Below are 225198 nucleotides of genomic sequence, written 5' to 3'. Positions count from 1 at the left end.
CTGCATTCACAATAGACTCTGTCTGAAGGGCCAGGCCCCATTTTTATTTCAGATGAGCGTGACCCATCGCAGCTTTTGTCTGAGCCATTAATGAGGTACCTGAGAAAAACGAGAGGTCTTGATGAGTTTGTACTGTTTTGATGTTAATACTATAACTCGAGTTCAACAGCACAGGAATATTCACAGCACATTTACACACAGACAAACCCACGCACATACACGCTCGCACGCACGCAGGCACGCACACACACGCACACACACGCATATGCACGCACGCACGCACGCACGCACGCACGCACGCACGCACGCACACACACGTACACACGCGCGCACGCACACACTGATCTTTGATGACTGTGGAAATAAAGTCACTGACTTAAATACACTCACCAGCCACTTTATTAGGCACACCTGTTTAACTGCTCGTTAACGCAAATATCTAATCAGCCAATCACATGGCAGCAACTCAATGCATTTAGGCATGTAGGCATTGTCAAGATGATCTGCTGAAGTTAAAACCAAGCATCAGAATGGGGAAGAAAGGTGATTTAAGTGACTCTGAACGTGGCATGGTTATTGGTGCCAGACGGGCTGCTTTGAGGATTTCAGAAACTGCTTATCTACTGGGATTTTCACGCACAACCATCTCTAGGGTTTACAGAGAATGGTCCGAAAAAGAGAAAATATCCAATGAGCAGTTCTCTGGGCGAAAATGCCTTGTTGATGGTAGATGTCAGAGGAGAATGTCCAGACTGGTTCGAGTTGATAGAAAGGCAACAGTAACTCAAATAACCACTCGTTACAACCGAGGTAGTCACAAGAGCATCTCTGAATGCACAACATGTCGAATATTGAAGCAGATGGGCTATAGCAGCAGAAGACCAACCCGGTACTAGCAAGGCGTACCTAATAAAGTGGCCAATAAGTGTATGTTTTATCATTGGCTGTGACGTGTGGTAATGAAGTATATTAGAAAAAACGCTGTACTATGCTGTATGATTAAATCATCAAGGTTTCAGGTCAGCTACAAGGACATACAGTTCCTCCATTCTCCCTCCTCTTATGGAGCAGGTAGGTTTTCTTTTACTGTCACCTACTGGTCTCTAAACGCAAGTGCAACAGTGAAACACTTAATTCTATTAGAACTAGCAAGGATATGGCAGTTAATCACCATATCTAAGCAATGGCCATGTTTTGTAAAGCACTAAAAGATACATTTTTAAAAATCACAAGCTTTTTGTAATTTAATTTGCGGGAAATGCAGAGGAAATAAAGGGGTAAAGACACCATTTTATCTTTATTAAAGAAAGATTCTGCTGGAGGACAGAGGGCTTGTGGTGACGATATGGAGCTGTCAGTTAAAGTGATCATTCGCAATGCTGTCCCTTACAAGCTTGCTGTCTGTGTGATCTAGAATGTGGTGGATGGGATCATCATCCCCTTTTTCAAGTGATGGTGTGGGTCCTCTCCTTCCCCTCATAGTTGCCATATTGTGTGGCACAGCACATGCCGCAATTAGGTCACATGCCCACGGAGCCACCAGGCCTTGAGGTTCCTGACTGTCGTCTCCACCCTGGTTAATGCCCTGCTATGGGCCCAACTGAAGTGGGCTTGCGGTCCAGCTTCAGGGGCAGGGTAGGGCATCGTCAGAAAGGGCAGGCAGGGGTAGCCTCTGTACCCAAGATGGAGGCCATCAAACTGTCCTTTTTCATCACTAGTGCATAAATCATAGGTTACATAATGGAAAATATTCAATTAAGTTACATAACTAAAAAAATAGGATGTTAAAAAATCTATGACTCTAAAAGGCAGAGTACCCGGTTCATATCTGTGAAACAAGGTGGACTCCCAGAAAATCCTCAAGTTGTGGACAGACCCTGCCCATTTGGCTTCCACATTAGTTACAGGGTGGTTGGCCTTACTAATTATCTCGATAAAGTAAAGAGCAGTAGAGTAATGTGTTGCATGATAAACTGAAATGAAGGATAGATGAATGAAGGATAGAAATGTTGGTTAATAACATCTGTAGCACTGTATAAATCCATCAAGGCATTTAATAACCTAAACGTGTTTTTAAAATTTGTTGGGAACCATCACAAACTGCAAAACATTCGTGTTCACCCATAATTTTGTGAATACTACTGTTTACTGTAGATATGAAAATATACATTTATGGTCCAAAAACTTTAGTGACTATAGGAACTGACACAGACCTTTTCTGATCCCTGTATTTGAAATATTTAAGGAATTTATGTAAGACTAAAACAAGACATAAGTCCAACTATTATAAAAACTATCTTCCTCAAGATATTTATGTAACCCTCAACAGTTTTGGAATATAATTAACTGTATTCTGAATAAATCCAACAAAAGTTATGTTACTCATCAATATTCATTATCATTATTTGTGTTAATGATAAAGTTGTTTGTGATTTCTCTCGCTTTTTTTCTTTTTTTTTTTTTACAAAGTTTTTAATCAACATTTTGCTTCTGTCTGGAGTTCCTATTTCTCAGAATTTAAAAACATTTCTAATTCTTACATTACATTACATTGCAATACAGGCATTTAGCAGACAGTCTTATCCAGAGCGACCTACAAAACGTTTTACATACCATTAACATTGCACCCATTTATACAGCTGGATTTATGCTGAAGCAATGCAGGGTAAGTACCTGGCTCAAGGGTACAACGGCAGTGTCCTACCTCATTTATACCCCATGTTGATTTCAAGAATAAAATACATTGTTATATAAAATACTATTCTGTCCTATACTGTTAATATTTTCTCTCCTTGGGTGAGAAAATGACTTGTTTCACAGTAAATATTGGCTATATTAGATTGCAGGTATTATATATCAGAACACATCTTCCTGTAAATGTAGTTCAATCCTAGCAGTTTTATCTTGAGATGTCCTTATCAAACTCATCATTGTTTCATGTATGAGACACTTCCCTGGTCACCACTGAGTTCTAGAAGACATGATCACTGGCTGCAATTTACTTTTAAATGTATTTATTTTAATCATCCTTCGTATTTAAAACAATATCTGATTCCATTTAGAGCAGCAGGCACACTTAGACATTTTCAGCATCTTTTCTTCTTTGTACCCAGAACCTTAAAGATAATTGGGCAGCGTCCCTTTCATTTTAAAGCTCAATATGGCTGAAACACTTTTAGATCTCTTAGATCCATCACTTCTTTCGTCTCTTTAAGACCTTGTTTCTTTTTCCTCTCAAAACAACTTGTTCAGGTATTTAATTGTATCTGAAGTCAGTAATTTATCGGATTCTTATGTCTGGATATCATAAATAGGGGCCCAAACAACGAAGCTGTGAAACCCCATTGTTTTTGTAAGAATTGTTTTCTTTCTTTTTTTTCTCCTCTTCCACCTCAAATAACCTGGAGTTACGTAAGCTGGAGTGCCCCAGAATCACTAAACTTGGCTTGTTTGGTTGAACTCTTGGATCCAATTTTGGCAAAAATAGGCAGTATGGGTGCAGGTTTTTGTTTTAGCCCAAAACAAAAACCTGGAGCCACACTGGCCCTTTTTCGGATAAGACTGGACACACCTGAGCTAGAGATCTCGTTCGGCTGCTAATTAGCAGAATCGAGTGTGCTAAATTAGGGTTGAAATGAAAACCTACCGGACGGCAGATTTTCAGGAACAGGGTTGGGCAGCCCTGATCTTATTAGTCAGGATTCCCTGCTGAAAAGCATGAAGAATGAAAGATTTCTAAACGAGTCCCGTCATAATTCCAAGGAAGCAATTCTGGATTTGAAAGACAGACAGGCACTGATAACATCGGCCACTACTGTACAGACTTAGCACTCATCAGGAAAATATCATGGTAGATTTCATGCATTTCACATAACATTTAAGAGGACCATTCCTCAGAATTCAAATGACTTTATATTTTATATATTTTTATATACTTTATGTTTCAATTATATTTTCTGTCTTTAGACATCAATAGAAAATAAAACGTATTCAAACTTAAAATACAATTAAAATGCATTCTCTAAACTATTAAAATACATACCGGGTGCTGAATCCCACAGTATATAAAGATAGAACAAAACCGACAGGACTCTCTTTAATACTTCTATAAACGTATTTCTTACATGGAGGTACAGTATAAACACAATAAGCACTGATGTTGCAGCGCAAGCCTGCTTCAGCATGTTAGATGCACAGTGCTTATTGTGCGTTATACATCTTTGTAATATATATGTTTATAGAAGTACTCTTGGGAGTGCTATCCATTTTGTTCTGTCACTGTCTGTTGGCATCACACTGTCGCACTCTGTAGTGGACACATCATCCTCATACTTTTAAAAAAAAATGCTTACAACAATTAATCACAATGACAGGAGATCTGATAGAAATCAAAACCTCGTTGCTCAAGTTGACTGAACTGTACTGAGACTTGAACATGGAATTACTTCTGACTTTAATGCAGTGAAAATCTCAGCCACACGCAATACCCACAGGAAAACTCCTACACACTTCTATTCCCAAGAAGTTAACAATGGATGAAGATAGTTCAGTCCTGAGACATCAAAACATGACTATAATAGCCTGCTGCAGCATGCGCACTTATCTTAGTATAACGTAAGCACAGATCACCTTTTCCCAGTATTGTTTATATTTCAGTTTTGAAATTATGCTATAGCCTGTAGAGGCAATCACCCTTGCACCAGGCCTCCAAGTTCACTGAGATGGCTTCCTTTTATCTGTAAACCAGACGAGCATGAATCAGCCGAGCAGTGAAATTCACTTCTGACTCACATACAAGCCACAAAGCCTTTCACTCGGTGACCACCTATATATATTTTTTTTCTTTTTAGAATGTACAGTTATTTTAAGCACAACACACCAGGAAAGGGGATATTGATTTTCAACACTTTTAAGGTAAGAATTTATTCACGTAAAAACAAAACAATACTCAATGCTGGCGAACACATTTTGAGAAACAATTTTAATTATTTTTTATACAAGATTTTTTTTAAATTAACTTGCTTGTTCCCATAAATATATAATTGTGTATTTTTTTAAAATTATTTGACCAGACTATTTTCTCAAGAACAGGTCTGTGAGGAGCACCATTGTTTTTAAAACATATGTATAATATCTTTAATTTATTATCAAAATTATTTTCAACATCACATGTGAGATGTTATTATTGCTAGGTGTCTGTCTTACAAAACTACAGAAATGAAAACTGAGGTTTATATTTTTCATTATATATATTTTATATAATATATTTTCATTTTTACCTTCCAGAAAAAAATTAATATGAGTTTTCTTTTGCTACTTCATTCCAAAATATTGTCACTTAGAAATAAATTCTACATAACAACATAACATTAAAAATCATTCAAATCCAAAATCAATGGACAACAGTGCAGCTTTTCCAATATACTTAGACAACATAAGTGTGTTTTGTTAAGAGTATTGAACCATTTCCGTGGTGGACATAAAGGAATCACTGAGAAAAATCAATTTTATTTTATTGTTTTTTTCTTCTTAGAATTTCATTTGCACAGTGTTAAATACAGCCTATTAATGGTCAATAAATTGTTCTAAGTCGTCACAGAATGTCAGAAGCTGTGGACAATTAAATTCAATCAACTTTTCTATCTGTTCTGTAATTTGTATCTCATAAAAAACACGTTTTCAACGTACAAAAATGCCAAGTTACTAAAAAGTATTGATATCAAAATGACGCCAAGTTACGATACTACAAACAATATAGGCTATCTTGCCTCACCGAAATGACATAAGATGTATCTCAAAGCAATGCTACCCAATATTTCCTCAGTTCTTTCAAGTCACTTGGCCCTGTGTATAAGCATGCACTACATGAACAGGCCAAATATATGTGTGGATGGCTCTCTCACAGTCAAGATTGATTGAATAGGTGTGTGTATGTCCAATTTGTATTGGTATGTAGGCCTATGTATTTCGCTGCCCAGGCTTTCTGTTGCGTGAATGATAGTATGTTTCTTGGTACAAGTGTGTTCATGAATGTGAATGTAAGATGCTGCCAGGGAAATGTCCCCATGCGGATAAAGAAGTTCTCTATGTATGTATGTACAATATGTGTTTTACATGCAGTATTTATTGTACGTAGCAAATATACAATAACTTGCACATGTACTCAAATTCAGTTCAGAAGCAAGTATAAACATGTTTTCTGGAGAAATGTGCTTCCTGCCGTTGCTCAGCAGCAGTTCTGTACATTAATTAATTTATACATTAATTTCAATGTACAATGTTCAATGTGTTCCATGAGGCAATTCGAAATATTTGTCTCTTTGATCTGACAGAAAGTTTGCATGACATTGTGAAATGGTAAGATTAGAAAACACAGGGCCAAGTGACTTGAAAGAACTGAGGAAATATTGGGTAGCATTGCTTTGAGATACATCTTATGTCATTTCGGTGAGGCAAGATAGCCTATATTGTTTGTAGTATCGTAACTTGGCGTCATTTTGATATCAATACTTTTTAGTAACTTGGCATTTTTGTACGTTGAAAACGTGTTTTTTATGAGATATCAGTTCTTTTTGCAAAGCGTTTTATTATGAGAGTGAGAAATGCGACCCTGCAAGAAACGGTTGTGGATTATGGCTATCGTTGTGTGAATCTGTACAGTCTGATGAGCGTGTACCGTTCAGCAGTTTCGGTTTGCTATGTAAAACAGTGGCTGTGAGAAAGGATGCAGTGGCATAAGCGTAAACGCATCATAAACGCAGATGGAATATGGTATGTACTCACGGATTTGACGTCCATCCAACGAGCCTTGACTGACGAAATAATCAACACGCCCGTAGAATTATAACTCCCTAGGTCGCAATTTGTGTAGCCTTCTGTCCTGCTCCGTTGTCTGTTATTTCGTGGAGATGCACTTTTAGTGTTTGTAAGGTTTATCCTTCTGTCCTGCTCCATTGTCTGTTATTTCGTGGAGATGCACTTTTAGTGTTTGTAAGGTTTATAAGGCATTTTGATAGGCTTATCTGCAGGTAGGAATCCTCTTCGCTGTTTTGCTAAACTAGAACCGGAAAACATGATAGTGGAGAATAGGAGCAGACGCATATGTCCCAGCAGGCTTTGCATATGAGAGAATAACAACAGTGTGAGAGAAATTAAAATGAAATTACGATATTCCGTAGTTGAAACAATATGTTTTTAGCAGAATGGGCATGTAGGTGAAGGTTGACATGATCACGGAGTATAGTGCGAAGTAAATGGAGTGACCATGAGCGAGCTTGTATTCCTTATCAAATGGTATATATAACAGTCGGTATTGAACATTGGCTGTTGAAGTGGAGAGTCAAATAACATTGCACACATTATTTACCTGTAATGTAATCTATTGCACGAATGTGTTTTTCTCATGTTCAGTGCTAGTAGTTATACTTATGAGTGAATCATGATTTTAAATGTAATGTTTTAATGCGGAGTTGCAGAACGTACATACGTAGTAATTGTGTGTAGCCTATGTGGCTAGATAGAGAACAGGGCGAGGTAACATGAATGTAGAAACGTGGCGTTTGCTGATATTAAGGTTTTGTACGGTAGCCAAGTGAAGAAATATAGTTAGTAGAAATGGCACAATGGTGAACCGGTGTAACTTTTAAATAAAAGGAATACATTTGCGTCATGAAATGCATATGGGTGGCCGTGAGTGAGTGAGGTTTACCAGTCTGTGACTTCGTTAGCTAATGCCATAGCTATGCAATGTGTGAAATATCATTAGCGAACCTGCCGGTAGTTTTAAAGAAGAACACAAGCCAGTAAGCACAGAAGAGCTTCCGTTGAATCCATATGGATTAGCAATATTGTAGCCGGTCAATAACTGAACGTACAGACGGTAAGTCATAATGCATATATCTTAGCAATATTGTAGCCGGTTAATAACTGAACGGTGAACGGCGGGTAGATATGGTGCAAAAGCAATAATTAAGAAGTAGTAGACAATTATTAGTGAGGGTCGAAGCAAGTTAAAGAAACGGGTTCCAAGCTGGGCTTGAACATACGACCCAGTGTTCCCAAGCCTGTAACCTTACCCACTAGGCCACAGACGGATTAGCTGTTCAACCTGCGGAGTTGCGGAATGTACATAAGTACTAATTGTTTGTAGCGTATGTGGGTAGATAGAGAACAGGGCGAGGTAACAGGAATGTAGAAACGTGGCGTTTGCTGATATTAAGGTTTTGTACGGTAGCCAAGTGAAGAAATATAGTTAGTAGAAATGGCACAGTGGTGAACTGGTGTAACTTTTAAATAAAAGGAATACATTTGCGTCATGAAATGCATATGAGTGGCCGTGAGTGAGTGAGGTTTACCAGTGTGTGACTTCGTTAGCTAATGCCATAGCTATGCAATGCGTGAAATATCATTAGCGAACCTGCCGGTGGTTTTAAAGAAAAGAACACAAGCCAGTAAGCACAGAAGAGCTTCCGTTGAATCCATATGGTTTAGCAATATTGTAGCCGGTCAATAACTGAACGTACAGACGGTAAGTCATAATGCATATATCTTAGCAATATTGTAGCCGGTTAATAACTGAACGGTCAACGGCGGGTAGAAATGGTGCAAAAGCAATAATTAAGAAGTAGTAGACAATTATTAGTGAGGATCGAAGCAGGTTAAAGAAACGTGTTTCAAGCTGGGCTTGAACATACGACCCAGTGTTCCCAAGCCTGTAACCTTACCCACTAGGCCACGGATGGATTAGCTGTTCAAATTGCGGAGTTGCAGAATGTACATAAGTAGTAATTGTTTGTAGCGTATGTGGCTAGATAGAGAACAGAGCGAGGTAACATGAATGTAGAAATAGAAACGTGGCGTTTGCTGATATGAAAGTTTTCTACGGTAGCCAGTGAAGAAATATAGTTAATAGAAATGGCACAGTGGTGAACTGGTGTAACTTTTTAATGAAAGGAATACATTTGCCGTGACTTCGTTAGCTAATGCCATAGCTATGCAATGCGTGAAATATCATTAGCAAACCTGCCGGTGGTTTTAAAGAACACAGGCCAGTAAGCACAGAAGAGCTCCCGTTGAATCCATGTGGCTTAGCAATATTGTAGCCGGTTAATAACTGAACGGTGAACGGCGGGTAAATATGGTGCAAGAGCAATAATTGATAAGTAGGCTAGTAGACAATTATTAGTGAGGGTTGAAGCAGGTTAAAGAAACGTGATCTAAGCTGGGCTTGAACCTACGACCCCATGTTCCCAAGACTGTAACCTTACCCACTAGGCCACAGGCGGACTAGCTGTTTGAACGGGAAATGTTTCAGAATAAAAATGTATGGGTATTTTGCGTGTGTATGAGCGTTTTTGATTGGGTCGTGTAGGGCAGATTTGGCTGGTGTTAGTGAAATGTCCAATGGGGAGACATGTTGTTAGTGGGATAGGCGGCAGGAAAAATAAGAATGAGAAGAAGAAGAAGAAGAAGAAGAAGAAGAAGAAGAAAGAGAAGAAGAAGAAGAAGAAGAAGGAGAAAACGCAAAATCCCCTTAGTTTGGGGCTTTATTGTGTGGACATGTGAAGTTGTTTATGAATTCTGTCTGTTGAAATGGGGTCAGAATGTACAGAATTTAATGTTTTTAAGGGCTGAGTGTCTGTGGCTGTTGTGGTTATTTCTGTGGGGAACCCTGAAAAGTGCCAAACTCTCGGTGCTGTATAGGTATGGGGGCATGCCCCCGCCAAGGCGTAACTTGGCGGGATGGCATACCTGCCATCCCAATTCCCAAATAAGTGTAGGAAGTTCCAACTGACACGGTCAAATGGTCTTTCTGCATCAAATGTAATAATTGCTGTAAGAATTGAGCTTGTAGGGGCTAAATGGAAGATGTTAAAAGTCTTCTTGTATCTGTTGTGTGACGACCTCACATTAAACCAGTGTGGTCGGAGCATATTAGGTTCGGAAGTATTTTTTAAATTCTAATCACAATTAGTAATGATTTTTATATCTGTATTTATCAGTGAGATTGGTCAAAATGACCACAGTGTCATGTCTTTTTTAGGAGTAACTGTAATTAATGCCGTATTCATGGTGTAAAGTATATTGTTAGTGCTATATATAAAGAACACCATTTTTGTTAATACTGGTGTTAGAATTACATTACATTACATTACATTACAGGCATTTGGCAGACGCTCTTATCCAGAGCGACGTACAACAAAGTGTATAACCATAACCAGGAACAAGTATGACGAAACCCCTAGAGAGAAGAATTGACCAGAAAGATGCATAATATTTGATGCTTTCCCAGAGGACATGGATAACATTGCTATTTTCAGTTTGTTATTGGTTAAAATGTTGTTTAAGTAATCCTAATTTCCAACTGATATAGAAAGGAGATGCAAATATCAAGAAAGTACTTAATGTTAGCGATTTCTGGATTTGTTTCTGGTGTAAAGAGTTTCATGCAAAAGATTTTGAAAACAGAATTAATCATTTCCTGCTCAGTCAATTTTGCCTTCTGTATCTTTAATTGAATGAATCATTGATTTTTCTTTATTTTGTTTTAGCATTTTCCCAAAAAGCCTACATGAATTGTCGCCAAATTCATAGTTATTTTGTTGTGTATGAATCATCATCAGCACTGCTGTTTCTGAGGAAGTATACTCACTGAGTTAAAATCAGGCTTGTAACAAAAGTAGTAGAAGTATCATTGGCTTACCTTGCTACAATTTGTTTTGCAGAGGTCTTTCCTTTGAAATTCAGCCTCTCATTCTCTCTCTTTCTTCTTTAGTTACAGAAATAAATCATTTTCCCCTTCAAAACCATTTTTGTTGTCATTCAGGGTGCAGTTGGTGTACAATCTGGTATGTTGTTAAGCTCAATGTTTTCTTTCAGTTCTTTCTTCAAAATATATGCACACAATTCTAAATCTGATAGTAAGGATATGTTGAATCTCTATATAGAGTGTTGTAATTATTTCATTGATAATGTAAAAGAGATCAGAGCATGTTCAGATATACGGTACAGTATATCTGAACATGCTCTGATCTCTTTTACATTATGCTATCAAGCCTGATTTTAGCTCAGTGAGTATACTTCCTCAGAAACAGCAGTGCTAATGATTCATACACAACAAAATAACTATGAATTTGGAGACAATTCATGTAGGCTTTTGGGGAAAATGCTAAAATTAAATAAAGAAAGATGTAGATTATGCTAAATTAAAAATGAAAAGTGAATTTCTGGATGAGATATTTTATTTCATTTTTTCATTTTTCATTTAGCATAATCTACATCAGTTAAGCAAGGTTCTCCAATGCATTTATAATATCTAAGAAAATCAACATCTCTCAGAAAGAGTGCAGATAAAATTCAATATATAGATGGAGAGAAAGGTAAATAAATTTAAAAATTTCCATGAATCTTACATAATAATCATTATAATTAGCAGTATTTATGCTTATATAATAGTGTTTGACCTGCATTGTCAGAGTTCCACCCTTTTCAGTTTTTCCTAAAAAATGTCTGTCTGGTTCCCTGTGTTTCTCAATCACTTTCTCACAAACCACATATTTAGGGTACCATCCCAAAAAATGGTGGAAATTCCAGAAAGAAAAAAAAAGAAAAAGAAACTGACCAAAAAAGTGACCAAATGAGGTGATAGACCCAAGAGCAGACAGTCAACCCACCTTTTGTATTTTTTCTAAATTCAGAGAGTGGTAAAAGCAGACTTAGTAACAGACAGAAGGGATCACAGCACAGAAAATGCCATGTAGAGGAATCAAACCTATACTCACTGTTTCTTTAGAAGGGCACAAAACCCTGTGGGAGTGCATTTGGCAACACAGCTGACTTTTATGTTATGACATTGAGATTAAAATCTGATGGAATTAGTACAGACCCTTGAGGAACATCTCAATTAATTTAAAAAACACATTATTTGCCCGAAACATTATGGAGCTCACTATATATAGTACTGTGCAATGGTCAGAGCCCACCCTGTAGTTTATTTACGTTCCATTTGTAAATAAAAAAATTAAAAAAACTGATGCAACTGAACTCCACTGTTTTAAATAGTTTTTTTGTTTGTTTGTTTTTTTAAGAAAATGTGCTTTTGCACATCCATTTAGCATATAGGCCTATGTATTTTTTCACTTTTCATTTTGCTATTGTTTTTTTTTATTCCAGCAGCTATAATGTGGCAGCGTGGCTGAGGGACGAAGTTGCAAGCCATGACATTATAATAACTTTGCTGCTTGTCCAGAGCAACTTACAAAAATTGAGAACATCAGTGTTCCTCTCAGGAATGCAGAAGTGCAATACGCCAGCATGCAGGAATAAAAGGCCCACTTATAATTAATAAATGTAAAGGTATCCCACCAATGTTACCAACAAACAATCAGAATTGTGAATAAAAGTAAACACTACTACGCAGCTAACTTACCTTTGCACTGTTCCAGTTCCTTCACTTGCAGTAAAGACTGCTTGGGCACCTGCATTTGCTACTATCGGTTGTGACTTCACAATGTCGCAATGTCACAATAAGATCACGCATCAGCAATGTTCGCTGCCCACACCTGTGCGTCTGCACTTACGTAAATTCCGGTTAAATGACTAAATGTAAATGCAAAGGAAATCGTACAGTGTGTGAGGATTCTACTGCGGAGGACTGCGGAGTGAAAAGACGCTATGGCTCTTAGCTTTGTGCCCTAGTGATACGAGTATGACAGACCCAGAAATCCAACACGGCTTTCCAAATTTGGTGAAAACAAAACAAAAAGGGGGAGACATAATTTACTCCAAACAGTGGTATAATTTCCAATTATTCCAACCCAGTCATTTAAAAAAAAATGATAAAAACAAAGATTAGAGTAGGTAGCCTAGCAATAAGTGATATATGTCATGTAGTGCAATTCAGTTTTCTTCCAGTCTCAGTTTCAATAGGCTAATCAGTGAAAGGACATACTTAGACATGATGAATAAATAAAATGTTGTATTTGATTGGAACAGCACCATGACTAAGGACTACCCAGTGAGTAATCTGTCTTGGCAACTTCTTCAGGGGTTTTCCTCCGTCCCCCCGGACCGTCGCCTCGCGCGATTCAGCAGAGCGAGTGCGCCGGTTGTAATGAAAGCCATATGCGCCCGAGTCTGGGTCTCGACTCTCTGCTGGCCGGCGGAAAAGCTCTGCGCTGCCCAGGCAGACTTTGCCCGATGACATCACCCGGCTGCTTGACTCAGCGAAAAAACGGCCGCTGCAGTTCAAGGCCAAGCACACTCACTCTGTCTCGGACCAGAGCTGGCTGCGGTAAAACCCCGTGCCTCAGCATAGACCCTGGAAGGAAACAGTCATGTCAGAAAATGCCTAGTTTTTTTCCAGCCCGTTTCTGCCTTGTTTGAACGTGTGCTTCAGATTACCGTCAAAAAGCTTCTCACTAAAGAAACAACGATCTGCTACAGCATGAATCAGAAGCTGACTTCGCTGGCTGCTCTTTCTCTGTCTCTGTCTCTGTCTCTTTATTCAGTTTCTTTTTTTGTGGGACCTATCATCCAAATTACAAGTTTGGGTTTGATTTTAAACACATTTAATTACCAGGTTAAAAGGACATAATGTCTCAGTACTGGCTGGATTTCCTGATTCCACTGAAATTAAAAAGAGCCCCAGGACCTGTAGATGCAAAAGAACTAATACCAAAATATATTCCACCATATTTCACCGTTGGTTTGACGTCCTTTTCAACACAAGCATTATTCTTCTGATGCCAAAGCCACCACTGGTGTTTGTGGCCAAAAGCTTTATTTTGGCCTTTTCTGTGTATAACACCCAATTCCAATCAAAGTGATGTCAAGGAATCCAAATGTATGTAATCGTAAACAGTCATTTAGTGACTAACAGATCACGTAGTTTTGATATAGCATACTAGCTTGCTGGGATTGCTAGCCTGGAAAAAGCATAGACCCCCCCATCCCCCCTCCCCGTGGGGATACACCGAAGTGTAGTTTGTTGTTTTCAGTAGACTATTAATTAACCAATTGATTTGTTCAACCCAGACTGGATCTTCGTACTATTGTTTAACTCAACATTAGCTTTAGGCAATGTGGTGACATGTGACATAGACTGATACAGCTGTTTGGATCAAACAGACATTCGACAGGAACCGGGGAATAATGTAGTCTTAGCCTTTAATTTATTTTTGATTACATTCTTATGTTTTTTGTGGCCTATCTATATCGGTGAAAATCTATCTCTTTGTATCATACAACATGTAATTGTATTGAATTGCCTTATTTTGAGTTAACTTTTAAAGCTATTAAGACTGTTAGGTGTACCCTGCACTGCGTTAGCTTCTACCCCAACCTTGGGGTTAAATGTACTTTCGGTTAGATTGCTAGTTATTGGTATGTCCCTGAAATTTCATTGTGGTGTGTAATCATAGCCAACAGATGATGGTTGTATTAAAAAATGATTCATCTATCTCTAGTAATATTTTCATAATTGAGGCAGAATTCCCCACTCTCCCCTATAGCTCATTATTTGTTATTTCATACAGCCTTCTTTGCTTATCTTTATCAAGGGTGTGAATAACTTTGAAGGGCCCTGTAGACAAATACACACACACACACACACACACACAAAACAAAAGAAAGTTGGGAGATTTCCCCACAATGCAAATGGAGAGCTTGACCATGGCAGTCTGCAATGTTAACCACTTCACACCAACAGTTTTTAGACCTGGTTTAACTATTTGAAGTTTGGGATGAGCTAGGTGGCCCATGCTGGGCCCATCAAAAAGTGAGTCACCCTCCAGCTCCAGCTTTCACTGACAAACTCAGGCCAAACTGAAATAATGTCCATGTGCAGAGCAGGAAGAAAAGCACTTTAACTCTTAATCAAATATGCGCATTCATAAGTACAGGCTCCAAAAATTGTGGAGTCAAAAGGTGTTCATCCCATTCAGAATGAAAAACAGATAAACAAACAGGCAAACAGAGAAACAAACAAGGTCCATTACAGAGCAGATCACGAAAACAGGATAAAAACAACAAATTAGCCCATTGCCTCACTAAAAGTTTTCAGACTATTGAACGAGGAGGAGGGGGCAAGGATGGGGAGGTAGAGCCATAGAGCTTTTGACCACCCCCCCCCCCCCCCCCCAGTGCATTTTTATCTAAATGGTTAAAGTTTAAATTTTAACAATTTTATTCAGAATGTTACTTTTTTTCAGATGCTGCAAACATCATCAACAAGTGAGGGGATCTCTGAAATGTCAAAAAAAAATACTGTAAGAAACCAGGAGGTAAAATATGTATTTATTCTGAAATAATCAGTGAAAATTAAAAGCATACTTAATTATATTTATACTCACATTCGAGCATGGAGACTGAAGGCCCCTCGGTATACTGGTATAAAGACCCCATAGTAAGTGTACATCATATCAGCCTCTGAAGTCAATTTAATAAAGGTGTTATTCACCAAAATACAGCTGTATGAATACATACATTATATTTAAGTGATTGACTGTTATGCTTTATGTGGTTCAGGTAAAGTGTCCTTTGCAACAGTCTTATTCCGCAGTTTGGGGAGGCTATGCAATCTACCTGAAAGCATACCCAGCACAGTGTGTATGTTAAAAGACCTAATGAAACTCTTAACAGTTTATGTAAGTCCAAGATGGATCTATTACAACGATGCCCTAAGGAACAAACATCGTTATTTAGCATCAATTTTTTGTTTTTGTTTTACGCACTCAATATCACAGACGAAACTCCCAGACTGTTTTTTTTTTTGTCTCTGTTAAAACCGGTGTGTCATTTTTGATTCACTTACTCATCTTTGGAACAAATGACAAAAAAACGTCTTTTGTGGATTTTCATCCCCTGAGTTGCTCCATGTGACAGAAGTCACCCCAAGCAATGCTGTCGGTGTCCAATTTGAGGAGCCCCTGACTCAGGCCTTTCGGGACTGGGGTTTAGACAGTTCCCCCGAGCCTCCTCTATGATTCACGCGTGCGAAGGCTCTGAAACCAGACGTCCGAGCGGAGATATTTATAACTCAGGGTCTCAAGCTGGGAGCGAGGGGGCGACACTCTTGTTTTTGCAAACCTCAGCCCGCTCGTCTGGGGGATTCTGGCATAACCTGCTTCCCGCCACAGAGCTCTGGACAGAGGCCATGTGCCTGATGGAGGGAAACGGCCACGGCCGCTAATTTTGGGGGGCTAATTAGTAAACTGGCGGGAATGTGAACCAGTGCGCGCTGTAGTCATCTGAGGGTTCCCTTTATTTTTCTGAAGCAGTAGCATTTGGAGTGAAATGGCCGCATTTAGTGGGTGGGCAACGTTAAAAAAAATAATAAAAACACAGTCGTTTTAGCAGTGATCTGAGCTTCTAAGCCTTGGCTTATTTTGACTGTTTTTCTCTCTACACTAGTCTAAAATGACAAATAATTGTGTGCATCAGAACAGAGTTTGACACTCTTATATTGTTACATTATTACACACCTAAATAGGTGATTACCATGTGGGGATGTAAGGGAAATGTATCACTTCAATTTAATAACAAGAGGTGATACAAAAACAAGAACTGTGATAATCTTCCAGCTACATGAGCTAGTATGGAAATGGGCTGTCTTTGAGATCTCAGTCATGGAGAGACACATATCTCCTGGGACCTGGCATATTCATCAACTCCCTCAAACCAAACCCAGTGACCAGTATCTGACTCAGATAATATGATTCAGGCCATCTGTGTGTGTGTGTGTGTGTGTGCGTGCGTGTATGTTTGTGTTTGCATGTGTACTGTATGTTTCTGCGTGACTATACAAATGTGTGTGTGTGTGTGTGTGTGTGTGTGTCCATGTGAAGAGATATCTGTTTGAGTGTGTGTATTGCATGTTTCTGGTGACTGTTTGAACATGTGTGTATGTTCGTGTGCATGCTAGCCAGTTGTCTTGGTCCTGTTTTCTATTTTTGCATTGCATTTTATTTTAATGACAAGTTTTTGCATAGTAAATTGTTCAATGTTAAATCAGCTATATTCAGCTCTGATCAAGAACATTAAATCTGTCTCAGACTCTGTAAAATAAAACTGAAACTGCATGTTAAAGCACATTATATGGTTGTTAACTATTAAATGAAAAAATGGAACACAGTGGAAGTGTATGGGGTATTATAATAATTTAACAATTATTACCATTTTTTGGATAAAGAACCATTTGTCTGCTTTCATTGACAAAATGAAATTCAACCAACTGTTGACATTTGGAATACGTAAATGGTTTATGCCAGTTTGATAACGTGTACATAAACGCCTACCTTAACTTACTATGTAAGGACTACCTCACAGTAGTATCACCAGCGAATGTTGACTTCTTGTGAATGGGATTTGTGCCCAGAACAAATCAGGATACTAAAAATTACAGGAAGTTCGATAATGTGAGGGTGTTGCCACTTGAAGGTTCTTGAGAAAGACACCGTCAAATCAGCTTCATGACCGAACCTGTGAACGCGCACTTTCTCTGGACACGCTACTCTCCAAAGGCACCACCCATGTGTGACGTTGCCGTGGGACCAAACCTTCAACTCCGCGAAAGCTGTAGGACCCACTCATACCGTTGAACACAGCTGAGTCATAGGAACATTTAAAGGTCGCCTTCCCGTATATATATTTCTAAGGAATTTCACAAGCAGTGCACAACAATTTTATCAAAATAATCAGTTTAAAGTTGGGAATTTACTTCGGGGGAAGTACCCAGAAAAACGATCAGTACATAAAAACCCGAAGGTATGCGCTGTCTTAAATGAAGCTGGAGGTTTTCGAGATGTCCGACAGGGAATCAACAGGTAAGACAGTTTACGTTTAAAAGTATAATGAGAAAATGCTGTAGCCGGGTAGTTTTATTCATTAAACGTTGCCTATTGTTTTTATATCCGCAAATAACTAGAAAAAGCTCGCTGAACACAGTAATGAATCAATTACTCTTAATTGCGTCTTAATTTTCTTGTGGGTAAACGCTTACCAAGTAACATGGGAAACGCAGCAACGCCTCTGGAAAATAATTTCAAAACTTTGTAGTTTTGAGTTGAGTCTTGTCGAACTTTTTCAAAAATGTTGAATTGGTTTAGGGAAAGGCGTTTCGGGGGTGTAAGTGAACACACTGCTAACGCATTACTGACGAATACACTGTAGGCTACATAAGCCAATACATGCCAGCGCCACACACATCAACCTTTTTTTTGTTCTTTTATTAAAACTTATTTTATTCAGATTAATTTATTTTACTACTAGTACTGTTACTGCGAATACGGCTACTGGTACTACCAATAATAGTGATAATATTTATAATAATAATAATAAAAATAATAATAATATTAGAAGGGGAATTTCTATTGATGGTTTTTATTTCATTGATACAGCACTACAAATTAATTTATGTCTTCAATGAATGAATCAACATCTGGCCTGGCAAAGCTGACATCATTAAATATCTGAAACTGTCTAAACTGTCTTCATACTTGGAGAAATTAAGGGTCAACTAATGTAGTGGGATACCTTCACTTTTTATTTTGTGTTTATTTTTTTTTAATGTTTGGTCATTATCTCCTTAAAAAGAAATACAATACTGTTTACTGTTTTAAAACCAAAGAAGAAGACAAAGAAATGGAAAGAACGGATTGTATTAACATTGGTTTTGTGAATTTTATGTATCTTTATCATTAATGAGGAGCAGTGGAAGAACATGAGGCCAAGGGAATGGTTGTCACCCAGTTGTATAACCCCTTGTCATGTTCCTCTGATGTCATTATCTTCTTCAAAGTTCTATTCTTCATTAAACGAAGAGCTATTTGTTAAACTATATGTGGAAGTATTTGTATCTAATGCTTGTTATTTTTAGGCCTAACATTTAGAATGATTGTGGGGTCGGGTCAGACCCTTGATAATATAGCCATATCTGGTTTGTCGCAATACATGTTGCTTGTGAAACAGAAAGTTAGGCACCATGGGTAGAAAACAGTATTTGGCTTGAATATGGCCTACGTAACACAGTAAATATATATCGTAATACCCAGAGGGCACTGAGCATTGCATGTAATGAACCTGTACTTTGCCCTCCCATAACAATAAAATATAAAACTGCCTTTGGAAAATGCTTAAAACAGTAGAATCAAAATGCAGATTTAAAAAAACTGCAAACTTTGTGTCAAAGTGCAAGGACAATATCCAAAAGGCTAAGATGCATGTTAATCCCAGCCCAATTCCATGAGTGTTAAAGTGTCTCTCTCTCATACACACACACGCATGCACGCAGACATAAAGTGTCTCTCACTCATACACACACACACACACACACACACGTGTACATGTGCATACACACACGCACGCAGACACTCACACACACACACACACACACACACACACACACACACACACAAAGGTTCCTGGAAGAAATGTTTAGTGCGCAAAAGGTGATTGGGGAAAGAATGTCGTAATTAATTATGCATTTTTATTTGTTTTGTTTCTTTTGAAATGCTCCGTTGAGAGGTTCCTGGCAGAGATGTGCAGTTCGCAGCCACAGTGCTGCTTGCTGCAGGAAGTGAAAGAGATTAAACTGTGAGAACTTGTCAGAAGGGGAGGGGAGGATCAGAGTAGGCCCCATAGTGCCACCTCTACGCATCCAAACGCAAAAAGCTTGTAATGGATGGAGGGCAAGCAAAGCTGAAAATGGAGAGGTGGGGTGTTCAGGAAGCCCAAAACTAAATGAAATGCCAGGAGAGAAATCTCACATGGATTTGCATTACTGATGTAAATGTCCTGGATCTAGGGGAGGGGGACTTTTGAAGCTCTTCTCATAACCAGTCCTTGTTGTTAACGTCCACAGCGATGCAAAGACAGCACAGTTCTGAGATAAATCTACACTTCCTGTGCTTCTATATTGTTTTCTTCTTCTTGAAGGCCTATCAGCTCTGTGCAGGGGATACTGAAGATCTGAAGTCATAAGAACAAAGTCACATGACGCAGAAGGGAGAGAGAGAGCGGCGAGGGATGCTGAGCCCGGGGAGAGAGAAGCTGGCAAGATGTTGGCATAGCTGTTGAGTTCTGGGTCCTGCTATGCTTTCATATTGCCAGCTTTTGCTTCCCTTTGCTGCAAGACACAAACTAACCGACCAAAAATTCATTTTATTAACCTTTATTTAACCAGGCTTGTCCCATTGAGATTACAATCTTTTTTTCCAAGAGACATGGCCAAGAAGGGCAGCAGTACATATATTTTAAGATACAACAATAAAACTTGCATGATGACAACAACAGCCATTCTTTATGAAATCAGTATTTGTTATACATGTTTTATGCAGCCTGCCATTTTAATCATTGTTATTTTAAGCATATATTATTGCCTTTTTATTTATGTGTTTGTTTGCATTTCTAATGTTTAGATTAGCAGATTTGTACGTATTATTTCTAGGCCTCTGTGTACAATTACACATTAAAATATTTGGTGTTAATTTAATTGAACAGTTGAACAATTGAACAATTGAAAAATTGAACAATTGAACAGCCGCTCAAACACAAGTGAGTTGAAGAGCGAGCCTGTTGCGTTAGCGCCGCCTACCCTCTCTGGCGGACCAACCATCGATGGGTGATGGAAAACGCGTCACTAACTGTGCGCCGCTTGTGATTTTTTCCCGGGAATGTCGCCACAGACACCCAGTTCTTTAATCATAAATAATAATAATAATAATAATATAAATTAATACAATAATAGGCTCAATCACCATTGTGTTACCTAATTCGGCGATAGATAGTGACTTAACAGACATTTATTTTAATGGAAATCTTTAATGGAAATTATTACTTTAATAGAAAAACAAAAATCTTGTCGGTCTTGTCATACAGGTAAAAACTGAAGTCCATAGTATCTTTCACTGTTTTAATCTGCTGCCGTGAACATCTAAATGGAAAACAGATGGCTATATCAAAAGTGTGAGAGTCTGTACAGGCGGGAATGGAATTGCACTCCACAGTCTGGTATTGAGATAAAGAAACAGGGCAAAGTTCTTTTATGTTAATCACCAGAACTAGCTTCTTCTTTTCTTTTTTTTTTTTTTTTTTTTTGCATTGCATTGCAAAATGTTTCTTTTCCCAACACAAATACAAGCAGAGGGAAGGTGTCGCCTTTGTCCACGTAAAACCATAATTTCACTTTTGCCTCCCATTATCGCGCTGTGTAAAATCTTATCCACTATAACTTATGTTTGCAGACATTCAGCTCAAAAATCACTGGGATTTTAATAAAATCTACTCCAACCCCCGTCACTACTTGTTGAAGTTTTCATTCATGTTATTTGCATAAACACTTATTTGAAAAAATGTGTTATTATTCAGTGGTACCATAGAAACAAGGTGCTTATGGGGAGCTGCTAGCTCATCCTAATAAGGAACTGTTTCAGTGTATAGATGGGCATCATGGTCTGATATTAGCTCTGAACCGTGCCGGTGCTGACTGTGGATGCTGCCCCTGCAGACTGTCATATAAGCATACAATATTTATATTTTATATTAAACACTGATTCCTTGCATTGTGTTGGTTTGACCATATTATATGCTGAACTTGTATACTACTATTCTGAGTCACCTGAAGTCCCATAGTATTGTTCATGCAGCAGGTTGAATTGAAATCAGATATAACATCTTCGTTACTCTGTGATGGCCAATATTCTGGGTTTCATTGCTACCGCCAACAGATGCTGGGCAATTAAATAGTGGAACGTTTGGTTCATGTTGCTCTGAAGATCGTCCTCTTTTGGGACACAGACAGGATAGTCCTGAATCTCTGCTTCACACTTGTAGTACAGGAACCAGGAGGTCTGTTAATTTATCTGTAAGTTTTTAACCATAAAAGGACCTATTACCTATTACTGAATCAACTACACTGATAAAGACATTGGGCCCCATTCACGAAACATGCGTACAATCATATTTGATTGTAAACTGTGTAAGAATGTTTCCACAAACATCATTTTTTTCTTATCTGTACTTGTTCATGGCTGTTTCCTTATGCTAATCACATTAACAGGATTGCACACTAAATTTACAAACAGTCAGCATTCATCATCGCATAAACCTGGGATATGCACAAGAACAAATGACTAATGAATCTCTTATTTGTTTTTCATAGGAACATTTTTAAGAACAAAAGTAAGAATAATTTAAGAAAAGTTTTGTGAATGAGGCCCATTGTGTAGCTAAGTTTTTTTTTTTCCCAATTTGGAGATGCAATTCTATCCACCAACATTAGGGGAAGCTGCACAGCACACATGTACCTCAGTCCACTTCAGAAAAAAAGACTAGACCGTTCTTATTGGTCCCCTTGGGACAAATATAGGGTGGTTCCGTCAAAGTATACCATGGCCTGGCTTAATCTTTATATGATGAATTAGTACAGTCTGCGAGGCACGAAAAAGGGCTAGTGGGCAGTGTCTATACCCCACACTGTGGATGACACAAAAAGGGGCAAAGTTTTTCATGAATATAAAAAGGGTTTCAGGCAGCACATTCTGGTACAGAAGCAGGGCCGGCCCGTGGCATAAACGCTCTATGCGGTTGTTTAGGGCCACAACCGCTAGGAGGGGCCACATGTTTTTTGCCAATGTTTATCTAAAGTAAATAACGTTATTTTCGTAATTACGTTATTCATCCCCTATCGTGGAACTAGCGGTATAAATTAAAAATGGAATGGCAACAGAACTTTTCATAACAATGTAATGTAAGAAGGATAACCAAGCGAATCCCCGCCCGCTCCACAGAACCCAACAGCACTCCCCCCCCCCTCTCCACCCAACCAAGCCCACAGATTTGTTTAGGGCCACAAAAATCCTAGGGCCGGCCCTGTACAGAAGATGCATTCTTTCACCCAGTCACAATTAAATTTGACAAACCACACATTTAAAATCAAAAATTCTTTATTTCAGATTGAGAAAAAATGAAAAAAAAAATGGTACAATTGATATTTTAAACTGCTTTGTTTTTTCTCTTTACATTACTCAGTCTTTGGGGTTTTCTGGTTGTACTTCATTTTCTTTAATTAAATTTCTGAAATTTTTAAATACATTACTAAATTTATTTAATTAAAAGGAAAGCTGACCAATTAAGTTCATTCAATGAATTGTGCTCAACTGTGCATGCATAATGTACAGTATGGTGGCCATTTTGTACTGGTAGAAGAAGACACAACACGTTGCTCTTGAGCTTGTGAAGCCCTGCAGACTTGGGTAAGAATATCTAAAGCCATACTACATCCTAAGTTAATGACCAAAGAAAATCCTTATTTCTATTCACACAAACATTAAAGTGTCAGAACTGTATAATTGTTTGCGAACAGCAATTTTTCTCGCAAACTGGTTGTTTGCTAAATAAATTTCATATAGTTTTTCTGTAGAATATTAGTGCAGTGTTGCAAAATGTGAATGGCAAATTTGCTAGTGCAAAACTTATTTTCCATTTTTTCCATTTGTTTGTTTTGTTTTTTATGAGGTGGAGTGTAAGTTAAACAAACATCTTGTGTTACAGTAACCTTAAAAAAGTAGAGTTGAGTTGAATTTGCTTAATAAATCTAGTCTTTGAATTTACTCAGTATAATAATGGACAGTGGTTGCAGGAATTATGATATGGTATTTGTAACAGGTAGAAATCAAAAATGTTTGACACTTCAGTAAATTATGTTGAACTAACTTATAGAAATGAATTACTTCAAAGAAATTAGATACTTAAAAACATACTTAATACACACTCATTAGTTACATAGTAGAGCATAATAGAAGTGAGTTACATTAGCAAAGAAAAGTTTAGTTCAGTTAACTAAGTTTAGCGTTGATGTCACAGGTTCTTAATCAGCTGAAGTCACATATGCTCATATGTGGTTGCACACAATATATGTAATATTGTGTGCAACCACTGTCCATAATTTTATTAAGTAAATCCAACAATTTATTTTTGAGGGTACATTGCAGCTAAAATAATGCATTTTTAAACAATGAAAACAAAAACAAGAAGAAGAACCACAACAGCAATAATAATAATAAATGTTTTTTTTCTCCTTACATAGACCTACAATTGGAAATCATGTGATTCCTCCTATTATTGCGAACAAAGCAGAGAAACAGGAAAGTAAGCTTACATTTCCAGTGAAACAAAAAATAATGTACTTTCCCATTTATATGTATTCCCGTTTTTTAAATTTAAATCAATCAGTCATTCACAGGGGGTTGCATGAAGTGTTCTGAATTACATAAGCTACATGCGTTAATTAAATGTGAAACTGATGTTGATTCTTTTCATCTGGAGTGCATATATATATATATATATATATATATATATATATATATATATATAATGTGTGTGTGTGTGTGTGTGTTGGACATTCTGGGGGGACCCTCAAATGAAGGTCCTGGACTGAAACATCAGTAGCAATGAAATTTGACATTTTGTAAGGGAGGATGTGTGGGAGCATTTCTTTATAATATTATTGCATTCCCTTTATAATACTAGAAACACAAGGAGTGCAAATCCTACTGTTCTATTATAATGTAAAAAAAAAAAATGAAATGCATAAGTCAAAATGTAACCATATCTTAAGAGCAAAAAATTAAATTCTACAGTACAGCTGTAAAAAAAACTACATACATGCTATACAGTTGTCGTCCTTCCCAGATTCTGTAAATGTTTATTATCATATTTAGACCTGAAATGAATAATTTCTCCGACAAAAACATTTTCAAAGGCCATTTTGAGCAGCGTATTGGGACGCCTTGGCGGGCGGCATGTATTATTTACTTGCATGAAAACAGTTATCTGTATCCCGTTTCTTTCCACTAGATGTCACAATCGTAACACATGATAAACCGAAACCTCTCGCTTTATAAAATATCATAGATTTGGTCGAAAATGTATTAATTTGAGAAATTAATATCGACAATAATACTACAGAGTGATATGAGTGACATATATACTATTACGTCAGAACTGTCAATATTCCATTTATTTTCCATTCGAATAGACCTTTCAACCTTAAATATTTTTCCATCTTAATATACCAAAATAAAGTCTAGCAAACATAGTACGTTTTTGTGCGTTTTCACACTGCAAAATAATCAAATGGTAAAACAGAGAAGCAGCTCAGCATTTTGCGTAACTTTACCTTACGTCGCCTGCGACGTGCCAGGTGAAAACAGGCCACTGAACATCACTAGGATGTTGCGTCCACTTCGTTCGGCTTCAAGTTAGAAAGATTTTGAAACCCATCTGACCGGTTTCCCCCTCTGACGTCATGGGGCTGCCGCAGAGATTCTGACTTCCTCAAATTTCAAAAAAAAAAAAAAAAAGAAAAAAAACTTCCTCAAATTTCAAAACTGCACTTTAAAGAGGGTGGCTTCCAATAGGGTTAACTACTGTTTATTCAGAATGAGGTAAGCGCTACCTGTACCTACCCTTCTGTTCATGTGAACGTGTCTTTATTGTTAGCGTGTGCAAACTTGGACACTTACCAAATAGGCTAGCTGCATTATTTCCGTGAGCTAAGTGAGGAATGCAAGCGGTGTCCTCATGGTCAGGTGGGGCGTGGAGATTCCCCTGTAGAGAGAGAAACGTGCAATTTAGTGACATGACGGTTTCAGTTCTGTTAACTTCTGTACCCATACTCATGCCTGTGTTAGCCTATTGGATTTGTGGTTGTGTTTGTACTGAACAGTAGCCTACTTGCAACAAGACCAGTGTGCTGTAGGATTCGTCTGTTGCTTAAAATGAGTTAGCAGCTCACTGGAATATGTCAAGACCTGCAGAGGAATTCAGGGAAAACACTTAACCAACTGGGGAAAACGTATAGTGTCGTCCAACGTTGTAAAGATTTCCACGGTCCGGTGGAACTTGGTAGCAAGCGTTAAAAATAATGTCTGTTAACTTCATAACAATAAAATAAGCGTGGGTTATATATTTTAATTGAACACTTAAGATAAAATAAACTGAGTCCTAAATGATTGGTACGATAAATTCCCATTATAAAAGTTAAATTTAAAAAATGCATTTAAAAATGCATATTTACCGTGGCATATTTACCGTTTATTATTATCATTATTATTATCATTATTATTATTATTATTATTATTATTATTATTATTATTATTATCACCAACATCAACCACAGTGTGCTAAAAACTGTTCTTGACTGAGATTTTTTTTATGCAGGTGCAGTATCCAACTTGCCTATCTTTTCCTGTATAACCTACTACAGTTCTGTGGGCACACTTGGATATTTGCAAACATGATGGCCCGGTTCCTTTCATTCGGGGAAGGTAAGACGACTCAGTTCTGTACGCCAGGATGTTGTTCTCATAAGAATCATAATACAGGCCACTAGACGCAGAACTCTTCTACGGAGTAACCCCCAGGCCTCAGTTTTAACTGGTGCTGATGCTCCTAGGTACATGACATCATAGTCCTGTTATAACAGCTGATGTAACTAGGGGTAGTGTGAACACCTAATTGTTTCATTATGAATGATGCGTTTGGGACGTGAACATCCTACCATATATGTACTTATTTTCATGTACATGTACTTTTCCTTCTTGAAGAGTGACACGACTGTAGTAGAAGTAACATATATTAGAAAGAACACATCAAAAAGTCTTTTCACAAAAAAAAATGATTTTCAATTAGAGAGAGCTGTCCAAAGGAGCACATTCCTGTGTGCCCTTATCGCAGAAAGTGGGAGTGGCAGAAAGTTCTGGATATTTGTGAGGTCTCAAAGGTTAAAACTGCTCCCTTCCCAGATGCCTTGGCGGACACCTTTTACTCGGTGGGCGTTGTGGTGAGCCTGTGCCAGCTAATGTCAGTACTAGAGCTGTTCCACATTGCGGATGAAATTGAGAAAGCAGAGCTCCTACCACGGTTTATACAAGTACGTGTCAGTGAATAACCACCCATATTATTATCATTATTACATCCCTTTGTTTTTATTACATTTAAAATTATATAATATTATAATAATTAAACATTAAGTTCTCACAAGGACAAGTTTTGTAAGAGAAACTTTTAGGAAATTAATTTTTATCTGTGAAGTTAACATTAATCCACTGGATTTTTCCACACTCCCTCATTTCATAAAGACTTTGAATTTTTTCCTTTTCTTTACAGGTAATGGAGAGGAATTTTGTTTTGTTTGTGGTGATCATTAGCCAAGAGGAAGTTCAAAGTAAATCTATAGTGTGCATACAGTTTTTCCTGTGGAACACTCTAGACCTTTTAAGGTAAGTTTAAGGTAATGCACTTTCACTGTAGTGGGGAAAAGACAGACATTTCACACTGAATGAACCCACCTCCAGGGAAACAAACCAAAGACCATTCCTGAGAATGATGGAGGTGTTCCCTTAAGCTTCCATAGCCCTGAGAAGGCATTAGATGATGGCATCCACAACAATATCTCTGCACGATTTATAGGATACGTTCTTAGCACTGAATGAAACTGATATGCACTCTGGTATTTGCACATCAAGTGTCTGCCTCCATTCATAGCCCGCAGAAATACCAGCATTTGCATAGATTTAACAGCTAAAAGCCATCAGACCTTTGTCAGTCATGTCTGAGTTAGAGCAGTTTATCATACTCTTCACAAAGTACGGACAGAACCCTTTTTACCTGGCAATTCAACACAAAAGAAATTCCAGACAAGAATTTAGACCCTTGACCTTGTATTAATACAACTCAAAATAACTGTAGCTGTTGGTCAGAATAATGGAATGCAGGTAATAGATTGGTAAAATTCTGTTAAAAAAAATCACAATCACGGACTTTATAAACATGCTGTGTACATGGTAGATATACAGCTAGCTATAGTGCTGAAGGGTTGCAGGTGAAGTGCCTTGCTCAAGGGTACAACAGCGCCTTACAAGGACAATGAACCTGCAACCCCTTGGTTGCAAAGTGCAAACCCTGTTCTCTAACCACTGCGCTGCATGGCTGTCCTTGTAAGCCCCTATGAAAAAAGTGCAAGCAAATACAAAAAAATAGACATATACACACACACACACACACACACACACACACACACACATGCGCACGCACGCCTTTAACTCTGTTCATGTGTGTCCGGTCTGTGCAGGTACCCTCATGGACTCCTGGCGCTCTTCAGCACCCCTTCCTTTAGCATGCTGTGGGTACGCCATACCCTGTGGATCCCGCTCTACCCCCTCTCTGTGATTGCAGAAGGTATGAAGCCTCACCCACAACTTATTGCATTGCAAGCTACTGCCAGTTACGTGTGATGGCTTAAATGGAGTTCTTCCAAATTTACTCTGCATCAGTTAAAGTACAACTCAGTCACAGCCAGTTATGCCTGGGCTTAGCTATAATAATAATAATAATAATAATAATAATAATAATAATAATAATAATAATAACAGCAGTTATTATTAGGGACCGAGAACCACGAGCAGGCTGCAGATCATTGAGTGCTATTTGTATCTTTCAGAGATTTCTGCAAAAAAAAATTTAGATTTTAAAATAACTAATTTTGGTCAAAAATGATCATGTGGACAAATGTCAAATCTATCTTTTCGTTTCTTGGAGAAAATAGAGGGGTCAATTTACAGTAACTACATGAAGCCCTAAGGAATCAAAAACAAACCATCATGACTTCAGTTACTGTATTCTGCCTTTGTTTCACACTGTGACTGAAATGAATGACCTAATATTTTTTATTTTTTTATTTTTTTTGTAAGCCACGCAAAGACAGAGCACAGTAGCTTCCAAATAAATGTGTAAATTTGTGTCCATATGCATGATTTGGACATGGTCAGCCATTTTTGTTAAATAAAAATTACAGTCCTCTGGCCATCTTTGGACATATCAGAATTTCCTTTGTAATTCAACACAGGGACATGCTGTAGATCACGCTTGCTGAATGTAGTGAGATTCAGACAAACATTGTAGGAGAAGCAAAACAAACAAAAACGTTTTGTGAAAAACGGTACATGACAGAAAATCCAACATGGTGGACTATATGGGTTCTATGAGCACATTCGTTCAGGATGAGGATGTACACATGTGGAGGAAATTTGGCGCTTGTAAGTGAAACGGGATGGCCGTGATAATCTTTCAATGGTGCAATGTTGTAGATGCTGCTGTAGTGCCACCTGGAGAGTCAGTCATGCGTAATGGCAGTCAGCCCGGACATGGCTGCCAAAGATTGTGAGCATGGGAATGGGGTGAAAATGTAGCAAAATGCAGACAAAAACTAAGAATAATAATAATCCTGGCAAAAACAACAGCAAAAATTATCATTATTATTATTATTATTATTATTACATATATACATATTCATTTTATATATTATATTAAATGCATAGGAATGAATGCATGTTGGCAGTTTTCACAAGGGACTGCAAAGAAACATTTACCAATCTATCGTAGCACCATACACTGTAACATAAAATACACAATTAAGTGCCACAAACAATAATCCAGTGTTATTGTAATGACCCCAACTGTGCGTGGAATGTTCCTTTGGGGAAAAAATGTACACTCCATGTGTAGAGAAACAAAAGAGATAAAATATATTCCAGATAACATTGTTCATTTCCTGTTATTTCCTGGCCAGGATTCCAGAACAGATCCTCAAAGGAGGAGCATTTTTAAAGCGCCAATAATAATACTGGGTGAAGCGTCAGTCAGCGTCTATCTGGCTCTCTGGCCTTTCCTTTCGCGTTATCACTGTGTCTCCACCCTGCTGTATCCATGGCAAACATGACTGTGCATGAGGTCCACAGAAAGCAGGGCCCCTGACTCTCCAAAGCCATTAAAGGTCCTATGGTCCCTACTGTAAAGAGTAAGAGGTTTCCATGGTTACCTTCCAAATTCCCCACCTGGTTCAGTCTGACCACCTGATCTTTCCTCCATTTTACTGATTCAGTGATGCCTATGGGTTTCAGCTGAGGTGTGGCAAGGGCAACGGCTCTGACACAAAATGGCTGCTGTGCATCACCCAGGTGGGTGCTAAACACTGGCGAGGGTTACACACAGAAGCCACACATCCTCCTATGAGAAGTAATTTCATAATTATCTCCATTGATTTCTCTGATTGCAAATTTTATTTCTCCAATCCATGTAGTTCTGTTAAGAAGGACTCGTCAATTGTTGCTGTGTGAGGATTTCCTAAATATAGGACGGAGTGTGGCACAGTGGGTAAGGAACTGGGCTTGTAACTGAAAGGTCGCGGGTTCGATTCCCGGGTAAGGACACTGCCGTTGTACCCTTGAGCAAGGTACTTAACCTGCATTGCTTCAGTATATATATCCAGCTGTATAAATGGATACAATGTAAAAAGTTGTGTAAGTCGCTCTGGATAAGAGCGTCTGCTAAATGCCTGTAATGTAATGTAATGTAATGTAATATGATAGATGTTTGTGTAATCCTGAAAACAGCCCCTCAGAGCCAAAGCCCCACCCTTTAAAGATGAAAATTTCAAAACAAAGAACATAAGATGTATACCAAATGACAGGAGGAGTACATGCAAACAGAAGAAAGGCCAACTTAAAAAGGTTTAAGTTCTGTTGTAGTTGGAATTTCCTGGCTTTGACCATTACCATACTCAGCACAATGACAGCCATGCAGTTAAAAAAAAAAAAAAAACCGAAAAGGAATGTATTATGCCTCCAGGTGATGTTGCTGCTTGCACGCTCAAACTGTGCGGTAGGTACAGGAACAATAAAAAAATTCTATCTTCACGAATGAAGTTCGTTGTGGAGCAAAAGCATGTCCACATGCGCATTCAAATCAAAATGTTCAGGGAAACCAAAGGCCACTTTTAATTACTTGCATTATTAAGAAGAAGAAGAAGAAGAAGAATGATGTGATAAAAAACAAAGAGACAGATAAACAATTAGCAGTTTCCTCTCTGTGTCCAAAGAAGACCCTGAATCTGGGTGTCTAATGGTGAACAGAGGGTAGAGCAGGACTGGGCCTCAGGAGTTTTCTGGTTAAGGACAGAAACCATGTCCCTCTTCGAACCTCTCCCTCACTACCCATCTTCTGCCGTGGTCTTCAGACTATACCTGGACTAACTGCCCCCACTCTGTGAATCGTTTCACTTAAAATCCCCTCTTTCATGGCACACGTTACATATACCCCCAGTCCAGCACTTTTTGTAATTTGTATTTTCGTCCTAATATTGTAGCTTGTTTCCCCCCCTAGTTTGACTTGGCATAAGTTAGGTCAGAATAATGTTCACTGTGAACTAAACTGTGTTTTTGGCTATAAATAGCTGTACGAAATGAGTACTGTACCTTATCGAACCTCTGTTTTGTAGTTGTTCCAATGACCCTGATATTCACTTTTGTATGTCGCTTGGGATAAAAGTGTCTGCTAAATAAGTGTAAAGTAATGTAATGTAAAGAAACCCGAGTAAAGGACTGCTTCCCGTCAAGAGGCACCGACTCAGGACTCTCCAGTTCCTTCAACTCTGTACCCTCACCCAGTAATGCCAGACCCTCCAGTGGAGAGTTCCTTCAACACTGTACCCTCACCCAATTATGCCAGACCCTCCAGTGGAGAGTTCCTTCAACACTGTACCCTCACCCAGTGATGCCAGACCCTCCAGTGGAGAGTTCCTTCAACTCTGTACCCTCACCCAGTAATACCAGACCCTCCAGTGGAGAGTACCTTCAACTCTGTACCCTCACCCAGTAATGCCAGACCCTCCAGTGGAGAGTACCTTCAACACTGTACCCTCACCCAGTAATACCAGACCCTCCAGTGAAGAGTACCTTCAACTCTGTACCCTCACCCAATAATGCCAGACCCTCCAGTGGAGAGTTCCTTCAACTCTGTACCCTCACCCAATAATGCCAGACCCTCCAGTGGAGAGTTTCTTCAACACTGTACCCTCACCCAATAATGCTAGACCCTCCAGTGGGGAGTTTCTTCAACGCTGCGTTTGCTGCCTGTGCCCCTGAACTTTGGAAGTCAAGAACTTTGGAAGACTGACTCGATGGTCACTTTCAAAAAACATCTTTAGACCCATTTTATTCCTGTGCTTGAACTCGTGTGTGAGTTAAGTTATATATGTGCTGTTATGTACATAATGCATGTAAATTTTGGCCTATTGTGAAGCACTTTGTAACCCTGATTTTGAAAGGTGCTTTATAAATATGTTACTTGCTGTACTCTCACGCAGTAATGCACTGGGCCCACATGCATTCCACAATAAAGCCCCTGGAATTCGGTTCTACATTAAGAAGAGGCGCTAATGAAAACAAGGGGAGAGAAGCGAGGCTTTCAGCCAGAACGACTCCTTAAGAACGCTGGGAGTGTTTTTATTCGTCCAGGGAACTGTCATCGACGGGATAGGGGAAGGCGCCGCGCGTTCCTAAAGACGGGGCGGTGTCAGTGAGGAGTGAAACACGGGTGTGAGACTATGCCGTGTCCGGCTGTGGCCACACTGTGCGCAACGGGCCCAAGCCACAGCTGACACGCAGGTGTAACCAAGACACGGCACACAAAGCTATTTGACCCGTTTTCGTTGGTGTTGGCAGTGCACGTCTGAGACTGAGCAAGAAGATGCTGCGGAGCAGTCAGTAGATTATTTTCCTTATATGATTATTCTCATTATTAATAAAATATTTATTCACTTGTATGCTTATCACGTGCTCTGACTTATGTTTGATTTACTTTCAAAAAGAATTTCACGAAGCAGAAAATCAATGGAAACTGTCATTTAAATGCAGATTTATGGCACCATTTTGGTCTTTGATGGGACTAAGTGTGCGAGAAGGCGCCCCTATTTCAGCAGGGAAAATACAGTCCCTCCTGCCTGAATTAAGCAGTTGCGTTTGCTCTCTCTTGGGTTGAAACAGGACTGACTGTGTACCAGGCCCTGCCCTACTTTGAGTCCCTGGAGACGTTTTCCTTCCCTTACATTCTGCTGGGCTACTTCCCTCTGCTCGCCATCGGTGAGGACCTTGCGCATCAGTGTGTGTGTGTGAGTGACTGAGTGTGATATGCTCACCATAGCCAGCCACAGTGCTGACTGTACTGTAGCTCTTCTGTATTCTCCTTCTCTTGTTTGTGTGTGTGTGTGTGTGTGAGAGAAAGAAATAGTGTGTGTGTGTGTGTGTGTGTGAGTGATATACTCACCATAGCCAGCCACAGCGGTGACTGTACTGTAGCTCCTCTGGATTCTCTTTCTCTTGTTTGTGTGTGTGTGTGTGTGTGTGTGCGTGTGAGAGAGAGAGAGAGAGAGAGAGAAAAAAAAAATGTGTGTGTGTGAGTGATATACTCACCATAGCCAGCCACAGCAGTGACTGTACTGTAGCTCCTCTGGATTCTCCTTATATTGTTTGTGTGCGTGTATGATGGAGAGAGAGCGAGAGAAAGATAGTGTATGTATTTGTATGTGTGGGAGAGCGAGGAGTATGTGTGTGTGTGTGTGTGTGTGAGGGAGAGACAGAGAGAGAAAGATAGAGTGTATGTGTGTGTGTATTTGTATGTGTGGGAGAGAGAGGAGTATGTCTGTGTGTTTGTGTGTGTGTCTTTGTCTATGAGGAGTAGCACATCGCTGCTGGCACTAATGGATTACTCCCCACCCCAGGTGCCTGTATCATTATTTGACAGCCCCAGCACTAATGGATTTATCCCTTTTCCAGGTGCCTGTTTCACTATGTGGCAGCTGCTGGGAGAGAGGAAACAACAGCTGGACATCTGGAATAAAAAAACCAAGAGGAAATAAAGAGACAGTCACACACATATGCACACACACGCATATGCGCGCATGCACACACACACACTGACATGCACACACACTCTTGGGTCCCACTCATCGTGAGACAGCATGTGGAGCAGCTTATCTGGAAGACACCAGAGGTTGAGTTTAAGGACTAGCCCTGTGCCAGTGTAATGTAAACAAATGCAATTCCTGCAGCAGCTTGAAGCGCACCACAACATGTGTGGGAATTCTTAGCTGGCTTCTTCTGAATGCTCCCTTTCGGGAACCCATGGTGGATTCACGCCTGTTTGGACGAGTCTAGCATGACAACAAAAAACATCCCAGTTTTTATGACTGGAAGAATCTACCTGCAGGTATGGCATCTCCTACAGATCAACAATAATGACATCACATGGGGGATGTCATGAGTGTAGGACGCAGAGGAGCCGGCAGTTACCCAGAGCCCCACCAGACACACCAGAAAACATGCATGCACACACGCTCACACACACACATGCACACACACACACACCAACCACTTGGGGAACAACATAACACACTGAACAGATACACCAGAGCCAAAGCCCGCGTTTGTGTATCGATCCATAATCTTTGGAAGCATGGAAATGGAAAAGAAAAGAGGAAAAAAAAAGAACAAAAGCAGGCAACGCCCGCAGAAATGAGGACCTTGAGCCCTGACCTATGACAGTGAACTCTGGACACAAAGGGACCTGGAAGGGTTGGATGTCCAGGCCTGAGTCTGGATACAAGTGTGCGGGTTGGCAGCAGATTTCCTGCTCACGCTCCATGGACCTCACAACGTAGCTGCGACATTACTGAAGCATTATTGGGACGTTGGGGCAATGTCATGGGAGCTTTGCGGCAATGCTACTGGGACGTTGTGACAGCTTTACTGGGATGTTATAATAAAGTTGCGGGAACATTGCTAGGTCTCGCATCAGCAGGATTGCTATAGTACACGTCATAAGACATGCTTTTACACCCCGTTCACACAGCGAGCAACTCGGTTGACCAGTTGCCAGAAGTCCATTCATTCTCTATGTAGTTGAGCAACGGCCAACTGGCTAACTAAGCTACGAAAGTTGCCCGAAAAATGTTGCCCACGGTTTTACTTTTTTTGTCGACAGTCAATCAGGCTTCCTATTTCTCAAACCAATGATACCATTTTGTGAATTATTGTTCCACCCGGCTTCACTCATCTAAAAACTTAAACGCAGCTAAAAACATAAAAGATAGCCAGCAGACTATATGGCAAATATGTGGCTTGTTCTACCAAAATCATTCACATTGACACCAAAACTTATTGAGTTTTATACACCACTAGAGAGCTGGCTATTTATAGCATTCTATATATGTCTCTCACTAGCTAGCCAGATAACATTAGGTATTGAGAGAGAGAGATCGCTAGCTATGTGCCTAACTAGTGAGAGAGATATATAGGGATCGCTACCAACATAGCTAGCTAGTGAGAGAGACAGAGATATAATATCCCTAGCTAGCAAGCGAGATAGCAGTAATAATAATTATCAGTCTCATGACAAAACTATACATATTATTTCTTCAAAAATATGTAGCTGCACCACTACAATGATACAACAGGAAGCTCTTGCTCCTCCTTCATCCAAGTATACTTGGGCAACCTGTCAACCGTGTTGCTTGCAGTGTGAACGTGGGGCTACACTTCCCTAACTGAGGTCTCTCCAACACAGCCAGGGTTAAGAGCAGGATTAAGGAGCACTGCAGCCTCCACACTACAGAAGAAGAAATATTTTTTTAAAAAGGCCTATTTGCTGCGCTCGTTTCTCACTGCGTGAGGCCCGTACAGAAACATTCCACAGGAAGAGGAAGTGGCTTTCCTTTTCAGCAGGATGCGGAGACGTGGGTGTGAGGACACCCACGTCTCAGTCTTTCTCTTTCATGAGGACATCCACACAGCCTCCTGTGCATGCACCTTTTGCAAAGCATCCTGGGATATACAACAGCTCGTATTGACTTTTTTTATTGTAGCATTACTGCTTCATTATTCTGTACCATACAGAACAATAAAATATTGTACTGTAAGTTTGCCGAGTAATAAATTATAAATATGTTCAAAATGCATACATCGATAAAACCCATTTCCTGGGGGCTCCAGGAAATGGGTTTAAGGGATAATTATGGGTTTTTGAACCTGTGTCTTATTTTCGTAGTATTTTTCATCATCCCTATCGATTCTAATATTATTTTACACACCTTCTGCACGCAAGCAATTTTAAATTAGCTCAAATAAATATGGGTGTCGACAGTGCTACCCACTGCACCACTGTGCCGCCCTATGAAGCTTCAGACATGGAGAGAAAAAAACATCCAAAAAACCTAAAAACTTGACAATGAAACAAGTGCGTAAAAAATACGAACAGAACCGATAGGAATTATGGAAAATACTAAGAAAATAAGACAAAAATAAATAATTCTTTATAGAGCTAGCTGGCAAAGTTATTTAGATGGTCTGGCTTTTGTCCAAACACCAAACTGAAAATACTTTCTACTTTTAAGTTAGTCTCCCTAACTCCTTAAATCCTGCTCAGTGAAACACCTCCCCAAAACCCCCAGACCTGAATATTTAATATATGCACAAAATATGAAAGTTCAAATGTGCCTCATTAGGTAACCTAATGATCTAATATTTCAGTGGGTGCAGGATCCTTAGTGTAATAAATGTACATTCCAACAGAAAAGACAGCACTCGCAGTCAGGTCTTTACATTTTTATTGGCATGGATGCGTTTCCTCTGTCAAGCCTTGGCGTGTGCCACGCTGCCAAAAATGTGTCCTTGCCAAGCTAACACTGCCATTTTCATAGATCTGTGCATAATAAACACTGATATGCTACTGGATGTCATCACCAGAGCAGGGACGGTGTTCTCTGAGTTTATTTTGAAAAAAGTGGACGTAAAGATGTCAGTTATCATTTTTGAGATGAAAGATATGCCTGTGGTCTCAGGGCTGGAGTTCAATTTGCCTTGGTAGCTCTTCCCTGATCACCCCTGCAGCTCTGGCCAATGAGCAATTCTGGTTCTCTGGATGCTCCAATGAGGCACTGCGGTGGAGGACGAGAAAGCAACAGGCTGCAGGCTTGTGCACCCAGGAACTGTAGGACAACTGAGCTGCAATTGGCTATGCACCGGAGAGGGGGGCGAAGGCCGGGGCTGGGGGGTCCTGATTCCTCTTCCTACCACCCATAGGCTCTGGTCCATACCACCTTCCTCTTGAATTCTGGAAAGTTCCTCAGGGATAAAAGGGCAGCTGTGGAGGGAGGGCAAAGATGGTGGAGGATACAAAATGGAACCATCAGTTTTTCAATTCAGCAGAGACTGGAGTTGGCAAACTGTAGTCAGACTGTAATCCATCTGGCTATGAAACCAGATAGTTGGCACTTTCGTCCCTGACACTTTTCCCCCAACTTCTCCCTTCTGGAGAACTGGAGGGGGATGTGGGGGTTAAAGATGGCAGCACAGTCCCACCACAGATTCTCTATAAACTCAACAAGATACTCAACTCTTGCATTCATTCCATTATCCTCTGCTTATCTACAGGAAGGTCCGGCACAGTTTCGGTTGCTGTATTACAGTACAAAAGATCTGCTGCCACAATGTTGCACCAGGCCACACCCCCTAGATGGATTTTGCTGATTAATTTAGCAGAATGTTACATAAAAACAAAATTCTTCAGCTTCAACAGGTAGGGGGACAGAAAGTTTAATGTGAAGAACACGGAACTGGAGCAGCAGTGTAGTATAATGGCTAAGGAGTTGATCTTGTAACCTAAAGGTCACAGGTAGGACACTACTGTTGTACCCTTGAGCAAGGTACTTAACCTGCATTGCTCCAGTATACAGTATATCCAGCTGTATAATTGGATACAATGCAAGTTGCTCTGGATAAGATCGTTTGCTAAATTCCTGTAATGTAATGTAAATGTACAGATATCTTGTGGGTCTATGGCTGTAGATCTACCATCCTGTAGGTTTTTTTTCCTGTAGAAATTAGCAGCTCAACGCGATCTCTAGCTGTTTAAAGATCTGTGCTTTGTCAGGGTTGGCGTGAAAACCTGCAGGGCGGTAGATCTCCAGGAACAGGGCAGGGCAGCCCTTGTCTATGAGACGTGGTCCCTTGACTTCCACTTAATGCGGGCATAGAAGGGCAGATTCAAAGAGCGGAGTTCACGTGCATACGTCAACCTGTGGGCTCACCTCTGGCAGCGATGATTGACTTTTCGGATAATCCCTCTCTGGGACCTTCTGCTATGCTGAAGAGCCAGTCTATAAACTGAGGTGGAAACACAAGTTTAGCTTCAATGTTTTTGGGGTTCATTGTGAAAGTCAGTTTGTAAATACAAACAGCACTAATGGTTTTAACAGCTCATTGGGTTGAATGGCTGCTTTAGGTTAACCTGCTAGCTAAGCTTGGGTCAACATATTACCACCGTCTGTCAACAAATAATCAAAATAGTGGAGGCAGAGAGTGGTTTTCCATGAAGCAGTTTCACACCACACAATGTGAGCAACCTGCATTAAGCAACCCATATTATTAAGGTAGAACTCATTTTACTGAAAAAGGGGCAACTTTATACACCAATTATTGTACTTCAATTAGCCAGTGAACTGCATAAACCCCAAGTAGATTAGACCACAGTAAAATATCACAAAAAGTTTTTTTTAGCTATCAGTCCTAAGCTTCTTACTACACTACTAAAATGTTAATAGCTAAAACGTTACATAAATGACTTCCAATATAATTTCTTAAATCCAGAAATGGATACAAGCCTCCAGGAACAGAGTTCTCCACCCTTATAGACTGTGGAAATCAGTCTGTCTGAGAAGGGGAACCTAAAACAAACCAGAAAGTGACCGAAACGTGCCTTCTGAGTCTGCCCTTTCCAGGGCTCTCTGGCCAATATAAGCTGGATGCTGCACGGCAGGCCCAGCAGGCACTGTGAGGCAGGGTTCTCATTGGCCGAGCGGCTGCCGTAGAGACCGTGGGACCAATCGGGTGACTCAGAATCCTGTTTCCCTGGAAACCATCGGGCCCTGACCCCTAGGAGCAGGGGCATGGAGTGGTCGGCCCAGGACAGCACGGCAGAGCTGAAGAGGCGGAGCAGGAAGTCTGTAGCCTGTGCAGAAAAGGAAAAGGAGACGTGGTCATTCCCAGCCCTCTCTGGCTCCAACCCTCAGTCCTTACCCTACACCAGGGCTGACAGACTCCAGTCCCGGAGGGCCACAACTTCTGCTGGTTTTCTTTGCGCTTGAGTGCTTAGTTTAAGCTACTAATCGAGTGAAAAGTCCACATACTTGTTTTTACAAGGTGTAAACTGGCTGCTGACAGAAAGTAAAACATAAAACTTGCAGACACTGTGGCCCTCCAGGACTGGAGTTAAACCTGCAGTCACTGTGGCCCTTCAGGACTGGAGTTAAACCAGCAGACACTGTGGCCCTCCAGGACTGGAGTTAACCCTGCAGAAACTGTGGCCCTTCAGGACTGGAGTTGAGGATCCCTGACTTAGGGGACTCCTGGAATAGCTTAGCCAGTAAATTCTCTCCTAACATAGGTTAGGGCCAATATTCCAGACTGTCACAAGTTCAGGCTCCCCAGGACTTGAGTTTAGGACCCATGACCTCTTTTTAAAGTCATTAACTGAGGAGGTGATCAGAGGATAAATGAGGGAATGTTAGTAGAGCAGGCTGGTGGGAAACTACATGCATTCCTCACGTCCGAGATAACTCACACCTGCAATAGCGGAAATAGTAAATGTCAACACATGTAAATGACAGACTGCCTCAGGGCCTGATGTAAGCCACTGTTGGCCTTGGGGATTGATTGCTCGTCACCATGTGGACTCTGCGACCTGACAGGTTTTATAATGTTCTCTGGGTATGATGACAGGAGCACACTGGCCAGTCAGGGCCTGCTACATTTGGCATTGCTGCATAAAGCACTCATTTGAAGGACACCCGACTAGTCTGGCGTTGTGTAACACGGTCAACAATCTCCTTCAAATTCAGCTCTGAGGCTCTGACGCTCTCAACAGAAAGTACAGCCAGTCCATTCAGTCACTGCTCCCCGATAGCCCATCGATCATCACGTAGTTCTTCATTAATGTTAATTCTGAAAATGAGCGCCCCGCTGTTGCGACTGTCACACGCAATGACACAAACAACAGCGGTGCAGGAAGTCACAGGCCTCACTGAAGGCAGAAGTTATTAAATGGTGTTATGCAATAAGCATTTTTGCAAGTTGGGAGACTGAGTTGAGCGATCTAAGATATGAAGCGGGTCTTGAATGACAGCATTTGAGCAGAGAAGGTTATTGATGTACACTGCCTGGCCAAAAAAAAAAAAGTCTCCCGCATTCCTCATGGCATTGTTTCGACAACCTTATGCAATGTCACAACATTTATTTCCCTCCAGAATTGCATTAATTTTTGGTCGAGATCTTGTATTGACGATGGGAGAGTCGAACCACTCCATAAAAAATCTTCTCCAGCACACCCCAAAGACTTTCAATGGGGTTAAGGTCAGGACGCTGTGGTGGTCAATTCATGCTCCCAGAATCACTCTTTCACAATTTGAGCCCGATGAATCTTGGCATTGTCGTCCTGGAATATGCCCGTGCTGTCAGGGAAGGAAAAATCCATTGTTGAGATAACCTGGTCATTCAGTACATTCAGGTACTCAGCTGACTTAATTTTATTGGCTCAGAAATTAATGAAATTAATGCAATTCTGGACGGAAATAAATGTTGTGATGTTGCATAAGGTTCTTGAAACAACGCCACGACGAATGCGCAATGTAATCAAAGCTAAAGGCGGTCCAACAAAATATTAGAGTGTGCGACATTTTTTTGGCCAAGCAGTGTATATCCCCTGTTGCAGTGGTCAGACAGACATTTTGCCCTGGTTCAGTTATGAGTTGGTGCTGCTTTAAAGAAAGCCATTCAATTCTGTAACCACCCCAGTAAAATGCCTATGGCTTCCTCACATGGAGTTTTTGAAAAAACTTTATTAGTCAGAGCTATGAGGCCTTTAATCTATATGCAGTGTAATACAGACAGTCGGCACAGGAGGTAAATATTTATTAATGAAGTTAAAGTGACACTTTAATGGAATCTATACTGTAAATAACAAGAGTTACACATCACAAAATGAGGCTAGCTAATAATAATTTGTGCTGGAAATGTCATAAGGGGGTGGGCACAAATTTGCATATGATTTGGGATCGCTTCTCTGCTATATCCATTCTGGTGTAACATTCTTGACGTCTTTGGGAAATGGCTTGGGTCCACACTGCCTCTACAACCACGGCTCTGCCTTCTCGGCGACAGAACAGAGGTACCCAATATAACAAATAGCAAGTTTACTCTGGTAAACGTTGCCATTATTACAGCTGCCAAGATGATAATACCTAACTGACAATGCCCTAAAAGCCCTGATTTGAGAGAGTGGATGGATGAAATTATCAAATCCGCATCATACCAAAATATGCTGGGAAGAAGTAATGGTAAGAGGAAAATTAAAAGGACATAAATTCAAATTTTTGGTGCCAGAAAATAACGATTGAAATACTGTAGACTGTATACTGACCCTGTACTTTCATGTCTTCCATTTCATTTTTCATTTCATTTTTGCTGTGACGTACCCGTTTTGTATTGTAAACAATAAAAAAAAAGAGTCACACATTAGCCCACATTAAAACAAACAAGACAGGCAGTGGACCAGCTTTTTGACAGACAAAAAGCATGTGCGTGAAAAAAACCCACTGATTTATCATCGTATTACTGCACAGAGAAAGTATGAAGATTTTGAACAGGGATGTAGCTCACTTTGAAACTTCACTCACAACAGTCAGAAAACATGAGATGCAGTGAAATAATGTAAAACCTACTTCAACAAACTTTCAGGCCAACACCTCCCCTCCTCCCCAACCCCCCCCCCCCCCCCCCAAAAAAAAAAAAACTACAGGAAAAAAAAAAGGTCAAAATATGAAAAAACAGAAGTGCAGTGATCCAGGGAATTCAGGCCAGTTCCTTTCTCATTTAGCTCAAAATAGTGGGATAAATAAGGAATCTGTTGGAATATTGCCCTGGAGAAGAGACACTGAACAGAAGACTGTAATCCTGCTGAACCCATCTTGAGAACTCAAGTTGGTCTTGCATACGCACGCACGCACATGCAAGCACAGACACAAACCAGGATACAGCACAAGATAATTACATTAAATCCACACTTAAAGGTTTGTACCCATGTTTAAGAGCTGGAAGCTCCACCCACTCTAAACTTAGCCAATCGCTTGGCAGAGAAAGAAGTGGTTTATAAGTGGTTCATAAGCAGCAGTTTTTACACAAGAAAGGAGAGATCAAGGGCAGAGTAAATCATTTGTTTCATCTGGCTCACTGTCAGTGTGCTAAATTACTGAGAAAGAGCAAACTACTCACCAGACACCCACGCAGATACTGGGGGGGGGGGGGGTAAAAGAATGTGCTGACACTGAGGCAATAGAATGTGTCTTTGTTCTCACATGTGTGCCAAAAACAAAAATGGAATTCTCTGGAACTACACCATGGAACTGCCAAGGTGTGTGAGAAGAGGCTGCAGTGTAGTATAACGGTTAGGGAACTGGGTTTGCAAATCAGAGGTTGCAGATTCAATTTCCAGGTAGAACACCGCGCTTGTGTCACTAACCAAGGTCCCAACCTCAACTGCTTCCGTAAAAAAAATCCAGCTCTATGGAAGGAAGTAAACAGAAAAGTAAGCTGCTCTGGGTAAGAGCGCAAACATAAATGCAATCGTGTTCGCCAGGAGTGGATGTCTAGTGTCCTTATCCTCAAATGCGTGAAATGAACGCACCTGTCAGGTGTCCTCGTTCACACAGGTATTAGGACATGAAATTAACACACCTGCTTGGTGTCCTTGTTCACACAGGCAGAGGTGTTACTAGGATGTCATCTTTGGGTGGGCATTTGGATTATTTGGGTGGGCAACAGCAAAAATGTTGCTTTTCCTAAATAGGGCATGTAAACAAGGGCGTAGTTTAATTTTGAGAAGGGGAGGAGGGGACGACGACAAAAGGAATACAATTACAGCATCCAATTTTTGTAGGGGGGGTCCGGGGCCATTACCCCGCGGAAAAGAAAAAAACAATTAAACCCTGTAACACTAGACAAATGTCTCATTTGGCACTGTCACGCCGATTTTGATCCAGGCTGCAAAAACGATGCAATGACATTCTAAAACAGCTGTTGTACCCGTTCTGACGTGCTTTAAGTTTTGTTGCGGCGTCCGTTGCTATGCCGACGCTGCCAGCCTTGCTGCATTCTGCGGCGATAAAGATACTAAGACAACTCGGCAAGTTCTCTGGTTTAACGGGTTATTTTCCAGCCTGAAACGGTGCGATTGTATTAGTAAACGGCTGCACGTGTCATCTAACTTGCGACTAGTTGGCTATCTCCCTGAATATGAATTAAATGTTTTTAACAGAAAATAACAATTATAAATGCAATTTTATCCACGGAAATGGCTATGTAAAAATGCTGGCTAGCTAGCTAGCTAATCACTAAACCAATGGCCACCGAGTGAGCTGGTAACTTAAAAGAAACACACAGCTTGCAAAACGTGCAAGCTCAACTGTGAAACTATACAAGACTACTAATATAACTTATAAGAACCAGAGAAAAGAATGAACAAGAATCAACAGTATTAACAGTTTTAATTGGATTTCTGAGAGCAGCTAGCTACAAACAGGTTTTGCAGTTCACTTAACCGTGTCTGTACCGCATATGTGAACTGTGAAGAAGTGTCGTGGTATGGCGATAATGTAAAGGAGCAGCACTGACTAAGCACACCCACACCTTCAAAGTGACCAATAGGAAAGCAGTGCATTTTTTGATGACTAATGACAAAATTAAACTATGAAAAAACTAAAAAAATAGCTATAATGGTGATTTTTTCATAGTTTTCATTGGATGGGCAGATGATTCCTCTGGGTGGGATAGGCTTATCTCTGGGTGGGCAACGCCCACCCCAGCCCACCCGTAGACACGCCCCTGCACACAGGTATTAGGATATGAAATTAACACACCTGTCTGGAGTCCTCGTTCACACAGGTAAGTATTAGGATGTGAAGTTAACACACCTGTCTGGAGTCCTCGTTCACACAGGTAAGTATTAGGATGTGAAGTTAACACACCTGTCTGGAGTCCTCATTCACACAGGTAAGTATTAGGATGTGAAATTAACACACCTGTCTGGAGCCCTCGTTCACACAGGTAAGTATTAGGATGTGACGTTAACGCACCTGTCTGGAGTCCTCGTTCACACAGGTAAGTATCAGGATGTGACGTTAACGCACCTGTCTGGAGTCCTCGTTCACACAGGTAAGTATTAGAATGTGAAGTTAACGCACCTGTCTGGAGTCCTCGTTCACACAGGTAAGTATTAGAATGTGAAGTTAACGCACCTGTCTGGAGTCCTCGTTCACACAGGTAAGTATTAGAATGTGAAGTTAACGCACCTGTCTGGAGTCCTCGTTCACACAGGTAAGTATTTAGGATGTGAAGTTAACGCACCTGTCTGGAGTCCTCGTTCACACAGGTAAGTATTAGGATGTGAAGTTAACGCACCTGTCTGGAGTCCTCGTTCACACAGGTAAGTATTAGGATGTGACGTTAACGCACCTGTCTGGTGTCCCCGCTCCCCACCGGAGTCGTCCCATAGGCCACATTCCTGATGTGACCCATTAATTCCAGCAGCCACTCCATCCTTTTCGTCACCCCTGAAACAAACAGCGCATCCTTAGCAGTTGCCCCGGTAACCAAGGGACCCAGGAAGGCCTACAGACAACTTAATGCACAAACGTCTCACACAAGCACTGTAAGACTTATCAATGAATATTTATTTAATACATTTCGTATTCAACGTATATTCAAAAATTCATTTTTACTGTGGGGGCGAAGGCCAAACATAAAAGGCCTACTTATCCTGAAAGCATTAATTATAAATCACCCACATACTAAGACTGGGGTCAATTTTGTTTGAAATTCAAGGAAATTAATTGAAATTCAATTCATGACCTGGTGAATGTAAAGTTTCCATTAACATTCCATGGGCAATTTTTTCAATTAATGAACTGCGTTGCAATTCACTTTCTCAATCGCCTGTATCAAAATGGAACTGAGAAATAGGTTGCCATGACGGCAGGCTTCGAGGCAGAGCGGTGGTTGAGCTGTGTGTGGCCATTGGTGCTACTGTCACAACCGCTGCATCAAAGACAACCACAACCTCCAGACTGCTGGTCGCAAATTAACAAGCACCCAAGTTAGAGAAGAGTAAGTTACAGTAGAGTCAGTGTATCTGTGGGGGGTGAGACGGCAGGGAAATTTTATATGAATTTAATTGAATCTATTGCAGAAAACTTCTAGCAGACCAGTTTGAATCGGGAGAGCTGGGGGGCCCCCGTGTTGGGGCCCCTGCATTGGGGCCCCTGTGTTGCGACCCCGCTCTCACCCGTGTTGGGGCTGGACGCCAGGCGGGACTGGTAGAAGCTCTGCAGGAGCAGCCAGCTGACCTCCTCCCTCCGCGCCCCCTTTAGTGCAGCAGCGATGACATCATTGAGGCCCAGGAGAGGTACCCTGCCCTGGGAGCTCAGGTACGCCAGGACAAAGCCCGTCTTCTCTATGTTAGCCTGCAGGGGGCGCCACACCACCACCACACATCCCACAATAAAGATCATCTGACAGTCTACTTGCTCTGGATCATTATAAATATTGTACGTTGTGTTAAATAATTATATTATATGTGTTCTGATTAGTCTTCCACAGACGGAATGCAATTTATGGATCTATGAATAACTGCACCGAGTAAAACCCAAAACAGCTCTTTTTACTTCAGTCCATGTTCCGGATTTGGGAGAGCTCCGGGTTTTACTCAGGGCAGGTATCCAGGTAACACAGTAATCTTGCCCTGTGATATAGGCCCCTGAAATCAGAATAAACAAACACATTTCCACTTGTGAATCAGAAGAGCTGCAAGACTGTCCTGCTTGTTCCTCAGAGTGAACCTCACCTTTGTTTCCCACTGCATGACATTAGCACCATTAAACACTACCTACGGTAACAGCATCATTACGCAGTTAGCTCCCAGTTAGCTCCTCCTTGTGCCACTTAAAGGGACAGACATCTGGGTAAACTCAACACTATTGCTGAACTATTATTTAAAAACTCCAGGAAGTGAACTATCCCTTTAATCACTCAAAATCATGCAATACACTTTCACACTACACTTTTATTACAAGGCTCCTTCAGACAAATACCTGTGTCCACAACTACTATACATGGTCGACTAGAATTATAGGGCAGACTCAATTCACTACTACAAAAAAACATTACTAAGTGCCCGGTTCAAAAAAATACAATCCAGAATAAAATACCAGCACTCTCGAATATACTTCTTACAGTTTCATTGGTTGAATGCAAAAACAGTTAGGATATTTTGGCTAAGCAGACTACAACAGCAACGACAAAGAAGGTTTATGAAAGCTCTTCAGCTGAAATGTCCATACAATATTTGCATGGTTAGCAATAAAAAAAAATACAAAAAGTAAAAAGCACATTCAACAGTGCTGGTAACATATTCTGCACTACTTTAAAAAGAGTGTTGACACATACTCTGTAGTTTTCTCCCCTCTTTTTCTTCTACTTTCACAACCGTCGCTTTACCTCAGTGACCCGAGCGATTCTGTCGATCTCCGTGTCGGTCATCTCCGACAGACACTTGGCGATTCCCACGTACAGGCCCAGCTCACTGTCCTGTGAAACGAATAAAGGAGAAAGATCGCTCACACTTCCTCAGTAACCCCCTGGGAGAACAGCAGCAACGGCATCGCAGATAAGCGGGCTGAAATGCAGATGGATGACCTGTATCCGGTCGGGTAGGAGGGCGAAGATCTTCTCGGTGGCGGAGCAGAGGACAGCCCAGCAGTTTTGGGAGGGGTTGGGGAGGGCCATGGCGCGGGACAGGCCCTCCAGGAGGGCGCGGCAGAGCGGGAGGCGCTGGGGGCCGCCGTCCTGGCCGAAGTGCCGGACCCCCAGGGTCCCCGCGCACACCTGGAGCTTGTCCTCCGCGACGTGCTGCATCCACAGGGGCAGGCAGCGGTACAGCTGGGCTCGGGTTCGAGGCTGCAGGGAACGCGAGCGCATCAGAAAAAAATCCTTCATTTCTGTTACTCTACGGCACCCCCTAGTGGTCACAACACTGCAGCTACCCCCACGTCCCCATGCCTTTATGTATTCCAAACATTTAGCACAAAGCAATGTGGAGGAAGCAGTTCAGACAGTTTCCAACATGGCGCTTTTGTAGGTACGTGATATGCATAATGCTACAGTGACTGCTGGTCCCAGACCGTATGGTAAGGTAGTGTGAGTATGGTGCCGTTGCTCTGGTTACTCACACTCAGGCTGTGGACCAGAGGAGGGCTCAGCCACATGCCCAGGAAGAGAGATGCACTCTGTGAGGTCTGCGACTGTGACATCACCAGCTCCATGCACTGGTGCTGGATCTCCTCACCTAAAGGCACGGAAAGCATGGACACACAAGCATGACACGGGTGTGTGAGAGAATGCGTGAGAGTGCGTGTGTGCATGTGCGTGCGTGCGTGCATGTGCGTGTGTGTGAATGTGTTTGTGCAGGTGTGTGTGTGTGTTTGTTTGTGCAGGTGTGTGTGTGTGTGTGTGTGTGTGTATGTGTGTTTGTTTGTGCAGGTATGTGTGCGCGTGTGCGTGTGCGTTAAACGCACAGCACTGCTCCAAACATTACCGAAGTTGAGTCTCATGAGAGGGGAGAGGAGGGTGCTCCAGTTGAGGGGGGGGTACTGGTAGTTCATGCCCACCGCTGCCAGGGGCTCCAGCGCCACTTTAACCAGCCTGGGGGGGGAGGACTCCGGACCCTTCCGCCCAGCCTCTGACAGGAAGTCTACTGCTGCTCTGAGCACACTCCTCTCCGACAGGTAGCCAAAGTCCACGGGAACTGAGAGGGAAACAGAACATGAGAGGGAGGGGGATACAGAGAGAGCGATAGAGAGAGAGAGGGGGATACAGGGAGAGGAAGGAAGAGAGAGAGAGAAAGAGAGGTGAGGGATACAGAGAGGAAGAGAGAGAGAGAGGTGGGTGATACAGAGAGAGAGAGAAAGAGAAAGAGAGAGGGGGAATACAGAGAGAGGGAGAGAGATATATTGAGAGAGAGAGAGAGAAAGAGAGAGAGGGGGGAATACAGAGAGAGGGAGAGAGATATATTGAGAGAAAGGGAGAGAGAGAGAGAGGATGAAGGGGAGAGAGAGCGTCCCTGACGCACCTGCAGTCCGGCTGTGACTGGAGGACAGGTGAGCCAGGTGCAGGTGTCCCAGGAGACAGGAGGCGTTGGTCTGCAGGCCGATCGCACCAGAGAACGTGATGATCTTCATCCGGAGGTAGAGGAGGAGAGAGAAAAGAGAGATGGAGAAACAATGAATGATTACGAATTTACCATTCAGCCTATCCCTGTATTCACCGGAAATTCAACAAACACTGGTATACCACCTGTGTTAATGTGAATCACTCCGGGTACTCCTCTGCGCTACGGATCTGCACTGTCAGTCACTCAAATTAATCACTTATTATAGCTCTGTACTCCAGGTAATCTCACCTGTGTTATAGTTTGTACTCCAGTTAATCTCACCAGTGCTATGGCTCTGTACTCCAGTTAATCTCACCTGTGTTATAGCTCTGTACTCCAGTTAATCTCACCTGTGTTATAGCTCTGTACTCCAGTTAATCTCACCTGTGTTATAGCTCTGTACTCCAGGCAATCTCACCTGTGTTATAGCTCTGTACTCCAGTTAATCTCACCTGTGTTATAGCTCTGTACTCCAGTTAATCTCACCTGTGTTATAGCTCTGTACTCCAGTTAATCTCACCTGTGTTATAGCTCTGTACTCCAGGTAATCTCACCTGTGTTATAGCTCTGTACTCCAGGTCATCTCACCTGTGTTATAGCTCTGTACTCCAGGTCATCTCACCTGTGTTATAGCTCTGTACTCCAGTTAATCTCACCTGTGTTATAGCTCTGTACTCCAGGTAATCTCACCTGTGTTATAGCTCTGTACTCCAGTTAATCTCACCTGTGTTATAGCTCTGTACTCCAGTTAATCTCACCTGTGTTATAGCTCTGTATTGCAGTTAATCTCACTTGTGTTATAGCTCTGTACTCCAGTTAATCTGACCTGTGTTATAGCTCTGTACTCCAGTTAATCTGACCTGTGTTATAGTTCTGTACTACAGTTAATCTCACCTGTGTTACAGCTCTGTACTCCAGTTAATCTCACCTGTGTTATAGCTCTGTACTCCAGTTAATCTCACCTGTGTTATAGCTCTGTACTCCAGGTAATCTCACCTGTGTTATAGTTCTGTACTACAGTTAATCTCACCTGTGTTATAGCTCTGTACTCCAGTTAATCTCACCTGTGTTATAGCTCTGTACTCCAGGTAATCTCACCTGTGTTATAGTTCTGTACTACAGTTAATCTCACCTGTGTTATAGCTCTGTACTCCAGTTAATCTGACCTGTGTTATAGCTCTGTACTCCAGGTAATCTCACCTGTGTTATAGCTCTGTACTCCAGTTAATCTCACATGTAGTATAGCTATTAATTCTACTGTAGTAAATTTAGCGTGTGTAAGGCTGTGGGAAAGCATTGAACACTTTAAAAACTTGTAATGCAGTAACACTGACAATGTAATTGTACCAATAAATTCATGGACCATTTATAATCGTTTTACAGGATTTTTTTTTTGCGCGACTTCTCCAATAGGTGGCTTAGGGGGCTTGAAAAGACGCTTTTCAATGCAGGAGAAACCCTGAAGGTAATTTCTGCTTTGTCGCCGTACCTGTACAACAGGGAACCTCACCTGTGTGACTGCTTTGATGACCTCGTTCAGCCGGCTCTGTCGCTGGGACGACTGCTCTGATTCACACTTGAGCTGCGGGAGAGAGAAGGCTATTGATGGGTGGGTGGGGTGCGCTGTCGGGTGAGTACGAGAGCTCACACACCGCGCAGCGCGTCACATCGCCCGTCCACCTGACTGCAGAAACGTGTGCTCTGATCACACAGTCAAACCCAGGGCTACACACCCTGGGACAAATCCTCTGAGAATACAAACAAGCCAAAACCACATTAGTGCAACTTACATTATAACAGCCACCATTTTATAACACCAGCAATCATAATCAATAACGTTAAGCTGTTCAGCACTTCTGTTGCAGGTGGGTAAAGCACTTTGCGGTGATTTTAATGCACCCAACATCATATTCACATTACCAAGCATTCTTCAGGCCTAACCCTTCGGCACAGTAGATTCACAGTGGCCAAACCACAGGGCAGGAAACGGATGCTAAAATAGCAGTTAGTCAGTGAGCCGTAATGCAACATTCAGGACACCTCACGAACCCAAAGACACTGGAGTTAAACCTGCAGACACTGCAGCCCTCCAGGACTGGAGTTAAACCTGCAGACACTGCGGCCCTGCAGGACTGGAGTTAAATCTGCAGACACTGCGGCCCTCCAGGACTGGAGTTAAACCTGCAGACACTGCAGCCCTCCAGGACTGGAGTTAAACCTGCAGGCACTGCAGCCCTCCAGGACTGGAGTTAAACACACTGCGGCCCTGCAGGACTGGAGTTACACCTGCAGACACTGCAGCCCTCCAGGACTGGAGTTAAACCTGCAGGCACTGGGGCCCTCCAGGACTGGAGTTAAACCTGCAGGCACTGCGGCCCTCCAGGACTGGAGTTAAATCTGCACACACTGCGGCCCTCCAGGACTGGAGTTACACCTGCAGACACTGCGCCCCTCCAGGACTGGAGTTAAACCTGCAGACACTGCAGCCCTCCAGGACTGGAGTTAAACCTGCAGACACTGCGGCCCTGCAGGACTGGAGTTAAACCTGCAGACACTGCGGCCCTCCAGGACTGGAGTTACACCTGTGTTATCCCCTAGATACAACAACAGCATTTCTGAATGTTTACTGTCGAAGTAATACCAGAAATGTAACTTCCCTCAAATTAATCAGCTTTGCTATGTAGTAACACCGTACAGTTTTTTCAAATCTGGCATAAAAGACATGCAACCAGTAAGACGGGGGTACAAGATCAAAGTCAATACATGGTTATTTTGAGAAGGCTTTGTGAAGCCAAAAATTAGCAGAGCGACCATTTTCCATCGCTCTCTGGTCTGGACTAGTCAGCTCTGTACTGGTTTTGCATTGGTCAGCCAGCTGATTGGTTCAAACAAGACAGCTCATTGTAGTTCTGACTGTCAAGTGGCACACGGAACTCTCCCACTCTCACATCACTAAAAGTCAGGCCCCCAGGTCAGTTGCAAATGGCTTAAATTTAATCAAACTGCACACCCTGGTGGCACTTACCCCTTACTACAGGAGCTCTAAATCACGATGCCTGTCTGTAGTGGGCTCCCTAGTGACGCAATGCAACAAAACTTCCCACGTTGACAAAATTCCCGAAATAACTCGGGAGTGCATCTGCTTGGGAAGCATGACAACCTAGAGTTTACAGTTTACAACTCATTTTAACACCACCATTTTGCAATCTTGTCATTTTTAAATATGTAATGTCCTGTGTGTTCTTGTGCTACTATGTGCACGCAAACTGCCCTGTCTGCCAGACAGCCTGTCTGCCAGACAGCCCAGGAACATGCCGATTTCACTTAGGTCTGTCTCCTGAATCAGTACAGTGAGTGAAATAAAGAGCGCTGCTCAGAGATCACTAGTGCAACTTACATTATAACAACCACCATTTTATAACACCAGCAATCATAATCAATAATGTTAAGCTGTTCAGCACTTCTATTGCAGGTGGTTAAAGCACTTTGCGGTGATTTTAATGCACCCAACATCATATTCACATTACCAAGCATTCTTCAGGCCTAACCCTTTGGCACAGTAGATACACAGTGGCCAAACCACAGGGCAGGAAACGGATGCTAAAATAGCAGTTAGTCAGTGAGCCGTAATGCAACATTCAGGACACCTCACGAACCCATTTTTAAATATGTAATGTCCTGTGTGTTCTTGTGCTACTATGTGCACGCAAACTGCCCTGTCTGCCAGACACCCTGTCTGCCAGACAGCCCAGGAACATGCCGATTTCACTTAGGTCTGTCTCCTGAATCAGTACAGTGAGTGAAATAAAGAGCGCTGCTCAGAGATCAGAGACAGGGGCGAAGCTAAGGGGGCGTAGCAGAGCTGGCCGCTCCCAGGGCGCCCGTGGATCTCCTCTGCCTCCGGTTCCACGGGGTCCTGCCCCATCCTGGAGGGGCCTGTCCCGGACACTCAGCCCCAGGATGGAATTAAAGGCAGGGGAGGGAGGACAGAAAGACAGAGCATCTCCCCGTCCTCCGTCTCCTGTTCTTCTCCACCCCTTTCCCTCCTCCTCCTCCTCCTCCTCCACCTCCTCCTCCCTGACACCACTGCCGTCTGGGCTGGCCGTTTCTATGGCGATGCTTCCTGGCTGCGATCCAAACTCAGAGGGATTTGCATTTAAATTGGAATGTTGGGTAGGGGGGTGTGTGTGTGTTGGGGTGTGGGGGTGGGGGGGGCAGACTAAGGACTGGCGCACGGCGACTCCAGCCTCCAGAGCGTGGCGGGGGCCGGTCGCCGATTGGTGCCGTTCGGCACAAAAGCCCCCCCCGGCGGTGCGGGGGCGTCGGCGGGGTCGCTACGTCCCTCCTCCCGTTGTCACGGCGCCCGCTTCGCGACTTAACGAGCGGCGCTGCGCGGCGCGTTCCAGACGGGCTGTGTCGGGGGTTCCAGTACCTCTGGCGGCAGGGAGGTTTCCGAATTTCACGCCCTGTTCTCAGTACGGAGCGTTTCCACGCTAAATCCAGGGAGATGCACCGCTGTGCTGGCATCTGGGACCAGGGCTCTTTCACAGACAAAAGGGCTTTCCCAGCAGCGGCATCTCCCTGGATCTGAACAGTGGCTCCAAACACACACTGACTGGGGATGCGTGCTTATCAAGGATTTGCTCACAGAAGCACTCTAATACTAGACTGATGATACGGACTATGGGGGCGACATAGCTCAGGAGGTAAGAGCGGTTGTCTGGCAGTCGGAGGGTTGCTGGTTCGAGCCCCACCCTGGGTGTGTCGAAGTGTCCTTGAGCAAGACACCTAACCCCTAAATGCTCTGGTTAATGAGAGGCATCAATTGTAAAGCGCTTTGGATAAAAGCGCTATATAAATGCAGTCCATTTATGATCCTCACCATATTGAATTGGGCAGGAATGGAATGGAATTAGGCAGAAGGCCTGGAGTATCTCACACCTGAGCTCTGGGGCAGTACCCCGTCCCAAACACGCTCTGAGCTCTGAGAGACCCAGCGCTCTGCCTCCCTGTGCATCTGCAGCGCAGGTGTGCGCAGATAGCACAGTGAGCGCAGCCGGGCCACCACGGTGCTGCTGAGCCGCTCCAGACCGAGGGGGTGTAAATCAGGGCCCCGCTCTGCAGGACGTCCCGCTCACCTGACGTCTTCTTTACAAACGTGCTGCCCACACCAGGGCCTGAACCAGCCTGCTGAGTATTAACACTGCAGCCTGCTGTTAGAGAGCACAGCCTGGGCGTACAATATTACTGCCTGAGCTCTGTTAGAGAGCACAGCCTGGGTGTACAATATTACTGCCTGAGTTCTGTTAGAGAGCACAGCCTGGGTGTACAATATTACTGCCTGAGTTCTGTTAGAGAGCACAGCCTGGGTGTACAATATTACTGCCTGAGTTCTGTTAGAGAGCACAGCCTGGGTGTATAATAATACTGCCGAAGCTCTGTTAGAGAGCACAGCCTGGGTGTACAATATCACTGCCTGAGCTCTGTTAGAGAGCACAGCCTGGGTGTATAATAATACTGCCGAAGCTCTGTTAGAGAGCACAGCCTGGGTGTACAATATTACTGTCTGAGCTCTGTTAGAGAGCACAGCCTGGGCATACAATATTACTGCCTGAGTTCTGTTAGAGAGCACAGCCTGGGTGTACAATATTACTGCCTGAGTTCTGTTAGAGAGCACAGCCTGGGTGTACAATATTACTGCCTGCCTACAGAAATGTGCATGCTCCTGTACACACATCTCTTATTATCATTATTATAATGAGCAAAGGTGCATAAACTGCTTTCCATACACACCAATAAAACACACGGCACATACCTGCCTCCACATACCAGCAAACACACACACAGTGTATACAGTCAACATATAAAGCACATACACACCCACACACAGTGCATTTAAACACCATATAAAGAACACACCGGCACATACGCGCACAAACACACACACACACACACGCACACACATACACACAAACACACACACACACTTTCTTCCACATTACATCTCTTCCACAATGGTCCTGGTCTCACAGGCTCTCTGTAATAAATGCTAGACTCCGCCCTTCCCTCATTCTGACAGGGCTCTCTGCATAATTTAAACCTTGAGCCCTATTACTAACTTCCTGTCTGCAGCGCGCGCCTTAAACGAAGGCCCTGTTTCCCGCCAATCAGCTGCGTCGGCCACGCTGATAAAAATGAGAGGGGCCGGACTCTTCCCAAACAAGATCACAACCAGGGGCCCTTGGGCGGGCCCTCAGGGGCCCCATGCTTCAAAACCAAGTACTCTGAAGTCCTGATAAATGACTGCTGCTCCGATATTGCAAGGCAACACATCCACAGCGCTTTCATAAATAACCCATCAGCCTGCCCTGAAAAACACTATAAAATGCACAAAACTTTAATTACATAAGAAATAGTTACCAATGTATGTGCTGCATATACAGGGTGAGCTCTGTACAACTCGAGAGGAATTTTCCTGAATTAAACCAAAAAAAAAAAAAAGTAAAAATTTGATTTTGAACTTTCAATCAAAATCAAGATCAATGGGAGAAACAAGACCAGGTAAAAACCTAGTATATGGCTGGACCGAACCGGCCGACCAATGGTGTAACTTCATTACTCACTCAGTCACTCAGTCACAGACATTCACGTTTATAGGGCTTGCCCCGCAGTTGCGGTCCAGCCAAAAAGCATAAGACAGAAATAAAAAAGATGGAAAAAAACCCTCATTTTAACATGGCAGTTATTGTGCACAGTTCTGTTGGCTTATGTAGAACGCAATCCCTTTAACACACAACATGAACATTAACACATATGTTTAAAATGGAAAATGTAAGGCTGTGGTCATTATATGATAATACTGTGACCTTTGACCTTGGAAAAGGAGGCGGGATCTTACCTGAATGAGGGAGCTCTCAGAACCAACCAGGGCCACCAGACCGTTAACTGCAGCCAGACGTTGCATGGTGGGAGCACCCTAAAACATCAAGACACACCCCACTTACAGCAACCCCAAAATCCCGGTGGGAACAATTCACACACCCTACCTCAAATCAGCGTCTATACAAACCTCCTTTGCAAACAACACACTGTTGTGCGTGTAGAGCCAGGTCAGCGTAAAGCGAAGACATGGCAGAGTCTGAGCAGACATTATGAAATACGGGAAGGGCAGCGGACGTTATGAAACATGGGAAGGGCAGTGGGCATTATGAAATACGGGAAGGGCAGCGGACATTATGAAATGCGGGAAGGGCAGCGGGCATTATGAAATACGGGAAGGGCAGAGGACATAATGAAACGTGGGAAGGGCAGTGGACATAATGAAACACGGGAAGGGCAGGGGGCATTATGAAACACGGGAAGGGCAGCGGGCATTATGAAATACGGGAAGGGCAGGGGGCATTATGAAACGCGGGAAGGGCAGCGGGCATTATGACATGCGGGAAGGGCAGCGGACATTATGACATGCGGGAAGGGCAGCGGACATTATGACATGCGGGAAGGGCAGCGGGCATTATGAAATGCGGGAAGCGCAGCGGACATTATGAAATGCGGGAAGGGCAGCGGACATTATGACATGCGGGAAGGGCAGGGGGCATTATGACATGCGGGAAGGGCAGCGGGCATAATGACATGCGGGAAGGGCAGCGGGCATTATGACATGCGGGAAGGGCGGGGGCATTATGACATGCGGGAAGGGCAGCGGGCATTATGACATGCGGGAAGGCCAGCGGGCATAATGACATGCGGGAAGGCCAGCGGGCATTATGACATGCGGGAAGGCCAGCGGGCATTATGACATGCGGGAAGGCCAGCGGGCATAATGACATGCGGGAAGGCCAGCGGGCATTATGACATGCGGGAAGGGCAGCGGGCATTATGAAATACGGGAAGGGCAGCGGGCATTATGACATGCGGGAAGGGAAGCGGACATAATGAAATGTGGGAAGGGCAGGGGGCATTATGACATGCGGGAAGGGCAGGGGGCATTATGACATGCGGGAAGGGCAGCGGACATTATGAAATACGGGAAGGGCAAGGGGCATTATGAAATACGGGAAGGGCAGGGGGCATTATGAAATGCGGGAAGGGCAGGGGGCATTATGACATGCGGGAAGGGCAGCGGGCACCTCGGTCAGCAGGATCTTGATCCAGGCCCCCAGGAGCCGGCCGCTGAAGTCCTCCGCTTTGCCGTGGCCGCAGACAGACAGGCCGTGGACTGCCAGCCCCAGGGCGAGCGCGAATCCCGGGGTCTGCGGGACGAGGAGGCAGCCAATCAGCACTGACTCGGTAAGGTCACCGGCCAATTAGATATTACCGAGTTACCAGTGACATGACCAACATGAAAAATTACAAAAACCTATAGCAACCTGATTATGAACACTGGGCCATAGATCAACAGCCAATCAGCAATTACGATCAACAACGTAACTAGGCTTTGTCACTTGATTGCCAGCAATGATGATCAAAATTAGACTGCCGTTTTTGGTCTAGGTCACGAGCCAATCACATTATGCAATCCCTTTCAGAGGCCTACTGCAATTGTAAGTGTTTATAAACTGCTAATGCCAACTGCTAATGAATAGACAGAAGGCTGCACACAACCAAAGGGCTAACGACAGACTTCTCACCACAGAGTTGTTGGTCTGAATCCCAGGTGGGTTAGACCCAATACCCTGGATGTACAGAGACTGAGGTGCGAGGGGACAAGGCAGTCAAATAAAACGTGAGCACGATTTTCTCTTTGAAGACGTGTGTACTTTAGAAGGGCGGTGTTTAAAAGCACGGGATTAGACTGAGAACCGGGTTATTACAGTAATCCCTTAGAGGGCAGAGACGTAAGTCAGGCTTATACCACGGTTTTTCTTCACTAAATGAGCAGGGGGAAAGGTGGGGATAACGGGGGGGGGGGGGGGCTCTTTAATATTCCTGCCACTGTAATAACATGTGAGGGGGGCCTGGTCCCAGCTGGCATATAACGGTCTTTCACCTACCTGCTACGCCCCAGGCACCTTGGGAGCGTCTGTTGCAAGTGAGCGAGCATTTTGCGAGCGTGCTGTAAGAACACTGTATGTGTGTTGCGAGAATACTCTGTTTCCAACACTGTGAGCGTGTTGTGAGAACATGATGAGAATGTTGCGAGAACATTGCAGGCATGTTGTGAGAACATGATGAGAATGTTGCGAGAACATTGCAGGCATGTTGGGAGAACATTATGAGGATGTTGTGAGGACACACTGGGTGTATTATGAGAACATTGTGAGCGTGTTGTGAGAGCACTGTGAGCGTGTTGTGAGAGCACTGTGAGCGTGTTGTGAGAACACGATGAGAGTATTATGAGAACGCTGTGATCCTGTTGTAAGGGCTCGAAGCTGGTTAAAGCCTTGCTCACCTGCTGGCTCTCCTCTGTCAGAGCTCGCAGAGCGTTCATGATCTCCTCAGCCCTGCTGCCATCGACGATGCCCGCACTGAAGGCCGACGTGCCAGAACAGGCTAGAGAGTACGCGAGGACCTGGAGACAGAGAGAGAGAGAGCAAGAGAGGACAGAGAGAGTGAGGGAGAGGAGAGAGAGAAAGAAGAGGGAGCGAGAGAGCAAGAAAGAGAGAGAGAATACTTTGTGTCATCATGCCAACGAAGCAAGTTGAAAACTGAAGCAAACTGAGAGCTGAAGGGATGGAGGAAGAGAAAGGGAAAATGCCAGTGGATGGAAGAGTGAGGGAGAAAGCGGGGAGGGAGCAGGAGGAAGGGAGAAAGCAGGGGGAGATTGAGAGAAAGAGAGAAAGACAGAGAGAGTAGCAGGTTTTGGGGTCACAGGGGTGTTTTCGGGGCTGACCTCCTGCAGCATACGGCCTTGCCCTGTGCTCTGCTCCAGTGCCCCCTGCAGCCGATCCACCGTCAGCGCCACGCGCTCCCGCCTCTCCACCTGCCCACTGTGACTCAGCAACGCCAGCACCACGCCCACTCCCAGAATGCACCCTGTGCTGCAGGAACAAAGTTGGGGGGGAGGGGGGGGGAGGAGGGGCATGACAGATACAGAAATACAAGAGGGGTTCATGGTATGGTGTGATAGGTGTTATGGTATCGAAGGTGTTAGGGTGGAACAGGTGACAGGGGTTACATATGAGTGGTGACCGGTGTTACAGTATGAGAGGTGACAGATGTTATGGTGTTAGGGAATGACAGGTGACAGATGTTACAGTATGACAGGTGTTATGGTGTGACCAGTGTTACAGTATGACAGGTGACAGATGTTATTGTGTGACAGATGTTACGGAATGACAGGTGTTACGTTATGACAGGTGTTATGGTGTGACAGGTGTTGCACTATGGGAAGCCGCAGGTGTAAAGGGGACTGACTTGTACTCCAGGTCGGTGTTGAAGCAGCAGGCCTCCAGGGCATCCAGCGCGCTCATTAACAACTCACTAATCTTCTGACCTGAGACATCACTGCAGAGACACACATACATTCTGCATCACAGACAAGCACTGCATCACAGACAGAGACAGACAACCACTGCATCACAGACAAGCACTGCATCACAGACAGACAGACAAGCACTGCATCACAGACAGAGACAGACAATCACTGCATCACAGACCGACAGACAATCACTGCATCAGGGACAGACAGACAGACAATCACTGCATCAGGGACAGACAGACACATATCACACTAGCAGTGCCATATATGTTTCCAAACAATAAATTATTCCACACAAAGGAAAACATTAAAATATTCCACATAAAGACTACAGATTCCAAACAACTCAGGTAAAGTGGGCACACTTCAACTACTAATCAAAGTTACAGTTAATGTACAAATGCATTTCTGCACAAAATGTACAATTGTTCTTAGTGAAAAACAGGTTAATAAAATAAAAGCACACAGACACAGACATAGCCTGCTGTAATGCTCCTGCTCTGAAGGTATTTGGGTGTACAGCTTGTTTAAAAGTGAGTATACCTGACGCGCTCCTCCAGCAGTGAAGACAGCAGCATCCCCAGGGCGAGGCCTGTGTGGAACTGCACAGCCTGGGACTCGTCTGCGGCGGCTCCCCCAGGCAGGGCTGCCTGCAGGGTGGACAGGGCCTCCGGGAGGCTGGCCTTGTGGGAGGTGGCAAGCAGAGGCGCCATGACGGACAGGGCCAGGGCCGCGCAGGAGCGGGCGATGGCGCTGGCCGTGTTCTCCCCGGAGTACGACCTCTGGAGGGCGGGGTTGGAGAGACCACAGGTAAAGCCCCGCCCACTTCACAAGTGCTCTGGAACATTTACTGTGTGTGTGTGTGTGTTAGTGTGAATGTGTTTGTGTGCGTGTGTGTATGTGTGCGTGAATATATGTTAGTGTGTATGTGTGTGCAGGTTTATATGTGTGTGTGTGTGCCCGCGCACTAGCTTGTGTTGAGGCACAGATCCCAGTGCAGAAGCGGACTCACATGCTGGAACCAGGGGAACACCTGCCCTTTGGGCCTGTAGCTGCTGCTAACCACACTCAACAGGGTGTCCATCACCATGGAGACCCAGTGTTGAGTGGGCAGGATCTCCGGTCCAACCTGCAACACACAAGCATGGCAAACTATCACTGATGCACAGGCACAATCAACCACACACATAATCAATCACACACATAACACTCAATCGCACATAACAATAAATCGCATAGATAGGAGGTGAGCCGCACATTTCCACAGCAAACCATGCAGAAATATATAAATAATCACACAAAACATACACAAATGAATTAATAGCCATAACAACAAATACAGACCAGAAAGCAGGAGCAAATATATTTTGAAGGTGTGAAGATGCTACTCAGCTACACAGTCAGGCAGGTATATGTACACTGTATTTACAACATTTATTTACCTTTAAGATCAGAGTCACTGTTACCATTTGTTTCCATTGTAGTATTTTTATGCTTTTTCCCAATTTCTCTCCCCAACTCTTCCAGCCACTATGGCCATCAACAAATAGTTTCATCAGATTTTTATACAAGTAAATATATCACACCTATCACTCACTTAATCTACATGTTTGCTCTCATTCAGCACTATGCCACAATTAACAGTAAACAGCCAATGTGAAATATTTGATGCTGAATGCACATTGTGTTAATTTCACATCCTCAAACGCACACGCACACACACATGCACGCACACATATGCTTTTCAATAATTAGTACACAAGTTCCCCCTGAGAGGAGTAAAGTTATTCTATTTTGTTCTATTAAATTATACAGTATCCTAATCCTTTCAATTCTAGGTCCTCAAAGACTCAGCAGAGGTCAGACACACATGCATTCATGCAGCAAAGCTGGAAGTGAGTAATTTTGTTAACTACGGCCAATCTTTGCCTTTGTTAGGACCACTGATGTCTGCCATTGTGTAATTTCTTCTATTTATTTTCGTGCTGCCCTATTGAACAGGTGTCCCTCGTAGTAGGGATTCTGCACTTCAATGGGATTCTCCATGTTAAATAAAAGTTTTTAAAAATATACATATATATGTCAAATAAATAATAGCGGTAACACACAAAAAATCACTGCTGCCTGAAAAACTTGATTCACTGCCTGAAAAATTTGACCTGCAGTGAGGCTCCTAGAAACAGTTTACTGACTTTTTTTCCCCACCAAAATACCATTACAGCAATTTAGTAGATAATGTTCATCCAGGGAGACTTATACAATGTTTGCCTTTTTTTTTTTTTTTTAAACAGTCTTCATTCATACAGACGGATATATACTGAAGCTCTTCAGGTGAAGACCTTGCTCAAGCGGACAACGGTAGTGTCCAACCTGAGAAACGAACCTGAAATCTTTCGGTTACAAGTTGAGTTCCCTACCCATTAAGCTTCACAGCCATCCAAGTCAAAGAAACAAAATGAAAAGAAAGGAAATGAAGGTTAAAGGAAATGAAATAAAGATAAAATAAATGAAATGAAGTAAAGGTTAATGAAATGAAATGAAGGTTAAATACATTAGATGCAATTTAAGTAAATTAAAATGGAATCCTGGTTAAACAAACAAGCACTTGGGACTCTCACCTCTGTGGATCCCTTCTCTTCAGCGGGAAGGCTGCTCTCGTACTTGGCCAGAACCGCAGCCAGTCCGCTCAGGGCCAGGATGGAGTTCCCCTGGACCACGGGACTGTCCCTGCGGCCACGCCCAGAGAGCGGGTCAGCTGTGAACCCCCACACCTGCACGCTCGCACACCCCCACACCCGCACTCCTGCGCATCTGCGCCCTCACACACCCACACCCCTGTACACCCGCACACCCGAATCCAGGGAGACTCTCCCTCACTGGTAAACCCATTTTAATCCATTCAGGTCTGACAAGTTTACAGTAAAATTTGGAAGAATTCTTGAACATACATTGGTCGCAAACAGACATACTGGAAAATGGATTTCTGGTGGGAGAACTACGGTATATTAGATGCAGGAATATTTATATTTGGTGGAAGTATTCACTGAATGACAGTTCTCTGAAATATTACATTTGTTGCATGGTATATATTACAGTTATACAACGCAATGTTGGAATGTTTGTAGAATTATGACACGACACAGACCAATCAGACAAGATGAGGTAAGGAGGCGGGGATAGTGAGAGAGGAGGCGGGAGCAGTAGATAAGGAGGCGGCATTAAAAGAAAGGGGTGTGGTCAGAGGACGAAGGGGTGGGGGTTGAAGAAAACGACAGACAAGGACAAAAAGCAGGCAGAGAAAAAGGAGAAGAGAGAGGGATGGAGGCAAGATGAGAAGGGGGAGTAGGAAGCAAAGGATAGAGGAGGAGAGGAAGGATGGAGATGAAGTTGAAGGAGAGTGAAAGGGTGAAGAGATGGGGGGGCGGGGTTTTGAGGAGGCGGGACTCACTTGGCGGCAGACTTGACGACGTCGGTCAGCATGTCCCGGGCCCTACACAGAGTGGGGGGGGGTGATTTAGTGCCCTGTAGTGTGAAACAGGGCTGTTTCATCTCCCCTACACTATGATTGATTAACAACCCCCCCCCCGCCCACCCCAAACCACCTGACGAGAAGGACACCCCAAGATACCCCGCCCCCCCCCCCCCCAGTGTCCCACTAAAGCAAAGCCTGCCCTGCATCTCCACAATCTACTATTTCACTATCAGGGGCTGGTTCAGAGGCATCATATGCTCAAAAGCTTAATAAGGGGGTGGGGGGGGGGGCATGGATAGGGGAGGGGCCCTGGGGATCCCACGTGGTGGGGTGGGGGTGGGTGGGGGCTCAACCTGCCAGGCCCAGGAGTGAAGGATGGAGGCCGCAAAGAGCGCAGATCTCTCCTCCCTCTCTCTCTCTCTCTCTCTCTGTTTCCGTCAATTTCTCCTTTGCGGTCTCACTCGGTTTCTCTCCGTCTCCCTCCGTTTCAGTCTCTCCTTCTCCTGCTCAGTTTGCAGCTCCCTGTACCTTATCCCTCTGTTTCTGTCTCCTTTCCCTCTCCTGCTCTCTGTCTCTGTTTCTATCTCTCCTCCTCCCTCTCTCTTCCTCTCTCTTTATCACTCCCCCTATGCCTGTCTCTCCAGTTTGTCCTGACTTGCACATTTACCCCAACAGGCGTTAAATTTACTTCAAAAAAATGTATTTTTTTAAAACGATTTCTGCGTTATATGGGCTTTTAAGGACAGAGCCAGAGTGGTGTTGGCTCTAAAAGCGCAGGTGCGTTCAGTCACACCTGATTATGAGAAACAGCAGGGCGGTACTTAGCGCTCAGCGGTGAACAGCGTTAAGGAGCTGCTTGGTGAAGCCGCCATCTCATGAAAGGTCAGCTGCGCCATTACTGCTTATTATTTTTTATAATGCCAGGGAGACTGGTCTTTGGGGAAAATTGGAGGAAGCATTTATTTCCCTTTGTTAGGTGAGAAGGTACTTTTAAAAGTGGAGGGAGGAGTTAATCAGTCTTAATGTTCAAAAATGGTTAAAATGCGCTCTTAGTGGGAATAATCATGAGCAGAAATGTTGGACAAAGCCAGAGTTTGTGTGAGTGTGAACTGTGCACTGTGTGTGTGTGGTATATCCTCACCATAGCCAGATGCAGTGCTGTGTGTGTGTGTAATATACTCACCACAGCCAGGCGCAGTACTGTGTGTGTGTGTGTGGTATAACCTCACCATAGCCAGATGCAGTGCTGTGCGTGTGTGTGTGTGTGTGTGTGTGTATGTGTCTGTGATACACTCACCACAGCCAGGCGCAGTACTGTGTGTGTGTGTGTGTGAGTGTGTGTGTGTGTCTGTGTGTGTGTGTGTCTGTGATACACTCACCACAGCCAGGCGCAGTACTGTGTGTGTGTGTGTGTGAGTGTGTGTGTGTGTCTGTGTCTGTGATACACTCACCACAGCCAGGCGCAGTACTGTGTGTGTGTGTGTGTGAGTGTGTGTGTGTGTCTGTGATACACTCACCACAGCCAGGCGCAGTACTGTGTGTGTGTGCGTGTGCGTGTGTGTGTCTGTGATACACTCACCACAGCCAGGCGCAGTACTGTGTGTGTGTGTGTGTGAGTGTGTGTGTGTGTCTGTGTGTGTGTGTGTCTGTGATACACTCACCACAGCCAGGCGCAGTACTGTGTGTGTGTGTGTGTGAGTGTGTGTGTGTGTCTGTGATACACTCACCACAGCCAGGCGCAGTACTGTGTGTGTGTGCGTGTGCGTGTGTGTGTCTGTGATACACTCACCACAGCCAGGCGCAGTACTGTCTGTACTGCAGCTCCTCTGGATCCTCCTTCCCTTGTTTCTGCACCATCTCCAGCTCCGCCCGTCGCCCCTGCCGACCAGCGGCACACGAAGAAGGGTCAGAGCCCCGGCCGCGCATCGCCTGACCTTCGACCCCTCGCACGCTCTTTCCCTCACAGAAGCCCGTCGGCTTCCCCGGGCCGGCGGCGGGGGAAACGGCGCACTCTGATTATCCAGGGATCAGTGATCCCCTTCTGAGGAAGTCCCGCTGGAGCTGCGGGGGGGGGGGGGGGTTTCCTAAGAAAACCTCCCGCGCGGGGAAGGTCTCGACCGCAGCTTTTTGGCCAGGACACAAAACAAACGGGAGCACGGCGTAAATTTAGCCACGCTGTCGCCGCAAACATCCCCCCCCCCCCCCCCCACCCCAACGCAATCCCGCCGCGCGATGGCACTTCGATCCCGTCGCTCGGCGATTTCCCGTCCTGTCGAAAGCTGGAATCGACCGACGCCCCCGACCGACATCGGACGCGCCCCAATATTGTTTCGCGCGATCCTGGTGACGAATCAAAACGAGGGTCGCGAAGCAAACAGGAAACAGGCGCGCCCACGCAGGTGCTGCAATTTAACATCCCGGCGTGCGGTTTCATCCAGAACAGCCCGCAGAGAATTCCCCAGAGAGGCACGCTGCGGTTGGCGTTTCCTGTACTTTGGCTGTCGCTTTTGGAACGGAGCCACCACAGCTACGCTTACTTAAGGCAAAACCCGCCTCGTTTTCGTGCCAGTCTCATTTGAACTCAGTAAATTCAGGGAATTGATTGGGGGGGAAGATCCCTAAGAGAACACACGTGGGGAATTTTTCCTGGGAATTCTCGGAACTGAGGGACTGACTCAGCGATGCAGGGCACTGTGGGGGGGGGGGGGGGTTTTGAGGCGGACGATGAAGACCCCGGGAAGCAGACGCGTCGCGACCCCGCCCGCTCACCTGCAGGACGGCGAAGTAGGCGCGGCTCATGAACCCCCGCCACGCCTGCGGCAAGAGGATAGAGCGATGCCATTCTGAGGGCTGGATGTTCACCTGGGGAGGGAGAGAGAGAGGGAGAGAGAGAGAGAGAGAGAGAGAGAGAGAGAGAGAGAGAGAGAGAGAGAGAGAGAGAGAGGAAGAGAGAGAGCGAGAGAGAGCGAGAGGGAGAGAGAGGGAGAGGGAGAGAGAGAGAGAGAGAGGAAGAGAGAGAGAGAGAGAGAGAGAGAGAGGGAGAGAGGGAGAGAGAGAGAGAGAGAGAGAGGGTGGAGAGAGGGATGAGAGAAAAGAGAGAGGAAGAAGGCAAGGGGGAGTGAGGGAGAGAGGAGGGAAGAGAGGAAAGGAAGGACGAGAGGGAGAGAGAGAGAGGGAGGAGTGTGGACGAGAGGACAGAGAGAGGGAGAAGACAAGGGAGAGAGAGGAGGAAAGAGAGAGGGAGAAAAGAGGGAGGTAGAGAACACAGAGCAAGAGAAACACGCAGAAAGAGGTTAGGAGAGATAGAAAGAAGGGGGAAGAGAGAAGGAGAGCGAGAAATGAGAGAAAAAGAGGGAAGGAGAGAGGAAAGAAAGAGGAGAGTAAAGGGGGGGAAGGAGGGAGAACAGGAGAATCATGTCAAGGTCCAATAACGTGACCGCTTATATTTATTGTATTTAAGCAGTTAGACGAACTGAGAACTCAATCCTCACTCAATTTGCAGCGTTTCATTTGGGAATGGAATGCACTGCCTATTCCAAGGTGTGTCCAGTCTTATCCGAAAAGGGCCGACGTGGGTGCAGGCTTCTGCCTTAGCCCAGCACGACCGCAACCCTGGCCTGTCCAATCGGACGGTCTCACCGGACGGTGCGCCCAGTGAAAGAGAGGCTGAGCTGACCATAACCGTATTTCCTCCGTTCGCGCCGTTCGTTTCCACAGCGACGCCTCGGGGGGGTTTTGCTGAAGGGCGACCTTCATCTGCTCAGATTAGTGCTGGGCAATAAATCAGGCTGAATGGCTATTAACAGCCACCAGGTGGCGATGCCCACCTCCCGGACCCAAAGCCAAGGACACTGCGGATCAAGGCTCCGGTGTTCGGCATTGAGCAGTGCCACACGTGAGGAGGGTGTCCTTGATTCCAGCTATCACTACCCACACCCCCCCGCCAACACACACACACACACACACACAACACACTACATGCCCAGACCTCCAGAGAAGCAGGGTCACGTGACATTAACCCAGGCGGCTGATTGGATGGCTCCTTGGGGCCCACAGCTGGCTGATGCACACAGACAAAGGCCTGGGCTTCTGGAACATTCCCAAACGCTGCTGGCTGTGGAGGACTGTGCCCGTTCCCTCCTGTCCTCACCGTATGTCCCGCGCAAAAAAACCCAGCAACCCGCCATCTCACCTCTCTCCGTCAACACAGCCGAAAAAAAAACCTAAAAATCCCACCGCCGTTTAGGAGAAATCAGCACCAGAACGCATACCACACTTATCATTCACTGTCTGCAAAATAATGTCCGTTGCACATATATAAAGCAAGATGTGGTAATATGGGAACAAAGTGTTACTGGCTTTGTAGGGTTCACTTCAAACTGGCACAGAACTCCATTTATTTTCCCCAATTGCTCAATGAAATGCGCTGCTACCTTGCCGTGGTGGGGAGGCTTGTGTGCCTCCGTGACTCTGAAGGCTATGCCGGAGGGGGTCATACCCCCAGCAGGTCCAACCAAGCCGGGAAGGTCTCAGGGTGGAGGCCAGATGAAAAACAGCACCCTGGCCCTCCAGGTTGGGGGTTGGGCGTGGGGCTAACAACTCCACCCCGTAAAACGCCATCTTGCTAAAGAAACTACGACAAATGCTACATCGGAAGCAGATAGTCGCAGCCTTATGTTCCACAGGGAACGAAGAGGATTAAGTAAGCCAATGAAATGACTTCATGGACCAGATAAAACTACAAACTGCCCTCATGCCTCTCTCTCTCTCTCTCCTTTCTCTGGAGTGCCTGTGACATGTCACTGTCAGGCAATGCATTGTGGGTACCTCAGGGGAAGCATTCGCAAGCATTTTGCTCCCACCCTGCAGGTCGAGCGTGCGAAGAACAAAAACAAATGAGGTTGATGTAATGCAAAAAAACACAACAGAACGATGTTGGAGGTAAATTTTGGAAAAGAACCGTAAATAATTATTTTCCCCAAAATCATGCATGGGGTGTAGCATTAGGTGTAGTGTGTAAATAAAATATTATTTACACAAACAGCGGGTAGAAGTCAGAGGAAATTAACCCAAAATTTCTCCATTAGTAACTGACCCCCTCCCAGTGTAGACCCTAGCTGGTGGAGAGTGGTGATTAGAGGGCAGGTTTTGGGGTACAGGTACCTCCTGTATCAGAGCTGGTAGCTGATTGGTCGGGGGTGTAGAGAGCAGGTTTTGGGGTACAGGTACCTCCTGTATCAGGGCTGGTAGCTGATTGGTCGGGGGTGTAGAGAGCAGGTTTTGGGGTACAGGTACCTCCTGTATCAGGGCTGGTTGCTGATTGGTCGAGGGTGTAGAGAGCAGGTTTTGGGGTACAGGTACCTCCTGTATCAGGGCTGGTAGCTGATTGGTCGGGGGTGTAGAGAGCAGGTTTTGGGGTACAGGTACCTCCTGTATCAGGGCTGGTAGCTGATCGGTAGGGGGTCGTAGAGGGCAGGTTTTGGGGTACAGTTACCTCGTGTATCAGGGCCGCTAGCATTTGTTGGTAGCTGCGTCCGCGGCTGACCAGGAAACGCGCGATGGGGTGCCCCTCTCTGTCCGTCTGGACAGGCAGGTCGTAACACAGCAACAAGCCGGCTGAAACGCACAGGACGCGTCCAGGGAGATCAGTCTTTTCCTCTCTCAAACACCCCCCACCACATTTCTCCCCCCCCCCTCCCTGGGAGCTTTGGACTCACCCGCCAGGCCAGGTTTGAGGCCAGGCTGTCTGTTCTTCTCGTAGGCCTTCAGCATGAACCCCGGGATGCCGGCCACCGTCTTGCCCTGGTCCGAGCGCAGGTTCCCCCCTCTGAGGGCGGAGTGGTACACCCCGCGGGGCATGTCCACCATCTCCTGCCTCACCAGCGACGTCAGGAACCCCTCCAAACCTGCGTAAGCCGGGGGGGGGGGGGGGGGGTTCCAGAGACCAGTCACACCCACTGCTTCGGTTATTCACCCCTACATAAGCAAACAAACTGGCTACCGTGACGACCGACACACGCCGCCTGATGCTAATGAAGCTAACCGCTCTGGAGAAATGTTGTAGTTACATTCAAAAGGGGGGACGGGGGTCACTGACAACCAGTGATGACCAACAAGGGCGGCAAATGAGGCTGCTAATAATGCTGTGGAGAGGCAACTCTGCACAAAGCACCGACTCCCCATGTTAAACCATTATTGACACTAAGCGAAGGGAAGCGGGTGGACTCTGAGACACATTAAAATACAGAGCTGAACTGTGCAGCCGGTCCCTGTGCAGATACAGCTGTGATCTGCATCTGCCAGTGAGTCACCCATTCTCAGGAAAGCAGGCTAGCACACGCAAGCACTCTTACACACACGCACACATACACACACACTCTTACACACATACACACACACACACTCTTACACACACGCACACATACACAAGCACTTACACACACACTCTTACACACACGCACACACACACTCTTACACACACACACACACACACGCACTCTTACACACACACTCTTACACACACGCACACATACACACACACTCTTACACACATGCACACACGCGCGCACTCTTACACACGCTCACACACACACACACACACACACATACACACGTGCAAACACAAACAGACAAACACAAGAACAGCAGCAGATGTCCACAAAATTGGGGTGCGACGGACGAGGTGTGGCAGGGGCAGCGATTTTGGGTGGGGGGGGTGGTGTGGATTTCGGTGGAAGATAGGGGTGAGCGGGCACTTTGTGCGGCATTACTACTGCACTGAAAAGCCTGGCTTGGGGCGGGGGGGTGGGGAGGATCGGTCACGGTTCACCCATGACACTCAAAGCCCCATCCACTACCCAAAGTGCCCGCTCACCCCAATCTTCTTAACATTCAGCCCACGGGACACGTCTGGGGCGAGTTCACTGCACTTACACCCGACCCAGAACACAGGCACTGAAACACAACCCCCAAAATCATCAACTGACCTGTCAACAAGAGTATTTGGAAAAACAGCTAATTACAATCTAAAAGCCTTTCAGATCTGAAAAAAGCGAGATGTGGGAAGCGGCAAATAAAATATGTAACCAATTACAGCACTGCAACAGTGGGGATCAATGGGGATCAATGTAGAACATTTCTGGAATTTTCTGCAGGGGATGTGGGGGGGTGGGGTTAGTCAGCAATGAAGGAGGGGGGGGGCATGGTAGGAGTAAAGTGGCTCGCAGATTGACAGCTTTATGGCCCTCGTAACTGTTCAGGATCACACAGAAAAGCCATTTTCTCTTTGGCAGAGGAGAAGAGATGCCCAGAGCTTGAAGGGACATAGATCTCTACCAAAAGGACTCTGAATGTCAGTTTCACTAACGTTTTTCCGCGTTTTTAGTAACATTATAGGCTACATTAAAACTACACAAAGGAAATATTTTGCCTTTCATTTTCCCTTCCAGAGCAGAGCCTGACCAATGAGAACGTTCAGGCAGAAGAGCATAGCAACTGTCTCCAAGCGTGGAGACTCTTTTTGATTTATGAACGTCAACTGCCCAGCAGTGTATGGTTTCAGCAGACAAAAAATCACGAAGCAGACACCTTTAAGATTGTCACGAGGGGCTCCCGAAAAACCACCCCGCCCCCCATCCCCAGGTTTCTGGGATGGCTTCGCTCATGAGTGACTGTCTGAAAGGACACATTTTGACCACACAGAAATATAACTGTATTCTGCAAGAGTTCGCAAATTACTAACACTCAACTGAAGAGTGAGCGTGTCAGTGTACGTGTGTGTGTGTGTGTGTGTGTGTGTGTGTGTGCACGTGTGTGCGTTTGAGATTGAGTAAGATTACCTACGATACAGAGATCTGAGGTAATGTACAATGAACCCTAACCAAACCTCATCTACCAAAATTACTACAGGAGACTACTGCCCTACCCCTCAATTTCCTTTGATTATCTATGTTTACTTCTGTTTTTGACACTTTTCTGATTTCAGCTAAGATTTAAGTTTTGACATTACCTTTCTTCCTTGAGAAAACATGACATGTCTCTGATTTAAATTCACCATATGATACGGTGTTAGATACTAAGTAGTCTGTAGGCAACCAGAGCACTAATTTAGTCAGGGAAATGGTGAGCATTGTTGGGCTGAATGGCCTGTTCTCGTCACTATGTTATGTTATGTACTGTGACCAAAATAAGGTAGGTGGCGATTTAGAAACACTCACATTTCTCTCAAATTCCACAGCCTCATACAAGGAATGCCTCAGCTCCACAAAACAATTAATACAGCGGAGTAAATCAGTGATAGACTTAAAACTACAGCTGTTCTGGATAAGTGCCTCGGCTACATAGCTGAACAAACACACACGAATGCAGTGATAAGTGGGAGGGGCTCTATGGCGGCGTGGTCGCTAAAGGCGGTGTTGTCGCTAACGGCTAACGGCTTGTGAAGACACACATGCCGGCAGTACCTGGCAGGACAGCAGAGGGCGTGAGGACCAGGAGCTTGATGTAGGAGGAGCCTGGAATGGACAGATCTTCCTCCTTCTCCGCTGGCTCTGTTGCCTGCTCCTCCTCTTCCTCGGGGGCTTTCGGCGGTGGCCGAGCCTGTTGCAGACGCAACACAGAAGCAGGGTTGGGAACCGTCGGAACCGGAACAGGAGGAACCGGTTCCAAAACTGCAAGAACCGAACGGGTGGAAAGATGTTCCCCTTATCGATTCCTCCTATGAATTTGGTGCCAATTTAGAATGACGTTAATGAAATAAGAAATCCTGACAGTGTTTGCGTCTGTTATGGGTACGTGTAAATGGGAAATGGACTGCATTTATATTGCGCTTTTATCCAAAGCGCTTTACAATTGATGCCTCTCATTCACACACCAACGGTGAAAGGCTACCAATCAGCTCGTTGGGAGCAATGAGGGGTTAGGTGTCTTGCTCAGGGACACTTTGACACGGGGTGGGGGACTGAACCGGCAACCCTCCGACTGCCAGACAACCGCTATTACCTCCTGAGCTATGTCGCCACGTGTAAGTTCGTGGTGACGTAGGCGACCTCGGCTCAGAGTCGAGGCAAGCAAACTGAAACGATCATAAATATGGCTACACTTCAATAAAGGCGGATGAGGACAACATGCCCACGGCTCGAAATTTCAAGCAATAATAACTGGTAAAGTTTGTAAAACGTCGAATATGATTAAACACCTGCTGATAGGTGGTGTTAATTTCAGGCAGTACACCATCTTTGATGCATTCAAAAAACAGGTTCAGAATCAGCAGCAATAAACAGAGCATGATGAAGGAACAGGGTCGTCCACTCAGGCAGTTTGTGAGGGAAAGGAAAGCCCAAACTTATGTTAGTAATACTGCTAGTTAAATAAAGGATGGATGGAGAGCTGTGAGCTGGCCAGACACCCACATGGCTTTCTAACATCAGCTTAATGTGAGTTAATGTTCTATACTAGCAAGGAGTTAATGTTCTGCCACTCCTAGGAAGATTCAGCACTGTTCCAAGAGTTCTCCATTTGGAGATAATGGCCGTCACTGGTTTGATGGAGTCTCAGACACGGCGTTGTACAAACTTATATGTTTCAACAACATTTTTTTTTACCATCGGGGTGTCAAACTGTATCCCAAGGGGGCCGTAGTGTCTGCGGGTCTTTGTGTTTTCCTTTCAATCAGCTGTCAATTAAGGCCCTGAGAACAAGATGTGTGGATTCCTTAGCCAATCAATGACTTAAATGAAACACTTGTGCCGAGAACAACCCCAAAAATCAGCAGACACTGCGGCCCTCCAGGACTGGAGTTTGACACCTCCGATCTAACTAGTCAGGATTCTGTGTGCTAAGGTTTCAGTGCCACATTGCTCTCCTGTAATTTGCATATCTTTGCATTGTGGACCATGATAGGTCCAACATATTTGTGATGTCACAAAATTTGCTCATACGTGCACGTTTCCAACACAGATTTCAAGGGAGTACGGAGAGGCTCTCCATCTACACTGGAAGAATGTGAGGCGCTCTGGCGACAGGTTGTGCCCAAAAATCAATATGTACAGTCAAAGTCATGCTTCTAAGAAGAGTTAGCCATGAAAAACACCCAAACCAGCTCTCAATATATACAATGACATTAACACAACCTGGCACACTTACAAGGAATCATAGGGTCCACTCAAAAGTGAGATCTCAAGGAGTTTCATCCTGTTCAATATTGTTTTAAATTTCAAATAACTTCTACTGCATTAATGCAAACTGCATGAACTGTGAATTTACATCACAGTACTAACACAACCTGCGTTAACTCACAATATACACAGCGATACTAACACAACCTGCGTTAACTTACAATATACACAGCTGTATTAACACAACCTGCATCAACTCACAGTTTACATGGCCGTACGAAAGCTATCGTGGCTGCGTATTAATGAACAGAAGCTGTATTAACGGCCATGCAAGCGATGCGTTAATGAGAGAAAAAACGATTTGCTCAGGACGATTAGCAGTGCTACGTTAGCCGTGTTAGCCGACCACAAGCCGCAGGATTCCTGCTGCCGTTCGTATGTACGCTGCGAGCTATCTGCCGCTATCTCCGCGCGCAGAATGAAGTGCCTCTTCGGCATTCCACCTTGTCTCACGGAAGAATCTATTCGGCAGCCTTTCCTCTCCGGTTACACTGAAGGCACAGAGCAATTTCAGCCTGACACGGCTCTCCATGGCACTCAGTGTCATTTCCAGACCGTCTCCAGCCTGCATGCGGAGCACACTTATCTCCTGTGTGTCGCCATGCTGACAGAGCCAGAACTAAATGCACCCTGGGGAATTAGGGAGAAGGAAAAAAAACACAAATGTGCGCACGCATGCACACACACACACACAAAACCAACACAAACACAAAACCAACACACATACAACACATACACACACGCACAGTCATACAGACACATACACACACAAACAAACACACATGCATGCACACACACACACGCACACGCACACACATACACTTATATATGCATGCATATGGATTTGAAACACAAATCCATCGCTGTGGCAAGCTAAACCACATGTTCTCCAGTGTGACCTCCTATTGTGTGTGAATGAGGCTGAAAGCCAGGCAGAGCATATGAAGGAGTCAAGCTGCGCTTTTAATTACAGGACGACGCCAGTCACTTTGTCTCCTGACGGGCCAAGGGGCTGCCACTCACATCCGGGACCAGGCGGCTAAGGGGCTGCTCTGGAACCTAATGCGCTAATTGACCTTCGTCACCACCCTCCTCAAGGACATTACTCACAATGCCCATAAACAAACCTCAAATCTGCCAATTGTAACTACAGCAACAAAGGAGAGTTTGGCAGGTAATGCATGCATCCACATCCTATACTTACGATTATTAAGCCCTGGTGGCCTTATAAATGGTGCCTGTGAATGGCCCCTAAGGGATCGTATCAAAATGCCGGCCCCACAAATGTAAAAATCAGGCTTAAAATGAGATTACAGTGCTGATGAGAATTAAAATCACCATCCGCAAACTGCTCTTTTACAAGTTCAGAAGGCCCGTTAAAATATTGACTGAAATATGAGTACATATTCAACCTGTTAACATTCATAGTGACTGAGAAAAAAATTTTTAATTAGCATTTTTTGTGACTATTTATTGTGATTAGGCAACGTTATTTAATGTGGACAGGTGGAAAGGTCATCTCTACATTTAATGGTGAATGACCCTTCAAAAGTAACCAGGAGTCAACACTGCTGCAGTTTTGTAGTCATGTAAGAGTGCAAAGGCATCGTTGCTGTGGCGTTGCGTATACGGTGTTACAGAGTAAAGGTAACGTTGCTGTGGCGTTGTAGTTATGTTGTGACAGCGTAAAAAGGGTACATTACTATGGCGTTGCATATGCGTTGTGAGAGAGTAATGGTGACGTTGCAGATGCGTTGTGAGAGCATTAAGGTGATGTTGTGCTGCTGCATAGGTTTTGCGAGCGTAAAAAGGAGCGCTGACCTGCTCTGGGAGGTGTAGGATGGTGTGGACAGACTCCGGGAACTCAGAAAGCGCCTTGAATCCACAGCGCGCCACTTCAGAGTCCTAAAAAACAAGAAGCTGAAAAATCACACCCACGAGAGCCCCAAAGCCCCCCCTAACGAGCGTGAAATCTACAGAGCAGTTTCATTTAGGGCTCAGCTAAAGTGTGCACCATGCAGCCATTTTCTCATTAACAATGTGAAGAATTAATAAGAGTGATCACGTGATCGTTAGCATTAGCATCACTCAGCAATGCCGAAATGGAAGGATGTAGAAAAACACTGACCTTACTGAGAGCGTAACTCCACAGAGTGCTGACGACCTGCTCTTTGAATTTCTGCGGAGAAAAAACCCAAACAACCATGATGCAATGTGTGAAAATAAATTTAAAAATACATAAATAAAATAAGAGGCATCCTGGGTCAGTGCTGTTCCCCACTTAAACAGGTAACTACACACCTGAGATGCAACAGAATCTGCTACCTACACTCCTTGTAAGAAATAGGTCTCCATAGTATTTTAGTTTCATGAGTCTGGCAGGCTTGGGTATACCAGCCAAATTCCCAATCCAGGCATGTAAACTCCCTGATTAGCTGGATAAATAAACCCTTCCCTCTGCCAGCCTCAGCCGAGGGTTCTGGCACAAAATGGCTGCCATGGCGATCACCATGGCGACGGCCAGACATTTGCGGTAGCTGAAGTGAAATGCAAAAAAGCAGCAATCCAATTAATTCAATAACTGGTGTTGATTTTATGGAATACCAATATTTTATACTTCATAAGTTGTCATAAATCTCCATTTATAACTCAAAATTGCCAATAAATAAATAAATAATTTAACAGAATAGTAATTAAAGCACGCACAGACTATGCAGAATCATAGTCTCAAAATCAACTATTTAATGTTGGTTACAAGTGTAAAAATGAGCAATAACCCCATCATAATGGAGTGCTAAGAGGCCTGAATGAGGTGAAAGGAACTATAGAAATGAGACCCAAATATCAACTGAAAACCTGATCATTTGCCAGAATGAGGGGGCAAAGGTCACTGGCCAGTCGCTGACCCATAACCAACCAGTTGTGACGATGACCTCATTAGCCACGACTTGGAAGTTCTAGTCTTGACCGTATTAAGGTCATTCTGACAGCCGCTCGTCCACTTGGAGCGTCTTGGATTTAGGATGATCTGCCAGTTGGATTAATTCAGAACGACCTTTAACCCCCCCCCCCCCCACCCTTTTTGGGGCAAATTATCCTCGTTTTGTCTCCAACCCGAAACCCATTTCTCTTGCTTCCAGAGAGAGCCATTCTGAGGCTTCTAAATCAATTTTTACTCTCTTAGTGACCCCCACCCACTCCGGATATTACCTCATACTCTTCAGTCTTCACCGTGAGCTGGGGCACCAGGGCCAGGAGCTCGCACACGGCAGCGATGACCAGGGGCCTGGAGTCACAGCTCAGCCTGGGGGAGAGAGCGCCCCAAGTGGAGCGGATGTCCACCACCTGTAACCAAGGAGAACGACCAATCAGAGGCTGCCACCCAAACAACCACCCATCCACCAGGAAGGAACACCTTCATGAAGACAATCCACCTCAACAAGCTCCTTAATGACCCCACCACATTAGGACGGATCATCTTAATCACAGTCCCCCTGGACAGAAACCATGACACCAAGTCTACCAGCCGCAAGAGCAAACGTTATTGGGCTGAATTCTGGAAGTTCCAATGGAACTACTGATAAGTGAGGGCAAACTAAAGAATATATAAACCCAAGAATTCAACGGAGGATCTACTGTGCCAAGCCAGGTCTTAACACCCTAAGAGTCTTTAACTCTCTTACATGACCCAGCAAGCTGTTTCACCAATTAGCAGCCCTCTGTCTAAAAAAAACACTAAACAAACTTCCTGATATTGGCTGAACTTATCTTAAACCAATCTCTCCCAAGAGCCTCTTGTTCTGTTGGCAGAATTCAATGTTCATTAATCTACTTCATTAATCCCTTAAAAAAATAAATAAAACCTCAATCAAATCCACCCTCAGCCTTTCTGGGCGGAGTATTAACGGATTACGTTTCTTACATTTTCCTTCGTAACCTTTAAAGTGTGATAGCAGAATCCAGAATCTAATGAGCTGGCCCTCCTTTGTACTTTGTCCAAGAGCGTCTAACCCCTTTCTAATTGCGTGCTTACCGCAACTGGAAACAGTGCTCTAAATGAGCTCAGGCAAAGGCTATTATATAACCCGCATTTTCCTTTCATTTGCACTCATTTGTACTCATTATCCTATTTATACTTCTGTTCTGTATATCACAGCATCTGTTCTTCCATGTTAGGGGTTGCCCTGACAGCGTGGAGTATTGAGATGGTGGACGGCTCCGGGATCTGCTGATGTTTCCTCAGGCCCAACTGAGCGAGATCCAGGAGGGATGGGGGGGTGGGGGGTGTTTTTGCGGGGTTGTTGGGGTCTCACCTCGGCCCGACACAGCTCCTGAAGACCCCGGAGAGCCAGGGCAGAGGGCGTGGCCTGATCCTGCTTGGTACACTGGGACAGAGTGTCTGTGATGGCCGCCAGCATGTCGGCTCCATGTTGGTACGGCCTGCGAGAGGAGAGGACCCTGAATGATGCTATCCACCCACCCACCCCCTGCACCTCACAACGATCTGGAACCGTGCTAAAACGGGCCCTATCTCAGTTCCTTAACTATTCCCAGAAATGGAGAAACACCATTTTCAGATAATCACACTAAGAAGCACGCAGTCAAGTAACAGCAGATAGACAATCAAGGACAGGTTTTGGGAAAGCTTGGCTAAATTCTAACAATTCCACTTTTGATTATTAAAACTTATATGGCCTCAAAAATGATGGAAAATAGCAGTGACAAAAGAAGTTTGATTGGAGGACTCTGATTGGAGGGCTCAGGCTGTCTGGGGAGGGCTCTGATAGGGTGACTCTGATTTGAGGGCTGTGACTGGCTAGAGGGCAGACCTCTCCTTGCAGATGTCCCAGATGCAGGCAGCTCGGGCCAGGATCTGCTCCCACTGTTCCTCCTTCCCCACCAGGGATCCCTTCTCAACCTGTGCCATCAGCTTCTGGAGCTCTGGGTACACGCGGTCCTGCAGAACATGGGCGGTCAAAATGCGGTCAAACACGGTCGAAACCTAGTCACTACTGCATTAAGCCCAATGTAACCGCCCTCTTAAACAGTCCTGATGAACATACAAGGTCCAAACGTGGTCAAACACACAGTCACTACAGTATTCAATCCAATGGGAATCATTTCACATATGGGCTTGTGAATGTACACAGTCAAATACGTGGTCACACCCTAAACACATGGACAAATGGATTGGTTACTATGACATTTAGCCAATGGGAGTCTGTTTGAATGGTCTTATTATGCTCAGTACAATATGCCATTATTTCATTATTAGTACTATTTCATAAATATTTAACAATTGCTATGATCACAGAATCATCAAGGATGTCCAGACAAGGTTCATCTGAGAGTCTATAATTTATGAAAAATGAAAATATAAATGAGGAACACATATTGCCAATGGCGCCTTACACAGCTTTGTGTGTGAGTGCGCGTGCGTGTGTGCTTGCTTGTATGCATGTGTGTGTGTGTGACGGGTCCTCTCTCAGCTCCTCAGACATTCATCATTTACTCTACCACACCAACATAAGACGGAGTTCTTCGCCACTCTATGGTGCGAGCCCGACCTTCGACACCAAGGCCAAAGCAAAGCCTTGAGCGGCCGCCATTTCAGCCAAATAACGATAAACGAAAGCGCTCTTCCCTTCTCTGAGCGCCAACGAGGATTAACCAAGCTCCAGCTGCACTGGTACCTCCCGTATATAGCCACTTTAGTGTTGCTTCTTCCACCTTGTTGAGTAACAGTAACTGCTCAAGATACATGCCCTTTATTAGTTATAGTGTATGTGTAGTTGTTACGATACGTTAAAAAAAACATGTTAATTCCATATTTAAACATAACCGACTATATTTTAAGAAGGGGTGCATCATAGAATGTTTTCAGCTCATAAAGTTCAGGATCCAACGTGCAAAAAAAAAAAAAAAACTGTAATTGTACAGAGAACGCTACGTTGATCTCCAGACAGGCCCACCTGTTTGACCCAGAGCGAGGACATGAGGCGAAGCCCCACGGCCCTCATTTTAGGACTGCTGCCCAACACCTGGAGCACCTGCAGGACCTGGGGAACACAGAACTGAGAGAGAAGAACAGCCTTACTGAGCGAAAGACACGCGCGCACACACACGCAGAAACACACACGCGTGTGCACGCGCGCACGCACACACACGCATACAGAGGTCACATTAACACAGGATACTTCAGGAGTTTTTTATGCAGGTAAGAAGAGCCAAACGCAGGAAAAAAATACGCACTGCATTCTATAAACGCAGATATTTATCTGACATTTGTGTCGTTTGTTGAATATTTGCACAGCTAATGGGAGCATTGCGCGATCCAAAGAGAAAGCGTTTAATTTAAATGAAGTCAATAATTAGATAATTACCTAAAATGCATTTCGAAAAAACCTACCTAGTCGGCCTGCCCACTTCCTCATAAGCTGGCTCAAAAATGATTTATGCCCATACCACTGTAGCTTGCACAACATGCAATAAATTAATACAAATCACATTTTCTATTATAAATGTGTTTTGAGCCTAAGCCTGTTAGTTTTGATCAAAACACCAAAAAATTATTTGTAGCTTATGTCATCTCGCTTCTGTCATGATGGCTATGAACGACAGATATGAATTGTGCTCTTATTGTGACTTGGCATATCGTGGCAAAAAGCTATTTTTATCATAACGCATAGTAATTAGTGTAAAATGCTGATTTTGAAATGCTCTGCGTTCCACAGACCCAGAGTTCCATGGGCTGCCGCAACCACTGATGCATACACACACAAACACATACACTCACGAACACACACACATGCACGCACAGCAAAAGATGAGAGTACAGTACGCTCCTTCAAACGGATTAACGACCACGTCCATTTTTCAACCCAGCTCTCTCGTTTCTGTATCAAACCCCTGAATTTGCCAGGAATAACATTTGCTGAAGAGCTACATAAAACTGTTAATATAATGTAATGTCAGTAATTATATTAGAATTTAAATTAGATGAGCGGAGGAATAACTATGCTTATATTTTGATATACTATATATGCGGTCTTTATTTTGAAAATATGGGGGAAATCCCTGTCACTTCCCCTATTAGTGGCTCTGAAAGGGCTGAGGCTTAATCTAATGCCTACTGGCACCAGTGTGAAAACCCATTCCACTTCAGCAGCAATCCACCCTCACTGTCCAGGAAACTTAGTTAAGCCCCATTAGAGAGAGGACAGAGGACAGAGAGGAGAGAGGGAGGGAGAGAGAGAAGGGAGAGGGAGGGGGAGAGAGAGAGAGAGAGAGAGAGAGCATGTCTGTGTTGCAGAAGGCGAGCAGATGGGTGGGTGGGGGGGACGAGCAGCACCTTGTGGGTTGCCAGGTTGGGCAGACTGTAGAGCAGAGCGTGGGACAGGTCTGGGTCAGCGATTCTCCCCAACTTAAACATCAGGACAGGAAGAAGAGCGGGAACCTGCCAGGGAGAGACAGGAAGTGGGCGGTGGTGAAGAACTGGGCGTCGCCCTGCTCATCATAGCCAGCCACCAGCCTCTGCTGTGCGGGAAACTCCCACCCCCCAACCCTCCCTTCCCAAAACAATTTATTTCTGTTTCATTTGATAGTAACAAAAACAAATGCACATTACACTCTAATAAGCTTACGCAGCTTACATTACTCACATACAGCTGGATATATACAGAAGCAATTCAGGTTAAAGGGGCAGTTCACCCAAAAATGTAAAGAATGTTTTCGCTTACCCACTATTCATCCAGATAGTTTCACTGAGATTTGATGAGTTTTCTAGATGCAGTTCACCATGATACGCCAAGTACACCAACTGTGTATATTCAAAATCTTGTGCAGGTGGACTAGTGTGACACTGAGCGGTGCTAATGTGGCTTCTGCAAAATGCAACCATTTGTTGTAGTTTCAATACAGCAACTTGTTAGCAACTTGCTTCATTAAAGCACATAACAGCTTTGAAGTTCACGGTTGAAATATTAACAGGTGAAATTTATGTTGTAGAACAAAGCATTCTGTGAACGTGACCAAAACTCAAGTTTCATACTTGATCACCTGCATGAGACTTCGCCTGGAAGTACGCAATTGGCAAACGTCCCGTAGAAGTAGTTCTCGATGAAACCATGCACAAATTTAAGCTCGTTGGCATTATAATTGGAAAGAGACAATTTTTGTAGAGTTTTTCTCATGTAAATTTTCAGCACATTGAGCTCCACAGAATTATGGGTCCATAGGGATCCGTTGTAACAAGGGGAGCGGCATCTAGAACACTTAAAATCTCAGCAACACAATCTGGATGGATAGACAGTACTCTGGGTGAACTGCCCCTTTAAGTACCTTGCTCAAGGGCACAACAGCACTGCATCACCCGAGAACAAACCTGCAACCTCAGAGCTACAAACCCAGCTCATTAAACCATTATATTCCACTGCTACCTTGCTCTGCCCAGCACATCCATACACTGACTGCATGAGTTTTTCTTTACTGCACAGTACTCCATATTTATGGGGGGAAAATGATGTTATAATTCAACCTAACGTTGGACGTTGGTCATATCGGTACGCCTATTCCTGCGGTTTAGTCCGGAGTGAAGGACATCGCAAGCGTATGTCTATCGGCCGACAGCGCACACGGGTCCGCAGCCCCGCCCCCAACATCCTCTCTCTCTGCAGTCCGCTGGCCCATCCACGCAAACGCTGCGGGGCGTCTGGCACAGACAGGTCCGACGGCCGGATGGCCCCAATTGGCCCTCCCGCTGCTGCCCTGAGCGACACTGCAGCCAATTGCACGTGACCCTGGGGGGAGGGGGGGGGTGTGGGGTCCCGGACCCAGACGGCCCTGGAGGGGTCACGGTTTATTTCCAGGTTACCGGGCAGGTCACTGCACCGGAGATCACTGCTATAGATGGGCTCACCACAGGGAAGGCGCTCTGAATACACCCACCCAACAAAGCAGCCACCACAGCCAGGGATGCAGACTGTTACGCCACAGACCTCACACTCCCAGGTTAGGGTTAGGGTTAGCATTATCCTGAACCCTAACCCTAAAGCTGCAGTGTCTGCTGTTTTTGTCAGCACTGTCAGCACTTAAGGACTTCATTTCAGGCACTGGTTGTCTAAAGGTTCCACACACTTTATGTTTCCAAGGCCTAAATGAGTTGCTGGTTGAAAGTAAACCACAAAAACCTGTAGGCACAATAGCACAAAGCGTGACCGCTTTCCTCTGGCAAACTACCATTCTGTAACAGATACCTGTATCATCTCCAGATGAACTCGGCCAATAGGGCGAGCCCACGCTCTAATGGCAGACATGGCGGCAGCAGTAAAAATCAGGCTAAGCGGTAATAGGGGGTTATGGGGAACCGCATCAGAGCACATAATCATACAGGTTGGCCAGATTACAGCCCAGGGTGTTAGGCTAGGCTACAACGATCCAAGCAAAGTGCACATTAACCGACAGGTGAACAGGCTGGTCAAAACTGCAACTACCCCGCCTGAAATTTCCCCTGGAACGTGTTAACCCCATGGCTGACAAACATGGTGCTCTTGGACAAATATAAAAAAAAATGTATTATTAAACCCAAGTGCCAAATTTTAATAGTGACTGGCCAAGAAACTTCCTGTCCGATGATGACCAGAATCGTGGAGACAGGAAACGGCCAAGCCCGAGAGCGGCAGACCCTCCAGCTCCAGGAAGCTGCAGGACCTCGCCGTTCGCCTCTCAGCTGAAGGAACCGAGCTCGTCCCGCTCGAGCGGTCTGTGAGCGCGAGGAACGCGCGCAGAACCGCCACGGCCGCCGAACAATACTTCCCGCAAACGCGGCCCGACCGGTCCGGCAAAAAAAACGGCAAGCCGCGCGGGGCCTCAACAAACCTCTCCGCCGCACGCCAGATTAACAAAATAATTACCTCACCCGGAGTGAATAGCATCATAAATATTTTATTACTTGTTTATTGATGCACATATTTACTGGTTTATTCCTTGACAGTAAAAAAAGCCATTACGCGCATGTGGCAGTGATAAACGGCTGGATGGGATACAGTCAGGGCTTTTTTCCCCACTGCCTGAAGATGGCACGTCACAATGGGTTTCCTGCTCCTGCACAGTGTTAGTCCGGTTTCTTTGTGCTGACACGGACTTTAAACACGCTTATGAGTTACCACAGCTCCGCTCATCAATCAGTGTCCATCTATAGGATAGGTTGTACACTTCATGTTCGCCCATTTCCTTTTTTCCCCCCCTATTTCAACTGTTTTATTTTTATTTACGAATACAATTTACAGAAATGAAGGGCTGAAGCTTCTAAGAGGGAAGGGTCCTAAGACAAAAACACAATGAAGCAGTGAGACGAAAGGAGAGAAAACGAGAAAAGAGAAAAATAGCAGTAAATAAATGTGTAAAAAATCCAGCAGATGGATACTGGCGATTGGGACAGTCTTAGACAAACATAAACAGACTAAACAAACAGATGTTCACTCATCTCCAATTTGCTCCATTTTTTTTTTTTTTGCGTTGGCTCTATTCCAATTCCAGCGAGTAATTTTGGAGAGGAAAGTTCACACTTGTTGCCGAAATCCCGCGTTTGAGCTGCGCAGCCGCGTGACACACAAGATCATCAAACAGAATAGGGGGGGGGGGGGGGGTGGCGGGTTTAGCGATGACCCCCCTGCCCCCCCCCCCCCCCCCGCCAGACCACAGGGCGCTCCGCTAGCTCAGACGAGCTCAGCGCGCTACGCACTGGAGGCCCGTGGAGAAGTCCATAAATTTAATGGGAGGAGCGGAGGAGCGGAGGGGCGGAGGAGCGGAGGAGCGGAGGAGCGGAGGAGCGGAGGAGCGGAGGGGCGGAGGGGCGGCTCGCACCGAGGGCCGCGCGGCCGGCGATAATGCCTCATTTGCATAACGCGCTTATCGCCGCCGCCGCTCCCCGCACCTTGCACGTTGCCTAGCAACCTTAACATCTGCATGGCTAATCGTCCATAGGAGAGAGAGAGGCGGTGGGAGGGAGGGATGGAGGGAGTGGGAGAAAGAGAGAGCGGGAGCCACTAGTCCTTCGCCATCACTCTCTTCCAAAAAAAAAACACTCCCCCCCCACCCCAAAATAAATAAATAGGTAGCTGTAGCTGTAACAATTCTACCGTGTCACCTATAAAGCGCAATTATCCCTTAAAAAACACACATACACAAAAAACAGAGAAAGCTTTTCACGTTTATTTCCACTGCTGAAATGCTAAAACTCCTCATTTTTTATTTTACCATTTTCACTCCCATCATATTGCCTTTCTGTTATTTCATCTACTAAAACATAGCACATACACACAGTGAAAGAAAGAGAGAAAGAGAGAGAGAGCTACAGGGTGAACAAGAAAGAAACAGGAGTGTGAGACAGACAAAAGACAGGAGAAAGAGAGAGTGATAGAGGAAGGGAGAGAGGGAGCGAATACGAGACAGTGGGAGGGAGCAAATGAGAGATTAAAGGAGAAGAGAACGCAAAAGAAAAATGGGGAGGGAGAGAGCGAGAGAGAAAGATAGAAAGGGACAGTAAAGGGGAGGGGGACAAAGGGAGGAGACAAAGTATGAGAGAGAGAGAGCAGTGAGGGAGGGAGTTAGAGAGAGGGGGAGTGATATATACATATACACACACACGCAGACACGCACTCGCAGAAAGAGAGCAAGAGAGGTTAAAAAATAAATAAATTTTAAGAAGAGGCCATAACCGAAATGAATGTGCTCGTAAAAAGCCCGGGCGATGGGCGTGCGGAAGGCAGGCGGCCATTCCTCTGCACCCGGAGACAACTTCATAAGCCCTGCTGATGGCCTCATCTCCTTTTTTATTTATGCTACAATAAAAATGAAAAAAAAAAAAAAAACACTACCCATAAAGCCTCCCGGCGCGTCCGGCTTCTCGGAAAGAACGCCCCCCTGCCTCGCGCCTGAGAAATTAGCGATCCCGGAATGCCCGAACGCGCGGACTTCCGACAAGCGCCGCTCCCGGATAAAAGCAGCTGAAATTCCGTAATTCTCTGAGCTTTGTTTCCCTGCCTCTCCGATCAGAGCGCAGATCCCCGCCCGGCACCCTGCTACCCAATCGTGGCCCTTGAGGGCTGAGAACGGCTGGCTTTCCACCCTCCCTTTACCTGGGAGTCAGGTGTGAAGATAGTCTGGCCAATCAGTAGTGCTGACTGTTCAGTTAACTACCTGGGAGAAAAGAAAACCAGGGCTGGATTTGGATTCAGGTGCCAGATTTTAGTATCCGTGCTCTTGTACCTGGTCTGCAAGACTGCCTCCAAGATTATTAATAAGCCCAGATCTGCACTTACAGGTGCTCTCATTAGCCTGCCGAATGCTCCTCTCATTTGCTCTTATTTTACCAGGTATGGTCAACTGAGAACCAACTCTCATTTGCGGCACGTATGACCTCACCCCTTCCGGGACCTCCCGCACTCCTCTCTCCATTGTAACCACAGGAAGTTCCCGTTTGTACCAAAGTATTGACCATGGTCAAGCGCCTTCGTTAATATTCACGAGAAGGCATCAAATTGGAACGTTTCCACTTTAATTGCAAGGAGACGGAAGTATCTTACAGGTCGGCACTAGCATCCCACTGGGGTGCTGGTCAATACCACACCTGGTTCAAAAATTGGCAGAAAATTCTTGTTTATCCTGAGTGACTTGTGCCCTCTCACATCTTAAGAAACAGGAGAAATATTGCCATACCTGACTAACAGCATTGCCAGACCTGACTAACAGCATTCACAGACCAACAAGGACATTTGCAACATCACTAAAGCACTAAAAGTCCACTGGCAGTTAACCTATGACAGGAAAACTCAAAAAACACTCTTGCAGATCCTTTAGAATTCTCAAGGATCATGTTAGGAATCCAAAACGCACAGTCATACGATCATACAACTATGTGCTCAAGGCGGGTGAAAATGGAACAGAATGGTTTCTTTTAAACTGGCAATGATCTGCAGAAATTCTATAGGTGGCAGAAGCAGGGGTTTTCAACCTTTACTGATCCAGGGACCCCCACCCAGGCTCAAAGGCATCCGGGGGACCACCATCATAACTTAAAAAGGGACACATTTATAAATAAAATTTTTAAAAATTAAAAAAATGGTTTTATATTTGAAAATATTTTCCCAAATATATTCACAGGTCCCCCATTGAAAACCCAGTGTTTAAGGGTTAAAGCAACTGAGACAAAGCATTTGACCCAGGTGTGCCTGTTACCCACAATGCCCTACCTGTGCAGGGTCTGCCTCGGCCAGCAGGGCGGTGGTGCTGAGGGCCAGCCTACAGACCTCTCCCTGGCCAGTGAGGATGAGGTGACCCAGGATGAGCGTCAGGTGATCTGGGACACGGTCGCTGAGGGGCAGGGCGGATTGAACAGAGATGAGCCAATCGCGGGCGGAGGCGGGGTCTCGGCTCACCCTCCGCAGGGTGTGGGTGGCCACCAGCAGTTCGCTGTACCAAGGGCTTAGGGGCAGGGCCAGCTGCACACCATCCTGGGGGGCGGGGCCAGAGAGGGGCAGAGACAGAGAGGGGAGGAGACAGAAAGGCAGGGACAAAAAAAAGCGGTGGGGACAGAGAGGGGCAGGGACGGAAAAGTGGTGGGGGCACAGAAGGGCAGGGCCCAAAAGGGCGGGGACATTGAGGGGCGGGGATACAGAGGGGCAGAGACAGAGAGGGGTGGGGACAGAGAAGGGCAGGGACAGAAAAGGGACACTTACATTGTTATTACATACTTATACTTATACATTTTCATATACATACTTTACATTCGATTCCATTTAAAAACTGTTGTATCACAAATAATCACATCAATAAAAAGCATCATGATCAACAGAACAGCTATTATTATTATTATTAGAAGCAGTAGAATTACATTATGATCTTGCTGTGGATTTTGCCTTGCCTGAGTACTACCCAGTTATACAGCTGGATATTTACTGTGGGTGGCAGTTTGGTATAATGGGTTAGGAACTGGTGTTATAAGCTGAAGGTCATATGTTCGACATTGCCGTTGTACCCTTGAGCAAGGTACCTAACCTGCATTGCTTCAGAATGCATTCAGCTGTATAAATGGATGAAATGTAAATCCCATGATGGCCGTCTGCTAAATGCCTGTAATGTAATGTTTACTGAGTCAAGTTATCTGGGTCAAATGCCATTCCTTATAATTTTATGCCTTTTCCTTCCTTAGTTTCATTTTGCATTAAAAGTTATGAGCAAGGGAATTAAATAAATGGATTTAACATTACCTCTGTTAAATACGATAGACACAGTCATGTGACATTCTCATGTGGCACACACACTAGTCAGATGGCATATGGCACACCATGCCCACGTGTACATCGTGCCAACCTCACTTAACCAGCGGTTCCAGGTTGGTTCTGGTACACACACGCTAACCTCACTGCACTCAAATTCGCTGCCTCAGTTTTTCAGGTAGCGAGTTCAGTTTCTAGAATACGACTCATAGACTCCCATTCATAAACAAACTGTGTGAACGTAACGAGATTAAGCGCTCGAACAAGACGCCACACCCGTACGTAGCTGCAGCGTTATACTAGGGTCCTGTGACATCATCGCGCGCCACCACGGTAACAGTCAGCGTGGCAGGGCGCGGCACGTCTCCGTACCTCGCGGGCGTCGCCCGCGGGTTGCTGCACCGCCTGCAGGAGAGACCGGGCCAGGTTCTGGTTCCGGGCCCGGGTCTGGGGGTCCGTTAGCGCTTCCATTAGCGCCGAGCGGGACAGCACCTGCAGCAGCGGCAGCACCAGGACAGGAGCCAGAGGCGGGGGGGATTCGGGAGAGACCACTTTGGCAGCTGGGAGGGGGGGGACAGGGTCAGGGAATGAGGAATATTCAGCTACCTCTTCCAAAAAAACAAACCACTTCTTTTTCATTCTAAAATCAGTGCCAGACAGATTCCACATGATATTTATGAACTGGAAAGAGTGATTGTACATAGGAGTAAATGGCATAGATGGCTGAAAAAAATGCAGATATTGCTACTTATGCTGCTACTGGTGGGAGGTGTGTGGACCCTGCAGTGATGCAGGCCAAGATACTGTCACACTTTCTGATGCACCTCAGTAAATATTAAACACATAAACATGCATAATGTTTCGCTTCCCAACGATGGAAGGGGCTTGCAGCCATATTTGGCCGCAGGACAAAAAGCCCTGGAGTAAATGAACAGAACACAACACCCACAGGGGAGGAGGCGGTCACGGCAGCCGTAACCAACCCTGCTCCTGGAGATCTACCGTCCTGCAGGTGTTCATTTCAACCCTAGTTTGGCACATCCGGCTCTACTAATTAGCAGCTCAATTAGATCTCCAGCTGTTGAATGAGGTGAGCTTTTTTAGGGTTGGAGTGAAAACCTACAGGAGGGTAGGTCTCCAGGGACAGGGCTTGTTACCACTGCTCTGTGGAGACCCAAGTGCCCCCAAGGCAGAACGAATGGGGCGTGGCAGTGGGCGTGGCCGTACCAAGGTCCAATAGCGCGGTCTGCTGGGATGCCGGGGCCTTCAGCAGAAGCAGGCTCACTCCCAAGAGCACTTGCTCTGACGGGAAGTCCTGCAGAGAGAAAAGGAACATGCGCACACGCACGCACGCACACACAGACATGCACATACACAAAGGGGTTAATGAGCAGGTCCATTCTTCACCAGTTTTCTTGTTTTCAAATCACTTACGCTTTCAGGACTAACACTCACTGAAAAGCTACATTAAACGGTGTTTACAAAATGTCCACTAATTAAATAATATTGCATCACGACAGGGCACAGAAGAGCTCCAAATCTCCTCATCAGGTTATAAAAGTGCTTTTCATTTCAATAAAAGCCAGCAGTTTACACCTCAACAACAAGGTGTCTGGATTCCTTAGCCAATCAGAGACTTAAATTCCCTCACAAAAATGGAACATACGGAAGTATACTTTACAAAACAGATTCCAAAAGAATATATACCAGAATCTTAAAGTGGCACTAATTTGCATTTTTGCCCACATCTTATGAACTTCAATAACATTTTGATCATATTTAAAATTCAATATATTGCAGTGCATTGCATTCCCAAAGGGTTAATGGCTTAAGCACTGAAGCACAGTGAAGGCCAGCGGACGCTGAGGTCCTCTGGGAGTGCAGTTAGAGATCCCTCTGGGAGTGCAGTTAGAGATCCCTCTGGGAGTGCAGTTAGAGATCCCTCTGGGAGTGCAGTTAGAGATCCCTCTGGGAGTGCAGTTAGAGATCCCTCTGGGAGTGCAGTTAGAGATCCCTCTGGGAGTGCAGTTTGAGATCCCTCTGGGAGTGCAGTTAGAGATCCCTCTGGGAGAGCAGTTAGAGATCCCTCTGGGAGTGCAGTTAGAGATCCCTCTGGGAGTGCAGTTAGAGATCCCTCTGGGAGTGCAGTTAGAGATCCCTCTGGGAGTGCAGTTTGAGATCCCTCTGGGAGTGCAGTTAGAGATCCCTCTGGGAGTGCAGTTAGAGATCCCTCTGGGAGTGCAGTTAGAGATCCCTCTGGGAGTGCAGTTAGAGATCCCTCTGGGAGTGCAGTTTGAGATCCCTCTGGGAGTGCAGTTAGAGATCCCTCTGGGAGTGCAGTTAGAGATCCCTCTGGGAGTGCAGTTAGAGATCCCTCTGGGAGTGCAGTTAGAGATCCCTCTGGGAGTGCAGTTAGAGATCCCTCTGGGAGTGCAGTTAGAGATCCCTCTGGGAGTGCAGTTAGAGATCCCTCTGGGAGTGCAGTTAGAGATCCCTCTGGGAGTGCAGTTAGAGATCCCTCTGGGAGTGCAGTTAGAGATCCCTCTGGGAGTGCAGTTAGAGATCCCTGCTCGGGAGGATGAGCGAATGTGAACTGACAGAGGCCACAGGGTCTGACAGGGCTCTCATAGAGCACAATAACACGCCACTCCCATGAGATCAAGCTCACACCATACAGGCATCAGGCACGCGCTGCGACTTTACACACCCGAGAAACCTGAGGAGAGAGCAGGTAACAGAGGACCTGAGGTCATGAGGGAAAACTGCACACAGACACGCAGACACACGCGCACACAGACACACAGACAGACACACATAGACACACGTGCACACAGACACACAGACAGACACACATAGACACACAGACAGACACACGCAGACACACGCGCACACAGACACAGACAGACACACATAGACACACGTGCACACAGACACACAGACAGACACACATAGACACACAGACACACATAGACACACGCACACACGTGCACACAGACACACACACACAGACGAACGCGCACACACACACAGACACACAGACACACAAACAGAGGCACGTGTGCATGCATGCCCAGACACACACAGACAGAGACACACACACACACACACACACACATCCTAGGACAGGGGTCTGCCGCTCTGGTCCTGGACAGCCACAGGGTCTGCTGGTTTTTATTGTCACTCAGCACTTTAATTAATCAATTGAAGCAGTTCATTACACAGCTCACAAAACCTGCTTCCTCGGGTGCGAAGTGGATGCTGATTTAAGGTTAAAAGGCAGCACTGTGAGCCCTGCGCTGTGACCTCAGTTCCGTTGGAACGACTGCATCTCATAACAGAGCCAATCATGTCCCATGTTCAGATGGACTGGGCTGCCCGTTTGTAGCTGAAACTGACGACTACAATCCGACTGGACTAGAATGAGAATAAATATTCTATTTCAGTTAAGTACAATTAAGGAAGGACTTCTCTTGAATTGAAAGGACACATGGCTTATACTGAGAATATGATTTTTTTTTTTTTTTGCACGTAAAAGGAGCATGATATTTGTCCTGAGAAAACACAGGAGACATTTGCGCACGCTTGGGTATGACGGGCAGCACAGGCGACGCCCTAATGTCAGCACGTCCCGTAACGGGCGGCTCAGAGCCAATCAAGCGAGGCCCAGCCTCGTAAGAGCATTTAGGAGAACGACACCTCCTGCCTCTCAAACTACGAGTAAAAAAAAAAAAAAACTTGTGTTCCGGCGGTCGGATGTGCAATCAAACTCCCCCCTCTTCCGTAAGGAACGAGGGGGTCAGTGTGTTACTCCGCCCGCCGTTTCGGGATTGGCCAGCAGGACCGACTGCGGCTGCACAGAGAGGCTGGTCTCCCGCCACTCTGGGGTTGCCGTGGCGACTCGCTCACCTGGGCGCAGGTGGGCAGGAGCTGCTGGAGGAGCCGGAGGAAGGGGGCGCACTCCCCGCAGATGCCCATGCTCAGGTGACCGGCACACAGCAGGTGGAGGCTCAGCTGCGCCCGCTCCGCCCCGTACCGCCCCCCGCCCGACAGGAGAGGGGGGCACAGCGCCCCCAAAAACTGCCCCAGCTCCAACACCGACGTCAGGCTGTCCACCTGCGGGGGCCGGGGGGGGCATTCAGCAAGAGGGTTTTACATGTGAAATACCGTGACATTGTGTGTGTGAGTGAGTGAGTGCATTTTTACATACGTGTGTGTGTGTGTGTGTGTAAGTGAGAGAGAGAGAGAGTGTGTGTGTGTGTGTGTGTGTGTGCGTACGTACGTGTGAGCGCATGTGCATACATGAGTGTGTGAGAGAGAGTAAAAGAGTGAGAGAGACAGGAAAGAACAGTGTGAGAGATGCAGAAAGACAGGAAGAAAGTGCAGTAAAGAGAATGGGAGACAGTCTGAAACAGCCAGAGAGAGAAGTGAGAGGCAGCAAATAAGGGAAACAAATCAGAGAGCAAGAGAGCAATTCCAACAGAGGAAGATGAGGTGAAACGGACAGTAAGAGAGACATAGAGAGATAGAGAGAGAGAAAGAAAAAAGGATGGTAAGGGAGAGAGATAGAGACAGAGAAAGAAAAATGAAGGGAGAGATGGAAAGATGGAGAGAGCAGCAAGGAGGGCGGACCTGCATGAGTGGGACCATTTCAAACAGGCAGAGCAGGAGCCTGTGGAACACCGGGGAGGGCGGGGCCCCGTCACCGACCCCGCCCCCAGCCCCGCCCCAGTCCCCGGGCGAGGCGGGCAGCAGTGCCCGGAGCAGGCCGTGCCGGAGGAAGGCGTGTTCGGGCAGGTGCTGGGGCTCGCAGTACAGGTAGCGAAGGAAGGGGGCCAGCATATCCAAAAAAACCGGCTCCTCTCTACACCAAAAAAAAAACAACAACAACAAAAAGAAGACTTGCGCGTTAGTGCTGCATTTCAGATACGTCATGTCCCCTTTTAAACATTTATGTTCTGCCAGGAGAGGAAGAGACAGGGGCCGCTGCTGTGAAGGGGGATAGCAGCCAGATTCGTCTTACAGGCGCATGCATATTTAATACGGCAATCGATAAATGTTGAGCTTTGGGAAAATAAGACGGCAGAAACACCGTGGTAAACACAATAAAATCTGCTAAGCTGCAAAGGCCGACAGCCGGCCTCTAACTCTCCTGGTGTATCGAGCAGAAGGAGGGGAGGAGCTCAGAGGTGCCAGGGTGGGCGTGGCCTCTGACAGTTCCCTGAAAAAATGGGGAGGGGCTCTTACTTATCCACTGCCTGTTTGATGATGTCATCAATCTCCCCCAGCAGAGCTGGCCAGCAGTCCGGACGGTTCTCCAGCACTGTGATGTACGGGTGAGGGGGGTTCCTGCAGAAAGAACACAGGCAGGCGCACACACGCACACACACACGCACACACACAGGCACACACACACACACACACACACACACATTCAGAACTAGGCACAACCAAACCTGAACACAAGTACAGATAACATAAGCAGCCTCGTTAAAGGATAGAAGTTTATGGAGGACACGTAGAGAACTTAAAACTGAACATACACCGTAGAGCATTCACGTTGCACAGTTTGCCAATTACGGCATCAAGCCGTGAACCTGAGAGGCTGCCGGTCGAAGGTGAAATTGATTAAGCTCTGAGCGGGGCCGGGTCCCTTCAACCAGCCCGAGGGCGACAGCCGGTCAGGCAGAACAGGTGCCCGCGGTGCGCACATCCAGCAGGTGTCAGGTGACTCGTCTGAGACTCGGGAGCGGGGTCGGCCCTCCGACGGTCCCCGAGGGGTCAGCGTCGCGTCTCTCCCAGAGTCAGACGGGCGGCTCACGTGCGACCTCGTCATTTCGGCAGAGGGACGACGCGCAGAGACACGCGACGTTAGCGAACGCAGTCCACTCCGCTCAGGGAAACCCGCGGAACTCCCGCGTTCCCAGCCCTGTCCTTGTCTATTGTGACACCGCCTTTGTTCTAGAACTCTGGAATCAACAAATTAAGGCGAGGTGGGGGGGGGGGGTTCCCCTCTACTATGATGTCATAGAGGCATCCTCCCCTTTCACCGTTCTGAAACTCCAGAGCAGAAGTGCCATCGGAATAAGGCCTGACGGTAACCTCTGACTGCACCCAGGTTCCCAGCCCCATGGGCAAACACAAAGTCAACTGTCGAACCCTTGCAAATGACCGCCGCCTGCCAGCCCCTGTAAGGGGACACCGTGTGAGAAAAAGTCCCGAGCCCCCTTCCCATAGGCCCCCTGCCCCCCTCCCCCCCGCCCCTCACCGCGCCGCTCCTGGCGACCTGGAGAGGCGTCTGCCCTGGCGCCAGCCGGCCTTGCCAGGCGAGGGAGACCTGGCCCGGTGCCCACATGGCCGACAGACACAGAGGCAGCGGCGTGCTCCTAATAAGCCTCCCCTTTATCCGAGTCTCAATCTCACACGTCTGCCCCTTACGTCACTTTATTAGTGCGCATCATTTCATTTACTTTACCGTCTTTGATTCCCCCCCCCCCCCCCACCCCCGACTGTATCTAGGCAGCAATCTCTGTCTCTCTCACGCACACACAATAAACGAGCCCCATTTTCTCTCACAATGTCTTTCTCTCTCTCCCCTTTATCCGGCACCCCACCCCCTGCACCATGTGAATGCCCCCTCATCCATCAGACCCCCTCAGCCTCTGAAAGGTCATTACCTGTCTCTCAGATCACAACAAAGCCTGGGGGAGGGGAAGGGGGGGGGGGGGGGCAGACAGACACTGACCTCTACCACAGCTCAACTACAAGTTCAGGAAGTGGACAGGCCCATCTCCGGTGGAGGGGGGGGGGGGGGGGTCTCAGTGTGCACAGACACACACACACACGTACACAACTCTCTGACTGTGTTCGCTTGACTTGTATTTTTCTTTCTTCACAAGAAAGTTTGGGGAGTTCAGTGACCAACAGAAAAGAAGTCGCCAAACTACGTCCATGAAGGAAAAAAAAAAAGTGTTGAGTGTGTACAGGCTACAGGCCTCTCTGAGATCAGCAACATGAAACATTTAAAAACCGTAATAACCCTGAATAACCGAAAGAATAACTGTCAGAGCGTGCTTTACGGGTCTGCTGCGTTGGGCGCTTATGATTTTCAGCTGGATCTTTAAAACCGGCGCCCTTTATGGTCAATGTTATAGCCCTTTCGCCGCGGACCCGCTTCTACTGTGGGACTGCGCCACCATTACCATCTCTCAGCGCGAACATGTTTATTACAGCAATGCCTCTCGCGGTGCCACCGTTTTAATTACGTTTGCGGTTTCCCTGCATCTGTACTGTTTTTCTTCCAAGTGCACACGCACTCTCTCTCCAGACGAGAGCGTCCGCTACATACAAAACGTAAATGCAACGATACCGAACCTTTTTAAATCAGGATTCGTAGAAAAAAAATAATACTTTTTTTCAATATTCCAGATGTGTAAATGGGAGCGAAAAAAGAAGAAAGAAAAAGGAAAAAAGCGAGTCAGGCTGAAAGGCACCCGAATCATAATGCACGTTACGTATTCATTCATATTTGATGAATGTCCCTGGCGTGACACCGGGCAGGTTTCACATTAATCAAATCAAAGTGAATGCGCGCTACCCTCAGAGCCCCAGTGGAGAGGACAGACACGGAATGGAGGACCTCATTCGAGCACCGCCAGTCAGAGGAACCCAACCGCATCCGCCTCCCCCTGATTTCAGACCCATCAGACCCCGCCCACCCCAATCCCCCCCCCAACGCCCCCCTCCAACCCCCCAAAAAAAATGCAGTGGCCCAAAGGTGACACGTGGCAACAGCAATAAGGTCACCCATTCTGTGGCACTACCGCATTGCCTTACTGATGGTACTGCTGACGGTTTCCACGGACAGAGCTGCTCTGGATAAGAGCGAAGTTCCAATGATGTAAAAATCAGTTTTCTCCTCTTCACCCACTTCAGACCCGTTCTCTCTGAAGTTCTGTCTTCGTTCCACTCATTCGGCTTCATTTCACAGATGAGTATACGCTTTATATCAGCACATTTGCTGAATGGATAAGGACTTGGGCGTTGAGCTGTTGAGCGTTTCGACATCGGAGTGGAGCCTGAGATCAGGGGCTGCTCGCGGTGCGGGCTGCTCGCGGTGAACAGCCGCTCGCGGTGAACAGCCGCTCGCGCGGGCCGCTAAAACGGCTAACCGCCGGAGAAGATCGCGCAGGGGCTGGCGGATGCCGCGGTAACGGGCGTTGCCGGGACACCCCGTCCGTTACGCCCAGGAACGGGCCCGCCCAGGCCTGGCGTCCACAGAGGCCCTGGCACCGACCGCACGCCGCACCCACCCCACCCTGCCCCGCACCCACCCCACCCTGCCGGCCCATTGCCCGTAACCGCGGGAGACGGGTCGTTGGTTTTTTTTAAAACGGTCTGCGTTGCGACCGTTTTAGGAGACTGCAGCAGAAGGGCGACGACACAGTCCTGGAGAGGGGGCGGGAGGGAGGGAGGGGTGAGAAATTAATACGTTTATGGCCCCCCGCCCACCGCCCACCCACCCCTTCTACCCCCGTGACAAGGACAGGTCTTGTCTCTAGCACTCTAGCAGCTGGGCGTGGCTCCGAACCTTATTCTCATTCTATTCTTATACTGGGCATACACCCCCACCCCCCTCCTTACAAAACGGTATCCAAGAGGCAAGTTCCACCCCAAATTGGCAAGACAAGGCTGGGGGGGGGGGGGGGGGGGGGGGGGGGGGGGGGGGGAGCCAATTTAACCTCTTGTTCACCTTCACCCCTGGGGGGGGGGGGGGGGGGGGGGGTCTCTAAACCTGAGGTCTGTCTGATTACATTCAAGCGCCCGGCTCCGGCCTCTTCTCAGCTCTGACAAACGCTCGCTTGTTTGTCCGGGCCGTCAGGGGAGCGATTAAGGTCCGAGGACGGCGGAAGGGAACAGGCCCTTCGCCCAAACACGCCCCCCCCCCCCCCCTGACCCCCCGATGCCCCAGCGCGTGCTGCAGTCATTCAGCGGGAAAGGGGGGGGGGGGCAGCTTCCAGTCACCCGGAATCAAGCCATCCCTCAAACGCATCCTCCCCTCGCCGCGAAATGAAATCAAAGCCAGGGTCTTTATCGCCCATCAGCGCTGACGGATATCTGAGAATTAGCCAAATAAGTCGTTTATCACCATTAACGAGACGGCCGGCCCGCCCCCTCCTCTCCCCTCTCCCCTCTCCCCTCCCCTCCCCTCTCGCCAGGCACAGGGGAGCAGTCGCGTGGAGGGGTCATTTCCAGAGGATAACTCACTTAGCCCCGCTCCTTCCCCCCTCCGGAGGGACCGTACGAAATGACCCGGAGCCTCAGAGCTGCACTGGAGCTGAACAACAGAGTCTGTGACAGACAGACACGAGGAACGGTTTAACACTAAACTGACTTACTACAGTTTGCCTTTACATTTGTGTGTGTGTGTGTGTGTGTGTGTGTGTGTGTGTGTGTGTATGTGTGTGTGTGTATGTATGTGTGTATGTGTGTGTGTGTGTGTGTGTGTGTGTGTGTGTGTGTGCTTGTTCCGTTCCTTTTAACAACCAAGGAATGATTGTTTTATTTAGCTTTTCTGTTTTTTGGATGAGTCCTCATATTTCCACCCCCCAAAGTACCAAAAGAAATGTAGACACACCACATATTGGGCTGTATTCTGAGCACTGACAAAATGTGTCTATAGTACTCACTTGAGTAAAGACAGGCAAAGTACTGGTGTGTATTCACCGGCTTCAGCAAGGGCAGGTAAATGACAGGTGTACAGCTGTGTTCTCACCTGACAGAATAAGGGCAAGTACTGTATAGGCCAGGTGTACAGCAGTCCACTCAGCTGATACAGCAAGAACAAGTAAAGGACAGGTGTACATGTGTGTACTCACCTGATGGAATAAGGACAGGTGTACAGGTGTGCACTGTGTGCAGGTGTGTACTGACCTGATAGAATAAGGGCAGGTGTACAGGTGTGTACTCACCTGATAGAATAAGGACAGGTAATGCCAGGTGTACAGGTGTGTACTCACCTGATAGAATATGGACAGGTAATGCCAGGTGTACAGGTGTGTACTGACCTGATAGAATATGGACAGGTAATGCCAGGTGTACAGGTGTGTACTCACCTGATAGAATAAGGACAGGTAATGCCAGGTGTACAGGTGTGTACTCACCTGATAGAATAAGGACAGGTAAAGGACAGGTGTACAGGTGTGTACTTACCTGACAGAATAAGAACAGGTGTACAGGGGTGTACTTACCTGACAGAATAAGAACAGGTGTACAGGTGTGTACTGACCTGACAGAATAAGAACAGGTGTACAGGTGTGTACTGACCTGATAGAGTAAGCACAGGTAATGCCAGGTGTACAGGTGTGTACTCACCTGATAGAATAAGGGCAGGTAAAGGCCAGGTGTACAGGTGTGTACTGTATACAGGTGTGTACTCACCTGATAGAATAAGGGCAGGTAAAGGACAGGTGTACAGGTGTGTACTGTATACAGGTGTGTACTCACCTGATAGAATAAGGACAGGTAACAGGTGTGTATTGTATACAGGTGTGTACTCACCTGATAGAATAAGGGCAGGTAAAGGCAGCCCCTCGGTCTCTCTGTTCTCGGCTGACCTGGATCATCAGCAGCTTCCCCATCACTTTAATCAGCCCCTGCACGTTCCTGCCAAAGAGACGCAGACCGCAGCATGAACTCACAGTGACATCACGCACACACGCGCAGGCACGGGATACGCAGACGCAGCTGAACACGCGGATGCTACGTTCAGTAAGGGGAAATCAGCAGAGGCCCCCGTGCTGCTGGGACAGCAGACTGATAAGGCAGGCGTGGAGAGCGTGGAGAGCAGCCTGCAGTACACAGACGTACACGCTCGCGCACGTACACACACACAAGCACGCACGTACACACACACGCACACACCAGCACATACCCGCACACACGCATGCACACACGCATGCACACACGCACAGTCAACCAGCCAGCGTCCGCTTCTCCGACTGTCTCCTGCGTTTCTGTCCGACCACCCCACCAAGGTACTATATAAGAACCAGAGACAGCTTCTGCTTAGCGCCCTCCACGGATTCCTATGAAAGCTGTTCATTGGTGCATGAAGACATTTCGCTGCCATGTTTGACTATGGGCTTTTGGCACTGGGCACCTAGGGATGGACGGAAATGAAAGAATCTTACATCTTCTGCGGGGCACAGAAAAAACCCTGGAGAGTAATTAGTTCGGTGTGAAGACATTTTATAGTTTTCATAGTTTTGAATGGACTTCAGTGGGCAAATTTCCTTTTTTTTTTTTTTTGCACCGGAGGCTTACTAAACTGCCTCTGGTAACCACAGGAGATAGCCAGCTTCAGGTGGAATGTCGATCACTGGACCCCTGGCCTGCCCCACACCTCAATCCCAACCTTCACGCTTCACGGATTCCTCGCAAATGCTACAGCCGTTCTGGAGGACTGAGGAGAGCATCTGCGGGTTTTTCGGTTTGACGAGAGCGGAAGGGGCCGCCGCAGCGTCGGAGGCCTCCCCGCGCTCTCGGAACAAACATTACAGACGGTGATTTAGAGCAGAGGGCTCCACCGTCGGCCATTTTGGCTGAAACGTCCGCACACGCTTTTTCAGATTTGTTTTATCGCTCACCTTTTTCCTCTCCTCTCCCCAGCCAAAACGCGGAAAGCACGCGCTCTCTCTCCCCGGTCCCGGCGTGATTTAAAAACGGCCCGCGCCGCGCTTTAGCCGCTAACGCTAACCTACGGGGAGGCCCGCGCCAACCCGCCGAAAAAAACACAGAATCGCCGCTTTCTTCCAGGTCGCCTCTGACTTCGGAGGCACCTGACCTTGAGCGCGCGGAGGAGCATTCGTTAGGGCGAGGGGCGCCGGATACGAAATTCATCGCCGCCGTCGGAAAGGCCGCGCGCCGAGCAGATGTTCCCAAATGCGCCTTCTCCGCTTTTTACGACCGCTCCGCTGTAAATCACCCAGTGAAATAGAGGCAGGTGTACCGAACTCACCCGCAAGTCACAAATGCCCCCCCCCCCTCCACCCAGCCCCCAAAATTAATGAAGTCGGCGCGTCTTGGTAATTAACCCGCGGCCCCCGGGGCCGCCGCTGGACTTTCCGCCTCCTGGAGGGCTGCGGTTGGGTGGAAATATGGAGCAGGTTATTGGGAAGGACATCGTGCCTCTGACAGGAAGCTGATAATGGGCTGGGTGACTTTCAGAGCCCTTTCCTGCTGGCACAACATTACATCAGCAGGAATCTATAGCTGGGAGTCAGCAGCACGTCCCCGCCCCCTTACTATAACCGACAGTCCCACAGTCCAATCAAAAAAAGAGAGAGCCACGGTTGCCGTGGTGACATCTGACAGTCCCATCCACCAATTTAAAAAAAAAGTGAGAACCATCGCCACCCTGGCGATACACATACATAGATATACAAATGTCAAAGTGGATTATTACTAGCTTATTATAAACTGCACACTTGAAACAAAGTAATCATAACTTTTTGGATAAAAGCCTAAATTTCAAAGCCTGCAAACGACATGCTTCGCCGTTGATCCTGTGGGTTTGCATCGCAGTTGCAATAAGGCCTAATCCCTTAGCTCCCAGTGTTCGGTTGGCAAATAGCCACTAATACAGTTTACACGTCTTTATTCATTTCTTGGTGAAAGCAGTACCTTTCAAGAAGAAATGCATTGTGCAAGTTTTTTCTTCTTTCAAGGTTGGTTGAACAAAAGGTTAGTTTGACTCTAAAAATAGCACAATCAGTTGAGCAGGTAGGGAAAGCTACAGCAGACATGTTACATACACAGTGAGACAGATTCAGGGAGGAAAACACACCTCACCAACAGATAAATAACAATCATAATCATAATACTGTACTTTTATTATTATTTAAGAGCCTTTCATAAAAGCTGATCAAACAACTTTCCAGATAAGAAAAATGTGGGTAAAGGTGGATAAAAGTGGGCTTACACTTTTGAAACAACCAAATTACTGCCCCAAACTGATTAATATTGAAATTTTTGTGTGCATGTAACCTTGGTGAATCAGGCAAAGGTGTGTCATCAATCAGGTAAAAGTGTGCTATCAGACAGATAAAGGTGTGTTAACTTATCAATCAGGTAAAGATGGGCTATCAGATAGGTAAAGGTGAGTCATCAATCAGGTAAAGATGGGCTATCAGACAGGTAAAGGTGTGTTATCAATCAGGTAAAGGTGTGCTATCAGTCAGGTAAAGGTGTGTTATCAATCAGGAAAAGGTGTGCTATCAGTCAGGTAAAGGTGTGTTATCAATCAGGTAAAGATGGGCTATCAGACAGGTAAAGGTGAGTCATCAATCAGGTAAAGATGGGCTATCAGACAGGTAAAGGTGTGTTATCAATCAGGTAAAGGTGTGCTATCAGTCAGATAAAGGTGTGTTATCAATCAGGTAAAGGTGTGCTATCAATCAGGTAAAGGTGTGCTATCAGTCAGGTAAAGATGGGCTATCAGTCAGGTAAAGGTGTGTTATCAATCAGGTAAAGGTGTGTTATCAATCAAGTACAGGCGGTTACTGCTTATTGTGAGACAGCGAGGTAACTTTGGAATAAGCTGCAATATTACAGGGATGTAAAGAGAGAGACACTAAATGCATAAATATGGGTGACTGGATAATGGGACCATACTGCTGGAGTAAAGGGTGTTTCTAGGGGAGGAGTAGACAGTGGCCATTGGAGTGAGGGGGGAGGGACAGTGGACGGAAACGCTCAGTACCTGGCTGAAGGTACGAGGTTGAGCACGCCGTTGATGGCGTAGTGCAGGTCGGCATGGCCCTGTTCCACCAGCAGCACCAGGGCGTCGCAGCAGGCCGACCTGACCAGAGCGCTGTCACTGCAACACTGCTCCCACAGGGCGTCCAGCGCCACGCTCTGAAACACACACACACACACACAACAGAGCTAGGGCTGGGTGTCGAGTACCAAATTGGGTACCAGATTCCCAAGAACCGTGAATTTTGTTAAGAAATGTGCATTTTGAATCCTGAAAATGTATTCTCTATGCCATTCGCGATGAGTGAAATGCAAAGAATTTTCATTGCCAGGAGCTGCTGCGCTTCCATCCATGTCGCTGGTTATGTAATACGTAGGCATCAACGCACCAGTAGTAGGGAAAACAATCCTTTGCGCTCTACGGTCTATGGTTGTGCTCCATATAGTTGGCAGTCAGTGGATTATCAAGATTAGAAAAATGCAGAAATGTTGTTGTACAGATACAAATAACAAAGCCAAGACCCCAATTTAATTGACTAATAATAATAATAATAATAATAACGAAGCGCAAAAGATTGTTTTCTCCAATCGTGAGCGTGGCCTTCATTGTGTGACACGTTACGCATTTTACTTTATAACAAAATGACAATTTACTTTTTATGGCAGCCCAAATCAGCTGAAAGTAAAGGTGGTTTTGCATACAACACATTTTGGTTTCTTTTTGTACTCAAACAATATGACAATAATCAAAACCAGAATTCAATAAGAACCAGATTTAACAGGCAGAATCGGAATGGTAGGGAGTATCGATTAAATCTAAATGATATCCAACCCTAACCAGAGCGTCACTAACACTGCTTCCATAGAGCATCCAGTGCCACACCCCAAGTTAGCTACACTAACTTCTTAGCTATACACACCTCATCTTAAATGATATATTTAGCACCCCCTTGCTGATCTTAAATCAGAGATAGGTAGCACCACCCACCTGATTGCAGGACTGAACAATCTTTTCACTCTGGCCTTTCTCCTTCAGCACACTGGTGACCAGGCTCCTCACCGCCTGTGGAAGCGAACAGAGTCTGCTGTCATTCCCACAGATCTCTAAAAGGCCTGCAGCAGCTACATGCACACGTATAGTAATGCCTTACTGTATACATACACACGCATGCTAATGTCATACTGTACATATACACACGCATGCTAATGCATTACTGTACATATACACACGCATGCTAATGTCATACTGTTTACATACACACGCTAATGCATTACTGTACATATACACACGCACGCTAATGTCATACTGTATACATACACACACATGCTAATGTCATACCGTACATATACACACACATGCTAATGCACTACTGTACATATACACACACACGCTAATGACTTACGGTACATATACACACACACGCTAATGCATTACTGCACATATACACACGCACGCTAATGCATTACTGCACATATACACACACACGCTAATGCATTACTGCACATATACACACGCACGCTAATGCATTACTGCACATATACACACGCACGCTAATGCATTACTGCACATATACACACGCACGCTAATGCATTACTGCACATATACACACGCACGCTAATGCATTACTGCACATATACACACGCACGCTAATGCATTACTGCACATATACACACGCACGCTAATGCATTACTGCACATATACACACGCACGCTAATGCATTACTGTCCATATACACACGAATGCTAATGTCACACTGTACATATACATGTGCACACTAATGTCATACTGTACGCACACTCGCACACGCACACACGCATGCACGCTCGCACGCACACACAAAATCACCTGCGCCTGAACCAGAGGGCTGGGGAATTCTAATCTTTTCTTCAGGCTGTCAGACATCTCCGCTGCTCAGGCAGGAGGTGGGCTGGGGAGGGGCGGAGAGGAGGGGAGGGAGGCGAGGAGAAATCAGAGACAGACGGATGAGCTCGCCGCGCGCGTCAGCCGACTCTTATTATCGTGATTCTGATGTCCCGTTGTACTCCGGCGTAATGAGGCCGCCGCCCGAGCAGCAGCAGCCCACCGCCATCCCGGAGACGCCGGGCGGGACGATTCCTAGCGCTCGTTTATGTGCCGAAAGATTTTCCCCTCTCCGCATCCCCTCGAAGAAATCGCAGTCATCTTCTTCTGGCTGCTTCCCACACACATTCCGTGAACGTTTCACAAACTGAGAGCGAGGTATGACATTTCAAGCGGAAAAAAATAATAAAAATACATTGTGTGGTATTGACTGCAACAATTACAAAAAAATAGTAAAAAATAGCGTCCGATACAGTAGGAGAGTATAACGAAAGCAGCGATATGCTGTAACAATGGAAATTCCACAATGTATTGAAATAAAATTCACTATATAAGAAAATTATGACAACTGATTAGTGCAATATAGCAAATGACATACACTTATATTGCTGTGAAATATATAGGCCTATATAGAACTGTGCAAGTCAGAGACCAACCTTTCGTTTATTTTAATTTCCAGTCAAATCAGCCATTCAGTGCAAATTATTTTTTCCCAGTGTCACACAATAATGCAGGAAACACTTATTTAACAGAAAATTACAGGAACGTCTCCACCACTACACATAGCCTAATATCAGATCGATCAGTATTTCTCCACTCTTACTTTTGCGCACTCAACTACCACAATAGGTCTTCCATCCTTTCAATCAACAAACAAGTTACAGCTCAGCCCTCCCAACAAAAGCTGTTCCCAAATGTGTCAATATGGTATGTAAGAACCATTTGCCTTCAAAAGTGACTACAAACAAACAAAAAACAACTACCCAAACACACCTTAACTGCCTTGCAGATTTCTTCGTCATGTAGGCTACATCTAAAATGGCTAAAGGAAATATTTCTGATGAGATTAAATACCAGATAAATCAACTGCATAAGGAAGGTTAGGGAAAGGGAAGTCAAAGGAAAATAAGAAATACAGAAGTTTCCTAAACTGGAGTCACAGAGACAATGGGGCTACCAATAACCATGGGAGTCCTATCCCTATCACAAAGACAGAACTTAAAGATTTTTGAGAGATAGGAAAAAAATCAAGCTCCACTCTTACTCCAGATCTGAAGAAATCCACAGACATTTCTTCAACTGTGAGAAGACAGCTCAATGCTATGGGTCTGAAACGATGTGTAGCTATCAAAAAGCTACTACTGAAAAAAGGAAATAAACAAAAGAGGAAAAAATTGCACTAGTTCACTGAAACTGAGATGCAGTAAGTAAGGTTTTAAGGACCGATGAGTCAAAATTAGAGATTTTCGCAAGTAAGGGAAGGCAGTATGTAGCCTACACCACCGAAGCAATGAAAGACTCACAGAACCATGTCTACAACCATCAGTCAAGCATGCTGGAGGACAATTGCAAGTTTGTGGTTGTAAATCAGCATTTGGAATCGGTACTTTGGTTTTGATTCAATGCATCGTGAATGTTGATAAATATAAACTGTTACGAGCTACAAATCTTCACCTGGCCAGCCACCTACCTGCCTAACTACAAGATAAAAGCTAGACCTATGATAAAAGCTAGACTCTATGGCTTAAGATTTGTTACCTAACCAAGTGTATGTTGTGTGGTATAAAGATGTGTGCATAACCAAAGCAAAAGAAACAAAAATGTGGCATATCTACCAAGGCAGCCCCCCCCCTTACTGGCTGAGAGGAAGATGTGCATGTACGGCTGTAACAGCACTGCCTCCAGACCTCTTGGCTGGCACAGGTATGCCCTTGTTTCTCCTTTCACTTTAGTGGAGAACGCACGTAGACCAATAAGCAAAACAAAAAAACAATCACAATGTTCGTAAGGGCGAGGCAGCACACCAATGGACAAGTGGGCTGGCAATGGAGTCCGGCCAGCCGCAGTCTGAAAAAAAACCCAACAATTTTCAAATGCGAGGGTAGCTACCTGTCCAAAACGCAGTCAGGCACGCAAAGCCATCCGTAGGTCTCTAATTCACAACACTTAGGCTATTCTTTCAGAATTGCACAGTCCATACGAATGACGACCATCGTTTCCTCAAACCCGTCCGTTCGGTTCTTCAAATTTTGCTGCCAAATTCGGTTGTCCCCACCCCTTCCTGTCAGATAGTCTATTAACTTTCTGGTGAAGGGAGGGACTGCCCTGCTGCGAGTTGTCAATAACGCAGTGTGGGCCAGATCAAAGAAACAAAACATAAACACAATGTGTGTGTTTGAAGTGAACAGGTGACCCGATCCCAACAAAACAAATCTCAACGCATCATGACATACTCTCTGGGCAACGTTTGACGGGGAGAAAATTCTACAGCAAAATAATGACTCCAAGCACACCGCTAAGAAGAGCAAACTGCTGGTCTTCTCAGAAAAATGGAAGGGCCATGCCAGAGTCCAGTCCTCAACATCACTGAATGCATTCAAGAGAAGTCAACTTCTAAGACTGAACTTTCGAGGTGTTCACAAGATGCATGAAAAAATATCCTCGTAGAATTCTTTGAAAAACTCAAGCCTTCCAAAAAGAATGTAAGCTGTAATAAAGGCAAAGGGTGGTCACACTAAGAACTTATACATATATAGGCTACATATATGTATATGTGTATGCAGCATTATTTTCAGACACTGAAAAATATATAACTTGCACTTAATGGCTGTTGTCACTGGAAAGTAAGTAAAAGAAAGGTTGGTTTCTGACTTTTGCACAGTACTGTATATAGCCTATAGTGAGCTCCAGAATGTTTGGGACAAAGACATTCGATCTTGATTTGGCTCTGTGCTCCATAATTCTTTATTTGCAATCAACCAATTCATATGAGGTTAAAGTGCAAATAATCCGCTTTAATTAAATGACATTTCTGTAAATTTGGTTTCACCATGTAGAAATAGGAGTACTTTTTATATAGTCCCACTATTTCATAATGTTTGGGACAAATGGCTTCATGTGTGATTGTGATTAGTCCAGTGTGTTCAATTGACCCATTATCACCAGTATAAGACAGCATTCAGTAACACGGCCATATGAGTATTATGGTTTGGGCATGTATGGCTGCCACGGAAACTGACTCACTTGTCTTCATTGATGACGCAACTGCTAGGAGCAGCAGAAAAATGAATTCTGAAGTCTACAGAAGCAGCTTATCTGCTCAAGCTGGATGGTGCTTCTTCCTACAGAAAGACAGTGATCCCAAACATACTGCTAAAGCAACAAAAGACTTTTTCAAAGCCAAAAATCATTCACTCGATCTGAATCCAATTTAACATGTGATTCATGTATTGAAGAGAAAACTCAAGACAACTAGCCCCCGAAACAAGCAGGAGCTGAAGATGGCTGCAGGCCTGTCAGAGCATTACCAGAGAAGATACCCAGCACATGGCGATGTAGGCTATATTCACAGACTTGAAGCAGTCATTATGTGCAAGAGATACGTGACAACGTACTAAGCATGACTACTTTCATTTACATAACATTAATATGTCCAAAACAAAAAAAGTGTATTAAAAATGTGCTTAAATTATAGCTAATAATCTGCACTTTAACCAAATTTTAAATTGTGAATTGTAGGAGTCATTTATAAAAAAGTATGTCTGTATCCCAAACATTTTGGAGCTCATATATACACTGTATAGTATGCCTTCCAAAAAGTCTATACATTCACAATATGTGTATCACAGATTCCATAAGGAATTATAGATTATAGAGAAAGCAAATACCAGTTGTTGAGCCATTTGGGGGTATCCAAAAAATGTCATAAACAGAAAGGCCTAACCCTTCTCAAAAGAGGTTGCAAGTATAGAACCGAATTCCAATATAATGTGCTTTTTTCGTCAAGTATTTAGTATTTTTTTCTTTCCTGCTTTCTTTGGAGGTGGGGGGTTTTAAATAAATGATGCATGGATGACAGACAGAAAGACTCAGCTATACATCCATAACCCTTTCAGGGACCTGACATGTCATAACTCTCTTCGCTCTTCAAACAGCTATGACCCAGTGGAACCACACATAGCCAAGTAGTGCACTATATCAGACAACTTATTCAGAAAAAACGACACTGTTTGAGCTTCAAAAGCAGAAGAGCAAGCTGTTCTCCCGTTCCTGGCCAATCAAATGCACGTCGCCGACGGCAACCACCATAGACAGAACAGAAGTAAAACCATGTCAGGCTTGCATTTCGGACTTATCTCCCCCTCACACACAGTGGGTTTGGTTCTGGGTGGTGGTGGTGGTGGTGGTGGTGGTGGGGGGGGGGGGGGTGGGGTTCATGTTGCTTATTGCTCAGAACTGTGACCACCCCTGACAGTCAAGTGCCAGCCCCAGTCCACAGTCCGTCTCATGGCTAATACATCAACACTGCAAACAAGTAGGCCTACCACTGCCTTGATTCCTTGACAGTATAAAACCAAAGTATTCAGGAATCACAGTAATGATTCTCCATGCGTCAAGCCAGTAAAAACCTCGTGTTGCGAAAAAAAACAGAAAATTCAAAAAGAGCAGAAAAAAACTACTACTCCCCCCCCCATTTATACACTTCATTAGTCACCAGGTTATGAGCCATCTACAGCATACAGAGCCGAGAGAGACCTTTCAATAAGTGTTAAAAAAGGAGGCATAAATGTATTGCTACATTACACAAAGCAATAGTCCAGATCCGTGTGTCAGACCTTATTCCTCTTTGCGGCTCTTCAAAGGAGTGTACACAACTCGTGACTCATAAGAGCAAAAGGCTAGGAGTCAGTTACACCACAGGAGCCTCAGTTACCTGTGCATGGCCAGGAGCCAGGAACATGACCGGCTCCAAATACCGTCACCTCTCCCTGACGCCACAGAGAATCCCACCCGGGGGGGGGGGGCGGGGGCGACTTCTCATCACAGGCCTGTTTGCTGCTAAAATACAAACCTTTGGGGGACCCATGACAGGGTGAAAGTTGAACCCCCCCCCCCCCCCCCCCCCCATTCCACATCCCACCAACCCCCCCCTCCCCTCCCCTCCCCCTCCCCCGCATTCCTAAATACTAAACAAGATATTTGAGTTAATGACCTTGGCAAACAATTTAGCATATATTACATCTGTTATTCAGGAGATGTCAATCCAACCCATTCTTTTATTTATTAAAAATGCTTCTCAGGTGTTCCATTCTGGAATGACAATGTGCATAAGACCAGGCCTGACAGCTGCCATGAGCCAGCTGCTGTCAGGGTAGATTAGCCTAATATGCTGGATCACTCTGAGCAGGCCTCATACACCGCCCCCCCCCCCCCTCACCCCTCCACCCCAACCCAAAAACCACCGCCCACACCCACCTGATAACAGACAAACCTGCACACTACTACAGCATACCAAACACAATGTTCCACTGCCGCTCAGCCTCAGACATACCAACCACTCTGCCCTGCACCTCAGTCAACCTGCCAGGCTGACAAACCAGCACCCCAAGTAGGTAAGAAAATGACATTACATTACATTTAAGGCAGATGCTTTTATCCAAAGCGACGTACAATAAGTGCATAAAATTTAATGTGCCTCAGTTATCTGTGTTTTTTCAGAACAAGTCAATAGCCAATGGGGCGGGGGGAGGGGGTCTGCAACTATTAGCCTCATTTATTTCGTTTACTGCTCACTAACAGTCTCAATCAGACCAAAAACAGAACTGCGCTTTCTTGTGTGTTTCTCTACAATGTGTACATAGTCCTGGACGTCTTCACCAAATTGAGTAACAACTATTTACAAAGTGTTTAAAAAACGTTAATGAAACAGAGTTGCCTTAGAGATCTTGATATCACATTAAAACAATGTTATTTTGAGACTAGCTGTGTGACAACAAAACAAGGATTCATTCAATGTGGACTGTAAATTCTACAGTACATCTGACCACTAAAAAAATGTTCCCCACCCAAGACACATAATATATGACCTAGTGATTTCCATAAATAGAAAAATGGCACAAGCATCTCTATGTGTTAAGTTTAAATGTAAGCTTCGAGCATGAAAACAAAGCGGACAAATGAAATTCCGGTGGATTCTAGAATGTAGTTTCAGGCAATGTAGCGACCTTTGTGCCGCCTGCTCTGCAGTGCGAATGCACACAATACAACATTGTTGCAATGATCATCTCTATGAAAATGTAGCTGTCACCCACTGCAGGCTAGCCAGCTAACAGCCTAGCAAACGAGTTAGGATAAATGTGTAATCTAAAATTAAATCTATTTTTTAAAATATGCAATATGTACGATAATACTAATAGCTAAAGTTAAATAGCTACATACAAAAATGTTCAACAGGAACATACATAATTTTAGCAAGCTAACTAGCTACCAAAGCATAGTCATGCAAAGGGAATTTTCCAGGGGTTCGCTAGACAACTAGCAACATGTTTTCGTTCAAGTACGAGCACCAACATACTTCGGAATTCGTGCAAGCTATAAGTTATTTCCAAGCTTCCTAAATAATTGTACGCTGCTGACGTTATAAGAGAATGTTTGCGAGCATCTCTTATTTGCGGCTACTTCTGAGTTAGCATTGCGTGTACTGCTGCTTACAGTGCTAGCAGACTAAAGTGCTCTGGAAATAACTTTCCGTATTGTCCCACAAATTCATGATTTTAACGCTAAGAAATGTTCGCAAATTTAATGTCGGGAACTAAGTTCAATAACGGAATGGCTATACTTACAAACTGTAGACGTTTCCTTCTTGAATCCCTTTCAAAGTAAAGCAACACATGGATGTACGGCAGAGCAATAGGGTCAAACGACCAAAATATGGATTTAAATAATCGCCCTTTTGCCTTCGCGCGAAAAACGCGAAGACACAGCATTGTATGTATCATAAATGAAAGCATTTTGCAACACTTGGTGAGTAATATGCACGCACATGTCCTATTGTGCCTTTCAAACATTATTTGTTCATATTTATCCCAAAGATTTTTCAAATTAAATAAACCTCACATACTTTTGACTCAGTTTATTCTGTTTAGTCATCTGCTTCAAAGAAAAGCCAGACTCTCAAACTCTCATATACATATTTTTTTTAAATAATCCTTTCCTCAAAAAACACTATCTTTTGAGTGCCATTCATGTGAGCAGTTCTTTGAAAAGTATGCATGCATCAACAGAACCTATATAAATAATATACAGACCACAGAAGTTTGATCTGATTGTTTTTGCAAAAAGTTAAATATTCTCAAATATTCTTAAGGTAGTATTCAAAACTTAAATGATACTGTCATAAATTGTTTTCTTTGATAATGAACTTTGTGGCAATTGCAGCCAACAAAGTACAGTATATGATGTGCAAGGTTCATGTATAGATCATAAATCGTAATCTCTGCGAGACAACTTGTATAAATAAAATCTAAATAAATATGAAATGTGGTTACATCCATTTTGTTTCAAGTTCAACACGAGCACTTTGAAGAGATGTGACACAAGCATTTAAGATGCTGCAAGCATGTGGCTGCTACATTGCAAGTAATGCTTCATACTAAAATACAGTGATGAATAACTATAAATCAAGGTGGTATCACACCAGCAATGAAAAGGATATGTACAGAATTTTAGTGCCAGGCCATACCCATTCTGAACATGTTCAGTTTGAGTTATATTTCTAAAAATGCATTACAGATAATTTAGTATTAAAGAAAATGAACATTTATTCAGGAACAAATATCTATATAAAAGATTTGATTTTTTAAAAAGTCAAATGCATTGTAATCGTTGGTAATCATGAGCGTATTCAATATTGGTGGCCCATTTTCTATGAGACTGTTGATTTAGTGTACCACCTGTTGGACATAACTAGAAGAACAGCTATTGTGCAAGGATAAATTAATGTCCTAAAAAGAGAATATTTAACTTTTTTTACTTCTGAGCTGCTCGACACTACTGTTACTGATACATGAGCAAAAAAACCTGTCTATTACATTCTGCACAATCAAATTAGACACTGAATTATTGTTACCTTTACCCCACGAGTTACAGTCCACATGCATTTGTTTTGACGGGTCAAAAAACATAGGTATTGGTGGGCTACATTTCTTCTCTTCCCTTGGAAGAAATGATACTAAGTAAGCCTACGCGAGAGCAAGGCTTACTTAGTATCATTCAAACGTATGAATAAAATAGTATTTTATTCATATGTTTGAACTTCATTTTGGAGTCAACAGACATAAAATACGACTGCAGAGCATGTTGCAAATTACCCAATTTTCTGCCCGAATATGGACTATTTTTTAAGGAATATGTCTTCAAAAATAAGCCACTCATATGTTTGAAATTGAGACCATTTGCGAATGCCCCAAAGCTCTGTCTTGGTGTCACATTCAAGGGATATTCAATAACAGGTCTTATAATATGTTTAAAATGTGTTGAAAATTCCCAATGAAATACAAATTCTGTATGTGAATTACCAGTTTGTATTCACTGTCTGTAGACAACTTGGAAAGTGACACTTTTGCATAAATTAGTAAACTGTAAATTAGTATTTTGTTTGGTCTGTTTATGCATTTTTTGCTTGCCAGAAAGTTATAACTTCTTGTAAGAAACTATTGACTGGCTTATTGTAGAAGCTGCAGTCTTTGCACGCTGTAATTATTCAATTAAAAAAATCCTAGAAAGCAACTTTCAATCTGTAGGCTACAGATCACAATTCCCAAATTTGTGCTCGCTTTTCAATCGCTTCGGTCCTCTGCAAGTTCACTTACGCCTGTAAGTTAGATGCTGCGTGACATTGGTTGTCTACACGTTTGCCCCGTTTCATTGGCTCGCGTTTTCTCCGCTTTGCCTGCGACTCTCTTGCCAGTGCACAAAAACCAGCGCATGCGTCTTTGCGTCGCTGCTCAGCCTTTGAAACTCGGGCTGAGTTCAATTAGGAGACCATGTCCGCCATCAACCCACTGCGCTCTTCTGTATTCTCGTTTAAACCAAATTCTCCATGAAATAGCAGTAACGCGTGGCCTCAAGAATGGCCAGTTCGGTGAGTATACCGTGGTCAATCCCGCTGTGTTTGGGTCTCATGAATGATATTGCTTTTTTGCATTAAGGAGGGGATAGCGCTCAGCCCGTCCGTGCTGCAGATTTCCAGACGTATTACCATACAAGTACAGTAGAACAAGTTGATCTGAGAGGCGCGTCTAGAATGCTGCATTTCTCATGCATTACAGAATGTCTGAAAAAAAGCAATCGTATGATGGATACGTTTAAGATAGAACATCATACCTCAATTTCCTCAGGGGTCGGCGCTTCGTAAAATGTAGCGCTTCAGCTAGGTTAGTGAAATGAACGATGAGAACCACACTGGTTGTGATTTACGCTGCTTTATTTCGGCTTGCTGCATCGGAAAACACAATGTTATAATATGTCAAAGTACGGCTGTAGTATTAGCTTGCATGCTGTAGGTTATACGATGATTTATGCATTCAACCATATGGCTGTCGGACTACATTTGTATGCATATGCATAGCTATATTCGTTGTGTTAATGTACTTGCAGTAAAGTTGGTTAATGCAAACCGTGGTTATTTTGAGTGGTAGCGTATTCTGTTATTTGGATGTTATAGGGTGCAGTTCAGGTGAAACTAGAGCTTGGTCACCGTGCCCAGGTCAGAAAGAAACCTACCGTGGAAGGTTTTACGCATGACTGGATGGTGTTCGTCAGAGGAGCCGAGCGCAGCAACATTCAGCACTTTGTGGAAAAAGTAGTTTTTCACCTGCACGAAAGCTTCCCAAGACCAAAAAGAGGTAAGGACAGCACCTCGTTCTGGTGTCGGCTTTGTTTATGTGATCACAAAGTGGTTGATTGTTATTATTTTGAATGTGTGAGTCTAGCGGTGCCAGGGAAATCAATGGTTTTTGTCCTCCAGAGGTGGCTCGTGATACTGATTAATGGTATCACGTATGCAGGTATGTAGCCGAATTGAATACACGTTGACGCAATTGGTCTTCGGGCAACTGCAATATAAATTAAATCAACCGGGGTTGCTCGTGTTTGGACAGCACCAACTTTGTCCGTTGAAAAAACTTTAGTTTAAAGATCCGTGGTCTTCGCAGAACTTGTGTTAAAGTTCATATGCGAGGCGCAATATATTACGATAAACTGTGGGATATGTGATTTCCACTGCACCGTGGTCTGTGAACAAGGTAATGCTTTTGAGCTTTAACCTAGCATGCTTTTTTCACCATTATTTTCATTGATTGTGTTTAGGCTACACGTTTTGTGTTTAGGCTACACAGTTTGGTGCACATTAATATGCATTCATTAAAATGAGTCAGAAATCAATAATGGCCATTAAAGACAATTCGTCACATTTTCCACCTCAGCTAAAACTACCCGAAGCGGTTCCTTTGCTTTTGAATAGTTTATCATACTCATGCAGTCAAGTGAATTTATTGCAACCAATAAGGCGAAGAGAACGGTTTACTTTATATTGCTAAATGCCACTGAGCTTATACATTTCGAGTGCATGAGTTTTGGACCATTTATCACTGAAAACGTACCGGTTTGCGGAATTAAAATGGTCAACTGAATTGTAGCCTGGGGCGTTTTCATTACATTGATGGCAGATTGCAGCGTTGTGTAAATATGCAATTACCGGGCAGCGAAAATCACTGAAATGCAAAAGTTCCCAAAGCATTAGGCTTACGCAAATTGTATCAATTTTATGAAAGCCACCTAACGCTTCATTAATATTGAAGACAACAAAGACCCTCGCAGTATCTCGGAGGTCCTGCAGCGACGTTCGCGTTTTCATGCCAGGCTACACGGCAATTTCGAAGCCTCTTTGCAAGAAAGAATGGTTCTGTGAACAGGGACTTGACTGAGATCGGGGTTTAGCGATATCAACCCTGCTCGTAAACGACTGTTGCCAGGTGTGGTATGACTGTTTAAATGCGAGTCTATCAGAACAAGTATTTCGGCTACGGACGGCGTATGTGGCTGCTGTGAATGCGATCCTTGTGGTAGAACAGGGTGCTGGTGATGGTGGAGTGGCGGGTGTGTGTGTGTGTGCGTGCTGAGAAGGGGGGTAAATTTACTGGGGGACTGGAAGGGATAAATTAAAATATTTGTTGGTTTGGGGGATTCCCCCCTCGTTACCAGTGGCGTATTTTCAGCTTTCCTTTACGTGACAAGTGCTGGGAAAGACGCCAGAGTCAGTGCTTTGGAGAGACCCTGTCATATTGTAATTACACGCGACTCGGATTGCAGAGGGAAACATTTTCCATTTATTGAGAACAGTTGTGAGATTATGCCGAGATTTGAGAGTAGTTGCTGTCATCTTTCTGTTGATTTACAAATCAAGTAGCCTATGCTTAATTTTAACGAATGCATTCAATTTTAATTTGTTTCGCTGCTTTAATCATTTATGTCATCTGATTATTTCCAATATGAGAATTTACGCGCGTGAATGTAGACTTGGGTATAGCTTCTAACGTTAAATAGGCAAAGGCGCATTAACTGATAGTATAATTATTTTAACAGCTATAATTTTGATTCTGATTCGTCGTCCTTACAAGTCGAACGAACGTCTGTGTATGTGAACTTGATATTAATTTGTCTAAAAACAGCGCTCAGATATGAGGCGCCATGTATCTTGGAGTATTGGAACCCTATTTATAACCTCTTGATTCTGTCAAGTGGTTGTCGTAGTCTGTACACTTGATTTTTGGCTCCAACAATAGGTTTTTACTGTGACTTATGTTCTCGCTGTGACTTATACAACAACTTGTGTTAAGACTGCTTGTTTCCCACATTTCACCCTCCCTAGTGTTAGTTCGGGTTTGCGCCGGGGGACCGTCATAACCGTGGGTTGGATGCTCCTCAGAGCGTTTGGTGCCGAGTATTTTGTTATTACGATACCTACCTTCAGTTTTGCACATGCTGCTTTTTGCGCTTAATGGAGTGTGCTGTCAGCATCTTTTGCCCTTTCTTTTTTTAAATCGATGCATCCATTCTGATCCTGTTTGAATCTTGAACATTAGGATGGCTTCATTTTGCTTCCATGGGTCTCTGAAAGCTATGATGTCTTAAAATTAGCCTTGTTGCATGCATAACTTTGAAAAGCATCATTTGAAAGGGGTGTTGAAGTGGCTTTTCTGCCCCTAAACAGAAAGTGCAGCAAACAGTAGTGAAGCATCGCTGTCCAATGAATTTGCTTATTAAGGAGTTCAGGCCTCATGGTCTGTTAAACAAACCACTCAACCCCCCCCCCCCCCCCCCCCAAACACACGCGCACACACAGGCACTTTGGTTTAATGGTCCTTTCTTTCACTTATTCGTGGTGTGGAGTAACTGATTAGAGAAATGTGATCATCCAATTGAATGTTTTCTTTTTTTTTTCTTCTTTTTTTTTCGGAAAGTGCAGTGCGAAGTCCCTAAAAATTATGGTGCTGACTGCGTGCATGCACATTACAATGATGTCGTCATGTCTGCGATTATTATCGACAATGCTGCATGCTAGATCTCAACAAAAACACATTTTCAAAGTACGAAAATGGCAAGTCAATCACACATACAAAGCACAAAGTATTGTTATTAAAATGAGGCCAAGTTACAACAAACAATATTGGCTTATTATCAATATTATCTTAACTCACACAAATTAAACAAGCTCCATTCCAAGTAATGCTACCCAATGTTTCCGGAATTATTTGATGTAACTTGGCTCTGTGTTCTTCCTCTTACCGTCTGAAGAGAATGTAGTCATTCAAATTTTGTGTCACATGAAAGTATCAAACACCAACATTAAAATAAATAAATACAGTGACTACACAATGTGTAAATGGTTGTATGTGTCTAGGTATGAATGTGTTTGTAAATGTGAATGTTATACGCTGCTGGAAACGTTTCCCCATGGGGATAATGAAGTATTCTATCTATTGATTTATCTATCTACCGTATCTATTTTACAATCGGTTCTTATTTTATGTTGTGAATTTACAATAACTTCTACATTTTGTGACATTAACTTGACGGCCGAGTATTAACATCTGGATAGGTTTTCTTGCACTGTTTAAAACATTCCTTTAAGTAATGTCTTCCATGCCACCATTTGTGTTATTTGACACTGATGTGAATGACCACATTCTCTTGAGGTTGGTAGATGTATAGACACAGAACCAAGTTACGTGGAATAATTTAGGAAACGTGACACGGTATTGCTTTTAAGTAGGTTTAATTTGTGTGAGCTGTGATAGCCAATATTTTTTGTTGCAACTTTGATCATTTTGATATCAATACTTTTAAAGGCATAGATTCTGCTAGTTTTAATTAATGGCGTATAGACAGTGCTTTGTATGTGTGAGTAACTTGGTATTTTTGTATGTTCAAAATGTGTTTTTGTTGAAATAATTTCTTTTTATACTGTGCTATAACTGATAATAATAATGCATATAAATGTATGAACCACAAGATAATTAAATCTAGAGAGACATGCATATTCATACATACAAATGCACAATACATTCTAGCTCAAAGGTACATAGGCATGGATGCAGTCATTTTTCTTGTACCATAAATTACTGATAATTGGAAGTGTTCATATTTTAAAATGGATTACAGTGTTTGTTTAATTGGTTTGTTGTATACATGATATACCTACTAATTGTTTGTATGTCGGTGGATGATCTATAGGCCTAGAGAACATTAATTAAAAAATGTTGTTTTTGCAACGTAGCTACAGTGGCCTAGTTTAAAAGTAGTTAACACTCGATATGCCTTAGTGGTCAATTTGACCATTATCTCTTAAGAAAATCGATAAATCTGCCACCATGAAATCCATATGCCCCCCATATGTCATGACTTTTCCTAAAATGAATATCAGTATTGCATACGGTAATTGTTATAAACACTTAAATTGCCATAAGCGGTTAATTTGACCATCATTTATTTTGCCTGTATGCTTGAACATTTTGATCGCCGCGTGTAACCTTGTTGCTGCACGCGTCGAATAGTGTCCAGCCGCAGGCCTGCAGAACAAGCCCCTGGCTGGGCGAGGCCTACAGTAGTAGTCCAAGGTTTTAGGGCCTGCCTTGTAGTCATGTACCTGTTTGAGTCATGAAAAGGTTTGGGTACCGAAACCCAATAGCACTATGGCACTGGTTCCCATATGACCAGTACTTACCAGACCGAATCGCAGAGCAGATTTCGGTGCTTCATTTCTGCACATCGTTTTGGTGCAGTCTTCGCTAATGTTTCGCTTGCTCTGCCATCTATGTCAGTGGCGGCGGGTACCTTTAGCAAACTAGCTAGCGTTAAACTTGGTCAAAATGCCGAAAGTGAAACTGTCCAAAATGTGGGAATGATACCCATCCCTAGTAATGAAACGATATATTATGTGGGGTTTGCATGTGAAATGACAGAGAATGCATTTCAGAAATGCTTAGATTATAGAGCTGTAAAAGCATTAGGTTTAATTTTTGGCAGTTATTGGTTAGCAATCAAGCTAGCTATAAAACTGTTTTATTGGCTGAAATGGCATCCCGTGCGTTTCCTTATATGCCCATTTTGCTTGTGTATCCAAGTATTCTGCAAATGACGACTTTGATCAGACTATGATCGGATACTATTATTGGCAGATGTAGCTATATGTCCACTGGGGATAATTATTGATTGTAAGACTGGAGAATTTATGATGTAATCGGCAGAAAAAAGGGGGAGGAGAAAATGCTAAATAATCCAAGTTTGGGGCTTTATCGTGTGGACATGTGATGTTGTATCTGAATTCTGCGTGTTCACATGAGGTCAGAAGGTACAGAAGTTAATGTTTTTAAGGGCTGAGAGTCTGTGGTTATGTTTGTTGGAAACCCAGAAAAGTGGCAAACTCTCGGTGCTGTATAGGCATGGGGCATGCCGCCCCACCAACTTAGAGGATGGCATAACTGCCATCCCAATAAAAGAATCGGAAAAACACCGTTCATTGTGATGCAGCAAGATTTTTGAAAATAGGGGTACTTTGAATAAAGGTTTGAACTGGGCTACTGGACTGAATTTAGCGAGGTGGGGAACAGTCCTGTTATGGAGCCTTTTCACTTTAGTTTGGTCATCTAGTGACAGAACACAGGTGAAATTTAGGCTATACTCTGTTGAAGCTCCTCAGTGAGTGAGAGTGATGGGTAACCATGTCTAGTGCTGGTGAATTGCAGTTCAAATCTTTTTCTTTTTTTTTGTTGTAACTGACAGTTATTAAACACGCTTTGGAAAGCTGAGCAGGATTCAGTAAGCCTAGCGGTGAATAAAGCACAGGTAAGCATTTTAGTTTAGACATGCATCTGAACTGCTGGCAGTCCCCCCTGAAATTTTGTTAAGAATTTGTTTGTCTGCTAAAAAATCTATATGATTTGAATGCTGTTGAGCAATGTTCAAAAATCGTTTTAGTGGTTCACATCATGGAGAAAATGTTTTGGTGGAGCTTGGGTACTGATTGTTAAATAATAATTTTTGCAATTGCTTTTAAAGGTTTTATTCTCAGATGTGAAGTCTGATCATATTATGTAGACCCTGATTTCCAGTAGCATAAGAAATACATGATGCTAGGTTGAGAACAGCTGACTGCCTGTGTCAAGTCTTGGACCGCTTGTGTTTTCCTCTGTGCAAAACGCGTGTCACTTCGAGACTGTACTGCACAGAACTGGACTGATTTCAAGCTTTGCACTGGATCTAAGTGTGTGTGTGTGTGTGCGCACTGGATCTAAGCGTGTGTGTCTGAGAGCTTGTGACACATGTCTGGCATGAATCTCCAGAGTATTTACTTTCCCAAAACATTAAAGCAGGATCCTAATAAATCAGGCTCAGAGCCTAATTTAGAAACCGCTTTGAAACCTGTCTTAAGGCCCTTCTGATGACAAGTGTAAGACGTTAAATGAACGCTTAATTATATTTTGTTTTTACTTTCCGTGATGAATGTGTGCCGGGCACGAAGAAGAGTGTCAGTGAAGCAGAGGGAGGATGATTAACCTGGAGCAAATCCGCCTGTCTGACAAGTTGAGATTCCTTCAAATCCCCCCAGAAGTGCAAGAACCTGCATTGTTTGTTTTTGTGCTTTGAGAAATTGTAGAGCTGTGAACATTTGTAGGGCTCTAGAGTCTTTTCAAGTGGCATTTGAGCAATGGACACAGAGAAATATCAGAAAATTTGGGATGATGTTTTAGCCCCCCCCCTCCCCAAAAGACTAGGGATTTCTGAGACGCGTGTTTCCGACTGTGAATTTCATGTCACACAAATATACTAAGTGGCATTTGCCTTTCTGTCGAGGCAATCGGAGTTGCGTGTTTTTCAATTGCCTTGGCAAATCACCGACAAGTTCAGCGCAGTTGTGGCGGAAGACGCCTTGTCAACAACACCCTTTCTGAGAAGAAACAACATGCGTTTCTGGAGAATGATAACTGTGAAGGTCAGGTTTGTTGTTTTTTCCTAATTTAAATGGTGTTCACACTCCCTTCGTTGGCATGGAGATTCAATGTGGAAACTCAGTAAGCCGTTTTAGTGTCATTTACCCTCCGGGCTGGCTCCCTCATTTGCATGGCTGAAATGGTCACTCTCACACTCAAGTAAAGAAGCAAAGGGCTGTTTTCTTTCGGGGGGGGGAGGGGGCGCGGTTGTTCAACTTTAACCCTGAATGGAAAAGCATACCCATTTTATTTTTTGCAAGAAACTGTCCAGGCGAACGGTCAAGGTTATTCTGTGTGTGTGTGTGTGTGTGTGTGTGTGTGTCCCGCTACCAACCGACTGGCTTTGATCAGAGTCGGGGGGGTGGGGGGGGTGGGGGGATGAAGGGCCTGAGGATGTGGGGTTGGGAGGGGAGAGGGAAACTGGGAGCCCTGACGTGCGCGTGTTTGACATTTTAATACCGCCAGTCTCGCCAGAGAGCGCCGTATCGGCACAGCTGCCCAGCAACCAGAACCCCCCCACCCCCACCCCCCCTCACTCCTAGAGCCCACCAGAGAGAGCGCACCATGGCATGAAGTCACTTCCTCCTGATTTTTGGGGGGGCCTCAATACTGTTTTAATATAGTCAATTTTGCAGCTGTTCTGGATTAAACTGGTGCCCTCTCCTGACTTGAAAGAAAAGGCTGTGACTTGTCTTACTTTGAAAATATGTCTGTGTAAATATTCACATCCCCCCCACCCCCGGTTTAAACTATATGCTTTAAGCACAACTTTCCAGTGAGGACAAAGCTGCTTTTTTAGGACGGTTACAATTTTTTGTAAACCCTCTGGGCATTAAAATGAGCAATATTAATCTCAAACTGTTTTGCCAATAAAGGAAGATTTTCTTAATTTACGTTTTCTTTAGATGCTTGTCCAGATTAGATTTTTACAATTTTGCTTTTCTATAGTCGTACATGCATTTAAATGAGATCGAAATGCTATCCATGTAAAGAAGGGAAAAAAATAATGTATAAAAAATGGTGAGGGTTGGAGGGAAACTATGATTGGCTGTCATGCTGTGCAACCATGGAAACCTGAAATTTAGAGCTGGAAATGTGGAGACCTGCGGGGTCCGTCTGAAGGCTAACGACGGGTGAATCGCTCGTTTTGGCTTCCTTCGCGTGGGCCTGATTGGGTGTGCTTGGGCCAAGTGTACGAATACTACAGCCAAACTGTCTTTAGTTCATCAGAGCAGTCTCCTGAAATTGAGCCACACCCACAGTGTGTGATTTTTTTTTTTTTTTTTTTCCCCTCCTCATGTTCTCCAAAAATGCGTCTGTCCTTTAACTGAAACGTACTGTTCAAAGGAGTCGCGGACATGTCACTGCTTGCGGGAAAGACTGCACGTTTTCTCCATTGTGTGCGTGCCCTGGTGTTCTTTGGGTTAGAGGTGTGTGTGAGTCTTGTCCCGTGGTCTTGGTATTTTTGGCTGTGTGGAATCGAGTGTTTGCTGCCAAAAGGGCTGGACCTTTACGACTGTAGGTCTACCATCAGTTTATAGACTTTCTGGACTAAACTGAGCATGCAGCCTACATCTGAATTCTACATATTTTTTAAAAAAATCAGTTGATGTGACGGTTTGACTCTTGAACATTAGGGTAGTTTCATTTAGCCTTTTTGTGTGTCTTTCCCATGGTGGTTTTAACCTTGTTATATTTTTTATGTTGTAATAAGTGTGCTGTTAATATTACATTACATTACATATATTTTAAAATGAGTTTCCATATTGGATACGTTTTGCATGTAGGTAATTTCTGTCAGGACAGGGATCTTTCACTTTTTCTGATGCAGAGACCCCATCCAGCATCAGTGGAATCCAGAGGTCCCCCATCACATTATTTAAAAAAAAATAGGTTTTATAATATTTTGCTGCGTCTATATATTACATATCAAGCCTGGCTAGGGACCCCGCACAATACCTTCAAGGACCCCCAGGGGTCTGCGGACCCCCTGTAGCAAAGCCAGGTATTGGGAGTGTGTAGTGGCCCTTTTGCGCAGTGCTCTGCGCATGGCTCTTATCTGCAGCAGGTTGCTATCGGTCACAGGGCTCCTCTGCCCTGGGGGCCCTGCTCTCGGTCTCGCGGCATCGCTGCCAACACGCGGCCGCCCGCGCCTGGTATCTGCGTAACCAGGGAAACGGGCGTCCGCAGCAGTGCGTTTATCTGCCGCGGCCTTGTGTCCCTGTCACTTTAAGCACCCTCTCCCATCAGCGAGGGGTCTGTGTGATCCGTTCGCTGTTGGCGTTGTGGTGTTCCCTACACAAGTCGATGAATGGGCAGGACATTTACTGGGTTTTTCCTGGATTGGAATGTCTTGGGCGGGCTGCTTAAGTGTGCGGCCCCCCCCCCCTCCACCCCCCACCCTGCCCCAAGCTGCCTGAGCCTCCTATACAAGTAATCATGCAAACAAAAAACAAACAAAAAAACCTGCAAAACGATGAGAAATGTTAGTGCATTTACTGGTCATGACTGATACTGCATTTCAAGTTTGTAGACCTAGTTCATTTGCTAAAGGCTAATCTTTGAGTGAATGTATACAAATAATCTACATACATCAATGTGATATTTGTGTAGATATTAAGTTAAACGGTTAATATGGTACCCTACGTTTTGAGTGACTAAAATGCATTTCAAGACAAATTGCAATTCTAGATAGCCTACCACTATTCCTGTAGAATCTTACAATGTGTTGATCCTTCAGTGTAGGCAATATTTCCCCCCCTAATTCTGGCACTTACAAAATGTAACCTGTCAATAAATATTTAAATTTTTTCGAATTTTTAAAATTTGCCATACATTTCATTTTTGTAAAAGCCTGCATCTCAATGCATTGTGGTGGCTTCTTTAAGATTTTACAGAACTGTACATTCTAAATGCATGTGTGTATATATGTATATGTATGTGTATAGATACGCGTGTGCGTGCATGCATGTGTACAAAGATACACTTTCCCCAAATTTGGGGATTTATCCCCCCAACATGGATAATATCCTTCCTTTTGAAACTTAGTTTTGCACAATTATACTGAGGAAAATGATGGACATAAAATGCTGTTACTACTGCTACTTAATAAAGAAAATAAATGGTTAGTGAATGTCATTATTGTTATTATTTGGGGCCAGTTTGGGCGAGATGCAGGTGAGGTGTAGGTAAGGCGCAGGTGAGGGGGGCGGAGCCCGGAGCAAAGCACCGTGGGAGACCCTCGCGCTGTTGCCGTGGTGAGTTTCCACCTCGAGCGCTCAGGGAGGCTTCTCCAGAGCGGGGCCTGGGGGACCCGGTCGCTCCACGTGTCAGAATGAATGATGCAATCTCCAATGAACTTACAGCATAGCTTTATGCGGTGGGGGGGGGTTCTGGTGTTTCCTTGACGATGGCTCCACATCATGGCATTATTTTCTCATCGGGCCATGTGCCAGTTTGTTTGGCTCTGAGGCCCAGGGCGTTTGTGTAATGCCGAGGGGTGCCGCCGTTTGGGTCCAGCGCGAACGCTTGGCGCGTCGCCGCGGGTGGCGCCCGGGTGTTAAATGCTGCTGGCAGCTGCTCGGTAATGGCTGTTTTTTAGGAGGTTTGCGCTGCAGTCGTGTGAACTGTACGAGGGTATAATTTTTCCCTCCCTCTTGCAGTTTACGGTGAAGGTGCTTAACCTTAAGGGTGTTTACAGCTGCGGAGATGAAGGGTTGGGGGGGGGGGGGGGGGGGTTGGCGGTTAGTGCTGGGGCATCAGTTCGACATGTAAAATGCATTATCATGGTTTCTCCCAGGTATTAATAGCGCGGCACCTCTGCTGAATTACCGAGCGCCTCTGAGAACATATAGAACAAAAATCAATGAAACCTCAGACTCCGATCTCTATGATCTTATGTTAAACCATTCAATAAAGGTCTGCTGTTTAACAAGACTGGCACGCTGTTTTCACCAGGTCGGGTGTAGGCTATAACATGTGTATACCACGGATTGCCATGGAAACTCTCCTGTCCCTGGGTGACTGAAACCCTCCCGTCTCTGTGCGACTGAAACCCTCCCGTCCCTGTGCGACTGAAACCATCCCATCTCTGGGTGACTGAAACCCCTCCCGTCTCTGTGCGACTGAAACCCTCCCGTCCCTGTGCGACTGAAACCATCCCATCTCTGGGTGACTGAAACCCCTCCCGTCCCTGGGTGACTGAAACCCCTCCCGTCTCTGGGTGACTGAAACCCCTCCCGTCTCTGGGTGACTGAAACCCCTCCCGTCTATGGGTGACTGAAACCCTCTCGTCTCCTGTTGACATTACAGCTAAGTGTCAATCACCTGAGGGGCTGCTTGCTACCGATGTCATGATTGCGTACTACAATAAAAAAATGTAAGTGGTAATTTCTTCTGCACTTAATGCACACACTGCAGAGTAATGGTGCTTTGCAGCATCTCTGCACTCCCCACCCCCCCTTATGGGCAGCTGTCACCTGTCTTTTCGTGAGTATGAAATATCACACGGATACTAAAGAAGAGATGCATTTGTCAATGCAGGACTCTCACTTCCTGGAGTGAGACTTTCCACATGTGTTTTTCTTGGGGGGGGGGGGGGGGGGAGGGGGGGTCTCTGGTCTACAGCTCTGAGCTGGATCAAAATGATTGGGGCTCTCTCCGTGGTGAAATGGCGGTGTTGTCCCTTCCCTTGGCGTGACTCGCGACTCCCTGCAAAGAGTGAGGTGTCCCGTTTCTCCCGTGACACACCAAACTTCCAGGGCTCTGTCAGGAAGCGCCAACTGTGCTACATCCAAAACAGTGTCCTCAAACCCATTTGCTGCTTCAGCTCTGCGTCCTCAGATTAACTGTCGTTCTTATTGTGTCTCTCTATACTGTAGGCTTTTGTATTTACAGCTTAAACTAATGAGGTTATGTATCCATGGCTAATCAGTCATGACCCAAATGACTTGGCACCAGCTCTTTGTTGCATTTTTGTATGCGCTAATGTAAGTCACTCTGGATTAAGAGCATCTATTGAATGCTTATATAATAATGTAATAATGGAGTGATTATACGTTGCCCATCGGTCTCTGCCCAGTTTCCACTGTGAAGAAGAAGCCCACGTGCGGCTGCTTCCTAACGGACAGCAACACAATACTCACGCGCTCCGAGCTCTCCTGCTGTCTAAGTGCTTGTGAACATCTGAAGCTGGATTTCATATGTGTACACACACACATACCTGAGAGATGTCTGTAAATACAGACCTGTGCAGTGAGGCCTGTGTTCTCCAACACTAACTGGGAGATTCTAGCAGCAAAGTAGAATCCGGACTGGTTTGTTGCTGTCCCTCTACATTACACTGACCTGGCCTGCAGTAATGATTTCACCGGTGAAGATACCGTAGGCCTTTTTCATGTTAAACCTGCACCTTGTTTTAAGACTGTCTTGTGGCCTTCGTCCGGAAGGCACATGAACGTCTGGCTGTTGATCCTTTGTTGAGGTGAGCTTGTGTGATTTCTGAGGCAGTGTGAGAAGTTAGGAGTCCAAACTTGAGAGCTACAGGTCCAAGGAATTAAACAAACAGACCTGGTAAAACAAAAGGCTGACAATGTTGCTGATTTAATTGAATATAATTTAAAAGCAGTGTTCACTTGAAAAACTGAGGCAAAAAGAAAGGTGTTTCAGTGAGAGAAAGATTTTTTTTTTCAGTAAAGCCAGTCGTAGGTCAGGCAGACTTGATAGCACATCCTTAAAGGGGGGGGGGGGGGGGGGAGGGATTGGGTGGAAACTGCAAGTTTGCATGGGGCAAATGGCTTGGGACGAAATGGTTGTTTTCTGTCCTGTTGTTTTTCTGTAAAATGGCTGGACCTGCACTGTCTCAAAGCGGCAATCTCTTCTTTATAGACCTGCGGTGTCGGGACAAAAGCCTTCCCTCTGAGCCTTGTGTTCCTCCCCAAACCGTAGCTCCCCCCGAATACTGTATGGCGAAGGAACACACTCAGCCACACACACCCCCACCTCTGGGCCCGGGCCAAAATCAAAGGGGCCAGCAGGAATTTGCCAGTAATTGTTTTACGACTTTGCCAGAAATCAGTATATAGGTGGCACACAAAGGCCTGGGCTGCAGGCTGCTGGTGTCTGCACGGAAGGAGAGAGGGAGGGAGGAGTGGGGGGGAAGAGGGGAGGAGGAGGAGGAGGAGAGAGGCAGAAAAACAGGAACTAGGCCATAAATGCTTATTCTCCTCCCCAATTTTTTTTTTTTTTTTTTTTTTGGTGAATGCAAGGAGCTTGTAGGAAGTGGTTTATTGAAGCATGGTTTAAATGGTCTTTCTGTTAGAAGGTCCCCCCCCCCAGTCCCCTGCCCCCGCCAAACGCTCATTTTCTCCGTGAGACGTCTCGGACGGCACCTCCGAAAAAAACGAACGGCGGAACATTTTCACCTGGCCCTTTTTTTTTGCAGAGGGGCTCACGATTTAGGTAATGAGCTGACGGCCAGGCTGCTGGCGTTCGTTTAATTGGAAAGGAAGCCCTCTGAATGCACCCCTGGTGTTGAGGGGATGTGGCGGAGGAAATCATGTTTTATTGTGTGAGGTTCTCGGTTTGCGATTATGCATAGCCTCCCCCTCCCCCCAACCCAAAAATAAAGAGCGATCTGAAAGAGGTAGAAGAGGCCGGTAGGACCAGATACCCGGTCTCCGTCCGACTGAAATTCTTTCCTTTAATATTTAATGCGGTGCTCTCTGGATATGGCATCAGGGTGGAACGCGGACGAAACTGCAGCCGGTGAGAGTGGTTTGCTTTGGGACTCGGTGGTGCCTGCCTGCACGTGCTGACAGCGAGCAAGGGCGAGAATTTAATGCACTTCAGAATTAATAAGCCTTTACAGTGCGCAGCCTACATATTTCCTGACCTTACGAGGAGCCACCGAAATTTTGTGCGCTTTTAAGTTTTCTCTGCGGTTGTTTAAAAGTAATAAAAATGTACCGCTCGGGTACTGCTCTAACCATTTTGGGGGAATTTTGAAGTGCTTTACAAAAATGGTTTTGATGCCTCCACTTCCTGGAAATTGAACAGGAATTGGACATGCGTGGTGGATTAGTGGCTGTCAATATATACTGTGCATCATTGTAATTTAGAGCTTTGTGGAGAAAATCCTTAAAAAGGTTCTCTCTTTCCTGGGATCAAGTGATTATTTCTACTTGTTACTTCATATTGATCATAATGGTTTAATGTAGATGCTTTTGAACTGGATATTATCTGAACTGTAGTTGTATGCTGGTATAGGTATTTATGCCAAAGTCAGGACTAGCTCAGGGTACATCCGTCTGTACCTCCATGGTGGTCTAGGGCAGTGTTAAAGGGATAATTTACTATTTGGGTTTTTAAGCATTGCATTGGGATTTTGTGTGTGTGCGTTTTTATTTTTATTTTTATTTGCCCAGACAGTTTGTGTGGTGATTGGTGAAGGATATTTGTATATATTTCTGATGCCCCTATACCAACCAGCAGGCCATCAGAAACTTGGCCTGTAGAAAACAAACACTGAAACCAAAATCTCAAAAAAAAAACCCCAGAAAGTGAACACTGTTTAGGATGGAGTCAAGATTATGTTTTTGTGATTATCACCTCCCCTGATATTGCTGTGGCAACTCTCATTTAAAGTGACTCTTAATTTCTACTGTTTCATGTTGTGGCTATTTCAACAGGCGTGATTATCTGACATTGATTTCATTTTAATCTGTTATGAAGCATAACCTTATATTTTTCACCCAATGTAGGCTATATGCAGCAAAAAATAAATAAACACATGGACACTGATCTTTTTCTATGTACCATGCAAGCCTGATCTATTTCAGATTCTCTGAACATGACCTGTGTGTGGATACACAGTTCAGATTTATGTGCATTAGAGTGCATTTTATATTACATGTCACTTTCCCTGTATTCCATTTTGTCTTGAGCAGAAGTGCTGTGCCTGAACACACAGGGCCACATACCAGAGAGCTGTGAGATTGAATTTGACATTCGGGTCAAAAATTGATTAGTTTGGGGAAAAGAAATCAGAATGGCGCCAGGTATGACCGTCATACCATGAGTGCCAAACTACAGTCCTGGGGGGTATTTCTCAAAGCAGGATTCTTGAGTTGGCTGGATTAATACAAACTGGAACCGCTCTTTAGTCCAGTCCATGTTCCTGATTTGGTAGGGTTCTGGGTTTTACTTGGTGCAATTATCCAGATAACTCAGTTGTCCTGTTCTGTGAAACAGGGCCCTGGAGGGCCACAGTGTCTGCAGCCAGTTAAGGTCTTGAGAACATGATGTGTGGACTGGAAATGAATCGTTCATGCTGAAGTGCGCCAAAAATCAGTGGACACTGGCTCTCCAGGACTGGAGTTTGACACCCCTGATCTAAAAGTAGCCTAAATGTAGACTACTCATGCATTTCGATCAGGTGTGTTCAGGTGGGTACTGGCAGCCTAGCATCCAAAGACCTGTAGTGTGTAATGATTGGTCTTCAGAATGCTAGCCTGTTGCGGGTGACAGAGATGAAGGGTGATTGGGTCAAGGTTGTTTAAGGAACAGCTGTGTTAATTATACTAATGCTCACCCTGTCATTTGATTGAACACTAAATGCTTAATTTGCCCTTGCGATTTTGAAGAGTTTGACATACAGGTAGACGGATACGTACGGGTATGAAATATGACCTCTTGATGCGCTGTGCAGATGTGCTTAAGTGAAATATATTGAGTTGCTATTAGTTTACTTGAATGAAAAAATGATATAAAATAAGTCTGCATCTTAGGAAAAAAATCTTTTTGACAGAACTTTGGTTCAAACTTTCTGTGGCGAATGTGTGGCCATATTAATTGCAGGATGCTGGGTGCTCTGGCAGGGCTAATTTGACCCCATTAAATCTTCAACAGATGGTCATAGCGGACCAAGATGTACACAGTAGGGTGAATAATTTCTCACGCGAACTGACATTTGTGGATTTTTTTTCTCAGCTTGAATGACTTCCCTGCATATGGATTTCATGTTCTTACCTTTAGAAAAACGGGAACAGTTTTGCGTGTGGAGTTTTTTTTTTTTCCATTGGACAAATTTTGGAAGCTTTTGGAGAGGCAAGAAAACCCTTAGGCATTTTGGCAACATGCCATGTGATGCTTTGATATAAAAAAGGAGTATTGCGTGTTCGCTGTTTGATGTAAAATGCTGACAAGTGCGCTTTGAACCGAGAAGGATTAAAGGTTGTAAATGTCTACTTGTGTAGACTGAGGCCCTTTGCTTAGATTGCCTTGCTTTAGCTCCCTGAAGGTCCTGGTCTACTGTGGCTCTGTAACCTAAGTACGGTCTATGGCTCAATATTTATCCATTTGGGTCAACTGAGTACTGATGCTGAGAGGGAAATGTTTTGGCAAAAGTGAAAGAATATGGACGTGTTTTTAACTGAAAGACTGACTCTGTACATTAGTGAGGAGCCAAAGCACATCATTTCAGCTGAATCTTCTCCGTGTCACTCCCTGTGATGTAGCAACAACCTGCATTTAAAAAATATGTATTATTATTTTTTTTTAAACCAGGGGCAGTTTTGAGCACCTCATTTCCTAAGATACCATTTCTTTTGACTTGCAAAGAGACTGCCTGCATTCCCTACAGGGTTTTGGGTGACCTTTGGCTTAATAAAAAAAAGAATTTTCCTTTTTTCCCCTCACCATTCTCAGTGGTTAGATGCGATTCAGTATATTTTTGTACATTGATTTTATCAAGTCACTTTGGCATTGTGAAGCCAGAAATGACACTTAAGTTAATTTTCAAATCTAAATTGCAATTCAGTTTTTTCCCCGGAAAACTGTAGATGTCAGAACGTTGATGGAGCAATGGCTTATTATTCAATATTATTCAATGTGGAATAATTAAATTCAAAGAAGCACTCGCATTACAACCACAACAATCAAACAAGCAAGTACAAAACATTCTAATGAGTACAGAGAATAAAATTGCTCTTTAAACCCCAATAATCATGCAAGCTGGCATTTGAGCCCTTTCTGAGCTAAAACAGGAAGCTGGCTAATTTGCCGTTTAAGGCTAAATCTCTCCTAATTCACATCAGGTGTACCAGAGCAGGCCAACGGTGGTGGTTTAAAGGGCCAGCTCACTTTCCAGGGGCAATACAAGAGTGGGGTTATGGCATCGTTTCAAAGCTATGAATGTAAAAGTCGGCTTTTATATTGTGCCGATACTTATTTCCTTCAGTTCATAAGCAGTGCAAGCTCTTCACTCCCAAGGGGCTGTGTAGTTTTGTTGATTTTGGAAGGTACGCCAGGTTACATGGCCGTATAAAAGTGGTTGAACTGAAAATGAGATTAAATGTGATTTTTTTTTAAAAATAACTGGGCAATATACACATGTAACCTCCAAACCACCACTGCTTTGGGTTACTGAATACTGAAAGTATCTAAAATACTATGTCTGGGTCAAGGGAAAATGTGCACTAAAACTGAAATATAAAAAATTATGAGATGGTCACCTCACCTCTTGTTGCTGTGGCAACTCATTTAAGGCAGTTGTTCCCATTCCCACACTTTCACATTCACATTTTGGCAGTTTGTAGATGGTCCTGATTATCAAACATGGATCATATTTGAGTCGGCGACCAAAACATTTTTGTTGATTGGTCCGGTTATTCATTTACCTTTCCCGTCACTTCAAGGGCATTTCCACGTGTGGCCTTTACCCTTTTCCAAGTACACTGTCCTCTTAATTGGGACAGTATGATTTTATAAAGAGTGTAGTGATGAAATTAATTGGCAGTGAGCTTCAGCGCCATGACATCCTAATTACTCCTCTTTCCTGCCCGTTGGCAGAGTAGATTACAGACTGGGAAGGGACGGGCGCGGAGAAGAGAAGGCTCTGCTCCACGTGTCCCAGACGGCAAAATAGCCCCGTTGATGAAAATGGCTTTGGTTCAATTTAGTTTGGCCTGCGGCGGGACGGTGATTAAACGTTCTAGCGGTACTGTAGCGCGCTCGTCAGCAAGTCTTACGAGACCGCCGTTATTCACCGTGACGCGCCGCGTCAGTCCGACATGCCGGCGGAGGCTCGATTTCGCCTCAAAAATCAGAGGAGCCCGTCCAAGCTGAAGTCGGAATAAAACCCGCAGATATCAAAAGCACAAGATGTAAAAAAGTAGTTTAAAATAGGCTTCCTTTAAGTTGCGGTTTGTGGGTAGACTGAGGTTTAATTTTCATTCACGTTCTCGGGCTGCTCTGTCAAGTCTTACTGTGACTGACAGGAAGTTAGAAGGGTGCTGTTCTTTTTCACACTTTAAGATTAGGGTAGCAGGTAACATTATCTTTGGTGATTGCTTGTTTTGGTACTTAGAAGTTAAAGGTTTGTGGTAAGTGCTTGGGAAGAAGTGCATGTATATTGAAACTTTGAGGCATTAGAGAAAAATGAAACCCCTCATCTGATTAGTAAAATGTTTTTAAGGAGCGAATTGACAAAATACACTTTACGACATGCGCGCGCACACACACACACACACACACACACAGGAAAAACCTCCCTAAACAGACACAGCGCAGGAAGTCTTTGGTAGAACCGACAGATGAAGTGAGTGTATAATACTTGACGGTCTGTAGAAGAGGCATAGGTTTCTTTTTTGTTTTAGTGGAAATGCACTGCTTGGACCGCCTTGTCTTACCAGCAGCTACTCTAACAATGAATTCATATGAAAATGTTGGGGGTGACATCTCCCTGTCTCCCCCCAAACTGACTTGTAAGATCTGCAGAGTAAAGCACCTAATGTAGCCGAGTATGCATCGATGAGTTTGAGATCCTTCTGATTTTCCACTAGCACACCCCAACCAAGCCCCACTGGAACTGACCCTGTTGTAACTTTTATTATAACGTGATCTTTTCTTTAATTGAATTCTACAATTTAAAAAAAAATTGAGCATCCTGTTTAAGAACTCAGGAATGTACTCTGGAACTGGGAGTTCGAGTTTACTGATTGGTTGTTGAGCTTGTAGTTGTTGCATAATGGTGATTGGCTAAGAACAGGGCTATGCAGTGTGCTGCTTTTGCATTTTTATTATGTTTGCTGAAGTGCAATGCAAAAGAAATCTTGTGCAGTAAAGAACAGCTTTAGTTATTTTCATGACAGTTTCAGTTTATTGTTTTTCACTTTAGCTAGAGAGCCAGTCTGATCTTGCCATGGTTTGCCCAGTGGGAGAGATGAATCACCTGATACAGCAAATATCATTCCATTTCATGGAGCCCAATCATAAAAAACAACCCCAGTCAAATAGTGTAGTAGGTAGCTTCCAACCGACTTTGGATGTTGTCGATGATTGAATGGGTACGCTTACTGAATATACAGTACAGTATGACATTGCATTTCCATACAGTCTAATGCCAGCATGAAAGTTTGCCTTGCCTCCATGAAAGAAAAGGGATAAGAAATTATATTGACCACTCTTTCCAGTGGTATGAGATTTTCTGTACAGGTGGATGAATACACTCAGATGTCAGCAGGGAAGAAAAGGCTGGAGTTTATTTGCATATGCTAAGCTAGCCGGCTAGCCTGTAAAATGGGTCCCAGTGTGTTTGTGCCACGTAGTCATTGTTAGTGACATGATTGATATCTGTGGTAACAGCTGGTAACCTACAGTACAGGCCCTGATCTATCTGCATGTGGCCTGTTCATTTTGAAAGAAATTTGTGCACTGTAACCTTGGTCACCCTTAGACTGCATGGGATGCATCGGCAGTGACTAGTGTAGGGCGTGCACAGCAAGGGCCGAACTCCTGCTCTTTGTCATTTGATTAGCTCAATCGTGTATTAATCTGACATTTGTATAAGCCACAGCTAAAGCTGGGGAATTCAGGTGTATCCAGAAGATTTCACTGTGTTCAAGTACAGGAGTAAACCTGCGTTGTTTATAGAGCTGTCAGAAAAATAAAACCAAGGTAATTTGTTGCAACAAAAAACCGACATGCAGGCCAGCCCTCCAGGACTGGAGCTGTGCTCCCTTGCTGTGGTGTAATGATGATAATGATGGTCTTATTGGATTGGAAACCTTAGTGCGTTCTTCGTTGCGCAATGGACAATTTGCTTGCGGTGTCGCATGCAATTTGACAGACTGGATTTACAAATTGCACACAGCTGAATACAGGTTATACATAAACGTCGGTTTAAATGAAAATACAAATTAAATGTCATACAAGCACAACGAGGGAACCCCCCCCCCCCCCCCCCTATTTTTGCATGTGTATACGTGCCTATATATGCACGCAGATTCTTCTCCGAACTGCCTGGGATCTGAGAGGGTGATTTTTTTTTGCTTGTAGTGAGCTACTCGATTGCTTGTGCTCCTTCTTCCAGATGCACTGCCGTTGTGATTGTGACTGCTGCTCACAGACGAATTTAATCAGCCCCGGGCTCCGGCCGCAGTCGAAGAGGGGGAAAAAAACGGAAACAATATATTTGGTTTATCCGTCCCCGCCGAAACGCAGACGGGGATAGCGCATTCATATTTATAACTTTCTGGATTGTAATTCATTTTTTCCACCCGCCGCGGAGCGGGAGGCTGGCTAAAAGCGAGTGAAAATGTATCTCGTTCGTTTAGTTTATCCTCGAAGATGCTAACAAACGCAGACCGTTGTGAAAGAAGCTTCGAAAAGGAAACCCCGGGAACTTTCGTGGGGTGCCTGGCATATGTGACTGGCAAGTGTTCTGTCGGCGTGACTTAAACTGAATGCATGAGCCGAATATTTAACGGTTTTTTTCCTCCCACAAGAGTTTGCTCATGCAGCCCAGTGCGCATTCGCAGTCATATAAAAACGGCTTGGCATTGCGCAAAGACAACAAGTCATAAGTAGGGAGTGGTAGTGCTGGTCCCAGTCTGATTTAGACCTGGGAAACAGTTGACTTGAAGAATTAACTGTTTTTTGTGGGGTTCATTTTTCTTATTTATTTTTTGCCAAGCAACTATTTGCAATGATGCACCTCTGCCTTTTATATTAAAACAAGTTTATTGGGCTTCAAATAAAGAGTTTGATGTACTGTTTCCTCTCAGTATAGTAAATTATGCATGCAGTTGTGTTTATATGTATTGATGTGTGATTATTAGGGGTCCAAGCAGCAAAGCAACTGGAAGCCTTTTGCCCCCACTCCCCACTTAGGTTATCAATATTACACCTTGTAGCCAGATGGTGGACCGTTAATGCAACCATTTACATTTTTGCCCATAACTGCTGAACTGTGTGGTCAAGAATCCATCTCTCTAACCCCCCCCCCCCCCCCCCCCCCCCCCCCCCCTCACCCATTCCTTGGCTCATGCCAAACAGAATGTATATTTGATTTCATTTGTGGCTGCCAAATATTTGCAAGCCTACTTTTGCAACCTGCTTTTGCAAAACTAGCCTGGGGCCGTTTAGCCTATCGTCACCAGATTACGCTAGAAAGAATCTCTGCTGTCTGAAAATCTGTAATAATCAACAAAACAAAACAATATGGAAATATGCAAAAGATGTACTCGTTTCCTTGCTTAAACATCCTTCATGAGCCTCCTAGCTCCTTGCTCCTGGCTTCTTCAAGGAGCATTTAACAGGTTAGAATGTCCTTAAAAATGGCGGACCTTGATTTATTTCCGGGTCAGTTGAGGTCAAGGAGACCTGGATGGATAAAATCAAGAAATCTGATCATTTTTGCCAGTAGGTGGTGCTGTAAGAGGAAAATAAATAATAATCCTCTACCTTCTCAATTGCTTGACCAATCAGGTTGAATCTTTGCCTTTTATGTCTTAGTGTCAGTGTGCCATTGGATGTACAGTGATAGTCATATCTGAAAAAAATGGCTGTCATCAGCCAATCAGTTGTCAGTGGGCATGTGAGAGGCTTAGATCAATGGCTGATCATTGTGAAACTTGTATGTCTGTTGACCTCTAAGCTAGGGAATACCATGTCAAATTTTTTGGACTGACACTGAAAATCCATCCAATTTGTGTCCTTACAGCTTGAAACTGCATAATTGCCACATGCTGTTTGGATCCTGTTAATAACCGCTTGTGGTTATATTTTGTGCTTGTTTTTATTCTGTTTTGAATTGTGCTTGGCAGTTCTGCCTCATGTTTTGCTTTGAGAGAGATTTGCTAATAAAACACATTTTCTCTGGAGGATTTGATTGTTTTACAGTCTTTTCTTGCCTTTGATTTCATTTTAGTTATTTGTTATTGAAAACTACCCACTTGAACTAACTGAATTTCTGAGTACCATGCCAATTGAAGGCCGTGGTCCATTGGGATTATGAATATATTTTGCATATATTTCCAGTTCTTTGGGTAGCTAATTATCATAATGGCAGTGTCATTTTAAATATCAAATATTTGATAGTTGGTGAAATTGGATTGTTTTTGTATTATTTATTTATTGTTAATTGGGGAAATATTTCTTGCAAAATCCCATATAACAGATTGTGTGTTGTCCGATATCTGCTGTCACTTTTTGTTTTTTGACGTTTCCACAATCACTTTGCTGTATATGATGATAAAGTAAGTCCTATAACTGGATTAGGCTCTTTTCTATTTGCTGTTAAATAGAGCACTTTTATTGGCTGTACTTTAATGGAGGCTGGAGGACTTGATTGGCACCTGAAGCCTTTGTTATAAAAACTATATCAGTTGTGAGAGAATGAATGCACCTTTCTCGAAATACAAGTTTTTAAATCATTTGAACCAGTCATGCCTGTTTTTTCAGGCAACTCAGGCAGCTCAGTTTAATTGATTGCGAAAGGAATCTGATCACTGTAATCAGTTAAATAAATGGCCAATCAGCATCATGGGCTTCCCTGGCGATAGCGGTTGGGAAATGCCATTGGATCATGAAGAGTTGAGATTGGGCCCTGAGGACCCCCCCCCCCCCCCCACCCCCACCAAAATTCCTGTAGATTCTAGGGAAAGCATGTTTATTTCAGAAGAGTGCTTTTTTCGCCCCACCTCACCCAGCACAAGATGGGAGGGCCCAAGTCTTGGTGAATGATTCAAACGCCCTGCGCTAAGGGATATCTGCTACACTGTGCCCAATAAAAGCCTCTGTTCTCCAGGGAAGAGCTGTGCGCTAGCCGGCCGCACTGCCGCTAGTCACGGAGGGAAAGCCTTCCTGTCTGGTCGTAAGATGGACCCTGGAGGGTTTGTGGTCCACTTTGATGCCTGGCTTGGCCCTGTGGTCTCGAGATGTTTTACGTTCGACTCTGAAATCCTCACTGCTTTTTGAAATGCCTAACCAGCCAGAGGAGCAAGGGGTATTTTTCTTTTCTTTTTCTGAGAAACTAATTGGGCTGGTGTACAGTTTCTCAATTTGAAAAAGAGAGAGGGGAAGGTCTCAAATTAGCAGGCAGATTTGAAAGACCACCGCTGGCCTTGTTGACTAATGGGCTGGCCTCTAAAAACGCCATTGGCCTACCATATGAAATATTAGAGTCGGGGAAATCGAGAGCTTTAAGCCTTTTTTTACAAGCCAAATAGCTTTTCTGAGGTGAGCTGGTAACATTGGCGTACAGGAAATTACATCACTGAGGCAGGAAGTGGAACTGGGCAAGATTGGCACCATTAATGTTCTTTTAATGAGGAACACAATGGAAAGTTACCCAGTAATTGATAGCCCTGTAATGCTGCCAGTTACGGGGATGTGAGTGTGGGGTTTCTAGGGTTTCCTCCAGTAGCTGCTGTTGAAAATGGAGTGGAGAACCCTCCCTGCTCCCCCTGCCATAAGTGCTTAATTACTGGAGAACCCACAAATGAAATGAGTGAGCTTTAAACAAAAAATGTGATTTGATTTCCCCAGTCCCGCCCAGCCCTGGGAGCTAAAACTAAGTGTGCCATTTCCTGTGAGATAAGAAGTACATTCATTTATTCCGTGTGTGTGTGTGTGTGCTTGTTTGTGTGTGTATGTGTGTGTGTTGCCATGTTGTGTATGCGCATGTGTGCTCAAGAGATACTCTTATGTCAATTCTGTGGTCAGAGGACCTTGTTTTTGAGGGAAAGAAACATGTAGCCTATCCTTTATTAACTGTTCTTTTCCCACAGGCTACACATTTGAATTCATCATACACTTGGTGGTTTTTTATTAAATTTCTTAATAAAGGCTTAGTGACATCTTTCAACCCCTTGTTTATAAGGTTCAGTACATTAAATGGGACTTCTGTATATTGGTTTATTGGGTGTGTGCTGAGCTGACATGGATTCCAGTATGTTTCCCAGTGTGTATTAGAGAATGTTAATTTGTTTGGTTTTACCCAATGGCAGTTTTTTCCCCCTAGTTGTACATAATGAAGGCTAGTCAAGAAAGATTCCTTTTTGGGAAAACTTCATTTATAGTAATCTTTTTTCTTTGAAAGCTCTTTTTAACATGATGCATGAAATGTGCTTTATGGTTTTATTCACTACCTAAGGGTACATTTTCGCTGATTGCTTCTGCTTCCTGTTGCACGGTGCCAATGTCGCAGTAATGTCTCTTGTTAATTCCTGTGATGCGGCTGGATCCGATGTTGTTGAGCTGAAAATGGACTGTAATGGATTGTCATGCGGAGTTGTGTGGGCTGGGGGGGGTCACTGGGTGATTTAGGATGTGGGTGGGGAAGTCCAGCGGTCGAGGTGAACGTTGCCCTTGTAATGCGCCTTTCAGAAGGAAAGCTTCAATCACAGGCCATAGAAAGACAGCATTGTCTCATGCAGTGAGTCATGATGTATGAGTCAATCAGCTTTGAGATCGGCGCGTTTCAACCCCAGTAAGATTTTGGGAGCCGGGAAGGTGCCCTTTAGGCATTTGAATACCACATGCTGGCATTTGTGCAGTTTAATGCCTTTTCTTTTTTTGCCCAGGCACGTGGATGAAAAATTGTGCCATTTCTCTTTTCATGGAGTAGTAGGTTAATCCTCCGCCCTGTCTGATCACACTAACTGTGTTGATGTAGAAAGGTCGTATTTCTGAAGAATGGTTGCCTACAAGAGCACATTTGTGCACACATGCCAACAGAGAGGCTGAGCAAGTGAGAGAGAGTTATTGACAGACAGAATGATAAACTGACAGATGGACAGATAGAAAAAGACTGACAGACTGAGTAAGAAATGCAGGGAGAAGGGGACTGTGAAGTCTAAGATCTAAGATGGCTCATAGTAGGGTTTTTACATTTGTATTTGCTGTGAAGATTTATAAATTCACTGGCTAAGAGACCCACGTATGACAGCTGGGTATTAGTATGCATGTCTAAAACCTACATTAAAATTTCTCTGAGCACCCAACACCCTGCTGCGTATTTGGTTACCAGATTATTAACCATTTAACTGTTAGCACTTGCGGTGTGCCATCCAGCCCATTCGATAGTATAAAGATTTTGAGACTAGTTTAAGTCTCAGTGCCTGTCTGAAGATTGTGTTCATCTTAGGTGTGTATAGGTGCAGCCATTTTGTGTGGAAGATACCCAATTGCATGGCTGTTGTGGTGGAAATTATGTATTTGAAATGCCTGTAAGGAAGGATAATCTGTGCCGCAAATTGCTTTGATACATTCCTTTTTACTGTATCTGCCAAACATTGTATTTCTTCCATCGTGATCACCTCATACAGTATTTGAAGGTTACCCTGTTCGTACTCAGGCTGCGTCTTTCATTGAATTTAAATATAACTTGACTTAATTGAACTGTTTTTGGTTAGGCAACTGTTTTTTGGCTGGACTGCAACAGCAGGGCCAGCCCTACAAATGCGAATGACTGAGTGATGAAGTTACACCATTGGTCGGCCGGATGAAGTGTGTTAGGTCCAGCCATATACTAGGTTTTAACCTGGTCTTGTTTTTTGTGTAACAGAGGCCAGTATTCAGGGCTAAAATTACTATGCATAGGTCCAAATTTCATTTTTAAATCCCAACTCATGTAACCGCACTGAGAGAATAGTTTTCATTAGAACAAAGACATTAGTGATTAAGTGGCATCCTCTCGAACTAGGCCTAAATTGCAGCAGGACCACACGTTTAGCTTTTCTCCCCTCTACAACCACTGCTCCTAATTGTCTGATTAACTGAATCATTTACTCAGTTTCACTTTTTTATTATTTTAAAAATAATAATATCCCAGCTGAATATTTTACTTGGGCTAGTCCAGACGTATTTCTCTGCTGTGATACGTACATGTCTAATTAGTCTTAGTAATGAGGTTTGGTTTGTCAGTCAGAATTCTTGTTTCTGGGGACTTTTGGTCCAATGGTCCAAACGGCTACAAGTAGGACGCCTTACAGGAGAGTCGTTGAGAGATTTGGAGAAAAGGGCGGTGGGTTTACAGTCAGGGCAAAGACCTGCTCCGTGATCGATGCAGAAAGAGCTGGAGGCGGGGGGAGGAGGCGTTGGAGGTAGAGGAAGAGAGAGCGTGGTTTTTAACAGCTTTTCCAGCTCGCTCTTGGTTGATCTCTCACAGGTTTCGACATCAACTGTCATGGAGCTCCCAGTTGCCCTTCTCTCACTGTAAGGAGCCCTCAGCCGCACCTAAAACTGGCTGGAGTAAAGTGCGTGCACACGCGTGTATACATACAAATATGTGCACACACTCACGCATACATCTACAGATATGCGCACAAACGTGCTCGTCTGCATGTATACAGTTACACGCACACAGACATACAAATATACACACACGCGCATACACATACAGATATTCTCACAACTGCTGCACCTACACGTACATGTGCCTACGCATGTGTGTATACACAGGTACACACACGCACACACACGTGGGCATCTCGATGGAGTACCCTCCTGTCAGCGGTTGCTGCTTAATATCAGGGAGAGAGAGTTATGGGGAGAGAGAGAGAGAGAGAATCAGAGCGCTGTAATGACGAACAGCACCTCTTCATTATGACCCTTTCGCTCTGCGCATCTTGTTGGTATTAAGTCCCAGGCTGCTTCAGAATGTCTGTATTAAGAGGAACCCCCCTCCCCCCCCCACCCCCACCCCCCTTCGCTTGGCATCCGGGGTTAATAAAAACCAAAGCCAGACCCTCGCTCTGACCTGTGATGCCACATTTTTTATTTTTTTTTGGGGCGGGGTGGGGTGGGGTGGGGGGTATAGACAAGGAGGGTTGAATGGGAAACATCCCCTGAACCGAGAGAGCTGGAGGCCCTCCATGCTTTTTTCTTTCCTCGGCGGTTTGAAAAACCACAGCTGCGGTGCGGAAGTCCAAAGGGTGGGGGCGTGGTGGAAGTGGGGTGTGGGGGTGGGGTTGGGGTTGGGGGGTTAATGCGCTGGGATCGGGGTGCAGCCGGCACGGGGGGGGGGGGGGGGTGCCTGGTGTGGTCTTACTCACAGCTGCTGGAGTCTACCCGGCCTGTTCCCCTGGGCCTCGTCTCACACCAGCGTGGGGTGCTTACCTGGGAGCGGTGTGCGGGTGGGGGGGGGGTGAGGTAAGGGGGCGGCCCCGCCAGAGTGGAGCCATGCTTCTGTCACCAGGGCTTTCCCGCGTCTCAGGTGCAGATTAACTTCCCTGTCTTTTTGGGATCCCGTATGTTGAGTGCAAAATGGGAATAGCGCACTATTCTGCCTCCCCGTCTTCCTCCTCTTCTTCCGCTCTCCCTCATTGTCTTCTTCCTGTTCCTGCTGTACCTCTGTGAGCCCCTTTCCTCCAGGCATAGAGGAGGAAACACATTCACAGCTCTCTCTCTCTCTCTCTCTCTCTGTCTCTCTCTCGCTCTCTCTCTCTCTCTCTCTCTCTCCCTTTGGTTGAGGTGTGTCTAATGTAAACTTCAATCCCCGTGGCGGGGTGACAAAGCAAACGGGCTGCGGCCTGCCAGCGGAACCTGAAGGGGACATGGGGGGACTCCTCACTCTCAGCGTGGCCTCAGGGTTTGTGTTGGATACAGTTCTGCTCTGCCCTGTAGGTCCAGTCCTGCAGGTGGGAGCTCAGAGTATGCTCGTGGATTGCCACGGTGACTGCAGGCTTTCAGTGCGTTTCAGCACTTTGGGCGCCTAATGTAAGTCAGGGATTCGCTAAAGAGACTAATACACCATCTGTCTGAGGGCTAACATGGCGGCAGATTGGAAGAAGCCCAATAACCCACAAGCACTGGAGCCCTCCAGGTCTGGAATTACACCTGCAATCACTGCGTCCCTCCAGGACTGGAGTTAAACCAGCAGATGCTGTGGCCCTCCAGGACTGGAGATCGGTGCCCCCGGTTATCTGTTTCTTGAACTGGCTGCATGAGAAATTTTGTGTGAATGAAATCCAGCCCATGTGTGTTCACACAGCGTTGGTAAGACGACAGCTGTCGGGGAAAGCGCCACTTCCTGTTTAATGCGCCATTGCGGTCCTTCTGAGGCTCCACCACGCAAGCTATCGTGCATGAGCTCTGGCACCAAACCGCAAACCTGCACACTTCCACACTTTCTAGAATCTGTGTACAGACCCACATCTCTGGTCTCATTTTTATGATTTAGGTCAGAACTGTGAGGTTACTTGTTCCAGTGTGTTGACTGATGATAACCATGTGCCACCCCCACCCTCACCCCCCCCCCCCCCCCCCACCTTTTCCCCTTAGGTGTGAGAGCCCCCCCCCCCCCCACACCTGACTGACTGTGTGAGGTATTCATTTTGTTCAAATATCTAATTCCATATAATACAATAATCAATTCCAGTTGTTCTTGAAAGTGAAAACGAAGAAGGCCATTATCTTTGTGATGATCTATTCTAAAAGAGGCTTAGAAATAACAGGCTGGTATAATCTAAATGAACCAACTGAAATTTAAGAGTGCAGGTGGTTCAAGAGACAACCAACCAATGGCATGCATGCATGCATCTGGGATTGTATCAGGAAGTGCTACACCTCCAGTTAGCACAGGTCTTTGTACCTTTTCAGCCGTCATCGATTTGAATAGATTTAGACCCACTTGGGTTTAAATCCTGGCCCATGAAATGGGCTCGGCGTTAAAATTGATCCGTCCTGCTGGTTTTTTTGTACAGGTAACGGCAGTTCAGGCTGTGTTTGAGTACTAGTCTATGAGCTGCAGATTTTTTGTAGTCACTCTTTTGGCTGGAAGGGTCGTTATTTATTTATACTGCTGAAAATGCTTTATTTCTTCCGCGGTCTGGAGCGTAGTCTGCGGCGGTCCGATCGCGCCGTACGGCTCAATAACTCGAGCGAAGAGGGGGAGGGTGATGCGGTGAGGAAGATGTATTGGGGGAGGGGGGAATTCTGTTTCTTTCCCCCCCTTTTGCTACCGGTTTGGAATGCCCAGTCACGCTCGCTCTGCGACGCTCAGCCGGACGTCCGTCGTTGATCCGGGAGAACACAGAGCAAGCCTGGCCTGTGATGTCGGCCGCCACCTCACACACCACAGTTCTCAAGTCAAGATTATGGTTAAACCCCCACCTTATTTCAGCTTGGCCTGATACCCGGCGTTGGGTGTCCCCGATACTGGCTTCAGGTAACCCCGATACTGGCATTAGGTAACCTTGATACAGTGGTCTCAGATCACGCCGATATCAGTCAAGGCATGGTTATGTGGCTTTGCTGGTGATAAGAGAAACTGGACAAAGGCCGTCTTTTTCAAGGGATTTGGAGGGATGGGGGGGGGTCTGTTATTTCCACAGAATTGGGAGAAGGGTGTTTACTAGCCTGTCAGGGCAGACACGGATAACGCAGTTAGTCTTTAACTAGAAATTGTAACTTGCTTGGAAGAACTTCTCTTTTGCTTTCTGTTATTTTTTCTGTTAAGGCGGTGTTGGAAAGTCCACAGCGCGCTGTTGCTTAAGAAAGCGCGTGTTTCGGCTATCTCCCCCAGACAGGATTTATTGTAGCCATGTACAGGACTACACCCATTTGGAACTATATTTACTGCGTTCCTCTGATCTAATACCTCCTGACAACCTGTGCCGCTTGTGTACACACACACACACACACACACACACACACACACACACACACACTTAGACTGGAGGCGGCAGCTTATCACTTTCGTATCTTGCTTCAGTTTTACAGTCCGGATGAAAGGGCCGGGGGGGCTTGGGTTTGAACCTCACCTCTTCAGACTGCTGCCCCCCTGTCTGATCCCCTATATGGAGCCTTTCTTTTTCCTCTTTCTTGCCTTTGATTTCCTTTTAGATAATGTTATAGGCATAGCTGTGTTTGAGGTTATCCTCTGTCTGATCCTACCTTCTCATCACAATACAATTTCTTAGTTTAATATTACGCTTATTAATTATAAATGGACCTCTGTTCTGCCTTGGTGATACTGCATTGTGTATTCCTGAGAGTGACCGTTCTCCACAACTGTTCTTGGCACTGGACAAGAGCATCTGGCAGAAGGTTGCCATGTAAAACCCGTCCACGAAGGAAGAGTCTTTCTCTGCTCTAATAAAAAGTAATGTGACTATGAGATTGTGCTATTGGGTGATATAAAGTACTTTTGCTGTAAACGGTTGTCTCGTAACCTTGCCTTTTTCAGCTACTCAAAGTTTGACTTTGATGTCCGAACCAGTGGGGTGAAATTGCATCAGTGTTTAAGTGCAGCGTGTCTCTGTGGGGAACAGGGCCTTCTGTGCAAGTGAACACGCGTGTTGTACGTCTGACTTGCTATCTCTGCCCACAAATGTCCCCAGCCCCAGCCCATCAGTTCAGCTCTGTGTGTGGGCCGGTGTGCTCCGCTGCCAATCGCTTTGAGTGGCAGACCGGGAGCCCTGAAGAAACCTAGGTCTCCTCCCACTTACTGTAGCTTGTGCTGTACTGGGTGGCTGTGAGGGTGAGAACATTAAGCCCCATGCAGGCTTACCATTTACCTGCAGTCTAGAGTTGGCGTGTCAATCCTCCAGTCCAGCAGGGTGGCAGTGTCTGGTTATCGGTGCATTTCAGCTGGTCTCCACACTTTGTTTCCAAGGCATTCTGGAAATGGGTTGCTGGTTGAATGCAAACCACAGAAACCTCCAGGCCCTCCTGCCCTCCAGGATTTGGGTTGACACCTCTGGTTTCAAGAGTGTCCAGAAATGCATCAGGTTTGGACTTGAGTGCACACTTAAGGGTCTCTGCCACATTGCCTGGCAAGTACTTGCATGCACTGAATACCCTGTATGAGTAGATGGTACTTCCTTATATCAATGCAGAATTTACCTGTTAATATACCGTGAATGTGGTGTGCTTGTATGCATGAAACTCATCTGAAAGGTTTGCATTCATACGTTTTAAAAAGTGTAAATTTGGGTTTATTTCTGAATGGGCCTGACCAACGTCAGGGTTAGCAGAGGCTTGTTTTTGCAAACAGAAAGAGCTACCACATTACAGTTATTCAGTTCTATGTTCAAGTTGCTAAAATGTCAGAGCGAGTGACTGCGTAAGCCTGTGAAAGAGGGTGGAAAGAGACAGATGCAGCCCAGCAGCGAGACGCTTTCTACCGTCTGGCGCTGACGTCGGGCTCCCTCTGCCTCATTACAGGCGAGTCTGGAGGAAAGGGCAAATGTATTGTGACTGGCATTGTTCTGTGATTGCCATCTCTGCTTGATCCAAAAAGGGAGGGAAAAAAAGAAGAAGAAGAAAAAAAGCGCGTGCTTTGAGCCTATTCGATAAAAGAAGGGCGGACAATTCCGTCTGCTCCTCTCCGCTGTAATCGCCAGCCAAGTTCCTGTTACAGGTCACCGACCGCGTTGTGCACCTTGCTAGCCCGGACTCCCTGATTCACGCTCGCCGCGACCTTTTCAACTTGGAGCTGAATGGCGAGACCCAGACCGGAGTCTGGCCTGAGCTTTTTTAAAAAAAAAACGCTCCGTCTGCCCGGCTTTGCGGGAAGGTCGCCGAAATAGTCAGGCCTGCCCCACGCAAACAGCATTAAAAATATTTTTGTAATTTTCGAAGGTTTATTGTATTCGTTTTTGTGACTGAAGTTGTCGTTTTGATGCGCTGTTCGGGTGTATAAGGTGCATTGCCATGTGTGGAACAGCGTAGGATAGGAGTCGGAGATTAAACAGTGATTTGAATTAAAAATATTTAAATGTTCTGTAGTTCACCAGGCTGCATATTCAAATGAAGAAACCCGTGTTTTGTCAGTCGTGACTGTAAAGGTGTGTGTTCTCTTTCCATCAGGCGAGAAAATAGAGATTTATTTTATGTTAGGGTTTTAGATCTCTTTCATGAGTGTAGATGAGAATGAACGTGTGAGATTTGCTTAGTTAATTAATGTGCAGGTGAAAGGTGATTCCGGTAACTGCTAATCACTGGGGTCATTTAAGAACTCCATTGCACTTTAAAAATAAAAGTAGCATATCTTGGTCAAATTTTTTTAAAGTAGCATATCTTGGTCAAATTCTCACATAAAACTGCTGTACAGTCCACTTTCTGGCCAATTTAATATCCCCGTGGTTTTGATGAGAGACTACCAAAAATGAAGAATACCCAAGACGAAAACCCAGAAATCCAGAGTCTGTCTGTGTGTGTTTCCTGAGATCTACCGCCATGCCCCCCACCCCCACCCCCCACCCTCCCCAGACGCGGGCCAGCGTAGTGTTTCTCCCCCACCCTCCCCCCCCCAGGCCGCTGGCAGCCTGTGTAAATATGCCTCAGTGAATGGAGCCCCTTTTAGCCGTGTGTAATTGAACCTGACCCAGCCGCGCCGTTAATCACGACCCACAATATTTGCACAGTATTATGGGTCTGGACGCACCATTACCCCCCGGGCGATGGAGCCGTCAGTCATTCTCACCAGGGGGGGGGGGCGGTGGGAGGAGGAGCCGAAAACCACGCCGCCTAACCGGATACGGGAGCCGGAGGGCTGTGGCTGTGACTCTCCTATTACCCAAGCTTCTGCGGGGGGCTGCAGCTCTCCTGACAGAAGAGAGACTGGTGGGTCTCCACCTTACCTGTAGCTGTACGTGTGCTCTCTAACACTGGTATGCACAGTCAGGTCCCCTCTCTAACACAGGTATGCACAGTCAGGTCCCCTCTCTAACACGGTTATGCACAGTCAGGTCCCCTCTCTAACACAGGTATGCACAGTCAGGTCCCCTCTCTAACACGGTTATGCTCAGTCAGGTCACCTCTCTAACACTGGTATGCACAGTCAGGTCCCCTCTCTAACACTGGTATGCACAGTCAGGTCCCCTCTCTAACACAGGTATGCACAGTCAGGTCCCCTCTCTAACACTGGTATGCACAGTCAGGTCCCCTCTCTAACACAGGTATGCACAGTCAGGTCCCCTCTCTAACACAGGTATGCACAGTCAGGTCCCCTCTCTAACACTGGTATGCACAGTCAGGTCCCCTCTCTAACACTCGTATGCACAGTCAGATCCCCTCTCTAACACTGGTATGCACAGTCAGGTCCCCTCTCTAACACTGGTATGCACAGTCAGGTCCCCTCTCTAACACGGTTATGCTCAGTCAGGTCCCCTCTCTAACACTGGTATGCACAGTCAGGTCCCCTCTCTAACACAGGTATGCACAGTCAGGTCCCCTCTCTAACACGGTTATGCACAGTCAGGTCCCCTCTCTAACACAGGTATGCACAGTCAGGTCCCCTCTCTAACACGGTTATGCACAGTCAGGTCCCCTCTCTAACACAGGTATGCACAGTCAGGTCCCCTCTCTAACACAGGTATGCACAGTCAGGTCCCCTCTCTAACACAGGTATGCACAGTCAGGTCCCCTCTCTAACACAGGTATGCACAGTCAGGTCCCCTCTCTAACACAGGTATGCACAGTCAGGTCCCCTCTCTCTAACACGGTTATGCACAGTCAGGTCCCCTCTCTAACACTGGTATGCACAGTCAGGTCCCCTCTCTAACACAGGTATGCGCAGTCAGGTCCCCTCTCTAACACAGGTATGCACAGTCAGGTCCCCTCTCTAACACAGGTATGCACAGTCAGGTCCCCTCTCTAACACTGGTATGCACAGTCAGGTCCCCTCTCTAACACTGGTATGCACAGTCAGGTCCCCTCTCTAACACTGGTATGCACAGTCAGGTCCCCTCTCTAACACAGGTATGCACAGTCAGGTCCCCTCTCTAACACAGGTATGCACAGTCAGGTCCCCTCTCTAACACTGGTATGCACAGTCAGGTCCCCTCTCTAACACTGGTATGCACAGTCAGGTCCCCTCTCTAACACAGGTATGCACAGTCAGGTCCCCTCTCTAACACTGGTATGCACAGTCAGGTCCCCTCTCTAACACAGGTATGCACAGTCAGGTCCCCTCTCTAACACTGGTATGCACAGTCAGGACCCCTCTCTAACACTGGTACGCACAACTCAGGTGCCCTCTCTAACACAGGTATACTGAACTCAGATGTTGTAACACAGGTATGCGCAACTCCAGTATTGAAACACGGGTACATCCAACTCAGGTGCTCTAACACACATACTGTTGCACGGTTATGCACAGCTTAGGTGCTCTAACACAGGTACGCACAGCTCAGGTGCCACAACACAGGTATGCTTAACTCAGGTGCTCTCTCTAACAGATGCACAGCTCCCGGCTCACTTGTGTGCTGGTTTTTGTTTTGTGTCAAATCAGTGAAAGGATTGTACTCCCTAAATAATTGAGAGCACAAGTTGGCACAAACTCAAAATAGGTCATTGTGCGACTCCGCTTTAACACGGTCAGAATTGTAGCGTGTGGAAGGTGTGATTTTAAGCATTTATTGTGCACAGTGTTTGAGAGAGAGAGATAGAGAGGGCCCGGCTTCAGAAACGCTGGGTACCGTAAAGATGATGTGCTGTGTTCTGTCCGTCTCTGCTCATGAGAAGCAGCGTGGGGCTTATTGATCTGTTTGCAGTCTGACAGCGTAGCTTCTGTCCTGCGCCGAATAGCCTGCCAGGGCACGTTATAAAGGCAGAAACTCTGGGGATTTTCAAGACCAGGCTTGATACAGTGTTGGATACTATCTAGTTTGTAGGTAATCAGGGCGCTAGGTACAATTTAGCCAGAAAAATGGCAAGTATTGTTGGGCTGACTGGCCTGTTCTCATCATTATCTTATGTGTTATGTTGTGTGCAGGCTAGGGGTAGAGGTAGATGCCACTATTTGTATCTGATTTCTTGGTTGAACAAATACATTTGTATTTGTATTCAGATTAAAACCGGAAGTGGGTGTGGTTAAAACCAGAAGGGTGTGGAGCTTAACCCAAAGCCTTATAAAATGGCAAAAATCCCTGATTTTCACTATTAGTATCACTGGCACCTTCTATTGTTGAGATGTTAATGTATTAAAGTCATGGTTTTACAATGACATCAATAATAATGCATTTTAACAACAGGTTGTTTGCTTTTCAAAGCTGTGTTTAACAAACAATGGACTACAGTGCCTTTGAAAAGTATTCAGACCCCATTCAGAGTATTTAAAAAAAAAAAAAAAAAAATTTGTAAAAATTTCTAAAAACCTGTCAGCTGTTATGCTCTTTACTCAAATTTGACTGCCTATATAATTGTTTTGTTGTATAGGCTATGAGAAAATGTATTGAAGCATATTACAGAAACACAGAGAATAAAATGCGCGTGACAAAACACAAAATTATAATGAAATGGAGGATAATTAAAGAAATAGCAATTAAAAAAAAAAAGTAATTTCTTCGGTCATAACGAATTCAGCACATTTCTCCCTCCCTTCTATTTGGAGTATGCTTTTACATAGTTCACCGTCGTTTTCTTCTTTTCAATTCCACAGACAACACGCAGCTTTGGTGGTTTGTTGGGTCCGCACGCACACAAATCGGTCTCCTAGTTGCCATGTAGCTGCTCTGTTCAGTTTATTCAAGTATTTAAGTCTCCGTTTCAGAGAACCTGAAAATATGTCGGTGTTATCCTTGTGGAGTTCTAAGCCTGTCACTTCTAGAACTTTAAAAAATTTTTTTAAATCCAGTTAGTTTACGCCCAAGTATTTAGGAAAGTCATGAAAGGAGGAGGATATAGCATTTACGGCGTTGGAGTACGGAATTAAAATTATGAAGTCCCCAAAGCATGATGGCGTCGCTCTGGACAATCTAGTGTTAAGAGAAACTCTCACTTGCTGACTCTCTGCAGGTGTGTCTGTCTAATTGAGAAACCTTGTGCTGACTTCTGAGTGAATCGCATCAAAGCGATAGGATAGATCCGTATCCGAATACTATTGGGCAAATTCGAGAGGAGAAAACATTTGGGCGGAGAACGCATTATTATACACTTTGTTGTGCGTCGCTCTGGATAAGAGCGTCTGCCAAATGCCTGTAATGTAATGTAATGTAGAGTGTTGCCAAACATGGCGTTTGTATTCGGCACCAACCCTAGTGCAGGCGCTGTTCATACGGCTGTGAATGCGAAAGGGTGTTTGTGGGGCTTTCATTCTTGTAGCCTGGGTTGCGTAAAAACCCTGTGACATCACGGCTTATTAAGCGAAGTAAAGACAGCTTGACGGGAGCTGAACTTTACCGCTGTGTTTCCCTGTTGGTGCCCAGTGTGTTTCAGTAAACAGGGGATGCTAAAGATAGGCACTGCTATGGTAATTGGTGCCATAGAATCTCCTGGGACCTGAAGACAAACAGGTGTATAGGCAGGAGGGAGGTGTGTTTGTGTGTGTGTTCATGCAGATGGGGGATATTTTTGCCTGTGTTATTTAAGTGTACATTCACTGTTTCCTCCCTCAACAAAATGGGAGTTAGAGAACCTAGCTCAAGCTGGAAACCAACATTTATGTTGATATATAGAGTTTGCATGCAAGTCATTACCTTGCTATACCAGTATAAGAATGAGAGAAGTGGTTCAACAGAAAATAACATTTTTTAAAATCAATCTATTTGCTCAGGTGAGCATCATTGAGATTTTAACTTTTTTTCTAGGAAGTAGTAGGGCATGCAAATGGTTCATACAAGAGAGCGAATGAAATTGCATGGTATAGCTGATGCATACATGAGAAGATTCAGAAACCAGCGTTCATCCCCAATGACAGTCTATCATAGTTAAACCATTGAAGGATACCGGCTTATGCGCTCTGAATCATTCCGACATATTTCATAGTTAATCTGGCCGAAGCACTCAACATGAATCAGCAGAGAAACGGCGCTATAAGTGACATTTAAAGGTAAACATGGCAGGTGCGATTAACCTTATCCATCTGTCATTGTAGGACATAGTCCCCTGTCATCCGGCGCGCCTATAAATAAACCTAATTCTAATGAGTAAGGAAGTTGCCTGGTGTTTTTGATGAGTCAGGTGGTCAACACGGCCAGCGAAATGGACACTGCAGGAGAATCGGTGCACAGGTCAGACTTGAAGTGATTTGCATTTAATTCGGGCTCTGTTATTAATCCCCGCTCGAGTCACCCTGTCAAAAAGCGTGACCCGTGCAGTCTGCTCGTCTGACTGCCAAACGCGGGAGGGAAAAGTCACAACGCGTGGGCTGAGGCCAGCTCTTTTAATAGCTCGATTGCGCTTTTAATTGCTATTTTTATGCATCTTTGAGATTTGTTCTTGTTGTAACTACACGCGCTGGGTCAGCGGCTGAACGCGGTAAAGCGCGTAGGAGATCGGGGAGTTAGCGTAATTAGCGTCTCTCACCTTTAACTGGCCTTGTTGGGCTTATGCGCCGTGTCTTTCCGTCGGTTTGTTCGGAAAACGAACGAGCTTCCGGCTAACGAGGTCCCAGGAGGCCGCTGGGACGCGTCTCCGCGCCGCTCATTAGCCGTCGAGACTTCGCGGGCAGACGGACTCTCGCTGCAGGTAGACCCCCCAAAGATCTGCCGAAGTTGAGCCCGGCACCTCTGGAGGAAAGTGGCTCTAGAATGTTCCCCGGGGTGTCCGTTTTCAGCCGCTGAGGTGCTTTTGTTTGGTACTCATTTCATTTTTCTGCCGCCCGGTCTCGCTCTTGCCAAAGTCGTTCTTGGTGCGTTGCCGGGGATTTAACCGCCACCATAGGGGGATTAGGCCTATATATATATATGCCATTCCATCAAACTTATCAGGGAACGTCCACCCCATCATGCAGTCCTGGAGGTGGATTGGTGGATATACTCCTCTTGTTTATTGTTTTTCGGATTTATTTTTTGTCTTGATTTGAGTAAATACTGTTTTTAATTTTAATTTTTTCACCTCTCTCCCATATCTTAAAAAAGATCTCAGCCAGAGGCAAATGACTTTAATATAATGAGCACACACAGTGAGACATTTTGCACCATTTGACCGCTGATAGCAGGTGATAATAAGCAGCAATCACTTCCCTGTTAAATATTTGGTTGTGATGGTGTACCTGTATGTTAATTTGTCTGCAGTGAACAGAGGTTTTGTTGGTTGAATTGTGAATCCCTGCTTTGTGTGTTCTTTTGTTTCAGTGTGCAAAGACCCACCATATAAAGTTGAAGAGTCGGGGTACGCTGGCTTTATCCTGCCCATTGAAGTTTACTTCAAAAACAAGGTAAATGTACTTTAATGCGCCGGCCTCTGGAACAACTCACCCGTTCAACCTGCGTCTTGGCTCATTGCACTTTGTATGCATTTATTCTGGGTTAAATGCTATCTCATACCTTAGCTACATTTATTGATGTAACGTCAAATCCATTTGCTACTAAAAGCAGTACAGCCTCACCCTCCCTTTTGTACTCCCAGCTGTGACACTTAACTTTATGTTGTAGGTTTATTTAATGCAGCAGGTCCCAACCCTATTCCTGGATATCTGCATTCCTGCAGGTTTTAACTCCAGCCCTAACAAAAAACACTTCATTCAACAGCTAGAGATCTCATAGTAGAATGAGGTGTGTCAAATTGGGCTTGAAATGAATTCCTAAAGGATGGTAGATCTCCAGGAACTGGCTTTTTTTACCACTGGTTGTAACTCTAATTTGGCATTCTCTTTAAGGTGTTCCTTTTTCATACGATCTTTTTAAGCCTTTCTGTAAAGCCTATCCTGGAAAATTGGAGTACCTGGGGGAGTCATGATTTGTGTAATGAAAAGCTTATTGTTATCGGTGAATAGACTGTGCCATAATTTGCTAATATGCTAATACAGTATGTTAAGTTAATGTGTGGCATGAATGAAGCATTTTGGGGGAGCCCAAAATGGGTATTTGAATTGCCAAATGTACTTGACTGTGCTTGCTGATGGATGTTGACTCAAGTCCCCTGTTTGATCCCTTTTTGAAAGCTTCATTAAGACAGGGCCGGGCGGGTGCCATGTAATAACAATTGAAGCCTGCGGTGTCTTTGTATTTTTAAGCATGAAAAATGGCCCTCATTTCTCATAGCAGTCAATGATAAAGAGGTGGTAATTAATTCCTTTTCATACTGTATTCTGTAGTGTGTGTGCGTGCGCGCGTACGTGTTCGTGTGTGTGCGTGTGCGTGTGTGTGTGTGTGCGTGTGTGCGTGCGTGCGCGCGTACGTGTTCGTGTGTGTGCGCGTGTGTGTGCGTGTGTGCGTGCGTGTGTGCGCGCGTGTGTGTGCGTGTGTGTGCGTGTGTGTGCGTGTGTGTGCGTGTGTGTGCGTGTGTGTGCGTGTGTGTGCGTGTGTGTGTGCGTGTGTGTGTGTGCGTGTGTGTGCGCGTGCGTGTGTGTGCGCGTGCGTGCGTGTGTGCGTGTGTGCGTGTGTGTGTGTGTGTTTGACGGCTTCCCCTGCATTCCCACCAGGAAGAACCTAAGAAAGTGCGCTTTGACTACGACCTGTTCCTGCACCTGGAAGGCCACCCGCCTGTCAATCACCTGCGCTGCGAGAAGCTGACCTTCAACAACCCCACCGACGAGTTCCGCAGGAAGCTGCTGAAGGCTGGGGGGGTACGCTGGAGGGGGGGTACGCTGGAGGTGGGGTTTGGGCACGGTCTGGGTGGGGCCAGAATGGGCGAAAGGGACTATCTACCTGATTTTAGCGACAGAAGACTTGGGTATGACAAAAACATGTGAGGTTCTCGTAAAATGCGCAAAGTGCACGACCCATGCAAAACACGTTGCACACATCGAGAGCCTGCGCACTCTGGTGGCTGATAGCAGGAGAGAATGTTCTGGAATATAGTGAAACGCCAGTGGCTACAGAGACTTTTAGGGAATGAAAGGGAACATTTACTGATTTAGTCGGGAAAAGACTCTGTTGAATGCATTTGCAGGGGCAGGCAGAGTTGCTGAGAGACACTGAATGGGCGGGGTCTAGTTAGGGAGGTGCGGGGAAGGGAGTGCAAGGATATTTGTTGGGACAGTGGAGTTATGGGGGTGGGGCAGTGGGGGTTGTGCCAGACAGCACCCCCCCCCCCCCCAGCCTCCTTTCAGTGCACAAAGAAAGTGAGGATGTTCTCCTCAGAAAGCACAGGTGAACAAACACTCATAACCCCCGCCCCCCAGACACCCAGCGTGGGTTTTATTCCCGCTAAACCTCTTTCATGCAACTGCAGTCACCAAACAGGCTTAATGGAATTACAGCTCCCAATAAGCAACTTTACCGCTTAAGGAGCTTTGGGACATTTACCACTAGACTGTCCTTGGACCAGTGACTGGGCCCTTTGCAGTTGTTTTAGTGCCGTCCTGTTTTGGTCTTTCCAAATGAACATACTTGCATTATGCTCTCTCCTGCATTATTCTGAATTGACTTAAGCCAACACGGGAGAAAAGAAGAACCAGTAAGAGTTGAAAGCACCTTTTGTGCCTTGTTTTTTTTTAGGAGTGATACCGAGCTTTTTGTATTTTATACACTTTTCTCAAATGCGTTTTTGATTCACCTGCCGTCTCAGCTCCGTTCCGCAATGGAAGTTCCCGTCATTGAATCACTGGCTTTTATTTGAACGAATAAGGAGAACCTTTAAACCTGAATATCACAAGTACAATGCATCGTCCTCTCATTATGTACAATAGCTGCGTTTGAGTTGCGATGGCTCAGTTCAGTGGCACACTACACTCTGTTCACTTTGGGGGTTGAGAGGTCTTCCCCTAATTAACTAACTGATGGTCTGGGTCAAATAAAGAATGATTTGTCTTAAAAAATCACTTTTGAAAAATATCTTCAAAGGAGTTCCTGCATCTTTAGCTGTGTGCGTGTGTGGCTGTGTGTGAGTGTGCTTTGCATCGGTGTGGCTGTGTGCGCTCATTTGTCTGTGTGTCTTTGTGTCACCCGTGCACATGCACTTATCCTAAATCGTTTCCTCATGTCTCCTCAACAGCAAAGAGATCCACATAAGAGAAGTACAGAAGACTCTAAAGTAAGAAATTAAACCTGCTCCTCCGATGTTTATTTCTGTTTGAAAGGAGAGTAATTCACTTGGGTCCTTCAAACATTGTTTATTTAGATTTTAAGGTAGATCTTTTTAAAGTCTGCTTTCTGTGTAGGATAATCCGAAATGTGGGAATTCGCGGGAAATCGTCAGGCAAACATTTGCTGAATGAAATGCATGTATTCTGAATAACGGTATACTAAAAAGCAAGTTGTATTGTTTTGTCCTTTTTCCGTTGGGACACTTGGCTCACATTTACAGATTTTGCAGCTGTACTGAATTATTTTTTTTAATAATAAAAAAGCTAAGAAATCACCTCGTTTGACACTTAGAGGATGTCAAAATATCCTACCCCCTCCTCTTTCTGCACATTAAGAAATCATCACTCTTCCAGGGGCACGTTTTCCCCTGTTCACTTTAAGAGAATTGCATGACTTTCCCAGTATTAAGTAGAGCCTCGGGTAGCTCTGATGCATCTTTTAAATTGCATCCAAATGTTGATCAGGAACATGCTGCCTCTGAGTCAGCTTCATTCCTACATCATCACTCAGTCAGCTTCATGTTTAAGCTGTAAAGATGCTGCAAGATGTAAAGATTTACATTCCATTGCCTACTTTATTCTTTTGTGGATTTTATTCTCTGCGACTCTGACTATTGGTTGGCTGTGGTTGTTTTGACATTACTGTAATTTTTTGCTTCACGTATTTGAGATTGCATATCCAGAGACAGGTACTGGAAGAGACATTTCCGTGAGCCTTTGTCTAAGCATTCTTGGCTGTATTTTCCCCAACACAAATGCTACAGTCAAATATCATTTTGAAATTTTCAATAAATAAAAAATAAAAAAAAAGAACTCTGTGCGAGGCGTAGCAGGTTGTGTGTGCGGGGGATGGATAATAAAAACATCACCCAAAGCACTCAGATTACAGAATTGGCTGAATGTGAGCAATTTTGAATTTGGATTAAATCTGGGGATTTCAACAGGTCGTACCTTAATCCATTAGTCCCGCTGCTGGTGTTGTGAAAACAAGAGATTACTGGCGGCCCTTCATTGTGGATCCCAAAAAAAAAAAAAAGAAAAAGCAAAGCATTGAAAGCTGGGTTGAAATTCCCTTTTAAATGGATTCCTAATGCCGCTCATATTCCACTGTTTATTTCTACTCTTTCAACGCAACTGCAGGGCACTTACCCAGCTTTGCATTTGAATTGGCTTACTGCAAATGGGTGAAAAAAACATTTGAGAATAATAAAACCTTATGTATGTTTTTCCCCTCCCCTGTTCTATCCCTTATTTATTTCCCAACAACTTTTAACATTCTGTTGTCGTTTACATACCCCGTGTAATGGTGGCTTAATGTATAACTACTCATTTGGCGCTGTATGTGTTAAATGTATTCCACAATCGAGTGCCCTGCGTAATACCTTTCCTGAAATACTTGGCACAGCAGGTATCTGCTGGTGTTCTGGTTCACCAGTCTTAAAGAGGGTGGTGTTGAAACATGCTGAGGGTGGGGGAGGGGTGGGTGTTTTTTTTTTTTTTGTTTTTTTTCCCCTCTCTGTCTCAAAGCTGACCCCGGCTCTTACCTGTTCTCCAGGTGATGGTAATGCAGGAGGGATCCACGTCCTTGTTCGGGCAGCATCTGAAGCTGCCCACCCTCCCCAGCAGCTCTCTGACGCTCACCTTCTCCGACGCCAAGAAGAGCAAGTCGTCCCTGGGGTCAAAGGTCGGTGGGGATTCCCAGGTACAGCCTTGGACGGAATTAACCCTTAAAGGCACCTGGTTTCAGAATAATCCTTAGTTCAAAGCGACACAGTAATCCCCCTCTGTATTTGACCGCTTCAGATGTTGAGGGTATTTTTTCAGAGCTTGATGTTCAACCCTTGTTTAACCCATTTTTTTTTTTTTTTTTGCTTTAAACTGCTTGGTGTGCAGATTTTCTCATTACGTTGTCAAGTTCAGATGCTTCTGTCTTGAAGTGGAGGGGGGGGTTATGTTATATAAATGATCTATAATACAATTTGTATACATTAAGTAAAATTGGAAAGGCTCCATGGTTGCTGCGTTACAAAGTCGGTTTTTATTTCTCTGACTTAAAAAGGACCCGGCTGTTTTATTATTCTTTGAGATTTGTTGTAGGGAAGTTTCTGACCTTTCCACCTGTTGAGCAGATGAAACTGCCCTCGATGGGTTTTGAAATGTGTTTATTGTAGTTGTCACGGAGTTGCGCATGTCTAAAATGGACGTGCTGCTGCCTTTGTTATTTTTAGTCTTAAGTGGTGCTGCGGTGCATGCTGGTCCCAAGACCGTCGGAGAGAGAGGCCGGGGTCACAAATGGCCCCGCTGCACATGGAAACGGTTTCGAATCCAAACAGGCGGTATTTGTGATGGATTACCGGCTGGGCAGAGGTCGGACAGACAAAGCGTTTCCCCGCTCGCAAAATCCATCATCATCTTCACGCGTGTAAAATTGCGATCAGCGCATTGTCTTATCTTTCTTTTTTTTCTGCCAAGTAATGGAGTTTCGGGGCATGTTTGAGTGTGGCTGGATTCTGCATGACAGATTGCTGGGGAAATTTTGTGTCTCTCTGGCTTTCCTGCTTCTCGTTGTGATTGTCGATCCTGTAAAACGAACCGTCAGAAAAATGTATTTTTTCTTAAAAATATGTATTTTTCTCCCCGGACCCTCCGTTTTTTACATTCATTTTTTAATATAAGTTTGATGCCCAATGTGTGGCTGAACATGTCCTGTTGCATTTGGAATGTAATTTAATGATTATGCGCAACACCCACAGACCTGAATGTCCCTGTTAGTTCTGTTCTTGTGACCCACTAATACCGACGCTTGGCCTGTCCACTGGTCAGGGGAAGTTTAGCGTAGCATGGTGGACTGTACCATGTAAGGGACATGGGGGGAGGGCCACTGATGAGGCGGGGGGGTTGAGGGGTGGGGGGAGAGAGACCCCCCCACCAGTCTCCCCCAAAAGAGTGATGGTCATTGCTCAGTTATCGTTACACATTTCTAAAATGTTAAAACACAAGGCACCACCTTTTTTGAACCAGGGATTATTTTTTGTTGTTCTTGATCCTGCATTTAAAGGAATGGGTACAAGGGCCACCTTTCTGAATTGTCCCATACATATGCATCTGAAGCAACACGGAGTTGACAGCTTTGTGGCCTGTCCAGGGCCTGCTAATTGCTGCACGTCTGTGTTGAGGCAGTCGCCACAGCTGGGACCCCCTGGCAGAAGTTGAACCGGCCTTTAGAAGCCTGATGTGGGGATGGACTGCTTAGCCAGCCCCGTTTTGTCCGTCTGAAAGAAGTGCCGGCTTTGTGTCGAAAGGTCCTGGGGTCAGTAGCACAAGACAAAACACAGGTCTCTCTCTCTCTCTCTCGCTCTCTCTCAGTCAGTAGTTTAAGCAGGTTGTAACTGGCCCCATGTCTAGACTGCTTAATGGCTTTACTGCATTGATGACATATTGGCAAGGGCAAGCAGCCATAATCCTGGGGTGTGCGGGGGGTGGAGGGACACAAACTACCCTGACGTTGAAGGTCAAAATGCCCTCGTCTGTCTGTGAATCCTGTAGGCGCTCGTCCACCAGTCGCGTGCGAGTCTACCCTCTTCTCCTCCTTTTCGCTTCTGTTTCCTCCTCTGTTACCTCTTTTCCGGATATTTCTGCGGCAGTGCTTCTTACCTCTGCCCTTAGAGAGTTGCAGGATTGGTTTGTTTTTCATCGCTTAATTGATCAATTTCATGCCTTGATTGCCTAGTAACCTTGCCTCACCTAGTTTCTTGGGTGTGAATTATATATATATTTTTTCCCCTGCTACCCTGCAGCTCTCCAAGCGTAAGCGGGAATACCGCTGTTACTCAGGGAAGGCATGTCTCCTCTGGGTCTTAAAGTGTTCTCATATTCACTCCCAGTCCAGGCTGTAGCAGGAGGACATGGGTTTTTTTTGGCTGGTTAAACCCGTGAGAGTGTCTGATATCTGCAAGCGCCCGGTCTGCCTGTGGATCCAGGACACTTGATCCCCAGCCTCCAGTGTGACCGACCAATTAGAAACCCCGCCCTCCTCCTTATGGTTCTTCAGGTGAAGTCCAGCAACCTCCTGTAAAGTCAGGGGCAGTCCCAGTGAGTCTATAGCTATGGGATGGTTTGCCATGGTTGAATCGTGGACTAGATTGTGCGCGGTACACAAGGAGAGTTGTGGTTTTTCCACTGAGCTGAGCTAAGGACTGACAGCAACCCCCCCTGAGCCCCACCAAGACCGACTGTACTCTCGCTGCTTCTCGAAGGGTGATGTCACCGTGTGTGGTTGGTGTTCGCTCACACAGTCCCCCCTCCCCCACGCCCCTGTCTCTGAACATTTGCTCCGGGTTTGTATTGGTGTACCATGGGGCTGGAATATAGCTGAGAGCCGATTGCCCTCAGGGTGGTAAACTTCTGAGGAGCCTTTCCAAATCAAAGGGCCTATAATCTCTATAATCTCTTAAACCTCAGTAACATAATCTTCAGTTGTGCTAGCCTCCAGTCACTGTGCCCTGGTAATCATGGCCATCTGTATAATGTGACACACAATTTTTTATTTACTGCTAAGCCAGAAGTGTTTTTTTTTTTTTGGTTTAACAGTTTTGCCCAGGAATACAGTTAAGTTCAGTGGTGTATGAATAAGCCATTTTTTTTTAGGTTTTTCTCGGTCTTATTAATGCACCTGAATCCCCTATTTACTTTCCTCGTCTCAGGTAAACTGTGACTCTGATAACATTCAGTGTAGAGCACACCTTAATGCCTGACTTTTAATCATGGACATGCCACACATTTAAGACAAAGGATGTGCTGATAATTTAAGCTTACCTTTATTAAATAAAGTCCCCTTTATTACCATCACGTTACACGGCTCAGGAAATGCTTGGTCTGAAAGGTGTCGGTGTTTGTGTTCTAACCGCTTGGTGATTTCTCTGCAGGATGGGTCGAGGAGCAGCAGCAGCTCTCTCAGCACCGCCAACGCCAACAGCGGCGGCGGTGGGGGCTCCTCCAAGCTTCACAAGCCGAAGGACCACAAAGACAGAACTGCAAAAGACTCGAAGGAGCATAAAAGTGCCTTTAAAGACAGTGCCCGAGACCCCGGCAAGCCTTCCAAAGATTCCTCCAAGAAACCCAAAGAGAACCAGCCGGCCCGGGACGAACGGTCCATCCCCAAGATGGGCTTCAAGGAACCCAAGGCCCTGTCCAAGGAACACAAGTCCGAGGGGCCCGTCAATCACGGGGCAGGGGCGGGACCTGGGGGGTCCAAAGCCCCCGGCAAGAGGCCGCCCGTTGGTGACGGCGAGGAGCACGTGACCAAAAAGAGGAAGAAGGGCTTTCCCGAGGCGCCCGCGAAACCCGCGTCCGGCCCCGCCTCCTCGCCACCTCATCACCACTCGGATAAAAAAACGACGCGGGACAGGCCGCCCATCCGGCCCGCGAAGCTGAAGGTGGACAGCGAGCCGGCGGCGGGCCGGAAGCCTCCCGCCCTCCCGCCGTTGCGTGACCTCGTCGTCGACTCCAACGACTCGGACGCGGAGGACAACATGTCCAACAAATCAGAGGTGTGTGCGACTGCCGGGGGGGGGGGGGGGGGGGTCGGGGGGGGAGGAATGAGCTTTTTTTATGGCTTTCTCTTTGTACACGTTGTAATGTCTGCTGTCATTTTTTAATTTGCTCTTGTAGTAGTAGTATAATTTTATAGTAGCTTAGTAGTAATATGGTTATAGCAATGTAATAAGTGTTGGTCTTTTTTGTTCATTAACTTATTGGTTCTTTGTGATGTTGCGTATGCACCCATTGGTCTGGTTTTATTAATCAGCTAAATACACTTATCGCTTGCATGAGTTCCTCTGGATGCAATTGTGTGCAGTGTGTAAAGTAATGTAATTAGCTGATGGTGCTAATTGTTGGTTGATCAGCTCCTGGTTATGAAAAAGCCTACTGTGGCTTCTGTGGTCTGCTGCATTGTTGTGTTCCTTATAGTGGCAATGGTGCCCTCCCCTTTGAGTCGCTCTGAATAAGCATGTCTGCCAAGAGCCGATAATGTGATGTAATGTGATCTAGCTGCCCGCTGGAGCGTTTGCCAACGTCCCGCTTTGTGTATTCGGTTCTAACGAGCGCTGGCATCCTCGCTATTCTGGAATTGTTTTCGAGTGCAAGTCCAGTGATCTGAGGCGTGTGGTTTGGGAAGGAACCTGCAATTCTCACGGCTCGATGAACCGCAGATTTTATCATTTACGTTCGTGAAAGGTTTGGATCGAATGACTGAAGGTGAAGGGAGAAATGGCGTTTAGCGGTTTTGGTACATCTGCCTCCCCCCCCCCCCCGCTGCCTGCGTTGGCCCACGCTGAGCCGTGCTTCGCTGGCGGCCGGCTGCCGCGTGCGGGTCGGGGGCGGGGTTTTGAGGCTTTTCCCTCCGCTCGGGGGAGCGTGGCCACAGGAAGAGCCGAGCGCCAGAGCGTTCCCAAACATCCCGTGCTTTCGGCGGTAGCTCGGGACGTCCCGGCGACGCCCGCCCCCGCACGCCGCCGCCGCCGCCGTCATCTCTCAGCGGGACGGGAGCGGCGCTGACTGGCTCTCGGCATGCTGGGAGCTCCACGCGTGACTGCAAGAGCGGCTCGGGGAGCTCGGCGAGCGACTGCCGCTGGGGCGCTGGGTAGCGTTCTGCACGCTGGGAGCTCCCCGCACGACTGCGCACGACAGCCCAGAGCTCACTGCGATCGCCACGGTTACTCGCTCTGTTTACAGACATGGCTTGTCCGTGCTCACTGTGCGCAAATGCGCCGTGTCTTTTCCCTTGAGTACACAACTCAGAAGTTATTTTTTACAAAAACTCTCAAATTATCTGTTGTTGTTGTTGTTGTAGTAGTAGTTGTACTACTTTTGTTTGAACCCAAGAATTGGGGAATTTGTTTATCACCAACTTCAGTTGAGTAACACAGCAAACAGGATGCATGAAGCTGATGAGTTGCCTTTAGCTGAAAGGACTGTTTGATTAGAAAAATCTAACATATGAGGAGTTTTCATATGTTGCTCATGAGTTTTAAACTTGCCACCTTGGGGAAATAAGCAAAAAAAACCCTCTTCGCTGAAAATTCACCTGGCACGTGCTCCTCAGTGTGTGATGTCGAAAGGGAGTGCCAGTTTGAAAAGTTTGAAAAGCGATTAAAAATAAGGAAACAGAAAATAGCGAATATCCCTCAAATGCCTTTGGGAACGTCTCCGGATGTTTCCTTTCCCCACTATTTTACAGTAAATTGGTGGTGTTTATGTGGTGTGCAGCATGTGAAATGATCCGTCTGTTTGTCTCTGCAATGCTTCATTTAAAATGGAGAAATACTGGTACTCTCTCCCCATGCCGGCTCTGTTGAAACCACTAAACCCTTATATGTGACGGAGGTGGGTGAAGAAATCCTGGGGTGTTCCTTTTAGAAGTTCCCGAGGGGGGGATGGCGGTTTGGCCAGGGTGTTTCTGCGTGAGAATGTATAAATGATACCCCTGCTGTCTTGAAAATGGTGTTGGAATCTAATGGAGGTCAGTCTAGTTGGGTAGTCTTTGCAGACTAACCTGCCGTTTGCTAACATCAGAATAGCATCATTGTGAACTAGGCCTTGTGCTGAGTGTACTCTAAGTGTTATTGCGTGCTTGAGTTTAGTGTTTCTACTGTGGAACTTTATGCTGTGCTTGCTAATATTATACCAACTTTATATGAACTATGTGAGCGTTTTTGGGGAAAAAATATTAACCAATTAAGTGACTTGCTGGAAAGACTATTGGAAAAACTTGATAATGTTTATTTACCTAATCTTTGTGTTGGGAAACGGATGTATGTTAGGGTTGTTTGTGCAAGTAGACATTATGCAGTAATGCATGACAGTAAACATTTGAAATCCCTTAAGTTTTACAGGAACTCAAAGCCAGAAGTACCGCAGGCACCCCTGGCTTTGAGTTCCTGTTATAACCGTGCAGTGTGGCTGTGTGCGACTCTAAGGCTCGATTTGATATGATCCAGAACCCGGGGAGAGTGGGTCTTACAACGCCAAAAATGGGCAGAGCAGCCAAACGAACCAACCATTGACCGTTAAAGAGTTTTAATAAAGTTCAGTGTTGCATGCTTGTGAAAATTTTTAATTTAAAAATGTACATTTTTTTTTTTGGTGGTGGGGGGGGGGGGGTAATGAAAGTGATTATTAAAGAACTCTTACTAGCTTGTGCACATGCTTGGACACAGACTTATGGGTAATCTCCAGTGGACTCTGGTGAGCACTGAAAATCCCACGGAGCTTTCTTCCCTGGGCTGGGCGGCCCTTCCTTAAGCAAACCGCACAGGCGTCCGCATAAGGGCCACTAGCCGGGGGCGGGGCCTTCTTGTTCCCCGTTTCCGCGACGGCGGAAGACCCCGCGCGAGCTCTGGGGCGCATGGCGGCCGTAAATAAGTGCGGGCGTGGATTTGGAAGCCCACCTCAGGGCTTCAGTTGCCAACCTCCTGTGCTGTCGCAGGGTTGCCAGGTCTCACAATTTCCCAGACAGAAAAAGAGGAGGGGGGGGGGAAAGAAAGAAAGGTGGTCGGGGGGGGGGGGGGGGGGGGAATGCACACAAAGAACGGAGGGTGTTTTATTAGTAGGAAAGCAAGCAGGCGAGGGCGATTTATAGCTTTATGGCTGAGAAAGAGAATGAGTCTGGAAGGGTAGGGAGGGTGGGGGGTTCGGGGGGTGGGGGAGGAACGCCATGAATAGCTGAGGATTTCCCTTTAATCTTGAGCCCCATAAAGAGAGGGGGGAGAGACGCACTTGCGTTTATGACAATGCGTTTAATTATCCTTTTTTTTTTTGTAAAATCCCTCCCCGCCGTAGCTGTCGCTGCTTGTTTTTCCCCAGTCCTGAGTATCGGTCGGTGCGGTGGAGTTGGGTGGGGGGGTGTTCCATCTTCTGGACCTGGTCCTGGCTTGGAGAATTGGCGGGTTGGCTTTATCCCCTAGTGTAAAGCTCTGCGTATATTTTGCAGGAGGTTCCTTGAAGCCTTTTGTGTGGCCGTAAGTGGCCATGCATATCTGTAGCTACCAGGGGTTCGGTTTTTCCTCTGCTGTGGTGTTTGACGCAGGATAGAGGACTTTGTGTCATAAGCACCTTGCTGCTTACAACAGGGGACTTTGGTGTTCATAAGCTCTTGGGTGCTTAAGGCAGGGGACTTGGGTGTGTCATACGCACTTTGGTGCTTACGGCAGGGTACCCCCACAGCCTCATGGTCTCATGTAAGGAAGAAGGCACTGCAGTTGGTTGTGTGCAGAACTGGTTTCAATAGGCTCCCCTTTGCCAGGGGTGGTGGTTTGCTGTATTTGTGTTGGAGACCTTTTGAGTCTGAGGGGCTGTTTTTTTTTTGGTGCGCTTCAAGACGTTCAAGTTCTGTTTCCTACTTGTGATTGAAAAAGGTGGCTGAAGAGAGAGAGAGTGGAGGGAGAGAGGAGAGGGAGAGGACAGGAGGGCGGGTGAGTAGCCAGCAGGTCCCTACTTAATGCTGGAGCTCATCACACCCTGCGGTCTTGGGGGGGGGGGGGGGGGGGGGGCGGGGGGCGTGCTCAGATCTGATAGGCTCTCTGATTTATCTCCGGTTTCGGCCCTGACACGCGCGCACTCCGCCCATAACTCTGCGCACGCGTCACGCGCTTATCTGGCTACACGCGCTGAGGTGTCATCCTGTCCTTTACAGATAAGGGCTGGGAGTCTTGGGCACTGCCGAGATTAGACCAATGCCTCGTATGCATGTGTCACAATGAACAGCCCTTCCGAATCAGGCTTTGTCCAGGGCAAGAAATATCCAGAAATGCCTCCAGTGATGCTCTGAATCCTTTTTAAACATTTAACTTTTTCTTTTTTTTGCCAGTTAGCAGATGCTCTTATACAGAAAGACAGAACACGGTTTACTTTCATTCAATTTTATACAGCCGTATATTTTTTTACTGAAGCAATTCCAGTTTAGTGCCTTGCTCAAGGTTACAATGGCTGTGCCCCACTCGGGGATTGGAGTCCGCAGCCTCTGGTTCCCTGACCGCTATATTGCGCCGCTGTTCACGGGGGGGGGGACCGGCCGGCGGCGTGCTCGTGGATGGTGTGCCCGAATGAGCCTTCCGGCGGCTGTTAGCGGTACCGAGCGCTGGCCCTGAAGCAGATGCGGCGCTGCGATTTACGCCTCTCTGAAGAGGGGCCGCGCCTTGGCGGTAAATCACCGGGAGGGGAGCGGAGGGTGGCGGCTGTCGGGGTTTCGCGCGTTCGTCAGCCCGCTGCTTTATCGCCGCTGGCGGGAAAAGGCTTGCGTTTCCGTGGAGGGTTTTCGCTACGGACCTGTGCTGCGAGGTGGACGATCCCACCTTTTTTCTCTTTCTGTGAAGCTGTATCGACACATTCTCGGTGGTTTTTTTTTTTTTTGCTCAGGCTCAGCTTATGGTGCTCCAAGTCTGAAGCTGAACCGCTGAAAAGATGGGGATCCTCCCTCCTCCCACATTATGGGGATGTACTTCGCTTATAAACCAGCGGTCGGTTGCTACTTCTGATAAATCACGATCTGGCGTAAAGCGAAGGCTCCAATTGGACTCGATGGAGCCGATCCGGGTTTGCCAGAAACTGATCTCGCGGTCTGTGGCTTCCCTTTTCCGGAGAGCGCGTCTGGGGTGGAGACAGGGAACAGATGGCTCTCCTCCTCGGGGCTCCTCCTCCTTTGCTGTGGGCTTTCGTTGCGACGCTGGACGTTAATTCAGCTGCTCCCGGCCCGCTGCAGCGCGCGCCTGATGTTTGCCGTCTTTCAACCAGCGGGGCTTTGCGGTCGCGCTGGGAGAGCTCTCCGCGACCTCCAGATGCCGCTCTGCCGCTCGCCCAAGGCCAACCCCCCCCCCCCACCCCCCGCTCCGTGTGGGAGGTAGAGTGACTCCCAAAAACATACGCCTCCTTCCACCCCCCATCCCTGTCTTCGATCCATCATCGTTTAACATGAGAGGCTTTTCAGATTGCGAATGTAAACGCTCCCTCCTGGCTGGGGTCTGTGATGGCCTCGGGGACTCTTATCTGTGAGCGCCATGCTAACGCTCGAATACTGAGGCGTGCACCTGTCTGTCGGTCCGTCCTCCCGCTCTGCTGCAGCATAGCCTCCCGATCCCGCCTGCAGCTCCCCGTGAGGTCACACAGACCCGGCTGTGACATTTCAAAGCCGCGGCACTGCCAACGGAATTTCAAATTTCGAAATGCAATTGAGCAGTTCGAAACTGAATCAAACCGTTTCCATGGCAGCACGTATTGCATGGAAAATTGAACAGTATGGATTCACTGAGGAGCTGTGTTCAGCTGATAAATGAAGGGTCATCTGGAGGGTTGGGTCATACCCTATTGGTATTTAGCTACTCTGCCCATGAGGCGCAGATGAACTTGCGTGATGTGGGGCTGTGTTACTGGTGCTAGCTCACCTTTCCGTTTGCCTTGCTGAGCGTGTGATAGAGATTCTCTCTTCCTGACAGTTGATTACTTGGTTGTGATGCGAAGCAGCACCTGGCCAATTATGCCTCTGTGTTATAAAAAGTTTTTTAAAAAACTTGCAAAATTTGCACTGTGGTGTGGAGAGGTGGCAATAGCATGATTAACTGCTTTTTTTTCCCCATCTTGATTTTGGTTTGATGGTTCTTGTCGTCTCTGGGAAACGCATTCCAGTGTACATAGGTTCAGTGGAAAGGTTGAAACGTAGGGAAACGGTGGATGTGCCCCTTTTTATTTATTTATTTTTAATAAAGTGGGCTTCTGTTTGCGTATGGACAGTTTTGAAGCCCATCGCGGACGGCTTGGCACCTCGTGGACCTTCGGGGCTGGGCCCCTTGGAACGGAAATATGACTTTCGCTGCGGCAGCTGCCTTTTCTCTCTCTCCCTCTCTTACGCTTGCCTCCACTTTCCCTGACGCCGGTTTAATGGAGAAATCATAATGTGGATGGTGCTGCTAGCTGCTTTACTGCTTGCTCTGGGAATATTTTTTTTTTTTGTTCATGCCACAAGGGTCATTGAACTGTTTGCTTCGATGCACTCTGCCATAAATTCAGAACTGACAAACGGCTATTAATCCCCCTTATGGCAATCCGCCCAGCTTATTTACATAAAAACGTCAGAGTTTGTGAGGTGTGAATCGTGGTATTGAGGTGGTAGCTTACCTGATGGTGACCCTCGCATTCTGCCCCTGCTCAAAGGAAATTACATTGTGACAAAATATAACACGTTATCAATTACTAATTACCAGGTCTTCAGAGAGCTGTTGGTGTACCTGAGCCAAAGTCTATGGATTTGGCTTGTAGTCGATGAGTCAAAAGGCAACCCCCCCCCCCCCCCCCCCCCCCCCCCCCATACACCAACACTGTATCTTACCCAGCAGCTGTGTTTGTGACCCATATAAAGCTATATAATGTTTTCTACAAGTACGATGGCCTTGCAAATTGTTTTATTAATGAATTAATTACATTTTCAATTAAAATAACAAAATTGGCCTTTTTGATGTTAAAAAGGTTCCTCGCCCCTGCATTGTATAAAAAGAACAATATTGACATTTCTATATTTGTTAGGCTATGACATTTCTTAAAACACTTCCATGTTTAAAAATAAATAAATAAATAAATTTCCCAGCAGCTGTTTAAATCAGTATGCTGATTAAATTGGAAACTTTTTTAATTCCATGGAAACTTTTGTAAACATGAAGAGATACCATCCATAAGGACTGTATCATAAAACTGTCTCCCACCAGGATAGCAATGTTGAGCAGCAGTACTTTTTATGGTCCTGATTGTGAACTTGACACTTTATTTTGAATAAAGAAATTATTCATAGCATCACAATCACAACTTCACTTCTCTATCTTAAGCCAACTTGGGGAAGGGAATTATTCTCATTTGCAATTAGCATGCAGTAAATATACACTAGAGCTGCAGCACATGCTCAAAGACTGTAATGAAAGTGCATCCAGATTCGGCACTAGTGACTGTATCTGTGTGTTTAGGCCAGGGTTGTCTGTGAAGCATAATGTGTTGTTTGTGAAATTCGCTATATAAATTTTTATTTTTGCACTAGGTGGTGTGCGCAGCATAACCAACTTTGGTTGAACCAAGGAAATATACCCACATAACCTATAGTCTAGATTTTAAATTTAGGAGTAGCATGCTTCACTTGCATTTCACATTACACACAAGCAGTTGTGGGTGAGACAGGCAGAAAGCAAGCAGCAAGTAATTGGGGGGGGGGGGGGGGGGGGGGTCTGCAACTCAAAGGAGGGCACTTTTGCTCCAGAGGGGCAAATTGCCTGGTGCCCCAGCACCATTAGTACCTTGTGTGTGCATGTGCCAGGCTAGGAGGTACAAAGGAGTGGTTCCCTTGTTTCCCCCTCCAATTGCTACATTCAGTGCAACCCAACAACACAACTGAATTTTCTTGCCCAATGTCATTTATTTATTTTAATTTTTTTTTTTTGCAGAAATCTCAGATGCAAATTGCACTCAGTGCTCTGCAACTCACCTTTAAAGCTTTGTCCCCGACATCGCTGCTTGCAGCTAATATTTTTTATTTATATTTTTCAAGACAAGTGTCTGCTTGGTGGCTGGCCAGGGTTGACAGAGGGGGGAAAAGGGGAGGAGCTCTGACCATGTGTTTGATGTCAGCCAGACACCTAGACAGACAAACGGGCCATTAAACTGAAAGGGTGTGAGGAGTGGGGAAACTTCAAAGATTGCCCCAGACCATGAAGGGAGGGGTTGTAAGTGCTGGCCACCTTGCCTCCGCCTCACACCTCGGCACAGAGCTGTGCCCAGCCCCCCCTCTACCCACCGCCCCCCTCTGCGCACGCCCAAATCTCCACAACAGCCCTGCCATAAACTACCCCTGGGGTCTGGGGGAGAGTCTAACTAAGGGGTTATTGAATTTTGTTTTCTTGAAATATGTGTGTGGTTTCATTTAATTTGAGTCCAACTGCCTCTTTGGGGGGGGGGGGGGGTGGGGGAAGATTATTACCATTTATAAATGATGTATGCCTGGTGTATTGTGTGAGTGTGTAAGCAAAGCAGATGTCTTTAATATGTATTAAATGTATGTAGATTTTACTTATTGTTCTCTAGGGGGAGAGACTGCAGATGCAGACTTGAACAGTAAAAAGCTTTCCCGTATTGAATTGGAATACAAGATCAAAGTGCCCGGGTCAGCTGCATTTGGCCCCCGGGTGACCAGGTTTAATTTTCCATGTACCATTTTCAATTTTAAGTTTAGGCATTTGGCAAACGCCTTTAGCTAAATGGTCATAGTAAGCATGCACCCCGAGAGCTATATTCAGATGGCTTTTCATGTAATGGAATTGGGGATAAAAAGGAGAGAGAGTTCCGTTCACATGCACCCAGCCCTCTTTAGAAGATTTGAGGAGGATTGGGGGGATCTTAACTTGAGGAATGGATCAGCCCGTTTTATCTTGATATTTTTTAAAGGAACTTTGCTCTTTCCGGATCCTTTTTTTCCTTTTACGAGCAGGCTCGGGCTATTCAGGATTTTCTCATCAGCAGATAACATTGTACGCTGGCCTGTCCTGTTCTGTCGTAAATCCGCCCGGTAGCATATTTTCTTATTGAATTAACCTTTTTAAAGTCATTTTAAAGCTGGAGACGTTGCAGGCAGGCTACTGTCCTGGATCTATTGCCCCACCACATCTGTGTGTGTGTGTGTGTGTGTGTGTGTGTGTGTGTGCGTGCGTGTGTGTGTGGATGGGGGGAATTAGAGAGGAATTTATAAAATGAAAATAAAAATCATATTAACTTTAATATTTCCTTCTGATTTGCTTTTGGGACCCACTCCAGAAAGGATTAACTTAATAGTACCTTAATGGCTACAAAGGAACCATAAAGAATCCTACCCTTCGAATTCATACGCGCGTATAAAATTCGGCGTTTCTCCTCCAGCGAAGTCGCTTTGGATGGGAGCGTTTTGGTCGTGGACGCAGAGGAACTGCGCCCAAAAGCGGATAGTTTAGCGCGGCCGGTGGAGATGGGATCGGACGAGCCGTCACAGCTAGAGTAAACTTGTCATCACCTCGCCTCTGAGGAGTAGCCCGGTGGCATAATAGCGGCGAGCCTCTCGGTAATTGAAATGCAACAGGAGCTTCACAGGTGCTGCATGAATTAAGCTGCTGGAGTCATTATCTGTGTTGCCTGTGGCTCCTTCTGCAAAAAAATGCCAGCTTTACGGGCGCATACAAAAGGCTGTAATTTATGACATTTTTATGGTCTTTTATGGGTTTTTTTTTTTTTTTGTTAGGGGATGGTCCTCTTAAATGGAACATTTTCGCTAAGACGAGTATTTTCAGAATGGGCGTATTATTTTCGGAATGGGACTGCTTTCCAAGATGGGAGTATTTTTCAGGATGGGAGTATTATTTTCAGCGCAGGATTCTCATCTCAGCGGATTTTTGAAGATGTCTTTGCACTTAACCCCAGATTTTTATTTTATTTTTTCTTGTTAGTGGAAGTGCACGCACTCTGAAGTGTAGTTGTGTTCCTAGAGGCCAGTATACATCTCCACTTACAAAAAACAGGTGGCTCTTCAGACTCCGTTGCCTGAAGGCTATTTTTACCCAACTTTGCAGATCTCTTCCACATGCTCGATTCTTTTAACAGTGTTAACAGGATCCATTATCTAATTAATGATCTCCCCAAATGGAGCACCAAATGGTTTCCTTTCAGAGTTTGTGACAGGTGATGAAAACCCAAAGTGAAATCCTTGATCGTAGAGCTGAACTGTGTCCAGTGAATATGTGCATATTTTCTCAAATATATAAATGTATGTTATATAACTCCTGTTAACCGGTTGTGTGTGTGTGTGTGCGTGAAAGAGAGAGTGTCTGTTTGCATGCTTAATTAGTGTGCATTTGTAGGAACTCACATTCTAAGGGGATGATTTCCCAACTGCCTACTTCCTAAATGGATGTAATGCAAATGACCATTGTGATTGTAACCTGCATCAAAAAGCATCAGCAGAAGAGGCGTGACCCTCTCTCTCTGTTTGCCATTGGATGATGTGGTCCAGTGGTGCCCAGACAGAGAGCAAGGCTGGCCTGTCCCGTTTAAAACCCCTTCTCCATCTGGGACATCTGTCTCCCTCTCTCTCTCTCTCTCTCTCTCTCTCTCTCTCTCTTTTCCTCTCTCTGTCTGTCTGTCTCTCTCCATGTCTGGCTCGCCCTCTCTCTCTCCGCCCCCCCCCCCCCACACTGGTTGTGACTTTGTGCGGTGCGTGGCGGATCCGGTCCCTTGCTCCCATTGTGGCTCCCTGTGATGTCAGTGCCGCGGCAGCGGGGAGAGTCTGCCGTTTGTGTGGGCCTGAAAAGAAAAGAGCGAGAGACGGGGAGGAGGGGTGGGGGAGAGGGAGGGAGGGAGGGAGGGAGGGAGAGAAGAAAGGCTTGAGTGTATAAGGGCTGTAAATACCAGAGCCCCTGGGAGACAGCCCTGTAAACCTGTCACACTATTCTCCTTAGTGCCTGGACCCTCCTTTAATCTCTGGAGCTGCAGTCTGGGCCTGGCTTGTGAGGGCAGTAATGCCTGCTCCCTTTTCTATACCCGACGTGCTTTAGCTTGTGATCGCAGAAACGCCTGGCTCGCCCTTCTGCATAAAACTCCTGTTTATTTCCCTTTAAAGTTCGATGGGAAAGGTGGTATTGGGTCTTACTCATTTTCAGCGTTTTCTTAAATCTGAAGTGCGTCGTCCCCTGTGCACGATCTGCAGCTCACGCTTACTGGAATGTGACGCACACGGTCGCGGGATCACGTCTTATCCCATCGTTTTGAGAGGGCAGGTTGTGTGCAAGCACACAAAATCAAGGAAAGGGGTGCGGGGATGGTTTCAAAAAGGCATTGATATTGTACAAGACTGAGTCTGCAGTTCTCCATGCGTTCGCCAAAAAAAAAAAAAAAAAAAGTTTTGGCGAGCGGCGTGCCAGACAAACGGCTGTTTAACGCGCTGATAAGCGGTGATTTAAAGTCGGAGTTAAGAGGCCGCTCTTCTCCCTCCCATAAACCACCGTGCGTGCTGTCCGGGGTCCGGTTGCGTATTAATTGTCGAGGCCGGATGATTGACTGTTGTCGACGGAAACCTCACGTGGGGAGCTTCCCGGGGGGAACGACGGCCACCCAGGCAACGTGGCCCCCTTTATGCTGAATCAGTCCAGCGGATGACAAACGGCCCAGTAGGGTGCGGAGTGCGTGCTAAATCTCAGGATCACCGACCGTGAATCTAGACGTCCGAAAAAACGGCGACTGGACAAGCCCTGGTGAGGCTGTGACAGAACCCAATCTCCACCCCCCCCTCAGACACTCAGACTGCCACATTGTATGCATTTATCAGCAGTGCTGTCACTTCACCAGTCATTATGTCACATTTTAACTATTACCCAGTAGTAGTTGTAGTGGTAGTTTAGCTTGTGTTGTGAGGTCTTCGTTGGTCCTGTTTCTTGGTCATGTTTGGTGGTGGGAGGTTTGGGTTGGTCATGTTTGGTGGTAGAATTGCATAGTGTATGGCTGGCCGTGAGAGGCAGTTTTGTGGTTTTAGCTGGTAGTGTTTGGTGGTAGAGTTGTGTAGTGTTGCATATGTTTTGATAGTGCTGTGGTGTTTGTTGTTTTTGTTAGGTGTTGGTGTTGCGAGTGTGCGTTGGTCTTGTGTAGTGTTGGTGCTTTGTGACAGTTTTGGGTGGAGTTCTTGATTTTTGTTCCTGTTTGTCTAGACAGAGGCTTTAAATGGGCACGATTTATAAAAAGTCCAAATGTTGAGGTCCAGACTGGAATCTGATGGAGAATTGCGCCAGGTCAGTCCTAAGGAGAAAGAGACAGTGCCGTAGGGCAAACGCAGAGGTGCAGGTCTGTGAGCCCCCATAAATCAGCCTTCGTTTGGAGGGGGGCTGGGGGAGGGGGGGGCCTGATTTATGGAAGGGGAAGTTACTGCTAAGACCATCAAAGCCGTCCGCATGGAAGAGCGAGTGCAGATAACGGCCGAGGTTTATGATCCAGGGAAATTTGTACTTTTTTTTCTTTTTCAGCAGAACGCCGTGTTAAATGGCGTACAATCATTATTTGTCACTTGCCCTGTTGCCGGGGTGACTTGAGTGGTTTTTAGGCTTTATGGTTTCCCTCTTCGCCTGCTGACTGCATCACCCTCTCCAAGGGGGCCGTCCTGCTTCCCACTCAGCTGGTAAGAATGTTCCGGATATCACTAGAATAGTGAGGGACAGGATGTTTGTCCCAGTTAATGGCTGAGCCCTTCATTAGTGCGGTCTTGTTGTAGGGCCTTGGGTTGGGAGGGCCTTAGCATCAGGTCAGGTGACCTTGCCTTTGGTTCGGAAATGCCCTTTATTGAATTGGGTGGACATTTTGTTGAGTTAAGAGGGTCTTGCAATCGGAGGGCCTTGCATTGTGCTGGGGTATATTGAAAGGGCCTACCATTGTGTTGGGTTATGTTGAGATGACCTGCCATTATGTTGGGTTATGTTGAGAGGGCCTTGCATTATATTGGGTTATGTTGTGAGGGCCTGGCATTGTGTGGGGCTATGTTGAGAGGGCCTGAAATTGTGTTGGGTTATGTTGAGATGACCTGCCGTTATGTTGAGAGGGCCTGGCATTGTGTGGGGCTATATTGAGAGGGCCTTGCAGGTGTAAGGGGAAGGGCATCAGTGTGTTGCATCCAGAAGTCTCGCCCCTTAATTTCAGCCTTGCAGACGACCAGGAGCAGCAGTGCAGTGTAAACACTGCAGTCCTGTGCAGTTTGAGGTTAAGGAACCTGTAACTCCGCCTCTCTCCTCCTCCCCAAACTCTTCCTCTAACTCCTCCACTTTGTGTCCCTTTGTCCCAGTCAGAGCAGCCCAGCCCAGCCAGCTCCACCTCCAGTTCCAGTTCCGGCTTCGCTCCCTCCCACAAACACCACAGTAACGATCGCCAAGGTAACAATCACCAAGGGATCTCCTGCTTCAAGCTGTGCTGTCTCTGTGCTCCACACTGTGCTGTCTGTGTACTCCACACTGTGCTGTCTGTACGCTCCACACTGTTCTGTCTCTATGCCCCACACTGTGTTGTCTCTACGCTCCACACTGTGCTGTCTCTACGCTCCACACTGTTCTGTCTCTACGCTCCACACTGTTCTGTCTCTATGCCCCACACTGTTCTGTCTCTATGCCCCACACTGTGCTGTCTCCACGCTCCACACTGTGCTGTCTCCACGCTCCACACTGTGCTGTCTCCACGCTCCACACTGTGCTGTCTCTACGCTCCACACTGTGCTGTCTGTATGTTCCACGCTGTGCTGTCTCTACGCTCCACACTGTGCTGTCTGTATGCTCCACACTGTGCTGTCTGTATGTTCCACACTGTGCTGTCTCTACGCTCCACACTGTGCTGTCTGTATGTTCCACACTGTGCTGTCTCTACGCCCCACACTGTGCTGTCTGTATGTTCCACACTGTGCTGTCTACGCTCCACACTGTGCTTTCTGTATGCTCTACACTGTGTTGTCTCTACGCTTCACACTGTGCTGTATGCTCCAAACTGTGCTGTCTGTATGCTTCACATTGCCCTTTCTGTATGATCGACACTGTGTTCTTTGCACACTTCACCCTGTGCTGTCTCTATGCCCCACACTGTGCTGTCTCTGTGATCCACAGTGTGCTGTGTCTTCAGGCTGTGTAGTCTCTTCATGCTACATGCTGTGCTTTTTTAAATAAGGTCCGATCGCATCGTCTCTATAATTTATAGTTGAGATGATCGATGCACAATTAGGTGAATCACTGAAGGTCAAACGGCTCAGTAAATCAGTCCAGTATTTGATTCCACATACGTATCTGTATGGACACTTATAAACAGCACAGTTCTGAGTGGCGCAGGTGAAATGAGAGGGATTAGAATGCACAGGCCATTTGTAGTCTTTTTCTTGCTCTTTCTTCGAAGTGCTCCAGTGCAACTGATGGTTGCAGCAAGCCTATTCCTCCGAAGTGCAGAAGCGCTAGTTCTTTCTTGCAAGAGCGTCTGTGCGTTTTGGCAAAACGTTCAAATTGCTGTTTTAAAAAAGAAAATTGCTCTCCGGTGGCCTTACCTCACTAAGACTCACCAAGAAAGGGGAAGTTGTATTTTATATTTCAGTGTTTGTGTTCAGTTTTTCATATCTCCTGAGAAAGGAAGCATTCAGTTCACTTTCCCATGTGTTCACTGTACAGTGAAGTGTGCTTCTTTCCCTCTTTTTGGAGTGCCATGCCTGCGCTACGGGAAAAGAAATTGGGTGTTCTTTGTTGGGAGTAATAGGAGTGTGTGTGGCACTGATGGGGGTGGGAACAGGGGGTGTCTGGCGGAAAGACTGTAAACCATTGTGCTCTGTTTTCTTTCATGGACGCAGTGCCTGATTTCGTCTGCAGGAAGGTGGTGGCTGTTCCTACAACAGCCCACACAGGTAACTGGCTAACTGACCACCCCAGCCCCCCCCCCGTCCCCCCAAATCACCATCATGCCCACCTTCCATCTCTTCTGTTTTTTTGTTTTTTTTTACTTATATGATTCGCTTTTCTGGTTTTATTAGCCTTTCAGGGAAATGGAAAGTACATTTCCTGTTTTTAATAAAAATGTAGTGTTTTTACCTGTATGGTTTTGCATGTGAAACATTTGTGAAATTGCCTTCTTTGTTCAGTGTGACATGAAACCCAATCGGATTTTCACATGAGGGCTAATTAAGGTGTAATGTACCTTCCTCCCTCCCCCACCCCAAAGAGCTGTATTCTGTCAGTAACTGTCCTGTATGGGCAGCCTCTGCTCATTTCTGGCCAGGGAGGGTGCTGTTCATGAAGAGTTTGAAGGGGATGAACTTCCTCTGAGTGGGAGGAGTTTGCAGGGGATGAACACTTTGAAGTGGGAGGAGTTTGGGAGGTGACCTGTCACAGAGTGGGAGGAGTTTGGGGGGGGGTCGAACTTCCTCTGAGTGGGAGGAGTTTTGGGGTGGATGACCTTCCTCAGAGTGGGAGGAGTTTGGGAGGGTGAACTTCCTCTGAGTGGGAGGAGTTTGGGGGTGGATGACCTTCCTCAGAGTGGGTGGAGTTTTGGGGGGGTGAGTTAGCAGCGATGTTTGCCCTGCCCTAACACTTTTTCACTCGCTTGGTCTTCTCTCTTTCACTTTCTTTTTCATTCTACCTACATCTGTCTGCTTTTCTCTTGCCTTCTTTTTCTCCTCCCCCCTCCCTCTCCATCCTTGTTTTGCTCCTTCTTTCCTTCCTGCTTTGTGACAGTCTTGGGCCCCCTGCGCTCTATAATCCAGGATCTACACTCAGAGGATAATGAAGAGGAGTCTGAGGACGATGACGATAATGAAGCGGACTCTGACCTGGAGCGGCCACTGCACACGCACCTGAGCCACCGGCACCGCAGGTGAGCGCGAGGCCGTGCAACTGGCCGGCAGTATCCGGCCAGGCCATTGGCTGTTAATAAAGGGGTATGCCTTTGGGTAGCAGTATTGGGAGCATGCTACTGGCTGTCGGTGTCACTCAGTATGAGACCACACCATTGGGTGTGCCATTGGGTGTTATTATGGGGCTATGATTTGGATGTTGCTATGAGGCTATGTTATTGGTTGTCCGTGTCATGTGGTTTAGAACCACACAGCTGTCATTCAGCTCATTTTTAATACGAGTTCCAGAGGTTTTAGTAAAAACCAGTCTCACATTCCTCTACGAAACCATACATGAGTTTCACTCCCTTTGTGTAAAAGGAGCTGTTCTTTTTTTAAACCTGTGTTGACTTCAAGTACGCTTTCCTTTATTGCCTTAAGTTTTATTTTATGATAATGTAAGATTCTAGATAAACACAGTATTAGACTCGGTTGAAACATAAATTGATTTGTGTTTACCAGATTAGCGTTTATGTTGTCCACATGCATGCATCAGGCCGACTGGGCGAATTAACATTTATGTAGTGGTCTTGCAGGCTTGTGAACTGCATCTAATAGACATGCGCTTGGAGCCTTGTATGACACTTAGGGAGTATGAGAATTTATTTCCGTTGAAAGTGCTGAAGATAATTCCCCTCAGCAAATGAAATACTGTTTAGTGGCTGAGAGTGTTGAACTCATGGTGTGTTTGTACCACACACCCACAGTATGGGGTGATGATTTGAGTTTTTTTCATCGCCTGCCATTTCTTGCCATCTTGCATTGTGCCAGCTGTAAAATTAAAAATTTAAATTTTTTTCAATCATAAGAGATGGTGTCTTGCAGTCTGAATGGTCATTTTTATTTATTTATTTTTTTTAGCCCCATGAGAGTTTTGAAAATGAGTGTTTTTATTGACTTTGGAAAGCAACTAGCCACTGTGGCTGGTGAGCCAACAAGTTAATGCCAAGCCCTGCATGTAGCCACAACTCTTAATGTAGTAGCAACATTTTGTGGAGACAAGTGGCTGTTTTTGTTGCTGGCTATGGCAAGAAAGATGTTGACAGCCACAATTTAGGGAATTTTTTTTTTACTTTACGTCTGCAAACAGATCAAAACGAAATTAGGGCTCCTTTTTTTAATAGTGAACAAGTCTTTAGCAACATCATTTGCTTGTGAATTCATTTTTTGTTTTGTCCATTTCAATGCAGTCTGACCACTTCTTCTGTTCTCACGGGGTGTTGGAATGCCTTTCTTTCAATCTGTTAAGCACTTAAGCCCTGGGACCTGCTATGCTGTTGCCCTCCTTGGGTGAAGTTTATGCCGAGGTGCCCTTTGGTCCTCCCGTTCGAAACCGGTGCAGAAACTCCTGTCCGAGAGTGTTACTGAAATTTGCGTCATGCAGTACTGAGAGGTGTGCAAGTTCTACACCGGGGGAACTCATTAGAGTTTTTCCATCTGACCGTGGGAAAGACTAGAATCATGGTATGATTACGGCTCAATCCGCCACTGGGTCATATCAATTGACCCTGTTATTATTACACAAACATTCTCTGCTCCGCTGGACTCGCCGAGCCTGCGCTTCCTGTGAGCGGCCTAGCAGTCGCAGGTCTGTTCTGAGGGACCTCCTCGCTAGTTTGAAACAGCTGGGGAGGTGGTTACCACAGCCGCGATTTTGGTAACGAGGGATTTGGCAGTGTTTGTCAAATGGCACTATGTAAAAATAAGACTTGCGTGATTGACATGATTTTTCAGAAGTACACAACCTCATTGAAAGCTTTGTTACTATAGCTACTTTGGCCCTCTTTGGCCCTGTTGCGCTAAACTATTTCCCTTTTGGCTAATGTCACGGGTATCGCTGTGTAACAAAACGATAAGCAGCACTTTTACTGTATTGCTGGCTATCTGGCTAATCATCCCTTTTTTGTTGTTAGGTTAATATTGCACTAAGTGATTTATAAATGGGCCTCTCTGCCTTTTTTCTATTCCTGAGAGTAATGCTAATGTTCTCCACTGCTGTTTGTCGCTCTGGATAAGAGCGTCTGCTAAGTGACTGTAATGTAAATACAGGCTACTCACCACCTGCTTGTATGACGTGACCCAGTTCAGAGTTTGGAATCCGGGTTCTAAGATATGACCCAGTCCAGGGTTTGGAAGAGAGGTCCTGAGTTATGACCCAGTTCAGAGTTTGGAATCCAGGTTCTGAGATATGACCCAGTCCAGGGTTTGGAACCCAGGTTCTGAGATATGACCCAGTCCAGGGTTTGGAAGCCAGGTTCTGAGATATGACCCAGTCCCTGGTTTGGAAGCCGGGTTCTGAGATATGACCCAGTCCAGGGTTTGGAAGCCAGGTTCTGAGGTGTTACTCAGTCCAGGGTTTGAAAGCCAGGTTCTGAGATATGACCCAGTCCAGGGTTTGGAAGCCAGGTTCTGAGGTGTTACTCAGTCCAGGGTTTGAAAGCCAGGTTCTGAGAGATGACCCAGTCCAGGGTTTTGGACCCCGGTTCTGAGTTCTGTGCCTTCCGCAGGGTGAGTCTGAGTGATGGCAGCGACAGCGAGAATAGCTCCGCCTCTTCCCCCCCGCCCCGGAACGACCCCCCACCGCCCCTGCTGAAGACCAGCAATAACCAGGTTTGGCCTGAATCCCAATTGCACGCCCATGCGTGCACACACACACACACACTAAGCCACACACATGCGGGCACACACACACACACACACACACACACGTTCACCTACATCCACAAATCCCCACACACAAACACACACGCCCACACAAACCCCCCCTGCCATTACTGAGCGTGCTCACTCCCGCAGACTGATGGCACTGGAGCCGCAGACCCTGTGAACGCCCTCTTCCCCAGTTGTTTGTGGGGGCGGCTAGCTGGCTAACCGGTGGAAGGAACGCTTTTCAGCGTTGACATGTGGAACAGACGCGCTCCATTCGGGGGCTTTTGTTTTCGTTTTCTGTCACTCTTGACGGCTCCTCACGCGGTCAAGCGCAGCTGCCTCTCCCAATCGATCACACTTCAGATGGGCGGCGTGTAGAAAAAAACAACCGCTTCTTCGAATGCATTAGCAGTGATTTTTTTAAAGTCTCAGTATACACAGCGTCTCTCGCTGAAACTTGATTTCATCTGAAGTTGCTGGTCAGGAAAACATCGGCTCGCGTCTGTGTTTCTGTAGTTATTATTTTTTTGTCCCTGTTTCCATAGATACTGGAAGTGAAAAGCCCAATAAAACAGTTGAAGCAAGAAAAAAGCATGAAAAACATTGACTGTGACAAGGTAAGAATGGGTTTTGCCCTTGATCTAATCACTGTGAGTGGCGTATTGAAAACTGGTACATTTCAAATAGAAGTAAAGGTTCAAATGAATGATCAAATGAAATGTCAGTGTCACCCTGTATCTTTGTGAGAATTTATTGTAACCCAACAGAAGCCAGTTTGGAAGCGTTTACTGATGAACAAGGTGTGCACATTTAAACATAGACCAGTGTTGTCCAAACTGTTCTGAAAAAGGCTGGTGTGGGTGCAGGATGTGTTCTACTCCGGCACTCGAACACCTGATTCAGCTTGGGGTACTTTGGAAGGTGAATCGTAAAGAAAAGGCATTGTTGTCATTCGCAACTAATCAAGACCTTGATCAATTACCACAATTAGCTGGTTTGAGAACGTCTGGGCGAAAGGCCTGCACCCACATCGACCCTTTCCAGATAAGATTAGTCACCCGTGATATGGACACTTGTAGATGCCATGAGGGGATTGCTGGCGGTGTTGTAATGTGACCTGCAGGAAACCCTCTTATTGGCTGTTGTGCATTACAGGCCTACCTGGATGAGCTGGTGGAACTGCACAGACGACTGATGGCGCTGAGAGAGAGACACATCTTACAACAGGTAATACCAGAGACACACCTTACAGCAGGTAATACCAGACACACCTTACAGCAGGTAATACCAGAGACACACCTTACAACAGGTAATACCAGAGACACACCTTACAGCAGGTAATACCAGAGACACACCTTACAGCAGGTAATACCAGAGACACACCTTACAGCAGGTAATATCAGAGACACACCCTACAGCAGGTAATACCAGAGACACACCTTACAGCAGGTAGTATCAGAGACACACCTTACAGCAGGTAGTATCAGAGACACACCTTACAGCAGGTAATATCAGAGACACACCTTATAGCAGGTAATACCAGAGACACACCTTACAGCAGGTAATACCAGACACACCTTACAGCAGGTAATATCAGAGACACACCTTACAGCAGGTAATACCAGAGACACACCTTACAGCAGGTAATACCAGAGACACACCTTACAGCAGGTAATATCAGAGACACACCTTACAGCAGGTAATATCAGAGACACACCTTACAGCAGGTAGTATCAGAGACACACCTTACAGCAGGTAATACCAGAGACACACCTTACAGCAGGTAATATCAGAGACACACCTTACAGCAGGTAATATCAGAGACACATCTTACAGCAGGTAATATCAGAGACACACCTTACAGCAGGTAATACCAGAGACACACCTTACAGCAGGTAATACCAGAGACACACCTTATAGCAGGTAATACCAGAGACACACCTTATAGCAGGTAATACCAGAGACACACCTTACAGCAGGTAATACCAGAGACACACCTTACAGCAGGTAATACCAGAGACACACCTTACAGCAGGTAGTATCAGAGACACACCTTACAGCAGGTAGTATCAGAGACACACCTTACAACAGGTAATATCAGAGACACACCTTACAGCAGGTAATACCAGAGACACACCTTACAGCAGGTAATATCAGAGACACACCTTACAACAGGTAATACCAGAGACACACCTTACAACAGGTAATATCAGAGACACACCTTACAGCAGGTAATACCAGAGACACACCTTACAGCAGGTAATACCAGAGACACACCTTACAGCAGGTAATACCAGAGACACACCTTACAGCAGGTAATGCCAGAGACACACCTTACAGCAGGTAATATCGGAGACACACCTTACAGCAGGTAATACCAGAGACACACCTTACAGCAGGTAATACCAGAGACTCTCCTTCCTCAGAAGGTCTGCGTTTCCACCTTTATATCGTAGCTCGGCATTTTCCAACCACAGCATGCAGTTATTGCATGTTCCTTTCCTTCATTCAAATTTCAAATCGTACTGAATATTTTCTGCGTCTTGAGCTACAGCTTGAGATCTCAGACTCCAGTCTGGGAGGAGTAACACAGTGTTTGCCTGGCTGGGGTTAACTTGCAGCGCAGGATCTGTGTCAGTGGGGCGCGGCAGTGCGTGAAGGAGCCGCTGCTTTACTGTTTGTTTGATTTTTCCCTGCCCGTCGAATACGCCCCGTGATGTAGACGTCCTCTAACCTCAGCTGTGGGCCGCGTTGCCCCGCGTGCAAACCCGGGTTGTGCGGAAGCACATGAGGTCCATCTGCTGATGTCGAAGCAGGGCCTGTGCGTTCTCTTGTGTTCTTGGCCTGGTTTCAGGAGGAAAGGGATGGGGGTTGGGGGTGGGTGGGTGGGACGCGGTTTTGGAAAATGTTTTCCACATGGAACTCCACTTTGTAGTGCGAAACCGGCCAATCGCGTCGGGTCCATTTTGAACACGAGGGCTTTGTCAGCTCAGAACAGACGTGGGAGGGTCCCCGCTACTCACAGATATGCTATGCTTCCAATATGGAGAAGTGCAACCAATAGCGGGTTTTTTTGTTGAGGGGAAGAGGGCAATGAATGTGCATCCTACCAATGAGAGATGACGCACAAAAAGGGGGGCGTGGCTCAACACTCTGCACTCGGCCTCATGAAAACCCGACAGCCGCCACCTGCTGCTCACAGAACACACTGGAGATTCACTACAATACAGGAAAAAAATAAATCCCAGTTCCATTTCCAAAACAGCAGCATATATACATGGATCCTTTACAATATTTTTTAAAGCTTTGTTCAGATGCCAGTATACAGTGTGCTTTGTTTGAACTAACTGGGGGAAAGGCCGTACCGCTTTGCATATTGAAAATGGCGAAATAACCTCATCCCGATTTCTGTTCATAAGTGGTCATCTAGATAGAGGGGTAGAGGGGCTCAGAAGTTGAGCCGGAGGTTGCAAGTTTTCATTGCTCTTTAGCGGCCACTACTGGTTCGGTCAGGCAGCTGCGGATGCACGAACCAAGGATAGGCTGACCTCGTGATCCTCCAACGACATGGGCACTATGTAACTGGAGGTGCGTCTGCAGCATGAAAAGAAGCGAAATGGGTAATTGTGGGAATTGGAAGAGTCATGTGCCTACAGCTCTATCATCCTGAAGCAACAAGTTTGACTGAGTTTGGGTTGGGGGAAAAAAGAGGGGAGGGCTCTTAAAAAAACGAATCACTAAATAAAAACCAATGACATGACCCAAGCGGTTGATTCTGAGCATCGGTATACAATGAAATGGTGTGTTTGAATGGTCTGCATGACCCTGAACGCTGAAAGCCGTCCGTCCCTTGCTCTTTTCTTTCAGATCGTCAACCTCATCGAGGAGACAGGACACTTCCACATCACCAACACCACCTTTGACTTTGACCTTTGCTCGCTGGATAAAACCACGGTGCGCAAGCTGCAGAGTTATTTGGAGACTTCCGGAACATCCTGAGGATCTGGGTGCAGCTGGCTGCCATGAAAGGGGAAGATCCTCACGCCCACATGGGGCATGGGGCGGGGGGGTTGGGGGGGTGGCGGTGGTGGGAGGGAAGAAAGAAAAGGATTTTTTTTTTTTTTAAACTTGAAATTATGCAGCGACAAAAAACTGCCTGCCAAGTCTGGAGATTCCTGCCCTCTCAGCTTTATCTCCTCTTCACTCGCGAGCTGGCGACTGCAGAAAGATGGAGGGGGGGATGGGGAGGGGTGGGGAGAATGGTGCAGAAACCTTGGAGCTCCGTTCCTGTTGTCCCAGAGTTCACCTGGAATGCCTTGAAAACAACTTCAAAAAAAAAACTATGTAAAAAAAAAAACGGGGAAAAAGCAAGACCTGGCTCTTAAAGAATGTGGATATCGTTACTGTGTACTGTGTGCGATAATTCTGTTCCCTTTTTGTGAAGATTGCATGTGAAAACACTGCCTTACTACATTGTCCGTCTATTTATTGAGTTTCAGGTCTGTGTGGGTGGGTGGGGGGGGATAGGGGTCGTTGTCTTGGCGAACGGGTGTGGCACGGCGTACAAGCACTTCAGGAACCCCCGGGTGTGCGGCTGCGTGGAGGGAAAACGGGCTCGTGCGGTCCCCTTCCAGCGTTTCCACACGCGGGGCTATCGCTGCTTCCTGTCAAAGGAAGGCACTGCAGAGACTGCAGCTTGCGCTGTGTGTGTGTGTGTGTGTGTGTGTGTGTGTGTGTGCGTGCGCGCGCGTGTGTGTATTGGAACTGAAAGCAAATTGCATTGTAAAATAATCATTTTAAAGAACATGCCCTGAAAATGTATATTCTTGGTACAAAAGTTTGAAAATTACAATTGGACAGTCAAAGTTCAAATCATGTCAAGAAGGCAGGCTGTTATTTTTATGTTTGTGCACTAGCCTCAATTTGAATGAGAACGAGGCCAGTTTAACCAATCACATGCTGAAATGTAGCAGTGAGTGGGAGGGGATTAGTCAATGTGGTGAGTGGGAGGGGAGGGATTTGTCAGGGGTCATGTGAATTGAGCCCACTGGTAGGAGCAAAGCTTGAGTTGGGTAGGCAAATCTACACGTTCTGAGGCTGGTAGGACTAATGTATTCTTACAAATGTAAGATTTGTTTTGTAGAAAAAAACCTTTTTGAACCTGTTAATCTTATTTATTTTGTGGGGGGTGGGGCAGGGGGGACCCTCAGTTGCCAAATATAATTTCTGTATGGAGGGGAAACGAAGTCACACTTTTTTTTTTTTTTTTTTCGTGGAGGTGGAAACTGCTCTGTTGGTAACTGAAAGGAACCCAGTTTAATTTGGCTTGTTTTGCCAAGCGAGAATCTGTGAGGTAACCCTGAGAGGGGGGATCGTTGGGCGGAATGCACAAGTCCTCCTTTGTGTTTGCTGAAAAACGGAGTCGTTTCGGGACTCCGGTTTCGCTGTGTTGTGTTAGAAATTTACGGCGGGTCACTCTGTAATGGGCACAGACATGACCAAACGGCCAGCCGGGAGGAGGGGGGAATAGCTTACAGGCACTGTTTGTGATTTGTGTATGATTTTTTAAAAAAGAAAAAAAATGTATTTTGTTTCTGTGTGTGTTTGCATACTACGGGCTCATTCTGTCAATCCTTCCCCTGCATTCCATTTCTCAGCCCAAAGATTTTTTTCCCCCCCCTAATTTGTTTTGTACAAATATCATGATATATTGTTTATATGTGTATATAAACTCTATATGTGATGCATCCCGCCATCTTTGGTTTCGTTTGACTGTCTGTGGCTGCATCTGTTTGTACTTGGAGCAGCAGTTGCTTTTAATACACACTGTGCAATTACTGATGAATTCCATATGTGCACCATTAACCAGTCACAGTCATGTGATCAGGAGGAGGTTTGCCCCAGCACTGGCCATCCTGCGTCCGCCATTCTCCTTATGGCTACTCGCCCAAGAAGACAGCTTCTCATGTGGTTGCTCACGGCAACCTCTTGTTTAAAAGAAAGAAAAAAAAAAGAAAAACGAGATTGCTATTCGGCTGAGGTGGATCGACTCTGTGCTGCTATTGGATGATAGCAGTCAGTGGGCGTGGCATCCTGGTGGCCAGGATAAGAGAAGTGGGGTGAATACTGAAAAAAAAAAAAAAAAAACTTAATCTAAGAATCTCCAAGTTTTCTGCAGGTAACACCTGAAAAACCAATCCAGCTGTGTGAATCCCATTTTAAGGGGCACTACTGCTATTATGGATATTTGTCATATGTAGATGGGTCTTGGGCATAAGGTTTTTTTTTTTTTTTTTTTTTTTTTTTAAGAGGGGTTAATATTTTGACATTTGTTTAAAAAAAAAAAAAAAAAAAAAAAATTTTTAACAATTGCAGTCACGTTGGGCTGAACGTGAGGACGGGTGTTCTTCAGTCTCTGCAGTGAAAGTGAGGCGGGCCGCGGCGTCTGGGAGTGTCATCCACCTTGCAGGCTTCCCTACGAAACAAGAATATCAGCTCACGTCTGTGAGAGGGCCCTGTCTGCGTTCGTCTGCCCGTTCATTGATTGTGTGCTCTGAGATGATTTCCCCTGGTTCCCCTGAATTCCGCTGTCGGATCCTGGATTCCCGACCCGCTTAATGACCATCTGCCTGGGTCTCTGGCTTCATCAGAAGAAAGGGCTTCTCACGGCCATCTTATTTCTTATTTCAGCTTTCGTTCATTTCATTAAACCAACCTGCCTGGCATGTATGATGAAAAGTAATTGAAATTCTGCGGAAGTTCGGTCGGTGTAAATGTGAAATGTCAATGAAAAATCATATGCGTTTTTCTTATGTTGGGGGTAATGAAGATTAATCTTGACTGGTACGTTAAGCACCAACTTCCTGCATTAAAACTGAGGTTGAGACAGACCTCTTAAAGAAAATAGACATGACATGAAAAGGAGGAAAACATGCACACACACACACACATCCCCCACACACTATTTTAGTTGACAGTATTATGAGCTTGCAGGGTTTCATATGGGGACCTGTAGACATTGCTCCACAAATCCCCCAGTAAAATATTTATTCTTGTGTCAATGATTTCTTACAATGGGTCTTAAATGCTAATGGATCCTGGGAAGGTTATTTAAACCAGAGCTGAAATGTGAAACGGTCTGTTAAAGTGGGAAGGCTGCAGCTAGCGGGGAGTTTATTAATGTATAGCCCTACTCTCCAGTCATAACGTCCCCATTTCAATTAGAACACAGGGCTTGTGTCCCACACATGGTTTCTTTATGTTTTTGTCAAAGTGGGTGGTCTGACAAAAGCAGTTCTCTGTGGTTCTTCCCTTTCTGCCGATGCCGGAGTGTGTTTTGGCTATGTGAAGGCGGCAGTGTTCAAAACACTTCAACGGCATGTCGTGGTGGAGGATGGCAGACTGTTAAAGGAGCTGGCCTTTTGCTGCACTGTGTAAGATGTCATCTCAGTGAAGTTTGCGGTCATGTGTGTGTGCGCACAGACCAGCGCAGCTGTGGTTTGTGTGGTTAGCCAAGATATTTGACCTAAAAGCTGGGTGTACGGAGCCCAAGACCCACTTCCTAAAAACTAGCCACATGTCGGAGTGCTCTGCAACGTGCATTTTTAAAGAGATCTGATGTGGTTTGTGTGTTCTCTTTTTTTTTTTTAGGCCATTCCATCCCACTCCAGTGGCTGAGATTCAACATCTGTCCTTAACTTTGACTAACATTTAAACAACATTAATCTTACTTTCCTTTCAAGGCAATTTGTTGAGCTCATGCACCGCAGCTCGCAAAGCCGAGTTTGTAAAGCTTGCATTTAGATGTTCTCGTCAAAGTTGAGGATGAATGTTCTGATTGAACACAGGCCTGTATTTAGGTGACTCTGGAGGGTTATGGAAGGCATTCTTAAGTACATTTTTTGTACATTTAGCATTCTTTCAATGACTAAAAACACTTTAGGACAAAGTGCCTCCGGAGGGGACAGCCAGGTCCAGCAACACGAGTCAGCAGAGTGGAATAGCCTCTCGCTTTGGAGCTTTGGAAATTTTGAAGGTGACTTGGAGAGGCTTGTTGACCCCGGGGGCGTGTCCCGATATTCCAAAACGGTATCCTCCTTTCCTCCACTACTACATCCGCTCCTCCGCACTACGGAAACCTAACTTTGTATCCTCCCTCCCTCTAGTGTCCCAGTAATGGAGAAGAGCAAAGTCACTTCAAACACCGCTCCTCGCCTCTTCCTGGCGAAGGATACATCCCACGGAATCTGACACTGTCCAAACTTTAGAAAGTGGCCGAGGACTTGCCAGCACGCAAAATGTAGGGCTCATGTCCTACTGATAAATTTTGCAATTTAAGATGGAGTGGCAGGCTTATTTGCTTGTACATGATTGTTCATGTTACTTAAGTGAACACGACTCTACACATAATGGTACATAGCCATCATGATTATTTATTTCAGTCTGTGAATATGGGTGAATGAATTTATCAATGAACTGTTCCCAAAGGTATTTATTACCAACAAATTTGAGATATTCCAGTGGGAAATGATTGTTTTTCAGTGTGAATACTGCCATAATATGAATATTGGGAAACAATAACTGATGTGGGATGCATGATAGGCTAGGGTCATTGTGTGGGCTCAAAAAAAAAATGATGTTTATGATAAGGCTATTTCTTCAATGGTCGACATCGATGATGGTGAAGCAGATAAGCTGTTTCAGTTGTCTTCCTAATTCTCTCCTCTATTTGTCTCCTCCCCTCCTTTCCTCCACATACTTCCAGGTAGGAAATGAGTGGTATGGGGGGAGTGGGGAAAAAGGAGGTGAGGAGTGAAAAGTATTGGGACTCACCCAGGGAATGTGAGTTGGAGCAGGGGTATTGGACTCCAGTCATTGAGGGCTGCAGTGTCTGCTGGGTTTCAGTGAAATTCAACACTGAAGCGATTCATTTACTCACCGATCGCCTTGTGTCTGAGACTTAAATTGGCTGCTGATTTAAAGGAAATCCACAATAACCTTCACTTGCTGCGGCTCTTTTGGAACTGCTGTGCGACAACCCTCATTTGGAATAACTGCTCTGGTCTGGTGGCATAGCACAGAGGTTCCCAAATTTGGCTGTGGAGTCCCCAACATTTTTTCTAGTTTTCCCCCCAGTCTCATGATTATTTTAAGATATTACAGTTTTAAACAAATGTGTTTTTGTTTCATTGGAATATGCTTTACCGTTGCACTTTTCGTTTACCACAAATGTTTTTGTTTCGGTGTCCAGGTGTCCACACTTTGAGCAGTTAGTACCCAACTGATTGTGCCTGGCAGTGCCTTGCAAAATGAGTTGCTTCACATATAGCGCACACAAGAAATTCAAGCAGGAAACAGAATCTAAAATCTTTAAAAATCTTTTTTAAAAATGAATATTTCTTGTTTTGTAACATCGGTTTCTGACAATGTGTCGGTAAGAGGGTGGTTAATGTAATTAAAAAAACAACACGTCATACTTCAGGAGTAGCATTTATGGTTGGAATGAAAAGCAGCATGCAGGGGCTACCCCCAGACTGAGTTTGGGAAATCTGAGCTAGAGGCATGTGTGTTCAGGCCAAGGACGCCATGCAGAGGAATTGTGTTTAGCGCACATCTTGAGTGACCTAACCAGGATACGTCCTTGATGACATTTTGCATCCAGAAGGGCTTGCTTGCCTACTACTTGCCTACAACCGGCAGAGAGGATTCAGGTGATGGAAATTAAGGTGGCGCCTGAATGGGGTGGAGGGTAAGATTGTAACAAATGGACTAAGCCTCACCACTTAACGCCAATTTGTGCAGCCATCAAATGCGACAGAACACCTGTCGTCTTCGCGGCGTAGTGGTGATGCGCTTATAATCGTATTTACATTTCCCTTTCATAGTTCTTGATGCCAACACACTCACACACACACACACGTTTAGTATCCCGGTCGTGTTTTTCACATTACGCGAGGTTTATGTTTTAAACCGCCGTTTGTCGCTCGCGGTCATGCGTGACCACGGTAACGAGCTTCTTATGCGTTAACTACATGCCACTGAGTTACTCTGCGGCCCCCCTGCTAGTGCGAAGTTGTGGGGAAGTTAGAAAATATGGCGTTTTGCCTATTTCTTCACCTGGCTTGGCCTTCAAGACACACACACACACACGCACACACACTCGCGTGCTGGCCACGGTTGTTGTTTCACCGGTGCTTCTCATTCCTAAAGAGCTCGCAGGATGTGGACGTAACGCCCGTGTAGATGCGCGGAATGTCGCAGTCCTTGTGAATTGTCCTCAGGATTTTTCCACAGAGACTCCGGTGGGAAGCGAACCATCCTGGACACGGGGAAGCAGCTGCGGCGGCGGCTGTGTTGCCGTGGATACCCATCCGCATCCTTGAGCTGCGATGACACGGTGAGACGGGCATTGTGATCGTCACGGTCATGTGGCCGTGCTCGCTGCAGAGCACTTGATGTCATCATTTGATGCTTGGATTCCGAACGCGTTAGTATTGGGTTACGTTTCTTTTAATGACTGAGAGATGTTCACACGGAAACGAATTGAAGCGAACAAATCATCCAGTAAAGTAGTATGAAAGCTTTTCTATCACATTCTCACAGTCCTTATTCTCTCTCTCATATGGAGAGCTGAATAGCCTTGGGACATCATTTTTATAGGCTACAGTTTGTGTGTAGTTTACGGCAGAGGAGGCAATTTTACATCAACTGGATATTTGACGATACCACTGGTAACCTGGCGTAAAGGTTTTGCTATTAAAACATGAAGTTTCAAAAAAATAATAATAATGAAAGCCACTTACTGGCATTTGTAACAAGTGAATTAATATTTTCTTTCTCAAGAGAAATGTAGAGAGAGATTGGAGAGAGAACGTTTCTTTATGGTGTTAAGATCTACATTTTACTGATGGACAATAAGGCTTTTTCATACATTGGAAAAAATATGTGGGCTCCTGACTTGCTCCGAGTCTTACTGACTCCACAGGCTGAAGTCAATGAGGCTGAAAGAACGGCATGATAAATCAGCCATTAATTATTACAAGAACCAACTGCAGTGTGTGTGTGTGCGTGTGTGTGCATGCGTGTGTCACACTCTTTTTCCCTCCCAACACCTGTTCATTACTCCATAAATCCTCCCCAGACCCAATTAAAGGGGCAGGGAAGAGTCTGGCCCCCCCGGCTCTTTGAAGGGCCCGAAACCAAGGGGGACTTAGTGCCAGACCACAAAGCCCCCTCTCTCTCTCTCTCTCTCCCTCCCTCTCTCCCTCTCTCCCTCTCTCTCCACTCTCCACTCCCGTCTCTGATCTAATGGGCCATTTAAGTAAGTATATGTGTACATATAGATGACCGCGCGGACGACAGCCATCGGAGCATGCCCAGCTGTTTCTTTCTCTTGCCTTTTTAAAAAAAAAATTTGTTTGCTGCCGCACAGAAGATATTAGTGCATTGAATATAGTTTGGATTCTCCCCAAAACGGGGTCTTCGTTCCGGTTTGTTTAGCTTCCCCCACTGTAAGTTTTTTTGGCCGCGGTTTCCGAAGCCCCCCCAGCCCTCCCCCCCTTTGCAGCCTCCTCTAACTTCTTGGGTGGGTGGGTGGGTGGGTTGTGGGGAGGGTTGAGCAGTCTTGGGTAGGTAGGTGGGTGGGTTGTGGGGAGGGTTGAGCAGTCTTGGGTGGGTGTTTAGGTGGGTTGTGGGGAGGGTTGAGCAGTCTTGGGTGGGTGGGTGGGTTGTGGGGAGGGTTGAGCAGTCTTGGGTGGGTGTTTAGGTGGGTTGTGGGGAGGGTTGAGCAGTCTTGGGTGGGTGGGTGGGTTGTGGGGAGGGTTGAGCAGTCTTGGGTGGGTGTTTAGGTGGGTTGTGGGGAGGGTTGAGCAGTCTTGGGTGGGTAGGTGGGAGGGTTGTGGGGAGGGTTGAGCAGTCTTGGGTGGGTAGGTGGGAGGGTTGTGGGGAGGGTTGAGCAGTCTTGGGTGGGTGGGTGGATTTTTGGGGAGGGTTGAGCAGTCTTGGGTGGGTGGGTGGGTGGGTGGGTTGTGGGGAGGGTTGAGCAGTCTTGGGTGGGTGGGTGGGTTGTGGGGAGGGTTGAGCAGTCTTGGGTGGGTGGGTGGGTTGTGGGGAGGGTTGAGCAGTCTTGGGTGGGTGGGTGGATTTTTGGGGAGGGTTGAGCAGTCTTGGGTGGGTGGGTGGGTGGGTGGGTTGTGGGGAGGGTTGAGCAGTCTTGGGTGGGTGGGTGGGTGGGTGGATTGTGGGGAGGGTTGAGCCGGACGCTCTCATGGGTTGGTGGCTTACACGGCGTGGGAGAAACGCGCGGCCTACGCCGACGAGGCTTCCCTTTCAGCTCGAAGACGCAGAAGGGAAAATATTTCATTTGCGTCTGCTTTCACCGGAGTTCTAAAGGACGCTGGGAAGATGAAGAAGAAGAAGGAAGGAAGAAGTAGAAAGGAAAGCGGGGACCCTTTGAAATGGCTTAAGTTAATCCCGTGTCCAAAAGCAAAGTCTGCGGAGCTGGTCGAGAGAGAGAGAGAGAAAATGGAGCAGTTCACAGTGAGGGCCAACAGCAGGACATCCTGTTTGAGCTCCGAAATGCCGTTTCCTCCAATAAAAAGAAGGGAGACCCTGGAAATAATCTCCCGCAGAAGAGACACAGAGACATTGATTGTCATCCTGGCTCAGAGCCAAGGCCGCCAAGAGAAAAGGGTCCAGCAGTCACAGAGCACCTAAAGGAAGTCATTAGAGCAGCGGGCTGACGAAAAAGTCTGATCCCCCCACCCCCCCCAACACACACGCATGCACCCGCCCCTCCCCGATGGCATCCTCCAGACTGTTCCCCACAAAGGCCTCGTAAACGCCGCCATCACAAAGAAACGGCTCCCCAATCGCGCACCTTTTGATCCCGACGCAGAGACGAGGAAATTAGCGGGAGACGAACGGTGCGAGCAGTTTTTTTTCTGCGTCCCGACTCCAGCGATTTGGATTGAAATTGTGTGTGTGTGTGTGTGTGTGTGTGCGTGTGAGTGTGTGCACACGCGTGTGTGCCTGTGTGCGTGCGTGCGTGCATGTTAGGGTAATTCATTTTATTTTATGAGGTGTTGCTGCAGGGCCAACTTCCAGATTACTCTTCAACGTAGTTAAAAATGGTGGATAGACATATCTGAAACCATATCTACAATCTACGATTTTCACAGATTTTTAGATCTCCATTTTTTATGGTCCTAAGAGTACTCGCAAAACTAACATGTAAGTCATTTTGTTGAAAGAAAATCATTTATGTATATATTATTGAGAAAGGACGTAAATACGCTAAAAGTCGGCCCTACACACACACGCACACGCACACACACACACGCACAGCTTCTGCCTATTCTCCCAGCCATTTTGTTCCCAGTTCTAATCCGCCATTGTCATCAAATTTGCACACAGTGACCATAATTCAGAAGCGCCCATCATATGTTTTAGCTTAGCTTGTGTCCTGGGTCCCCTTCAGTCAGACGTGTTGACCTTTCTGCCAGTTCCGCTAGCCGAATTCTGGGTGGCGGCTCTTGTCGCTGAAAATGCATACAAATTAGCTTTTCAAAAATCAGATCAAGTTATGTAAAGAACAAAAGCAAGCGGACTTCAAAGTGAGGGGGGAGAGGGGAGGGGATGAAGAGGGGATGGGGGGATGGGGGTACGAGAGGGAAGGGGGGGGGGGCAGGGTGGTCGGATATCCTTACCCTTCAGAGGGGGAGGGCCTGATGCTTCAGTGTTTAAGTGCTTTCCCTAATTGCTAGGTCCCCAGCATTTGATTATTTTTATGTGCACAACGTCACCCCCCCACCCCCCCCCCACACACACACACACACACTCCCAAAGTAACCCACCCCCCACACACACACACACACACACAAACACACCCAAAGTAACCCCCCCCCCCCGCTACTTTAACATAGGTCCAGCTCTTTGGAGCGACCCACAGTCTGAACCTAAACCTGGAACTTTGATTTATTTTGACTTTCTTGGGATGAGTACACACACACTCGTGCACAGACACTCTTTCTTCCTCTTGATGTATCTGGATGGGCCAGTGAGCCATGACAGGCGACTGCATTTTCCCCTCTCTCTCTCTCTCTCCTCTCTCTCTCTCTCTCTCCCTCCCTTCTCCCTTTCTCTTACCCTCTGTCTCTCCCTCCCCTCTCCCTTTCTCTTACCCTCTGTCTCTCTCTCACATACAGCACACCCACACACTCACACTCAGAGCAGGACTACACTAATGGCCTGCCTCGTACGCACACTCTCACTGTAGCACCGCACAAGGAGGCATTAGAGGGTGAGAACCTTGGCCCGAAATTCTGCAATCCTGTCCTGTCCCCCCACAAACATGACAGACAGCCCAATCCCCAGCCCCTCTACTCCCAGTTCCCACTCCCTTTGAAAAAAATACTTCTGAATTATCTATAATCAAGTGCAATATTGCATTCAATAGGTTTTAAAATGCAATAGGTCCCAATGTATGTGTATTCATGTGTGTATGTGTGTGACCATGTCTATGTGCATGTCTGTGTGTGTGTGTGTGTGTGTGTGTGTAATGAATAGGAGTAGCAGTCTCTGCTTCAGATTTTGTCCCTTGTCTGTATGCAAAGGAGCGCTGTTTTAAATGTCAATGAATTTCCAGTATGTAATCTCACGATGGCACGCTGATACACACTTCCCATTAAAACTTCATAAAGCCTAAATACTCCAACTGAATACTGAAGCAATTCAGGTTAAGTGACTCGTGTAACAGTGCGATGGTAGCAGCCCCCACCTGGGAATCCAACCCACAGCCTCTGAGTTTAGCCAGCTCTCTAACCGTTACGCTACACTGCTGCTCATTGGCTAGCCCTTGCTGTCATCATAACGGCAACCTTCTAGAACAGTTAACAATGCCCCCTGTAATGCAGTACTGCTCACACATGTATCCATACGGCTGTGAAAATACGTGCACACTGCATTAGAATTGTGCAATCTCATTGTGCAGTCGCCATTGATTTTATGTACTAATGTATTAATGTTTTTTTTTGGTTGAATATAATCTGTTTGAAATGACCACCCCCCCCTCCCCCCTCCCGAGTTTGTGTCTGTGATAGAAGTATCAGACATGTGGAGGTTGGACATCCTAAATGGAGATTGAGCTATGATTTCTTACCTCACTCAGGGCAGTGATGTATTGCGATCCCTCTTAATTAGGGGATTTTATGAGCCTGCTGTTCCACCATAAGCCATCACTCATGATGACTCTGCCCCTTTGCCTGTTCAGGCGATACTGAGGTAATGTACTGCAGTGACACGCCTTTACAAACACCTATTGGAGGTGCACTGACAGACTGACCAACAGACACACGGACACACACACACATGCATGCACAAACACACACTCACAAGCTCACAAATGCATATAAATGTGTCCACATATGCACATACACAGACACACACATCGAGAACTTTCACTTCATAAACTCACACATAGATATCTACACACACGCCTACATAAGGAGGACTTCCACAAATCCATACACACACATGCATAGACACAACCATGCACACAGACTTGCATGAATTTTCATGAAGCCTGGTGAAAGCAGGAACATGAACCTGAACTGAGTCCAGGCTATACAAACAGGCACCTGGCCTCTTCTGTTCTTCCTTCATCTCCTATTTATGAACGTAAGAGAGCTCTGACGAGGCTTCCTTTTCGTCCAGGTCACATGCTTTAGAATGTAATTCTAGATACCAGGTTCTAGAACACTCCAAAATTTGATTTGTTTCTAGATTCGTGATTCTAGAACACTTCAAAATGTGATTCTTGATTGCAGATTATAGAATACTAGAAAATGTGATTCTAATTTCCAGATTCTAGAATGTACCCCTGATGACCTCAGAGGCACTACAGCACAAAATGTGTGTTAATGCATTGGGTGAAGGCTGTGTGACATAAACCAATGATTAACACTAGGACAACAAACGTTCAGCAAACTGAAAGATTCTTCAGAATCACATCAATCATCTCTCCGTTCCTGGCGTGTGCTTTCCTGAATCACCCCTGGTTCACCCCTCTCTGAAGGGTGTCTCACTGAACTCCACCACTAAACAAACACCATCCAAGAGTGAGATTAATAAACAAGCCTCTGGAGTTTATTCTACCTCTGCAGCCTTTGAGGTCAAGTTTGCATTTAAAAAAAAAAAAAAAAAACTATCCAACATCTCTGATTTCTATGTGAAGGAGAGAAACATAAATCTCACCAATTACCTGCCAGGACTTTTCTTGGTCCTATAAACATCAGAATTTAACAAGATCACTCAGCACAAAATGTCTGTTATCTATTGCGCATTGAAAACCTCGGTACATGTGGTATCCAATATTCTGAACCCCCCCCCCCCCCATCGTGCTATTAAATACATATTTAAATTGACCTGCTATATTTATCGCTAATTCATACAGTAAGTGTAAGGGACATTTTCTTGGTTGGATCAGAGAAGCATAACAAATTATGTCCTCAGTTGCATTGGCTTCAGATTCAGAGAACAGACAGACAAGGCTCAGCAGAATTGCTTTCATTTGTCTTGTGTTCCTAACCTTGATGTCAGATCTAATTGCCTGCAATATCAGTGAATATGAAAACAATCTGGTCAGTGCTGTCAAGGTGCCATTAATTAGTATATTTGTACATTCATAAAAAGAGACACTGCTTCTTTTGGAAAGCAGAGGGGAACAACAGAGTGCTCACTAATTATTTAACTTAGAATTGATCAACTGAGAACACGGTTACCTTTGTCAGTGATGACCTGGGCAATCAAAGAAGGTTGGTAAAGCAAGCATTTCCATAGACAGTCAGGGGCGATTGGGTGGCCAGATATACTGCCAGTTCCCCTGGAATTTGACCATGATACTGTGGTTAACACCCTTGCTCCTTTGAGAAATGCCATAGAATCTTTAATGACCACAGTGAGTTAAGACCTTGGTTAAAGTCCTCATATGACGGACAGCATAGTGCCCCAATCACTCTGCTGGGACACTGGATTATTTGTTTGTCCCAAAGGGAAGAGCACCCCCTACTGGCCCAAAACACCTTATCTAGCAGCAATTTCGTTTTTTCTCAGACTTCCCATCCAAATACTACCCCATAGTTACTGAGATTCAGCAGTTTGATATGAGAAAGGTACAGGGTGGTATGACTGTTTAAGTTCAGCAGTTAGCTGTGAGAGGAGTACAGGGTGGTATGGTTGCTTGGCTTCAGGAGTTTTACATGAGAAGGTTACAGGATGCTAAGCTTCAGCAGTTTCACATGAGAAAGGTACAGGGTGGTATGGCTGCTTAGCTTCAGTGGTTTAACAAATGGTGGGTACAGGGTAGTATGACTGCAGATATAAAATCCTGTATTCATTGGTGATAATAATAATAATCAACAATGACAGGACAGGAAAAATCATTTTAAATTCCATAGAGCTTCAGAACGAATGGATCCAAGACAATGAAAAGGTGGCATCTTACTTTTTGTTTTGACCGTCAATTTAGTCTATATGCTGGGCCAGAAGGAGAACTTTTTGACATGGCTTGTGTTTGCCTGGTGGACCGCCTGATCTCAAGGACCATGACCAAGACCACGGTGGGTGTTGTTTTCCACAAGTTGTGCCTTTATTTGTATAGAAAAGCACTAGAATGTTTAAGCGAATGGCACTTGCTACACAACTGCTGCACCGTTAAGTACAGCAATGTACTTAAACTGAATTACTTAAGTAAAAAAAAAAAACAACTGTGCAAATATATTAAATTTAGTCAATATACGCAAATACTGTTATCTAATTCCCAAGCAGCAGAGACTATTCTTCCTTTTGTGCTACAGCCAAATACTCTGCAACTGCTGATATCAATTGCCGCAAATATTTGGCCACCGTATGGTAAATCAACACAGCGGGCAGAAGTTAACACGTGGTCACTGAGACTGAAATTTAGCATGGAATCCCCCCTGCCCTCCATCTACTGAGTATGTATCCGTTTAAACGAACATGTTCCACGTTGAACATTACTAAATATTTTTCCCAGGCTGGCACAGTGACCTCTGACGCTGGCGTTATTGATGCAGATCGGAGTGTCTTGCATGGAAAATGACTCCTGTGCTGAGTGTACTGTTTCCGTCCTTCAAGTGCAAGCCAGTCAGCAAGACGCTAACTGACAGGACTGATGCATCGTTAAGGCTAAAGACTGCTTTTCAGCCTTGATGCTCAGTCACAGTGCCTTTGGCAAATCTAAACCCAGCTTCTAGTTCCAGTAATATGCAGTTATTTGACCTGCCAACAATGACGTTCTGAAGTGCCCTGGATTAAGTAACAATACTAATGCTAATGTAATGAAACAATAAGTAAGCAAAGAAACAAACCAAATCAAAAATAAACATATACATACATAAATATTAATGATACCAGGTCCCTGGATAGCTTTTACCCCTGACAGATTAGCATTATGACAAAAATGCATCCAAACATGTAAAACTATATGCTTCACTGTTCTGCTATACAAAGCCTTGTCTATAGTTATATGTAGAATCGGTGCTCATCTGAGAACAACTGGTTGCTTGTCTGAGAGCAGTTCATTGATATTATTTTAGACATCCAGTTTTCCAGAATGACTTACACAAGAAGCATTCTTCATTCAAAACATCCAGCACAACACAAATTATTTCAGATGTTTTCAGCAATGCAGAGTTTTCCTACATAATTTTAATAAACTTAATAAATAAGTTATATCTGCATATTGAAATCAGCAGGTTAATCCCCTCTGTATGAAGAGATATGAAGTCAGATTTTTATTTTTGTTAAAACGTGTATTTTAATCATTATGGCTGGTAGTCGAGGCAATACAATTACTGAGTTCATTGTATTCTTTATCGCAATGCCATGCGTGTCATTATACTGCTCCCTGCAGGAACTTTTAGAGCAGTGCAGGCTGTTGTGTCCTATTTCCACAAGAAAAAGGAGCTTGGATTTTATTTCAGTGTGATCATTTAAAATTAATGCAGCCATTTCACACATTCTGTTTGCAGCATACAAAGGACAAGATGAAGTTCCTGAAATTAGACAGCCCAAATAGGAAGAAAGAGGCCCTTAAAATAGCAGAGATTAATAAACTGAAGAACTTAAAAAAATCTTTGGGAGAATACACCAGGTACTGACACTGTACAGAATTTGACTTGCAGATTATAGTACTCTGGGACTGATTTGGGATCAGTCCTGATCTTCATTCTAACATAACCTTCATCGAGACCCTGCTGCCTCGACCGCACTTCATCTTCACCACTACCTGATGCCATTACATAGACATAATACAGTGAATTCTTGTGTATTCTCCTAAAACCTGACAATTCATTTTTGTCCCTTGAGGGGGACATGATCTATGGTCTTAATCTCAAGAACCATATATTCTACTCTGCTGAAACCTACACTATAAGGGACATTCAATAAAAATAAAATAAATAATATTTTTCAAAATATACATACAAATGTCTTGGATGCCTTGTCATGGCAAGAAATTTAAATAATTAGACATTTTTCTGTAATGTTTCAGGGTGTTATTTATTGCTTGTATGTTAATTCTGCACTTGTACAATCAAGATAGATTTTCTAGTGCAAACTGTTATGGAGGAAAATGAATTGTCCAGCAACAGCGCGTAACAATGCTTGTTTTACATTATTGTGTTATACTTATTTCCAATTATGAATTGCAATGCATGAATAAAGGGACAATGAAGATCACATGACATCACATGACCACCCAAAAAGGTAGAAGTGAACGGGTGTTTGGTGTCACAAAGCACATACACTCACAGGCCACTCTATTAGGTACACCAAATAGCCTGTTCCTCCAAACAGCAAATCATGTGGCTGCAATTCAATATATAAAGCATGCAGACAGGGTAAAGATGTTTAGTTTTTTGTTTGATCGAACATTAGAATGGGCAAGATTCGTGATCTAAGCAACTGTGAATGTGGTATGATTGTTGGTGCCAGGTGTGGTGGTGCCAGCATCTTAGAAACATTGTCCTCCTGCGATTTTCACACACTTACAGTCTCTAGATTTTACAGAGAATGGTGCAATAAACAAAAAATATCCAGTGAGCAGCAATAATGTGACTGACAACAAACTTGTTAATGAGAGCGTGCAGAGGAGAATGGGCATACTGATTCAAGCTAACAGAAAGGCCAGAAATGCTCAGATATTTACAACAGTGGTGTGCAGAAAACACAACACATCGAACCTTGAAGCAGATGTGTCACACAGCAGAAGACCATCCTGGGTTCCACTCCTATCAGCTAAGGACAGAAAGATGAGGCTGCAGTGGGCATGAGATCACCAAAACTAGATGATTGAAGATTAGAAAAACATTGTCTGGTCTGACGAATCTCAATTTCTGCTATGACATGCAGAAGTTGGAGTCAAAATTTGGTGTAAACGGCATGAAGCCATGGATCCATCCTTTTGTCAATGGTGCAACCTGGTGGTGCAATGGTTTTGGGAATGTTTTGGCACACATCAATTCTATTTTTATTTTATTTGTATAGCGCTTTTTACAGAGAACCGTCACAAAGACTTTACAGAGTAGCAAGGCAAGAGACAGAGCAAAAAGAGCAAACAGAGCAAACACCAGGCCTGATCCCCCAAATAGCAGGTACATAAGGTTAAAAAAAAAAAACTCCCAGTGGAGAGAAAACCCTCAAATGGTGGCCAGAAAAAACTCCCCAATAGAAAGAAATCTCGAGAGGAACCCGGCTATAGAAGGGGAACCCATCCCCCCCTGGCCAGCCTGGTGTAAAGTAGCATACAGCAAATAAAATGGGTTGAACAGGGTACAGCTGAGGTGAAAGCTAACAGGAATTAGTCCTCTTAATACCCGTTCAATATCATTTGAATGATACAGCATACCTCAGCATTGTTGCTGACCTAATGCATCCCTTTATGGCCACAGTCTACTATTTTTCAAATGGATACTTCCAGCAGGATAAGGATAATGTGCCATGTCAGAAAGCACATATCATCTCAAACTGGTTTCATGAAGATGACCGTGACTTCAGCTTACTCCAATGGTCTGCACAGTCCCCAGATCTCAGTCCAATAGAGCATCTTTGGGATGACGTTCGCAGCATGAATGTGCGGCTGAAAAATCTGCAGGAACTGCGCAATGCTATCAAATCAGCATCGGGGGGAAAAGGGGGTCCTACCTAGTACTTGATAGCTGTACCTGATAAAGTGGCCAGTGAGTTTAAGTCTGAACCGGACACACTCATTTGACAGATCTTAACTATATAATCTTATGACGGTCATTTAATCAAAGTCAAAATGACCAACTTTGTTCATGACAAATACTGTTTTAGTTGCATATTTGGAGTTGAAGAGACCATTTTTTTTAAAGTTGAATTTTAGGTTAATTTGAGGCAAACATCGACGGAGAAATCAATGCTCATAAGAAAATACAATGATTAAAGGAATCAATAATGCATCGCTCAGTCTGTAGGAGTGTATTCTAATATAATATTTACAAAGTCATTTATATTTGATACCCTGCAGATTTGTAAACAACCAACATAAAATCCACCATGTCCTCCCATTTGAGCATGCAGTAGGGTTATGACTGCTATTATCCTGGCAGAGTATGTTTTAGTGTAAAAAATCACAACTGTGCAATAGAAGTAAACAAAAAGCTATTGTCACTTTCATCACCTTTTATCTCAATGGTTATATTCACCATTGCTTATATAATGGATGCTTTCAATCTTGAGTGATTTACAAGGCTATCTGGGTAAGACACTGTAATGACTTACAGATGAAGGTCAGCGTGTTTAACTGTTTTGGTTTAGTCTTTTTATGTGTTGCTGGGAAACAGAAATTCCCCCCAGGATCAGGATTTGTTCAGAATAAATACCCTATTCTCACACATTTCAGTGTGTCTGCTTTCACATCAAAATTAGATTGTCATTATCAGTGTTTTGGTCCAAAGACTTTTGTCAAGACTTGTTACAGCACCAAGGTAGATTCATTTAAGTTTCTCTGCTGAATGTAACATGACATACATGCAGGCCTAAGCTGATTCAATGATAGCATGGGCATCTCCTGTGAATCGGTTATTAGTCTATTCCAGTGGGTCCCATCCTCAGTCCTGGAGTACCCCTGTGTATGCTGGTTTTCTTTCCAGTCACAAATTCAATTCCAGAATTATAACATGTTGTTAATTTTTCTTAATTAGGTGCTCTTCGTGTTTAGAGGGATTATTTACGCTCTTCAATCACATTATGTCAGAAATGGCTAAGCATTCCATGAAGAATAAAATTCCCATGTTCACACTGTGCTTATTGTGCTACATTGCAAACAATTACATTAAAAGGTAAATTATTTTTAACGGATCAAATTAAAGACTGAGGTGAGTCAATAGGCTTCTAGTTGGTCAAAGTGTGGACACCTGGCCACTAAAACTAACCATCTGGAAGATAATGGAGTGTTTAAAGACAAAGCAAATGATAACAAGCCGAACCTGCATTGTGTCAATAAATTACATGTTCATGGGTATTGATTAATCTCTTCAATTGTCTTTCAATTGGTCCAAAAAGTTTGTTATGTCTTCTATGTAATTGTTTGCAATAAAGCACAAAAAGCACAATATGAACATAGTAACTTGATTGTTTATGGCTATTTTTGACATGATGTGGTTTTAGTGGGTTAATAATCCCTCTAAACATGAAAAGCACCTAATTAAGAAAAATGAACAATTTGTTAAAATTCTGGTATTGCAATTGTGGTTGGAAGGAAAACCAGCATACACAGGGGTGTACTCCAGGACTGAGGTTGGGAACCACTGGGCTATTCCACTGATGTCCTGGTGATTCCCAATCCTAATTTATACAATTTTGTTCTATGGTTGTGCTCATGTTCGTATGATTCACCCATATCAAAAAGAATTAGGAGTTTTGACCTAAAAAATCTCTCAGTTGATTGGAGATCCAGTTTAGCAGTCACTGGCTATGTTGTTCCTGTTTGCTAGCAATGGGTTTACAGTATATTGTTGCTCATCTGAGATCCTGGTGCCCTTGCATGCGCGTTTAACATTTTTGTTCTGCGCTAATAAAGGTTGTTTCAGTTCTAACGTTCTAAACTGTTTTACAGCGATTAGACCAGGCATCTGTAGCCCTGGTCTTGAACAACTACAAGCTCTGTTGGTTCTGGTTCGCACCGTTAAAATCTGCTCCCAATTCAGACCCAAGTAACCAGGTGAAGTAAGTTCTGTTTTGTAATCAGCTGCTCTAATTAATTAAGTACAGAGTAGCAAGGAAAACCAGCAGAGCCCGTGACCTGCAGGACCTGGGTAGCAGACCCCTGGATTGGACGGTGATAAATTTTTAGAATTAAAAAAAGAGCGTGCAGGGTGTGATAGGTTCTATAATGAGCAGTCCCCAGCAAGATGTTTTTGAGACTTGGGCTTCCTTACAGTATCTTAAATACTTACCAGAAACAACCTACTGTTAGCCAAGCTGAGACATAGCTTAAAATTAATCTCACTCAGCACTCTTTAACATGAGCATGTTCAACTTGCTTTGACCAAGGGCAAAACACATTAACATAACTCCCCCCAAAGATTAATCAAAACATGTTCATTACTGTATCTTTACCACCAAAACAAAAAGGCCAAAGGAAATGTTCTGGTACAGCAATGGACTTTCAGCCACAATAAATTACATTACATTACAGGCATTTAGCAGACGCTCTTATCCAGAGCGACTTACACAACTTTTACATAGCATTTTACATTGTATCCATTTATACAGCTGGATATATACTGAAGCAATTCCGGTTAAGTACCTTGCTTAAGGGTACAACAGCAGTGTCCTTACCCGGGAATCGAACCTGCGATCTTTTAGTTACAAGCCCAGTTCCTTACCCACTGTGCTACACTCTGTCCTTCAGATAAATGCTAAATCACAGATAAATGCTAAAACATTTTTTCTGAGCCAATTGAACATTTATTTTTCAATAAAAATGAGACCTCACTGTTATATCTACTTACATCCTGTTTATTTCTTGTACCCATTTGTGTTGCCTACACTGCATGTGCAGTTTCCACAAATTGACCCTCTGGGGACGACTAAAATATATATCTACTACATAACTGTACAAGTATATATACACAATAAAAGTAGGTAAGAGGTCACAGGAGGGTGCACAACCAGAGCAAAGTAGCTACCCATGCTTTGCTTCAGTAAATATCTAGGTGTAGTGATAACTGTAAATGCTGTAGAAAATGTAGTCTATAACTTGCTGCTAGAAGGCTTCCTTCAGTTTTTGCAACATGAATTTGTAGAAATAAGCATGGACCAGCCTACTGAACAGAGATGCTTGTTACATACTGTAGTTACAGAAATATGTATTGCTCTGACCATTGATCAAAGTGAAACCATTTTAAACCGGAGGAATTAAAAACTCGCGCTGAAATCTTTGACACATTTTGCATATCTTAATGTATGCCAATGTTGTATGACCAACACAAAAGATTAGCTTTTTTCTGCAAAACAGTAAGATTATAATGGAGACCAAGAAAGTAAAGAAATGGGCACTTTATTGAGCTTTATTCCAATACATAACTTCAATCACACGATTTGTATTTAAAGCAAACAGCACAACTGGTCAGTATCAGGCGTATGCATTAAATATATAGTGTAAACAAAACAAAAAAAACCTACAGTACCCCAACTCAAGCCTAAAAATAAAAACCAAGCTTCTTTGAAGCCAACTTTTGTTTAAAATATCTCAGAAATGAGGCGTGAAGCTACAGGTATTTGTTAAAAGTCAAGGACAAAGCAAAACAATCTTAAGAACAAAGAACAGCCATTTTGAAGCAACATTTTGTCCTGAGATAGATTAAACGGCACAGCAAAAGTTTTAAACGGTCTTCTGCTGTCCCTTCTTCCCAATCAAAGACTTGTGGATGTGTGGGATGACACCTAGAGGGAAAGACAGTGAGAAAAACCCATGGTCATGCACAATCGATTCAAAGGCACGCACTCAAGATCCAGATACATCATCTGATTAAAGAGAGGTATTTTCCAAACGAGAAACAACATGAGTGCGCTTTCCAGTTGAACGTAACCAGTCGTAAATAGGTACAAGTAATTAGAAATAGCCATAGCACCCCACAATTCAAAACACCATGGCATGTCATCCAAGCTCTTTAACCACAGGGAAATTTATCGCTGAAGAACTCACCACCACCGGCGATTGTCGCTTTGATGAGCGAATCCAACTCCTCGTCCCCGCGGATTGCTAGCTGCAAGTGGCGCGGCGTGATACGCTTCACTTTCAAATCCTTAGAAGCGTTTCCTGCCAACTCCAGGACCTGACAAGAGTCTTCGCGTTAGTATATGGCATGGAAATGCCCGTCGTAAGCATACTTTTTCTTTAGTACTCACAAGAAACTTAAAGAAGCCTCCATTTTTGGCACAATGCCGCGACCTACCAATTAACTGTAACCCAATGGCTAAGAAATGACGTCCCGTTTTGAATCAACACACACGCATGACATTGCTCACCTCGGCAGTTAGGTACTCCAGAATGGCTGCACTGTATACGGCCGCGGTCGCCCCTACACGCCCGTGACTCGTGGTCCTTGATTTCAGATGCCTGTGGATACGACCGACGGGGAACTTCCATCGGAGAAAGGGGGATAACCTTAAGTTTACTGTGAAGTGATTACACGTGCAAACTCGATGTGGTGTCCGCAAACATTTGGAGAATTTTCTTAATTTTCTCACAGCCCCTAAAGATTCAAGTCGGTAAAATATCTATAACAAGTTACCGCCAAAATCACATGCAACGTCTAATTGAAAACACGCATAATTTCAATATCTATTTCAAGATGTATGTATGTAATAAATGGGTGAATAATTAGTTACGTAAACACTGCACATTTTGACCATCCAAACACTACTGACCTGTAAACCCGCTCTCTGTGAGCGCGAAACAGCCTTTGTCTTGGTCTTGCCGGAGTCCTTCCCTGCTTTGCCACCAGCCTAAAAATGGAAAATGTTCAGAAAGCATGTGGACGTGAAGACGTGCTTCCAAAAATATGAAACCATGTTTATTCATCACAGGTAAGTCCTATGAAATCAATCTCCATATCTCTCCAGTCCGGATATTTCCGCAGACGCTAGCCAGCCAGCTAACGTTAGTTATATCATTCTTCGGGCTGCCGCTCAAATGCTAGCAAGCAGGGTAATCTGCTTCGAAATTAACCCAACCTTTTCTCATCAGTACACATTTTGCTCTTTTTTGTTTAACGAAATCAGAATTCTGGTATATACGCACGCAACAATGCAAATAAAAAATCTTACCATTGTGTTTTATTTGGTTGAAAATATGCGCTCGCTTTTAATCTATTTAACCTCTTTGCCTTCTCTGATTTAAACGGCTTGTCCCGCCTTCACTTTATTATATATGCATAGAATCTCACACATCCGGGACGTTGCATTTAGTCCGGGAACCAATCGCATTTCTATGCGGAATTGCTTGGGGAGCTTTTAAACCAACCACAGTCATAGCAACGTCTTGCGCGCCTCTTTTCAGAGTAGGACGGGTAATGAAGTTTCTTATTCGCTTAGCTGAGAACATTTTTTTAAATAAAACACTCTTTCTTTGTTTTATCCATGAATATCTTTACCATTTAAAAAGGCATGGTTAAAATGTTTAAGGGTTATCATCACATCTTCTAAATAATAAAAGGTCATCCGTTAGATTAAAAAGACAATAATAGTAAATTGTTTTTTATGAGAAAATATTGGTAGCCTGCAAAAAGCACTTAAATACATTCTTCCTGGGTTACACAGTGTAAAAATCAGTCTGCAATTACTTGCATGGGTGAGTACAAAAGGACTCTCTGCAAAGACAATAATATCTACTTCAGAGACCGTGTTGTCATCATTACTGGAACACAGCCCTTTACTGTTAAAAGATGAATAGGTGTAGCCTATAGGACAAGTCAATATATTAAGATGATCAGATGTAAAAGAGATTCCCATACCTCCATTTAGTGGCATACAGTGCAAAAATCTGGAAAATATTTTGGTTTTTGAATGAAAATATTGTGCATGCATACCATGTTTATACATGTTACTCTGGAATTTCTGTGATTTTTCCATTTCGGCATTGGGAAAATTTGACCTAAGATAGGCTTTGCCTGATAATGAATAAGGTTTAATGATTCAAATAAATTTAATAAAATACAATGTAATCTCATTCCATAGCAACGGTTTCTGGCTGGTCATGCTTGTTATGGCACACAGGTATGGTCCTCTCAATAAACCTGCCTTTAACTGCAGATTAATTTAACCCTTTAAGGTGTAAGGTCACAGATATGTGATTAGAATGTTAAGTGGACATTCTAATGCTGATGTTATAATTGCTATTGGTAAGTGAATGCAATCGAGCTCTATAACACTGACTTAAAATTTAGAGAATTCTTTTTTAAAACCCTGTCTTCAAAGGGTTAATTAAAAGAGAGGAGTTGAAGATGGCTCTGCTTTTTTGGATCTTACTGGTAAATGCTTGATTACTTGGTTCTAGATACCTGACAAGTTGCTGAATGTGTACATACAAACTGTACTTTTTTCTTGTGTTGCTTATAAAGTTCTGTCAAAATTTTCAGACTTTCAATATTTTCAGTGTTTCAGCAGCAACTCATTTGAGGGGACAGGACATCCAATTTACATTTTTACTCCATTTTTATGCATGACACTTAGTGCCGATCATCAAGCAGAAAGCTAGATTAAAAACGAATGTGAATCCTCATTGGTGACCAGTGACCACCAACAGATCTCCAATTGGATGGCTGTAGGTGTCAGACAGTGGGATACGCGAACAAAAGATGGACTGACTGTGAGAACAGGCAATGGCCTCCAAACTCAATCAAGGACCTCTCTGCTGATTTAAATATCAATCCTCTGCCGTAATAGCCATTCTCTAGTAAATTCCCTCACTCTCAGAAAAAAAGCTATGGAAAAAGTGCCTAAAACGGTACAAACACTTTGGGGTGGGGTGGTATACTATAGGGACTGTATCCCTAGTCATCCATACATACTTCTTTTGTACCTTTTTTGTACTTATTAGTGCCCAAACAGAACATTATTGTACCTTCAGGGTGCATTTGGGAAAATTGTGCCTTAAAGAACACAGTTGTACACCCACTGTACTTCTATTTCTGAGAGTGAAGTCACTTAAAAATAATTCCTGAAGTTAATATTTATGCACAACTGGCAGTGAACCAAAACTTGCATCAATCTTAAGGCTGACCAGAAAAAAATGGATTTCTTCAACACTACGCATCAAGTTGTTCAAATAAAAAGTGATGTCTCACAAGAGCCATGATTTTTCTGCAATTACACACAGGATACACAATTTCCACGTGTCTGAATTTTAGATTAGTTGTAACTGGTCAACCGTAATTTTTAACTAGTGAACAGAGCATTACAAAAGTCATTGAAATATACGCATTAACTAACTTCTCAGCATCCTGCAATGAAAATAATGGCTTATCTCTGGCTATGTTTCTAATATGTAATCTTAGTTGCATTATTAAAACATGACACACATTAATTAACTGCTTCTAATTCAAATTCAAAGTTGACAGTCAAAAAATCTCAGTCTTCTAGGATTTAATATAAGATACTGCTAACATAATCAGCTGCATTGGAGATCTGCCCTCAGGTGACATGGAGTATATCCTAGCAGATTCCACTGCAAGGCTTTGTGCGGGCAGGAGTGTAATCTAGAGCTACGCCTTTTCCGATCTGGAAGTGGTCAGTTTATTTTATTTTCCTAAAAGAATTCCAGGACTATCTGTGCAAGTGATCTATAGAGGTGGCATGCTGTTCCTGCAGGGTTGCCAAACTGGGCGGACTAATCCTTCTGTTCATCTTCACTCCAAAAAAATAATTTACAGGGGTAGTTGCAGAGTAAAAACATCAGCAGTAAATGGAGGATTTATCTAGAGTTACTGGGAATCAGTTAAAGGTGGGAAAGGCACATGTGCACATACTCTATCAAGGACCCAGGTAAAAACATATAAAAGAGGTTTGTCCCTCTCATCATGTAACTGTAGCCTCACTTAGTCATTAAAGGCAAAAGGGGCAGCTCCTCCCTCCCCACCAACCCCCCCCCCACCAATCTCCCTGTGCACACCAATGAACATTTTTTGGCATATTTATTTATGGAGAATGTCAGATGCCTCTGAATTAATATTTAGAGAGAATGTCATGGGCCTCATCTGGCTATTTGGTTGAAACACTGTGGTCCTGCTGAGAGGGGAAGCCATCTTCTTTCCTCCCATACATGGTCAGCCCCACCCTGGCCTGGCTCACCAATGATCTCTGGCTGGCTCGGGTGTTACACTTTGCACTTTTCTTATTTCGCTGACATACATATTAAATAGTGTACAGTTTTCAGTGTGGTTTCCTTACTAAACTTTAAAAAAGTTTTATTTTTTTAAAATGAATATAAAGACATTAAAATCACATTTGTGTAACGTAATGAATGTAATAGACAATATTTCATTAGCTTGAAAATGTCTGAATTTTCAATAAAAAAATCTGCACTTTCTCTCTCTGTATTGCAGCTCTCTCTAGTAATGTCATAATCCTCACTTCAGCTATTAGATTGCTGTTTGTAGCCTATACAGTATACCCACTCCACAGCCTTACCCCAGCTTGGATCTAAACACAAGATAAAATCTGTGTTAAGGTGAATCAAAATTCAGTCCAGATGACAGGTGTGTGTGTGCCATAGTGCTTTATTTCAACTCCAGAAACTTTTTGCCATAAGCTTTCAGGAGTTTGTCTTAGTTCCGGAATTCTTGTTCTGCGCTGATTCTAGTTGGAAATTACAGAATCTGCCCAGATCCGGCCCAGAGTCACTTGCTATCTTATGTCATATTTGGTACTGTTGGGAAATGTTTGTTGCACCGCAATAAACTGGTGCCTATACAGCTTTAATATGAAAAGCTTAAGGAGTAATGAACCTGGCCAAGTTCCAAGAGTGGGAACATAATTGAAACGAGGGTTTGAAACTGCAGTGATGTTTCGGATCACTTCAGTCTAAAATACTGCTTGTGTACAAAATTTAATGGGCATTAGGCCTCTATTGCAGAGTATTCTTTTTGTGACTGTTAAAAATCACTGTTAAAGTGACTGTTAAAGGTTGCTTTCAGAACCAATGCCTTTCATTAGATAGACCTAATGTATGGATGGATTTTGTTGTGATTCATTGCTACGTGCAGTAGGTGGCGCTAGGTGAACGATGTAACATTTCCTACCTGCAGATGAATTCTGTGCTCGTGTGTATGTGGAGCATAATACTATAAAGTTTATTAAACAATGCCTGCCTATAACCATTTAAAACCATTTTATGTGTTTTAAGTATGTGGTACATTTAGCTTGTCTAGAATCATTGGTGTAAACAGTGGTTCTTTATAGCCCTGTCAGCGTCAGATTTTGCTGCCAGAAACCCATCCTTATTGGCAACAGCAAACTAAAACAAGCTTAATGAAAATGATGTGTTACTTAACCTGAATAATTGTTTTTATAAAGAAATTAAATAAATGTTACTTTGATTTAAATGATAAAAGCTGCTTCAGTTTGATTTGGTTTTCTGAAACGGAAGAGGTTTCACAGATGGATTGTTGCCCCCTGGTGATTAGATTTGCACACTGCCAGTTTGTGATGTAGGAGCTAAACAGATTTTTTTTCCATCACTGTGCCCCAGTAACTGTTGATCCTTGCTTCCATTTTGAGGCACACACCATAAATGAAGAGGCTGTGCAATAGAATTGGGGTGGCATGGTGTTGCAGTCTCCTCCCACACTCCAAGGACATGCAGTAGGCTAAATTGCCCATTGGTATGAATGTGTGAGTGAATGGCGTTTGTGCCCTGCAATGAATTGGCGACCTGTCTAGGGAGCATTCCCGCCTCTCGCCCAATGCATACTGAGGTAGACTCCAGCCTCAAAGCAAACCCTACCCAGGAATAAGTGGGTTAGATAATGGATGGATATATGCGACAGAAATGCTGTCTTCAGCGTGGAATGGGTACAAGTACTGACTGGGGGCAAGATTATTGTATGATTCACAAAAATAACAAGTTAATACAGTGATCTCCATAATGTTTGTGGAAAAGCCCATTTTTTCAATTCACATTCAGTTGGATTCAGATTGGGTGAATGACTTGGCCAGTCAAGAATTTTCAAGCATTTGGTTTGAAAAAACGTTGTTGTTTCAGCAGTATGTTTGGGATCATTGTCTTGCAGTAGGATGAGGTGGCCTCCAATTGGAGACATTTGCTTGAACTTAAGCTGATTAGATGCTTCTGTACAATTCAGAATTAATTTTGTAGCTTCTACCAGCAGTTACATTATCAGTGGGGACAGGTGAGCCAGTGCCTGTGGTAGCCATACATGCCCAAACCATGGCAGCCCCACCACCATGTTTCACAGACGAGGGGGGCACTCTTATACCTGGACTAAGGTCATTGAACATACCTGATGAATCCGAAACACCTGTGAAGCCATTTATCCAAAACATTATGGTGTCCTGAAATGGGAGACTGTATGCTGTAATCTCTATGTGGTGAAACCAAAATGTATAAAAATCCCTTTTATAAAATCTGAGAATGTGCACTTTAACCACATGAGAATTGTTTGATTACGAATCTAAAATGGTGGAGTGCAAAGCCAAATCAAGAAAAAATATGTCTTTGTCCCAAACATTATAAAGCTCACGGTATGTCCATGCTGTTAAACTGACAAAAGGCTGGCCAAGAGACCAGTAGTTTTGGATGCCAGTCTCATTTTCTGAAAAGTTGCCTTGTGCATTGTGGACAATGATTTACCAAACTCTGTCTTTAATTTGCAAATATAGTGTTTTCGACCAACGTTCCCAAATATGACCTCAAACTTTCTCTTTCTGGAAAAGTGAAGTTAAGGTTAATTTTGCGTGACAGCACGTACGTCATAGCGTTTATCAAAAATGGGACAACTGTGGGACGGCCGCACAGGGACAGAGTTCATGGGTGTTTGTTTGGAAAGTAAACCGAGGCTTACGCATTACATACGTCTCAAAAGTGGGTTTCATGAGAACACAGGCAGAATGTTTTGTTTCAAGTGTTCCTTCTGTTGAACAGGATGTTCACTCTAACCAGCTATGTTTTGCAGCGTTCCTCAGGAGGTGATTGGTGGGTGTGTCCTGGGAAAGGCGATGGGATAGGCTATTGCAGTCGTGAGTTAAAATGCTTGATTGGCTGTAACATTAACGTCACTGTTAGTTTCATTCTGTGTTAATTTCAGTCCTGTTTCAGGGTAATGTTTCCACAGCTCTCAAAGTGGCACAGTAACAGGGTTTTTTTTAATACCCCAATGATAGCCAGGGCTAGTTTTGCTTTTGATAGGGATGATGCAAGCATTTCTTTTCCCACTAATGTGCGAACATGGGGTGATGTAACGACTGTGACAGTAATGTGACCGCACGTAGCGCCTAGTAAGGGCTAAATAACTGTTTGTTGGACAGGGTTGGACAAATATAGACGAGCCCTCCTGTCGACCACGGTGCGCATTTGTGTGTTTGGCTCTGTGCTGGGAGCCAAGTCTTTGACCTTTGCCCGGCCCGGCCTTCAAATTGTCAGTCCTGATTGGTGGACGTGCTCTGGACAGACGAGCCCCTTGTTTGCCTGCTCCATGGCTGCCAAAACCGCGGGAATGACTGGCGTATCCTGGCAGACGCCTTTAATTTCTGGAATGGAAGTGACCACATGCCAATGTGCGGAACAGACCGGTTTGCATCCGGAAATAAATCCACAAAATACAGGAGAGGGCTGAACCAGTTTGGTCCCTGACCAGCCATCATTTTGGCTGACCCTAACATGACCCTTTTCTCTTCTTCTCTAGGCCCAATTCGGACTGAACTCGTAAACATCCCCTGTGACGTCACTATCAACAGTGTTTCTGTCTGTTTTGGTGTAGGATTCTTTCTATGATGTGAACACAAAACAGCAATTCCTTCCATACCGATGTCTTTAAACTATGAACTACTTAAAGAAGTTGGCTGCTTGCCCTGGCTGAGTGTCTAAGGCCTGTGCCATGCAAACACAATGTCTCACACGAGTTAAATAAAACCGCACTGGTCTATTCAGGCTTCAGAGTGAATGGAGCTGCTGCAGAAGTTGAACACACCCTGTGGCGCTGTGATAATCACAGAAGGAACAATAAATCAATGGTAATCCACTAAAAATAGGATTTGTGAACCGTGCTCTCGCAGGTCTTGACACAAAGCAGATTAGACAAGTTCCTCAGTCTCCTGGTGAGCTTTGCAGGTCTGACTCATAATGCTACTTTTAGAGGTAATTGTTAACATTTAACAGTTATGATTTACATAAACAGGTACTGCTTATGACAGGTTCAATTGACTTTATTTTATCATTTATTGTGAGTCTAATGTCACTGAAATGCTTTTCAAAAACGATCCCTTGTCTCTTTAAACAAAAACTTTAACAGCATAAGATAATTATGTTTGATGAGGAAAATAGACATTCCAGCCCCCTCTAGAATTGTTATTTTGCTTACAGTCTAAGCTTGCTAGATCCCCCGAGTCCTGGTCTGGTCCTGAACAGTCAAAGAGACTATTAGGCCTCCTGGTCAGATATTCCATGCAATAACAAGTCTGAGCATAAGCAGAACTTCCAGAGTAGTTATCATAGGTGCATCTCCAATGTGAAATGAATTTGCACAAGCCACATTTTCACATGATTGGTTTTTAGAATCATGTAGATAGTTGAAGAACAATGATCAATGTCGGGAAACATTCATGCTATAATTTTCATATTGCAAACCCTTACAGTTCTGAGAAGTTTAGAAATTTGGGCAATAGTGGTCAGTAAAGAAAAAGCAAGCATGACACACAAATGGTTTTCACAAACAACTTGGAACTTCGAGACAGAAAACTGCAGTATCACGATGACAGAGTATCAGCTGTGTGGGGTTTCTCTAAGTATGCCTCAGCACACTGGACCAATGCCCGTGGGATACTACCATTACGCAGCTGTGTGGGGTTTCTCTAAGTGTGTCTCTGCGCACTGGACCATTATGCAGCTGTGTGGGGTTTCTCTAAGTGTGTCTCAGCATACTGGACCATTATGCAGCTGTGTGGGGTTTCTCTAAGTGTGTCTCGGTGCACTGGACCATTATGCAGCTGTGTGGGGTTTCTCTAAGTGTGTCTCAGCACACTGGACCATTATGCAGCTGTGTGGGGTTTCTTTAAGTGTGTCTCAGCACACTGGACCATTACGCAGCTGTGTGGGGTTTCTCTAAGTGTGTCTCAGCATACTGGACCATTGTGCAGCTGTGTGGGGTTTCTCTAAGTGTGTCTCTGCGCACTGGACCATTGTGCAGCTGTGTGGGGTTTCTCTAAGTGTGTCTCAGCATACTGGACCATTATGCAGCTGTGTGGGGTTTCTCTAAGTGTGTCTCGGCATACTGGACCATTACGCAGCTGTGTGGGGTTTCTCTAAGTGTGTCTCAGCACACTGGACCATTATGCAGCTGTGTGGGGTTTCTCTAAGTGTGTCTCAGCACACTGGACCATTACGCAGCTGTGTGGGGTTTCTCTAAGTGTGTCTCAGCATACTGGACCATTATGCAGCTGTGTGGGGTTTCTCTAAGTGTGTCTCGGTGCACTGGACCATTATGCAGCTGTGTGGGGTTTCTCTAAGTGTGTCTCAGCACACTGGACCATTATGCAGCTGTGTGGGGTTTCTTTAAGTGTGTCTCAGCACACTGGACCATTACGCAGCTGTGTGGGGTTTCTCTAAGTGTGTCTCAGCATACTGGACCATTGTGCAGCTGTGTGGGGTTTCTCTAAGTGTGTCTCAGCACACTGGACCATTATGCAGCTGTGTGGGGTTTCTCTAAGTGTGTCTCGGCGCACTGGACCATTATGCAGCTGTGTGGGGTTTCTCTAAGTGTGTCTCAGCATACTGGACCATTATGCAGCTGTGTGGGGTTTCTCTAAGTGTGTCTCGGCGCACTGGACCATTATGCAGCTGTGTGGGGTTTCTTTAAGTGTGTCTCAGCATACTGGACCATTATGCAGCTGTGTGGGGTTTCTCTAAGTGTGTCTCGGCACACTGGACCATTGTGCAGCTGTGTGGGGTTTCTCTAAGTGTGTCTCGGCACACTGGACCATTGTGCAGCTGTGTGGGGTTTCTCTAAGTGTGTCTCAGCACACTGGACCATTACGCAGCTGTGTGGGGTTTCTCTAAGTGTGTCTCAGCATACTGGACCATTGTGCAGCTGTGTGGGGTTTCTCTAAGTGTGTCTCGGCGCACTGGACCATTACACAGCTGTGTGGGGTTTCTCTAAGTGTGTCTCGGCGCACTGGACCATTACACAGCTGTGTGGGGTTTCTCTAAGTGTGTCTCAGCATACTGGACCATTATGCAGCTGTGTGGGGTTTCTCTAAGTGTGTCTCGGCGCACTGGACCATTATGCAGCTGTGTGGGGTTTCTCTAAGTGTGTCTCGGCATACTGGACCATTATGCAGCTGTGTGGGGTTTCTCTAAGTGTGTCTCAGCACACTGGACCATTACGCAGCTGTGTGGGGTTTCTCTAAGTGTGTCTCAGCATACTGGACCATTATGCAGCTGTGTGGGGTTTCTCTAAGTGTGTCTCGGCACACTGGACCATTGTGCAGCTGTGTGGGGTTTCTCTAAGTGTGTCTCAGCACACTGGACCATTATGCAGCTGCGGGGGTTTCTCTAAGTGTGTCTCAGCACACTGGACCATTATGCAGCTGTGTGGGGTTTCTCTAAGTGTGTCTCAGCATACTGGACCATTACGCAGCTGTGTGGGGTTTCTCTAAGTGTGTCTCAGCATACTGGACCATTACGCAGCTGTGTGGGGTTTCTCTAAGTGTGTCTCAGCACACTGGACCATTACGCAGCTGTGTGGGGTTTCTCTAAGTGTGTCTCAGCATACTGGACCATTGTGCTGCTGTGTGGGGTTTCTCTAAGTGTGTCTCAGCATACTGGACCATTGTGCAGCTGTGTGGGGTTTCTCTAAGTCTGTCTCGGTGCACTGGGCCAATGCCCAGGGTCACACACCTCCAGTTTTATAGGCCGTGAAGTACAGGGCTCGGAAGGGGCAGTGGTCACATGGTCCCGGAGGAGGAGGCGGGGCCTCAGGCCCTGTGCCAGTCCAGTCCCGCCCCCCAGGACATTTGATTCATTATCTCCCTCTACGTCTCTGGATCAAGATGTTCCGTAACGAGCCAGGGACAGGACACATGCTGCAAGGCACGCACTGATACCACAGCTGGGGGCGGGGAGGATGGGGCCCGTTTAATATTCAGTGTGAGCAGATTTAGATCCAGTTTTTATTTATATTCTCTATGGGATATTGAGTATTTAATTATTCAGTTATCTGAGCATTGTTACTCTTATTCTTATTTTCATTCTTATGCTTCTTCTTCTTTTTCTTTTTATTATTATTATTATTATTATTATTATTTTCAGGGATAATGTTTTCAAGACATTTCTTTTTTTTTCTTTTTTCTCCCATTTCTCCCCAATTTTTGTCATCATACCAATTCCCTGTGTGGACCAGCCACAGTCCTGGTCGATGCGCTATCCTCTGTTGATCTTGGGAGGGTGTAGACTGCCACATGCCTCCTCCGATACATGTGAAGTCGTCAGCCACTTCTTTTCACCTGACAGCGAGGAGTTTCACTGGGAGAGCGTAACGCGCGTGGTGGTTCACGCTATCTCTCTGGATCCCCTCCCCGCTGGACAGGCGCCCCGACCAACCAGTAGGAGTCGCTAATGCAGCGATCAGGACTTATACCCTCACTGGCTTCCCACCCGCGAACACTGCCAATTGCGTTTGTAGGAACGTCTGACCATGCCGGAAGTACCGCTGAATTGAACCCGGGTCTCTGCGGTGGTAGGCGAGTGCTTATACCTCTATATTGTCCCTACTGTGCTGGGGACCCTAGGCAAAAAATAATCAGGGAGCCTCTCCAAACTACTGATTCTTCTGACTGGACACCAATGTCAAAGGAAGGCAAGATGTTGAGGCCCTGGGGGAGACGGCAGGGCCCTGGCCGAGAAGGTGAGGCCCTGGGCGACAGGGTGGGGCCCTGGACGAGAGGGTGGGGCCCTGGGTGAGAGGGTGGGGCCCTAGGCGCAGTGCCCGATCTGCCTAGCGGGAGGAATAGCTATTGCAGGGACTGGGGTGCGGGGGTAGATTGTGAGAGCAGACCAGGACACTAGTGGTTTTGGCCTCTGACATTATACGCCTATAACGTTTGCTTGGCTTAACCAAATGAGCCATCCAGCTGCCCCTCAGATTACAGAAAATGAAACCATTAGTTGGTCTGAAAAAAGTTACAAGGTGTGAATTTTGGACATTATTCTACATGGCGTTCACAGTGATTTCAGACATATTGTATCTTTAATGGTTTTAAACAGACTTTACATGTAAAACATATCTCCTTTTAAAAGTCAAAAAGGAAAGAAAGCACATTTAAACATAGACATTCACAATGATCACAAAATAAGAACTACCCAAAAAGGAAAAACCCAGTGTACAAAATTTTAAAAATAAGGAAAACATTCTACAAAGAAAGAAAAACCCGATCTACAAATCAAAACACAAATATCCATAACAACAATCACAAAGACAAAAATTATTTTAAGAAAATTTTACATTAAATCATTTAAAAGTAAACAAAAATACGTGCACTTGGGAATGGGGTGAAGAGTGGGTGCCCCTCCTAGGGGGGTGGACTACATGATCAGTTCTTTCCAGTGGTCCACCCCACATTTCTCTCTCGCTAGGTCATTGTTTTTAGGAAAGTCCACCAGAATGCCGCCCTGGAGGAGGTTTTGAATCCTCCTCCGGAGAGTGACCAGGTCCACTGATGTTTTTTGGTACACCCTGATGTTCCTCGTCTCCCACAGGACCTGCTTGATGGTGTTGATGATCCCCCACTGACGCTGGAGCTCCTTGGTCTTAAGTCCCTCTCGGGGACCGTAGAGGACTCTCTCAGATGTCAGGGAGAACATTGGCAGAAATCTGTTTAGGGAGACAGTAGAAACAACAAGGCCCCAGACCCGCCTAGCCACGGTGCACTCCCAGAACAGATGGTGAATGTGTTCTGAGTCAGTGAAACTGTGGGGGCAGCGTTCAGTTAGAGCTAAGTGCCTGCGATACATGAATGTTCTTGTGGGGAGACACCTATGAGCTGTCATCCAGGCAATGTCTTTTTGTTTATTTGTAAGACACTTGTGTGTCACGTTAGCCCAGATGACTTGCGGGTCCCGGGCCGGCTCTGACCTCGGGAGCGTGGCTGTTTTGTTAGATCTTAAATAAGCCATAATGATTTTGTAGCTCCACGAGGTCAAGCCAGCCCTGGGTAATCCTGCCCTGACAGAAAAGTCCTTCAGGGCCTGATAGACATAGGGGGGTCCCAGCTGTACGGTACAGTGAGGTCCAGCACACCCAGGCCCATTGCCCTTGGAAGAGGGTGGCGTAGTACCTAGCAAAGGCAGCAGAGGCCTTTCCCTCCTTCCCAGCGTTCTGGAACCGGGTGGCCAGACCCTGCACCATTATGATTTTGACTATGTCTGGGACCCCCCGCCCCCTATTCCTCTCCTCCTTGAGGAGGGTGACTCTACTTAACTTATCCACGTTGCTCCCCCAGACAATGCGAAAGGCCAACCTAGCAATTTGCTTACTGGTGGCCTTGTCTGGGGGAAACACCCTCCCCACATAAAGAAGAATGGGCAGGACTATTGCCTTCAGGACAAGGATCTTACCCACCATGGTCAGGGGCCATGCACTCCAGCTCTGGGTTTTGTTTCGGATGTGGCGTAGGGCTCCCTCCCAGCTCGTTCGCCCTCCTCCATCAGCCTGGAAGGTCACCCCCAAGAGCTTGATGTTATCTCTGCGCACAGGGAAGGAAACGGTTAGCGGCTCACTATAATAGGAAGACAGAAACAGTTCACTCTTGTCCCTGTTGACCAGGGCGCCAGTGGCTGCACAGAAGTCGTCCAACACCTTAGTGGCACAAGCGATGGAATGACTATGGTAATGTCATCCATGTACGCCATCACCTTTAGCCACTCTCCCCTAGCCCCCAGCAGTGGGTAGCCCGCCATGCCTGGGCTGGCCCTGATGGCCTGGAGAAACAGTTCAAGGTAGATGAAGTACAGGAGAGATGTTAGAGGGCACCCCTGCCTGACGCCAGACCTGATGGTAAACGGGTCAGAGGGCTGCCGGTTGACAACCACTCTGCCCATTATGTCAGTCAGGCAGATCTTCGTCCAGCGCAGGAGGGGGCCAGGAATGTTAATTTTCTCTAGCACTCTCTCCAAGCACACGTGACTCACCCGGTCAAATGCCTTCTCTTGATCGAGGCTTGATCTTGACCGCCGCTCCCCGGAGTGGATGATTAAGTCCCTCACGAGGAGCAGGTTGTCATTAATGGACCTCCCCTGCACGCCGCAGGTCTGGTCCGGTCCGATCACTGATGTTATCAGGCCTTGGAACCTCCTCATCAGCGCCTTCGCCATGATCTTATAGTTGACTGAGAGGAGGTTGATCGGCCGCCAGTTACGGAGGTCCTTCAGGTCCCCCTTCTTTGGGACAAGAGCTACTGAGCTCTGTCTCAGTGAGGCCCCCAACCGCCCCTCCCTGTACGCCGCTCTAAAGACTTCAGCCACGTCCTCCTTCAGGAGATCCCAGTAAGTTTGGTAGAACTCGGCTGGGATTCCGTCAGGACCCGGAGCTTTGTGCTGGTTGAGGGAGAGCACGGCCAGGGTGAGCTCCTCGGTGCTCAACTCTGCCTCCGTCCGCTCATCGCCCAGATGTCTGACAAGGCGGCCCAGGAAGGTGTCCACTATAAAGGCCCTCGTAGAACTCCCTGGCCACCTCCCGGACCCCCGCCTCTTCAGACACCACCACACCTCTGTTGTTATAGAGAGACAAGATGTTATTAGTCTTAGACCGCGCCCTGCGGAAGAAAAACCGCGTTTCAGACATAATGTAACATAACAAAGTAAATCCTTCAACAGACGTTGAAAGTGTCCAGAGCTGAAAGTGTCTAAATCAAGAGCTCATTACAAGTCAAGAGCTGCAGTTGTGGTTGGAGAAACAAAAACCCAGAATGCACAGGGGTTTCCCAAGGTCAAGTGTGGGAGCCCATGCCCTAGAGGGGTTTTCGAACCCATGAGAGGTGTTTAGCCAGCTGTTTGACAGACCCCAGATTCCCCTGTGGAGGGTAAATGGTAAATAGACTGCATTTATATAGCGCTTTTATCCAAAGCGCTTTACAATTGATGCTTCTCATTCATCCATCCACACATACACTCACACACCAACGATGAAAGGCTGCCATGCAAGGTACCAATCAGCTCGTTGGGAGCAATTAGGCGTGAGGTGTCTTGCTCAGGGACACTTCGACACGTCCAGGTTGGGGGATCGAACCGGCAACCCTCCGACTGCCAGACAACCGCTCTTACCTCCTGAGCTATGCCGCCCCAGGGCAAAGGATTCTGGTATTGGTTACACTGGGGTGAAAGGATGACCTCTACATTCACCACTGATCCATGACCAGAGAAAGCCGAGTCATGCCTCCTTATTAGGAAAGGGTGTGTGACAGCAGGCCTGGGTCAAGCAATTATTTAAAATACTTTAACCCATTAGACACCAGTAACAAGTATGCAGATTACAGATCATTTTAAAATATAGGTATCTTTTTATACCAATTTTTAGTACAAAATTAATCTTTCTTTTTCTGATTGTGTGTTTTGGTCAATAACATGTTTTGATTGAGGTTGTTAGGGGTCTGAAAGGACTGTTAATTAATGTTACTGGAATCTAACGGGTTAAAGAATTTCAAATATGTATTTGACCCAGTTATGGTTTAACAGCATGTGAGCACTCTGCAACTGGAGAGGGAACAAAAACAGGGGCACATTCAGAGAGTACCAAGGTACTCCACAGAGAGGATTGCCTGACCTCCCATCTATACTTGGGGGTGGGGGGGGGGGGGGGGGGGGGGGGGGGGGGGCAGTATGATTATGCCTGTATGTAATGAATAACATGGTTTCCTTAAATAAAAAATATATAATTGATTATAAATGTATAAAATATAATGGATTTCTACACCAAATGGGCGTAACATTAGTTGTATGCTATTCATAAGTCATTAATATAATATAATCTAAATTTAATTATTTTCCATCAAATAACCTCCAGTGACTTGGCCCATGTGTATTTTAAGATTGCATTATTCTATGAAACAGTGCCATCATACACTCTTCCAACAGACCTGTTATATAGCTAGTGACTGTTTATGATGGGAAAGAAAATATAGTTATGTTTAAATGCATGTCAAAATGTTCCTTTCTGTCTGTGGTTTATTTTATATTTGTTAAACAGGCAAGGAAGGTTTTTTAAAAAAGAATTTGCACAGTACCTAAAATACACCAAATATAAGACTGGTCATGAGTTGCTTAAATTCTAAAAGCATCTGTCCTGTAGTTCTTTGCTGGAACCCCCAAAGATTTATAAGAATGTTTACAGCGTTGAAGATTTCAGTGAAATGTGATTCTGGATCCTGGAAGGGGGATGTAATAAGAATGAATTACAGTTTCTTATGATTCCAGTAGTCAAGATAGGTGAGTGTCTGTGCCCAGATGGTACAAAAAAAACCTGTTTTTATTTTCTCTCAGACAAAGGCTATAATTTAAGGATCATTTTGGTCATAAATGGAGATAGTGGGGGGTTGGGGGGGAGTTAAAGAACAAAAAGAGTAGGTCTGTAAATCCCCCCCTATTTTTCAGCCAGGGTTTTTCAGAAGAGACACTGTGGTGTAGGCAGGGCCTGTTTTTCTGTGGGCAGAGAGAGAGAGAGAGAGAGTCTGATTCTGGCACAGGCTGAGCTGAGTCTGCAGCTTGTGTTCACCCTGGGGTCAAACAGCTGTGGGGAGCTCTTAAAGGGCCAGCGTCCTCACGTGTGGCCTTCTGCCACGGCCACTCTCTGTCTCCCAATTGACTCCCTGTGCGCGCGCATGTGTGTGTGTGCATGTGTTTTTGTCAATTTTCAATTTTATTTGTATTGCACTTTTTACAGAGGACTGTCAGAAAGATGCTTTACAGAGTAGTAATGCAAGAGACAGAGCAAAAAGAGCAAACAGAGCAAACACCAGACCTGAACCCCCAAATAGCAAGCACATGAGGTAGGCTAAAAGAAACTCCTAGTGGGGAGAAAACCCTCAAACGGTGGCTTTTCTGTGTGTGTGTGTATGTGTGTGAGAGAGAGAGAGAGAGAGAGAGAGTGACAGAGAGAGATTGAGTGTATGTGTTCATGCATGTAGGCATCTGAGTGAGTGTGTATGTATGTAGGAATCTGTGCATGTGTGTTTGGCACATATCTGTGTGTGTGTGTGTTTGAAATACACACAGGAATTTAATTCTCATTCATAATGTGAACAGATTTCCAAATTAACATGAATTTAGCAGCAAATGCTCATCTTAGAATGGACTGAGGCAGAAGTATGAATTTTGAACAGGATTCATATGCTTATTGGTCTGCACAAACTGTATGTTGCTTTGGATAAAAGCACCTGCCAAATAAAATGTAATGTAATGATTGTGTCAAGTGAAGAACGCAATCAGAAGCCCAACCCCCCTCCCCCAACGGTAGATTTTGTGTTTTAAATGATTGGTGTCTGTTAATAACATCAAAAGTAATCAAGCATCTCTTTTTTTGGATTGCATTCAATGGAAAACCAGCCAAGGAACAGACTGGTGCAGTCTAATTCAAAAGAAGCAGGCATGGGATCATTGTGCACAGCATTTGGATGGACACACAGTCGAAAATCTGGAACATTCCACCTGGTGGGACGGAGATTGGGCCTTTCGCCGCAGGACGACGGAGGGGGGGTGGGTGGGGCTCGGTTGGGGGCGTGAGAGGGGCACATTCGGACAGGTCAGCCTCGGGGTGAGTTGACCGGGAAGGATGTGGGTGCAGAGGGAAGTGTCTGTGTGTGAAAGGATGGGAAGGGCTAACGGATCAGTTCCTCAGGGGGACGCTGGGAAGAAAATGGAGTGAGAGGGTAATGGTGTAATGATGATGTCACTCTGGCTGGTATAGCCTCCATGGCTGCCTGAAAAAATAACCTGTGGTGACCCCCAAGTTCAGCTCCGCTCCGCTGATGAATTGCCGGCTTATTCTGCATGGCTGGGGGCGGGAAAATGAACCATATAGGAAATAGGTCATGCAGGAATCAAATGATGGTCTTGTTAATCGTGTATCCAAGAGAGGTGTAAAATAGCCTTCACTGATTTCCCAAGACTCTGGGTTTTTCAGAAACAGTTGGAACTTGTGTTGTGCGACAGTTGTTTGCAAACTTAAAACTACTTTTCCTCAGAAAGAACCCAGATTTCTTTCTGTATGAAATCAAATAGAAACATCTAAAATCTATCATCATTACATTGTCAGTCCTCATAATTAAAGAAAAATACCACTGCTGAAAGGCAGTCTGTCTGAAACCTGGATTCATCACATTTTAACTGAAAAACTGGTTTTCAACTCAAACATACCCAATTTAGCCATTTATTGGTGTATTACACTGTCCGTAGTAACATTTGAATTTGATTTGCCAACAACAAGCACACTTCTCAACAATAGAGAACAAATAATACTACATTTTTTCCCAAGATGGTGACAATGCCACTTACAGTGCACTGATTTCTAATTGAGGAGCTGGTAGGTGAACATAGGTAAAGCTGTATTTTTTGTGAACATTCTCAACAGTTACTCATGTAATATTAAAATAACAATATAGGCCTAATGTTTTTGATGGTTCTCTTGCTGTAATCTTATATTTTAATTGTTCCTGGTCTGTTCCTTATCTTAGACTAGGTTCAGAAAATTTGTTTTATAGGAAAGGTCTATCACTGCCTAAGATCACCCCAGGCAGTGATAGACTTTTTTTCAGACCGTTGTGTAACAGTGATGAACAAACTCATAGATATGCTGAGTAAGCCATAAACTCCAGCTCATCTCTAGCTGATCTCTACCTGATCTCCAGCTCATCTCTAGATAATCTCCAGCTCATCTTTAGCTAATCTTTCGCTGATCTCTAGCTCATCTCAAGCTCATCTCAAGCTGATTCTGCACACAAAAGAGGCTGGTAAAAGAGAATCAGTTCTTTGCAGCGGGATTATAGACATAGTGAACGTGGCACAGATGGATTTTGCAGTGGCCAAGGTCTCGTGCTGTTTCTCCTTTTCACTGCTGATAGGTTGCAGTGACCTTCACTGTAGACTCAGAGCCTGATAGCAGCTAATGGGGTTTGATAAATGGGGAGAAATATGGAGAATGGGATGGTGGGGAAGACAAAAAAATAGTTTGTTCAAAGAGGACCGTTATTGGGAATACAGCCTTATGGAACACCTACACAGGCTAATGCATCTTTTAAAAACACACTCCAGTTGCCGTAGCTGTAAACAGAATTATTTATCTTTCTCGTGATTTATTAATGTATTTATTTGTTTGTTTGTTTATTCATTTATTGTAGCATGGAGAAAGTCTTGCTACGCCAAATTAATTTTCCAGGTTCCAGGAATGGAACTTGATTTGTAGGTCAGGGGGTAACATGGTATCACGGTTGGCAGTGATAGGTCCATATGCTCATCTCTTCCCCCGATCTTCCTCAGGCTCAGTCATATGACCTGTACCAGCACTGCTGACGCGCATGAAACATGCACAGGATGGTCACGTCGACCCGGTCTCAGTTTCCCCGCTGCTGGTGACGCGCGGAGCCCAGCTGCGAAGAACGTCAGCCATGCCGCGTTTAAAGTTTGGGGTGGCGGTTCTCTACTGCACGTGTGTAGCTCGCCATCCTGCAGCATGCTTCTTCTGTACGCCAAGTGAAAAAATAAAGGCACACGCGACAGATTCGCCAACATTTTCACTCTGGACGTTACATCGGTTTGTCCCGTTGCTGGTACAACAGAGGGAAGCTTGTTTTGTTTTCCCAAAAAAGTATTAAAACAAAACCACGGAAAAGGACTTCCAGGCAATATTGTAAGTGTGTAGCCTGGTTTACAACCAACTAAAGGAAGCAGTGGTTGTAAGGAGGACTTTTGGCCTTTCCACCTATTCATACAAAATTGAATTCAGCAAGTGAAGATAATTTTACTTTGGCAAATATGTTTATTTAAAAAGTCTGATACAATCTATTATGCACTTTCTTGCAGGAAATGTTAATTCGTTTAAAACCTATACATGCTAAATGTAAAACTGACGGTTGTTCAGTGATTGCAGGAGCTGCAGCTGGCCTTAATTTCTCTCACATTGAGTCATTTAGCCGGAGCCATAACATCATTTGTGGGGAAAACTGTTGCCATTCTAGAAGCTTCTGGGAACGATTATATTTGTGATGGTTAGACTTATTTCTGTTTGTTTGCAGATGCAGTTGCATCATGACTGTGCAGCTGCGACAACATTCGCCAAGAGAACCACTACTGATCCCTCGCCCCTCAATTTACTTATTTATTAATCAATATCTTGGAGTTTTAATAGACCGAACAACAAACACAACCTCCAGAAAAGGTTCTGGCAGTGGTTATTGCTGGCGTTCCATCATCTGAGTAATGCAGTTTACCCTGTTGAGATTTTCTCATGATCGGTGTGAATAAAAGTCAAACGTACAGCCTATTACCTAGTGCACACCATGTAGTCAGAAACACATTTCAAAAATAAACAACATGTAACAAAACGAAGCTACAAATTTGCTGCATTTTGGCATCCATAATTAAGTTCCAACTGAACTCAGGGCCTCCTCAGCCAACTGGAACCATGTTAGGTTAAAGCAACTTTTCGGCTATAAATTTTGTGGTAATGTAATATAATACAACATATTTTGTATCTTGCTCAGGTCTTGCAGCCTGGGAATATCTTCACAAGGTTTGGCATGACTGAAGTCAGACGTCTGATGAAAACCTTCTTGTTTCAACAGTTTTCCTTGCAAAATATCCAGCTGCCATGAACTTTGCAGATTTAAAAAAATTGTAATCTCAGGGAGAATTTTGGTGTTTAGCAAGCAGTGAATTTATGGGGTGGCTTTCCCCCCATTATTTAGCTGAACCAACAACACAGATTTACTCTGTTACCCCACTGAAAACAGAAATTGTTAATGATTCGACTGAAGAAGGGCTTTATGAGGTATATGAATATAAAGCAAAGTCATCGTGCATTTTAGGTGAAATTCCAAGAACAATTTTTAGAAAGATCGATGTCACTGCTCAATACGTATGAGGGGCTGAATATGTATTCAGCGTCTGCATTAAAACCCACCATCCTGTCCCAGGGTCTGCATTAAAACCTGCTGTTTTTTCTCACCTGTGTAGTTCTGAAATGGTGTGAGAGGCGGGGCTATTTATTTATTGTCTTTCTCTTGTGCCCAGTTTCACACAGATTTGATTTGACTGTCAAACCACTTTAAAAAAATTTGTGTGAAGTAATTGTGCAACTGTTGCTTCTTTTTCCTCTTTCCTCAGTGTCGTGTTATGTCACTGTGGGAAATAAAAACCCGTGTGTACCCTGCTTCAGAAGGTAGCCGTTGAGAACCGCGTGCGCTTTTTAGCACGCCGTCGATAAACTGGCGTCGGCGTTTCTGCTGGATCCCACGGGCGTGCGGTCGCCGCGCGTGAGCGTCAGGCCGAACGCGAGAGCGCGCGTAGCGCTCAGTTAATCAACTCCTGGTCCTGGGTATGTGCAGAGGTCTAGTCAATTGCTTGCTTAAGTGATTAATTACAAATTGCCCCCCCCCCCCCCCCACACCCACCCCGTGCCCCCCACCTCCTCCCCCCGTGCCCCTTTATGGATTGAGAGCCAAAGAAGAGGTTTCAATTAGACCAATGTTTGGAGAGGCTTCACTGGCAGCTGAGAAACAAAGGCCCAGCAAATCTCTGCCTGCTGGAGTGTTTATTCTGCTCTAACCTTAAGGCCCCCAGGTCCCGGAGAGAGGCTAGAATGTTAATGAAAGGGGGGTGACTTGTTTCTCTCCCCCCCTGCGAGGCGGTTTTGCGACATTCTTTCACGCTAACACAAAGCCACCCGCCCCTTCTCTGTTACTAGTGAGATATTTATCTTTTTGTTCCTGGTTAAATCTCCCTTTTTTCACTTTTGAGATAAAGGAGCTGGTTGTTTTTTCCGTTATGCTCTTCACAGAAATGGGTCTTGAGATTAAAAAAAAAAAAAACTGCAACACCAATGTTTTTTCATTTCTCTGTTTCTCTTTCAGTGAGTTACACTTAATCTGATATTTAAAAAATGATGCTTCCAGGGCTTCGCAGTGGAATATGGATGATATATTACTTCCACGGACAGGGAATTGGCACAGGGAGACAAAATGAGTCAGTGTTTGTTGGCAGACTGGCCTGACATCAATAAAAACTGAAAAAGATGAAGGTTGAGCCCCACCAATTGCTTTTGTAAAAACGTTGTCAAAAAGATGAATTATAATACTTGAATTATAATACTTGTTCAGTTCAGCATGTCTGTATGGACATTGCATGATGTTTAATTGCATTATATAGACTATTTTCTCTTATGAATTCTTGATTTTAACAGCAACCACAAAGTTGTGTACAACACACATACCCAAGCGTAACGATTAAAAGATTTTTTTGGTTGTTTTTTAAAAACAGTTTATCACTAAACTAATCATCAGAAATCTCTCTACACACACAGAAATGAAAACACCAGTTTAAGCAGTGGATTTTAAGTCCTGATGAACCCCTCCTTGATGTCAAGCCTTGTGTATGTTTGTGTCATTCCCCACAAGGTTGTCAGTTTTCCCACACAGTGCATGATGGGATAGCAGAGGTACCTCGTGACTCCAGCTCTTGCGTCCACTCCCCGGTGTTTACCAGTGGAACAGAATGGCCCTTGTCGTCATGGTTTCTGCATTAATGGGGCACTTGTGTGGGGGGTGAAAGCTTGCATTGTCCCAGTGCAGTGCCGCCTGCTACAGCCTCCCAGCTTGGATGAACACCCCCAAGTCAATATAAGCATCTGCATCAGCCACAAGACCAGAACTCCTACGC

General features: G+C 44.9%; 4 protein-coding genes across 13 annotated transcripts; 2 read left to right on the top strand and 2 right to left on the bottom strand.

The window, feature by feature from the left end:
• Positions 1-17741: 17741 nt before the first annotated feature.
• Positions 17742-34102, top strand: hacd4 (3-hydroxyacyl-CoA dehydratase 4). Of its 4 annotated transcripts, none has more exons than XM_035424781.1 (7): positions 17742-17822; positions 26218-26324; positions 26802-26929; positions 27166-27278; positions 28130-28236; positions 32880-32975; positions 33669-34102. In XM_035424781.1, exons 2-7 carry the CDS (start codon positions 26294-26296, stop codon positions 33749-33751), a joined length of 558 nt encoding a protein of 185 aa, XP_035280672.1. In that variant the 5' UTR covers positions 17742-17822; positions 26218-26293; the 3' UTR covers positions 33752-34102. The 4 variants fall into 4 exon arrangements, with proteins under 4 accessions (XP_035280672.1, XP_035280671.1, XP_035280674.1 ...); XM_035424780.1 differs by lacking the exon at positions 17742-17822 and adding an exon at positions 25335-25442; XM_035424783.1 differs by lacking the exon at positions 17742-17822 and adding an exon at positions 25830-25852.
• A 2377-nt stretch (positions 34103-36479) lies between these two features.
• focad (focadhesin) lies at positions 36480-112036 on the bottom strand. Of its 3 annotated transcripts, none has more exons than XM_035424772.1 (43): positions 111947-112036; positions 102149-102230; positions 101291-101365; positions 100307-100461; positions 97105-97209; positions 91792-91893; positions 91177-91408; positions 90454-90660; positions 87775-87862; positions 86920-87107; positions 85522-85782; positions 79623-79727; positions 78244-78345; positions 77101-77228; positions 76585-76711; positions 75482-75616; positions 74400-74450; positions 74093-74176; positions 70559-70694; positions 67814-68002; positions 67591-67712; positions 64866-64958; positions 63886-63974; positions 62073-62114; positions 61243-61351; positions 59637-59753; positions 59168-59406; positions 58561-58650; positions 58037-58184; positions 57596-57715; positions 56334-56456; positions 55103-55180; positions 49715-49786; positions 48124-48226; positions 47590-47799; positions 47225-47340; positions 46692-46952; positions 46494-46583; positions 45283-45460; positions 44454-44551; positions 38647-38898; positions 37979-38054; positions 36480-37032 (listed from the first exon to the last, which is right to left on the bottom strand). In XM_035424772.1, exons 2-43 carry the CDS (start codon positions 102203-102205, stop codon positions 36959-36961), a joined length of 5427 nt encoding a protein of 1808 aa, XP_035280663.1. In that variant the 5' UTR covers positions 102206-102230; positions 111947-112036; the 3' UTR covers positions 36480-36958. The 3 variants fall into 3 exon arrangements, with proteins under 3 accessions (XP_035280663.1, XP_035280662.1, XP_035280664.1); XM_035424771.1 differs by lacking the exon at positions 111947-112036 and adding an exon at positions 109006-109087; XM_035424773.1 differs by lacking the exon at positions 111947-112036 and adding an exon at positions 104273-104474.
• On the top strand, positions 107669-181062 carry mllt3 (MLLT3 super elongation complex subunit). 5 transcript variants are annotated; one of them, XM_035424777.1, is made up of 14 exons: positions 107669-107775; positions 111888-112068; positions 150018-150100; positions 151307-151450; positions 152821-152859; positions 154467-154613; positions 157837-158460; positions 171783-171870; positions 173313-173366; positions 174193-174331; positions 176858-176960; positions 177545-177616; positions 178155-178226; positions 180867-181062. In XM_035424777.1, exons 2-14 carry the CDS (start codon positions 111972-111974, stop codon positions 180996-180998), a joined length of 1794 nt encoding a protein of 597 aa, XP_035280668.1. In that variant the 5' UTR covers positions 107669-107775; positions 111888-111971; the 3' UTR covers positions 180999-181062. The 5 variants fall into 5 exon arrangements, with proteins under 5 accessions (XP_035280668.1, XP_035280670.1, XP_035280667.1 ...); XM_035424776.1 differs by lacking the exon at positions 107669-107775 and adding an exon at positions 111160-111305 and having other exon boundaries at positions 154467-154595; XM_035424775.1 differs by lacking the exon at positions 107669-107775 and adding an exon at positions 111160-111305.
• Positions 181063-201587: 20525 nt separating this feature from the next.
• LOC118231304 (histone H2A.Z) lies at positions 201588-203517 on the bottom strand. Its single transcript, XM_035424997.1, has 5 exons — positions 203376-203517; positions 202977-203054; positions 202575-202688; positions 202252-202381; positions 201588-201989 (listed from the first exon to the last, which is right to left on the bottom strand). Exons 1-5 carry the CDS (start codon positions 203376-203378, stop codon positions 201928-201930), a joined length of 387 nt encoding a protein of 128 aa, XP_035280888.1. The 5' UTR covers positions 203379-203517; the 3' UTR covers positions 201588-201927.
• Between the last annotated feature and the right edge of the window lie 21681 nt (positions 203518-225198).

This window comes from Anguilla anguilla, chromosome 7 (genome assembly GCF_013347855.1).
Source record: "Anguilla anguilla isolate fAngAng1 chromosome 7, fAngAng1.pri, whole genome shotgun sequence".
NCBI classification, from domain to species: domain Eukaryota; kingdom Metazoa; phylum Chordata; class Actinopteri; order Anguilliformes; family Anguillidae; genus Anguilla; species Anguilla anguilla.
The sequence above is the reverse complement of the archived record's forward strand: the minus strand, read 5'-3'. Positions and strand labels throughout refer to the sequence as shown.

Excerpts from the sequence above, each read along its gene's own strand:
- focad (XM_035424772.1), bottom strand. The coding sequence starts at position 102,205 with ATGTCTGACAGCCTGAAGAAAAGATTAGAATTCCCCAGCCCTCTGGTT. Across the intron at positions 75,617-76,584 it reads AGGAGCTGTGTCGGGCCGAG|GTGGTGGACATCCGCTCCAC; the intron begins GTGAGACCCCAA and ends CCTTGGTTACAG. Across the intron at positions 63,975-64,865 it reads CCTACTTCGCCGTCCTGCAG|GGGCGACGGGCGGAGCTGGA; the intron begins GTGAGCGGGCGG and ends GCTGGTCGGCAG.
- hacd4 (XM_035424780.1), top strand. Across the intron at positions 26,325-26,801 it reads GTTCCTTTCATTCGGGGAAG|ATGCCTTGGCGGACACCTTT; the intron begins GTAAGACGACTC and ends CTCCCTTCCCAG. Across the intron at positions 32,976-33,668 it reads CTTCCCTCTGCTCGCCATCG|GTGCCTGTTTCACTATGTGG; the intron begins GTGAGGACCTTG and ends TCCCTTTTCCAG.
- mllt3 (XM_035424775.1), top strand. Across the intron at positions 152,860-154,466 it reads GAAGTACAGAAGACTCTAAA|GTGATGGTAATGCAGGAGGG; the intron begins GTAAGAAATTAA and ends CCTGTTCTCCAG. Across the intron at positions 177,617-178,154 it reads AAAACATTGACTGTGACAAG|GCCTACCTGGATGAGCTGGT; the intron begins GTAAGAATGGGT and ends TGTGCATTACAG.
- LOC118231304 (XM_035424997.1), bottom strand. Across the intron at positions 202,382-202,574 it reads TGGAGTACCTAACTGCCGAG|GTCCTGGAGTTGGCAGGAAA; the intron begins GTGAGCAATGTC and ends GACTCTTGTCAG. Across the intron at positions 201,990-202,251 it reads AGCGACAATCGCCGGTGGTG|GTGTCATCCCACACATCCAC; the intron begins GTGAGTTCTTCA and ends CTTTCCCTCTAG.